The sequence below is a fragment of the Somniosus microcephalus genome, chromosome 24 (genome assembly GCF_052327205.1).
Source record: "Somniosus microcephalus isolate GS21.2 chromosome 24, FLI_Smic_1.0, whole genome shotgun sequence".
Lineage (NCBI taxonomy): Eukaryota > Metazoa > Chordata > Chondrichthyes > Squaliformes > Somniosidae > Somniosus > Somniosus microcephalus.
This window is the reverse complement of record NC_141010.1, coordinates 42,790,298-43,001,505: the sequence shown is the minus strand read 5'-3', so window position 1 is coordinate 43,001,505 and position 211,208 is coordinate 42,790,298. Positions and strand designations below refer to the sequence as shown.

Here is a 211,208-nt window from a genome sequence, read left to right as displayed (position 1 = left end):
GATATTCACCCGCTCCTGAGGTGCCCCGCTCCATGCCCACGGCCTCATTCCTGGCACCAGGTCATTAAAATATGGGGGAAGGTCTCGCTGGTCTGTGCGCAGGATTAATGCCCATCTGGCGACAGGATTCTGCTGTGGGAAAAAGAGGTGGGTAGTGCACTGCCAGTGGAAACTTTTGCAAATATTTAAAAATCTCCCACTTTTCTTGGTGCACGACCTCGCTCTGAGAATGTTTGCTCAGGCTGCTCGCCCTATTCATCAGCTGAAGCTCAGTGGTAGCACTCGCACTAGTGAGTCAAAATGTTGTGGGTTCAAGCTACCCCACTCCAAAGACTTGAGTACATAATCCAGGCTAACACTTCAGTTTAGGTCTGAGGGAAGTGCTGGCTTGTTGCAAGGGCCATTTTTCAGGCGACACATTCAACCGAGGCTTGTCTGTCAGCTCTGGTGGGTGTAAAAGATCTCATGGCATTATTTGAAGAAGGTCAAGGGAGCTCAGCCATGGTCCTGGGTTACATTTATCCCTAAACCAACACTAAAATTGCTGTTTCACTTTTCTCACTGCAGTTTGCGCTGACTCTATCACCGAAATAAGCAATCTACAGCTTCATCACCACAAGGATTGACTGTTGGTGAAAAGTAGCTCTGAAGCAGCATTATTGTTAATGAACACAGAGCAACTGTGGAGAAAGAGATTTTTAATTATTGAGCCTAAATGGTAACGAGCGGGCACCTGGATTTGAACCAGGGACCTCTTGATCTGCAGTCAAATGCTCTACCACTGAGCTATACCCCCAGAGCCCTATTGGCAGCTTTCTGCTTCACATCAAAATGTTGCATAGCGCAGGACACCATGAGGGATAGGAAGATGACGGGGTCATGTCAAACAAATATTAGATAAAGCTAACCATTGCTTTAAAGAGACTCCTCACCCTTCTTTCAAAATTGGCAAGAAATTTTATGCAGAGTTATTTTTCAGCTGTTCAAAATCATGGAAGTTTTTTATTGTGCAAATTAAGCTGTTTCTAGTGGCAGAAGGGCCAGTAACCGGAGGACACAGATTTACGGTGATTGACAAGGGAAAAAAAGGCAACATGTGGAGACATTTTTTTACACAGCAAGTTGTTGTCGTCTGGAATACACTGTTTGCAAGGGTGGTGGAAGCAGATTCAATGGTAACTTTCAAAAAGGAATTGGATAAATCCTTGAAGGGGAAACATCTACAGGGCTATGGGGTAAGGGAAGTGGAGTGGGATTAATTGAACAGCTCTGCCAAACACACGGTGCAGGCACAATGGAGCTAAAGGCCTCCTTCAGTATTATATCTTTCTATCGTAACTATGGACATGGTGTAGCGGACGGCGGGTATAACTATCGTTCTCTGTGATAACAGAGGAGTTCATGAGGAGATATTTATATATCAACCAGGAACTTCTATAATCTGCAGTCAAATGTTCTACCACTGAGCTATAGCCCTCTCACAAGCCAATGTCCCATGAACTTCGCAACCGAATGATCCAACCGAGAATGCCCTGAGATTTACACACAAGCCCCACCCTCTCTTAATTGGGGCACATTTGCAGCCCAGCCGGATATTCACCCGCTCCTGAGGTGCCCCGCTCCATGCCCACGGCCTCATTCCTGGCACCAGGTCATTAAAATATGGGGGAAGGTCTCGCTGGTCTGTGCGCAGGATTAATGCCCATCTGGGGACAGGATTCTGCTGTGGGAAAAAGAGGTGGGTAGTGCACTGCCAGTGGAAACTTTTGCAAATATTTAAAAATCTCCCACTTTTCTTGGTGCACGACCTCGCTCTGAGAATGTTTGCTCAGGCTGCTCGCCCTATTCATCAGCTGAAGCTCAGTGGTAGCACTCGCACTAGTGAGTCAAAATGTTGTGGGTTCAAGCTACCCCACTCCAAAGATTTGAGTACATAATCCAGGCTAACACTTCAGTTTAGGTCTGAGGGAAGTGCTGGCTTGTTGCAAGGGCCATTTTTCAGGCGACACATTCAACCGAGGCTTGTCTGTCAGCTCTGGTGGGTGTAAAAGATCTCATGGCATTATTTGAAGAAGGTCAAGGGAGCTCAGCCATGGTCCTGGGTTACATTTATCCCTAAACCAACACTAAAATTGCTGTTTCACTTTTCTCACTGCAGTTTGCGCTGACTCTTTCACCGAAATAAGCAATCTACAGCTTCATCACCACAAGGATTGACTGTTGGTGAAAAGTAGCTCTGAAGCAGCATTATTGTTAATGAACACAGAGCAACTGTGGAGAAAGAGATTTTTAATTATTGAGCCTAAATGGTAATGAGGGGGCACCTGGATTTGAACCAGGGACCTCTTGATCTGCAGTCAAATGCTCTACCACTGAGCTATACCCCCAGAGCCCTATTGGCGGCTTTCTGCTTCACATCAAAATGTTGCATAGCGCAGGACACCATGAGGGCTAGGAAGATGACGGGGTCATGTCAAACAAATATTAGATAAAGCTAACCATTGCTTTAAAGAGACTCCTCACCCTTCTTTCAAAATTGGCGAGAAATTTTATGCAGAGTTATTTTTCAGCTGTTCAAAATCATGGAAGTTTTTTATTGTGCAAATTAAGCTGTTTCTAGTGGCAGAAGGGCCAGTAACCGGAGGACACAGATTTACGGTGATTGACAAGGGAAAAAAAGGCAACATGTGGAGACATTTTTTTACACAGCAAGTTGTTGTGGTCTGGAATACACTGTTTGCAAGGGTGGTGGAAGCAGATTCAATGGTAACTTTCAAAAAGGAATTGGATAAATCCTTGAAGGGGAAACATCTACAGGGCTATGGGGTAAGGGAAGTGGAGTGGGATTAATTGAACAGCTCTGCCAAACACACGGTGCAGGCACAATGGAGCTAAAGGCCTCCTTCAGTATTATATCTTTCTATCGTAACTATGGACATGGTGTAGCGGACGGCGGGTATAACTATCGTTCTCTGTGATAACATAGGAGTTCATGAGGAGATATTTATATATCAACCAGGAACTTCTATAATCTGCAGTCAAATGTTCTACCACTGAGCTATAGCCCTCTCACAAGCCAATGTCCCATGAACTTCGCAACCGAATGATCCAACCGAGAATGCCCTGAGATTTACACACAAGCCCCACCCTCTCTTAATTGGGGCACATTTGCAGCCCAGCCGGATATTCACCCGCTCCTGAGGTGCCCCGCTCCATGCCCACGGCCTCATTCCTGGCACCAGGTCATTAAAATATGGGGGAAGGTCTCGCTGGTCTGTGCGCAGGATTAATGCCCATCTGGGGACAGGATTCTGCTGTGGGAAAAAGAGGTGGGTAGTGCACTGCCAGTGGAAACTTTTGCAAATATTTAAAAATCTCCCACTTTTCTTGGTGCACGGCCTCGCTCTGAGAATGTTTGCTCAGGCTGCTCGCCCTATTCATCAGCTGAAGCTCAGTGGTAGCACTCGCACTAGTGAGTCAAAATGTTGTGGGTTCAAGCTACCCCACTCCAAAGACTTGAGTACATAATCCAGGCTAACACTTCAGTTTAGGTCTGAGGGAAGTGCTGGCTTGTTGCAAGGGCCATTTTTCAGGCGACACATTCAACCGAGGCTTGTCTGTCAGCTCTGGTGGGTGTAAAAGATCTCATGGCATTATTTGAAGAAGGTCAAGGGAGCTCAGCCATGGTCCTGGGTTACATTTATCCCTAAACCAACACTAAAATTGCTGTTTCACTTTTCTCACTGCAGTTTGCGCTGACTCTATCACCGAAATAAGCAATCTACAGCTTCATCACCACAAGGATTGATTGTTGGTGAAAAGTAGCTCTGAAGCAGCATTATTGTTAATGAACACAGAGCAACTGTGGAGAAAGAGATTTTTAATTATTGAGCCTAAATGGTAACGAGGGGGCACCTGGATTTGAACTAGGGACCTCTTGATCTGCAGTCAAATGCTCTACCACTGAGCTATACCCCCAGAGCCCTATTGGCAGCTTTCTGCTTCACATCAAAATGTTGCATAGCGCAGGACACCATGAGGGCTAGGAAGATGACGGGGTCATGTCAAACAAATATTAGATAAAGCTAACCATTGCTTTAAAGAGACTCCTCACCCTTCTTTCAAAATTGGCAAGAAATTTTATGCAGAGTTATTTTTCAGCTGTTCAAAATCATGGAAGTTTTTTATTGTGCAAATTAAGCTGTTTCTAGTGGCAGAAGGGCCAGTAACCGGAGGACACAGATTTACGGTGATTGACAAGGGAAAAAAAGGCAACATGTGGAGACATTTTTTTACACAGCAAGTTGTTGTCGTCTGGAATACACTGTTTGCAAGGGTGGTGGAAGCAGATTCAATGGTAACTTTCAAAAAGGAATTGGATAAATCCTTGAAGGGGAAACATCTACAGGGCTATGGGGTAAGGGAAGTGGAGTGGGATTAATTGAACAGCTCTGCCAAACACACGGTGCAGGCACAATGGAGCTAAAGGCCTCCTTCAGTATTATATCTTTCTATCGTAACTATGGACATGGTGTAGCGGACGGCGGGTATAACTATCGTTCTCTGTGATAACAGAGGAGTTCATGAGGAGATATTTATATATCAACCAGGAACTTCTATAATCTGCAGTCAAATGTTCTACCACTGAGCTATAGCCCTCTCACAAGCCAATGTCCCATGAACTTCGCAACCGAATGATCCAACCGAGAATGCCCTGAGATTTACACACAAGCCCCACCCTCTCTTAATTGGGGCACATTTGCAGCCCAGCCGGATATTCACCCGCTCCTGAGGTGCCCCGCTCCATGCCCACGGCCTCATTCCTGGCACCAGGTCATTAAAATATGGGGGAAGGTCTCGCTGGTCTGTGCGCAGGATTAATGCCCATCTGGGGACAGGATTCTGCTGTGGGAAAAAGAGGTGGGTAGTGCACTGCCAGTGGAAACTTTTGCAAATATTTAAAAATCTCCCACTTTTCTTGGTGCACGACCTCGCTCTGAGAATGTTTGCTCAGGCTGCTCGCCCTATTCATCAGCTGAAGCTCAGTGGTAGCACTCGCACTAGTGAGTCAAAATGTTGTGGGTTCAAGCTACCCCACTCCAAAGATTTGAGTACATAATCCAGGCTAACACTTCAGTTTAGGTCTGAGGGAAGTGCTGGCTTGTTGCAAGGGCCATTTTTCAGGCGACACATTCAACCGAGGCTTGTCTGTCAGCTCTGGTGGGTGTAAAAGATCTCATGGCATTATTTGAAGAAGGTCAAGGGAGCTCAGCCATGGTCCTGGGTTACATTTATCCCTAAACCAACACTAAAATTGCTGTTTCACTTTTCTCACTGCAGTTTGCGCTGACTCTTTCACCGAAATAAGCAATCTACAGCTTCATCACCACAAGGATTGACTGTTGGTGAAAAGTAGCTCTGAAGCAGCATTATTGTTAATGAACACAGAGCAACTGTGGAGAAAGAGATTTTTAATTATTGAGCCTAAATGGTAATGAGGGGGCACCTGGATTTGAACCAGGGACCTCTTGATCTGCAGTCAAATGCTCTACCACTGAGCTATACCCCCAGAGCCCTATTGGCGGCTTTCTGCTTCACATCAAAATGTTGCATAGCGCAGGACACCATGAGGGCTAGGAAGATGACGGGGTCATGTCAAACAAATATTAGATAAAGCTAACCATTGCTTTAAAGAGACTCCTCACCCTTCTTTCAAAATTGGCGAGAAATTTTATGCAGAGTTATTTTTCAGCTGTTCAAAATCATGGAAGTTTTTTATTGTGCAAATTAAGCTGTTTCTAGTGGCAGAAGGGCCAGTAACCGGAGGACACAGATTTACGGTGATTGACAAGGGAAAAAAAGGCAACATGTGGAGACATTTTTTTACACAGCAAGTTGTTGTGGTCTGGAATACACTGTTTGCAAGGGTGGTGGAAGCAGATTCAATGGTAACTTTCAAAAAGGAATTGGATAAATCCTTGAAGGGGAAACATCTACAGGGCTATGGGGTAAGGGAAGTGGAGTGGGATTAATTGAACAGCTCTGCCAAACACACGGTGCAGGCACAATGGAGCTAAAGGCCTCCTTCAGTATTATATCTTTCTATCGTAACTATGGACATGGTGTAGCGGACGGCGGGTATAACTATCGTTCTCTGTGATAACATAGGAGTTCATGAGGAGATATTTATATATCAACCAGGAACTTCTATAATCTGCAGTCAAATGTTCTACCACTGAGCTATAGCCCTCTCACAAGCCAATGTCCCATGAACTTCGCAACCGAATGATCCAACCGAGAATGCCCTGAGATTTACACACAAGCCCCACCCTCTCTTAATTGGGGCACATTTGCAGCCCAGCCGGATATTCACCCGCTCCTGAGGTGCCCCGCTCCATGCCCACGGCCTCATTCCTGGCACCAGGTCATTAAAATATGGGGGAAGGTCTCGCTGGTCTGTGCGCAGGATTAATGCCCATCTGGGGACAGGATTCTGCTGTGGGAAAAAGAGGTGGGTAGTGCACTGCCAGTGGAAACTTTTGCAAATATTTAAAAATCTCCCACTTTTCTTGGTGCACGGCCTCGCTCTGAGAATGTTTGCTCAGGCTGCTCGCCCTATTCATCAGCTGAAGCTCAGTGGTAGCACTCGCACTAGTGAGTCAAAATGTTGTGGGTTCAAGCTACCCCACTCCAAAGACTTGAGTACATAATCCAGGCTAACACTTCAGTTTAGGTCTGAGGGAAGTGCTGGCTTGTTGCAAGGGCCATTTTTCAGGCGACACATTCAACCGAGGCTTGTCTGTCAGCTCTGGTGGGTGTAAAAGATCTCATGGCATTATTTGAAGAAGGTCAAGGGAGCTCAGCCATGGTCCTGGGTTACATTTATCCCTAAACCAACACTAAAATTGCTGTTTCACTTTTCTCACTGCAGTTTGCGCTGACTCTATCACCGAAATAAGCAATCTACAGCTTCATCACCACAAGGATTGATTGTTGGTGAAAAGTAGCTCTGAAGCAGCATTATTGTTAATGAACACAGAGCAACTGTGGAGAAAGAGATTTTTAATTATTGAGCCTAAATGGTAACGAGGGGGCACCTGGATTTGAACTAGGGACCTCTTGATCTGCAGTCAAATGCTCTACCACTGAGCTATACCCCCAGAGCCCTATTGGCAGCTTTCTGCTTCACATCAAAATGTTGCATAGCGCAGGACACCATGAGGGCTAGGAAGATGACGGGGTCATGTCAAACAAATATTAGATAAAGCTAACCATTGCTTTAAAGAGACTCCTCACCCTTCTTTCAAAATTGGCGAGAAATTTTATGCAGAGTTATTTTTCAGCTGTTCAAAATCATGGAAGTTTTTTATTGTGCAAATTAAGCTGTTTCTAGTGGCAGAAGGGCCAGTAACCGGAGGACACAGATTTACGGTGATTGACAAGGGAAAAAAAGGCAACATGTGGAGACATTTTTTTACACAGCAAGTTGTTGTGGTCTGGAATACACTGTTTGCAAGGGTGGTGGAAGCAGATTCAATGGTAACTTTCAAAAAGGAATTGGATAAATCCTTGAAGGGGAAACATCTACAGGGCTATGGGGTAAGGGAAGTGGAGTGGGATTAATTGAACAGCTCTGCCAAACACACGGTGCAGGCACAATGGAGCTAAAGGCCTCCTTCAGTATTATATCTTTCTATCGTAACTATGGACATGGTGTAGCGGACGGCGGGTATAACTATCGTTCTCTGTGATAACATAGGAGTTCATGAGGAGATATTTATATATCAACCAGGAACTTCTATAATCTGCAGTCAAATGTTCTACCACTGAGCTATAGCCCTCTCACAAGCCAATGTCCCATGAACTTCGCAACCGAATGATCCAACCGAGAATGCCCTGAGATTTACACACAAGCCCCACCCTCTCTTAATTGGGGCACATTTGCAGCCCAGCCGGATATTCACCCGCTCCTGAGGTGCCCCGCTCCATGCCCACGGCCTCATTCCTGGCACCAGGTCATTAAAATATGGGGGAAGGTCTCGCTGGTCTGTGCGCAGGATTAATGCCCATCTGGGGACAGGATTCTGCTGTGGGAAAAAGAGGTGGGTAGTGCACTGCCAGTGGAAACTTTTGCAAATATTTAAAAATCTCCCACTTTTCTTGGTGCACGGCCTCGCTCTGAGAATGTTTGCTCAGGCTGCTCGCCCTATTCATCAGCTGAAGCTCAGTGGTAGCACTCGCACTAGTGAGTCAAAATGTTGTGGGTTCAAGCTACCCCACTCCAAAGACTTGAGTACATAATCCAGGCTAACACTTCAGTTTAGGTCTGAGGGAAGTGCTGGCTTGTTGCAAGGGCCATTTTTCAGGCGACACATTCAACCGAGGCTTGTCTGTCAGCTCTGGTGGGTGTAAAAGATCTCATGGCATTATTTGAAGAAGGTCAAGGGAGCTCAGCCATGGTCCTGGGTTACATTTATCCCTAAACCAACACTAAAATTGCTGTTTCACTTTTCTCACTGCAGTTTGCGCTGACTCTATCACCGAAATAAGCAATCTACAGCTTCATCACCACAAGGATTGACTGTTGGTGAAAAGTAGCTCTGAAGCAGCATTATTGTTAATGAACACAGAGCAACTGCGGAGAAAGAGATTTTTAATTATTGAGCCTAAATGGTAACGAGGGGGCACTTGGATTTGAACCAGGGACCTCTTGAATTTGCAGTCAAATGCTCTACCACTGAGCTATACCCCCAGAGCCCTATTGGCAGCTTTCTGCTTCACATCAAAATGTTGCATAGCGCAGGACACCATGAGGGATAGGAAGATGACGGGGTCATGTCAAACAAATATTAGATAAAGCTAACCATTGCTTTAAAGAGACTCCTCACCCTTCTTTCAAAATTGGCAAGAAATTTTATGCAGAGTTATTTTTCAGCTGTTCAAAATCATGGAAGTTTTTTATTGTGCAAATTAAGCTGTTTCTAGTGGCAGAAGGGCCAGTAACCGGAGGACACAGATTTACGGTGATTGACAAGGGAAAAAAAGGCAACATGTGGAGACATTTTTTTACACAGCGAGTTGTTGTGGTCTGGAATACACTGTTTGCAAGGGTGGTGGAAGCAGATTCAATGGTAACTTTCAAAAAGGAATTGGATAAATCCTTGAAGGGGAAACATCTACAGGGCTATGGGGTAAGGGAAGTGGAGTGGGATTAATTGAACAGCTCTGCCAAACACACGGTGCAGGCACAATGGAGCTAAAGGCCTCCTTCAGTATTATATCTTTCTATCGTAACTATGGACATGGTGTAGCGGACGGCGGGTATAACTATCGTTCTCTGTGATAACAGAGGAGTTCATGAGGAGATATTTATATATCAACCAGGAACTTCTATAATCTGCAGTCAAATGTTCTACCACTGAGCTATAGCCCTCTCACAAGCCAATGTCCCATGAACTTCGCAACCGAATGATCCAACCGAGAATGCCCTGAGATTTACACACAAGCCCCACCCTCTCTTAATTGGGGCACATTTGCAGCCCAGCCGGATATTCACCCGCTCCTGAGGTGCCCCGCTCCATGCCCACGGCCTCATTCCTGGCACCAGGTCATTAAAATATGGGGGAAGGTCTCGCTGGTCTGTGCGCAGGATTAATGCCCATCTGGGGACAGGATTCTGCTGTGGGAAAAAGAGGTGGGTAGTGCACTGCCAGTGGAAACTTTTGCAAATATTTAAAAATCTCCCACTTTTCTTGGTGCACGGCCTCGCTCTGAGAATGTTTGCTCAGGCTGCTCGCCCTATTCATCAGCTGAAGCTCAGTGGTAGCACTCGCACTAGTGAGTCAAAATGTTGTGGGTTCAAGCTACCCCACTCCAAAGACTTGAGTACATAATCCAGGCTAACACTTCAGTTTAGGTCTGAGGGAAGTGCTGGCTTGTTGCAAGGGCCATTTTTCAGGCGACACATTCAACCGAGGCTTGTCTGTCAGCTCTGGTGGGTGTAAAAGATCTCATGGCATTATTTGAAGAAGGTCAAGGGAGCTCAGCCATGGTCCTGGGTTACATTTATCCCTAAACCAACACTAAAATTGCTGTTTCACTTTTCTCACTGCAGTTTGCGCTGACTCTATCACCGAAATAAGCAATCTACAGCTTCATCACCACAAGGATTGACTGTTGGTGAAAAGTAGCTCTGAAGCAGCATTATTGTTAATGAACACAGAGCAACTGTGGAGAAAGAGATTTTTAATTATTGAGCCTAAATGGTAACGAGGGGGCACCTGGATGTGAACCAGGGACCTCTTGAATCTGCAGTCAAATGCTCTACCACTGAGCTATACCCCCAGAGCCCTATTGGCAGCTTTCTGCTTCACATCAAAATGTTGCATAGCGCAGGACACCATGAGGGATAGGAAGATGACGGGGTCATGTCAAACAAATATTAGATAAAGCTAACCATTGCTTTAAAGAGACTCCTCACCCTTCTTTCAAAATTGGCAAGAAATTTTATGCAGAGTTATTTTTCAGCTGTTCAAAATCATGGAAGTTTTTTATTGTGCAAATTAAGCTGTTTCTAGTGGCAGAAGGGCCAGTAACCGGAGGACACAGATTTACGGTGATTGACAAGGGAAAAAAAGGCAACATGTGGAGACATTTTTTTACACAGCGAGTTGTTGTGGTCTGGAATACACTGTTTGCAAGGGTGGTGGAAGCAGATTCAATGGTAACTTTCAAAAAGGAATTGGATAAATCCTTGAAGGGGAAACATCTACAGGGCTATGGGGTAAGGGAAGTGGAGTGGGATTAATTGAACAGCTCTGCCAAACACACGGTGCAGGCACAATGGAGCTAAAGGCCTCCTTCAGTATTATATCTTTCTATCGTAACTATGGACATGGTGTAGCGGACGGCGGGTATAACTATCGTTCTCTGTGATAACAGAGGAGTTCATGAGGAGATATTTATATATCAACCAGGAACTTCTATAATCTGCAGTCAAATGTTCTACCACTGAGCTATAGCCCTCTCACAAGCCAATGTCCCATGAACTTCGCAACCGAATGATCCAACCGAGAATGCCCTGAGATTTACACACAAGCCCCACCCTCTCTTAATTGGGGCACATTTGCAGCCCAGCCGGATATTCACCCGCTCCTGAGGTGCCCCGCTCCATGCCCACGGCCTCATTCCTGGCACCAGGTCATTAAAATATGGGGGAAGGTCTCGCTGGTCTGTGCGCAGGATTAATGCCCATCTGGCGACAGGATTCTGCTGTGGGAAAAAGAGGTGGGTAGTGCACTGCCAGTGGAAACTTTTGCAAATATTTAAAAATCTCCCACTTTTCTTGGTGCACGACCTCGCTCTGAGAATGTTTGCTCAGGCTGCTCGCCCTATTCATCAGCTGAAGCTCAGTGGTAGCACTCGCACTAGTGAGTCAAAATGTTGTGGGTTCAAGCTACCCCACTCCAAAGACTTGAGTACATAATCCAGGCTAACACTTCAGTTTAGGTCTGAGGGAAGTGCTGGCTTGTTGCAAGGGCCATTTTTCAGGCGACACATTCAACCGAGGCTTGTCTGTCAGCTCTGGTGGGTGTAAAAGATCTCATGGCATTATTTGAAGAAGGTCAAGGGAGCTCAGCCATGGTCCTGGGTTACATTTATCCCTAAACCAACACTAAAATTGCTGTTTCACTTTTCTCACTGCAGTTTGTGCTGACTCTATCACCGAAATAAGCAATCTACAGCTTCATCACCACAAGGATTGACTGTTGGTGAAAAGTAGCTCTGAAGCAGCATTATTGTTAATGAACACAGAGCAACTGCTGAGAAAGAGATTTTTAATTATTGAGCCTAAATGGTAACGAGGGGGCACCTGGATTTGAACCAGGGACCTCTTGATCTGCAGTCAAATGCTCTACCACTGAGCTATACCCCCAGAGCCCTATTGGCAGCTTTCTGCTTCACATCAAAATGTTGCATAGCGCAGGACACCATGAGGGATAGGAAGATGACGGGGTCATGTCAAACAAATATTAGATAAAGCTAACCATTGCTTTAAAGAGACTCCTCACCCTTCTTTCAAAATTGGCGAGAAATTTTATGCAGAGTTATTTTTCAGCTGTTCAAAATCATGGAAGTTTTTTATTGTGCAAATTAAGCTGTTTCTAGTGGCAGAAGGGCCAGTAACCGGAGGACACAGATTTACGGTGATTGACAAGGGAAAAAAAGGCAACATTTGGAGACATTTTTTTACACAGCAAGTTGTTGTGGTCTGGAATACACTGTTTGCAAGGGTGGTGGAAGCAGATTCAATGGTAACTTTCAAAAAGGAATTGGATAAATCCTTGAAGGGGAAACATCTACAGGGCTATGGGGTAAGGGAAGTGGAGTGGGATTAATTGAACAGCTCTGCCAAACACACGGTGCAGGCACAATGGAGCTAAAGACCTCCTTCAGTATTATATCTTTCTATCGTAACTATGGACATGGTGTAGCGGACGGCGGGTATAACTATCGTTCTCTGTGATAACATAGGAGTTCATGAGGAGATATTTATATATCAACCAGGAACTTCTATAATCTGCAGTCAAATGTTCTACCACTGAGCTATAGCCCTCTCACAAGCCAATGTCCCATGAACTTCGCAACCGAATGATCCAACCGAGAATGCCCTGAGATTTACACACAAGCCCCACCCTCTCTTAATTGGGGCACATTTGCAGCCCAGCCGGATATTCACCCGCTCCTGAGGTGCCCCGCTCCATGCCCACGGCCTCATTCCTGGCACCAGGTCATTAAAATATGGGGGAAGGTCTCGCTGGTCTGTGCGCAGGATTAATGCCCATCTGGGGACAGGATTCTGCTGTGGGAAAAAGAGGTGGGTAGTGCACTGCCAGTGGAAACTTTTGCAAATATTTAAAAATCTCCCACTTTTCTTGGTGCACGGCCTCGCTCTGAGAATGTTTGCTCAGGCTGCTCGCCCTATTCATCAGCTGAAGCTCAGTGGTAGCACTCGCACTAGTGAGTCAAAATGTTGTGGGTTCAAGCTACCCCACTCCAAAGACTTGAGTACATAATCCAGGCTAACACTTCAGTTTAGGTCTGAGGGAAGTGCTGGCTTGTTGCAAGGGCCATTTTTCAGGCGACACATTCAACCGAGGCTTGTCTGTCAGCTCTGGTGGGTGTAAAACATCTCATGGCATTATTTGAAGAAGGTCAAGGGAGCTCAGCCATGGTCCTGGGTTACATTTATCCCTAAACCAACACTAAAATTGCTGTTTCACTTTTCTCACTGCAGTTTGCGCTGACTCTATCACCGAAATAAGCAATCTACAGCTTCATCACCACAAGGATTGACTGTTGGTGAAAAGTAGCTCTGAAGCAGCATTATTGTTAATGAACACAGAGCAACTGCGGAGAAAGAGATTTTTAATTATTGAGCCTAAATGGTAACGAGGGGGCACCTGGATTTGAACCAGGGACCTCTTGAATCTGCAGTCAAATGCTCTACCACTGAGCTATACCCCCAGAGCCCTATTGGCAGCTTTCTGCTTCACATCAAAATGTTGCATAGCGCAGGACACCATGAGGGATAGGAAGATGACGGGGTCATGTCAAACAAATATTAGATAAAGCTAACCATTGCTTTAAAGAGACTCCTCACCCTTCTTTCAAAATTGGCAAGAAATTTTATGCAGAGTTATTTTTCAGCTGTTCAAAATCATGGAAGTTTTTTATTGTGCAAATTAAGCTGTTTCTAGTGGCAGAAGGGCCAGTAACCGGAGGACACAGATTTACGGTGATTGACAAGGGAAAAAAAGGCAACATGTGGAGACATTTTTTTACACAGCAAGTTGTTGTGGTCTGGAATACACTGTTTGCAAGGGTGGTGGAAGCAGATTCAATGGTAACTTTCAAAAAGGAATTGGATAAATCCTAGAAGGGGAAACATCTACAGGGCTATGGGGTAAGGGAAGTGGAGTGGGATTAATTGAACAGCTCTGCCAAACACACGGTGCAGGCACAATGGAGCTAAAGGCCTCCTTCAGTATTATATCTTTCTATCGTAACTATGGACATGGTGTAGCGGACGGCGGGTATAACTATCGTTCTCTGTGATAACAGAGGAGTTCATGAGGAGATATTTATATATCAACCAGGAACTTCTATAATCTGCAGTCAAATGTTCTACCACTGAGCTATAGCCCTCTCACAAGCCAATGTCCCATGAACTTCGCAACCGAATGATCCAACCGAGAATGCCCTGAGATTTACACACAAGCCCCACCCTCTCTTAATTGGGGCACATTTGCAGCCCAGCCGGATATTCACCCGCTCCTGAGGTGCCCCGCTCCATGCCCACGGCCTCATTCCTGGCACCAGGTCATTAAAATATGGGGGAAGGTCTCGCTGGTCTGTGCGCAGGATTAATGCCCATCTGGCGACAGGATTCTGCTGTGGGAAAAAGAGGTGGGTAGTGCACTGCCAGTGGAAACTTTTGCAAATATTTAAAAATCTCCCACTTTTCTTGGTGCACGACCTCGCTCTGAGAATGTTTGCTCAGGCTGCTCGCCCTATTCATCAGCTGAAGCTCAGTGGTAGCACTCGCACTAGTGAGTCAAAATGTTGTGGGTTCAAGCTACCCCACTCCAAAGACTTGAGTACATAATCCAGGCTAACACTTCAGTTTAGGTCTGAGGGAAGTGCTGGCTTGTTGCAAGGGCCATTTTTCAGGCGACACATTCAACCGAGGCTTGTCTGTCAGCTCTGGTGGGTGTAAAAGATCTCATGGCATTATTTGAAGAAGGTCAAGGGAGCTCAGCCATGGTCCTGGGTTACATTTATCCCTAAACCAACACTAAAATTGCTGTTTCACTTTTCTCACTGCAGTTTGCGCTGACTCTATCACCGAAATAAGCAATCTACAGCTTCATCACCACAAGGATTGACTGTTGGTGAAAAGTAGCTCTGAAGCAGCATTATTGTTAATGAACACAGAGCAACTGTGGAGAAAGAGATTTTTAATTATTGAGCCTAAATGGTAACGAGCGGGCACCTGGATTTGAACCAGGGACCTCTTGATCTGCAGTCAAATGCTCTACCACTGAGCTATACCCCCAGAGCCCTATTGGCAGCTTTCTGCTTCACATCAAAATGTTGCATAGCGCAGGACACCATGAGGGATAGGAAGATGACGGGGTCATGTCAAACAAATATTAGATAAAGCTAACCATTGCTTTAAAGAGACTCCTCACCCTTCTTTCAAAATTGGCAAGAAATTTTATGCAGAGTTATTTTTCAGCTGTTCAAAATCATGGAAGTTTTTTATTGTGCAAATTAAGCTGTTTCTAGTGGCAGAAGGGCCAGTAACCGGAGGACACAGATTTACGGTGATTGACAAGGGAAAAAAAGGCAACATGTGGAGACATTTTTTTACACAGCAAGTTGTTGTGGTCTGGAATACACTGTTTGCAAGGGTGGTGGAAGCAGATTCAATGGTAACTTTCAAAAAGGAATTGGATAAATCCTTGAAGGGGAAACATCTACAGGGCTATGGGGTAAGGGAAGTGGAGTGGGATTAATTGAACAGCTCTGCCAAACACACGGTGCAGGCACAATGGAGCTAAAGGCCTCCTTCAGTATTATATCTTTCTATCGTAACTATGGACATGGTGTAGCGGACGGCGGGTATAACTATCGTTCTCTGTGATAACAGAGGAGTTCATGAGGAGATATTTATATATCAACCAGGAACTTCTATAATCTGCAGTCAAATGTTCTACCACTGAGCTATAGCCCTCTCACAAGCCAATGTCCCATGAACTTCGCAACCGAATGATCCAACCGAGAATGCCCTGAGATTTACACACAAGCCCCACCCTCTCTTAATTGGGGCACATTTGCAGCCCAGCCGGATATTCACCCGCTCCTGAGGTGCCCCGCTCCATGCCCACGGCCTCATTCCTGGCACCAGGTCATTAAAATATGGGGGAAGGTCTCGCTGGTCTGTGCGCAGGATTAATGCCCATCTGGGGACAGGATTCTGCTGTGGGAAAAAGAGGTGGGTAGTGCACTGCCAGTGGAAACTTTTGCAAATATTTAAAAATCTCCCACTTTTCTTGGTGCACGACCTCGCTCTGAGAATGTTTGCTCAGGCTGCTCGCCCTATTCATCAGCTGAAGCTCAGTGGTAGCACTCGCACTAGTGAGTCAAAATGTTGTGGGTTCAAGCTACCCCACTCCAAAGACTTGAGTACATAATCCAGGCTAACACTTCAGTTTAGGTCTGAGGGAAGTGCTGGCTTGTTGCAAGGGCCATTTTTCAGGCGACACATTCAACCGAGGCTTGTCTGTCAGCTCTGGTGGGTGTAAAACATCTCATGGCATTATTTGAAGAAGGTCAAGGGAGCTCAGCCATGGTCCTGGGTTACATTTATCCCTAAACCAACACTAAAATTGCTGTTTCACTTTTCTCACTGCAGTTTGCGCTGACTCTATCACCGAAATAAGCAATCTACAGCTTCATCACCACAAGGATTGACTGTTGGTGAAAAGTAGCTCTGAAGCAGCATTATTGTTAATGAACACAGAGCAACTGCGGAGAAAGAGATTTTTAATTATTGAGCCTAAATGGTAACGAGGGGGCACCTGGATTTGAACCAGGGACCTCTTGAATCTGCAGTCAAATGCTCTACCACTGAGCTATACCCCCAGAGCCCTATTGGCAGCTTTCTGCTTCACATCAAAATGTTGCATAGCGCAGGACACCATGAGGGATAGGAAGATGACGGGGTCATGTCAAACAAATATTAGATAAAGCTAACCATTGCTTTAAAGGGACTCCTCACCCTTCTTTCAAAATTGGCAAGAAATTTTATGCAGAGTTATTTTTCAGCTGTTCAAAATCATGGAAGTTTTTTATTGTGCAAATTAAGCTGTTTCTAGTGGCAGAAGGGCCAGTAACCGGAGGACACAGATTTACGGTGATTGACAAGGGAAAAAAAGGCAACATGTGGAGACATTTTTTTACACAGCAAGTTGTTGTGGTCTGGAATACACTGTTTGCAAGGGTGGTGGAAGCAGATTCAATGGTAACTTTCAAAAAGGAATTGGATAAATCCTAGAAGGGGAAACATCTACAGGGCTATGGGGTAAGGGAAGTGGAGTGGGATTAATTGAACAGCTCTGCCAAACACACGGTGCAGGCACAATGGAGCTAAAGGCCTCCTTCAGTATTATATCTTTCTATCGTAACTATGGACATGGTGTAGCGGACGGCGGGTATAACTATCGTTCTCTGTGATAACAGAGGAGTTCATGAGGAGATATTTATATATCAACCAGGAACTTCTATAATCTGCAGTCAAATGTTCTACCACTGAGCTATAGCCCTCTCACAAGCCAATGTCCCATGAACTTCGCAACCGAATGATCCAACCGAGAATGCCCTGAGATTTACACACAAGCCCCACCCTCTCTTAATTGGGGCACATTTGCAGCCCAGCCGGATATTCACCCGCTCCTGAGGTGCCCCGCTCCATGCCCACGGCCTCATTCCTGGCACCAGGTCATTAAAATATGGGGGAAGGTCTCGCTGGTCTGTGCGCAGGATTAATGCCCATCTGGCGACAGGATTCTGCTGTGGGAAAAAGAGGTGGGTAGTGCACTGCCAGTGGAAACTTTTGCAAATATTTAAAAATCTCCCACTTTTCTTGGTGCACGACCTCGCTCTGAGAATGTTTGCTCAGGCTGCTCGCCCTATTCATCAGCTGAAGCTCAGTGGTAGCACTCGCACTAGTGAGTCAAAATGTTGTGGGTTCAAGCTACCCCACTCCAAAGACTTGAGTACATAATCCAGGCTAACACTTCAGTTTAGGTCTGAGGGAAGTGCTGGCTTGTTGCAAGGGCCATTTTTCAGGCGACACATTCAACCGAGGCTTGTCTGTCAGCTCTGGTGGGTGTAAAAGATCTCATGGCATTATTTGAAGAAGGTCAAGGGAGCTCAGCCATGGTCCTGGGTTACATTTATCCCTAAACCAACACTAAAATTGCTGTTTCACTTTTCTCACTGCAGTTTGCGCTGACTCTATCACCGAAATAAGCAATCTACAGCTTCATCACCACAAGGATTGACTGTTGGTGAAAAGTAGCTCTGAAGCAGCATTATTGTTAATGAACACAGAGCAACTGTGGAGAAAGAGATTTTTAATTATTGAGCCTAAATGGTAACGAGCGGGCACCTGGATTTGAACCAGGGACCTCTTGATCTGCAGTCAAATGCTCTACCACTGAGCTATACCCCCAGAGCCCTATTGGCAGCTTTCTGCTTCACATCAAAATGTTGCATAGCGCAGGACACCATGAGGGATAGGAAGATGACGGGGTCATGTCAAACAAATATTAGATAAAGCTAACCATTGCTTTAAAGAGACTCCTCACCCTTCTTTCAAAATTGGCAAGAAATTTTATGCAGAGTTATTTTTCAGCTGTTCAAAATCATGGAAGTTTTTTATTGTGCAAATTAAGCTGTTTCTAGTGGCAGAAGGGCCAGTAACCGGAGGACACAGATTTACGGTGATTGACAAGGGAAAAAAAGGCAACATGTGGAGACATTTTTTTACACAGCAAGTTGTTGTCGTCTGGAATACACTGTTTGCAAGGGTGGTGGAAGCAGATTCAATGGTAACTTTCAAAAAGGAATTGGATAAATCCTTGAAGGGGAAACATCTACAGGGCTATGGGGTAAGGGAAGTGGAGTGGGATTAATTGAACAGCTCTGCCAAACACACGGTGCAGGCACAATGGAGCTAAAGGCCTCCTTCAGTATTATATCTTTCTATCGTAACTATGGACATGGTGTAGCGGACGGCGGGTATAACTATCGTTCTCTGTGATAACAGAGGAGTTCATGAGGAGATATTTATATATCAACCAGGAACTTCTATAATCTGCAGTCAAATGTTCTACCACTGAGCTATAGCCCTCTCACAAGCCAATGTCCCATGAACTTCGCAACCGAATGATCCAACCGAGAATGCCCTGAGATTTACACACAAGCCCCACCCTCTCTTAATTGGGGCACATTTGCAGCCCAGCCGGATATTCACCCGCTCCTGAGGTGCCCCGCTCCATGCCCACGGCCTCATTCCTGGCACCAGGTCATTAAAATATGGGGGAAGGTCTCGCTGGTCTGTGCGCAGGATTAATGCCCATCTGGGGACAGGATTCTGCTGTGGGAAAAAGAGGTGGGTAGTGCACTGCCAGTGGAAACTTTTGCAAATATTTAAAAATCTCCCACTTTTCTTGGTGCACGACCTCGCTCTGAGAATGTTTGCTCAGGCTGCTCGCCCTATTCATCAGCTGAAGCTCAGTGGTAGCACTCGCACTAGTGAGTCAAAATGTTGTGGGTTCAAGCTACCCCACTCCAAAGATTTGAGTACATAATCCAGGCTAACACTTCAGTTTAGGTCTGAGGGAAGTGCTGGCTTGTTGCAAGGGCCATTTTTCAGGCGACACATTCAACCGAGGCTTGTCTGTCAGCTCTGGTGGGTGTAAAAGATCTCATGGCATTATTTGAAGAAGGTCAAGGGAGCTCAGCCATGGTCCTGGGTTACATTTATCCCTAAACCAACACTAAAATTGCTGTTTCACTTTTCTCACTGCAGCTTGCGCTGACTCTATCACCGAAATAAGCAATCTACAGCTTCATCACCACAAGGATTGACTGTTGGTGAAAAGTAGCTCTGAAGCAGCATTATTGTTAATGAACACAGAGCAACTGTGGAGAAAGAGATTTTTAATTATTGAGCCTAAATGGCAACGAGGGGGCACCTGGATTTGAACCAGGGACTTCTTGATCTGCAGTCAAATGCTCTACCACTGAGCTATACCCCCAGAGCCCTATTGGCAGCTTTCTGCTTCACATCAAAATGTTGCATAGCGCAGGACACCATGAGGGATAGGAAGATGACGGGGTCATGTCAAACAAATATTAGATAAAGCTAACCATTGCTTTAAAGAGACTCCTCACCCTTCTTTCAAAATTGGCAAGAAATTTTATGCAGAGTTATTTTTCAGCTGTTCAAAATCATGGAAGTTTTTTATTGTGCAAATTAAGCTGTTTCTAGTGGCAGAAGGGCCAGTAACCGGAGGACACAGATTTACGGTGATTGACAAGGGAAAAAAAGGCAACATGTGGAGACATTTTTTTACACAGCAAGTTGTTGTGGTCTGGAATACACTGTTTGCAAGGGTGGTGGAAGCAGATTCAATGGTAACTTTCAAAAAGGAATTGGATAAATCCTTGAAGGGGAAACATCTACAGGGCTATGGGGTAAGGGAAGTGGAGTGGGATTAATTGAACAGCTCTGCCAAACACACGGTGCAGGCACAATGGAGCTAAAGGCCTCCTTCAGTATTATATCTTTCTATCGTAACTATGGACATGGTGTAGCGGACGGCGGGTATAACTATCGTTCTCTGTGATAACAGAGGAGTTCATGAGGAGATATTTATATATCAACCAGGAACTTCTATAATCTGCAGTCAAATGTTCTACCACTGAGCTATAGCCCTCTCACAAGCCAATGTCCCATGAACTTCGCAACCGAATGATCCAACCGAGAATGCCCTGAGATTTACACACAAGCCCCACCCTCTCTTAATTGGGGCACATTTGCAGCCCAGCCGGATATTCACCCGCTCCTGAGGTGCCCCGCTCCATGCCCACGGCCTCATTCCTGGCACCAGGTCATTAAAATATGGGGGAAGGTCTCGCTGGTCTGTGCGCAGGATTAATGCCCATCTGGGGACAGGATTCTGCTGTGGGAAAAAGAGGTGGGTAGTGCACTGCCAGTGGAAACTTTTGCAAATATTTAAAAATCTCCCACTTTTCTTGGTGCACGACCTCGCTCTGAGAATGTTTGCTCAGGCTGCTCGCCCTATTCATCAGCTGAAGCTCAGTGGTAGCACTCGCACTAGTGAGTCAAAATGTTGTGGGTTCAAGCTACCCCACTCCAAAGATTTGAGTACATAATCCAGGCTAACACTTCAGTTTAGGTCTGAGGGAAGTGCTGGCTTGTTGCAAGGGCCATTTTTCAGGCGACACATTCAACCGAGGCTTGTCTGTCAGCTCTGGTGGGTGTAAAAGATCTCATGGCATTATTTGAAGAAGGTCAAGGGAGCTCAGCCATGGTCCTGGGTTACATTTATCCCTAAACCAACACTAAAATTGCTGTTTCACTTTTCTCACTGCAGTTTGCGCTGACTCTATCACCGAAATAAGCAATCTACAGCTTCATCACCACAAGGATTGACTGTTGGTGAAAAGTAGCTCTGAAGCAGCATTATTGTTAATGAACACAGAGCAACTGTGGAGAAAGAGATTTTTAATTATTGAGCCTAAATGGCAACGAGGGGGCACCTGGATTTGAACCAGGGACCTCTTGATCTGCAGTCAAATGCTCTACTACTGAGCTATACCCCCAGAGCCCTATTGGCAGCTTTCTGCTTCACATCAAAATGTTGCATAGCGCAGGACACCATGAGGGATAGGAAGATGACGGGGTCATGTCAAACAAATATTAGATAAAGCTAACCATTGCTTTAAAGAGACTCCTCACCCTTCTTTCAAAATTGGCAAGAAATTTTATGCAGAGTTATTTTTCAGCTGTTCAAAATCATGGAAGTTTTTTATTGTGCAAATTAAGCTGTTTCTAGTGGCAGAAGGGCCAGTAACCGGAGGACACAGATTTACGGTGATTGACAAGGGAAAAAAAGGCAACATGTGGAGACATTTTTTTACACAGCAAGTTGTTGTGGTCTGGAATACACTGTTTGCAAGGGTGGTGGAAGCAGATTCAATGGTAACTTTCAAAAAGGAATTGGATAAATCCTTGAAGGGGAAACATCTACAGGGCTATGGGGTAAGGGAAGTGGAGTGGGATTAATTGAACAGCTCTGCCAAACACACGGTGCAGGCACAATGGAGCTAAAGGCCTCCTTCAGTATTATATCTTTCTATCGTAACTATGGACATGGTGTAGCGGACGGCGGGTATAACTATCGTTCTCTGTGATAACAGAGGAGTTCATGAGGAGATATTTATATATCAACCAGGAACTTCTATAATCTGCAGTCAAATGTTCTACCACTGAGCTATAGCCCTCTCACAAGCCAATGTCCCATGAACTTCGCAACCGAATGATCCAACCGAGAATGCCCTGAGATTTACACACAAGCCCCACCCTCTCTTAATTGGGGCACATTTGCAGCCCAGCCGGATATTCACCCGCTCCTGAGGTGCCCCGCTCCATGCCCACGGCCTCATTCCTGGCACCAGGTCATTAAAATATGGGGGAAGGTCTCGCTGGTCTGTGCGCAGGATTAATGCCCATCTGGGGACAGGATTCTGCTGTGGGAAAAAGAGGTGGGTAGTGCACTGCCAGTGGAAACTTTTGCAAATATTTAAAAATCTCCCACTTTTCTTGGTGCACGACCTCGCTCTGAGAATGTTTGCTCAGGCTGCTCGCCCTATTCATCAGCTGAAGCTCAGTGGTAGCACTCGCACTAGTGAGTCAAAATGTTGTGGGTTCAAGCTACCCCACTCCAAAGACTTGAGTACATAATCCAGGCTAACACTTCAGTTTAGGTCTGAGGGAAGTGCTGGCTTGTTGCAAGGGCCATTTTTCAGGCGACACATTCAACCGAGGCTTGTCTGTCAGCTCTGGTGGGTGTAAAAGATCTCATGGCATTATTTGAAGAAGGTCAAGGGAGCTCAGCCATGGTCCTGGGTTACATTTATCCCTAAACCAACACTAAAATTGCTGTTTCACTTTTCTCACTGCAGTTTGCGCTGACTCTATCACCGAAATAAGCAATCTACAGCTTCATCACCACAAGGATTGACTGTTGGTGAAAAGTAGCTCTGAAGCAGCATTATTGTTAATGAACACAGAGCAACTGTGGAGAAAGAGATTTTTAATTATTGAGCCTAAATGGTAACGAGGGGGCACCTGGATTTGAACCAGGGACCTCTTGATCTGCAGTCAAATGCTCTACCACTGAGCTATACCCCCAGAGCCCTATTGGCAGCTTTCTGCTTCACATCAAAATGTTGCATAGCGCAGGACACCATGAGGGATAGGAAGATGACGGGGTCATGTCAAACAAATATTAGATAAAGCTAACCATTGCTTTAAAGAGACTCCTCACCCTTCTTTCAAAATTGGCGAGAAATTTTATGCAGAGTTATTTTTCAGCTGTTCAAAATCATGGAAGTTTTTTATTGTGCAAATTAAGCTGTTTCTAGTGGCAGAAGGGCCAGTAACCGGAGGACACAGATTTACGGTGATTGACAAGGGAAAAAAAGGCAACATGTGGAGACATTTTTTTACACAGCAAGTTGTTGTGGTCTGGAATACACTGTTTGCAAGGGTGGTGGAAGCAGATTCAATGGTAACTTTCAAAAAGGAATTGGATAAATCCTTGAAGGGGAAACATCTACAGGGCTATGGGGTAAGGGAAGTGGAGTGGGATTAATTGAACAGCTCTGCCAAACACACGGTGCAGGCACAATGGAGCTAAAGGCCTCCTTCAGTATTATATCTTTCTATCGTAACTATGGACATGGTGTAGCGGACGGCGGGTATAACTATCGTTCTCTGTGATAACATAGGAGTTCATGAGGAGATATTTATATATCAACCAGGAACTTCTATAATCTGCAGTCAAATGTTCTACCACTGAGCTATAGCCCTCTCACAAGCCAATGTCCCATGAACTTCGCAACCGAATGATCCAACCGAGAATGCCCTGAGATTTACACACAAGCCCCACCCTCTCTTAATTGGGGCACATTTGCAGCCCAGCCGGATATTCACCCGCTCCTGAGGTGCCCCGCTCCATGCCCACGGCCTCATTCCTGGCACCAGGTCATTAAAATATGGGGGAAGGTCTCGCTGGTCTGTGCGCAGGATTAATGCCCATCTGGGGACAGGATTCTGCTGTGGGAAAAAGAGGTGGGTAGTGCACTGCCAGTGGAAACTTTTGCAAATATTTTAAAATCTCCCACTTTTCTTGGTGCACGGCCTCGCTCTGAGAATGTTTGCTCAGGCTGCTCGCCCTATTCATCAGCTGAAGCTCAGTGGTAGCACTCGCACTAGTGAGTCAAAATGTTGTGGGTTCAAGCTACCCCACTCCAAAGACTTGAGTACATAATCCAGGCTAACACTTCAGTTTAGGTCTGAGGGAAGTGCTGGCTTGTTGCAAGGGCCATTTTTCAGGCGACACATTCAACCGAGGCTTGTCTGTCAGCTCTGGTGGGTGTAAAAGATCTCATGGCATTATTTGAAGAAGGTCAAGGGAGCTCAGCCATGGTCCTGGGTTACATTTATCCCTAAACCAACACTAAAATTGCTGTTTCACTTTTCTCACTGCAGTTTGCGCTGACTCTATCACCGAAATAAGCAATCTACAGCTTCATCACCACAAGGATTGACTGTTGGTGAAAAGTAGCTCTGAAGCAGCATTATTGTTAATGAACACAGAGCAACTGCGGAGAAAGAGATTTTTAATTATTGAGCCTAAATGGTAACGAGCGGGCACCTGGATTTGAACCAGGGACCTCTTGAATCTGCAGTCAAATGCTCTACCACTGAGCTATACCCCCAGAGCCCTATTGGCAGCTTTCTGCTTCACATCAAAATGTTGCATAGCGCAGGACACCATGAGGGATAGGAAGATGACGGGGTCATGTCAAACAAATATTAGATAAAGCTAACGATTGCTTTAAAGAGACTCCTCACCCTTCTTTCAAAATTGGCAAGAAATTTTATGCAGAGTTATTTTTCAGCTGTTCAAAATCATGGAAGTTTTTTATTGTGCAAATTAAGCTGTTTCTAGTGGCAGAAGGGCCAGTAACCGGAGGACACAGATTTACGGTGATTGACAAGGGAAAAAAAGGCAACATGTGGAGACATTTTTTTACACAGCAAGTTGTTGTGGTCTGGAATACACTGTTTGCAAGGGTGGTGGAAGCAGATTCAATGGTAACTTTCAAAAAGGAATTGGATAAATCCTTGAAGGGGAAACATCTACAGGGCTATGGGGTAAGGGAAGTGGAGTGGGATTAATTGAACAGCTCTGCCAAACACACGGTGCAGGCACAATGGAGCTAAAGGCCTCCTTCAGTATTATATCTTTCTATCGTAACTATGGACATGGTGTAGCGGACGGCGGGTATAACTATCGTTCTCTGTGATAACAGAGGAGTTCATGAGGAGATATTTATATATCAACCAGGAACTTCTATAATCTGCAGTCAAATGTTCTACCACTGAGCTATAGCCCTCTCACAAGCCAATGTCCCATGAACTTCGCAACCGAATGATCCAACCGAGAATGCCCTGAGATTTACACACAAGCCCCACCCTCTCTTAATTGGGGCACATTTGCAGCCCAGCCGGATATTCACCCGCTCCTGACGTGCCCCGCTCCATGCCCACGGCCTCATTCCTGGCACCAGGTCATTAAAATATGGGGGAAGGTCTCGCTGGTCTGTGCGCAGGATTAATGCCCATCTGGGGACAGGATTCTGCTGTGGGAAAAAGAGGTGGGTAGTGCACTGCCAGTGGAAACTTTTGCAAATATTTAAAAATCTCCCACTTTTCTTGGTGCACGACCTCGCTCTGAGAATGTTTGCTCAGGCTGCTCGCCCTATTCATCAGCTGAAGCTCAGTGGTAGCACTCGCACTAGTGAGTCAAAATGTTGTGGGTTCAAGCTACCCCACTCCAAAGACTTGAGTACATAATCCAGGCTAACACTTCAGTTTAGGTCTGAGGGAAGTGCTGGCTTGTTGCAAGGGCCATTTTTCAGGCGACACATTCAACCGAGGCTTGTCTGTCAGCTCTGGTGGGTGTAAAAGATCTCATGGCATTATTTGAAGAAGGTCAAGGGAGCTCAGCCATGGTCCTGGGTTACATTTATCCCTAAACCAACACTAAAATTGCTGTTTCACTTTTCTCACTGCAGTTTGCGCTGACTCTATCACCGAAAAAAGCAATCTACAGCTTCATCACCACAAGGATTGACTGTTGGTGAAAAGTAGCTCTGAAGCAGCATTATTGTTAATGAACACAGAGCAACTGTGGAGAAAGAGATTTTTAATTATTGAGCCTAAATGGTAACGAGCGGGCACCTGGATTTGAACCAGGTACCTCTTGATCTGCAGTCAAATGCTCTACCACTGAGCTATACCCCCAGAGCCCTATTGGCAGCTTTCTGCTTCACATCAAAATGTTGCATAGCGCAGGACACCATGAGGGATAGGAAGATGACGGGGTCATGTCAAACAAATATTAGATAAAGCTAACCATTGCTTTAAAGAGACTCCTCACCCTTCTTTCAAAATTGGCAAGAAATTTTATGCAGAGTTATTTTTCAGCTGTTCAAAATCATGGAAGTTTTTTATTGTGCAAATTAAGCTGTTTCTAGTGGCAGAAGGGCCAGTAACCGGAGGACACAGATTTACGGTGATTGACAAGGGAAAAAAAGGCAACATGTGGAGACATTTTTTTACACAGCAAGTTGTTGTGGTCTGGAATACACTGTTTGCAAGGGTGGTGGAAGCAGATTCAATGGTAACTTTCAAAAAGGAATTGGATAAATCCTTGAAGGGGAAACATCTACAGGGCTATGGGAAGTGGAGTGGGATTAATTGAACAGCTCTGCCAAACACACGGTGCAGGCACAATGGAGCTAAAGGCCTCCTTCAGTATTATATCTTTCTATCGTAACTATGGACATGGTGTAGCGGACGGCGGGTATAACTATCGTTCTCTGTGATAACAGAGGAGTTCATGAGGAGATATTTATATATCAACCAGGAACTTCTATAATCTGCAGTCAAATGTTCTACCACTGAGCTATAGCCCTCTCACAAGCCAATGTCCCATGAACTTCGCAACCGAATGATCCAACCGAGAATGCCCTGAGATTTACACACAAGCCCCACCCTCTCTTAATTGGGGCACATTTGCAGCCCAGCCGGATATTCACCCGCTCCTGAGGTGCCCCGCTCCATGCCCACGGCCTCATTCCTGGCACCAGGTCATTAAAATATGGGGGAAGGTCTCGCTGGTCTGTGCGCAGGATTAATGCCCATCTGGCGACAGGATTCTGCTGTGGGAAAAAGAGGTGGGTAGTGCACTGCCAGTGGAAACTTTTGCAAATATTTAAAAATCTCCCACTTTTCTTGGTGCACGACCTCGCTCTGAGAATGTTTGCTCAGGCTGCTCGCCCTATTCATCAGCTGAAGCTCAGTGGTAGCACTCGCACTAGTGAGTCAAAATGTTGTGGGTTCAAGCTACCCCACTCCAAAGACTTGCGTACATAATCGAGGCTAACACTTCAGTTTAGGTCTGAGGGAAGTGCTGGCTTGTTGCAAGGGCCATTTTTCAGGCGACACATTCAACCGAGGCTTGTCTGTCAGCTCTGGTGGGTGTAAAAGATCTCATGGCATTATTTGAAGAAGGTCAAGGGAGCTCAGCCATGGTCCTGGGTTACATTTATCCCTAAACCAACACTAAAATTGCTGTTTCACTTTTCTCACTGCAGTTTGCGCTGACTCTATCACCGAAATAAGCAATCTACAGCTTCATCACCACAAGGATTGACTGTTGGTGAAAAGTAGCTCTGAAGCAGCATTATTGTTAATGAACACAGAGCAACTGCGGAGAAAGAGATTTTTAATTATTGAGCCTAAATGGTAACGAGGGGGCACCTGGATTTGAACCAGGGACCTCTTGAATCTGCAGTCAAATGCTCTACCACTGAGCTATACCCCCAGAGCCCTATTGGCAGCTTTCTGCTTCACATCAAAATGTTGCATAGCGCAGGACACCATGAGGGATAGGAAGATGACGGGGTCATGTCAAACAAATATTAGATAAAGCTAACCATTGCTTTAAAGAGACTCCTCACCCTTCTTTCAAAATTGGCAAGAAATTTTATGCAGTTATTTTTCAGCTGTTCAAAATCATGGAAGTTTTTTATTGTGCAAATTAAGCTGTTTCTAGTGGCAGAAGGGCCAGTAACCGGAGGACACAGATTTACGGTGATTGACAAGGGAAAAAAAGGCAACATGTGGAGACATTTTTTTACACAGCGAGTTGTTGTGGTCTGGAATACACTGTTTGCAAGGGTGGTGGAAGCAGATTCAATGGTAACTTTCAAAAAGGAATTGGATAAATCCTTGAAGGGGAAACATCTACAGGGCTATGGGGTAAGGGAAGTGGAGTGGGATTAATTGAACAGCTCTGCCAAACACACGGTGCAGGCACAATGGAGCTAAAGGCCTCCTTCAGTATTATATCTTTCTATCGTAACTATGGACATGGTGTAGCGGACGGCGGGTATAACTATCGTTCTCTGTGATAACAGAGGAGTTCATGAGGAGATATTTATATATCAACCAGGAACTTCTATAATCTGCAGTCAAATGTTCTACCACTGAGCTATAGCCCTCTCACAAGCCAATGTCCCATGAACTTCGCAACCGAATGATCCAACCGAGAATGCCCTGAGATTTACACACAAGCCCCACCCTCTCTTAATTGGGGCACATTTGCAGCCCAGCCGGATATTCACCCGCTCCTGAGGTGCCCCGCTCCATGCCCACGGCCTCATTCCTGGCACCAGGTCATTAAAATATGGGGGAAGGTCTCGCTGGTCTGTGCGCAGGATTAATGCCCATCTGGGGACAGGATTCTGCTGTGGGAAAAAGAGGTGGGTAGTGCACTGCCAGTGGAAACTTTTGCAAATATTTAAAAATCTCCCACTTTTCTTGGTGCACGGCCTCGCTCTGAGAATGTTTGCTCAGGCTGCTCGCCCTATTCATCAGCTGAAGCTCAGTGGTAGCACTCGCACTAGTGAGTCAAAATGTTGTGGGTTCAAGCTACCCCACTCCAAAGACTTGAGTACATAATCCAGGCTAACACTTCAGTTTAGGTCTGAGGGAAGTGCTGGCTTGTTGCAAGGGCCATTTTTCAGGCGACACATTCAACCGAGGCTTGTCTGTCAGCTCTGGTGGGTGTAAAAGATCTCATGGCATTATTTGAAGAAGGTCAAGGGAGCTCAGCCATGGTCCTGGGTTACATTTATCCCTAAACCAACACTAAAATTGCTGTTTCACTTTTCTCACTGCAGTTTGCGCTGACTCTATCACCGAAATAAGCAATCTACAGCTTCATCACCACAAGGATTGACTGTTGGTGAAAAGTAGCTCTGAAGCAGCATTATTGTTAATGAACACAGAGCAACTGTGGAGAAAGAGATTTTTAATTATTGAGCCTAAATGGTAACGAGGGGGCACCTGGATGTGAACCAGGGACCTCTTGAATTTGCAGTCAAATGCTCTACCACTGAGCTATACCCCCAGAGCCCTATTGGCAGCTTTCTGCTTCACATCAAAATGTTGCATAGCGCAGGACACCATGAGGGATAGGAAGATGACGGGGTCATGTCAAACAAATATTAGATAAAGCTAACCATTGCTTTAAAGAGACTCCTCACCCTTCTTTCAAAATTGGCAAGAAATTTTATGCAGAGTTATTTTTCAGCTGTTCAAAATCATGGAAGTTTTTTATTGTGCAAATTAAGCTGTTTCTAGTGGCAGAAGGGCCAGTAACCGGAGGACACAGATTTACGGTGATTGACAAGGGAAAAAAAGGCAACATGTGGAGACATTTTTTTACACAGCGAGTTGTTGTGGTCTGGAATACACTGTTTGCAAGGGTGGTGGAAGCAGATTCAATGGTAACTTTCAAAAAGGAATTGGATAAATCCTTGAAGGGGAAACATCTACAGGGCTATGGGGTAAGGGAAGTGGAGTGGGATTAATTGAACAGCTCTGCCAAACACACGGTGCAGGCACAATGGAGCTAAAGGCCTCCTTCAGTATTATATCTTTCTATCGTAACTATGGACATGGTGTAGCGGACGGCGGGTATAACTATCGTTCTCTGTGATAACAGAGGAGTTCATGAGGAGATATTTATATATCAACCAGGAACTTCTATAATCTGCAGTCAAATGTTCTACCACTGAGCTATAGCCCTCTCACAAGCCAATGTCCCATGAACTTCGCAACCGAATGATCCAACCGAGAATGCCCTGAGATTTACACACAAGCCCCACCCTCTCTTAATTGGGGCACATTTGCAGCCCAGCCGGATATTCACCCGCTCCTGAGGTGCCCCGCTCCATGCCCACGGCCTCATTCCTGGCACCAGGTCATTAAAATATGGGGGAAGGTCTCGCTGGTCTGTGCGCAGGATTAATGCCCATCTGGCGACAGGATTCTGCTGTGGGAAAAAGAGATGGGTAGTGCACTGCCAGTGGAAACTTTTGCAAATATTTAAAAATCTCCCACTTTTCTTGGTGCACGACCTCGCTCTGAGAATGTTTGCTCAGGCTGCTCGCCCTATTCATCAGCTGAAGCTCAGTGGTAGCACTCGCACTAGTGAGTCAAAATGTTGTGGGTTCAAGCTACCCCACTCCAAAGACTTGAGTACATAATCCAGGCTAACACTTCAGTTTAGGTCTGAGGGAAGTGCTGGCTTGTTGCAAGGGCCATTTTTCAGGCGACACATTCAACCGAGGCTTGTCTGTCAGCTCTGGTGGGTGTAAAAGATCTCATGGCATTATTTGAAGAAGGTCAAGGGAGCTCAGCCATGGTCCTGGGTTACATTTATCCCTAAACCAACACTAAAATTGCTGTTTCACTTTTCTCACTGCAGTTTGCGCTGACTCTATCACCGAAATAAGCAATCTACAGCTTCATCACCACAAGGATTGACTGTTGGTGAAAAGTAGCTCTGAAGCAGCATTATTGTTAATGAACACAGAGCAACTGCTGAGAAAGAGATTTTTAATTATTGAGCCTAAATGGTAACAAGGGGGCACCTGGATTTGAACCAGGGACCTCTTGATCTGCAGTCAAATGCTCTACCACTGAGCTATACCCCCAGAGCCCTATTGGCAGCTTTCTGCTTCACATCAAAATGTTGCATAGCGCAGGACACCATGAGGGATAGGAAGATGACGGGGTCATGTCAAACAAATATTAGATAAAGCTAACCATTGCTTTAAAGAGACTCCTCACCCTTCTTTCAAAATTGGCAAGAAATTTTATGCAGAGTTATTTTTCAGCTGTTCAAAATCATGGAAGTTTTTTATTGTGCAAATTAAGCTGTTTCTAGTGGCAGAAGGGCCAGTAACCGGAGGACACAGATTTACGGTGATTGACAAGGGGAAAAAAGGCAACATGTGGAGACATTTTTTTACACAGCAAGTTGTTGTGGTCTGGAATACACTGTTTGCAAGGGTGGTGGAAGCAGATTCAATGGTAACTTTCAAAAAGGAATTGGATAAATCCTTGAAGGGGAAACATCTACAGGGCTATGGGGTAAGGGAAGTGGAGTGGGATTAATTGAACAGCTCTGCCAAACACACGGTGCAGGCACAATGGAGCTAAAGGCCTCCTTCAGTATTATATCTTTCTATCGTAACTATGGACATGGTGTAGCGGACGGCGGGTATAACTATCGTTCTCTGTGATAACAGAGGAGTTCATGAGGAGATATTTATATATCAACCAGGAACTTCTATAATCTGCAGTCAAATGTTCTACCACTGAGCTATAGCCCTCTCACAAGCCAATGTCCCATGAACTTCGCAACCGAATGATCCAACCGAGAATGCCCTGAGATTTACACACAAGCCCCACCCTCTCTTAATTGGGGCACATTTGCAGCCCAGCCGGATATTCACCCGCTCCTGAGGTGCCCCGCTCCATGCCCACGGCCTCATTCCTGGCACCAGGTCATTAAAATATGGGGGAAGGTCTCGCTGGTCTGTGCGCAGGATTAATGCCCATCTGGGGACAGGATTCTGCTGTGGGAAAAAGAGGTGGGTAGTGCACTGCCAGTGGAAACTTTTGCAAATATTTAAAAATCTCCCACTTTTCTTGGTGCACGACCTCGCTCTGAGAATGTTTGCTCAGGCTGCTCGCCCTATTCATCAGCTGAAGCTCAGTGGTAGCACTCGCACTAGTGAGTCAAAATGTTGTGGGTTCAAGCTACCCCACTCCAAAGACTTGAGTACATAATCCAGGCTAACACTTCAGTTTAGGTCTGAGGGAAGTGCTGGCTTGTTGCAAGGGCCATTTTTCAGGCGACACATTCAACCGAGGCTTGTCTGTCAGCTCTGGCGGGTGTAAAAGATCTCATGGCATTATTTGAAGAAGGTCAAGGGAGCTCAGCCATGGTCCTGGGTTACATTTATCCCTAAACCAACACTAAAATTGCTGTTTCACTTTTCTCACTGCAGTTTGCGCTGACTCTATCACCGAAATAAGCAATCTACAGCTTCATCACCACAAGGATTGACTGTTGGTGAAAAGTAGCTCTGAAGCAGCATTATTGTTAATGAACACAGAGCAACTGCGGAGAAAGAGATTTTTAATTATTGAGCCTAAATGGTAACGAGGGGGCACCTGGATTTGAACCAGGGACCTCTTGAATCTGCAATCAAATGCTCTACCACTGAGCTATACCCCCAGAGCCCTATTGGCAGCTTTCTGCTTCACATCAAAATGTTGCATAGCGCAGGACACCATGAGGGATAGGAAGATGACGGGGTCATGTCAAACAAATATTAGATAAAGCTAACCATTGCTTTAAAGAGACTCCTCACCCTTCTTTCAAAATTGGCAAGAAATTTTATGCAGAGTTATTTTTCAGCTGTTCAAAATCATGGAAGTTTTTTATTGTGCAAATTAAGCTGTTTCTAGTGGCAGAAGGGCCAGTAACCGGAGGACACAGATTTACGGTGATTGACAAGGGAAAAAAAGGCAACATGTGGAGACATTTTTTTACACAGCAAGTTGTTGTGGTCTGGAATACACTGTTTGCAAGGGTGGTGGAAGCAGATTCAATGGTAACTTTCAAAAAGGAATTGGATAAATCCTAGAAGGGGAAACATCTACAGGGCTATGGGGTAAGGGAAGTGGAGTGGGATTAATTGAACAGCTCTGCCAAACACACGGTGCAGGCACAATGGAGCTAAAGGCCTCCTTCAGTATTATATCTTTCTATCGTAACTATGGACATGGTGTAGCGGACGGCGGGTATAACTATCGTTCTCTGTGATAACAGAGGAGTTCATGAGGAAATATTTATATATCAACCAGGAACTTCTATAATCTGCAGTCAAATGTTCTACCACTGAGCTATAGCCCTCTCACAAGCCAATGTCCCATGAACTTCGCAACCGAATGATCCAACCGAGAATGCCCTGAGATTTACACACAAGCCCCACCCTCTCTTAATTGGGGCACATTTGCAGCCCAGCCGGATATTCACCCGCTCCTGAGGTGCCCCGCTCCATGCCCACGGCCTCATTCCTGGCACCAGGTCATTAAAATATGGGGGAAGGTCTCGCTGGTCTGTGCGCAGGATTAATGCCCATCTGGCGACAGGATTCTGCTGTGGGAAAAAGAGGTGGGTAGTGCACTGCCAGTGGAAACTTTTGCAAATATTTAAAAATCTCCCACTTTTCTTGGTGCACGACCTCGCTCTGAGAATGTTTGCTCAGGCTGCTCGCCCTATTCATCAGCTGAAGCTCAGTGGTAGCACTCGCACTAGTGAGTCAAAATGTTGTGGGTTCAAGCTACCCCACTCCAAAGACTTGAGTACATAATCCAGGCTAACACTTCAGTTTAGGTCTGAGGGAAGTGCTGGCTTGTTGCAAGGGCCATTTTTCAGGCGACACATTCAACCGAGGCTTGTCTGTCAGCTCTGGTGGGTGTAAAAGATCTCATGGCATTATTTGAAGAAGGTCAAGGGAGCTCAGCCATGGTCCTGGGTTACATTTATCCCTAAACCAACACTAAAATTGCTGTTTCACTTTTCTCACTGCAGTTTGCGCTGACTCTATCACCGAAATAAGCAATCTACAGCTTCATCACCACAAGGATTGACTGTTGGTGAAAAGTAGCTCTGAAGCAGCATTATTGTTAATGAACACAGAGCAACTGTGGAGAAAGAGATTTTTAATTATTGAGCCTAAATGGTAACGAGCGGGCACCTGGATTTGAACCAGGGACCTCTTGATCTGCAGTCAAATGCTCTACCACTGAGCTATACCCCCAGAGCCCTATTGGCAGCTTTCTGCTTCACATCAAAATGTTGCATAGCGCAGGACACCATGAGGGATAGGAAGATGACGGGGTCATGTCAAACAAATATTAGATAAAGCTAACCATTGCTTTAAAGAGACTCCTCACCCTTCTTTCAAAATTGGCAAGAAATTTTATGCAGAGTTATTTTTCAGCTGTTCAAAATCATGGAAGTTTTTTATTGTGCAAATTAAGCTGTTTCTAGTGGCAGAAGGGCCAGTAACCGGAGGACACAGATTTACGGTGATTGACAAGGGAAAAAAAGGCAACATGTGGAGACATTTTTTTACACAGCAAGTTGTTGTGGTCTGGAATACACTGTTTGCAAGGGTGGTGGAAGCAGATTCAATGGTAACTTTCAAAAAGGAATTGGATAAATCCTTGAAGGGGAAACATCTACAGGGCTATGGGGTAAGGGAAGTGGAGTGGGATTAATTGAACAGCTCTGCCAAACACACGGTGCAGGCACAATGGAGCTAAAGGCCTCCTTCAGTATTATATCTTTCTATCGTAACTATGGACATGGTGTAGCGGACGGCGGGTATAACTATCGTTCTCTGTGATAACAGAGGAGTTCATGAGGAGATATTTATATATCAACCAGGAACTTCTATAATCTGCAGTCAAATGTTCTACCACTGAGCTATAGCCCTCTCACAAGCCAATGTCCCATGAACTTCGCAACCGAATGATCCAACCGAGAATGCCCTGAGATTTACACACAAGCCCCACCCTCTCTTAATTGGGGCACATTTGCAGCCCAGCCGGATATTCACCCGCTCCTGAGGTGCCCCGCTCCATGCCCACGGCCTCATTCCTGGCACCAGGTCATTAAAATATGGGGGAAGGTCTCGCTGGTCTGTGCGCAGGATTAATGCCCATCTGGGGACAGGATTCTGCTGTGGGAAAAAGAGGTGGGTAGTGCACTGCCAGTGGAAACTTTTGCAAATATTTAAAAATCTCCCACTTTTCTTGGTGCACGACCTCGCTCTGAGAATGTTTGCTCAGGCTGCTCGCCCTATTCATCAGCTGAAGCTCAGTGGTAGCACTCGCACTAGTGAGTCAAAATGTTGTGGGTTCAAGCTACCCCACTCCAAAGACTTGAGTACATAATCCAGGCTAACACTTCAGTTTAGGTCTGAGGGAAGTGCTGGCTTGTTGCAAGGGCCATTTTTCAGGCGACACATTCAACCGAGGCTTGTCTGTCAGCTCTGGTGGGTGTAAAACATCTCATGGCATTATTTGAAGAAGGTCAAGGGAGCTCAGCCATGGTCCTGGGTTACATTTATCCCTAAACCAACACTAAAATTGCTGTTTCACTTTTCTCACTGCAGTTTGCGCTGACTCTATCACCGAAATAAGCAATCTACAGCTTCATCACCACAAGGATTGACTGTTGGTGAAAAGTAGCTCTGAAGCAGCATTATTGTTAATGAACACAGAGCAACTGCGGAGAAAGAGATTTTTAATTATTGAGCCTAAATGGTAACGAGGGGGCACCTGGATTTGAACCAGGGACCTCTTGAATCTGCAGTCAAATGCTCTACCACTGAGCTATACCCCCAGAGCCCTATTGGCAGCTTTCTGCTTCACATCAAAATGTTGCATAGCGCAGGACACCATGAGGGATAGGAAGATGACGGGGTCATGTCAAACAAATATTAGATAAAGCTAACCATTGCTTTAAAGAGACTCCTCACCCTTCTTTCAAAATTGGCAAGAAATTTTATGCAGAGTTATTTTTCAGCTGTTCAAAATCATGGAAGTTTTTTATTGTGCAAATTAAGCTGTTTCTAGTGGCAGAAGGGCCAGTAACCGGAGGACACAGATTTACGGTGATTGACAAGGGAAAAAAAGGCAACATGTGGAGACATTTTTTTACACAGCGAGTTGTTGTGGTCTGGAATACACTGTTTGCAAGGGTGGTGGAAGCAGATTCAATGGTAACTTTCAAAAAGGAATTGGATAAATCCTTGAAGGGGAAACATCTACAGGGCTATGGGGTAAGGGAAGTGGAGTGGGATTAATTGAACAGCTCTGCCAAACACACGGTGCAGGCACAATGGAGCTAAAGGCCTCCTTCAGTATTATATCTTTCTATCGTAACTATGGACATGGTGTAGCGGACGGCGGGTATAACTATCGTTCTCTGTGATAACAGAGGAGTTCATGAGGAGATATTTATATATCAACCAGGAACTTCTATAATCTGCAGTCAAATGTTCTACCACTGAGCTATAGCCCTCTCACAAGCCAATGTCCCATGAACTTCGCAACCGAATGATCCAACCGAGAATGCCCTGAGATTTACACACAAGCCCCACCCTCTCTTAATTGGGGCACATTTGCAGCCCAGCCGGATATTCACCCGCTCCTGAGGTGCCCCGCTCCATGCCCACGGCCTCATTCCTGGCACCAGGTCATTAAAATATGGGGGAAGGTCTCGCTGGTCTGTGCGCAGGATTAATGCCCATCTGGGGACAGGATTCTGCTGTGGGAAAAAGAGGTGGGTAGTGCACTGCCAGTGGAAACTTTTGCAAATATTTAAAAATCTCCCACTTTTCTTGGTGCACGACCTCGCTCTGAGAATGTTTGCTCAGGCTGCTCGCCCTATTCATCAGCTGAAGCTCAGTGGTAGCACTCGCACTAGTGAGTCAAAATGTTGTGGGTTCAAGCTACCCCACTCCAAAGACTTGAGTACATAATCCAGGCTAACACTTCAGTTTAGGTCTGAGGGAAGTGCTGGCTTGTTGCAAGGGCCATTTTTCAGGCGACACATTCAACCGAGGCTTGTCTGTCAGCTCTGGTGGGTGTAAAAGATCTCATGGCATTATTTGAAGAAGGTCAAGGGAGCTCAGCCATGGTCCTGGGTTACATTTATCCCTAAACCAACACTAAAATTGCTGTTTCACTTTTCTCACTGCAGTTTGCGCTGACTCTATCACCGAAATAAGCAATCTACAGCTTCATCACCACAAGGATTGACTGTTGGTGAAAAGTAGCTCTGAAGCAGCATTATTGTTAATGAACACAGAGCAACTGTGGAGAAAGAGATTTTTAATTATTGAGCCTAAATGGTAACGAGGGGGCACCTGGATTTGAACCAGGGACCTCTTGATCTGCAGTCAAATGCTCTACCACTGAGCTATACCCCCAGAGCCCTATTGGCAGCTTTCTGCTTCACATCAAAATGTTGCATAGCGCAGGACACCATGAGGGATAGGAAGATGACGGGGTCATGTCAAACAAATATTAGATAAAGCTAACCATTGCTTTAAAGAGACTCCTCACCCTTCTTTCAAAATTGGCGAGAAATTTTATGCAGAGTTATTTTTCAGCTGTTCAAAATCATGGAAGTTTTTTATTGTGCAAATTAAGCTGTTTCTAGTGGCAGAAGGGCCAGTAACCGGAGGACACAGATTTACGGTGATTGACAAGGGAAAAAAAGGCAACATGTGGAGACATTTTTTTACACAGCAAGTTGTTGTGGTCTGGAATACACTGTTTGCAAGGGTGGTGGAAGCAGATTCAATGGTAACTTTCAAAAAGGAATTGGATAAATCCTTGAAGGGGAAACATCTACAGGGCTATGGGGTAAGGGAAGTGGAGTGGGATTAATTGAACAGCTCTGCCAAACACACGGTGCAGGCACAATGGAGCTAAAGGCCTCCTTCAGTATTATATCTTTCTATCGTAACTATGGACATGGTGTAGCGGACGGCGGGTATAACTATCGTTCTCTGTGATAACATAGGAGTTCATGAGGAGATATTTATATATCAACCAGGAACTTCTATAATCTGCAGTCAAATGTTCTACCACTGAGCTATAGCCCTCTCACAAGCCAATGTCCCATGAACTTCGCAACCGAATGATCCAACCGAGAATGCCCTGAGATTTACACACAAGCCCCACCCTCTCTTAATTGGGGCACATTTGCAGCCCAGCCGGATATTCACCCGCTCCTGAGGTGCCCCGCTCCATGCCCACGGCCTCATTCCTGGCACCAGGTCATTAAAATATGGGGGAAGGTCTCGCTGGTCTGTGCGCAGGATTAATGCCCATCTGGGGACAGGATTCTGCTGTGGGAAAAAGAGGTGGGTAGTGCACTGCCAGTGGAAACTTTTGCAAATATTTTAAAATCTCCCACTTTTCTTGGTGCACGGCCTCGCTCTGAGAATGTTTGCTCAGGCTGCTCGCCCTATTCATCAGCTGAAGCTCAGTGGTAGCACTCGCACTAGTGAGTCAAAATGTTGTGGGTTCAAGCTACCCCACTCCAAAGACTTGAGTACATAATCCAGGCTAACACTTCAGTTTAGGTCTGAGGGAAGTGCTGGCTTGTTGCAAGGGCCATTTTTCAGGCGACACATTCAACCGAGGCTTGTCTGTCAGCTCTGGTGGGTGTAAAAGATCTCATGGCATTATTTGAAGAAGGTCAAGGGAGCTCAGCCATGGTCCTGGGTTACATTTATCCCTAAACCAACACTAAAATTGCTGTTTCACTTTTCTCACTGCAGTTTGCGCTGACTCTATCACCGAAATAAGCAATCTACAGCTTCATCACCACAAGGATTGACTGTTGGTGAAAAGTAGCTCTGAAGCAGCATTATTGTTAATGAACACAGAGCAACTGCGGAGAAAGAGATTTTTAATTATTGAGCCTAAATGGTAACGAGGGGGCACCTGGATTTGAACCAGGGACCTCTTGAATCTGCAGTCAAATGCTCTACCACTGAGCTATACCCCCAGAGCCCTATTGGCAGCTTTCTGCTTCACATCAAAATGTTGCATAGCGCAGGACACCATGAGGGATAGGAAGATGACGGGGTCATGTCAAACAAATATTAGATAAAGCTAACCATTGCTTTAAAGAGACTCCTCACCCTTCTTTCAAAATTGGCAAGAAATTTTATGCAGAGTTATTTTTCAGCTGTTCAAAATCATGGAAGTTTTTTATTGTGCAAATTAAGCTGTTTCTAGTGGCAGAAGGGCCAGTAACCGGAGGACACAGATTTACGGTGATTGACAAGGGAAAAAAAGGCAACATGTGGAGACATTTTTTTACACAGCAAGTTGTTGTGGTCTGGAATACACTGTTTGCAAGGGTGGTGGAAGCAGATTCAATGGTAACTTTCAAAAAGGAATTGGATAAATCCTTGAAGGGGAAACATCTACAGGGCTATGGGGTAAGGGAAGTGGAGTGGGATTAATTGAACAGCTCTGCCAAACACACGGTGCAGGCACAATGGAGCTAAAGGCCTCCTTCAGTATTATATCTTTCTATCGTAACTATGGACATGGTGTAGCGGACGGCGGGTATAACTATCGTTCTCTGTGATAACAGAGGAGTTCATGAGGAGATATTTATATATCAACCAGGAACTTCTATAATCTGCAGTCAAATGTTCTACCACTGAGCTATAGCCCTCTCACAAGCCAATGTCCCATGAACTTCGCAACCGAATGATCCAACCGAGAATGCCCTGAGATTTACACACAAGCCCCACCCTCTCTTAATTGGGGCACATTTGCAGCCCAGCCGGATATTCACCCGCTCCTGACGTGCCCCGCTCCATGCCCACGGCCTCATTCCTGGCACCAGGTCATTAAAATATGGGGGAAGGTCTCGCTGGTCTGTGCGCAGGATTAATGCCCATCTGGGGACAGGATTCTGCTGTGGGAAAAAGAGGTGGGTAGTGCACTGCCAGTGGAAACTTTTGCAAATATTTAAAAATCTCCCACTTTTCTTGGTGCACGACCTCGCTCTGAGAATGTTTGCTCAGGCTGCTCGCCCTATTCATCAGCTGAAGCTCAGTGGTAGCACTCGCACTAGTGAGTCAAAATGTTGTGGGTTCAAGCTACCCCACTCCAAAGACTTGAGTACATAATCCAGGCTAACACTTCAGTTTAGGTCTGAGGGAAGTGCTGGCTTGTTGCAAGGGCCATTTTTCAGGCGACACATTCAACCGAGGCTTGTCTGTCAGCTCTGGTGGGTGTAAAAGATCTCATGGCATTATTTGAAGAAGGTCAAGGGAGCTCAGCCATGGTCCTGGGTTACATTTATCCCTAAACCAACACTAAAATTGCTGTTTCACTTTTCTCACTGCAGTTTGCGCTGACTCTATCACCGAAAAAAGCAATCTACAGCTTCATCACCACAAGGATTGACTGTTGGTGAAAAGTAGCTCTGAAGCAGCATTATTGTTAATGAACACAGAGCAACTGTGGAGAAAGAGATTTTTAATTATTGAGCCTAAATGGTAACGAGCGGGCACCTGGATTTGAACCAGGTACCTCTTGATCTGCAGTCAAATGCTCTACCACTGAGCTATACCCCCAGAGCCCTATTGGCAGCTTTCTGCTTCACATCAAAATGTTGCATAGCGCAGGACACCATGAGGGATAGGAAGATGACGGGGTCATGTCAAACAAATATTAGATAAAGCTAACCATTGCTTTAAAGAGACTCCTCACCCTTCTTTCAAAATTGGCAAGAAATTTTATGCAGAGTTATTTTTCAGCTGTTCAAAATCATGGAAGTTTTTTATTGTGCAAATTAAGCTGTTTCTAGTGGCAGAAGGGCCAGTAACCGGAGGACACAGATTTACGGTGATTGACAAGGGAAAAAAAGGCAACATGTGGAGACATTTTTTTACACAGCAAGTTGTTGTGGTCTGGAATACACTGTTTGCAAGGGTGGTGGAAGCAGATTCAATGGTAACTTTCAAAAAGGAATTGGATAAATCCTTGAAGGGGAAACATCTACAGGGCTATGGGAAGTGGAGTGGGATTAATTGAACAGCTCTGCCAAACACACGGTGCAGGCACAATGGAGCTAAAGGCCTCCTTCAGTATTATATCTTTCTATCGTAACTATGGACATGGTGTAGCGGACGGCGGGTATAACTATCGTTCTCTGTGATAACAGAGGAGTTCATGAGGAGATATTTATATATCAACCAGGAACTTCTATAATCTGCAGTCAAATGTTCTACCACTGAGCTATAGCCCTCTCACAAGCCAATGTCCCATGAACTTCGCAACCGAATGATCCAACCGAGAATGCCCTGAGATTTACACACAAGCCCCACCCTCTCTTAATTGGGGCACATTTGCAGCCCAGCCGGATATTCACCCGCTCCTGAGGTGCCCCGCTCCATGCCCACGGCCTCATTCCTGGCACCAGGTCATTAAAATATGGGGGAAGGTCTCGCTGGTCTGTGCGCAGGATTAATGCCCATCTGGCGACAGGATTCTGCTGTGGGAAAAAGAGGTGGGTAGTGCACTGCCAGTGGAAACTTTTGCAAATATTTAAAAATCTCCCACTTTTCTTGGTGCACGACCTCGCTCTGAGAATGTTTGCTCAGGCTGCTCGCCCTATTCATCAGCTGAAGCTCAGTGGTAGCACTCGCACTAGTGAGTCAAAATGTTGTGGGTTCAAGCTACCCCACTCCAAAGACTTGCGTACATAATCGAGGCTAACACTTCAGTTTAGGTCTGAGGGAAGTGCTGGCTTGTTGCAAGGGCCATTTTTCAGGCGACACATTCAACCGAGGCTTGTCTGTCAGCTCTGGTGGGTGTAAAAGATCTCATGGCATTATTTGAAGAAGGTCAAGGGAGCTCAGCCATGGTCCTGGGTTACATTTATCCCTAAACCAACACTAAAATTGCTGTTTCACTTTTCTCACTGCAGTTTGCGCTGACTCTATCACCGAAATAAGCAATCTACAGCTTCATCACCACAAGGATTGACTGTTGGTGAAAAGTAGCTCTGAAGCAGCATTATTGTTAATGAACACAGAGCAACTGCGGAGAAAGAGATTTTTAATTATTGAGCCTAAATGGTAACGAGGGGGCACCTGGATTTGAACCAGGGACCTCTTGAATCTGCAGTCAAATGCTCTACCACTGAGCTATACCCCCAGAGCCCTATCGGCAGCTTTCTGCTTCACATCAAAATGTTGCATAGCGCAGGACACCATGAGGGATAGGAAGATGACGGGGTCATGTCAAACAAATATTAGATAAAGCTAACCATTGCTTTAAAGAGACTCCTCACCCTTCTTTCAAAATTGGCAAGAAATTTTATGCAGAGTTATTTTTCAGCTGTTCAAAATCATGGAAGTTTTTTATTGTGCAAATTAAGCTGTTTCTAGTGGCAGAAGGGCCAGTAACCGGAGGACACAGATTTACGGTGATTGACAAGGGAAAAAAAGGCAACATGTGGAGACATTTTTTTACACAGCGAGTTGTTGTGGTCTGGAATACACTGTTTGCAAGGGTGGTGGAAGCAGATTCAATGGTAACTTTCAAAAAGGAATTGGATAAATCCTTGAAGGGGAAACATCTACAGGGCTATGGGGTAAGGGAAGTGGAGTGGGATTAATTGAACAGCTCTGCCAAACACACGGTGCAGGCACAATGGAGCTAAAGGCCTCCTTCAGTATTATATCTTTCTATCGTAACTATGGACATGGTGTAGCGGACGGCGGGTATAACTATCGTTCTCTGTGATAACAGAGGAGTTCATGAGGAGATATTTATATATCAACCAGGAACTTCTATAATCTGCAGTCAAATGTTCTACCACTGAGCTATAGCCCTCTCACAAGCCAATGTCCCATGAACTTCGCAACCGAATGATCCAACCGAGAATGCCCTGAGATTTACACACAAGCCCCACCCTCTCTTAATTGGGGCACATTTGCAGCCCAGCCGGATATTCACCCGCTCCTGACGTGCCCCGCTCCATGCCCACGGCCTCATTCCTGGCACCAGGTCATTAAAATATGGGGGAAGGTCTCGCTGGTCTGTGCGCAGGATTAATGCCCATCTGGGGACAGGATTCTGCTGTGGGAAAAAGAGGTGGGTAGTGCACTGCCAGTGGAAACTTTTGCAAATATTTAAAAATCTCCCACTTTTCTTGGTGCACGACCTCGCTCTGAGAATGTTTGCTCAGGCTGCTCGCCCTATTCATCAGCTGAAGCTCAGTGGTAGCACTCGCACTAGTGAGTCAAAATGTTGTGGGTTCAAGCTACCCCACTCCAAAGACTTGAGTACATAATCCAGGCTAACACTTCAGTTTAGGTCTGAGGGAAGTGCTGGCTTGTTGCAAGGGCCATTTTTCAGGCGACACATTCAACCGAGGCTTGTCTGTCAGCTCTGGTGGGTGTAAAAGATCTCATGGCATTATTTGAAGAAGGTCAAGGGAGCTCAGCCATGGTCCTGGGTTACATTTATCCCTAAACCAACACTAAAATTGCTGTTTCACTTTTCTCACTGCAGTTTGCGCTGACTCTATCACCGAAAAAAGCAATCTACAGCTTCATCACCACAAGGATTGACTGTTGGTGAAAAGTAGCTCTGAAGCAGCATTATTGTTAATGAACACAGAGCAACTGTGGAGAAAGAGATTTTTAATTATTGAGCCTAAATGGTAACGAGCGGGCACCTGGATTTGAACCAGGTACCTCTTGATCTGCAGTCAAATGCTCTACCACTGAGCTATACCCCCAGAGCCCTATTGGCAGCTTTCTGCTTCACATCAAAATGTTGCATAGCGCAGGACACCATGAGGGATAGGAAGATGACGGGGTCATGTCAAACAAATATTAGATAAAGCTAACCATTGCTTTAAAGAGACTCCTCACCCTTCTTTCAAAATTGGCAAGAAATTTTATGCAGAGTTATTTTTCAGCTGTTCAAAATCATGGAAGTTTTTTATTGTGCAAATTAAGCTGTTTCTAGTGGCAGAAGGGCCAGTAACCGGAGGACACAGATTTACGGTGATTGACAAGGGAAAAAAAGGCAACATGTGGAGACATTTTTTTACACAGCAAGTTGTTGTGGTCTGGAATACACTGTTTGCAAGGGTGGTGGAAGCAGATTCAATGGTAACTTTCAAAAAGGAATTGGATAAATCCTTGAAGGGGAAACATCTACAGGGCTATGGGAAGTGGAGTGGGATTAATTGAACAGCTCTGCCAAACACACGGTGCAGGCACAATGGAGCTAAAGGCCTCCTTCAGTATTATATCTTTCTATCGTAACTATGGACATGGTGTAGCGGACGGCGGGTATAACTATCGTTCTCTGTGATAACAGAGGAGTTCATGAGGAGATATTTATATATCAACCAGGAACTTCTATAATCTGCAGTCAAATGTTCTACCACTGAGCTATAGCCCTCTCACAAGCCAATGTCCCATGAACTTCGCAACCGAATGATCCAACCGAGAATGCCCTGAGATTTACACACAAGCCCCACCCTCTCTTAATTGGGGCACATTTGCAGCCCAGCCGGATATTCACCCGCTCCTGAGGTGCCCCGCTCCATGCCCACGGCCTCATTCCTGGCACCAGGTCATTAAAATATGGGGGAAGGTCTCGCTGGTCTGTGCGCAGGATTAATGCCCATCTGGCGACAGGATTCTGCTGTGGGAAAAAGAGGTGGGTAGTGCACTGCCAGTGGAAACTTTTGCAAATATTTAAAAATCTCCCACTTTTCTTGGTGCACGACCTCGCTCTGAGAATGTTTGCTCAGGCTGCTCGCCCTATTCATCAGCTGAAGCTCAGTGGTAGCACTCGCACTAGTGAGTCAAAATGTTGTGGGTTCAAGCTACCCCACTCCAAAGACTTGCGTACATAATCGAGGCTAACACTTCAGTTTAGGTCTGAGGGAAGTGCTGGCTTGTTGCAAGGGCCATTTTTCAGGCGACACATTCAACCGAGGCTTGTCTGTCAGCTCTGGTGGGTGTAAAAGATCTCATGGCATTATTTGAAGAAGGTCAAGGGAGCTCAGCCATGGTCCTGGGTTACATTTATCCCTAAACCAACACTAAAATTGCTGTTTCACTTTTCTCACTGCAGTTTGCGCTGACTCTATCACCGAAATAAGCAATCTACAGCTTCATCACCACAAGGATTGACTGTTGGTGAAAAGTAGCTCTGAAGCAGCATTATTGTTAATGAACACAGAGCAACTGCGGAGAAAGAGATTTTTAATTATTGAGCCTAAATGGTAACGAGGGGGCACCTGGATTTGAACCAGGGACCTCTTGAATCTGCAGTCAAATGCTCTACCACTGAGCTATACCCCCAGAGCCCTATCGGCAGCTTTCTGCTTCACATCAAAATGTTGCATAGCGCAGGACACCATGAGGGATAGGAAGATGACGGGGTCATGTCAAACAAATATTAGATAAAGCTAACCATTGCTTTAAAGAGACTCCTCACCCTTCTTTCAAAATTGGCAAGAAATTTTATGCAGAGTTATTTTTCAGCTGTTCAAAATCATGGAAGTTTTTTATTGTGCAAATTAAGCTGTTTCTAGTGGCAGAAGGGCCAGTAACCGGAGGACACAGATTTACGGTGATTGACAAGGGAAAAAAAGGCAACATGTGGAGACATTTTTTTACACAGCGAGTTGTTGTGGTCTGGAATACACTGTTTGCAAGGGTGGTGGAAGCAGATTCAATGGTAACTTTCAAAAAGGAATTGGATAAATCCTTGAAGGGGAAACATCTACAGGGCTATGGGGTAAGGGAAGTGGAGTGGGATTAATTGAACAGCTCTGCCAAACACACGGTGCAGGCACAATGGAGCTAAAGGCCTCCTTCAGTATTATATCTTTCTATCGTAACTATGGACATGGTGTAGCGGACGGCGGGTATAACTATCGTTCTCTGTGATAACAGAGGAGTTCATGAGGAGATATTTATATATCAACCAGGAACTTCTATAATCTGCAGTCAAATGTTCTACCACTGAGCTATAGCCCTCTCACAAGCCAATGTCCCATGAACTTCGCAACCGAATGATCCAACCGAGAATGCCCTGAGATTTACACACAAGCCCCACCCTCTCTTAATTGGGGCACATTTGCAGCCCAGCCGGATATTCACCCGCTCCTGAGGTGCCCCGCTCCATGCCCACGGCCTCATTCCTGGCACCAGGTCATTAAAATATGGGGGAAGGTCTCGCTGGTCTGTGCGCAGGATTAATGCCCATCTGGGGACAGGATTCTGCTGTGGGAAAAAGAGGTGGGTAGTGCACTGCCAGTGGAAACTTTTGCAAATATTTAAAAATCTCCCACTTTTCTTGGTGCACGGCCTCGCTCTGAGAATGTTTGCTCAGGCTGCTCGCCCTATTCATCAGCTGAAGCTCAGTGGTAGCACTCGCACTAGTGAGTCAAAATGTTGTGGGTTCAAGCTACCCCACTCCAAAGACTTGAGTACATAATCCAGGCTAACACTTCAGTTTAGGTCTGAGGGAAGTGCTGGCTTGTTGCAAGGGCCATTTTTCAGGCGACACATTCAACCGAGGCTTGTCTGTCAGCTCTGGTGGGTGTAAAAGATCTCATGGCATTATTTGAAGAAGGTCAAGGGAGCTCAGCCATGGTCCTGGGTTACATTTATCCCTAAACCAACACTAAAATTGCTGTTTCACTTTTCTCACTGCAGTTTGCGCTGACTCTATCACCGAAATAAGCAATCTACAGCTTCATCACCACAAGGATTGACTGTTGGTGAAAAGTAGCTCTGAAGCAGCATTATTGTTAATGAACACAGAGCAACTGTGGAGAAAGAGATTTTTAATTATTGAGCCTAAATGGTAACGAGGGGGCACCTGGATGTGAACCAGGGACCTCTTGAATCTGCAGTCAAATGCTCTACCACTGAGCTATACCCCCAGAGCCCTATTGGCAGCTTTCTGCTTCACATCAAAATGTTGCATAGCGCAGGACACCATGAGGGATAGGAAGATGACGGGGTCATGTCAAACAAATATTAGATAAAGCTAACCATTGCTTTAAAGAGACTCCTCACCCTTCTTTCAAAATTGGCAAGAAATTTTATGCAGAGTTATTTTTCAGCTGTTCAAAATCATGGAAGTTTTTTATTGTGCAAATTAAGCTGTTTCTAGTGGCAGAAGGGCCAGTAACCGGAGGACACAGATTTACGGTGATTGACAAAGGAAAAAAAGGCAACATTTGGAGACATTTTTTTACACAGCGAGTTGTTGTGGTCTGGAATACACTGTTTGCAAGGGTGGTGGAAGCAGATTCAATGGTAACTTTCAAAAAGGAATTGGATAAATCCTTGAAGGGGAAACATCTACAGGGCTATGGGGTAAGGGAAGTGGAGTGGGATTAATTGAACAGCTCTGCCAAACACACGGTGCAGGCACAATGGAGCTAAAGGCCTCCTTCAGTATTATATCTTTCTATCGTAACTATGGACATGGTGTAGCGGACGGCGGGTATAACTATCGTTCTCTGTGATAACAGAGGAGTTCATGAGGAGATATTTATATATCAACCAGGAACTTCTATAATCTGCAGTCAAATGTTCTACCACTGAGCTATAGCCCTCTCACAAGCCAATGTCCCATGAACTTCGCAACCGAATGATCCAACCGAGAATGCCCTGAGATTTACACACAAGCCCCACCCTCTCTTAATTGGGGCACATTTGCAGCCCAGCCGGATATTCACCCGCTCCTGAGGTGCCCCGCTCCATGCCCACGGCCTCATTCCTGGCACCAGGTCATTAAAATATGGGGGAAGGTCTCGCTGGTCTGTGCGCAGGATTAATGCCCATCTGGCGACAGGATTCTGCTGTGGGAAAAAGAGGTGGGTAGTGCACTGCCAGTGGAAACTTTTGCAAATATTTAAAAATCTCCCACTTTTCTTGGTGCACGACCTCGCTCTGAGAATGTTTGCTCAGGCTGCTCGCCCTATTCATCAGCTGAAGCTCAGTGGTAGCACTCGCACTAGTGAGTCAAAATGTTGTGGGTTCAAGCTACCCCACTCCAAAGACTTGAGTACATAATCCAGGCTAACACTTCAGTTTAGGTCTGAGGGAAGTGCTGGCTTGTTGCAAGGGCCATTTTTCAGGCGACACATTCAACCGAGGCTTGTCTGTCAGCTCTGGTGGGTGTAAAAGATCTCATGGCATTATTTGAAGAAGGTCAAGGGAGCTCAGCCATGGTCCTGGGTTACATTTATCCCTAAACCAACACTAAAATTGCTGTTTCACTTTTCTCACTGCAGTTTGCGCTGACTCTATCACCGAAATAAGCAATCTACAGCTTCATCACCACAAGGATTGACTGTTGGTGAAAAGTAGCTCTGAAGCAGCATTATTGTTAATGAACACAGAGCAACTGTGGAGAAAGAGATTTTTAATTATTGAGCCTAAATGGTAACGAGCGGGCACCTGGATTTGAACCAGGGACCTCTTGATCTGCAGTCAAATGCTCTACCACTGAGCTATACCCCCAGAGCCCTATTGGCAGCTTTCTGCTTCACATCAAAATGTTGCATAGCGCAGGACACCATGAGGGATAGGAAGATGACGGGGTCATGTCAAACAAATATTAGATAAAGCTAACCATTGCTTTAAAGAGACTCCTCACCCTTCTTTCAAAATTGGCAAGAAATTTTATGCAGAGTTATTTTTCAGCTGTTCAAAATCATGGAAGTTTTTTATTGTGCAAATTAAGCTGTTTCTAGTGGCAGAAGGGCCAGTAACCGGAGGACACAGATTTACGGTGATTGACAAGGGAAAAAAAGGCAACATGTGGAGACATTTTTTTACACAGCAAGTTGTTGTGGTCTGGAATACACTGTTTGCAAGGGTGGTGGAAGCAGATTCAATGGTAACTTTCAAAAAGGAATTGGATAAATCCTAGAAGGGGAAACATCTACAGGGCTATGGGGTAAGGGAAGTGGAGTGGGATTAATTGAACAGCTCTGCCAAACACACGGTGCAGGCACAATGGAGCTAAAGGCCTCCTTCAGTATTATATCTTTCTATCGTAACTATGGACATGGTGTAGCGGACGGCGGGTATAACTATCGTTCTCTGTGATAACAGAGGAGTTCATGAGGAGATATTTATATATCAACCAGGAACTTCTATAATCTGCAGTCAAATGTTCTACCACTGAGCTATAGCCCTCTCACAAGCCAATGTCCCATGAACTTCGCAACCGAATGATCCAACCGAGAATGCCCTGAGATTTACACACAAGCCCCACCCTCTCTTAATTGGGGCACATTTGCAGCCCAGCCGGATATTCACCCGCTCCTGAGGTGCCCCGCTCCATGCCCACGGCCTCATTCCTGGCACCAGGTCATTAAAATATGGGGGAAGGTCTCGCTGGTCTGTGCGCAGGATTAATGCCCATCTGGCGACAGGATTCTGCTGTGGGAAAAAGAGGTGGGTAGTGCACTGCCAGTGGAAACTTTTGCAAATATTTAAAAATCTCCCACTTTTCTTGGTGCACGACCTCGCTCTGAGAATGTTTGCTCAGGCTGCTCGCCCTATTCATCAGCTGAAGCTCAGTGGTAGCACTCGCACTAGTGAGTCAAAATGTTGTGGGTTCAAGCTACCCCACTCCAAAGACTTGAGTACATAATCCAGGCTAACACTTCAGTTTAGGTCTGAGGGAAGTGCTGGCTTGTTGCAAGGGCCATTTTTCAGGCGACACATTCAACCGAGGCTTGTCTGTCAGCTCTGGTGGGTGTAAAAGATCTCATGGCATTATTTGAAGAAGGTCAAGGGAGCTCAGCCATGGTCCTGGGTTACATTTATCCCTAAACCAACACTAAAATTGCTGTTTCACTTTTCTCACTGCAGTTTGCGCTGACTCTATCACCGAAATAAGCAATCTACAGCTTCATCACCACAAGGATTGACTGTTGGTGAAAAGTAGCTCTGAAGCAGCATTATTGTTAATGAACACAGAGCAACTGTGGAGAAAGAGATTTTTAATTATTGAGCCTAAATGGTAACGAGCGGGCACCTGGATTTGAACCAGGGACCTCTTGATCTGCAGTCAAATGCTCTACCACTGAGCTATACCCCCAGAGCCCTATTGGCAGCTTTCTGCTTCACATCAAAATGTTGCATAGCGCAGGACACCATGAGGGATAGGAAGATGACGGGGTCATGTCAAACAAATATTAGATAAAGCTAACCATTGCTTTAAAGAGACTCCTCACCCTTCTTTCAAAATTGGCAAGAAATTTTATGCAGAGTTATTTTTCAGCTGTTCAAAATCATGGAAGTTTTTTATTGTGCAAATTAAGCTGTTTCTAGTGGCAGAAGGGCCAGTAACCGGAGGACACAGATTTACGGTGATTGACAAGGGAAAAAAAGGCAACATGTGGAGACATTTTTTTACACAGCAAGTTGTTGTGGTCTGGAATACACTGTTTGCAAGGGTGGTGGAAGCAGATTCAATGGTAACTTTCAAAAAGGAATTGGATAAATCCTTGAAGGGGAAACATCTACAGGGCTATGGGGTAAGGGAAGTGGAGTGGGATTAATTGAACAGCTCTGCCAAACACACGGTGCAGGCACAATGGAGCTAAAGGCCTCCTTCAGTATTATATCTTTCTATCGTAACTATGGACATGGTGTAGCGGACGGCGGGTATAACTATCGTTCTCTGTGATAACAGAGGAGTTCATGAGGAGATATTTATATATCAACCAGGAACTTCTATAATCTGCAGTCAAATGTTCTACCACTGAGCTATAGCCCTCTCACAAGCCAATGTCCCATGAACTTCGCAACCGAATGATCCAACCGAGAATGCCCTGAGATTTACACACAAGCCCCACCCTCTCTTAATTGGGGCACATTTGCAGCCCAGCCGGATATTCACCCGCTCCTGAGGTGCCCCGCTCCATGCCCACGGCCTCATTCCTGGCACCAGGTCATTAAAATATGGGGGAAGGTCTCGCTGGTCTGTGCGCAGGATTAATGCCCATCTGGGGACAGGATTCTGCTGTGGGAAAAAGAGGTGGGTAGTGCACTGCCAGTGGAAACTTTTGCAAATATTTAAAAATCTCCCACTTTTCTTGGTGCACGACCTCGCTCTGAGAATGTTTGCTCAGGCTGCTCGCCCTATTCATCAGCTGAAGCTCAGTGGTAGCACTCGCACTAGTGAGTCAAAATGTTGTGGGTTCAAGCTACCCCACTCCAAAGACTTGAGTACATAATCCAGGCTAACACTTCAGTTTAGGTCTGAGGGAAGTGCTGGCTTGTTGCAAGGGCCATTTTTCAGGCGACACATTCAACCGAGGCTTGTCTGTCAGCTCTGGTGGGTGTAAAACATCTCATGGCATTATTTGAAGAAGGTCAAGGGAGCTCAGCCATGGTCCTGGGTTACATTTATCCCTAAACCAACACTAAAATTGCTGTTTCACTTTTCTCACTGCAGTTTGCGCTGACTCTATCACCGAAATAAGCAATCTACAGCTTCATCACCACAAGGATTGACTGTTGGTGAAAAGTAGCTCTGAAGCAGCATTATTGTTAATGAACACAGAGCAACTGCGGAGAAAGAGATTTTTAATTATTGAGCCTAAATGGTAACGAGGGGGCACCTGGATTTGAACCAGGGACCTCTTGAATCTGCAGTCAAATGCTCTACCACTGAGCTATACCCCCAGAGCCCTATTGGCAGCTTTCTGCTTCACATCAAAATGTTGCATAGCGCAGGACACCATGAGGGATAGGAAGATGACGGGGTCATGTCAAACAAATATTAGATAAAGCTAACCATTGCTTTAAAGAGACTCCTCACCCTTCTTTCAAAATTGGCAAGAAATTTTATGCAGAGTTATTTTTCAGCTGTTCAAAATCATGGAAGTTTTTTATTGTGCAAATTAAGCTGTTTCTAGTGGCAGAAGGGCCAGTAACCGGAGGACACAGATTTACGGTGATTGACAAGGGAAAAAAAGGCAACATGTGGAGACATTTTTTTACACAGCAAGTTGTTGTGGTCTGGAATACACTGTTTGCAAGGGTGGTGGAAGCAGATTCAATGGTAACTTTCAAAAAGGAATTGGATAAATCCTAGAAGGGGAAACATCTACAGGGCTATGGGGTAAGGGAAGTGGAGTGGGATTAATTGAACAGCTCTGCCAAACACACGGTGCAGGCACAATGGAGCTAAAGGCCTCCTTCAGTATTATATCTTTCTATCGTAACTATGGACATGGTGTAGCGGACGGCGGGTATAACTATCGTTCTCTGTGATAACAGAGGAGTTCATGAGGAGATATTTATATATCAACCAGGAACTTCTATAATCTGCAGTCAAATGTTCTACCACTGAGCTATAGCCCTCTCACAAGCCAATGTCCCATGAACTTCGCAACCGAATGATCCAACCGAGAATGCCCTGAGATTTACACACAAGCCCCACCCTCTCTTAATTGGGGCACATTTGCAGCCCAGCCGGATATTCACCCGCTCCTGAGGTGCCCCGCTCCATGCCCACGGCCTCATTCCTGGCACCAGGTCATTAAAATATGGGGGAAGGTCTCGCTGGTCTGTGCGCAGGATTAATGCCCATCTGGGGACAGGATTCTGCTGTGGGAAAAAGAGGTGGGTAGTGCACTGCCAGTGGAAACTTTTGCAAATATTTAAAAATCTCCCACTTTTCTTGGTGCACGACCTCGCTCTGAGAATGTTTGCTCAGGCTGCTCGCCCTATTCATCAGCTGAAGCTCAGTGGTAGCACTCGCACTAGTGAGTCAAAATGTTGTGGGTTCAAGCTACCCCACTCCAAAGACTTGAGTACATAATCCAGGCTAACACTTCAGTTTAGGTCTGAGGGAAGTGCTGGCTTGTTGCAAGGGCCATTTTTCAGGCGACACATTCAACCGAGGCTTGTCTGTCAGCTCTGGTGGGTGTAAAAGATCTCATGGCATTATTTGAAGAAGGTCAAGGGAGCTCAGCCATGGTCCTGGGTTACATTTATCCCTAAACCAACACTAAAATTGCTGTTTCACTTTTCTCACTGCAGTTTGCGCTGACTCTATCACCGAAATAAGCAATCTACAGCTTCATCACCACAAGGATTGACTGCTGGTGAAAAGTAGCTCTGAAGCAGCATTATTGTTAATGAACACAGAGCAACTGTGGAGAAAGAGATTTTTAATTATTGAGCCTAAATGGTAACGAGCGGGCACCTGGATTTGAACCAGGGACCTCTTGATCTGCAGTCAAATGCTCTACCACTGAGCTATACCCCCAGAGCCCTATTGGCAGCTTTCTGCTTCACATCAAAATGTTGCATAGCGCAGGACACCATGAGGGATAGGAAGATGACGGGGTCATGTCAAACAAATATTAGATAAAGCTAACCATTGCTTTAAAGAGACTCCTCACCCTTCTTTCAAAATTGGCAAGAAATTTTATGCAGAGTTATTTTTCAGCTGTTCAAAATCATGGAAGTTTTTTATTGTGCAAATTAAGCTGTTTCTAGTGGCAGAAGGGCCAGTAACCGGAGGACACAGATTTACGGTGATTGACAAGGGAAAAAAAGGCAACATGTGGAGACATTTTTTTACACAGCAAGTTGTTGTCGTCTGGAATACACTGTTTGCAAGGGTGGTGGAAGCAGATTCAATGGTAACTTTCAAAAAGGAATTGGATAAATCCTTGAAGGGGAAACATCTACAGGGCTATGGGGTAAGGGAAGTGGAGTGGGATTAATTGAACAGCTCTGCCAAACACACGGTGCAGGCACAATGGAGCTAAAGGCCTCCTTCAGTATTATATCTTTCTATCGTAACTATGGACATGGTGTAGCGGACGGCGGGTATAACTATCGTTCTCTGTGATAACAGAGGAGTTCATGAGGAGATATTTATATATCAACCAGGAACTTCTATAATCTGCAGTCAAATGTTCTACCACTGAGCTATAGCCCTCTCACAAGCCAATGTCCCATGAACTTCGCAACCGAATGATCCAACCGAGAATGCCCTGAGATTTACACACAAGCCCCACCCTCTCTTAATTGGGGCACATTTGCAGCCCAGCCGGATATTCACCCGCTCCTGAGGTGCCCCGCTCCATGCCCACGGCCTCATTCCTGGCACCAGGTCATTAAAATATGGGGGAAGGTCTCGCTGGTCTGTGCGCAGGATTAATGCCCATCTGGGGACAGGATTCTGCTGTGGGAAAAAGAGGTGGGTAGTGCACTGCCAGTGGAAACTTTTGCAAATATTTAAAAATCTCCCACTTTTCTTGGTGCACGACCTCGCTCTGAGAATGTTTGCTCAGGCTGCTCGCCCTATTCATCAGCTGAAGCTCAGTGGTAGCACTCGCACTAGTGAGTCAAAATGTTGTGGGTTCAAGCTACCCCACTCCAAAGATTTGAGTACATAATCCAGGCTAACACTTCAGTTTAGGTCTGAGGGAAGTGCTGGCTTGTTGCAAGGGCCATTTTTCAGGCGACACATTCAACCGAGGCTTGTCTGTCAGCTCTGGTGGGTGTAAAAGATCTCATGGCATTATTTGAAGAAGGTCAAGGGAGCTCAGCCATGGTCCTGGGTTACATTTATCCCTAAACCAACACTAAAATTGCTGTTTCACTTTTCTCACTGCAGTTTGCGCTGACTCTATCACCGAAATAAGCAATCTACAGCTTCATCACCACAAGGATTGACTGTTGGTGAAAAGTAGCTCTGAAGCAGCATTATTGTTAATGAACACAGAGCAACTGTGGAGAAAGAGATTTTTAATTATTGAGCCTAAATGGCAACGAGGGGGCACCTGGATTTGAACCAGGGACCTCTTGATCTGCAGTCAAATGCTCTACCACTGAGCTATACCCCCAGAGCCCTATTGGCAGCTTTCTGCTTCACATCAAAATGTTGCATAGCGCAGGACACCATGAGGGATAGGAAGATGACGGGGTCATGTCAAACAAATATTAGATAAAGCTAACCATTGCTTTAAAGAGACTCCTCACCCTTCTTTCAAAATTGGCAAGAAATTTTATGCAGAGTTATTTTTCAGCTGTTCAAAATCATGGAAGTTTTTTATTGTGCAAATTAAGCTGTTTCTAGTGGCAGAAGGGCCAGTAACCGGAGGACACAGATTTACGGTGATTGACAAGGGAAAAAAAGGCAACATGTGGAGACATTTTTTTACACAGCAAGTTGTTGTGGTCTGGAATACACTGTTTGCAAGGGTGGTGGAAGCAGATTCAATGGTAACTTTCAAAAAGGAATTGGATAAATCCTTGAAGGGGAAACATCTACAGGGCTATGGGGTAAGGGAAGTGGAGTGGGATTAATTGAACAGCTCTGCCAAACACACGGTGCAGGCACAATGGAGCTAAAGGCCTCCTTCAGTATTATATCTTTCTATCGTAACTATGGACATGGTGTAGCGGACGGCGGGTATAACTATCGTTCTCTGTGATAACAGAGGAGTTCATGAGGAGATATTTATATATCAACCAGGAACTTCTATAATCTGCAGTCAAATGTTCTACCACTGAGCTATAGCCCTCTCACAAGCCAATGTCCCATGAACTTCGCAACCAAATGATCCAACCGAGAATGCCCTGAGATTTACACACAAGCCCCACCCTCTCTTAATTGGGGCACATTTGCAGCCCAGCCGGATATTCACCCGCTCCTGAGGTGCCCCGCTCCATGCCCACGGCCTCATTCCTGGCACCAGGTCATTAAAATATGGGGGAAGGTCTCGCTGGTCTGTGCGCAGGATTAATGCCCAACTGGGGACAGGATTCTGCTGTGGGAAAAAGAGGTGGGTAGTGCACTGCCAGTGGAAACGTTTGCAAATATTTAAAAATCTCCCACTTTTCTTGGTGCACGACCTCGCTCTGAGAATGTTTGCTCAGGCTGCTCGCCCTATTCATCAGCTGAAGCTCAGTGGTAGCACTCGCACTAGTGAGTCAAAATGTTGTGGGTTCAAGCTACCCCACTCCAAAGATTTGAGTACATAATCCAGGCTAACACTTCAGTTTAGGTCTGAGGGAAGTGCTGGCTTGTTGCAAGGGCCATTTTTCAGGCGACACATTCAACCGAGGCTTGTCTGTCAGCTCTGGTGGGTGTAAAAGATCTCATGGCATTATTTGAAGAAGGTCAAGGGAGCTCAGCCATGGTCCTGGGTTACATTTATCCCTAAACCAACACTAAAATTGCTGTTTCACTTTTCTCACTGCAGTTTGCGCTGACTCTATCACTGAAATAAGCAATCTACAGCTTCATCACCACAAGGATTGACTGTTGGTGAAAAGTAGCTCTGAAGCAGCATTATTGTTAATGAACACAGAGCAACTGTGGAGAAAGAGATTTTTAATTATTGAGCCTAAATGGCAACGAGGGGGCACCTGGATTTGAACCAGGGACCTCTTGATCTGCAGTCAAATGCTCTACCACTGAGCTATACCCCCAGAGCCCTATTGGCAGCTTTCTGCTTCACATCAAAATGTTGCATAGCGCAGGACACCATGAGGGATAGGAAGATGACGGGGTCATGTCAAACAAATATTAGATAAAGCTAACCATTGCTTTAAAGAGACTCCTCACCCTTCTTTCAAAATTGGCAAGAAATTTTATGCAGAGTTATTTTTCAGCTGTTCAAAATCATGGAAGTTTTTTATTGTGCAAATTAAGCTGTTTCTAGTGGCAGAAGGGCCAGTAACCGGAGGACACAGATTTACGGTGATTGACAAGGGAAAAAAAGGCAACATGTGGAGACATTTTTTTACACAGCAAGTTGTTGTGGTCTGGAATACACTGTTTGCAAGGGTGGTGGAAGCAGATTCAATGGTAACTTTCAAAAAGGAATTGGATAAATCCTTGAAGGGGAAACATCTACAGGGCTATGGGGTAAGGGAAGTGGAGTGGGATTAATTGAACAGCTCTGCCAAACACACGGTGCAGGCACAATGGAGCTAAAGGCCTCCTTCAGTATTATATCTTTCTATCGTAACTATGGACATGGTGTAGCGGACGGCGGGTATAACTATCGTTCTCTGTGATAACAGAGGAGTTCATGAGGAGATATTTATATATCAACCAGGAACTTCTATAATCTGCAGTCAAATGTTCTACCACTGAGCTATAGCCCTCTCACAAGCCAATGTCCCATGAACTTCGCAACCGAATGATCCAACCGAGAATGCCCTGAGATTTACACACAAGCCCCACCCTCTCTTAATTGGGGCACATTTGCAGCCCAGCCGGATATTCACCCGCTCCTGAGGTGCCCCGCTCCATGCCCACGGCCTCATTCCTGGCACCAGGTCATTAAAATATGGGGGAAGGTCTCGCTGGTCTGTGCGCAGGATTAATGCCCATCTGGGGACAGGATTCTGCTGTGGGAAAAAGAGGTGGGTAGTGCACTGCCAGTGGAAACTTTTGCAAATATTTAAAAATCTCCCACTTTTCTTGGTGCACGACCTCGCTCTGAGAATGTTTGCTCAGGCTGCTCGCCCTATTCATCAGCTGAAGCTCAGTGGTAGCACTCGCACTAGTGAGTCAAAATGTTGTGGGTTCAAGCTACCCCACTCCAAAGATTTGAGTACATAATCCAGGCTAACACTTCAGTTTAGGTCTGAGGGAAGTGCTGGCTTGTTGCAAGGGCCATTTTTCAGGCGACACATTCAACCGAGGCTTGTCTGTCAGCTCTGGTGGGTGTAAAAGATCTCATGGCATTATTTGAAGAAGGTCAAGGGAGCTCAGCCATGGTCCTGGGTTACATTTATCCCTAAACCAACACTAAAATTGCTGTTTCACTTTTCTCACTGCAGTTTGCGCTGACTCTATCACCGAAATAAGCAATCTACAGCTTCATCACCACAAGGATTGACTGTTGATGAAAAGTAGCTCTGAAGCAGCATTATTGTTAATGAACACAGAGCAACTGTGGAGAAAGAGATTTTTAATTATTGAGCCTAAATGGCAACGAGGGGGCACCTGGATTTGAACCAGGGACCTCTTGATCTGCAGTCAAATGCTCTACCACTGAGCTATACCCCCAGAGCCCTATTGGCAGCTTTCTGCTTCACATCAAAATGTTGCATAGCGCAGGACACCATGAGGGATAGGAAGATGACGGGGTCATGTCAAACAAATATTAGATAAAGCTAACCATTGCTTTAAAGAGACTCCTCACCCTTCTTTCAAAATTGGCAAGAAATTTTATGCAGAGTTATTTTTCAGCTGTTCAAAATCATGGAAGTTTTTTATTGTGCAAATTAAGCTGTTTCTAGTGGCAGAAGGGCCAGTAACCGGAGGACACAGATTTACGGTGATTGACAAGGGAAAAAAAGGCAACATGTGGAGACATTTTTTTACACAGCAAGTTGTTGTGGTCTGGAATACACTGTTTGCAAGGGTGGTGGAAGCAGATTCAATGGTAACTTTCAAAAAGGAATTGGATAAATCCTTGAAGGGGAAACATCTACAGGGCTATGGGGTAAGGGAAGTGGAGTGGGATTAATTGAACAGCTCTGCCAAACACACGGTGCAGGCACAATGGAGCTAAAGGCCTCCTTCAGTATTATATCTTTCTATCGTAACTATGGACATGGTGTAGCGGACGGCGGGTATAACTATCGTTCTCTGTGATAACAGAGGAGTTCATGAGGAGATATTTATATATCAACCAGGAACTTCTATAATCTGCAGTCAAATGTTCTACCACTGAGCTATAGCCCTCTCACAAGCCAATGTCCCATGAACTTCGCAACCGAATGATCCAACCGAGAATGCCCTGAGATTTACACACAAGCCCCACCCTCTCTTAATTGGGGCACATTTGCAGCCCAGCCGGATATTCACCCGCTCCTGAGGTGCCCCGCTCCATGCCCACGGCCTCATTCCTGGCACCAGGTCATTAAAATATGGGGGAAGGTCTCGCTGGTCTGTGCGCAGGATTAATGCCCATCTGGGGACAGGATTCTGCTGTGGGAAAAAGAGGTGGGTAGTGCACTGCCAGTGGAAACTTTTGCAAATATTTAAAAATCTCCCACTTTTCTTGGTGCACGACCTCGCTCTGAGAATGTTTGCTCAGGCTGCTCGCCCTATTCATCAGCTGAAGCTCAGTGGTAGCACTCGCACTAGTGAGTCAAAATGTTGTGGGTTCAAGCTACCCCACTCCAAAGACTTGAGTACATAATCCAGGCTAACACTTCAGTTTAGGTCTGAGGGAAGTGCTGGCTTGTTGCAAGGGCCATTTTTCAGGCGACACATTCAACCGAGGCTTGTCTGTCAGCTCTGGTGGGTGTAAAACATCTCATGGCATTATTTGAAGAAGGTCAAGGGAGCTCAGCCATGGTCCTGGGTTACATTTATCCCTAAACCAACACTAAAATTGCTGTTTCACTTTTCTCACTGCAGTTTGCGCTGACTCTATCACCGAAATAAGCAATCTACAGCTTCATCACCACAAGGATTGACTGTTGGTGAAAAGTAGCTCTGAAGCAGCATTATTGTTAATGAACACAGAGCAACTGCGGAGAAAGAGATTTTTAATTATTGAGCCTAAATGGTAACGAGGGGGCACCTGGATTTGAACCAGGGACCTCTTGAATCTGCAGTCAAATGCTCTACCACTGAGCTATACCCCCAGAGCCCTATTGGCAGCTTTCTGCTTCACATCAAAATGTTGCATAGCGCAGGACACCATGAGGGATAGGAAGATGACGGGGTCATGTCAAACAAATATTAGATAAAGCTAACCATTGCTTTAAAGAGACTCCTCACCCTTCTTTCAAAATTGGCAAGAAATTTTATGCAGAGTTATTTTTCAGCTGTTCAAAATCATGGAAGTTTTTTATTGTGCAAATTAAGCTGTTTCTAGTGGCAGAAGGGCCAGTAACCGGAGGACACAGATTTACGGTGATTGACAAGGGAAAAAAAGGCAACATGTGGAGACATTTTTTTACACAGCAAGTTGTTGTGGTCTGGAATACACTGTTTGCAAGGGTGGTGGAAGCAGATTCAATGGTAACTTTCAAAAAGGAATTGGATAAATCCTAGAAGGGGAAACATCTACAGGGCTATGGGGTAAGGGAAGTGGAGTGGGATTAATTGAACAGCTCTGCCAAACACACGGTGCAGGCACAATGGAGCTAAAGGCCTCCTTCAGTATTATATCTTTCTATCGTAACTATGGACATGGTGTAGCGGACGGCGGGTATAACTATCGTTCTCTGTGATAACAGAGGAGTTCATGAGGAGATATTTATATATCAACCAGGAACTTCTATAATCTGCAGTCAAATGTTCTACCACTGAGCTATAGCCCTCTCACAAGCCAATGTCCCATGAACTTCGCAACCGAATGATCCAACCGAGAATGCCCTGAGATTTACACACAAGCCCCACCCTCTCTTAATTGGGGCACATTTGCAGCCCAGCCGGATATTCACCCGCTCCTGAGGTGCCCCGCTCCATGCCCACGGCCTCATTCCTGGCACCAGGTCATTAAAATATGGGGGAAGGTCTCGCTGGTCTGTGCGCAGGATTAATGCCCATCTGGGGACAGGATTCTGCTGTGGGAAAAAGAGGTGGGTAGTGCACTGCCAGTGGAAACTTTTGCAAATATTTAAAAATCTCCCACTTTTCTTGGTGCACGACCTCGCTCTGAGAATGTTTGCTCAGGCTGCTCGCCCTATTCATCAGCTGAAGCTCAGTGGTAGCACTCGCACTAGTGAGTCAAAATGTTGTGGGTTCAAGCTACCCCACTCCAAAGACTTGAGTACATAATCCAGGCTAACACTTCAGTTTAGGTCTGAGGGAAGTGCTGGCTTGTTGCAAGGGCCATTTTTCAGGCGACACATTCAACCGAGGCTTGTCTGTCAGCTCTGGTGGGTGTAAAAGATCTCATGGCATTATTTGAAGAAGGTCAAGGGAGCTCAGCCATGGTCCTGGGTTACATTTATCCCTAAACCAACACTAAAATTGCTGTTTCACTTTTCTCACTGCAGTTTGCGCTGACTCTATCACCGAAATAAGCAATCTACAGCTTCATCACCACAAGGATTGACTGCTGGTGAAAAGTAGCTCTGAAGCAGCATTATTGTTAATGAACACAGAGCAACTGTGGAGAAAGAGATTTTTAATTATTGAGCCTAAATGGTAACGAGCGGGCACCTGGATTTGAACCAGGGACCTCTTGATCTGCAGTCAAATGCTCTACCACTGAGCTATACCCCCAGAGCCCTATTGGCAGCTTTCTGCTTCACATCAAAATGTTGCATAGCGCAGGACACCATGAGGGATAGGAAGATGACGGGGTCATGTCAAACAAATATTAGATAAAGCTAACCATTGCTTTAAAGAGACTCCTCACCCTTCTTTCAAAATTGGCAAGAAATTTTATGCAGAGTTATTTTTCAGCTGTTCAAAATCATGGAAGTTTTTTATTGTGCAAATTAAGCTGTTTCTAGTGGCAGAAGGGCCAGTAACCGGAGGACACAGATTTACGGTGATTGACAAGGGAAAAAAAGGCAACATGTGGAGACATTTTTTTACACAGCAAGTTGTTGTCGTCTGGAATACACTGTTTGCAAGGGTGGTGGAAGCAGATTCAATGGTAACTTTCAAAAAGGAATTGGATAAATCCTTGAAGGGGAAACATCTACAGGGCTATGGGGTAAGGGAAGTGGAGTGGGATTAATTGAACAGCTCTGCCAAACACACGGTGCAGGCACAATGGAGCTAAAGGCCTCCTTCAGTATTATATCTTTCTATCGTAACTATGGACATGGTGTAGCGGACGGCGGGTATAACTATCGTTCTCTGTGATAACAGAGGAGTTCATGAGGAGATATTTATATATCAACCAGGAACTTCTATAATCTGCAGTCAAATGTTCTACCACTGAGCTATAGCCCTCTCACAAGCCAATGTCCCATGAACTTCGCAACCGAATGATCCAACCGAGAATGCCCTGAGATTTACACACAAGCCCCACCCTCTCTTAATTGGGGCACATTTGCAGCCCAGCCGGATATTCACCCGCTCCTGAGGTGCCCCGCTCCATGCCCACGGCCTCATTCCTGGCACCAGGTCATTAAAATATGGGGGAAGGTCTCGCTGGTCTGTGCGCAGGATTAATGCCCATCTGGGGACAGGATTCTGCTGTGGGAAAAAGAGGTGGGTAGTGCACTGCCAGTGGAAACTTTTGCAAATATTTAAAAATCTCCCACTTTTCTTGGTGCACGACCTCGCTCTGAGAATGTTTGCTCAGGCTGCTCGCCCTATTCATCAGCTGAAGCTCAGTGGTAGCACTCGCACTAGTGAGTCAAAATGTTGTGGGTTCAAGCTACCCCACTCCAAAGATTTGAGTACATAATCCAGGCTAACACTTCAGTTTAGGTCTGAGGGAAGTGCTGGCTTGTTGCAAGGGCCATTTTTCAGGCGACACATTCAACCGAGGCTTGTCTGTCAGCTCTGGTGGGTGTAAAAGATCTCATGGCATTATTTGAAGAAGGTCAAGGGAGCTCAGCCATGGTCCTGGGTTACATTTATCCCTAAACCAACACTAAAATTGCTGTTTCACTTTTCTCACTGCAGTTTGCGCTGACTCTATCACCGAAATAAGCAATCTACAGCTTCATCACCACAAGGATTGACTGTTGGTGAAAAGTAGCTCTGAAGCAGCATTATTGTTAATGAACACAGAGCAACTGTGGAGAAAGAGATTTTTAATTATTGAGCCTAAATGGCAACGAGGGGGCACCTGGATTTGAACCAGGGACCTCTTGATCTGCAGTCAAATGCTCTACCACTGAGCTATACCCCCAGAGCCCTATTGGCAGCTTTCTGCTTCACATCAAAATGTTGCATAGCGCAGGACACCATGAGGGATAGGAAGATGACGGGGTCATGTCAAACAAATATTAGATAAAGCTAACCATTGCTTTAAAGAGACTCCTCACCCTTCTTTCAAAATTGGCAAGAAATTTTATGCAGAGTTATTTTTCAGCTGTTCAAAATCATGGAAGTTTTTTATTGTGCAAATTAAGCTGTTTCTAGTGGCAGAAGGGCCAGTAACCGGAGGACACAGATTTACGGTGATTGACAAGGGAAAAAAAGGCAACATGTGGAGACATTTTTTTACACAGCAAGTTGTTGTGGTCTGGAATACACTGTTTGCAAGGGTGGTGGAAGCAGATTCAATGGTAACTTTCAAAAAGGAATTGGATAAATCCTTGAAGGGGAAACATCTACAGGGCTATGGGGTAAGGGAAGTGGAGTGGGATTAATTGAACAGCTCTGCCAAACACACGGTGCAGGCACAATGGAGCTAAAGGCCTCCTTCAGTATTATATCTTTCTATCGTAACTATGGACATGGTGTAGCGGACGGCGGGTATAACTATCGTTCTCTGTGATAACAGAGGAGTTCATGAGGAGATATTTATATATCAACCAGGAACTTCTATAATCTGCAGTCAAATGTTCTACCACTGAGCTATAGCCCTCTCACAAGCCAATGTCCCATGAACTTCGCAACCAAATGATCCAACCGAGAATGCCCTGAGATTTACACACAAGCCCCACCCTCTCTTAATTGGGGCACATTTGCAGCCCAGCCGGATATTCACCCGCTCCTGAGGTGCCCCGCTCCATGCCCACGGCCTCATTCCTGGCACCAGGTCATTAAAATATGGGGGAAGGTCTCGCTGGTCTGTGCGCAGGATTAATGCCCAACTGGGGACAGGATTCTGCTGTGGGAAAAAGAGGTGGGTAGTGCACTGCCAGTGGAAACTTTTGCAAATATTTAAAAATCTCCCACTTTTCTTGGTGCACGACCTCGCTCTGAGAATGTTTGCTCAGGCTGCTCGCCCTATTCATCAGCTGAAGCTCAGTGGTAGCACTCGCACTAGTGAGTCAAAATGTTGTGGGTTCAAGCTACCCCACTCCAAAGATTTGAGTACATAATCCAGGCTAACACTTCAGTTTAGGTCTGAGGGAAGTGCTGGCTTGTTGCAAGGGCCATTTTTCAGGCGACACATTCAACCGAGGCTTGTCTGTCAGCTCTGGTGGGTGTAAAAGATCTCATGGCATTATTTGAAGAAGGTCAAGGGAGCTCAGCCATGGTCCTGGGTTACATTTATCCCTAAACCAACACTAAAATTGCTGTTTCACTTTTCTCACTGCAGTTTGCGCTGACTCTATCACTGAAATAAGCAATCTACAGCTTCATCACCACAAGGATTGACTGTTGGTGAAAAGTAGCTCTGAAGCAGCATTATTGTTAATGAACACAGAGCAACTGTGGAGAAAGAGATTTTTAATTATTGAGCCTAAATGGCAACGAGGGGGCACCTGGATTTGAACCAGGGACCTCTTGATCTGCAGTCAAATGCTCTACCACTGAGCTATACCCCCAGAGCCCTATTGGCAGCTTTCTGCTTCACATCAAAATGTTGCATAGCGCAGGACACCATGAGGGATAGGAAGATGACGGGGTCATGTCAAACAAATATTAGATAAAGCTAACCATTGCTTTAAAGAGACTCCTCACCCTTCTTTCAAAATTGGCAAGAAATTTTATGCAGAGTTATTTTTCAGCTGTTCAAAATCATGGAAGTTTTTTATTGTGCAAATTAAGCTGTTTCTAGTGGCAGAAGGGCCAGTAACCGGAGGACACAGATTTACGGTGATTGACAAGGGAAAAAAAGGCAACATGTGGAGACATTTTTTTACACAGCAAGTTGTTGTGGTCTGGAATACACTGTTTGCAAGGGTGGTGGAAGCAGATTCAATGGTAACTTTCAAAAAGGAATTGGATAAATCCTTGAAGGGGAAACATCTACAGGGCTATGGGGTAAGGGAAGTGGAGTGGGATTAATTGAACAGCTCTGCCAAACACACGGTGCAGGCACAATGGAGCTAAAGGCCTCCTTCAGTATTATATCTTTCTATCGTAACTATGGACATGGTGTAGCGGACGGCGGGTATAACTATCGTTCTCTGTGATAACAGAGGAGTTCATGAGGAGATATTTATATATCAACCAGGAACTTCTATAATCTGCAGTCAAATGTTCTACCACTGAGCTATAGCCCTCTCACAAGCCAATGTCCCATGAACTTCGCAACCGAATGATCCAACCGAGAATGCCCTGAGATTTACACACAAGCCCCACCCTCTCTTAATTGGGGCACATTTGCAGCCCAGCCGGATATTCACCCGCTCCTGAGGTGCCCCGCTCCATGCCCACGGCCTCATTCCTGGCACCAGGTCATTAAAATATGGGGGAAGGTCTCGCTGGTCTGTGCGCAGGATTAATGCCCATCTGGGGACAGGATTCTGCTGTGGGAAAAAGAGGTGGGTAGTGCACTGCCAGTGGAAACTTTTGCAAATATTTAAAAATCTCCCACTTTTCTTGGTGCACGACCTCGCTCTGAGAATGTTTGCTCAGGCTGCTCGCCCTATTCATCAGCTGAAGCTCAGTGGTAGCACTCGCACTAGTGAGTCAAAATGTTGTGGGTTCAAGCTACCCCACTCCAAAGATTTGAGTACATAATCCAGGCTAACACTTCAGTTTAGGTCTGAGGGAAGTGCTGGCTTGTTGCAAGGGCCATTTTTCAGGCGACACATTCAACCGAGGCTTGTCTGTCAGCTCTGGTGGGTGTAAAAGATCTCATGGCATTATTTGAAGAAGGTCAAGGGAGCTCAGCCATGGTCCTGGGTTACATTTATCCCTAAACCAACACTAAAATTGCTGTTTCACTTTTCTCACTGCAGTTTGCGCTGACTCTATCACCGAAATAAGCAATCTACAGCTTCATCACCACAAGGATTGACTGTTGATGAAAAGTAGCTCTGAAGCAGCATTATTGTTAATGAACACAGAGCAACTGTGGAGAAAGAGATTTTTAATTATTGAGCCTAAATGGCAACGAGGGGGCACCTGGATTTGAACCAGGGACCTCTTGATCTGCAGTCAAATGCTCTACCACTGAGCTATACCCCCAGAGCCCTATTGGCAGCTTTCTGCTTCACATCAAAATGTTGCATAGCGCAGGACACCATGAGGGATAGGAAGATGACGGGGTCATGTCAAACAAATATTAGATAAAGCTAACCATTGCTTTAAAGAGACTCCTCACCCTTCTTTCAAAATTGGCAAGAAATTTTATGCAGAGTTATTTTTCAGCTGTTCAAAATCATGGAAGTTTTTTATTGTGCAAATTAAGCTGTTTCTAGTGGCAGAAGGGCCAGTAACCGGAGGACACAGATTTACGGTGATTGACAAGGGAAAAAAAGGCAACATGTGGAGACATTTTTTTACACAGCAAGTTGTTGTGGTCTGGAATACACTGTTTGCAAGGGTGGTGGAAGCAGATTCAATGGTAACTTTCAAAAAGGAATTGGATAAATCCTTGAAGGGGAAACATCTACAGGGCTATGGGGTAAGGGAAGTGGAGTGGGATTAATTGAACAGCTCTGCCAAACACACGGTGCAGGCACAATGGAGCTAAAGGCCTCCTTCAGTATTATATCTTTCTATCGTAACTATGGACATGGTGTAGCGGACGGCGGGTATAACTATCGTTCTCTGTGATAACAGAGGAGTTCATGAGGAGATATTTATATATCAACCAGGAACTTCTATAATCTGCAGTCAAATGTTCTACCACTGAGCTATAGCCCTCTCACAAGCCAATGTCCCATGAACTTCGCAACCAAATGATCCAACCGAGAATGCCCTGAGATTTACACACAAGCCCCACCCTCTCTTAATTGGGGCACATTTGCAGCCCAGCTGGATATTCACCCGCTCCTGAGGTGCCCCGCTCCATGCCCACGGCCTCATTCCTGGCACCAGGTCATTAAAATATGGGGGAAGGTCTCGCTGGTCTGTGCGCAGGATTAATGCCCAACTGGGGACAGGATTCTGCTGTGGGAAAAAGAGGTGGGTAGTGCACTGCCAGTGGAAACTTTTGCAAATATTTAAAAATCTCCCACTTTTCTTGGTGCACGACCTCGCTCTGAGAATGTTTGCTCAGGCTGCTCGCCCTATTCATCAGCTGAAGCTCAGTGGTAGCACTCGCACTAGTGAGTCAAAATGTTGTGGGTTCAAGCTACCCCACTCCAAAGACTTGCGTACATAATCGAGGCTAACACTTCAGTTTAGGTCTGAGGGAAGTGCTGGCTTGTTGCAAGGGCCATTTTTCAGGCGACACATTCAACCGAGGCTTGTCTGTCAGCTCTGGTGGGTGTAAAAGATCTCATGGCATTATTTGAAGAAGGTCAAGGGAGCTCAGCCATGGTCCTGGGTTACATTTATCCCTAAACCAACACTAAAATTGCTGTTTCACTTTTCTCACTGCAGTTTGCGCTGACTCTATCACCGAAATAAGCAATCTACAGCTTCATCACCACAAGGATTGACTGTTGGTGAAAAGTGGCTCTGAAGCAGCATTATTGTTAATGAACACAGAGCAACTGTGAAGAAAGAGATTTTTAATTATTGAGCCTAAATGGTAATGAGTGGGCACCTGGATTTGAACTAAGGACCTCTTGATCTGCAGTCAAATGCTCTACCACTGAGCTATACCCCCAGAGCCCTATTGGCATCTTTCTGCTTCACATCAAAATGTTGCATAGCGCAGGACACCATGAGGGACAGGAAGATGACGGGGTCATGTCAAACAAATATTAGATAAAGCTAACCATTGCTTTAAAGAGACTCCTCACCCTTCTTTCAAAATTGGCAAGAAATTTTATGCAGAGTTATTTTTCAGCTGTTCAAAATCATGCAAGTTTTTTATTGTGCAAATTAAGCTGTTTCTAGTGGCAGAAGGGCCAGTAACCAGAGGACACAGATTTACGGTGATTGACAAGGGAAAAAAAGGCAACATGTGGAGACATTTTTTTACACAGCGAGTTGTTGTGGTCTGGAATGTACTGTTTGCAAGGGTGGTGGAAGCAGATTCAATGGTAACTTTCAAAAAGGAATTGGATAAATCCTTGAAGGGGAAACATCTACAGGGCTATGGGGTAAGGGAAGTGGAGTGGGATTAATTGAACAGCTCTGCCAAACACACGGTGCAGGCACAATGGAGCTAAAGGCCTCCTTCAGTATTATATCTTTCTATCGTAACTATGGACATGGTGTAGCGGACGGTGGGTATAACTATCGTTCTCTGTGATAAAATAGGAGTTCATGAGGAGATATTTATATATCAACCAGGAACTTCTATAATCTGCAGTCAAATGTTCTACCACTGAGCTATAGCCCTCTCACAAGCCAATGTCCCATGAACTTCGCAACCGAATGATCCAACCGAGAATGCCCTGAGATTTACACACAAGCCCCACCCCCTTTTAATTGGGGCACATTTGCAGCCCAGCCGGATATTCACCCGCTCCTGAGGTGCCCCACTCCATGCCCACGGCCTCATTCCTGGCACCAGGTCATTAACATATGGGGGAAGGTCTCGCTGGTCTGTGCGCAGGATTAATGCCCATCTGGGGACAGGATTCTGCTGTGGGAAAAAGAGGTGGGTAGTGCACTGCCAGTGGAAACTTTTGCAAATATTTAAAATTCTCCCACTTTTCTTGGTGCACGACCTCGCTCTGAGAATGTTTGCTCAGGCTGCTCGCCCTATTCATCAGCTGAAGCTCAGTGGTAGCACTCGCACTAGTGAGTCAAAATGTTGTGGGTTCAAGCTACCCCACTCCAAAGACTTGAGTACATAATCCAGGCTAACACTTCAGTTTAGGTCTGAGGGAAGTGCTGGCTTGTTGCAAGGGCCATTTTTCAGGCGACACATTCAACCGAGGCTTGTCTGTCAGCTCTGGTGGGTGTAAAAGATCTCATGGCATTATTTGAAGAAGGTCAAGGGAGCTCAGCCATGGTCCTGGGTTACATTTATCCCTAAACCAACACTAAAATTGCTGTTTCACTTTTCTCACTGCAGTTTGTGCTGACTCTATCACCGAAAGAAGCAATCTACAGCTTCATCACCACAAGGATTGACTGTTGGTGAAAAGTGGCTCTGAAGCAGCATTATTGCTAATGAACACAGAGCAACTGTGGAGAAAGAGATTTTTAATTATTGAGCCTAAATGGTAACGAGGGGGCACCTGGATTTGAACCAGGGACCTCTTGATCTGCAGTCAAATGCTCTACCACTGAGCTATACCCCCAGAGCCCTATTGGCAGCTTTCTGCTTCACATCAAAATGTTGCATAGCGCAGGACACCATGAGGGATAGGAAGATGACGGGGTCATGTCAAACAAATATTAGATAAAGGTAACCATTGCTTTAAAGAGACTCCTCACCCTTCTTTCAAAATTGGCAAGAAATTTTATGCAGAGTTATTTTTCAGCTGTTCAAAATCATGGAAGTTTTTTATTGTGCAAATTAAGCTGTTTCTAGTGGCAGAAGGGCCAGTAACCAGAGGACACAGATTTGCGGTGATTGACAAGGGAAAAAAAGGCAACATGTGGAGACATTTTTTTACACAGCGAGTTGTTGTGGTCTGGAATACACTGTTTGCAAGGGTGGTGGAAGCAGATTCAATGGTAACTTTCAAAAAGGAATTGGATAAATCCTTGAAGGGGAAACATCTACAGGGCTATGGGGTAAGGGAAGTGGAGTGGGATTAATTGAACAGCTCTGCCAAACACACGGTGCAGGCACAATGGAGCTAAAGGCCTCCTTCAGTATTATATCTTTCTATCGTAACTATGGACATGGTGTAGCGGACGGCGGGTATAACTATCGTTCTCTGTGATAACATAGGAGTTCATGAGGAGATATTTATATATCAACCAGGAACTTCTATAATCTGCAGTCAAATGTTCTACCACTGAGCTATAGCCCTCTCACAAGCCAATGTCCCATGAACTTCGCAACCGAATGATCCAACCGAGAATGCCCTGAGATTTACACACAAGCCCCACCCTCTCTTAATTGGGGCACATTTGCAGCCCAGCCGGGTATTCACCCGCTCCTGAGATGCCCCGCTCCATGCCCACGGCCTCATTCCTGGCACCAGGTCATTAACATATGGGGGAAGGTCTCGCTGGTCTGTGCGCAGGATTAATGCCCATCTGGGGACAGGATTCTGCTGTGGGAAAAAGAGGTGGGTAGTGCACTGCCAGTGGAAACTTTTGCAAATATTTAAAAATCTCCCACTTTTCTTGGTGCACGACCTCGCTCTGAGAATGTTTGCTCAGGCTGCTCGCCCTATTCATCAGCTGAAGCTCAGTGGTAGCACTCGCACTAGTGAGTCAAAATGTTGTGGGTTCAAGCTACCCCACTCCAAAGACTTGCGTACATAATCGAGGCTAACACTTCAGTTTAGGTCTGAGGGAAGTGCTGGCTTGTTGCAAGGGCCATTTTTCAGGCGACACATTCAACCGAGGCTTGTCTGTCAGCTCTGGTGGGTGTAAAAGATCTCATGGCATTATTTGAAGAAGGTCAAGGGAGCTCAGCCATGGTCCTGGGTTACATTTATCCCTAAACCAACACTAAAATTGCTGTTTCACTTTTCTCACTGCAGTTTGCGCTGACTCTATCACCGAAATAAGCAATCGACAGCTTCATCACCACAAGGATTGACTGTTGGTGAAAAGTGGCTCTGAAGCAGCATTATTGTTAATGAACACAGAGCAACTGTGAAGAAAGAGATTTTTAATTATTGAGCCTAAATGGTAATGAGTGGGCACCTGGATTTGAACTAAGGACCTCTTGATCTGCAGTCAAATGCTCTACCACTGAGCTATACCCCCAGAGCCCTATTGGCATCTTTCTGCTTCACATCAAAATGTTGCATAGCGCAGGACACCATGAGGGACAGGAAGATGACGGGGTCATGTCAAACAAATATTAGATAAAGCTAACCATTGCTTTAAAGAGACTCCTCACCCTTCTTTCAAAATTGGCAAGAAATTTTATGCAGAGTTATTTTTCAGCTGTTCAAAATCATGCAAGTTTTTTATTGTGCAAATTAAGCTGTTTCTAGTGGCAGAAGGGCCAGTAACCAGAGGACACAGATTTACGGTGATTGACAAGGGAAAAAAAGGCAACATGTGGAGACATTTTTTTACACAGCGAGTTGTTGTGGTCTGGAATGTACTGTTTGCAAGGGTGGTGGAAGCAGATTCAATGGTAACTTTCAAAAAGGAATTGGATAAATCCTTGAAGGGGAAACATCTACAGGGCTATGGGGTAAGGGAAGTGGAGTGGGATTAATTGAACAGCTCTGCCAAACACACGGTGCAGGCACAATGGAGCTAAAGGCCTCCTTCAGTATTATATCTTTCTATCGTAACTATGGACATGGTGTAGCGGACGGTGGGTATAACTATCGTTCTCTGTGATAAAATAGGAGTTCATGAGGAGATATTTATATATCAACCAGGAACTTCTATAATCTGCAGTCAAATGTTCTACCACTGAGCTATAGCCCTCTCACAAGCCAATGTCCCATGAACTTCGCAACCGAATGATCCAACCGAGAATGCCCTGAGATTTACACACAAGCCCCACCCCCTTTTAATTGGGGCACATTTGCAGCCCAGCCGGATATTCACCCGCTCCTGAGGTGCCCCACTCCATGCCCACGGCCTCATTCCTGGCACCAGGTCATTAACATATGGGGGAAGGTCTCGCTGGTCTGTGCGCAGGATTAATGCCCATCTGGGGACAGGATTCTGCTGTGGGAAAAAGAGGTGGGTAGTGCACTGCCAGTGGAAACTTTTGCAAATATTTAAAAATCTCCCACTTTTCTTGGTGCACGACCTCGCTCTGAGAATGTTTGCTCAGGCTGCTCGCCCTATTCATCAGCTGAAGCTCAGTGGTAGCACTCGCACTAGTGAGTCAAAATGTTGTGGGTTCAAGCTACCCCACTCCAAAGACTTGAGTACATAATCCAGGCTAACACTTCAGTTTAGGTCTGAGGGAAGTGCTGGCTTGTTGCAAGGGCCATTTTTCAGGCGACACATTCAACCGAGGCTTGTCTGTCAGCTCTGGTGGGTGTAAAAGATCTCATGGCATTATTTGAAGAAGGTCAAGGGAGCTCAGCCATGGTCCTGGGTTACATTTATCCCTAAACCAACACTAAAATTGCTGTTTCACTTTTCTCACTGCAGTTTGTGCTGACTCTATCACCGAAATAAGCAATCTACAGCTTCATCACCACAAGGATTGACTGTTGGTGAAAAGTGGCTCTGAAGCAGCATTATTGCTAATGAACACAGAGCAACTGTGGAGAAAGAGATTTTTAATTATTGAGCCTAAATGGTAACGAGGGGGCACCTGGATTTGAACCAGGGACCTCTTGATCTGCAGTCAAATGCTCTACCACTGAGCTATACCCCCAGAGCCCTATTGGCAGCTTTCTGCTTCACATCAAAATGTTGCATAGCGCAGGACACCATGAGGGATAGGAAGATGACGGGGTCATGTCAAACAAATATTAGATAAAGGTAACCATTGCTTTAAAGAGACTCCTCACCCTTCTTTCAAAATTGGCAAGAAATTTTATGCAGAGTTATTTTTCAGCTGTTCAAAATCATGCAAGTTTTTTATTGTGCAAATTAAGCTGTTTCTAGTGGCAGAAGGGCCAGTAACCAGAGGACACAGATTTACGGTGATTGACAAGGGAAAAAAAGGCAACATGTGGAGACATTTTTTTACACAGCGAGTTGTTGTGGTCTGGAATACACTGTTTGCAAGGGTGGTGGAAGCAGATTCAATGGTAACTTTCAAAAAGGAATTGGATAAATCCTTGAAGGGGAAACATCTACAGGGCTATGGGGTAAGGGAAGTGGAGTGGGATTAATTGAACAGCTCTGCCAAACACACGGTGCAGGCACAATGGAGCTAAAGGCCTCCTTCAGTATTATATCTTTCTATCGTAACTATGGACATGGTGTAGCGGACGGCGGGTATAACTATCGTTCTCTGTGATAACATAGGAGTTCATGAGGAGATATTTATATATCAACCAGGAACTTCTATAATCTGCAGTCAAATGTTCTACCACTGAGCTATAGCCCTCTCACAAGCCAATGTCCCATGAACTTCGCAACCGAATGATCCAACCGAGAATGCCCTGAGATTTACACACAAGCCCCACCCCCTCTTAATTGGGGCACATTTGCAGCCCAGCCGGATATTCACCCGCTCCTGAGGTGCCCCACTCCATGCCCACGGCCTCATTCCTGGCACCAGGTCATTAACATATGGGGGAAGGTCTCGCTGGTCTGTGCGCAGGATTAATGCCCATCCGGGGACAGGATTCTGCTGTGGGAAAAAGAGGTGGGTAGAGCACTGCCAGTGGAAACTTTTGCAAATATTTAAAAATCTCCCACTTTTCTTGGTGCACGACCTCGCTCTGAGAATGTTTGCTCAGGCTGCTCGCCCTATTCATCAGCTGAAGCTCAGTGGTAGCACTCGCACTAGTGAGTCAAAATGTTGTGGGTTCAAGCTACCCCACTCCAAAGACTTGAGTACATAATCCAGGCTAACACTTCAGTTTAGGTCTGAGGGAAGTGCTGGCTTGTTGCAAGGGCCATTTTTCAGGCGACACATTCAACCGAGGCTTGTCTGTCAGCTCTGGTGGGTGTAAAAGATCTCATGGCATTATTTGAAGAAGGTCAAGGGAGCTCAGCCATGGTCCTGGGTTACATTTATCCCTAAACCAACACTAAAATTGCTGTTTCACTTTTCTCACTGCAGTTTGCGCTGACTCTATCACCGAAATAAACAATCTACAGCTTCATCACCACAAGGATTGACAGTTGGTGAAAAGTGGCTCTGAAGCAGCATTATTGCTAATGAACACAGAGCAACTGTGGAGAAAGAGATTTTTAATTATTGAGCCTAAATGGTAACGAGGGGGCACCTGGATTTGAACCAGGAACCTCTTGATCTGCAGTCAAATGCTCTAACCACTGAGCTATACCCCCAGAGCCCTATTGGCAGCTTTCTGCTTCACATCAAAATGTTGCATAGCGCAGGACACCATGAGGGATAGGAAGATGACGGGGTCATGTCAAACAAATATTAGATAAAGCTAACCATTGCTTTAAAGAGACTCCTCACCCTTCTTTCAAAGTTGGGAAGAAATTTTATGCAGAATTATTTTTCAGCTGTTCAAAATCATGGAAGTTTTTTATTGTGCAAATTAAGCTGTTTCTAGTGGCAGAAGGGCCAGTAACCAGAGGACACAGATTTACGGTGATTGACAAGGGAAAAAAAGGCAACATGTGGAGACATTTTTTTACACAGCAAGTTGTTGTGGTCTGGAATACACTGTTTGCAAGGGTGGTGGAAGCAGATTCAATGGTAACTTTCAAAAAGGAATTGGATAAATCCTTGAAGGGGAAACATCTACAGGGCTATGGGGTAAGGGAAGTGGAGTGGGATTAATTGAACAGCTCTGCCAAACACACGGTGCAGGCACAATGGAGCTAAAGGCCTCCTTCAGTATTATATCTTTCTATCGTATCTATGGACATGGTGTAGCGGACGGCGGGTATAACTATCGTTCTCTGTGATAACATAGGAGTTCATGAGGAGATATTTATATATCAACCAGGAACTTCTATAATCTGCAGTCAAATGTTCTACCACTGAGCTATAGCCCTCTCACAAGCCAATGTCCCATGAACTTCGCAACCGAATGATCCAACCGAGAATGCCCTGAGATTTACACACAAGCCCCACCCTCTCTTAATTGGGGCACATTTGCAGCCCAGCCGGATATTCACCCGCTCCTGAGGTGCCCCGCTCCATGCCCACGGCCTCATTCCTGGCACCAGGTCATTAAAATATGGGGGAAGGTCTCGCTGGTCTGTGCGCAGGATTAATGCCCATCTGGGGACAGGATTCTGCTGTGGGAAAAAGAGGTGGGTAGTGCACTGCCAGTGGAAACTTTTGCAAATATTTAAAAATCTCCCACTTTTCTTGGTGCACGACCTCGCTCTGAGAATGTTTGCTCAGGCTGCTCGCCCTATTCATCAGCTGAAGCTCAGTGGTAGCACTCGCACTAGTGAGTCAAAATGTTGTGGGTTCAAGCTACCCCACTCCAAAGACTTGAGTACATAATCCAGGCTAACACTTCAGTTTAGGTGTGAGGGAAGTGCTGGCTTGTTGCAAGGGCCATTTTTCAGGCGACACATTCAACCGAGGCTTGTCTGTCAGCTCTGGTGGGTGTAAAAGATCTCATGGCATTATTTGAAGAAGGTCAAGGGAGCTCAGCCATGGTCCTGGGTTACATTTATCCCTAAACCAACACTAAAATTGCTGTTTCACTTTTCTCACTGCAGTTTGCGCTGACTCTATCACCGAAATAAGCAATCTACAGCTTCATCACCACAAGGATTGACTGTTGGTGAAAAGTGGCTCTGAAGCAGCATTATTGTTAATGAACACAGAGCAACTGTGGAGAAAGAGATTTTTAATTCTTGAGCCTAAATGGTAATGAGGGGGCACTTGGATTTGAACCAGGGACCTTTTGATCTGCAGTCAAATGCTCTACCACTGAGCTATACCCCAAGAGCCCTATTGGCAGCTTTCTGCTTCACATCAAAATGTTGCATAGCGCAGGACACCATGAGGGATAGGAAGATGACGGGGTCATGTCAAACAAATATTAGATAAAGCTAACCATTGCTTTAAAGAGACTCCTCACCCTTCTTTCAAAATTGGCAAGAAATTTTATGCAGAGTTATTTTTCAGCTGTTCAAAATCATGGAAGTTTTTTATTGTGCAAATTAAGCTGTTTCTCGTGGCAGAAGGGCCAGTAACCAGAGGACACAGATTTACGGTGATTGACAAGGGAAAAAAAGGCAACATGTGGAGACATTTTTTTACACAGCGAGTTGTTGTGTTCTGGAATACACTGTTTGCAAGGGTGGTGGAAGCAGATTCAATGGTAACTTTCAAAAAGGAATTGGATAAATCCTTGAAGGGGAAACATCTACAGGGCTATGGGGTAAGGGAAGTGGAGTGGGATTAATTGAACAGCTCTGCCAAACACACGGTGCAGGCACAATGGAGCTAAAGGCCTCCTTCAGTATTATATCTTTCTATCGTAACTATGGACATGGTGTAGCGGACGGCGGGTATAACTATCGTTCTCTGTGATAACATAGGAGTTCATGAGGAGATATTTATATATCAACCAGGAACTTCTATAATCTGCAGTCAAATGTTCTACCACTGAGCTATAGCCCTCTCACAAGCCAATGTCCCATGAACTTCGCAACCGAATGATCCAACCGAGAATGCCCTGAGATTTACACACAAGCCCCACCCCCTTTTAATTGGGGCACATTTGCAGCCCAGCCGGATATTCACCCGCTCCTGAGGTGCCCCACTCCATGCCCACGGCCTCATTCCTGGCACCAGGTCATTAACATATGGGGGAAGGTCTCGCTGGTTTGAGCGCAGGATTAATGCCCATCTGGGGACAGGATTCTGCTGTGGGAAAAAGAGGTGGGTAGTGCACTGCCAGTGGAAACTTTTGCAAATATTTAAAAATCTCCCACTTTTCTTGGTGCACGACCTCGCTCTGAGAATGTTTGCTCAGGCTGCTCGCCCTATTCATCAGCTGAAGCTCAGTGGTAGCACTCGCACTAGTGAGTCAAAATGTTGTGGGTTCAAGCTACCCCACTCCAAAGACTTGAGTACATAATCCAGGCTAACACTTCAGTTTAGGTCTGAGGGAAGTGCTGGCTTGTTGCAAGGGCCATTTTTCAGGCGACACATTCAACCGAGGCTTGTCTGTCAGCTCTGGTGGGTGTAAAAGATCTCATGGCATTATTTGAAGAAGGTCAAGGGAGCTCAGCCATGGTCCTGGGTTACATTTATCCCTAAACCAACACTAAAATTGCTGTTTCACTTTTCTCACTGCAGTTTGTGCTGACTCTATCACCGAAATAAGCAATCTACAGCTTCATCACCACAAGGATTGACTGTTGGTGAAAAGTGGCTCTGAAGCAGCATTATTGCTAATGAACACAGAGCAACTGTGGAGAAAGAGATTTTTAATTATTGAGCCTAAATGGTAATGAGGGGGCACCTGGATTTGAACCAGGGACCTCTTGATCTGCAGTCAAATGCTCTACCACTGAGCTATACCCCCAGAGCCCTATTGGCAGCTTTCTGCTTCACATCAAAATGTTGCATAGCGCAGGACACCATGAGGGATAGGAAGATGACGGGGTCATGTCAAACAAATATTAGATAAAGGTAACCATTGCTTTAAAGAGACTCCTCACCCTTCTTTCAAAATTGGCAAGAAATTTTATGCAGAGTTATTTTTCAGCTGTTCAAAATCATGGAAGTTTTTTATTGTGCAAATTAAGCTGTTTCTAGTGGCAGAAGGGCCAGTAACCAGAGGACACAGATTTACGGTGATTGACAAGGGAAAAAAAGGCAACATGTGGAGACATTTTTTTACACAGCGAGTTGTTGTGGTCTGGAATACACTGTTTGCAAGGGTGGTGGAAGCAGATTCAATGGTAACTTTCAAAAAGGAATTGGATAAATCCTTGAAGGGGAAACATCTACAGGGCTATGGGGTAAGGGAAGTGGAGTGGGATTAATTGAACAGCTCTGCCAAACACACGGTGCAGGCACAATGGAGCTAAAGGCCTCCTTCAGTATTATATCTTTCTATCGTAACTATGGACATGGTGTAGCGGACGGCGGGTATAACTATCGTTCTCTGTGATAACATAGGAGTTCATGAGGAGATATTTATATATCAACCAGGAACTTCTATAATCTGCAGTCAAATGTTCTACCACTGAGCTATAGCCCTCTCACAAGCCAATGTCCCATGAACTTCGCAACCGAATGATCCAACCGAGAATGCCCTGAGATTTACACACAAGCCCCACCCTCTCTTAATTGGGGCACATTTGCAGCCCAGCCGGATATTCACCCGCTCCTGAGGTGCCCCGCTCCATGCCCACGGCCTCATTCCTGGCACCAGGTCATTAAAATATGGGGGAAGGTCTCGCTGGTCTGTGCGCAGGATTAATGCCCATCTGGGGACAGGATTCTGCTGTGGGAAAAAGAGGTGGGTAGTGCACTGCCAGTGGAAACTTTTGCAAATATTTAAAAATCTCCCACTTTTCTTGGTGCACGACCTCGCTCTGAGAATGTTTGCTCAGGCTGCTCGCCCTATTCATCAGCTGAAGCTCAGTGGTAGCACTCGCACTAGTGAGTCAAAATGTTGTGGGTTCAAGCTTGCCCACTCCAAAGACTTGAGTACATAATCCAGGCTAACACTTCAGTTTAGGTCTGAGGGAAGTGCTGGCTTGTTGCAAGGGCCATTTTTCAGGCGACACATTCAACCGAGGCTTGTCTGTCAGCTCTGGTGGGTGTAAAAGATCTCATGGCATTATTTGAAGAAGGTCAAGGGAGCTCAGCCATGGTCCTGGGTTACATTTATCCCTAAACCAACACTAAAATTGCTGTTTCACTTTTCTCACTGCAGTTTGCGCTGACTCTATCACCGAAATAAACAATCTACAGCTTCATCACCACAAGGATTGACAGTTGGTGAAAAGTGGCTCTGAAGCAGCATTATTGCTAATGAACACAGAGCAACTGTGGAGGAAGAGATTTTTAATTATTGAGCCTAAATGGTAACGAGGGGGCACCTGGATTTGAACCAGTAACCTCTTGATCTGCAGTCAAATGCTCTAACCACTGAGCTATACCCCCAGAGCCCTATTGGCAGCTTTCTGCTTCACATCAAAATGTTGCATAGCGCAGGACACCATGAGGGATAGGAAGATGACGGGGTCATGTCAAACAAATATTAGATAAAGCTAACCATTGCTTTAAAGAGACTCCTCACCCTTCTTTCAAAGTTGGCAAGAAATTTTATGCAGAATTATTTTTCAGCTGTTCAAAATCATGGAAGTTTTTTATTGTGCAAATTAAGCTGTTTCTAGTGGCAGAAGGGCCAGTAACCAGAGGACACAGATTTACGGTGATTGACAAGGGAAAAAAAGGCAACATGTGGAGACATTTTTTTACACAGCAAGTTGTTGTGGTCTGGAATACACTGTTTGCAAGGGTGGTGGAAGCAGATTCAATGGTAACTTTCAAAAAGGAATTGGATAAATCCTTGAAGGGGAAACATCTACAGGGCTATGGGGTAAGGGAAGTGGAGTGGGATTAATTGAACAGCTCTGCCAAACACACGGTGCAGGCACAATGGAGCTAAAGGCCTCCTTCAGTATTATATCTTTCTATCGTAACTATGGACATGGTGTAGCGGACGGCGGGTATAACTATCGTTCTCTGTGATAACATAGGAGTTCATGAGGAGATATTTATATATCAACCAGGAACTTCTATAATCTGCAGTCAAATGTTCTACCACTGAGCTATAGCCCTCTCACAAGCCAATGTCCCATGAACTTCGCAACCGAATGATCCAACCGAGAATGCCCTGAGATTTACACACAAGCCCCACCCTCTCTTAATTGGGGCACATTTGCAGCCCAGCCGGATATTCACCCGCTCCATGCCCACGGCCTCATTCCTGGCACCAGGTCATTAACATATGGGGGAAGGTCTCGCTGGTCTGTGCGCAGGATTAATGCCCATCTGGGGACAGGATCCTGCTGTGGGAAAAAGAGGTGGGTAGTGCACTGCCAGTGGAAACTTTTGCAAATATTTAAAAATCTCCCACTTTTCTTGGTGCACGACCTCGCTCTGAGAATGTTTGCTCAGGCTGCTCGCCCTATTCATCAGCTGAAGCTCAGTGGTAGCACTCGCACTAGTGAGTCAAAATGTTGTGGGTTCAAACTACCCCACTCCAAAGACTTGAGTACATAATCCAGGCTAACACTTCAGTTTAGGTCTGAGGGAAGTGCTGGCTTGTTGCAAGGGCCATTTTTCAGGCGACACATTCAACCGAGGCTTGTCTGTCAGCTCTGGTGGGTGTAAAAGATCTCATGGCATTATTTGAAGAAGGTCAAGGGAGCTCAGCCATGGTCCTGGGTTACATTAATCCCGAAACCAACACTAAAATTGCTGTTTCACTTTTCTCACTGCAGTTTGCGCTGACTCTATCACCGAAATGAGCAATCTACAGCTTCATCACCACAAGGATTGACTGTTGGTGAAAAGTGGCTCTGAAGCAGCATTATTGTTAATGAACACAGAGCAACTGTGGAGAAAGAGATTTTTAATTATTGAGCCTAAATGGTAACAAGGGGGCACCTGGATTTGAACCAGGGACCTCTTGATCTGCAGTCAAATGCTCTACCACTGAGCTATACCCCCAGAGCCCTATTGGCAGTTTTCTGCTTCACATCAAAATGTTGCATAGCGCAGGACACCATGAGGGATAGGAAGATGACGGGGTCATGTCAAACAAATATTAGATAAAGCTAACCATTGCTTTAAAGAGACTCCTCACCCTTCTTTCAAAATTGGCAAGAAATGTTATGCAGAGTTATTTTTCAGCTGTTCAAAATCATGGAAGTTTTTTATTGTGCAAATTAAGCTGTTTCTAGTGGCAGAAGGGCCAGTAACCAGAGGACACAGATTTACGGTGATTGACAAGGGAAAAAAAGGCAACATGTGGAGACATTTTTTTACACAGCGAGTTGTTGTGGTCTGGAATACACTGTTTGCAAGGGTGGTGGAAGCAGATTCAATGGTAACTTTCAAAAAGGAATTGGATAAATCCTTGAAGGGGAAACATCTACAGGGCTATGGGGTAAGGGAAGTGGAGTGGGATTAATTGAACAGCTCTGCCAAACACACGGTGCAGGCACAATGGAGCTAAAGGCCTCCTTCAGTATTATATCTTTCTATCGTAACTATGGACATGGTGTAGCGGACGGCGGGTATAACTATCGTTCTCTGTGATAACATAGGAGTTCATGAGGAGATATTTATATATCAACCAGGAACTTCTATAATCTGCAGTCAAATGTTCTACCACTGAGCTATAGCCCTCTCACAAGCCAATGTCCCATGAACTTCGCAACCGAATGATCCAACCGAGAATGCCCTGAGATTTACACACAAGCCCCACCCCCTCTTAATTGGGGCACATTTGCAGCCCAGCCGGATATTCACCCGCTCCTGAGGTGCCCCACTCCATGCCCACGGCCTCATTCCTGGCACCAGGTCATTAACATATGGGGGAAGGTCTCGCTGGTCTGTGCGCAGGATTAATGCCCATCTGGGGACAGGATCCTGCTGTGGGAAAAAGAGGTGGGTAGTGCACTGCCAGTGGAAACTTTTGCAAATATTTAAAAATCTCCCACTTTTCTTGGTGCACGACCTCGCTCTGAGAATGTTTGCTCAGGCTGCTCGCCCTATTCATCAGCTGAAGCTCAGTGGTAGCACTCGTGAGTCAAAATGTTGTGGGTTCAAGCTACCCCACTCCAAAGACTTGAGTACATAATCCAGGCTAACACTTCAGTTTAGGTGTGAGGGAAGTGCTGGCTTGTTGCAAGGGCCATTTTTCAGGCGACACATTCAACCGAGGCTTGTCTGTCAGCTCTGGTGGGTGTAAAAGATCTCATGGCATTATTTGAAGAAGGTCAAGGGAGCTCAGCCATGGTCCTGGGTTGCATTAATCCCTAAACCAACACTAAAATTGCTGTTTCACTTTTCTCACTGTAGTTTGCGCTGACTCTATCACCGAAATGAGCAATCCACAGCTTCATCACCACAAGGATTGACTGTTGGTGAAAAGTGGCTCTGAAGCAGCATTATTGTTAATGAACACAGAGCAACTGTGGAGAAAGAGATTTTTAATTATTGAGCCTAAATGGTAACGAGGGGGCACCTGGATTTGAACCAGGGACCTCTTAATCTGCAGGCAAATGCTCTACCACTGAGCTATACCCCCAGAGCCCTATTGGCAACTTTCTGCTTCACATCAAAATGTTGCATAGCGCAGGACACCATGAGGGATAGGAAGATGACGGGGTCATGTCAAACAAATATTAGATAAAGCTAACCATTGCTTTGAAGAGACTCCTCACCCTTCTTTCAAAATTGGCAAGAAATTTTATGCAGAGTTATTTTTCAGCTGTTCAAAATCATGGAAGTTTTTTATTGTGCAAATTAAGCTGTTTCTAGTGGCAGAAGGGCCAGTAACCAGAGGACACAGATTTACGGTGATTGACAAGGGAAAAAAAGGCAACATGTGGAGACATTTTTTTACACAGCGAGTTGTGGTGGTCTGGAATACACTGTTTGCAAGGGTGGTGGAAGCAGATTCAATGGTAACTTTCAAAAAGGAATTGGATAAATCCTTGAAGGGGAAACATCTACAGGGCTATGGGGTAAGGGAAGTGGAGTGGGATTAATTGAACAGCTCTGCCAAACACACGGTGCAGGCACAATGGAGCTAAAGGCCTCCTTCAGTATTATATCTTTCTATCGTAACTATGGACATGGTGTAGCGGACGGCGGGTATAACTATCGTTCTCTGTGATAACATAGGAGTTCATGAGGAGATATTTATATATCAACCAGGAACTTCTATAATCTGCAGTCAAATGTTCTACCACTGAGCTATAGCCCTCTCACAAGCCAATGTCCCATGAACTTCGCAACCGAATGATCCAACCGAGAATGCCCTGAGATTTACACACAAGCCCCACCCTCTCTTAATTGGGGCACATTTGCAGCCCAGCCGGATATTCACCCACTCCATGCCCACGGCCTCATTCCTGGCACCAGGTCATTAACATATGGGGGAAGGTCTCGCTGGTCTGTGCGCAGGATTAATGCCCATCTGGGGACAGGATCCTGCTGTGGGAAAAAGAGGTGGGTAGTGCACTGCCAGTGGAAACTTTTGCAAATATTTAAAATTCTCCCACTTTTCTTGGTGCACGACCTCGCTCTGAGAATGTTTGCTCAGGCTGCTCGCCCTATTCATCAGCTGAAGCTCAGTGGTAGCACTCGCACTAGTGAGTCAAAATGTTGTGGGTTCAAGCTACCCCACTCCAAAGACTTGAGTACATAATCCAGGCTAACACTTCAGTTTAGGTCTGAGGGAAGTGCTGGCTTGTTGCAAGGGCCATTTTTCAGGCGACACATTCAACCGAGGCTTGTCTGTCAGCTCTGGTGGGTGTAAAAGATCTCATGGCATTATTTGAAGAAGGTCAAGGGAGCTCAGCCATGGTCCTGGGTCACATTTATCCCTAAACCAACACTAAAATTGCTGTTTCACTTTTCTCACTGCAGTTTGCGCTGACTCTATCACCGAAATAAGCAATCTACAGCTTCATCACCACAAGGATTGACTGTTGGTGAAAAGTGGCTCTGAAGCAGCATTATTGTTAATGAACACAGAGCAACTGTGGAGAAAGAGATTTTTAATTATTGAGCCTAAATGGTAACGAGGGGGCACCTGGATTTGAACCAGGGACCTCTTGATTTGCAGTCAAATGCTCTACCACTGAGCTATACCCCCAGAGCCCTATTGGCAGCTTTCTGCTTCACATCAAAATGTTGCATAGCGCAGGACACCATGAGGGATAGGAAGATGACGGGGTCATGTCAAACAAATATTAGATAAAGCTAACCATTGCTTTAAAGAGACTCCTCACCCTTCTTTCAAAATTGGCAAGAAATTTTATGCAGAGTTATTTTTCAGCTGTTCAAAATCATAGAAGTTTTTTATTGTGCAAATTAAGCTGTTTCTAGTGGCAGAAGGGCCAGTAACCAGAGGACACAGATTTACGGTGATTGACAAGGGAAAAAAAGGCAACATGTGGAGACATTTTTTTACACAGCGAGTTGTTGTGGTCTGGAATACACTGTTTGCAAGGGTGGTGGAAGCAGATTCAATGGTAACTTTCAAAAAGGAATTGGATAAATCCTTGAAGGGGAAACATCTACAGGGCTATGGGGTAAGGGAAGTGGAGTGGGATTAATTGAACAGCTCTGCCAAACACACGGTGCAGGCACAATGGAGCTAAAGGCCTCCTTCAGTATTATATCTTTCTATCGTAACTATGGACATGGTGTAGCGGACGGCGGGTATAACTATCGTTCTCTGTGATAACATAGGAGTTCATGAGGAGATATTTATATATCAACCAGGAACTTCTATAATCTGCAGTCAAATGTTCTACCACTGAGCTATAGCCCTCTCACAAGCCAATGTCCCATGAACTTCGCAACCGAATGATCCAACCGAGAATGCCCTGAGATTTACACACAAGCCCCACCCCCTCTTAATTGGGGCACATTTGCAGCCCAGCCGGATATTCACCCGCTCCTGAGGTGCCCCACTCCATGCCCACGGCCTCATTCCTGGCACCAGGTCATTAACATATGGGGGAAGGTCTCGCTGGTCTGTGCGCAGGATTAATGCCCATCTGGGGACAGGATCCTGCTGTGGGAAAAAGAGGTGGGTAGTGCACTGCCAGTGGAAACTTTTGCAAATATTTAAAAATCTCCCACTTTTCTTGGTGCACGACCTCGCTCTGAGAATGTTTGCTCAGGCTGCTCGCCCTATTCATCAGCTGAAGCTCAGTGGTAGCACTCGTGAGTCAAAATGTTGTGGGTTCAAGCTACCCCACTCCAAAGACTTGAGTACATAATCCAGGCTAACACTTCAGTTTAGGTGTGAGGGAAGTGCTGGCTTGTTGCAAGGGCCATTTTTCAGGCGACACATTCAACCGAGGCTTGTCTGTCAGCTCTGGTGGGTGTAAAAGATCTCATGGCATTATTTGAAGAAGGTCAAGGGAGCTCAGCCATGGTCCTGGGTTACATTTATCCCTAAACCAACACTAAAATTGCTGTTTCACTTTTCTCACTGCAGTTTGCGCTGACTCTATCACCGAAATAAGCAATCTACAGCTTCATCACCACAAGGATTGACTGTTGGTGAAAAGTGGCTCTGAAGCAGCATTATTGTTAATGAACACAGAGCAACTGTGGAGAAAGAGATTTTTAATTATTGAGCCTAAATGGTAACGAGGGGGCACCTGGATTTGAACCAGGGACCTCTTGATTTGCAGTCAAATGCTCTACCACTGAACTATACCCCCAGAGCCCTATTGGCAGCTTTCTGCTTCACATCAAAATGTTGCATAGCGCAGGACACCATGAGGGATAGGAAGATGACGGGGTCATGTCAAACAAATATTAGATAAAGCTAACCATTGCTTTAAAGAGACTCCTCACCCTTCTTTCAAAATTGGCAAGAAATTTTATGCAGAGTTATTTTTCAGCTGTTCAAAATCATGGAAGTTTTTTATTGTGCAAATTAAGCTGTTTCTAGTGGCAGAAGGGCCAGTAACCAGAGGACACAGATTTACGGTGATTGACAAGGGAAAAAATGGCAACATGTGGAGACATTTTTTTACACAGCGAGTTGTTGTGGTCTGGAATACACTGTTTGCAAGGGTGGTGGAAGCAGATTCAATGGTAACTTTCAAAAAGGAATTGGATAAATCCTTGAAGGGGAAACATCTACAGGGCTATGGGGTAAGGGAAGTGGAGTGGGATTAATTGAACAGCTCTGCCAAACACACGGTGCAGGCACAATGGAGCTAAAGGCCTCCTTCAGTATTATATCTTTCTATCGTAACTATGGACATGGTGTAGCGGACGGCGGGTATAACTATCGTTCTCTGTGATAACATAGGAGTTCATGAGGAGATATTTATATATCAACCAGGAACTTCTATAATCTGCAGTCAAATGTTCTACCACTGAGCTATAGCCCTCTCACAAGCCAATGTCCCATGAACTTCGCAACCGAATGATCCAACCGAGAATGCCCTGAGATTTACACACAAGCCCCACCCCCTCTTAATTGGGGCACATTTGCAGCCCAGCCGGATATTCACCCGCTCCTGAGGTGCCCCACTCCATGCCCACGGCCTCATTCCTGGCACCAGGTCATTAACATATGGGGGAAGGTCTCGCTGGTCTGTGCGCAGGATTAATGCCCATCTGGGGACAGGATCCTGCTGTGGGAAAAAGAGGTGGGTAGTGCACTGCCAGTGGAAACTTTTGCAAATATTTAAAAATCTCCCACTTTTCTTGGTGCACGACCTCGCTCTGAGAATGTTTGCTCAGGCTGCTCGCCCTATTCATCAGCTGAAGCTCAGTGGTAGCACTCGTGAGTCAAAATGTTGTGGGTTCAAGCTACCCCACTCCAAAGACTTGAGTACATAATCCAGGCTAACACTTCAGTTTAGGTGTGAGGGAAGTGCTGGCTTGTTGCAAGGGCCATTTTTCAGGCGACACATTCAACCGAGGCTTGTCTGTCAGCTCTGGTGGGTGTAAAAGATCTCATGGCATTATTTGAAGAAGGTCAAGGGAGCTCAGCCATGGTCCTGGGTTGCATTAATCCCTAAACCAACACTAAAATTGCTGTTTCACTTTTCTCACTGCAGTTTGCGCTGACTCTATCACCGAAATGAGCAATCCACAGCTTCATCACCACAAGGATTGACTGTTGGTGAAAAGTGGCTCTGAAGCAGCATTATTGTTAATGAACACAGAGCAACTGTGGAGAAAGAGATTTTTAATTATTGAGCCTAAATGGTAACGAGGGGGCACCTGGATTTGAACCAGGGACCTCTTAATCTGCAGGCAAATGCTCTACCACTGAGCTATACCCCCAGAGCCCTATTGGCAACTTTCTGCTTCACATCAAAATGTTGCATAGCGCAGGACACCATGAGGGATAGGAAGATGACGGGGTCATGTCAAACAAATATTAGATAAAGCTAACCATTGCTTTGAAGAGACTCCTCACCCTTCTTTCAAAATTGGCAAGAAATTTTATGCAGAGTTATTTTTCAGCTGTTCAAAATCATGGAAGTTTTTTATTGTGCAAATTAAGCTGTTTCTAGTGGCAGAAGGGCCAGTAACCAGAGGACACAGATTTACGGTGATTGACAAGGGAAAAAAAGGCAACATGTGGAGACATTTTTTTACACAGCGAGTTGTTGTGGTCTGGAATACACTGTTTGCAAGGGTGGTGGAAGCAGATTCAATGGTAACTTTCAAAAAGGAATTGGATAAATCCTTGAAGGGGAAACATCTACAGGGCTATGGGGTAAGGGAAGTGGAGTGGGATTAATTGAACAGCTCTGCCAAACACACGGTGCAGGCACAATGGAGCTAAAGGCCTCCTTCAGTATTATATCTTTCTATCGTAACTATGGACATGGTGTAGCGGACGGCGGGTATAACTATCGTTCTCTGTGATAACATAGGAGTTCATGAGGAGATATTTATATATCAACCAGGAACTTCTATAATCTGCAGTCAAATGTTCTACCACTGAGCTATAGCCCTCTCACAAGCCAATGTCCCATGAACTTCGCAACCGAATGATCCAACCGAGAATGCCCTGAGATTTACACACAAGCCCCACCCTCTCTTAATTGGGGCACATTTGCAGCCCAGCCGGATATTCACCCGCTCCTGAGGTGCCCCGCTCCATGCCCACGGCCTCATTCCTGGCACCAGGTCATTAACATATGGGGGAAGGTCTCGCTGGTCTGTGCGCAGGATTAATGCCCATCCGGGGACAGGATTCTGCTGTGGGAAAAAGAGGTGGGCAGTGCACTGCCAGTGGAAACTTTTGCAAATATTTAAAAATCTCCCACTTTTCTTGGTGCACGACCTCGCTCTGAGAATGTTTGCTCAGGCTGCTCGCCCTATTCATCAGCTGAAGCTCAGTGGTAGCACTCGCACTAGTGAGTCAAAATGTTGTGGGTTCAAGCTACCCCACTCCAAAGACTTGAGTACATAATCCAGGCTAACACTTCAGTTTAGGTCTGAGGGAAGTGCTGGCTTGTTGCAAGGGCCATTTTTCAGGCGACACATTCAACCGAGGCTTGTCTGTCAGCTCTGGTGGGTGTAAAAGATCTCATGGCATTATTTGAAGAAGGTCAAGGGAGCTCAGCCATGGTCCTGGGTTACATTTATCCCTAAACCAAAACTAAAATTGCTGTTTCACTTTTCTCACTGCAGTTTGCGCTGACTCTATCACCGAAATAAGCAATCCACAGCTTCATCACCACAAGGTTGACTGTTGGTGAAAAGTGGCTCTGAAGCAGCATTATTGTTAATGAACACAGAGCAACTGTGGAGAAAGAGATTTTTAATTATTCAGCCTAAATGGTAATGAGGGGGCACCTGGATTTAAACCAGGAACCTCTTGATCTGCAGTCAAATGCTCTACCACTGAGCTATACCCCCAGAGCCCTATTGGCAGCTTTCTGCTTCACATCAAAATGTTGCATAGCGCAGGACACCATGAGGGATAGGAAGATGACGGGGTCATGTCAAACAAATATTAGATAAAGCTAACCATTGCTTTAAAGAGACTCCTCACCCTTCTTTCAAAATTGGCAAGAAATTTTATGCAGAGTTATTTTTCAGCTGTTCAAAATCATGGAAGTTTTTTATTGTGCAAATTAAGCTGTTTCTAGTGGCAGAAGGGCCAGTAACCAGAGGACACAGATTTACGGTGATTGACAAGGGAAAAAAAGGCAACATGTGGAGACATTTTTTTACACAGCGAGTTGTTGTGGTCTGGAATACACTGTTTGCAAGGGTGGTGGAAGCAGATTCAATGGTAACTTTCAAAAAGGAATTGGATAAATCCTTGAAGGGGAAACATCTACAGGGCTATGGGGTAAGGGAAGTGGAGTGGGATTAATTGAACAGCTCTGCCAAACACACGGTGCAGGCACAATGGAGCTAAAGGCCTCCTTCAGTATTATATCTTTCTATCGTAACTATGGACATGGTGTTGCGGACGGCGGGTATAACTATCGTTCTCTGTGATAACATAGGAGTTCATGAGGAGATATTTATATATCAACCAGGAACTTCTATAATCTGCAGTCAAATGTTCTACCACTGAGCTATAGCCCTCTCACAAGCCAATGTCCCATGAACTTCGCAACCGAATGATCCAACCGAGAATGCCCTGAGATTTACACACAAGCCCCACCCTCTCTTAATTGGGGCACATTTGCAGCCCAGCCGGATATTCACCCGCTCCTGAGGTGCCCCGCTCCATGCCCACGGCCTCATTCCTGGCACCAGGTCATTAACATATGGGGGAAGGTCTCGCTGGTCTGTGCGCAGGATTAATGCCCATCCGGGGACAGGATTCTGCTGTGGGAAAAAGAGGTGGGTAGTGCACTGCCAGTGGAAACTTTTGCAAATATTTAAAAATCTCCCACTTTTCTTGGTGCACGACCTCGCTCTGAGAATGTTTGCTCAGGCTGCTCGCCCTATTCATCAGCTGAAGCTCAGTGGTAGCACTCGCACTAGTGAGTCAAAATGTTGTGGGTTCAAGCTACCCCACTCCAAAGACTTGAGTACATAATCCAGGCTAACACTTCAGTTTAGGTCTGAGGGAAGTGCTGGCTTGTTGCAAGGGCCATTTTTCAGGCGACACATTCAACCGAGGCTTGTCTGTCAGCTCTGGTGGGTGTAAAAGATCTCATGGCATTATTTGAAGAAGGTCAAGGGAGCTCAGCCATGGTCCTGGGTTACATTTATCCCTAAACCAAAACTAAAATTGCTGTTTCACTTTTCTCACTGCAGTTTGCGCTGACTCTATCACCGAAATAAGCAATCCACAGCTTCATCACCACAAGGATTGACTGTTGGTGAAAAGTGGCTCTGAAGCAGCATTATTGTTAATGAACACAGAGCAACTGTGGAGAAAGAGATTTTTAATTATTCAGCCTAAATGGTAATGAGGGGGCACCTGGATTTGAACCAGAAACCTCTTGATCTGCAGTCAAATGCTCTACCACTGAGCTATACCCCCAGAGCCCTATTGGCAGCGTTCTGCTTCACATCAAAATGTTGCATAGCGCAGGACACCATGAGGGATAGGAAGATGACGGGGTCATGTCAAACAAATATTAGATAAAGCTAACCATTGCTTTAAAGAGACTCCTCACCCTTCTTTCAAAATTGGCAAGAAATTTTATGCAGAGTTATTTTTCAGCTGTTCAAAATCATGGAAGTTTTTTATTGTGCAAATTAAGCTGTTTCTAGTGGCAGAAGGGCCAGTAACCAGAGGACACAGATTTACGGTGATTGACAAGGGAAAAAAAGGCAACATGTGGAGACATTTTTTTACACAGCGAGTTGTTGTGGTCTGGAATACACTGTTTGCAAGGGTGGTGGAAGCAGATTCAATGGTAACTTTCAAAAAGGAATTGGATAAATCCTTGAAGGGGAAACATCTACAGGGCTATGGGGTAAGGGAAGTGGAGTGGGATTAATTGAACAGCTCTGCCAAACACACGGTGCAGGCACAATGGAGCTAAAGGCCTCCTTCAGTATTATATCTTTCTATCGTAACTATGGACATGGTGTTGCGGACGGCGGGTATAACTATCATTCTCTGTGATAACATAGGAGTTCATGAGGAGATATTTATATATCAACCAGGAACTTCTATAATCTGCAGTCAAATGTTCTACCACTGAGCTATAGCCCTCTCACAAGCCAATGTCCCATGAACTTCGCAACCGAATGATCCAACCGAGAATGCCCTGAGATTTACACACAAGCCCCACCCCCTCTTAATTGGGGCACATTTGCAGCCCAGCCGGATATTCACCCGCTCCTGAGGTGCCCCACTCCATGCCCACGGCCTCATTCCTGGCACCAGGTCATTAACATATGGGGGAAGGTCTCGCTGGTCTGTGCGCAGGATTAATGCCCATCTGGGGACAGGATTCTGCTGTGGGAAAAAGAGGTGGGTAGTGCACTGCCAGTGGAAACTTTTGCAAATATTTAAAAATCTCCCACTTTTCTTGGTGCACGACCTCGCTCTGAGAATGTTTGCTCAGGCTGCTCGCCCTATTCATCAGCTGAAGCTCAGTGGTAGCACTCGCACTAGTGAGTCAAAATGTTGTGGGTTCAAGCTACCCCACTCCAAAGACTTGAGTACATAATCCAGGCTAACACTTCAGTTTAGGTCTGAGGGAAGTGCTGGCTTGTTGCAAGGGCCATTTTTCAGGCGACACATTCAACCGAGGCTTGTCTGTCAGCTCTGGTGGGTGTAAAAGATCTCATGGCATTATTTGAAGAAGGTCAAGGGAGCTCAGCCATGGTCCTGGGTTACATTTATCCCTAAACCAACACTAAAATTGCTGTTTCACTTTTCTCACTGCAGTTTGCGCTGATTCTATCACCAAAATAAGCAATCTACAGCTTCATCACCACAAGGATTGACTGTTGGTGAAAAGTGGCTCTGAAGCAGCATTATTGTTAATGAACACAAAGCAACTGTGGAGAAAGAGATTTTTAATTATTGAGCCTAAATGGTAACGAGGGGGCACCTGGATTTGAACCAGGGACCGCTTGATCTGCAGTCAAATGCTCTACCACTGAGCTATACCCCCAGAGCCCTATTGGGAGCTTTCTGCTTCACATCAAAATGTTGCATAGCGCAGGACACCATGAGGGATAGGAAGATGACGGGGTCATGTCAAACAAATATTAGATAAAGCTAACCATTGCTTTAAAGAGACTCCTCACCCTTCTTTCAAAATTGGCAAGAAATTTTATGCAGAGTTATTTTTCAGCTGTTCAAAATCATGGAAGTTTTTTATTGTGCAAATTAAGCTGTTTCTCGTGGCAGAAGGGCCAGTAACCAGAGGACACAGATTTACGGTGATTGACAAGGGAAAAAAAGGCAACATGTGGAGACATTTTTTTACACAGCGAGTTGTTGTGGTCTGGAATACACTGTTTGCAAGGGTGGTGGAAGCAGATTCAATGGTAACTTTCAAAAAGGAATTGGATTAATCCTTGAAGGGGAAACATCTACAGGGCTATGGGGTAAGGGAAGTGGAGTGGGATTAATTGAACAGCTCTGCCAAACACACGGTGCAGGCACAATGGAGCTAAAGGCCTCCTTCAGTATTATATCTTTCTATCGTAACTATGGACATGGTGTAGCGGACGGCGCGTATAACTATCGTTCTCTGTGATAACATAGGAGTTCATGAGGAGATATTTATATATCAACCAGGAACTTCTATAATCTGCAGTCAAATGTTCTACCACTGAGCTATAGCCCTCTCACAAGCCAATGTCCCATGAACTTCGCAACCGACTGATCCAACCGAGAATGCCCTGAGATTTACACACAAGCCCCACCCCCTCTTAATTGGGGCACATTTGCAGCCCAGCCGGATATTCACCTGCTCCTGAGGTGATCCACTCCATGCCCACGGCCTCATTCCTGGCACCAGGTCATTAACATATGGGGGAAGGTCTCGCTGGTTTGTGCGCAGGATTAATGCCCATCTGGGGACAGGATTCTGCTGTGGGAAAAAGAGGTGGGTAGTGCACTGCCAGTGGAAACTTTTGCAAATATTTAAAAATCTCCCACTTTTCTTGGTGCACGACCTCGCTCTGAGAATGTTTGCTCAGGCTGCTCGCCCTATTCATCAGCTGAAGCTCAGTGGTAGCACTCGCACTAGTGAGTCAAAATGTTGTGGGTTCAAGCTACCCCACTCCAAAGACTTGAGTACATAATCCAGGCTAACACTTCAGTTTAGCTCTGAGGGAAGTGCTGGCTTGTTGCAAGGGCCATTTTTCAGGCGACACATTCAACCGAGGCTTGTCTGTCAGCTCTGGTGGGTGTAAAAGATCTCATGGCATTATTTGAAGAAGGTCAAGGGAGCTCAGCCATGGTCCTGGGTTACATTTATCCCTAAACCAACACTAAAATTGCTGTTTCACTTTTCTCACTGCAGCTTGCGCTGACTCTATCACCGAAATAAGCAATCTACAGCTTCATCACCACAAGGATTGACTGTTGGTGAAAAGTGGCTCTGAAGTAGCATTATTGTTAATGAACACAGAGCAACTGTGGAGAAAGAGATTTTTAATTATTGAGCCTAAATGGTAACGAGGGGGCACTTGGATTTAGAACTAGGAATCTCTTGATCTGCAGTCAAATGCTCTACCACTGAGCTATACCCCCAGAGTCCTATTGACAGCTTTCTGCTTCACATCAAAATGTTGCATAGCGCAGGACACCATGAGGGATAGGAAGATGACGGGGTCATGTCAAACAAATATTAGATAAAGCTAACCATTGCTTTAAAGAGACTCCTCACCCTTCTTTCAAAATTGGCAAGAAATTTTATGCAGAGTTATTTTTCAGCTGTTCAAAATCATGGAAGTTTTTTATTGTGCAAATTAAGCTGTTTCTAGTGGCAGAAGGGCCAGTAACCAGAGGACACAGATTTACGGTGATTGACAAGGGAAAAAAAGGCAACATGTGGAGACATTTTTTTACACAGCGAGTTGTTGTGGTCTGGAATACACTGTTTGCAAGGGTGGTGGAAGCAGATTCAATGGTAACTTTCAAAAAGGAATTGGATAAATCCTTGAAGGGGAAACATCTACAGGGCTATGGGGTAAGGGAAGTGGAGTGGGATTAATTGAACAGCTCTGCCAAACACACGGTGCAGGCACAATGGAGCTAAAGGCCTCCTTCAGTATTATATCTTTCTATCGTAACTATGGACATGGTGTAGCGGACGGCGGGTATAACTATCGTTCTCTGTGATAACATAGGAGTTCATGAGGAGATATTTATATATCAACCAGGAACTTCTATAATCTGCAGTCAAATGTTCTACCACTGAGCTATAGCCCTCTCACAAGCCAATGTCCCATGAACTTCGCAACCGAATGATCCAACCGAGAATGCCCTGAGATTTACACACAAGCCCCACCCTCTCTTAATTGGGGCACATTTGCAGCCCAGCCGGATATTCACCCGCTCCTGAGGTGCCCCGCTCCATGCCCACGGCCTCATTCCTGGCACCAGGTCATTAACATATGGGGGAAGGTCTCGCTGGTCTGTGTGCAGGATTAATGCCCATCCGGGGACAGGATTCTGCTGTGGGAAAAAGAGGTGGGTAGTGCACTGCCAGTGGAAACTTTTGCAAATATTTAAAAATCTCCCACTTTTCTTGGTGCACGACCTCGCTCTGAGAATGTTTGCTCAGGCTGCTCGCCCTATTCATCAGCTGAAGCTCAGTGGTAGCACTCGCACTAGTGAGTCAAAATGTTGTGGGTTCAAGCTACCCCACTCCAAAGACTTGAGTACATAATCCAGGCTAACACTTCAGTTTAGGTCTGAGGGAAGTGCTGGCTTGTTGCAAGGGCCATTTTTCAGGCGACACATTCAACCGAGGCTTGTCTGTCAGCTCTGGTGGGTGTAAAAGATCTCATGGCATTATTTGAAGAAGGTCAAGGGAGCTCAGCCATGGTCCTGGGTTACATTTATCCCTGTACCAACACTAAAATTGCTGTTTCACTTTTCTCACTGCAGTTTGCGCTGACTCTATCACCGAAATAAGCAATCTACAGCTTCATCACCACAAGGATTGACTGTTGGTGAAAAGTGGCTCTGAAACAGCATTATTGTTAATGAACACAGAGCAATGGTGGAGAATTAGATTTTTAATTATTGAGCCTAAATGGTAACGAGGGGGCACCTGGATTTGAACCAGGGACCTCTTGATCTGCAGTCAAATGCTCTACCACTGAGCTATACCCCCAGAGCCCTATTGGCAGCTTTCTGCTTCACATCAAAATGTTGCATAGCGCAGGACACCATGAGGGATAGGAAGATGACGGGGTCATGTCAAACAAATATTAGATAAAGCTAACCATTGCTTTAAAGAGACTCCTCACCCTTCTTTCAAAATTGGCAAGAAATTTTATGCAGAGTTATTTTTCAGCTGTTCAAAATCATGGAAGTTTTTTATTGTGCAAATTAAGCTGTTTCTAGTGGCAGAATGGCCAGTAACCAGAGGACACAGATTTACAGTGATTGACAAGGGAAAAAAAGGCAACATGTGGAGACATTTTTTTACACAGCGAGTTGTTGTGGTCTGGAATACACTGTTTGCAAGGGTGGTGGAAGCAGATTCAATGGTAACTTTCAAAAAGGAATTGGATAAATCCTTGAAGGGGAAACATCTACAGGGCTATGGGGTAAGGGAAGTGGAGTGGGATTAATTGAACAGCTCTGCCAAACACACGGTGCAGGCACAATGGAGCTAAAGGCCTCCTTCAGTATTTTATCTTTCTATCGTAACTATGGACATGGTGTAGCGGACGGCGGGTATAACTATCGTTCTCTGTGATAACATAGGAGTTCATGAGGAGATATTTATATATCAACCAGGAACTTCTATAATCTGCAGTCAAATGTTCTACCACTGAGCTATAGCCCTCTCACAAGCCAATGTCCCATGAACTTCGCAACCGAATGATCCAACCGAGAATGCCCTGAGATTTACACACAAGCCCCACCCTCTCTTAATTGGGGCACATTTGCAGCCCAGCCGGATATTCACCCGCTCCTGAGGTGCCCCGCTCCATGCCCACGGCCTCATTCCTGGCACCAGGTCATTAACATATGGGGGAAGGTCTCGCTGGTCTGTGCGCAGGATTAATGCCCATCCGGGGACAGGATTCTGCTGTGGGAAAAAGAGGTGGGTAGTGCACTGCCAGTGGAAACTTTTGCAAATATTTAAAAATCTCCCACTTTTCTTGGTGCACGACCTCGCTCTGAGAATGTTTGCTCAGGCTGCTCGCCCTATTCATCAGCTGAAGCTCAGTGGTAGCACTCGCACTAGTGAGTCAAAATGTTGTGGGTTCAAGCTACCCCACTCCAAAGACTTGAGTACATAATCCAGGCTAACACTTCAGTTTAGCTCTGAGGGAAGTGCTGGCTTGTTGCAAGGGCCATTTTTCAGGCGACACATTCAACCGAGGCTTGTCTGTCAGCTCTGGTGGGTGTAAAAGATCTCATGGCATTATTTGAAGAAGGTCAAGGGAGCTCAGCCATGGTCCTGGGTTACATTTATCCCTAAACCAACACTAAAATTGCTGTTTCACTTTTCTCACTGCAGTTTGCGCTGACTCTATCACCGAAATAAGCAATCTACAGCTTCATCACCACAAGGATTGACTGTTGGTGAAAAGTGGCTCTGAAGCAGCATTATTGTTAATGAACACAGAACAACTGTGGAGAAAGAGATTTTTAATTATTGAGCCTAAATGGTAACAAGGGGGCACTTTGATTTGAACCAGGGACCTCTTGATCTGCAGTCAAATGCTCTATCACTGAGCTATACCCCCAGAGTCCTATTGGCAGCTTTCTGCTTCACATCAAAATGTTGCATAGCGCAGGACACCATGAGGGATAGGAAGATGACGGGGTCATGTCAAACAAATATTAGATAAAGCTAACCATTGCTTTAAAGAGACTCCTCACCCTTCTTTCAAAATTGGCAAGAAATTTTATGCAGAGTTATTTTTCAGCTGTTCAAAATCATGGAAGTTTTTTATTGTGCAAATTAAGCTGTTTCTAGTGGCAGAAGGGCCAGTAACCAGAGGACACAGATTTACGGTGATTGACAAGGGAAAAAAAGGCAACATGTGGAGACATTTTTTTACACAGCGAGTTGTTGTGGTCTGGAATACACTGTTTGCAAGGGTGGTGGAAGCAGATTCAATGGTAACTTTCAAAAAGGAATTGGATAAATCCTTGAAGGGGAAACATCTACAGGGCTATGGGGTAAGGGAAGTGGAGTGGGATTAATTGAACAGCTCTGCCAAACACACGGTGCAGGCACAATGGAGCTAAAGGCCTCCTTCAGTATTATATCTTTCTATCGTAACTATGGACATGGTGTAGCGGACGGCGGGTATAACTATCGTTCTCTGTGATAACATAGGAGTTCATGAGGAGATATTTATATATCAACCAGGAACTTCTATAATCTGCAGTCAAATGTTCTACCACTGAGCTATAGCCCTCTCACAAGCCAATGTCCCATGAACTTCGCAACCGAATGATCCAACCGAGAATGCCCTGAGATTTACACACAAGCCCCACCCTCTCTTAATTGGGGCACATTTGCAGCCCAGCCGGATATTCACCCGCTCCTGAGGTGCCCCGCTCCATGCCCACGGCCTCATTCCTGGCACCAGGTCATTAACATATGGGGGAAGGTCTCGCTGGTCTGTGCGCAGGATTAATGCCCATCCGGGGACAGGATTCTGCTGTGGGAAAAAGAGGTGGGTAGTGCACTGCCAGTGGAAACTTTTGCAAATATTTAAAAATCTCCCACTTTTCTTGGTGCACGACCTCGCTCTGAGAATGTTTGCTCAGGCTGCTCGCCCTATTCATCAGCTGAAGCTCAGTGGTAGCACTCGCACTAGTGAGTCAAAATGTTGTGGGTTCAAGCTACCCCACTCCAAAGACTTGAGTACATAATCCAGGCTAACACTTCAGTTTAGGTGTGAGGGAAGTGCTGGCTTGTTGCAAGGGCCATTTTTCAGGCGACACATTCAACCGAGGCTTGTCTGTCAGCTCTGGTGGGTGTAAAAGATCTCATGGCATTATTTGAAGAAGGTCAAGGGAGCTCAGCCATGGTCCTGGGTTACATTTATCCCTAAACCAACACTAAAATTGCTGTTTCACTTTTCTCACTGCAGTTTGCGCTGACTCTATCACCGAAATAAGCAATCTACAGCTTCATCACCACAAGGATTGACTGTTGGTGAAAAGTGGCTCTGAAGCAGCATTATTGTTAATGAACACAGAGCAACTGTGGAGAAAGAGATTTTTAATTATTAAGCCTAAATGGTAATGAGGGGACATCTGGATTTGAACCAGGGACCTCTATGATCTACAGTCAAATGCTTTACCACTGAGCTATACCCCCATAGCCCTATTGGCAGCTTTCTGCTTCACATCAAAATGTTGCATAGCGCAGGACACCATGAGGGATAGGAAGATGACGGGGTCATGTCAAACAAATATTAGATAAAGCTAACCATTGCTTTAAAGAGACTCCTCACCCTTCTTTCAAAATTGGCAAGAAATTTTATGCAGAGTTATTTTTCAGCTGTTCAAAATCATGGAAGTTTTTTATTGTGCAAATTAAGCTGTTTCTAGTGGCAGAAGGGCCAGTAACCAGAGGACACAGATTTACGGTGATTGACAAGGGAAAAAAAGGCAACATGTGGAGACATTTTTTTACACAGCGAGTTGTTGTGGTCTGGAATACACTGTTTGCAAGGGTGGTGGAAGCAGATTCAATGGTAACTTTCAAAAAGGAATTGGATAAATCCTTGAAGGGGAAACATCTACAGGGCTATGGGGTAAGGGAAGTGGAGTGGGATTAATTGAACAGCTCTGCCAAACACACGGTGCAGGCACAATGGAGCTAAAGGCCTCCTTCAGTATTATATCTTTCTATCGTAACTATGGACATGGTGTAGCGGACGGCGGGTATAACTATCGTTCTCTGTGATAACATAGGAGTTCATGAGGAGATATTTATATATCAACCAGGAACTTCTATAATCTGCAGTCAAATGTTCTACCACTGAGCTATAGCCCTCTCACAAGCCAATGTCCCATGAACTTCGCAACCGAATGATCCAACCGAGAATGCCCTGAGATTTACACACAAGCCCCACCCTCTCTTAATTGGGGCACATTTGCAGCCCAGCCGGATATTCACCCGCTCCTGAGGTGCCCCGCTCCATGCCCACGGCCTCATTCCTGGCACCAGGTCATTAACATATGGGGGAAGGTCTCGCTGGTCTGTGCGCAGGATTAATGCCCATCCGGGGACAGGATTCTGCTGTGGGAAAAAGAGGTGGGTAGTGCACTGCCAGTGGAAACTTTTGCAAATATTTAAAAATCTCCCACTTTTCTTGGTGCACGACCTCGCTCTGAGAATGTTTGCTCAGGCTGCTCGCCCTATTCATCAGCTGAAGCTCAGTGGTAGCACTCGCACTAGTGAGTCAAAATGTTGTGGGTTCAAGCTACCCCACTCCAAAGACTTGAGTACATAATCCAGGCTAACACTTCAGTTTAGGTGTGAGGGAAGTGCTGGCTTGTTGCAAGGGCCATTTTTCAGGCGACACATTCAACCGAGGCTTGTCTGTCAGCTCTGGTGGGTGTAAAAGATCTCATGGCATTATTTGAAGAAGGTCAAGGGAGCTCAGCCATGGTCCTGGGTTACATTTATCCCTAAACCAACACTAAAATTGCTGTTTCACTTTTCTCACTGCAGTTTGCGCTGACTCTATCACCGAAATAAGCAATCTACAGCTTCATCACCACAAGGATTGACTGTTGGTGAAAAGTGGCTCTGAAGCAGCATTATTGTTAATGAACACAGAGCAACTGTGGAGAAAGAGATTTTTAATTATTAAGCCTAAATGGTAATGACGGGGCACCCAGGGACCTCTTGATCTGCAGTCAAATGCTCTACCACTGAGCTATACCCCCAGAACTCTATTGGTGACTTTCTGCTTCACAACAAAATGTTGCATAGCGCAGGACACCATGAGGGATAGGAAGATGATGGGTTCATGTCAAACAAATATTAGATAAAGCTAACCATTGCTTTAAAGAGACTCCTCACCCTTCTTTCAAAATTGGCAAGAAATTTTATGCAGAGTTATTTTTCAGCTGTTCAAAATCATGGAAGTTTTTTATCGTGTAAATTAAGCTGTTTCTAGTGGCAGAAGGGCCAGTAACCAGAGGACACAGATTTAAGGTGATTGACAAGGGGAAAAAAGGCTACATGTGGAGACATTTTTTTACACAGTGAGTTGTTGTGATCTGGAATACACTGTTTGCAAGGGTGGTGGAAGCAGATTCAATGGTAACTTTCAAAAAGGAATTGGATAATTCCTTGAAGGGGAAACATCTACAGGGCTATGGGGTAAGGGAAGTGGAGTGGGATTAATTGAACAGCTCTGCCAAACACACGGTGCAGGCACAATGGAGCTAAAGGCCTCCTTACAGTATTATATCATTCTATCGTAACTATGGACATGGTGTAGCGGACGGCGGGTATAACTATCGTTCTCTGTGATAACATAGGAGTTCATGAGGAGATATTTATATATCAACCAGGAACTTCTATAATCTGCAGTCAAATGTTCTACCACTGAGCTATAGCCCTCTCACAAGCCAATGTCCCATGAACTTCACAACCGAATGATCCAACCGAGAATGCCCTGAGATTTACACACAAGCCCCACCCTCTCTTAATTGGGGCACATTTGCAGCCCAGCCGGATATTCACTGAGATGCCCCACACCATGCGCACGGCCTCATTCCTGGCACCAGGTCATTAACATATGGGGGAAGGTCTCGCTGGTCTGTGCGCAGGATTGATGCCCATCTGGGGACAGGATTCTGCTGTGGGAAAAAGAGGTGGGTCGTGCACTGCCAGTGGAAACTTTTGCAAATATTTAAAAATCTCCCACTTTTCTTGGTGCACGACCTCGCTCTGAGAATGTTTGCTCAGGCTGCTCGCCCTATTCATCAGCTGAAGCTCAGTGGTAGTACTCGCACTAGTGAGTCAAAATGTTGTGGGTTCAAGCTCCCCCACTCTGTAGGGGGTTTCTCTTGCTCGTTCTGGTCTCCTACCAGGCTTCGTGCAATAATTACCCTTGAGTGGTTCGACCCACTCTCCCCTACGGTTCTGGACCTTGGACTTAGGTGCAGGGAACTGTAGTGCAGAGAAAGACTCAATAGACCAGGTTGAATAGCACGAAATGGGTGCTTTTATTATTAAACAGTTTGCAGCATTATAAAATACATGTCATAAGCACAAATTAAAGCAACTACAAGCATGCACATATCTATAAACTTAATTCCATGGAAATGGGAAACACACGGCACATCAAAAAAGGGGAAACACATTACGATTACCCTTTACCCCCTCCCCTAGACCAAGACTAAGTTTCGACCTGAGGAACTCGGAATCATGCTCACCACTTTCAGATTCGCAAAAGAGGGGGTTCGCAGCCTTTTGGTACAGCTTTCCGTCGTCACGTGGATTTGGAAACTTCTGGCGCAGCTTGTTTTTCTCTCTCTCTCAGGCGATGAGGCAGTGGACACAGTCTTGATGAGCGCTAGTCATGGTTGAATCCGTTAACAAGCTGTTGAAGAACTGGATACACATGGGAGAATCGGCCACCGATGTGATGTTGAATAACTGGATGCACATGGGAGAGTCCAGTAAGGAAAACTGCGAATGGGATGTTGAGTCACGGAAGTGCTAGGCCCGGAGTGTCCTTTTATTTCTCGCTCCCGCCTGGCTTGGCGGTTTTCCAGAGGGTGTCTTCGCCTTCGGCCTGGGTCGTCGATGATCTCCCGACAAAAGTACCCGGGCCACCCTCCTTCGTCTTCCCGTCATAGTCGAGCCTTGCCTGGCCGAGCTGGCTTCCCAGCCAAAGTCTTCTCGTCGTCGCCGAAGTTACGAATTGTACCGAAGAAGTGAATCGTCCTACGAATGAAGCGTAGCCGTCGAGGTGAAGCGTTGCCCCCAGTGTGTCTTTACGAGAATTGCCAATCGCCAATCGCGCAATCGCGCAATCGCGCTGATGGACTTTTCAAATCCATAGTTATACCCTTTTGGGACAGTCTTATCTCCCACCAGATCATAGTCCAGTCTTTGTAATATTTTTGGCGGGCAGAAATCTCTGCAGGGGCGCTTTGTCTTGTAACGGGAGCCGGTGATAGCTTAACTGGCCTTCCTGGCCGATAATGTCTTTTACTTTGTCACCGTAACTCGGTTCGCATATTGATCGGTCTGGAGATTGCCCTTGATGGCTGTTAAACGGTCTTTCCTTTGTACAGTAAATGGGTTTAAGTGTCCATTCAATTGTCCGCCCATATCTTGATGGGCCCCATCCTGTTACCTGAAACTGTCTTGTACTTAGAATCCAATTAATATGTATGCCCAGTTCCCTGAGTTTCGGTTTCCCGATACTGGCTTTCGCGGGCTCACTGTTCTCAATCCACAAGCCTGTCTGGCTTGCAGTAACAGAAATCAAATGGTCCCAGAAACTGATCATGAGGTCCGGCGGCCATTTTGTATGCCCCTTTTTATCAAAGGGTTTTCTGCACAAGCTTCCCTTGGTCAATAAAGCTGTATTATTAATCCTGTTTTCTTGCGTGATTAGTTAATGAAAATTTTCGAATCTTACAACTCCAAAGACTTGAGTACATAATCCAGGCTAACACTTCAGTTTAGGTCTGAGGGAAGTGCTGGCTTGTTGCAAGGGCCATTTTTCAGGCGACACATTCAACCGAGGCTTGTCTGTCATCTCTGGTGGGTGTAAAAGATCTCAAGCCATTATTTGAAGAAGGTCAAGGGAGCTCAGCCATGGTCCTGGGTTACATTTATCCCTAAACCAACATTAAAATTGCTGTTTCATTTTTCTCACTGCAGTTTGCGCTGACTCTATCACCGAAATAAGCAATCTACAGCTTCATCACCACAAGGATTGACTGTTGGTGAAAAGTGGCTGTGAAGCAGCATTATTGTTAATGAACACAGAGCAACTGTGGAGAAAGAGATTTTTAATTATTGAGCCTAAATGGTAATGAGGGGGGCACCTGGATTTGAACCAGGAACCTCTTGACCTACAGTCAAATGCTCTACCACTGAGCTACACCCCAGAGCCCTATTGATCGCTTTCTGCTTCACAACAAAATGTTGCATAGTGCAGGACACCATGAGTGATAGGAAGATGACGTGTCGGGGGTTTCTCTTGCTTGCTCTGGTCTCCTGCCAGGCTTCTTGCAATAATTACCCGTGAGTGGTTCGACCCACTTGCCCCTACGGTTCTCGACCTTGGACTTAGATGCAGGGAGCTGTAGTGCAGAAAAACTCAGTAGACCAGGTCGAATAGCACGAAATGGATGCCTTTATTGAACAGTTTGCAGCATTATAAAATACATGTCATATGCACAGATTAAAGCAACTACAAGCATGCACACATCTATAAACTTAACTCTATGGAAATGGGGAACACACGGCACATCGAAAAAGGGGTAACACATTACAACTACCCTTAACCGCCTCCCCTAGACCTAACTAAGTTTCGATTTGAGGGACTCGGGATCATGCTCACCACTTTAAGAATTACGAAAAGGGGTTTGCAGCCTTTCGACACAGCTTTCCGTTGTCACGTGGGTTTGGAAAGTTCTGGCGCAGCTTGTTTTCCTCTTGGTTCTCCTGCGGTGAGGCAGCCGATACAGCCTTGGTGAGCGCTCGCCACGGATGAATCCGTTACCGACGTGACTTTAAGAACTGGATGCACATGGATGAATCCATTACCAATGTGATGTTGAGACACTGGAGTGCTGGGCCCTGAGTGTCTTCTTCTCCGGCCTGGGTCGTCGATCTCCCGATGGTCTTCCTCGGGACGGGACACTGGTCCCAAAAAGCTTTCTTTATACAGTCATAATGTCCTTCTGATTTGAAGGAAGAGCTGGAGTACAGGGTGTCTTCTCCTTCGGCCTGGGTCGTCGATGATCTCCCGACAAAAGTACCCGGGCCACCCCCGTTGTCTTCCCGTCGTGGCCGGGCCTTGCCTGCCCGAACACCGAACACGTTCCGAACCGAAATGCTGCTCGGTTCCGATGGAGTCTGTCCCGAAGCGTACCGATGGAGAACTCGAAGAAGTACCGTAGAAGTTCCGAAGCTACTCCCAAGCGTTGAGCGTACTTCTGAAGCGTACAATAAGTGAAGCCTGAAGTGAAGCGTACTGATGGACTTTTTCAATCCACAGTTATACCTTTTTGGAACATTCTTATCTCCCGCCAAATCATAGTCCTGTCTTTGTAATAATTTTGGCGGGCAGAACTCTCTGCAGGGGTGTTTTGTCTTCATAACGGGAGTCGGTGATAGCTTAACTGGCCTTCCTGGGCCGATAATGTCTTTGCTTTGTCACCGTAACTCGGTTTGTATATTGATCGGCCTGGAGATGGCCCTTGATGGCTGTTAAACGGCTTCTCTTTGTACAGTAAATGGGTTAAAGTGTTCATTCAATTGTCCGCCCATTTCTTGATGGGTCTCATCCTGCTACCCAAATCTGTCCTGTACTTATAATCTAATCAATATGTATACTCAGTTCCATGAGCTTCGGTTTCCCGAAACTGGTTTTAGCGGGCTTTAATGTCCTTAATCCACAAGCCTGTCTGGCTTGCAGTAACAGAAATTCAAATGGTCCCAGAAGCTGGTCACGAGGTCTGGCGGCCATTTTGTGTGCCCTTTTATCAAAGGTTTCTCTGTACAAGCTTCTTTTTGGTCAATAAAGCTGTCTTATTAACCCTGACTTCTTGCGTGATTACTTATGAAAATTTCGCGAATCTTACAGTCCCTCCTGTGATACTGATAGCTTGCTTAAAGTATCAATAACCCTTGGTGAGCAAATTTTCCCTGATTCCTCACATCCAAACATTCCTAGTAATTAACTACCTATAACCCCCACGACGCATGCAGTTCCCATTTCAGAAAATTACATTGTGTACAGTTGGACAACCATAGGCAGTACTACCTTAAACTATAATACATTCATCTTTCAGATGTGAAAGGGGCCGATACCCTTTACGCCACCTGCATACACTTTTTGTTAATCAAAATTATAAAACCAATCAACGGTTATAACACAACAGTATTCATACACTTAAAATATATAGTGACCAAAGCCAGGAGTGGAGGGATGCTTTATCCTTTAATGCATAGTAGCCTAAGCGGGGGTCTCTTCACCCACTCGTACATAGCGTTCTCTCCATTCTCCTGTGTTCGCGTGCCTCTGGAGGCGTTTGCCTCTCTTGCAATGCACGAACAGTAGATATATTACAATCAAAACCTGACACACTACTAAGATGTGGGATGCTATTCTAATCCAGGGCGGGATCTCTATATTAGTGAACAGGTCCCACCATGGCGGGGTGACTATGTCTAATATGTCTTTCCCTATCTCCAATGTCTTCTGCTCTAGCGTGTAAAAATGCTTCTGTGAGACTATTACGGCTTTTAAAATCTTGGTGAGGTGTTCGGGGAGAGGGGGAATGACATAACCAAAATGCGCGACGAATCGCTGCAAATCCGTGAAATTCTCTTTTACAGTGAGGTGAACAGTGGAAGGTACAGGAATGGGGACAATTCGCTGTTGTGCCACTTGAACTTCAGCCCTGGGTTTGAAACAGAAACTGCTGTCACTGACCGGACACCACCCGTGCTGTCCCTGTTGGTAGTGAGGCGCTGCAGTGGTAACACAGTATGTCCCACCTCCAATATATGCCACCTGCGGGGGCACATGGTCTTTTGCCATTGCCTCCATGGTGCAATTTACCGGCTTCGCGCTAGCGGCTCTGAACCCGCGCTGTGGTTTTAAAAAGGCATTCAAGTGCTGGCGTCACAGGATGATGTGTGCTCCCCGGCTTCGACACCCCGAGAGGTCGGTGCCTGTCATCGTACGCTCCCATCTGATGACGTAAGGCGGGACCACTGCGTAACGAATGTGCGCACCCCCCTGAATGACTCCAATGTTCTCCACCCTGTATACCGGGGCGGGTTTTGCTGTGGGACCCAACACCGGCATCCTCACCACTATTCCCATGATAGTGTGATTCGAGCGTCCACAGTCCACTGGGACTGGGTATGCCTCTGCAGCTAGTCTGAGCTGGCACGGGCTTAATGCGTTCTCAAAAGGGTGGAGCGCTTGCAAGTGCTTGTTGCTGATCCAGGACGGGACCAAACCTTGTTTTAAATCCTCCAGATTACTGCGGCCCTCGCCCAGTAACCACGCCCCATATAGCACACAAGCCTCGTTCTGTGCTGCCTGATCGGATGCATTCCGATCCTCCCTAATGAGTGCATTTACCGTTCTAGCGTGTTTCTCCAGCTCAGCGATTATCTCTTTTAAGTGTAGTGTCATGGCCTGGTCCTCATGTAGCTCAGAGCCCACTACCTTATTTTCGTTTGTCAGTATGTCCTTTAACTGGGCCTTTAGACCATTAACCTGTGTCTGCAGCTCCATGTTGTCTAGAGCATTGACGACAGATGTCCCGGTACTAAAAGCAGTGAAAATGTCATTTACAGTACCCCTTCTTTGCCTCCCTGCCCGATCCAAAACTTCCTGTGGTGTGGTGTACAATTTGGCTTTGTCGATGTCGGCAAAGTCAAATTCATAAAATTGTCTGAACATCCTGGTTAACAGGACCTGGTACAATTGCTCCGTTTCCTTGGGACACCACTCCGGCAATTGTACCTCAGTGAGGTTTAAAATCACTGAGGCCACCACGTAGTGTACCCCTTGGTACAGCACCTGACTGGTGGGTACCAATACTAAACCGTTCCCGGGTCCCTTTGTGGTGGTGGGGCACCCTTCCTTCTGGGCTAGTGCTACCGGAATCGTGGGCAGGGGCTTGCGTGGGTGGGTGATGAGTTCAGTGGTGTTTACCGGAATCGGGGAGAATGGGGCTCCGCACGCCCGGGTGCTGACGTCCCACCTCATCCCTTTCCCTTCATCCTGCCACTGCCTCTGGAAAAAGATGGATATGCCCTTGGGGCAAACGCGCTTCGAACCCCACATGCAGACATATATCCCTTCATCTGGTTCCCACCATTTGTCCCAACACACACGTAATTGTCCGTGAGTCCCTGTAATTGTCCGATGGGTATTGTTACCCAGTCGCTCCCACTCGATTGTAGAGTTCTTCATATTCTTTCCCAGCTTTCGGAGCCACCACCATCTACTTAACGGTACATTCCCATTACACACCAAACAGATCCTCTTTCCCACGGTAACGCTGACTCTGGGTGCAATGATCCTCACCCGAGGGCACAGTAACGAAGTCTCTTGGTAGGCAAACCCGGATTTGCTGGAGTATTCTGTAGAATTCGACCCCAGCCATCCTGGCCATCTCCCTTGGTGGAAGTAGGTGGCGGTTTCCTCAACCTCTCGCTTCCCCGTCCCATCCGTCGCAATGGGGGCTGTGTCCCCGGAGCATCCGAACACGATGACGTCCTTGGTGCGGCCTCGGTAGGCCAACCCGCACCCGATTGCCGCGAGCACCACAAGAATCCTCTCCATTGTATCCCTGGTTTCTGTAACCGATAAGATGATGTAGCCAGGCTCCCAATAGGCGCTGGCCTAATTAAACGGATGCTCGGGTCCCCTGACCCTGCTTCCAAACAAACACACATACTGGGCAGACTTCGAAAACTACCTTTTAAAACATCCCCATCATCTTAAACTTTACATGCCTTAAACTAACATTAAAATTACTTAACTTAACTTATCATTACCTAAGCTTATGTACAGCGCCGCCCTCCTTCGGGCGGCCTACCTAATTCCTGTGAGGGCTGCAGCGTTCCGCCCCCTGTGGCGGGGCTGCACTGACCTTCGGCTTTGATGCCCCGCAGCCTGTCGCTGCTACTGAACGGGAATGGTGTCTTTCCTGGGCTTTCTGAAGTCGCCGTCTACTGGGAGTGGGTGACTCGGGCCAAGACTTTACAGGCTGAGGCGTTCGGGTCGACCTACGAGGGAGCGCCTTGGGCGAGGCTCCCAGGGCTAACGGACCAGGGATCGGGACCTTCACTGTCGCAGCCTGTGGTCCCACCACAGCTGCCGGCTCCGGCTCCCCTCCCTCAGGCTCCGCCCCCCCGGGGCCGGGATCTGTGGCATCCGACTCCACTCCACCTGTCCCCACAGGTGGTGAGTCTCCGCCTCCAATCCCTACCTCCCCTAAGCTCGAGTCGGGGTCGGGACCTTCGGCCTCCGACTCCTCCTCCTCCTCCGTGATCGGGTCCGGGGCAGGGTCGAGCCGTTCGGGCTCTTCCTCGTCCGAATCCCAGATCAACGGGGAGACCTCCCACTCCATTGGGATGACTCCTCCCCTCACGCAGGCTACAGTTCCATCCTGTGTGGTCTGTGACCCTGTCTCAGGCTGAGGATTTCTGTCCTCAGACCTGGCCCCGGTTGTTGGCCCGTGTGCACCCGGCTTAAACAGTTTACACTGGTTAATGTGAAACCATTTCGTACGTCGGGGCACTTTCACTGCGTAGACCATGGGGCTGGCCTTGTCTACAATGCTGTAGGGCCCCATGTACAGTGGTTCTAGACTCCCTACTCGGGCATAGTTCCTAACCATGACCTGGTCTCCGACTTCCCACTCTTGCTTCTTACGGGGTTCCAGCAACAGTCGATTTCCCTGATGCTGTCTCCCCATGTTCCCAGCCACTTGCTCATAAACCTGTTTCAGGCGCTCCAAAAGGGTTTGGACGAACTTGTCCCGATTCACCTCTTAGAGCTGGCCCTCAGTGAGCACCGGGGCTAGTACATGGGTGGGTGTTCGCATGATCCTCCCAGTCATTAACTCGTGCGGGGAGTACCCCATACTTTTGGAATGGCTGGCCTGGATCCCCATGAGGACTAGAGGCAGGATCTCTGCCCATTTCTTGGGCGAGCCCATTGCCTCTTTCCTCAGCTTTTCCTTGAGGGTCCGGTTCATGCGTTCAACAATCCCGGATGACTGGGGATTGTGCGCTACGTGCCACTTCCCTTCAATGCCCTAGAGCATGAAGGTGTTCTGCATCACTTGGCCGGTGAAATGACTCCCACGGTCGGACTCCACAAATCGGGGGAGCCCCCACCGTGCGAACACTTCCCGGATCAAGATCTTGGCAGTACCCAGCGCCGTAGCTGTTCTACACGGGAAGGCTTCTACCCACTTGGTAAACACATCCACCAGGACAAGGCAGTACTTATAGCCTCCCTGGGCGGTGGGCAGGGGCCCTATGTAGTCGACCTGGATCGACTGCCATGGTCCCTCTACCCTCCTGATGTGCCCCATGGGCACCTTCCTTTTCTGGGGGTCTGGGTTGTTTGCAGCGCACACAAGACAGCTTGCACAGAACTCGCGGACATCGTCTCGAAGTCCCGGCCACCATCCCGCCTGCTCTACCCGTTGCCAGGTAACCTCAGGCCCGGGGTGTCCTGCCCCTGGACCCTCATGGGCCAGTTGAAGGAATTCCCTCCGGTGCTGCTGTGGCACAACCCACTGTTCCTCTCGGAACAACATGCCTTCCTTGACGGAGAGGGCTGCCGTACTGTACGGACCCTCTACCGGCTTGCCCTCAGCAATAGCATTGAGGACTGTTTTCAGGGCGGGATCCCGGGTTTGGACGGTCTTTAGGTCTAGGGGCGGTGTCACCCCTGTGTTCCCTGGAGTCCCCTCCCTGCCTCGGATCGCTGCCACGGGTCCGGGTCCATAGGGGTCCCAGAAAATGCCGTTGCGGGCACCCTCCCTGGCTAGCGCATCCGCCTGCTGGTTGCCCTGACTGCGGGGTTCTGTGGTGGAATGAGCCTTCACCTTGTGGATGAACACCTCCCCTTCCTCCCCCACTGCTGCCAGGATCTTTTCCAGCAAGGGCTTAACTGTTAAAGGTCGCCCGTCCGCGGAGGTGTATCCGCGGCGAGACCAAATGGCCAGGTATTCCGTACACGAATTGCATGTGAACATGCTGTCCGAGCAGATTGTGTATGGGGTTGGGAAGATCTCGGGGTGGGTAACCACGTACGCCACCGCGGACAGTTCAGCCTGCTGTGCGCTCATAGTGCTGGGGAGCCTAATCGCCAGGGCAATGTTTGCCGCGGGGTCATAAACTCCACACCCTGTGAGTCGTTCGCCAGCAGATACCGTGCTGGAACCGTCTACGTAGATCTCGCGGCCTGTGGGGTGTATCCCGGCCCGTAAACCTATGTTGACCTCCCATACCCCTTCGACGGAACACCGATGGGCTGTTCTGGGATATACCAGGTTGGCCACAAGCTTCGGCTCGCAAAGACCTTTAACTTTGAGATCCATCTGAGAAAGGAGGAGGGTCCAGCGTGCAATCCGAGCGCTGCTTACAGTCCCATCTTTAATCCTTCCATCCAGAAGCATCTTTGTGGGTGTGTGGTGGGTGAGGAGAGTGATGGGAGAGGTTCCCGTGAAGATCGCTGATCTGTTCACAGCCCAATGCGTGGCCAGGAGATGCCGTTCACAATTGGAAAAACTCCTCTCCACATCCGTAAGCACCCTCGAAGAGTAGACCACCGGCCTCAGCTTGCCGTGTCGCTCCTGGAGCAGCACGGCGCTCAGGCTGTCTCCACTGGCGGCTACTTCCAGGAAAAACTCCTCCCCCCCATCTATGGCCCCTAGGGCTGGCGCGGTCTGCAGGTCCCTCTTCAACTTCTCGAATGCTGCCTGACAACCCTCGTCCCAAGACCACTCGACTCCCTTGTGTAAGAGTCGGAGTAGCGGGGCTGCTGTGGCTGCATAGTCCTCGATGAAGTCTCTGCAGTACCCGGTCAGTCCCAAAAAGGACCTCACACCCGTTACTGTGTTAGGAATCGGCAAATCTTGCACCGATTCCCGCCTAGCCTTATCTATGGCTCTTTCCCCAGCGCGGATGGCCAGACCCAAGAATTTCACCTCCTGCTGGCCGATCCGTGCCTTCTTTGGGTTTACTTTAAAACCCTTCCTTTCCAGTAGCTCCAATAATTTGGCTAATAGTGGGCCGTGCTCCTCCCTTGAATCCGTGAACAGGAGCAAGTCGTCCACATACTGCACTATCTGATTGGGCTGGCTAAATTCCTTTAAACTTCCTGCCATGCACTGATGGAAAATGCTGGGGCTGTTGTGGAAACCCTGTGGCAAGCAGTTCCAAGTGTACTGTTGCCCTTTAAAAGTAAAGGCAAACTTGTACTGATCCTCCCGCCGCAACGGAATGGACCAAAAACTGTTCGAGATATCCAGCACCGTGAACGTGGTCGCGGATGCTGGAAAAATCCCTATTAGGTCGGCAACTGCTGCTACCGTGGGCGCGCAGGCTGGGATGTTACTGTTGAGGACTCTGTAGTCCACCGTGGCCCTCCATGAATTGTCCGGCTTCTTTACTGGCCATAATGGGGAGTTCACGTGAGTGGCTATCGGCCTCAACACGCCCTGCTGTACCAATGAAGATATTGCTGTCTCCATGTCGGGTTCTGCTTCCTTGGGGAAGTTATACTGCTTTTGGGGTCGGATCATGGGGTCCCCGTCTATGCTGACCTCAAACCCGGTGACCTTCCCACAGTCGTGCTTGTGGGTGGCAAACGCGGTCAGATTGTCCGACACACACGCTTGCAAGTCCGTTGGGACGTCCGCGACCATCAGCTTGAGGTCGTAACCTCCTGACGGCTTCATGGTGCACAGGGCCCCTTTTTCTCCCTTCCCTGGGATCACGACTACCTTGCCTAACCCATTCTCGGCTCCCCAGAGACAGTGATTTCTAAGGTCCACGAGGATCCCGTGTTCCACCAAGAAATCAGACCCGAGGATGCCTTCCCCCCCCCCCTCGCTCCACTTCAGCAGGATACACGTCCATGTGGTTTGGAGTGCTCCCAAATGAATGGAGAGCGGGATGAAGAACGCACCAGCCTGTTCTTTGCCTGTGAAACCCGCTACTGAGAATGGAGCCTGGGTAGACAGAGGTGAGGCAAAAGGTTTAGTTGTGTGGATCACGGTACATGATGCCCCCGTATCCAACAGGTAACTACCCTTTTCCTTCTCTACCTCCATCTCCACAAGGGGTCTTCTCCACGCGTCATAACGGAGCGGACACAGGTAGACGGGCTGCGCTGGCTTTAGTCATTGGGGCGCTGCGGTTTGGGCTGGGGGAGCAACAGGGCCGTTGGCGACTGCCACCTTCCCCTGCGAGGTCATTAGAGACCGCATTTCCTCTAAAACTGACTCGATCGCATCGGGATGGATTGACACATCGGCTCCTTTCTCCCGGATGGGCGTTTGGGCTGGGGCTGAGGGAGCTTTTCCCTTTGAATCCTTCCAAGGATTTTTACAGTCCCGGCGCCAGTGACCTTCCTTCCCACACCCGTAACAACTACTTTTGGCTTGGGGAGGGCAATTCCCCTCCTGATGCCATTCCTTTTTAACAGGAGCTGCAGGCCTCGCCTCATGCACCTTTCCCTTCGGGGGAGGCACTTCTTTACTCCTGCTGTTCCTGTAACCTATCGTGAGCTGATCAAGTACTAACTCTTCCGTGGAGCGGGGGTTATTGGGGTCAAAGAAATCAGACCCGAGGATGCCTTTCCCCCCCCCCCCCCTCGCTCCACTTCAGCAGGATACACGTCCATGTGGTTTGGAGTGCTCCCAAATGAATGGAGAGCGGGATGAAGAACGCTGTTTTGGCCTGCTCCCTCACCTGGGGCAAGCAATTGGTGACCAGGCACCGGAGCCAATGAGCCCTTTGGCCATCGTCCAGCCTGTTCCGGGCCGGCCCGCCCGGGCAGCTGCGTCGATACACTGACCACAACCTTCCGGCAAAAACCCGTGGGGGCTCTCCCTCTAGCTGTACCGTCCTACCCAATCGGAGGAACGGATTTCCGTCATCTTCCCCCATAACCTGCAGGACCTCGTCCCGTAAATCCTCATACACCCCGTGTCCTCTCTTGCTCTCGTCAGAGAGACACTGGAGCATTGAGCTGTCCAGGGAGAACAGCAGCATTTTGCACTGCTCTCTCCCGTCGCAGTCATTAACTGCTGCGGTCTGCTCCACGTCCCTAAAATGGACGAAGGGATCTCCTGACTCGGAGAGTTTTGGGATGTGGCTTATCATTGCCCTTAGCTGTTGTGCGCTGTGGGGCATTATGATCTGATTGACGAGGGGTCCGTCCTCGCCATCGTCGTTGCCCGGACCGAGCCTCCGGTGTCGAACGGGACACAGCGGTACCGGCTTCAACTCTACTACCTGGGGTTGCTCTACCTCCGGAATCTCTTCGACTAACTTCACTGTTTCCTTCCCCTCATCCCAAGACTCACTATAGCTGGGAGGTGCCGATGGCATGGTGGTTGGTACCACAACTGCCTCTTGCGGAATCGGTCTTTTGGATTCCTTGGCTTACAGTAGCTGGCTCGCTGGTGGGTTTATGAGACACACCAAGCCGTTTGCCTTCACTAGGGCCGTTCTCAGGTCCTCTAGTTCCCTTTGGCAAGCGCTATGGTCGGCGTTCTCAGACCTATCCTCGATGGCCATCTTGTAAGCTGCCCTAGCTCCCAGAATACTTTCCTCCTGTGCCTCTACCTGCTGAGCTAGGTGGAAACACCTGTCCCTTATTCTACCTTCACTGGCCTTGGCCTCAATGACCTGACACTCCAAGTAATCTATCTTGGTCTCATGGCGATGGGTTACGGATTGGCGTTCCCGATTCAGCGCGTTGAGCGACTCAATCAGTTTCTTTCCTCCCGCAACCTTTTCCTCTACTTCTGCTAGTAACCCTTTGATCTGGGCCGTCTGTGCTACAACGACTTGGTCCAAAAGCTGGACTTGCTTCTTGTAGCACATTAGCCAGACTGCTTTTTCTACAGATCTTTTGTGCTCTTTGCTTTCTGTCCACTTGATGGCTGCGTCTAGCGGGCGCCTATCTCTTAATAGGTCAGATATCCACTGTTTTGTAAGATTTACCTTCCCAAAAACATAATCCGCTATTCTCTCATCCATCACATTTTGTTTATTCAGACCTTGATCTAAAACACTACATTCCTGCTGCCAAGGTCCTGCCGCAGTCGCCATCTCTGTAGGGGGTTTCTCTTGCTTGCTCTGGTCCCCTGCCAGGCTTCTTGCAATAATTACCCGTGAGTGGTTCGACCCACTTGCCCCTGCGGTTCTCGACCTTGGACTTAGATGCAGGGAGCTGTAGTGCAGAAAAACTCAGTAGACCAGGTCGAATAGCACGAAATGGATGCCTTTATTGAACAGTTTGCAGCATTATAAAATACATGTCATATGCACAGATTAAAGCAACTACAAGCATGCACACATCTATAAACTTAACTCTATGGAAATGGGGAACACACGGCACATCGAAAAAGCGGTAACACATTACAACTACCCTTAACCCCCTCCCTTAGACCTAACTAAGTTTCGATTTGAGGAACTCGGGATCATGCTCACCACTTTAAGAATTACGAAAAGGGGTTTGCAGCCTTTCGACACAGCTTTCCGTCGTCACGTGGGTTTGGAAAGTTCTGGCGCAGCTTGTTTTCCTCTTGGTTCTCCTGCGATGAGGCAGCCGATACAGCCTTGGTGAGCGCTCGCCATGGATGAATCCGTTACTGACGTGACTTTAAGAACTGGATGCACATGGATGAATCCATTACCAATGTGATGTTGAGACACTGGAGTGCTGGGCCCTGAGTGTCTTCTTCTCCGGCCTGGGTCGTCGATCTCCCGATGGTCATCCTCGGGGCGGGACGCTGGTCCCAAAAAGCTTTCTTTATACAGTCATAATGTCCTTCTGATTTGAAGGAAGAGCTGGAGTACAGGGTGTCTTCTTCTTCGGCCTGGGTCGTCGATGATCTCCCGACAAAAGTACCCGGGCCACCCCCGTCGTCTTCCCATCATGGCCGGGCCTTGCCTGCCCGAACACCGAACACGTTCCGAACCGAAATGCTGCTCGGTTCCGATGGAGTCTGTCCCGAAGCGTACCGATGGAGAACTCGAAGAAGTACCGTAGAAGTTCCGAAGCTACTCCCAAGCGTTGAGCGTACTTCTGAAGCGTACAAGAAGTGAAGCCTGAAGTGAAGCGTACTGATGGACTTTTTCAATCCACAGTTATACCTTTTTGGAACATTCTTATCTCCCGCCAAATCATAGTCCTGTCTTCGTAATAATTTTGGCGGGCAGAACTCTCTGCAGGGGTGTTTTGTCTTCATAATGGGAGTCGGTGATAGCTTAACTGGCCTTCCTGGGCCGATAATGTCTTTGCTTTGTCACCGTAACTCGGTTTGTATATTGCTCGGCCTGGAGATGGCCCTTGATGGCTGTTAAACGGCTTCTCTTTGTACAGTAAATGGGTTAAAGTGTTCATTCAATTGTCCGCCCATTTCTTGATGGGCCTCATCCTGCTACCCAAATCTGTGCTGTACTTATAATCTAATCAATATGTATACACAGTTCCATGAGTTTCGGTTTCCCGAAACTGGTTTTAGCGGGCTTTAATGTCCTTAATCCACAAGCCTGTCTGGCTTGCAGTAACAGAAATTCAAATGGTCCCAGAAGCTGGTCACGAGGTCTGGCGGCCATTTTGTGTGCCCTTTTATCAAAGGTTTCTCTGTACAAGCTTCTTTTTGGTCAATAAAGCTGTCTTATTAACCCTGACTTCTTGCGTGATTACTTACGAAAATTTCGCGAATCTTACAAACGGGGTCATGTCAAACAAATATTACATAAAGCTAACCATTGCTTTAAAGAGACTCCTCACCCTTCTTTCAAAATTGGCAAGAAATTTTATGCAGTTACTTTTCAGCTGTTCAAAATCATGGAAGTTTTTTATCGTGTAAATTAAGCTGTTTCTAGTGGCAGAAGGGCCAGTAACCAGAGGACACAGATTTAAGGTGATTGACAAGGGAATAAAAGGCAACATGTGGAGACATTTTTTTACACAGCGAGTTGTTGTGATCTGGAATACACTGTTTGCAAGGGTGGTGGAAGCAGATTCAATGGTAACTTTCAAAAAGGAATTGGATAAACCCTTGAAGGGGAAACATCTACAGGGCTATGGGGTACGGGAAGTGGAGTGGGATTAATTGAACAGCTCTGCCAAACACACGGTGCAGGCACAATAGAGCTAAAGGCCTCCTTCAGTATTATATCATTCTATCGTAACTATGGACATGGTGTAGCGGACGGCGGGTATAACTATCGTTCTCTGCGATAACATAGGAGTTCATGAGGAGATATTTATATATCAACCAGGAACTTCTATAATCTGCAGTCAAATGTTCTACCACTGAGCTATAGCCCTCTGACAAGCCAATGTCCCATGAACTTCACAACCGAATGATCCAACCAAGAATGCCCTGAGATTTACACACAAGCCCCACCCTCTCTTAATTGGGGCACATTTGCAGCCCAGCCGGATATTCACTGAGATGCCCCACTCCATGCCCACGGCCTCATTCCTGGCACCAGGTCATTAACATATGGGGGAAGGTCTCGCTGGTCTGTGCGCAGGATTAATGCCCATCTGGGGACAGGACTCTGCTGTGGGAAAAAGAGGTGGGTAGTCCACTGCCAGTGGAAACTTTTGCAAATATTTAAAAATCTCCCACTTTTCTTGGTGCACGACCTCGCTCTGAGAATGTTTGGTCAGGCTGCTCGCCCTATTCATCAGCTGAAGCTCAGTGGTAGCACTCGCACTAGTGAGTCAAAATGTTGTGGGTTCGAGCTACCCCACTCCAAAGACTTGAGTACATAATCCAGGCTAACACTTCAGTTTAGGTCTGAGGGAAGTGCTGGCTTGTTGCAAGGGCCATTTTTCAGACGAGGCATTCAACCGAGGCTTGTCTGTCATCTCTGGTGTGTGTAAAAGATCTCATGGCATTATTTGAAGAAGGTCAAGGGAGCTCAGCCATGGTCCTGGGTTACATTTATCCCTAAACCAACACTAAAATTGCTGTTTCATTTTTCTCACTGCAGTTGGCGCTGACTCTAATCACTGAAATAAGCAATCTGCACCTTCATCACCACAAGGATTGACTGTTGGTGAAAAATGGCTCTGCAGCAGCATTATTGTTAATGAACACAGAGCTACTGTGGAGAAAGGGATTTTTAATTTTTGAGCCTAAATGTTAATGAGGGGGCACCTGGATTTGAACCAGGAACTGCTTGATCTGCAGTTAAATGCTCTACCACTGAGCTACACCCCCAGAGCCCTATTGGTAGATTTCTGCTTCAGAACAAAATGTTGCATAGCGCAGGACACCATGAGGGATAGGAAGATAACGGGGTCATGTCAAACAAATATTAGATAAAGCTAACCATTGCTTTAAAGAGACTCCTCACCCTTCTTTCAAAATTGGCAAGAAATTTTATGCAGAGTTATTTTTCAGCTGTTCAAAATCATGGAAGTTTTTTATTGTGCAAATTAAGCTGTTTCTAGTGGCAGAAGGGCCAGTAACCGGAGGACACAGATTTACGGTGATTGACAAGGGAAAAAAAGGCAACATGTGGAGACATTATTTTACACAGCGAGTTGTTGTGGTCTGGAATACACTGTTTGCAAGGGTGGTAACTTTCAAAAAGGAATTGGATAAATCCTTGAAGGGGAAACATCTACAGGGCTATGGGGTAAGGGAAGTGGAGTGGGATTAATTGAACAGCTCTGCCAAACACACGGTGCAGGCACAATGGAGCTAAAGGCCTCCTTCAGTATTATATCTTTCTATCGTAACTATGGACATGGTGTAGCGGACGGCGGGTATAACTATCGTTCTCTGTGATAACATAGGAGTTCATGAGGAAATATTTATATATCAACCAGGAACTTCTATAATCTGCAGTCAAATGTTCTACCACTGAGCTATAGCCCTCAGACAGATCCACAAGATTCACCAGAAGCAGTGAAGTCCAAGTCCAGATACCATCAGGAGTTCGAAGACCGTGCAGAAGAGGAGACGGCTCAAGGAGTTCGGAGGACTTCCAAGTTTGTGCAGGAGAGCGGGTCCAGGAGCCGGTCCCTTAAGGAAGATTGGAGATCCTGGACGTAACAAGAGTACCAAGGTCCAGGAGTGTTTTAAAATTCTGGTGAGCATAAAGGCCCAACTCTACCTAACTGACATAGTTGAGGTATATTTTAGCAACGGGAGGGTTTGTAACATTAAGGGTTTTGTAATTCAGGAGTGTGATTTATCCCTCGATGTGTCCGTGCGCTTTTCCCACCCCCGCTTTAGTATACCGCTGATTAAGAATTGTTGTATGATTTAAGATATTCCAAGTTATTCCTTGTGTGTTAAATTTTAGTTCCCATTGGGAGACGTGCTTGTTGAGATACCGCGGCAAACGTGGGAGTCGAGACCAGAGCTAGTAAAACACAACTGCTTTATTCAACCTCATGGCAAAGAGAAACTGGAAAAGCCCGCGCATCCACTTAAATACTCCCCAGACAGGAAGTGCTCCCGGCAGCCTGTCCCTGCGGGAAACAAGTTGCTGGAGGAAAGGGCCCCTGGCTGGGGGCGTCTGCTTAAACTGTCCGTGCCGCCGTGAGCGGATTATGTCCAGTGGTGGCGTGTCGCCACAGAGCTCCCCCCAGAATCCGCTTAGGAGGAGTGGACGAGTTGTGACGGTGGTCTGATGGTTCTGCCGCAGCGGTTCTGAGTGGTCGCCGGTCTAGTTGGTGGGGCCGGGCGGTTCGCCGCCGGCTGTGCTGGCTTGCTGGCGGGACGGCCTCTAGTTGGAGGCCGGGCCACGGGGACCTGTTCCCCTGGTTCTGTGTGTGCTGGTTTGAGCCGGTCGATGGAGACTGTGTCGACCCTGTCGCCGAGTCGCAGCTTGAAGACCTTGTCCCCGGTTTGTAGTACCTCGTACGGTCCGTTGTACGGGGGTCGCAGGGGCCCGCGGTGCGCGTCGTGTCGCACGAAGACGAAGCGCGCCTGTTGTAAATTTGGCAGGACGTGTGGTGCGAGCTCACTGTGTCAGTTGACCGGAAGTGGGGCGAACTGCTGAGCGGAAGAGAAAGAGTTGAGCCGCTGCTGTTCGGCCGACCAAGGCGTGGTAGCCTCCAGAAGGAATTCGCCTGGGATGCGCAGCGGTTGTCCGTAGACTAACTCCGCTGCCGAGGACTGGAGGTCTTCCTTGACCGCGGTGCGTAGGCCTAGTAGCACCCACAGTAGGCGGTCAGTCCAGGTACTGTCCTGCAGGCCGGCGCGGAGTGAGGCCTTGAGTGACCTGTGGAAGCGTTCACACAGCCCATTGGCCTGCGGGTGGTACGCCGTGGTTCGGTGGAGCGTCACCCCGAGGTTGCGTGCTGTGGCCGTCCAGAGTTCGGAGGTGAACTGGGCGCCTCTGTCGGAGGTTATGTCGGCTGGTACGCCGATCCTTGCGACCCAGGTGTTAACGAATGCCCTGGCAATGTCGGCTGTAGTGGTGGAGGGCAGTGGCACTGCCTCAGGCCAGCGTGTGTAGCGGTCGATCATCGTGAGGAGATAAGCTTGGCCTTGCGATGGCGGCAGAGGACCGACGATGTCGACATGTGCGTGGTCGAAGCGGCGGCTGGGTACCTCGAAGTCTCCCGGGGTGCTTTTGTGTGTAGCTGTACCTTAGCCCGTTGGCAGGCGAGGCAGGAGGTGGCCCAAGTCCAAACATCTTTGCTGAGGCTGCGCCAGACGAAACGCTGGGAGAGGAGTTTGACGGATGCGCGGGCACCCGGATGGGAGAGCGCGTGTAGCGCGTCGAAGATGCGGCAGCGCCAGGTTGCAGGGACGACCGGCCTGGTTTGGCCGAGTGAGACATCGCAAGTGACTGCCGTGGCTTCGGGCCCGTGCGCGACCTTGGCAAGGCGTAGCCCTGGCAGGCTGGTAGCCGCCGAGAGGAGGTCTGGGTCCGTGAGCTGGGCCGCTGCTAGTTGTGCGTAGTCGACCGCGAGGTGATTCGCGCAGATGGCGGGCCGGGAAAGGCAGTCGGCGACAACGTTGTCTCTACCGGAGACGTGCTGGATGTCCGTAGTAAACTCGGACACGGCCGCGAGCTGGCGTTGCTGCCTAGCGGACCAGGGTTCGGTGTGCTTGGCCATCGCGTATGTGAGCGGCTTGTGGTTCACGTACGCGGTGAAGGGGCGGCCATCCAGGAGGAACCTGAAATGGCGGACCGACAGGTGGAGCACGAGAAGCTCGTGGTCGAAAGTGGAGTATTTGACCTCCGGGGGGCGCAGTTGGCGGCTGTAGAAGGCAAGTGGCTGCCACGCGCCATTGACCCACTGCTCGAACACGGCTCCGACCGCGTGGTCGGAGGCATCGGTGGTGAGCGCAACCCGGGCATCGGCCCTCGGGTGCGTGAGCAGGGTGGTGTCGGCGAGCGCATTTTTGGTGGCGTCGACGGCGGCTGACGTGTCAGTGGTCCAGGCTACGTCCATCTTGCCGGATTTACCTCGGAGGGAGTCGTATAGGGGCTTCATGAGGGCTGCAGCTCTGGGGATGAACCTGTTGTAGAAGTTCACCATCCCGAGGAACTCCTGGAGGCCCTTGATGGTTTTGGGGCGGGGGAATTGCTGGACAGCCTGCACCTTGTTGGGCAGGGGGACGGCCCCAGCAGGGGTGATGTGGTGACCGAGAAAATCGATCTCGGTTAAGCCGAATTGGCACTTCGCCGGGCTGAGGATGAGCCCGTGTTGGGCTAGGCGCCCGAACAGGATGCGAAGGTGCTCGAGGTGTTCCTATTTGGAGGAGCTGGCCACGAGAATGTTGTCTAGATAGACGAATAGGAAGTTCAGGTCCCAGAGGACTGAGTCCATAAGGCGCTGGAAAGCCTGGGCTGCATTCTTGAGGCCGAAGGGCATCCTCAGGAACTCGAACAGGCCGAATGGGGTGATGACGGCCATTTTGGGGATGTCTGCGGGGTGTACGGGGACTTGGTGGTAACCGCGCACCAGGTCGACCTTGGAAAAGATGGTTCATCCGGCCAGTCGGGCCGAGAAGTCCTGGATGTGTGGCATCGGGTATCGGTCGGGGGTGGTGGCGTCGTTGAGGCGGCGGTAGTCCCCGCAAGGGCGCCAGCCTCCGCCGGGCTTGGGGGCGATGTGGAGGGGCGAGGCCCAAGGGCTGCTGGAGCGGCAGATGATGTCGAGTTGTTCCATGGTGGTGAACTCGGCCCACGCGATTTCCAGCTTGGCCGGGTTGAGTCTGTGGGCGTGGGCAGAAACTGGGGGGCCGGTGGTGGGGATATAGTGCTCCACACCATGTTTGGCGGCTTTGGCCGAAAAGGTCGTGTTAGTGAGGGCGGGAAACTCGGCTAGGAGTGCCGAGTAGTCGTCCGTGGCTCTGGCGAGGCAGTAGTTCGTCAGGCCGGCCGAACGGGCCGGCGTGAATGCGCCGGGGATGGGGGCCATAGTGTTGATGTCGACGAGGTGGTGCCTCGGAATGTCGACAAGGAGGCCGTGGGCGCGTAGGAAGTCGGCGCCGAAGAGTGGGCAGAGGACCTTGGCTGTGAGGAACTCCCAGCGGTAGCGGTGGCCTGCGAGGTCGAGCGTGACCATGCGGGTGCCATTTGTGCGGATGTCAGAGCCATTGGCTGCGGCCAGTGTGATACCCCGTGTGCCGCGTTGGATTTCGAGGGCGGAGGCGGGGGTGATGCTGTGCTGGGCCCCTGTGTCGCACAGAAATCGGCGGTTGGTTCTGTCGTCGGTGATGTACAGTAGAGGCCCCTTTTGCCCCGCGGCCATCGCGGGGGCCGGTGCGGGGGGGGGGTTTGAAAGTGCACGGTCGCGTGCAGCGTTGGGTCCTAGTGCCAAAACGGGTGTGGTAGTAGCAGTGACCCGGAGTGGTAGGGCGGTCGGGCCTAGTGGGCCGGGAAGACAGCGTGGTCGTTGCCGTGAGGTCGGGCGCGACGTCGCAAGCGGACTGCGCAGAGAGCAGCTGGTCGGCCTTTTCGGCTATGTCATTCAGGTCCGTGGAGCCAGACTCCACAATGAGCGGGCAGATGCTGGCAGGGAGCTGCCGAATGAAAAGCATGCGAAAGAGGGCGCCGGTGTTTTTGTCGTCCAAGAGGGACAGCATGTGGGAAAGCAGATCCGAGGGTGAAGCGTCACCAAGGCCGGGGAGGTCAAGGAGTTGGCAGTTGCGCTGGTAAGAGGACGTTTGAAATTTTTTAAGGAGCGCAGCCTTCAGATGTTCGTACTTGCCTTCCACTGGTGGATCCTGCAGCGCTGCCCAAACCTTGGGGACTGTGGCGTAGGTGAGAGAGGAGACAAGGTAGTCGTACTTTGTGGCGTCGACTGTAATGTGTTTCAGCCGGAACCTGGACTCAGCTTGAACAAACCAGGCTTCGGCCAGGTTCTCCCAAAAGTCCGGTAGTTTAACCGTGACTGCGTTTGTATCCGCCATGCTAGCTTAGGATTCGTCCTGAGCGTCGGGGTCGCCAGTGTTGAGATACCGCGGCAAACGTGGGAGTCGAGACCAGAGCTAGTAAAACACAACTGCTTTATTCAACCTCATGGCAAAGAGAAACTGGAAAAGCCCACGCATCCACTTAAATACTCCCCAGACAGGAAGTGCTCCCGGCAGCCTGTCCCTGCGGGAAACAAGTTGCTGGAGGAAAGGGCCCCCGGCTGGGGGCGTCTGCTTAAACTGTCCGTGCCGCCGTGAGCGGATTATGTCCAGTGGTGGCGTGTCGCCACATGCTAATGATTTTTGTCTAAATTGATTCTTGCATTCTCTGTGTTTATTCTCCTTGAAAATAAAGATATTTCTGATTTAAAACTCACCTTGTCTCACCTGATCCATTTGTCTTCCGAGTCACAAGTTGGGCCACACATCAAGGTTGTCTGGCAATAAGCCCAGTGTCTAGAACCGGTGAGGGGGGAGCGCTTCGGAACCGCTCACGAGCAGTGCAAAATCAAAACCGATCTAGCACACCATAAGCTCGTTAAAGCGACCCCTTACAGAATGGCGATCCAGATGGGACACTGGCTACAGAAACCTTGTGTGGTGGACAAAGACTCGGGTGAGATGGATGTTATGGAAGATAGGTTCGCCTCCTACGTGTGTGGTAAAGTAAATGTAGCGAAAAAATGGGTGTATGACCTGTTAGGAGCCGAGCGTCCCCTAAAGGCAGCCGCCCAGTCGACGGCTAGTAAAGAGCACCGCAAGGGCATTGAGAAAGCGGTGTAGCTTATGTGCTATAAAAAGCAGGTTCTGGTACTGGACCACGCGGTGGCCAGTAAAGAAACCAAGATTAAGCATTTGTCCCAAGAGCTGCAGGAAAAGGTTGCAGCGGAAGGGAAAGTGTTAGTTGCTCTGGAGGCCATAAGCCAAGAGAGGGCAGCGATGGTCCGGGACCATCGGGGGAAGGTAGAAAGGTTGGAGGGCAAGATAGCTGAGCTGGAGGGGTGCGCTAGGTTCAGGGTAGAACACGTAGAGTATCAGGCAAGAGAATCCAGGGAGAAAGAGAGGAGATTAAAAACGGAGATTTGCCGCCTTACAGGGGAACTGAAGGCACGGGAGGAAAAGGTAGGCGAAGTAAAAGCAGCCTATAAGCTGGCCTGCGCTCGAGGGTTTGAGGAGGCAGACCACGGCCCCTGTGGGCAGGAAATAGAAAGCCTGAATCTGGCATTGGCCAGGGCAAAGGGGATGATATGCCTCATTAGCCCCAAGGTCGGCCAGGCTGAGTTCAACGGTAACCCAAGCAGGGAAGTCCCGCAGGCAGCCCCCAGAACAAAACGGGTTAGGGAACCAGAGTTTTCACAGCCACCACCCCTAGCCCCTAGTTTTCCAGAGGTCTGGGATCAGGAGGGGGTGGAGGATGAAGAACCCAAGGTAGACCAGGGTAGCCGAGAGAGAATCAGGGACCGGGACCGGTGTACCCCGTGACACAACGGAGGTGCGGACCACCCGGTGACGACGGGGAACCTGGGGACATCCAGAACCAATTCCTGGTGCCACACGGTACGCAACAATTGTGTTCCATGGTGAGCTACATCCCCAAGCTCACCATGAAGGGGGACCCTTCTCTGCACTTTAGGGAGATAGAGCAGGCGGCCTGTGTGAATGACTGCGACGAGGCAGAAAAGGCCAAAATGATGCTGTTCTCCCTGGGTAGCGATCTCCTCCAGACGCTACCCGATGAGTGTAAGAGGGGTCAGGAGAATTATGGCAAGCTCAAGGAAGAGATCCTGGAGGCCATGGGGATGAACGAGGGGAGTCCGTTCTCCCGGGTAGAGAAAACAGTCCAGCTCCCCGGGGAATTCCCGCAGGCGTTCGCTGACAGGCTGTGGCCAGTCTATCAGGATGCGTGCCCGGGAATGCCGGCGCGAGCGCGCCTGAACGGGGAACAGTTAGTTCACTGGCTAAGGTGCCTTATGAACAACTCCCTGCCCTGCGTTCGAATGCAGGCAATGGCCTGGTTCGACCCCCGAAACCCTCTGATCACGGAGGCGACGGTAATCCGCCAACTCACTGTCACCTTTAGAAATGGGAGGGATAGTGAGACACCCCAGCAAAAAGGGGAGGTTTGTGAGGTCAGGCCTGGTGACCAGCCCCGTAAAGAGTGGCGCCAGGGAGGGAGCCGTCCCAACCAAAGCAGGCAAATGTGCTACGGTTGCGGGAAGGAGGGGCATTGGCGCAGGGACTGTAAGAATCCCTGGAAGGACACAAGGGAAAAGGTTCCCACAGCCCCAGTCCAAAAGGCAGAGACAGAAATTGCTCCTGCTGGGATCGAGTCATTTTTAGAGGCCATGCGGTCTCTTCTGACTGGCCAGGGAAGTACAGCTGCTGTAGTTCCCTCCCCCACCTCTGCCCCCCCACAATGACTAGAGCCAGCGCAGCCTGTCGACCTGTGTCCCCCAGAAAGACATGCACAGGAAAAGACCTCCAGTAAAATGGAGGAATACCTGCGGTGCCAGGTTGCGGAGGCTAAGTTAGTTGAGCAGGCTTTAAGGGAGGAGAATGCTAGGTTAACAGCGAGGGCTGGCAGTTTAGAGGATCAGCTAAAGGTTTTTAAAATGGTTCATGAAGATTTTCAGCCACCAGCAGCGGGTGGTGAGGGGATACCTGCCCCCAGTACAGGAGTGGGGAGGGAAGAGGAGATAAAACTAGATTACTGGTTAGCTGCCAGGTATATTAAACAGTGCAAGCTGTTTAAGCCGGAGGCAGGGAAACAGGCAGCAGGGGCTGAAAAGGCCAGTAAAGAGTTAAACGCTGTAGGGGAGCTGCAGCCACAGGTCACACAGGCTGGACGTGCAGCCTGCATGAGGGGAGGAGTGGTCTCATCTAAACGGGAGACTCCCCCATTGTTCTGGGACCCAGGAGGGGAGGAGCCGGAGGTCTTAGGTCCTGTCCCTGGTTACCCAGAAGGGGAGGAGCCGGAGGTCCCAGGTCCTGTCCCCGATCACCCAGAAAGGGAGGAGCCGGAGGTCCTAGGTCCTGTCCCTGGTCACAAGGAGGCCGAGTCGGAGGACGAAGGTCCCGCCCCCGACTGCGGTGAAGGGGAGGAGCCGGAGGTCTTAGGTCTTGCCCCTGAGTGCAGCATTAGAGAGGTGGCGTCTGGGGGCAGGGACTCTCAACCTGGAGTCCCAGGTAGCAAAGAGGTGCCTGCCGCTGACCCAGAGCCTAGGGAGGTGGAGCCTGCGAGAGGAAGCCCACAGCCGGCAGTCGTGGGGAAGCCACGAACTGCAGCCAGGGCCAAAACTCCAGCCAAGGGTCCGACCCGTGAGGAAACCTCATATGTGGTGACCGTCAGACGGTCAGAGAGAAAACCGCAACCGAAGAAGGTCTGGTCGCCAGTTTTCACAAAAGGAAACCCCCGTAAGAAAGCTGCGGGAAGTTTAAACAGTCCACAGCCAGCAGCCACAGGCTGCCAGGGACTAGCAGCTGAGACTGATGTGGGAACGCTGCAGGGGGAGGCCTGCGACAGTCCCCGCAGATTATAAGCTGGCCGTCCGGAGACGGGCGGCAGATGTATATAGATATATATAGTTTTGGAGAATAAGGTTTAGTTATTGTTATTTTAGAATGAATGTATAAGGTATTCCATTGGATTGTTTTGTACATTGGATGGTTTTGTATTATTGAAATAAAATTATGTTACGACTCTAGGCGAGTCTGTACATTGTTTGAATGTTTTCTCCGATAGGAGATGTTTACTCAACTTCATTGTCGGAATGAGGAAAGTGCGTGGGCGAGGTACACTCCATAGTAAGGTAAACTACGGGGAAGGCCAGTTGGGGAGGGAACGGATTTGTGCTCACCCAAAGACACATGATACAAAGACAATTTGAGATGTTCAGTGTATCACAGGGGGGACTGTAGGATTCGCAAAATCCAGAAAATACAGTCTAGATTGTAAAACCCCTGAAATGGCCACATTTTATGAACACAAGATGGAGTTGGCAGATCACATGACTCATTTCAGAAGGACATACCACTGCAGTATCTTAAAGAAACCTGAGTCGCCACCGATTAGAAGATTCCAGAACTGACTGCAATTGATATGGTAAAAATGGTTACAGTAGTAACGAAGTCAAAACAAAAGTATTTACACCTCAAGGTGTGTTAATTGCTAGCAAAATGCAAACCCATCTCTGAAATCACAGAGCACAGACAAAAACCTATTATCTGTACCAAACTCAGAGGGACACAGGACAGATCCCATTAGTTTCATTTACAAGACATTAAAATAAAGTACCCGCTTTTGTCAAAGCAGCCTGCCCATTACTTTAACAAAAGAAAACCCCTGATTTGGCGCCGAGATAAGGGCAAGGAAACAGTATAACTGTTGAGGGAAAATCGACAGCAAGACAGTCATTCAGTGAGATTCAGACAGATCCATCACAGATTCACACAGACACGAGGTCAAGGACAGAGCGAGGAGGATCCACAAGATTGTTCAGGAGAGGAGATTCAGCCAGACTCAGACAGATCCATCACAGATTCACACAGACACAAGGTCAAGGACAGTTTTAAAAACCCTGGTGAGGTTCGAGGAGCACGGAGGGCCTACAAGTTCGAGCAGGAGAGCAGATTCAGGAGCCGGTCCCATAAGCAAGATTGGTGATCCCAGACGATACAGGAGCACCAAGGTCAAGGGCAGTTTTAAAAACCCTGGTGAGCATAGAGGCCCAACTCCACCTAGCTGATCTAGTTGAGGTATACTGTAGCGACGGGAGGGTTTTTAATATTTAGGGCTTTGTAATTCGGGAGTGTTATTCATCCTTCGTTGTGCCATGCGCTTTCTCCACCCCCGTTTTATTATATTGCTGATCTAGAATTGATGTATTATGATAGTCAAAGTAACTCTTGTGTGTTAAATTTTAGTTCCCATTGAGAGGCGTGTTCATGATTTTTGTCTGCATTGTTTCTTCATTCTCTATGTTTTATTCTCCTTAAAATTAAAGATACCTTTGATTTAAAACTTACCTTGTCTCACCTGATCCATTTGTCTTCTGAGTCACAATTTGGGCCACACATCAAGGTTGTCTGGCAATAAGCCCAGTGTCTAGAACCGGTGAGGGGGGAGCGCTTCGGAACCGCTCACGAGCAGTGCAAAATCAAAAACTGATCTCGCACACCACAAGCTTGTTAAAACGACCCCTTACAAAGGTGATTGACAAGGGAAAAAAAGGCAACATGTGGAGACATTTTTTTACACAGCGAGTTGTTGTGATCTGGAATACACTGTTTGCAAGGGTGGTGGAAGCAGATTCAGTGGTAGCTTTCAAAAAGGAATTGGATAAATCCTTGAAGGGGAAACATCTACAGGACTATGGGGTAAGGGAAGTGGAGTGGGATTAATTGAACAGCTCTGCCAAACACACGGTGCAGGCACAATGGAGCTAAAGGCCTCCTTCAGTATTATATCATTCTATCGTAACTATGGACATGGTGTAGCGGACGGCGGGTATACCTATCGTTCTCTGTGATAACATAGGAGTTCATGAGGAGATATTTATATATCAACCAGGAACTTCTATAATCTGCAGTCAAATGTTCTACCACTGAGCTATAGCCCTCTCACAAGCCAATGTCCCATGAACTTCACAACCGAATGATCCAACCGAGAATGCCCTGAGATTTACACACAAGCCCCACCCTCTCTTAATTGGGGCACATTTGCAGCCCAGCCGGATATTCACCTGCTCCTGAGATGCCCCACTCCATGCCCACGGCCTCATTCCTTGCACCAGGTCATTAACATATGGGGGAAGGTCTTGCTGGTCTGTGCACAGGATTAATGCCCATCTGGGGACAGGATTCTGCTGTGGGAAAAAGAGGTGGGTAGTGCACTGCCAGTGGAAACTTTAGCAAATATTTAAAAATCCCCCACTTTTCTATCCTTGCGGGGAGGTTTGCTAGCACTGTTCAGGGGGGTTTAAACTAAAATGGCAGGGGGTTGGGAACCTGAGCAGGGAGACAGAGGAAAGGGAAACAGGGATAAAAGCAAAAGATAGGAAGGAGAAAAACAAAAGTGGCAGTCAGAGAAATCAACGGTTTAAATCAAACGTGGCCACAGAAAATAATAACTCTAATAGGTCTAAGAGCGTTAAAAAAACAAGCCTGAAGGCTTTGTGTCTTAATGCGAGGAGCATTTGTAATAAGGTGGATGAATTGGCTGCGCAAATAGAGGTAAACGAATATGATTTTTTTGGGATTACGGAAACGTGGCTCAAGGATGGCCAAGACTGGAAACTCAACATCCAGGGGTATTCGATATTCAGGAAAGATAGGCAAGAAGGAAAGGGAGGTGGGGTAGCATTACTGGTTAAAGAAGGGATTAATACAATTGTAATGAAGGATATTAGCTCTTATGATGTGGAATCTGTATGGGTAGAATTGAGAAATACTAAGGGGAAAAAAACATTAGTGGGAATGGTATATAGGCCTCCCTACAGTAAGGCGGAGGTTGGGGATGGCATTAAAAGGGAAATTAAAGAAGCGTGCAATAAGGGCACAGCAGTCATCATGGGTGACTTTAATCTACATATAGATTGGGCCAACCAAATCAGTAACAATACTGTGGAGGAGGAATTCCTGGAGTGTTTACGGGATGGTTTCCTGGACCAATATGTCGAGGAACCAACCAGAGATCAGGCCATCTTAGACTGGGTATTATGTAACGACAAAGGATTAATTAGCAATCTTGTTGTACGAGGCCCCTTGGGTCTGAGCGATCATAATATGATCGAATTCTTCATTAAGATGGAGAATGAAGTAGTTGACTCAGAGACTAGGGTCCTCAATTTAAATAAAGGAAACTACGATGGTCTGAGGAGCGAGTTGGGTAGGATTGATTGGGGAATGGCACTCAAAGGGTTGACGGTGGATAGGCAATGGCAAACATTCAAAGACCGAATGGATGAGCTACAGAATTTGTTCATCCCAGTTTGGCATAAAAATAAAACAAAAAAGGTGACTCAACCGTGGCTAACAAGGGAAATTAGGGATAGCATAAGATCCAAGGAGACGACATATAAATTGGCCAGAAAAAGCAATAATCCTGAGGATTGGGAGCAGTTTAGGATTCAACAAAGGAGGACAAAGGGATTAATTAAGAAAGGGAAAATAGAATATGAGAGTAAGCTAGCAGGGAACATAAAAACTGACTGTAAAAGCTTTTATAGATATGTGAAGAGAAAAAGATTGGTGAAGTCAAGCGTAGGTCCCTTACAGTCAGAATCAGGGGAATTTATAATGGGAAACAAAGAAATGGCAGACCAACTAAATTCATACTTTGGTTCTGTCTTCACAAAGGAGGACACAAATAACCTCCCAGAGATGCCGGGGAATATAGGGCCTGATGAAAGGGTGGAATTGAAAGAAATCAGTATTTGTAGGGAAATGGTGTTAGGAAAATTGATGGGACTAAAGGCCGATAAATCCCCAGGGCCTGATAATCTACATCCCAGGGTACTTAAGGAAGTGGCCCTGGAAATAGTAGATGCATTGCTGGTCATCTTCCAGAACTCGATAGACTCTGGAACAGTACCCATAGATTGGAGGGTAGCTAATGTTACCCCACTATTCAAAAAAGGTGGTCGAGAAAAAGCGGGGAATTATACACCGGTAAGCCTGACATCGGTAGTGGGGAAAATGCTAGAATCTATTATAAAAGATGTAATAGCAGAGCACTTGGAAAGCAGTGACAGGATCGGACAAAGTCAACATGGATTTACAAAAGGTAAATCATGCTTGACTAATCTACTGGAATTTTTTGAGGATGTAACTGGTAAAATAGATAAGGGAGAACCAGTGGATGTGGTGTATTTGGACTTTCAGAAGGCTTTCGATAAGGTCCCACATAAGAGATAAGCGTGCAAAATTAAGGCACATGGGATTGGGGGCAAGGTATTGACTTGGATAGAGAACTGGTTGGCGGACAGAAAGCAAAGTGTTGGAATAAACGGGTCGTTTTCCGAGTGGCAGGTAGTGACTAGTGGGGTACCGCAAGGATCGGTCCTAGGACCCCAGCTGTTCACAATGTATATTAATGATCTGGACGAGGGAATTGGATGTAATATCTCCAAATTTGCAGACGACACGAAGCTGGGTGGGGGGGTAAGCTGTGAGGAGGATGTCGTGAAACTCCAGTACGATTTGGACAGATTGGGTGATTGGGCAGAAACATGGCAAATGCACTATAATGTGGATAAATGTGAGGTTATCCACTTTGGTGGCAAAAACAGGAAGGCAGATTATTATTTGAATGGCAATAGATTGGGAGAAGGGGAAGTGCAAAGAGACCTGGGTGTTCTTGTGCACCAGTCGCTGAAGGTAAGTATGCAGGTGCAGCAGGCGGTTAAGAAGGCAAATGGTATGTTGGCCTTCGTAGCAAGAGGGTTCGAGTACAGGAACAAGGATGTCTTGCTACAGTTGTACAGGGCCTTGGTGAGACCGCACCTTGAGTACTGTGTGCAGTTTTGGTCGCCTTACCTGAGGAAGGACGTTCTTGCCATGGAAGGAGTGCAGCGAAGATTCACCAGGCTGATACCTGGGATGGCAGGAATGACGTATGAGGAGAGATTGTGTCGATTGGGCTTATACTCACTGGAGTTTAGAAGAGTGAGAGGGGATCTCATCGAAACTTATAAAATTCTGTCAGGCCTGGACAGACTAGGTGCAGGAAGGATGTTTATGATGGCCGGGGAGTCCAGAACCAGGGTCATAGTCTAAGAATAAGGGGTAAGATATTTAGGACTGAAATGAGGAGGAATTTCTTCACCCAGAGAGTGGTGAACCTGTGGAATTCTTTGCCACAGAGGGCGGTGGAGGCCAGTTCATTAAATATATTCAAAAAAGAGTTGGATATATTTCTTAAGGCTAAAGGGATCAAGGGATATGGGGAGAAGGCAGGGACAGGGTACTGAATTTGGATGATCAGCCATGATCTCATTGAATGGCGGAGCAGGCTCGAGGGGCCGAATGGCCTACTCCTGCTCCTATCTTCTATGTTTCTATGTTTCTTGGTGCACGACCTCGCTCTGAGAATGTTTGCTCAGGCTGCTCGCCCTATTCATCAGCTGAAGCTCAGTGGTAGCACTCGCACTGTAATGATATCAGCAAATAGTGATGTTATTTGCCTGTTTGATTATGATGCCTTACCAGCATGTTTGCATGTATTGATTACTTATGCCTGACCAGCAGAGGTCATGTGACAGAGACAAGCAGTTTAGTTTGGTTTCAGTTTCGTTCTAGATGCATCACTAGCATGATGTCTCCTGTAAATGCTGTACAAAGAGTTGAACAGACTTTAGATTAAAAGACATTCTCTTTCATAAATGTCTCGTCATTGAATCCACAAAGAAATCAATACATGGTGTCAGAAGTGGGATTGAAAGAAATGAAGAGAAAAAATCTGAAGTTAAATCAGCTCTCCACAAATTAGCAAGCCAAAAGAGAACATCGTTACTTACCATTAGAGAATAGCTAACGAAGTGAAAAATGGAAGGTTTACTCCCACCGGCGAAGCTTCAGTTGACAGGTAATGTGGCTGAAAATTGGAGAAAGTTCAAACAACGTATGGGGTTGTATTTATCAGCAATCGGAGCTGACGAGAAAAGTAATAAAAGGAAATCGTCACTGTTCTTACATGTCGTGGGTGATGAAGCGCTGGAGGTGTATAATAACTTCATATTCGCTGCTGATGGAGACAAAATTAAACTAGATAAAATAACGGAACAGTTTGAGGCCTACTGCATACCTAAACGTAACGTGACGTTTGAGAGGCACAGATTTTTCACATGTGTACAGAAAACAGGAGAGACTATTGATCAGTATGTGACTGAACTGAGAAACCGAAGCAAATCGTGTGAATTTGGGGGACTGACAGACTCGCTGATAAAAGACAGACTGGTGTCTGGTATTCCAGATAATGGTCTAAGGGAAAGACTGCTAAGAGAGCAAGATCTAGACCTGGGAAAAGCCATAGCACTGTGTAGGGCTACAGAGACTGTGAAGTTGCAGGCAAAGGAGCTGTTCAGTGACAATAGCTGCAACGTGGATGCAGTGAGAATGAACGGACACAAACCGGTTAACAAAAAGAGCGCCAATGTGAAAAAAGAGGCGTGGCCAGCGAACAAAAATGAAAGAGACAATCGAAAGTCATGTAGTCGATGCGGTACACAGCATACACCAAAAAAGTGTCCAGCATATGGTAAAACATGCAATAGTTGTGTAGGGGGTTTCTCTTGCTTGCTCTGGTCTCCTGCCAGGCTTCTTGCAATAATTACCCGTGAGTGGTTCGACCCACTCGCCCCTACGGTTCTCGACCTTGGACTTAGGTGCAGGGAACTGTAGTGCAGAAAAACTCAATAGACCAGGTCGAATAGCACGAAATGGTTGCCTTTATTGAACAGTTTGCAACATTATGAAATACATGTCATATGCATAGATTAAAGAAACTACAAGCATGCACACATCTATAAACTTAACTCTATGGAAATGGGGAACACACGGCACATCGTAAAAGGGGTAACACATTACAACTACCCTTAACCCCCTCCCCTAGACCTAAACTAAGTTTCGACTTGAGGAACTCGGGATCATGCTCACCACTTTAAGAATTGCGAAAAGGGGTTTGCAGCCATTTGACACAGCTTTCCGTCGTCACGTGGGTTTGGAAAGTTCTGGCGCAGCTTGTTTTCCTCTTGGTTCTCCTGCGATGAGGCAGTGGATACAGCCTTGGTGAGCGCTCACCACGGATGAATCCGCTACCGACGTGACTTTAAGAACTGGATGCACATGGGTGAATCCATTACCGATGTGATGTTGGGACGCTGGAGTGCCGGGCCCTGACTGTCCTCTTATACAGTCATAATGATTGTCCTTCTGAGGGTGTCTTCTTCTTCGGCCTGGGTCGTCGATGATCTCCCGACAAAAGTACCCGGGCCACCCTCGTCGTCTTCTCGTCGTTGCCGGGCCTTGCCTGCCCGAACACCGAACACGGTCCGAACCGAAATGCTGCGTGGTTCCGATGGAGTCTGTCCCGAAGCGTACCGATAGAGAACTCACTAAAAGTACCGTAGAAGTTCTGAAGCTACTCCAAAGCGTTGAGCGTTTAAGAAGGGAAGCTGAAGTGAAGCGTGGTGAGTCGTGAAGTGAAGCGTCAAGTCAAGCGTACCGATGGACTTTTTCAAATCCACAGTTATACCTTTTTGGAACATTCTTATCTCCCGCCAAATCATAGTCCTGTCTTTGTAATAATTTTGGCGGGCAGAACTCTCTGCAGGGGTGTTTTGTCTTCATAACGGGAGTCGGTGATAGCTGAACTGGCCTTCCTGGGCCGATAATGTCTTTGCTTTGTCACCGTAACTCGGCTTGTATATTGATCGGTCTGGAGATGGCCCTGATGGCTGTTAAACGGCTTTTCCTTTGTACAGTAAATGGGTTAAAGTGTTCATTCAATTGTCCGCCCATTTCTTGATGGGCCTCATCCTGCTACCCAAATCTGTCCTGTACTTATAATCTAATCAATATGTATACTCAGTTCCATGAGTTTCGGTTTCCCGAAACTGGTTTTCGCGGGCTTTAAAGTCCTCAATCCACAAGCCTGTCTGGCTTGCAGTAACAGAAATTCAAACGGTCCTAGAAGCTGGTCACGCGGTCTGGCAGCCATTTTGTGTGCCCTTTTATCAAAGGTTTCTCTGTACAAGCTTCTTTTGGTCAATAAAGCTGTCTTATTAACCCTGACTTCTTGCGTGATTATTTATGAAAATTTCGCGAATCTTACAGTCCCTCCTGTGATACTGATAGCTTGCTTAAAGTATCAATAACCCTTGGTGAGCAAATTTTCCCTGATTCCTCACATCCAAACATTCCTGGTGATTAACTACCTATAACCCCCACGACACATGCAGTTCCCATTTCAGAAATTACATTGTGTACAGTTGGACAACCATAGGCAGTACTACCTTAAACTATAATACATTCATCTTTCAGATGTGAAAGGGGCCGATACCCTTTACACCACCTGCATACACATTTTGTTAATCAAAAATTAGAAAACCAATCAACGGTTACATCACCACAGTATTCATACACTTAAATCATATAGTAACCAAAACCAAGAGAGGAGGGACGCTTTACCCTTTAATACATAGCAGCCTAAGCGGGGGTCTCTTCACCCACTCATACATAGCATTCTCTCCATTCTCCTGTGTTCTCGTGCCTCTGGAGGCGTTTGCCTCTTTTGCAATGCACGAGCAGTAAATATATAACAATTAAAACCTGACACACTACTAGGATGTGGGATGCTATTCTAATCCAGGGCGGGATCTCTATATTAGTGAACAGGTCCCACCATGGTGGAGTGACTATGTCCAATATGTCTTCCCCTATCTCCAATGTCTTCTGCTCTAGTGTGTAAAAATGCTTCTGTGAAACTATTATGGCTTTTAAAATCTTGGTGAGGTGTTCGGGGAGAGGGGGAATGACATAACCAAAATGCGCAACGAATCGCTGCAAATCCGTGAAATTCTCTTTTACAGTGAGGTGAACAGTGGAAGGTACAGGAATGGGGACAATTCACTGTTGTGCCACTTGAACTTCAGCCCTGGGTTTGAAACAGAAACTGCTGTCACTGACCGGACACCACCCGTGCTGTCCGTGTTGGTAGTGAGGCGCTGCAGTGGTGACACAGTATGTCCCACCTCCGATATATGCCACCTGCGGGGGCACATGGTCTTTTGCCATTGCCTCCATGGTGCAATTTACCAGCTTCGCGCTAGCGGCTCTGAACCCACACTGTGGTTTTGAAAAGGCATTCAAGTGCTGGGGACACAGGATGATGTGTGCTCCCCGGCTCCGACACCCCGAGAGGTCGGTGCCTGTCATCGTACACTCCCATCTGATGACATAAGGCGGGACCACTGCGTACCGAATGTGCGCACCCCCCTGAATGACTCCAATGTTCTCCACCCTGTATACCGGGGCGGGTTTTGCTGTGGGACCCAACACCGGCATCCTCACCACTATTCCCATGATAGTGTGATTCGAGCGTCCGCAGTCCACTGGGACTGGGTATGCCTCTGCAGCTAGTCTGAGCTGACACGGACTTAATGCGTTCTCAAAAGGGTGGAGCGCTTGCAAGTGCTTATTGCTGATCCAGGACGGGACCAAACCTTGTTTTAAATCCTCCAGATTACTGCGGCCCTCGCCCAGTAACCACGCCCCGTATAGCACACAAGCCTCGTTCTGTGCTGCCTGATCGGACGCATTCCGATCCTCCCTAATGAGTGCATTTACCGTTCTAGCGTGTTTCTCCAGCTCAGCGATTATCTCTTTTAAGTGTAGTGTCATGGCCTGGTCCTCATGTAGCTCAGAGCCCACTACCTTATTTTCGTTTGTCAGTATGTTCTTTAACTGGGCCTTTAGACCATTAACCTGTGTCTGCAGCTCCATGTTGTCTAGAGCGTTGACAACAGATGTCCCGGTACTAAAAGCAGTGAAAATGTCATTTACAGTACCCCTTCTTTGCCTTCCTACCCGATCCAAAACTTCCTGTGGTGTGGTGTACAATTTGGCTTTGTCGATGTCGGCAAAGTCAAATTCATAAAATTGTCTGAACATCCTGGTTAACAGAACCTGGTACAATTGCTCCGTTTCCTTGGGACACCACTCTGGCAATCGTACCTCAGTGAGGTTTAAAATCACTGAGGCCACCGCGTAGTGTACCCCTTGGTACAGCATCTGACCGGTGGGTACCAATACTAAACCGTTCCCGGGTCCCTTTGTGGTGGTGGGGCACCCTTCCTTCTGGGCTAGTGCTACCGGAATCATGGGCAGGGGCTTGCGTGGACGGGTGATGAGTTCAGTGGCGTTTACCGGAATCGGGGAGAATGGGGCTCCGCACGCCCGGGTGCTGACGTCCCACTTCATCCCTTTCCCTTCATCTTGCCACTGCCTCTGGAAAAAGATGGATATGCCTTTGGGGCAAGCGCGCTTCGAACCCCACATGCAGACATATATCCCTTCATCTGGTTCCCACCATTTGTCCCAACACACACGTAATTGTCCGTGAGTCCCTGTAATTGTCCGATGGGTATTGTTACCCAGTCGCTCCCACTCGATTGTAGAGTTCTTCATATTCTTTCCCAACTTTCGGAGCCACCACCATCTACTTAGCGGTACGTTCCCATTACATACCAAACAGATCCTCTTTCCCACGGTAACGCTGACTCTGGGTGCAATGATCCTCACTCGAGGGCACATTAACGAAGTCTCTTGGTAGGCAAACCCGGATTTGCTGGAGTATTCAGTAGAATTCGACCCCAGCCATCCTGGCCATCTCCCTTGGTGGAAGTAGGTGGCGGTTTCCTCAACCTCTCGCTTCCCCGTCCCATCCGTCGCGATGGGGGCTGTGTCCCCGGAGCACCCGAACACGATGACGTCCTTGGTGCGGCCTCGGTAGGCCAACCCGCACCCGATCGCCGCGAGCACCACGAGAATCCTCTCCATTGTATCCCTGGTTTCTGTAACCGATAAGATGATGTAGCCAGGCTCCCAATAGGTGCTGGCCTAATTAAACGGACGCCCGGGTCCCCTGACCCTGCTTCCAAACACACACACATACTGGGCAGACTTTGAGAACTACCTTTTAAAACATCCCCATCATCTTAAACTTTACATGCCTTAAACTAACATTAAAAATTACTTAACTTAACTTATCATTACCTAAACCTATGTACAGCACCGCCCTCCTTCGGGCGGCCTACCTAATTCCTGTGAGGGCTGCAGCGTGCCGCTCCCTGTGGCGGGGCTGCACTGACCTTCGGCTTTGATCCCCCGCAGCCTGTCGCTGCTGAACGGGAATCGTGTCTTTCCTGGGCTTTCTGAAGTCGGCGTCTACTGGGAGTGGGTGACTCGGGCCAAGACTTTACAGGCTGAGGCGTTCGGGTTGACCTACGAGGGAGCGCCTTGGGTGAGGCTCCCAGGGCTAACGGACTGGGGATCGGGACCTTCACCGTCGCAGCCTGTGCTCCCACCACAGCTGCCGGTTCCGGCTCCCCTCCCTCAGGCTCCGCCCCCCCGGGGCCGGGATCTGTGGCATCCGACTCCCCTCCACCTGTCCCCACAGGTGGTGAGTCTCCGCCTCCAATCCCTACCTCCCCTAAGCTCGAGTCGGGGTCGGGACCTTCGGCCTCTGACTCCTCCTCCTCCTCCTCCTCCGTGATCGGGTCCGGGGTGGGGTCGAGCCGTTTGGGCTCTTCCTCGTCCAAATCCCAGATCAACGGGGAGACCTCCCACTCCAATGGGATGACTTCTCCCCTCACGCAAGCTACGGTTCCAGCCTGTGTGGTCTGTGACCCTGTCTCAGGCTGAGGATTTTTGTCCTCAGACCTGGCCCCGGTTGTTGGCCCTTGTGCACCCGGCTTAAACAGTTTACACTGGTTAATGTGAAACCATTTAGTACGTCGGGGCACCTTCACTGTACGAGTGGCGCAGACCGGCGGATTTTGCACCGATTCCGGCTCATACTCCTGGTCTACGGTTCTCTCGCCAGCGCATAGGGTTAGACCCAAGAATTTTACTTCTCGCTGGCCAACCCGTGCCTTCGTAGGGGTTTCCTTAACACTCTCTATCTCCTTCACACTCGTACCCTCTCCCGAGAGACAATGATTTCTCAGGTCCACGTGGATCCCGTGGGCTACCAAGAAATCAGACCCCAGGACTCCCGTTCCACCTCCCACCTCCCACTTCATCAGGATGCACTTCCACGTGGTGCGGAGTGGTCCTAAACGAATGGAGAGGGGAAGGGAATGTGCGCCAGCCTGTTCTTCGCCCGTGAAGCCCGACAGAAGGAATGGGACCCCAGTGGACAGAGGCGAGGCGGTGGGGTTATCTGCGTGGATTATGGTGCATGATGCCCCCGTATCCAACAAATAGGTCCATTTCACCTCCTCCACCTCCATCTCCACGAGGGGTCATCTCCATACATCATATCGTAGCGCACACAGGTGGACGGGCTGCGCTGACTCTAGTCATTTGGGTACAGCGATCGGAGTTTCGGGAGCGACAAGGCCGGTGGTGACAGCTATTTTCCCCTGCGAGGTCATCAGAGACCGCATTGTCTGTATGATTGACTCAATCGCAGCGGGATCCACAACTGCACCAGCTCCTGGTGCTGGGGCAGGAGCTACGGCTTGGGTTTGGGCTGGTGCTGGGGCAGCGGTCTGGGCTTGGGCTTGGGCTGCGGGAAACCTCCCTTTATTATCCTTCCACGGATTTTTACAGTCCCGGCGCCAATGTCCATCCTTCCCACACCCGTAACAACTACTTTTGGCTTGGGGAGGGCGATTCCCCTCCTGATGCCATTCCTTTTTAACAGGAGCTGCAGGCCCCGCTTCATGCACCTTTCCCTTCAGGGGAGGCACTTCCTTACTCCTGCTGTTCCTGTAACCTATCGTGAGCTGATCTAGTACTAACTCTTCCATGGAGCGGGGGTTATTGGGGTCAAACCATGTTTTGGCCTGCTCCCTCACCTGGGGCAAGCAATTGGTGACCAGGCACCGGAGCCAATGAGCCCTTTGGCCATCGTCCAGCCCGTTCCGGGCCGGCCCGCCCGGGCAGCTGCGTCGATACACTGACCACAACCTTCCGGCGAAAACCCGTGGGGGCTCTCCCTCTAGCTGTACCGTCCTACCCAATCGGAGGAACGGATTTCCGTCATCTTCCCCCATAACCTGCAGGACCTCATCCCGTAAGTCCTCATACACCCCGTGTCCTCTCTTGCTCTCGTCAGAGAGACACTGGAGCATTGAGCTGTCCAGGGAGAACAGCAGCATTTTACACTGTTCTCTCCCGTCGCAGTCATTGACTGCTGCGGTCTGCTCCACGTCCCTAAAATGGACGAAGGGATCTCCTGACTCGGAGAGTTTTGGGATGTGGCTTATCATTGCCCTTAGATGTTGTGCGCTGTGGGGCATTACGATCTGATTCACGAGGGGTCCGTCCTCGCCATTGTCTTCGTTCGGACCGAGCCTCCGGTGTCGAACGGGACACAGCGGTACCGGCTTCGACTCTACTACCTGGGGTTGACTAACTTCACCGTTTCCTTCCCCTCATCCCAAGGCTCACTATAGCTGGGAGGTGCCAACGGCATGGTGGTTGGTACCACAACTGCCTCTTGCGGAATCGGTCTTTTGGATTCCTTGGCTAACAGTAGCTGGCTCGCTGGTGGGTTTATGAGACACACCAAGCCGTTTGCCTTCACTAGGGCCATTCTCAGGTCCTCTAGTTCCCTTTGGCAAGCGCTATGGTCGGCGTTCTCAGACCTATCCTCGATAGCCATCTTGTATGCTGCCCTAGCTCCCAGAATACTTTCCTCCTGTGCCTCTACCTGCTGAGCTAGGCGGAAACACCTGTCCCTTATTCTACCTTCACTGGCCTTGGTCTCAATGACCTGACACTCCAAGTAATCTATCTTGGTCTCATGGCAATGGGTTACGGATTGGCGTTCCTGATTCAGCGCGTTGAGCGACTCAATCAGTTTCTTTCCTCCCGCAACCTTTTCCTCTACTTCTGCTAGTAACCCTTTTATCTGGGCCGTCTGTGCTACAACGACTTGGTCCAAAAGCTGGACTTGCTTCTTGTAGCACATCAGCCAGACTGCCTTTTCTACAGATCTTTTGTGCTCTTTGCTTTCTGTCCACTTGATGGCTGCGTCTAGCGGGCGCCTATCTCTTAATAGGTCAGATATCCACTGTTTTGTAAGATTTACCTTCCCAAAAACATAATCCGCTATTCTCTCATCCATCACATTTTGTTTATTCAGACCTTGATCTAAAACACTACATTCCTGCTGCCAAGGTCCTGCCGCGGTCGCCATCTCTGTAGGGGGTTTCTCTTGCTTGCTCTGGTCTCCTGCCAGGCTTCTTGCAATAATTACCCATGAGTGGTTCGGCCCACTCGCCCCTACGGTTCTCGACCTTGGACTTAGGTGCAGGAAGCTGTAGTGCAGAAAAACTCAATAGACCAGGTCGAATAGCACGAATTGGTTGCCTTTATTGAACAGTTTGCAACGTTATGAAATACATGTCATATGCATAGATTAAAGAAACTACAAGCATGCACACATCTATAAACTTAACTCTATGGAAATGGGGAACACACGGCACATCGTAAAAGGGGTAACACATTACAACTACCCTTAACCCCCTCCCCTAGACCTAAACTAAGTTTCGACTTGAGGAACTCGGGATCATGCTCACCACTTTAAGAATTGCGAAAAGGGGTTTGCAGCCATTTGACACAGCTTTCCGTCGTCACGTGGGTTTGGAAAGTTCTGGCGCAGCTTGTTTTCCTCTTGCTTCTCCTACGATGAGGCAGTCGATACAGCCTTGGTGAGCGCTCACCACGGATGAATCCGCTACCGACGTGACTTTAAGAACTGGATGCACATGGGTGAATCCATTACCGATGTGATGTTGGGACGCTGGAGTGCCGGGCCCTGACTGTCCTCTTATACAGTCATAATGATTGTCCTTCTGAGGGTGTCTTCTTCTTCGGCCTGGGTCGTCGATGATCTCCCGACAAAAGTACCCAGGCCACCCTCGTCGTCTTCTCGTCGTTGCCGGGCCTTGCCTGCCCGAACACCGAACACGGTCCGAACCGAAATGCTGCTTGGTTCCGATGGAGTCTGTCCCGAAGCGTACCGATAGAGAACTCACTAAAAGTACCGTAGAAGTTCCGAAGCTACTCCGAAGCGTTGAGCGTTTAAGAAGGGAAGCTGAAGTGAAGCGTGGTGAGTCGTGAAGTGAAGCGTCAAGTCAAGCATACCGATGGACTTTTTCAAATCCACAGTTATACCTTTTTGGAACATTCTTATCTCCCGCCAAATCATAGTCCTGTCTTTGTAATAATTTTGGCGGGCAGAACTCTCTGCAGGGGTGTTTTGTCTTCATAACGGGAGTCGGTGATAGCTGAACTGGCCTTCCTGGGCCGATAATGTCTTTGCTTTGTCACCGTAACTCGGCTTGTATATTGATCGGTCTGGAGATGGCCCTGATGGCTGTTAAACGGTTTTTCCTTTGTACAGTAAATGGGTTAAAGTGCTCATTCAATTGTCCGCCCATTTCTTGATGGGCCTCATCCTGCTACCCAAATCTGTCCTGTACTTATAATCTAATCAATATGTATACTCAGTTCCATGAGTTTCGGTTTCCCGAAACTGGTTTTCGCGGGCTTTAAAATCCTCAATCCACAAGCCTGTCTGGCTTGCAGTAACAGAAATTCAAACAGTCCTAGAAGCTGGTCACGAGGTCTGGTGGCCATTTTGTGTGCCCTTTTATCAAAGGTTTCTCTGTACAAGCTTCTTTTGGTCAATAAAGCTGTCTTATTAACCCTGACTTCTTGCGTGATTATTTATGAAAATTTCGCGAATCTTACAGTTGCAACAAAAACAACCATTATGCCCGTTGCTGTAAGAACCAACCGCAACAAAGCAAGGTCCATACAGTAGGTGAAAGCGAGATAGAGGAGTTCAATGTAGATGTTGTGTCTGAAAACAAAAAAGAAGAAAGAGACTGGATGTTGACACTAAAAGTGAATGACATACACATTCCATTTAAATTGGATACTGGAGCACAAGTTAATGTGATATCAGAGACTGATTTTAAGAAAATTAGACCCAGACCAAAGATACATGGAATCAAAGTGCAAGTGACAGGATACTCAGGTACTGAAATACCAGTGAAAGGAAGATGCATTGTCAAAGTAACACACAAGGACAGAGAGCACACGCTAGCATTAATTGTGGTGCCAAAGGATGTGCAAGCCATACTAGGTTTAAAAGCCTGTGAGAGACTGAACCTGGTAAAGAGAGTCCTCGTTGTGGAAAGCAAAGGAGAGACAGTCTATGATGAACTCATGAAAGAGTACAAAGACCTATTTAAGGGTCTAGGCTGCATTCCAGGAGAACACACGATTAGAGTAGATAAAAGTATGACACCGGTCATACATCCATGCAGAAAAGTTCCGTTTGCTCTTCAAAAGCAACTGAAGGCAGAGTTGGACAGGATGGAAAGCCTGAACGTGATTCGGAAGATAGATGAACCAACTGAGTGGGTGAGTTCCCTCGTCGTAGTGGACAAAAAGAATGGAAAGCTCAGAATTTGCCTGGATCCAAGAGATCTAAACAGAGCAATAAAGAGAGAGCACTTCAAGCTTCCTACATGTGAGGAAATCATGGCACAGTTTGCAAATGCAAAGTATTTCAGCAAGTTAGATGCATCATCAGGATTTTGGCAGATGAAATTGGACGAAGCAAGTTCAAGACTGTGCACGTTCAACAGTCCATTTGGCAGATACAGATTCCTAAGGTTACCATTTGGCATTGCCTCAGCTCCTGAAGTGTATCACAAAACTATCCATATGATCTATGAGCACCTGAAGGGAGTTGATACATCAATGGATGACATCATCGTATGGGGAACCACGAGAACTGAGCATGACGAGAGACTGAAAAAAGTGCTGGAAGCAACAAGGAAAACAAACCTGAAGCTGAATAGAGAGAAATGCCAGCTCGGGGTGACAGAACTGACATTCGTGGGAGATATCCTCAGCAGTGAGGGCATCAGACCAGATCCCAGAAAGGTGTCCGCCATTGAGAATATGCCAAAGCCACAATGCAAAAAGGACGTGCAGAGGTTTAATGGAATGATCAACTACATGGGTAAATTCATATCCAACCTCTCAGAAAAGATGGCCCCACTGAGAAGACTAACTGAAAAGAATATAGAATGGGAATGGAATCATGAGCATGAGAAGTCATGGAGCGATCTAAAGAAACTGATCACAGAGGAACCAGTTCTGAGGTTTTATGACCCAGCGAGACCCATCAAGATATCATCAGATGCATCACTAGCATGATGTCTCCTGTAAATGCTGTATAAAGAGTTGAACAGACTTTAGATTAAAAGACATTCTCTTTCATAAATGTCTCGTCATTGAACCCACAAAGAAATCAATACACGCACTAGTGAGTCAAAATGTTGTGGGTTCAAGCTACCCCACTCAAAAGACTTGAGTACATAATCCTGGCTAACACTTCAGTTTAGGTCTGAGGGAAGTGCTGGCTTGTTGCAAGGGCCATTTTTCAGACGACACATTCAACCGAGGCTTGTCTGTCATCTCTGGTGGGTGTAAAATACCTCATGGCATTATTTGAAGAAGGTCAAGGGAGCTCAGCCATGGTGCTGGGTTACATTTATCCCTAAACCAACACTAAAATTGCTGTTTCATTTTTCTCACTGCACTTTGTGCTGACTCTTTCACTGAAATAAGCAATCTACAGCTTCATCATCACAAGAATTGACTGTTGGTGAAAAGTGGCTCTGAAGCAACATTATTATTAATGAACACAAAGCAAGTGTGGAGAAAGAGACTTTTAATTATTGAGCTGAAATGGTAATGAGGGGGCACCTGGATTTGAACCAGGGACCTCTTGATCTGCAGTGAAATGCTCTACCACTGAGCTATACCCCCAGAGCCTTATTGGTGGTTTTCTGCTTCACAACAAAATGTTGCATAGCGCAGGACACCATGCGGGATAGGAAGATGACGGGGTCATGTCAAACAAATATTAGATAAAGCTAACCATTGCTTTAAAGAGACTCCTCACCCTTCTTTCAAAATTGGCAAGAAATTTTATGCAGAGTTATTTTTCAGCTGTTCAAAATCATGGACGTTTTTTATCGTGTAAATTAAGCTGTTTCTAGTGGCAGAAGGGCCAGTAACCAGAGGACACAGATTTAAGGTGATTGACAAGGGAAAAAAAGGCACCATGTGGAGACATTTTTTTACACAGCGAGTTCTTGTGATCTGGAATACACTGTTTGCAAGGGTGGTGGAAGCAGATTCAATGGTAACTTTCAAAAAGGAATTGGATAAATCCTTGAAGGGGAAACATCTACAGGGCTATGGGGTAAGGGAAGTGGAGTGGGATTAATTGAACAGCTCTGCCAAACACACGGTGCAGGCACAATGGAGCTAAAGGCCTCCTTCAGTATTAGAACATAAGAACATAAGAAATAGGAGCAGGAGTAGGCCAATTGGCCCCTCGAGCCTGCTCCGCCATTCAATAAGATCATGGCTGATCTGATCCTAACCGCCAATCCACTATCACAGAACCATCTCCTGAATCTAACAGAATTAGACACACGAAATAGGAGCAGGATCAGGCTACACGGCTCCTGGGCCCGCTCCGCTACCCACAGGGCCATGACCGATCCGAACCTAGACTTATGTCCAAATTCCTGCCCGCTCCCCGTAACCCTTAATTCCCTTTACTTCTAGGAAACTGTCTATTTCTGTTTTAAATTTATGTAATGATGTAGCTTCTACAGCTTTCTGGGGCAGCATGTTCCATGGACCTACCACCCTCTGAGTGAAGTAGTTCCTCCTCATCTCAGTTTTGAAAGAGCAGCCCCTTATTCTAAGACTATGCCCCCTTGTTCTAGTTTCACCCATCATCGGGAACATCTTCCCCGCATCCACCCGATCCAACCCCTTCACAATCTTATATGTTTCAATAAGATCGCCTCTCATTCTTCTGAACTCCAATGAGTAGAATCCCAATCTACTCAACCTCTCCTCATATGTCCATCCCCTCATCCCCGGGATTAACCGAGTGAACCTTCTTTATACTGACTCGAGAGCAAGTATGTCCTTTCTTAAGTATGGACACCAAAACTGTACGCAGTATTCCAGGTGCGGTCTCACCAATACCTTGTACAACTGAAGCAATACCTCCCTATTTTTATATTCTATCCCCCTAGCAATGAAAGTCAACATTCCATTGGCCTTCTAAATCACTTGCTGCACCTGCATACTAACCTTTTGAGTTTCGTGCACCAGGACCCCCAGATCCCTTTGTACTTCAGTACTTTCCAGTTTCTTGCCATTAAGATAATAACTTGCTCTACGATTTTTCCTGCCAAAGTGCATAACCTCACACTTTCCAGTATTGTATTCCATCTGCCAAATCTCTGCCCACTTACTTAGCCTGTCTATGTCCCCTTGCAGGTTTTTTATGTCCTCCTCACTCACTACTTTCCCTCCCATCTTAGTATCATCTGCAAACTTTGATATGTTACACTCGGTCCCCTCCTCCAAATCGTTCATATAGATTGTAAAGAGTTGGGGACCCAGCACTGACCCCTGCGGAACACCACTAGTTACTGATTGCCAGTCTGAGAATGAACCATTTATCCCAACTCTCTGCCTTCTGTTAGATAGCCAATCCTCTATCCATGCCAGAATATTACCCCCAATCCCGTGATTTTTTATCTTAAGCAATAATCTTTTGTGTGGCACCTTGTCAAATGCCTTTTGGAAGTCTAAATACACTACGTCCACTGGTTCCCCTTTATCCACCCTATATGTTACTTCCTCAAAGAACTCCAGCAAATTTGTCAAACATGACTTCCCCTTCATAAAACCATGCTGACTTTGTCCTATTAAATTATGATTATCCAAATGTCCTGTTACTGTCTCCTTAATAATGGACTCCAAAATTTTACCTACCACAGATGTTAGGCTAACCGGTCTATAGTTTCCAGCCTTCTGTCTACTGCCCTTTTTAAATAAGAGTGTTACATTAGCAGTTTTCCAGTCTGCCGGGACCTTTGCCGAGTCCAGGGAGTTTTGGAAAATTATTACCAATGCATCCACAATCCCTACCGCCACTTCCCTCAAGACCCTAGGATGTAAGCCATCAGGTCCAGGTGATTTATCCGCCTTGAGTCCCATTATTTTACCGAGTACCACTTCCTTAGTGATTTTGATCATGTTTAGCTCCTCCCCCCTTTAGCCCCCTGTTTGTCCAGTGTTGGGATATTCTTAGTGTCTTCTACTGTAAAGACTGATATAAAATATTCATTCAGTGTTTTTGCCATCTCCATATTTCCCACCATTAATTTCCCAGTCTGATCCTCTAAGGGGCCAACATTTACCTTAGCCACCCTTTTTCTTTTTATATAACTATAAAAACTCTTACTATCTGTTTTTATATTTTTTGCTAATTTACTTTCATAATCTATCTTCCCTTTCTTAATCAATCTTTTTGTTATTTTTTGTTGTCTTTTAAAGTTTTCCCAATCCTCTATCCTCCCACTAGATTTGGCTACCTTATATGCCCTTGTTTTTAGTCGAATACTATCCTTAATTTCTTACTTAGCCACGGATGGCTGTCTTTTCTTTTACACCCTTTTCTTCTCAGTGGAATATATATTTTTTGGAAGTTGTAAAATAACTCCTTAAATGTACACCACTGATCATGTATCGTCTTACCCTTTAATCTACTTTCCCAATCCACTCTACTCAATTCCGCTCTCATACCTTCATAGTCTCCTTTATTCAAGCTTAGCACGCTTGTTTGAGATCCAACCTTCTCACCCTCTAATTGAATATGGAATTCAACCATGTTATGGTCACTCATTCCAAGGGGGTCCTTTACTAGGACATTTTTAATTAATCCTGTCTCGTTGCACAGGGCCAGATCCAAGGTTGCTTGCCCCCTGGTCGGTTCAGTTACATACTGCTGAAGAAACCCATCCCTAATACACTCAATGAACTCATCCTCAAGGCAGCCCTACCCAATTTGATTTGTCCAATTAATATGATAGTTAAAATCCCCCATAATTATAGATGTTCCCTTATTACAAGCCTCAACTATTTCCTGATTGATACTCCGTCCAACAGAGTTGCCATTGTTCGGAGGCCTATAGACTACGCCCACTAGTGTTTTTTTCCCCTTATTATTCCTTACCTCCACCCAAACTGTTTCATTATCCTGATCTTTTGACCCAATATCATTTCTCTGTATTACAGTGATTCCTTCCTTTATTAGCATAGCCACCCCACCTCCCCTTCCTTCCTGCCTGTCCTTCCTGATCATTAAATAACTTGGTATGTTTAATTCCCAGGCATTGTCACCCTGCAGCCATGTTTCTGTAATGGCCACAAGATCATCCCCATATGTAGTTATTTGTGCCATTAACTCGTCTATTTTGTTACGAATGCTACGTGCATTAAGGATAGTATTCGACTAAAAACAAGGGCATATAAGGTAGCCAAATCTAGTGGGAGGATAGAGGATTGGGAAAACTTTAAAAGACAGCAAAATATAACAAAAAGATTGATTAAGAAAGGGAAGATAGATTATGAAAGTAAATTAGCAAAAAATATAAAAACAGATAGTAAGAGTTTTTATAGTTATATAAAAAGAAAAAGGGTGGCTAAAGTAAATGTTGGTCCCTTAGAGGATGAGACCAGGAAATTAATGGTGGGAAATATGGAGATGGCAAAAACACTGAATGAATATTTTATATCAGTCTTTACAGTAGAAGACACTAAGAATATCCCAACATTGGACAAACAGGGGGCTAAAGGGGGGGAGGAGCTAAACATGATCAAAATCACTAAGGAAGTGGTACTCGGTAAAATAATGGGACTCAAGGCGGATAAATCACCTGGACCTGATGGCTTACATCCTAGGGTCTTGAGGGAAGTGGCGGTAGGGATTGTGGATGCATTGGTAATAATTTTCCAAAACTCCCTGGACTCGGCAAAGGTCCCGGCAGACTGGAAAACTGCTAATGTAACACTCTTATTTAAAAAGGGCAGTAGACAGAAGGCTGGAAACTATAGACCGGTTAGCCTAACATCTGTGGTAGGTAAAATTTTGGAGTCCATTATTAAGGAGACAGTAACAGGACATTTGGATAATCATAATTTAATAGGACAAAGTCAGCATGGTTTTATGAAGGGGAAGTCATGTTTGACAAATTTGCTGGAGTTCTTTGAGGAAGTAACATATAGGGTGGATAAAGGGGAACCAGTGGACGTAGTGTATTTAGACTTCCAAAAGGCATTTGACAAGGTGCCACACAAAAGATTATTGCTTAAGATAAAAAATCACGGGATTGGGGGTAATATTCTGGCATGGATAGAGGATTGGCTATCTAACAGAAGGCAGAGAGTTGGGATAAATGGTTCATTCTCAGACTGGCAATCAGTAACTAGTGGTGTTCCGCAGGGGTCAGTGCTGGGTCCCCAACTCTTTACAATCTATATTAACGATTTGGAGGAGGGGACCGAGTGTAACATATCAAAGTTTGCAGATGATACTAAGATGGGGGGGAAAGTAGTGAGTGAGGAGGACATAAAAAACCTTCAAGGGGACATAAACAGGCTAAGTAAGTGGGCAGAGATTTGGCAGATGGAATACAATACTGGAAAGTGTGAGGTTATGCACTTTGGCAGGAAAAATCGTAGAGCAAGTTATTATCTTAATGGCAAGAAACTGGAAAGTACTGAAGTACAAAGGGATCTGGGGGTCCTGGTGCACGAAACTCAAAAGGTTAGTATGCAGGTGCAGCAAGTGATTAAGAAGGCCAATGGAATGTTGGCTTTCATTGCTAGGGGGATAGAATATAAAAATAGGGAGGTATTGCTTCAGTTGTACAAGGTATTGGTGAGACCGCACCTGGAATACTGCATACAGTTTTGGTGTCCATACTTAAGAAAGGACATACTTGCTCTCGAGTCAGTACAAAGAAGGTTCACTCGGTTAATCCCGGGGATGAGGGGATGGACATATGAGGAGAGGTTGAGTAGATTGGGACTCTACTCATTGGAGTTCAGAAGAATGAGAGGCGATCTTATTGAAACATATAAGATTGTGAAGGGGTTGGATCGGGTGGATGCAGGGGAGATGTTCCCGATGATGGGTGAAACTAGAACTAGGGGGCATAGTCTTAGAATAAGGGGCTGCTCTTTCAAAACTGAGATGAGGATGAACTACTTCACTCAGAGGGTGGTAGGTCCATGGAATATGCTGCCCCAAAAAACTGTAGAAGCTACATCATTACATAAATTAAAAACAGAAATAGACAGTTTCCTAGAAGTAAAGGGAATTAAGGGTTACGGGGAGCAGGCAGGAATGTGGACATGAGTCTAGGTTCGGATTGGTCATGGCCCTGTGGGTAGCGGAGCGGGCCCAGGGGCCGTGTAGCCTGATCCTGCTCCTATTTCGTGTGTCTAATTCTGTTAGATGCAGGAGATGGTTCTGTGATAGTGGATTGGCGGTTAGGATCAGATCAGCCATGATCTTATTGAATGGCGGAGCAGGCTCGAGGGGCCGATTGGCCTACTCCTGCTCCTATTTCTTATGTTCTTATGTTCTTAAAAGAGAGCGAGAGGCCTCTGGCGAGAGAAACCTCGGCGATCTCAGAGAGAAAACCCCTTACACGTTCACCACTGCTCTCTGTTTCCTGTTACTTCGCTAGTTTCATATCCATGCTGCCACTGTCCCTTTTATTCCATGGGCTTCAAGTTTGCTGGCAAGCCTATTATGTGGCACTTTATGAAACGCATTTTGGAAGTCCATGTACACCATGTCAACTGCATTGCCCTCATCTACCCTTTCTATTAACTCATCAAAAAATCAATCAATTTGGTTAAACACTATTTGCTTTTAACAAATCCATGCTGGTGTTCCTTAATTAGTCCATACTTGTCCAAGTGACTGTTAATTTTGTCCTGGATTATCGTTTCTAAAAGCTTCCCCATTACCGAGGATAAACTGACTGGCTTGCAGTTGCTGTGTTTATCCTTACACCCTTTATTGAACAAGGGTGTAACATTTGAAATTCTCCAGTCCTCTGGCACCACCCCCGTCTCTAAGGAGGATTGGAAGATTATGGCCAGTACGCCCACAATTTCCACCTTTACTTCCCTCAGTCTCCTAGGATGCATCCCATCCGGTTCTGGTGACTTATCAACTTTAAGTATAGACAGCCTTTCCAGCACCTCCTCCTTATCAATTTTTATCCCAACCAGTATCTCAGCTACCTCCTCTTTCACTATGACTTTGGCAGCATCTTCTTCCTTGGTAGAGATAGATGCAAAGTACTCATTTAGTATCTCAGCCATGCCCTCTTCCTCCATGCATAGGTCTCCATTTTGGTCCCTAATCAGCCCCACCCCTCCTCCTACTACCCGTTTACTATTTATATGCCTATAGGAGACTTTTGGATTCCCTTTTATGTTAGCTGCCAATCTATTCTCATACTGTCATTGCCCCTCTTATTTCATTTTTCACTTCCCCTCTGAACTTTCCACATTCAGCCTGGATAATTTCTCTTGAAAAAAGAAGGCTGAGGGGTGACCTAAGAGAGGTCTTTAAAATTATGAAAGGTTTTGATACAGTGGATACAGAGAGAATGTTTCCACTTGTTGGGAAGAGCAAAACTAGAGGCCATCAATATAAGATAGTCACCAAGAAATCCAATAGGGAATTCAAAACAAACTTCTTTACCCAAAGAGTGGTGGGAATGTGAAAATCGCTACCACAGGGAGTGGTTGAAGTGAATAGTATAGATGCATTTAAGGGGAGGCTGGACAAACGTATGAGGGAGAAGGGACTAGAGGGTTATGCTGATGGATTTAGATGAGGAAAGACGGGAGGAGGCTCGAGAGGAGCATAAACACCAGCATGGACTGGTTGGGCCGCATGGCCTGTTTCTATGTCGTTTATCCTATGTAATCCTATGTAGTTCTCAGTTGTATTCTCAACCTGACATCTGTCATACGCCCCCTTTTTCTGCTTCATCTTACTCTCTACCTCTTTAGTCATCCAGGGAGCTCTGGCTATGGTTGCCATACCTTTCCCCCTAGTGGGAATGTACATTGACTCTATCCGAACCATCTCCTCTTTAAAGGCAGCCCATTGTTCCATTACAGTTTTGTCTCCCAATCTTTGTTGCCAATTTACCCGGGCCAGATCCATTCTCAACCCACTGAAATTGGCTTTCATCCAATTAAGTATTTTTACTCTAGATTGCTCCCAGCCTTTCTCTTGTCATTTTGTTTTTAAGACTGAGGATACATTTTCTACAAACTCTGTAGGAGAATCTCAGCCTTCTCTCCATCTCACGTTCTCCTCTTCAAAAGTGGCTATGGGGAGTAATTATACTGATTATAATATTTACAGATCAGGCATTGAGGGAAAGTGAAATCACAAATCCATAATGCCGACCCAGATTTGAACTGAGGCTCGCTCAGATTCGCCGTCAAATAGCTCGACCACTGAGCTATACCTCCAGATACCTATTTCTGCTGTATGTGCTTTAGAATAAAACCAGGACATTCAGGACACCATTAGGGATGAATAGAGTAAAAAAGCTGGGATTAACTTCAGCAATTATTATACAATTCTAAACTGTTTTAAAAAGACTGAGACCTTTCAATAATGCCATGAAATTGTTGCTACAGAATTATAAATATATTGCATTCCAATGACGTGAAAGTTTGTGAGGGAGCACACCCAGATTGGATTTGGGGCCCTCTTGATTTTCAGTCAAATGCTCCAGCATTGAGCTATGCCCTCAGACAGTGAGCATGACCTTGTGCACTGTCCACTGAGTTATACTGCCTAATTCAAGTAACCTTCTGCTTCAATAAACCCTAAACAAAGATCACTTTGAGCCATGAATGAGACAGCTATCCCAATGATTTTTGTTCATATTGTGAAATCTAAGTGGGGCCCGAAACCCATCGGGCAGGACATCACCAACCTGGGAAACAGGAGCAGAGAAGATGAGGTCAATCCACAAATGCTTTGCTTGACGTCCTGTTTAAAAAGGCTGATATCTTTGAAGAGTGTCTCTAATATGCTTGTGGAGAATTATTACTGGTTACAATATCACAGCTGGTGTAGAAGGATACAGAATGCAGAGTCCTTATTCATCAAACCTGCAGCTTGCTGAGGGGTTTTCCAGATTTAAACTGGAGACCTTTCACCCTATAGTCCAATACTCTTCCTTGGAGCTGTAATTCCAACGACAGTACACTGGGGGCAGCATTCACCCACTTTCAAACAGCCACTGTTTTAATCTGATCCAAAGGATCTTCCCATATTCTCTGATCACTGATTCTAATTCCCACTGGCCTCACTGAGACAGCTCAATACACCTTCTCCAATGGCACAAACCGGGGACTGAATCTGTCTGACACTGGCAGCTCACTGGGGCCGGGTTCAGTCGCAATATTCTAAGATCCATCACAGGATTTATTATTCAAATGATCTCCACAGCAAGTGTTGAAACCGATATCGCCCCGTGGTGACGCGACTTTGAGGCAAAGAGAAAAACTGCATCTTCCACTTTGTTGTTAAGAGACCAGCCAGGTTTAACCCGGAGACTCGATTTACAGATAAATGCTGCCCTCCTGAGCTATACCCCTACCACATAAATATATAAAGTGTTCTAGACCCAAAGGAGGGAGCACATAACATGAGTCGGTATGAAGAAGATTCCCACAGAGAATATACCCACTGAACTTTCAGTTCTTCATTCACTAAAGCCATCACTAAGACTGCCTACTTCCACCTTTGTAACCTCATCCGACTCCGTCCCTGCCTCAGCTCATCCGCTGCTGAAACCCTCATCCCTGCCTTTGTTACCTCGAGACTTGACTATTCAACGCTCTCCTGCACAGCCACTCATCTTCCACCCTCCATAGACTTGAGCTCATCCAAAACTCAGCTGCCCGAGTCCTAACTCGCACCAACTCCTGTTCACCCATCGCCCCTGTGCTCGCTGACTTACATTGACTCCCGGTTGAGAAACGCCTCGATCTTAATATTCTCATCCTTGTTTTCAAATCCCCCTCCATGGCCTCACCTCTCCCTATCTATGTAACCTCATCCAGCTCCACAACCCCCTGAGATCTCGGCGCTTCTCCAATTCTGGCCTCATGCGTATCCCAGCTATTCATCGCTCCACCATTGTCAGCTGTGCCTTCAGCTGCCCGGGCCTCAAGCCCTGGAATTCCCTCCCTAAACCTCTCCCCCTCTCCACCTCTTTCCTCCTTTAAGACGATCCTCAAAATCTACCTCTTTGACCAAGCTTTTGGTCACCTGCCCTAATATCACCTTACGTAGCTCGGTGTCAAAATTTGTTTGATATCGCTCCTGTGAAGCACCGTGGGACAGTTTGCTGTGTTCAAAGCGCTATATAAATGCAAGTTGTTGTTGTTGTATAAAAAAGACCATTAAACAAACTGTAGCTGGATTCAAACCCATTCTTCCCTTGTTAAATGCACGGTCACTGACCTCTAACTAACACTGAAGCCAGTCTTTCTCTTGTCATTTTGCTTTTAAGACTGAGGATACATTTTCTACAAACTCTGTAGTAGAATCTCAGCCTTCTCTCCATCTCACGTTCTCCTCTGTTCACTCGGCGCTTTGAGTGTGTCTCCACCTTGTGGGGAGCGGTGAGATAGCATGTCGCAGGAGCAAGAAATGAAAGTTGTAACATGGAAACAAAAGCAAAATAGTGCGGATGCTGGAAATCTGAAATAACAACAGAAAATGCTGGAGGTCAGCAGGTCAGGCAGCATCTGTAGAGAGAGAAACACAGTTAACATTTCAGGTCAATGACCATTGTCAGAATTAGACCCTTTTCCTCTGCAGAATTCTCGCTCCACCTGGACCCCTCCCTCTGGCATCTTACCCTCTCATAATCTCTTCATTCCGATCTGCCGGCATGACATTGGCCGTCTCAAATTCTCTGCTGCCCTCACTCAATCTAGTCTACCTCCCTCAGAACTTGCAGTGCTCCGATGTCTCAGGTCCAACCCCCACCCCCCAAGTTCTGACAAAAGGTCATCGACCTGAACCGCTAACCTTCTCCACAGATACCGCCTGACCTGCTGAGTGTTTCCAGCATTTCCTGTTTTTATTTCAAAAGTTATACCAGAGATTGCACAAATATCTTCATTGATTTCTCCTCATTTAACCAGTGTAAACAATCACAATCCACACCGGCAGCGCTACGACATTCTTCAGTATTGGACACCACACCCCAGGAAGGATATATTGGCCTTGGGCGGGGGGCAGCGCAGACTCACCAGAGCGATACCGGGGATAAAAGGGTTAAATTATGAGGACGAGTTGCATAAACCTGGCTTGTATTCCCTTGAGATACAGAGAAACTAGTAACACTGGTGGGGGGGTCATGAACGAGGGGACGTAGTCTTAAAATTAGAGCTAGACCATTTAGTAATGAAATCAGGAAACACTTCTTCACACAAAGGGTAATAGAAATCTGGAACTCTCTCCCCCAAAAGGCTGTGGATACTATGTCAGTTGAATCTGTCAGGATTGAGATTGATAGATTTTTGTTAGATAAAGATATCAAGGGATACGGAGCAAAGGCAGGTAAATGGAGTGAGGAACAGATCAGCCATGATCGAACTGAATGGCGGAACAGGCTCGAGGGGCTGAATGGCCTGCTCCTGCTCCTATGTTCCTGTAACAAATAAGAAATATTTTCTGTTCACCTAATATGGTCGTTTCCTCAGTAAACAGACTAAGAAGCATTTCACCTGTTTGTTTCCAACAGCAAATCCAGGCCCCATTTACAACTTGTGTTTAATCCATTCCCACCTCTTAACAATCAACAATCCAAAGTTAAACAAGCACCTGAGCCCACGAACCTGAGGATTACACAGTTTTATGGGAATTAACCTTGGCTTCCCTCTTAGCCGCTGCTTCCAAAGAATGTATTTGGCAAAACACAGACTGCTGCTCTGGGCAAATATCCTGCAGTGACGGCAACAATGGAGGCCGAACCGAAACCGCTGTCAAGGTGATTTCTGTGACAGTGTGAAATATTATTTATCATTCTCCTGTTATATTTATTACTAGCTGGGGAGCCCCGCTTTGCGAGGGCAATTTTGGGGCGCTTGGTCTCCCTGCCCCTGTGTGTCCCCCCTCTCCCTGTCATGTCCTCTCCCTGTCCTATCCCTCCCTCCCCTCCCCTCTCTCCCTCCCCTCCCCTCCTCTCCCTCCCTCCCCTCCCCTGTCTCCCTCCCTCCCTCCCCTCCCCCACCCCCACACCTACCCTCCCCCACCCCCTCCCCTCCCCTCGCCCACCCCCACCCCTCCCCTCCCCTGCTCCTCCACTCCCCTCTGTCCCTCTCTCCGGCCCCTCCCCCTGCCTAGCGCCTGAGGTCCGGTGCCGTTGCGATAGCGGCCGTGCGGGGCCTAGCGCTTAAGGCGCGGTCGGGTTCTGAGGCCGGGACGGACCGGAGCTGAGGTCCCCCGCGTATCGCGCGGCTGATGGACGGCCGCTGCGGGCGGGCGGCGCATGCGCGGTCAGTGCGGGCGGCGCATGCGCGGTCAGTGCGGGCGGCGCATGCGCGGTCAGTGCGGACGGCGCGAGGCGGCCCGCGGGGAGCAGGCAAGGGCGGCTAGCGAGCGGGAAACTTCGGGCAGCCCGCCCGCGCTCCGTCCGCGACACCGTGAAACCTGAGAGGGGGAAGTAGAGAGAGACAGAGAGGGAAGAGGAGAAGGAGAGAGAGGGAAGAGGAGAGAGGGAAGAGGAGAAGGAGAGAGAGGGAAGAGGAGAAGGAGAGAGAGAGAGGGAAGAAAGAGAGAGAGAGAGAGAAATTTTTTGACCTTCAGGCCCCGAGTCCCCCCTGCGCGAGGGTGAGGAGGAGGGGGGGGGGTTGCTAAACACAATATAAAACTCAAATAAATTGTTAATTAATTCCCTAACACATAATTCAAATATTTACCTTACTTCCCTAACACACTGAAAGTGTGGGGAAAAAAATCGTGAAAAATCAAGATGGCGGCCACTCGCCTCGGTTCAGAAGGATAAGGCCCGCCCACACACGCACCGATTGGTCGACCGGTCAGGTCACCGAAGCGTAGGATTGGTCAATCGTCGAGTCACTCGACACTCAACTGTAGGAAGGAACCCGCCGTCCGATTGGTCGACCTCGACGTCACACGGTCGCTAATGAGATGCTAATGAGCGGAAGGCTGAACGTTTTTCGGATACCGCGGGCGAGATTTTTGTGCGGCCGAAACGTAAAAATGCCTATGACCGGTCCGGAATTGCAAGCTTTCTTTTGAGGCGACGCGCGCGTCGGTACGCTCTGTAACTTTCAAACGTATAGAGAACGGACAGACAGACAGACAGAGATCGGGACAGAAGAGCCGCTTTATATATATAGATTAATTCTCGAGAAGTGGGCCTCACTGGCAAGGCCGGCATTTTTAGCCCATCCCCAGCGACCATTGAGAAGGTCGTGGTGGGTCTTCTTCTTGAACCGCTGCAGTCCGTGTGGTGAAGATACTCCCTCGGTGCTGTTGGATAGGGAGCTCCAGGATTTTGACCCAGCGACAATAAGGGAACGACTATATATTTCCAAGTTAAGATGATGTGTAACTTGGAGGGGAGCCTGGAGCTAATAGTGGTCCCATGCACCTGCTGCCCTTGTCCTTCTAGGTGGTGAAGGTTGCTTGTTTGCCAGGTGCTGCCAGAGAGGTTTTGGTGAATCTTGTTCCATGTTTACTTTGTATACTCAAGATAAACATCACTGAGTGGAAATCTGGCTTGGAGCCAGTAACCTCTTGATCTCTGCCTCCGCCACAGAAAACCAAATCCATACCTTCAACACCTCAATGATTGCTTGTTGTTCAAAAGTGGCTATGGGGAGTAATTATACTGATTATAATATTTACAGATCAGGCATTGAGGGAAAGTGAAATCACAAATCCATAATGCCGACCCAGATTTGAACTGAGGCTCGCTCAGATTCGCCGTCAAATAGCTCGACCACTGAGCTATACCTCCAGATACCTATTTCTGCTGTATGTGCTTTAGAATAAAACCAGGACATTCAGGACACCATTAGGGATGAATAGAGTAAAAAAGCTGGGATTATCTTCAGCAATTATTATACAATTCTAAACTGTTTTAAAAAGACTGAGACCTTTCAATAATGCCATGAAATTGTTGCTACAGAATTATAAATATATTGCATTCCAATGACGTGAAAGTTTGTGAGGGAGCACACCCAGATTGGATTTGGGGCCCTCTTGATTTTCAGTCAAATGCTCCAGCATTGAGCTATGCCCTCAGACAGTGAGCATGACCTTGTGCACTGTCCACTGAGTTATACTGCCTAATTCAAGTAACCTTCTGCTTCAATAAACCCTAAACAAAGATCACTTTGAGCCATGAAAGAGACAGCTATCCCAATGATTTTTGTTCATATTGTGAAATCTAAGTGGGGCCCGAAACCCATCGGGCAGGACATCACCAACCTGGGAAACAGGAGCAGAGAAGATGAGGTCAATCCACAAATGCTTTGCTTGACGTCCTGTTTAAAAAGGCTGATATCTTTGAAGAGTGTCTCTAATATGCTTGTGGAGAATTATTACTGGTTACAATATCACAGCTGGTGTAGAAGGATACAGAATGCAGAGTCCTTATTCATCAAACGTGCAGCTTGCTGAGGGGTTTTCCAGATTTAAACTGGAGACCTTTCACCCTATAGTCCAATACTCTTCCTTGGAGCTGTAATTCCAACGACAGTACACTGGGGGCAGCATTCACCCACTTTCAAACAGCCACTGTTTTAATCTGATCCGAAGGATCTTCCCATATTCTCTGATCACTGATTCTAATTCCCACTGGCCTCACTGAGACAGCTCAATACACCTTCTCCAATGGCACAAACCGGGGACTGAATCTGTCTGACACTGGCAGCTCACTGGGGCCGGGTTCAGTCGCAATATTCTAAGATCCATCACAGGATTTATTATTCAAATGATCTCCACAGCAAGTGTTGAAACCGATATCGCCCCGTGGTGACGCGACTTTGAGGCAAAGAGAAAAACTGCATCTTCCACTTTGTTGTTAAGAGACCAGCCAGGTTTAACCCGGAGACTCGATTTACAGATAAATGCTGCCCTCCTGAGCTATACCCCTACCACATAAATATATAAAGTGTTCTAGACCCAAAGGAGGGAGCACATAACATGAGTCGGTATGAAGAAGATTCCCACATAGAATATACCCACTGAACTTTCAGTTCTTCATTCACTAAAGCCATCACTAAGACTGCCTACTTCCACCTTTGTAACCTCATCCGACTCCGTCCCTGCCTCAGCTCCTCCGCTGCTGAAACCCTCATCCCTGCCTTTGTTACCTCGAGACTTGACTATTCAACGCTCTCCTGCACAGCCACTCATCTTCCACCCTCCATAAATTGAGCTCGTCCAAAACTCAGCTGCCCGAGTCCTAACTCGCACCAACTCCCGTTCACCCATCGCCCCTGTGCTCGCTGACTTACATTGACTCCCGGTTGAGAAACGCCTCGATCTTAATATTCTCATCCTTGTTTTCAAATCCCCCTCCATGGCCTCACCTCTCCCTATCTATGTAACCTCATCCAGCTCCACAACCCCCTGAGATCTCGGCGCTTCTCCAATTCTGGCCTCATGCGTATCCCAGCTATTCATCGCTCCACCATTGTCAGCTGTGCCTTCAGCTGCCCGGGCCTCAAGCCCTGGAATTCCCTGCCTAAACCTCTCCCCCTCTCCACCTCTTTCCTCCTTTAAGACGATCCTCAAAATCTACCTCTTTGACCAAGCTTTTGGTCACCTGCCCTAATATCACCTTACGTAGCTCGGTGTCAAAATTTGTTTGATATCGCTCCTGTGAAGCACCGTGGGACAGTTTGCTGTGTTCAAAGCGCTATATAAATGCAAGTTGTTGTTGTTGTATAAAAAGGACCATTAAACAAACTGTAGCTGGATTCAAACCCATTCTTCCCTTGTTAAATGCACGGTCACTGACCTCTAACTAACACTGAAGCCAGTCTTTCTCTTGTCATTTTGCTTTTAACACTGAGGATACATTTTCTACAAACTCTGTAGTAGAATCTCAGCCTCCTCTCCATCTCACGTTCTCCTCTGTTCACTCGGCGCTTTGAGTGTGTCTCCACCTTGTGGGGAGCGGTGAGATAGTATGTCGCAGGAGCAAGAAATGAAAGTTGTAACATGGAAACAAAAGCAAAATACTGCGGATGCTGGAAATCTGAAATAACAACAGCAAATGTTGGAGGTCAGCAGTGTTGTGTATGTACCTTTAAGGGAGAACTGCTTTTATACTGCAGTACCGGCAGTGACCACACCTGTATACAAAGCCATAGCAGGCTTCTGTACTTTCAGTTTCAGCATACCCTCTGTTCAGTAAATACCTGTTATTACCGTTCTCCTGCAGTCCGTGTGTTATTGATGCGCGGACACTATAAGCAGGTCAGGCAGCATCTGTGGAGAGAGAAACACAGTTAACGTTTCAGGTCAATGACCATTGTCAGAATTGGACCCTTTTCCTGTGTAGAATTCTCGCTCCACCTGGACCCCTCCCTCTGGCATCTTACCCTTTCGTAATCTTTTCATTCCGATCTGCCGGCGTGACATCGGCTGTCTCAACTTCTCTGCTGCCCTCACTCAATCTAGTCTACTTCCCTCAGAACTTGCAGTGCTCCGATGTCTCAGGTCCAACCCCCACCCCCCAAGTTCTGACAAAAGGTCATCGACCTGAACCGCTAACCTTCTCCACAGATACCGCCTGACCTGCTGAGTGTTTCCAGCATTTCCTGTTTTTATTTCAAAAGTTATACCAGAGATTGCACAAATATCTTCATTGATTTCTCCTCATTTAACCAGTGTAAACAATCACAATCCACACCGGCAGCGCTACGACATTCTTCAGTATTGGACACCACACCCCAGGAAGGATATATTGGCCTTGGGCGGGGGGCAGCGCAGACTCACCAGAGCGATATCGGGGATAAAAGGGTTAAATTACGAGGACGAGTTGCATAAACTTGGCTTGTATTCCCTTGAGATACAGAGAAACTAGTAACACTGGTGGGGGGGTCAAGAACGAGGGGACGTAGTCTTAAAATTAGAGCTAGACCATTTAGTAATGAAATCAGGAAACACTTCTTCACACAAAGGGTAATAGAAATCTGGAACTCTCTCCCCCAAAAGGCTGTGGATACTATGTCAATTGAATCTGTCAAGATTGAGATTGATAGATTTTTGTTAGATAAAGATATCAAGGGATACGGAGCAAAGGCAGGTAAATGGAGTAAGGAACAGATCAGCCATGATCGAACTGAATGGCGGAACAGGCTCGAGGGGCTGAATGGCCTGCTCCTGCTCCTATGTTCCTGTAACAAATAAGAAATATTTTCTGTTCACCTAATATGGTCGTTTCCTCAGTAAACAGACTAAGAAGCATTTCACCTGTTTGTTTCCAACAGCAAATCCAGGCCCCATTTACAACTTGTGTTTAATCCATTCCCACCTCTTAACAATCAACAATCCAAAGTTAAACAAGCACCTGAGCCCACGAACCTGAGGATTACACAGTTTTATGGGAATTAACCTTTGCTTCCCTCTTAGCCGCTGCTTCCAAAGAATGTATTTGGCCAAAACACAGACTGCTGCTCTGGGCAAATATCCTGCAGTGACAGGGCAACAGTGGAGGCCGAACCGAAACCGCTGTCAAGGTGATTTCTGTATCAGTGTAAAATATCATTTATCATTCACCTGTTATTTTTATTATTCATTCTCGAGAAGTGGGCCTCACTGGCAAGGCCCGCATTTTTAGCCCATCCCCATCTACCTCTGAGAAGGTCGTGGTGGGCTGCCTTTTTGAATCGCAGCAGTCCGTGTGGTGAAGATACTCCCTCGGTGCTGTTAGGTAGGGAGCTCCAGGATTTTGACCCAGCGGCGATAAGGGAACGACAATATATTTCCAAGTTAAGATGATGTGTAACTTGGAGGGGAGCCTGGAGCTAATGGTGGTCCCATGTACCTGCTGCCCTTGTCCTTCTAGGTGGCGAAGTTTGCTTGTTTGGCAGGTGCTGCCAGAGAGGTTTTGGTGAATCTTGTTTCATGTTTACTTTGTACACTCAAGATAAACATCACTGAGTGGTCATCTGGCTTGGAGCCAGTAACCTCTTGATCTCTGCCTCCACCACAGAAACCCAAATCCATACCTTCAACACCTCAATGATTGCTTGTTGTTCAAAAGTGGCTATGGGGAGTTATTATACTGATTATAATATTTACAGATCGGGCATTGAGGGAAAGTGAAATCACAAATCCAAAATGCAGACCCAGATTTGAACTGAGGCTCACTCAGATCTTCAGTCAAATAGCTCGACCACTGAGCTATACCCCCAGATACGTATTTCTGTTGTATGTGCTTTAGATTAAAACCAGGACATTCAGGACACCATCAGGGATAAATAGAGTAAAAAAGCTGGGATTATTTTCAGCAATTATTATACAATTCTAAACTGTTTTAAAAAGACTGAGACCTTTCAATAATGCCATGAAATTGTTGCTACAGAATTATAAATATATTGCATACAGGCTGCAGAGTGAGGTGTGGGTACCTTTCATTTACTTCCAATGACGTGAAAGTTTGTGAGGGAGCACACCCAGATTGGATTTGGGGCCCTCTTGATTTTCAGTCAAATGCTCCAGCATTGAGCTATGCCCTCAGACAGTGAGCATGACCTTGTGCACTGTCCACTGAGTTATACTGCCTAATTCAAGTAACCTTCTGCTTCAATAAACCCTAAACAAAGATCACTTTGAGCCATGAAAGAGACAGCTATCCCAATGATTTTTGTTCATATTGTGAAATCTAAGTGGGGCCCGAAACCCATCGGGCAGGACATCACCAACCTGGGAAACAGGAGCAGAGAAGATGAGGTCAATCCACAAATGCTTTGCTTGACGTCCTGTTTAAAAAGGCTGATATCTTTGAAGAGTGTCTCTAATATGCTTGTGGAGAATTATTACTGGTTACAATATCACAGCTGGTGTAGAAGGATACAGAATGCAGAGTCCTTATTCATCAAACCTGCAGCTTGCTGAGGGGTTTTCCAGATTTAAACTGGAGACCTTTCACCCTATAGTCCAATACTCTTCCTTGGAGCTGTAATTCCAACGACAGTACACTGGGGGCAGCATTCACCCACTTTCAAACAGCCACTGTTTTAATCTGATCCGAAGGATCTTCCCATATTCTCTGATCACTGATTCTAATTCCCACTGGCCTCACTGAGACAGCTCAATACACCTTCTCCAATGGCACAAACCGGGGACTGAATCTGTCTCACACTGGCAGCTCACTGGGGCCGGGTTCAGTCGCAATATTCTAAGATCCATCACAGGATTTATTATTCAAATGATCTCCACAGCAAGTGTTGAAACCGATATCGCCCCGTGGTGACGCGACTTTGAGGCAAAGAGAAAAACTGCATCTTCCACTTTGTTGTTAAGAGACCAGCCAGGTTTAACCCGGGGACTCGATTTACAGATAAATGCTGCCCTCCTGAGCTATACCCCTACCACATAAATATATAAAGTGTTCTAGACCCAAAGGAGGGAGCACATAACATGAGTCGGTATGAAGAAGATTCCCACAGAGAATATACCCACTGAACTTTCAGTTCTTCATTCACTAAAGCCATCACTAAGACTGCCTACTTCCACCTTTGTAACCTCATCCGACTCCGTCCCTGCCTCAGCTCCTCCGCTGCTGAAACCCTCATCCCTGCCTTTGTTACCTCGAGACTTGACTATTCAACGCTCTCCTGCACAGCCTCTCATCTTCCACCCTCCATAAATTGAGCTCGTCCAAAACTCAGCTGCCCGAGTCCTAACTCGCACCAACTCCTGTTCACCCATCGCCCCTGTGCTCGCTGACTTACATTGACTCCCGGTTGAGAAACGCCTCGATCTTAATATTCTCATCCTTGTTTTCAAATCCCCCTCCATGGCCTCACCTCTCCCTATCTATGTAACCTCATCCAGCTCCACAACCCCCTGAGATCTCGGCGCTTCTCCAATTCTGGCCTCATGCGTATCCCAGCTATTCATCGCTCCACCATTGTCAGCTGTGCCTTCAGCTGCCCGGGCCTCAAGCCCTGGAATTCCCTCCCTAAACCTCTCCCCCTCGCCACCTCTTTCCTCCTTTAAGACGATCCTTAAAATCTACCTCTTTGACCAAGCTTTTGGTCACCTGCCCTAATATCACCTTACGTAGCTCGGTGTCAAAATTTGTTTGATATCGCTCCTGTGAAGCACCGTGGGACAGTTTGCTGTGTTCAAAGCGCTATATAAATGCAAGTTGTTGTTGTTGTATAAAAAAGACCATTAAACAAACTGTAGCTGGATTCAAACCCATTCTTCTCTTGTTAAATGCACGGTCACTGACCTCTAACTAACACTGAAGCCAGTCTTTCTCTTGTCATTTTGTTTTTAAGACTGAGGATACATTTTCTACAAACTCTGTAGTAGAATCTCAGCCTTCTCTCCATCTCACATTCTCCTCTGTTCACTCGGCGCTTTGAGTGTGTCTCCACCTTGTGGGGAGCGGTGAGATAGCATGTCGCAGGAGCAAGAAATGAAAGTTGTAACATGGAAACAAAAGCAAAATACTGCAGATGCTGGAAATCTGAAATAACAACAGAAAATGCTGGAGGTCAGCAGGTCAGGCAGCATCTGTAGAGAGAGAAACACAGTTAACATTTCAGGTCAATGACCATTGTCAGAATTGGACCCTTTTCCTGTGTAGAATTCTCGCTCCACCGGGACCCCTCCCTCTGGCATCTTACCCTCTCATAATCTCTTCATTCCGATCTGCCGGCATGACATTGGCCGTCTCAAATTCTCTGCTGCCCTCACTCAATCTAGTCTACCTCCCTCAGAACTTGCAGTGCTCCGATGTCTCAGGTCCAACCCCCACCCCCCAAGTTCTGACAAAAGGTCATCGACCTGAACCGCTAACCTTCTCCACAGATACCGCCTGACCTGCTGAGTGTTTCCAGCATTTTCTGTTTTTATTTCAAAAGTTATACCAGAGATTGCACAAATATCTAAATTGATTTCTCCTCATTTAACCAGTGTAAACAATCACAATCCACACCGGCAGCGCTACGACATTCTTCAGTATTGGACACCACACCCCAGGAAGGATATATTGGCCTTGGACGGGGTGCAGCGCAGACTCACCAGAGCGATACCGGGGATAAAAGGGTTAAATTATGAGGACGAGTTGCATAAACTTGGCTTGTATTCCCTTGAGATACAGAGAAACTAGTAACACTGGTGGGGGGGTCAAGAACGAGGGGACGTAGTCTTAAAATTAGAGCTAGACCATTTAGTAATGAAATCAGGAAACACTTCTTCACACAAAGGGTCATAGAAATCTGGAACTCTCTCCCCCAAAAGGCTGTGGATACTATGTCAATTGAATCTGTCAAGATTGAGATTGATAGATTTTTGTTAGATAAAGATATCAAGGGATACGGAGCAAAGGCAGGTAAATGGAGTGAGGAACAGATCAGCCATGATCGAACTGAATGGCGGAACAGGCTCGAGGGGCTGAATGGCCTGCTCCTGCTCCTATGTTCCTGTAACAAATAAGAAATATTTTCTGTTCACCTAATATGGTCGTTTCCTCAGTAAACAGACTAAGAAGCATTTCACCTGTTTGTTTCCAACAGCAAATCCAGGCCCCATTTACAACTTGTGTTTAATCCATTCCCACCTCTTAACAATCAACAATCCAAAGTTAAACAAGCACCTGAGCCCACGAACCTGAGGATTACACAGTTTTATGGGAATTAACCTTTGCTTCCCTCTTAGCCGCTGCTTCCAAAGAATGTATTTGGCCAAAACACAGACTGCTGCTCTGGGCAAATATCCTGCAGTGACAGGGCAACAGTGGAGGCCGAACCGAAACCGCTGTCAAGGTGATTTCTGTATCAGTGTAAAATATCATTTATCATTCACCTGTTATTTTTATTATTCATTCTCGAGAAGTGGGCCTCACTGGCAAGGCCCGCATTTTTAGCCCATCCCCATCTACCTCTGAGAAGGTCGTGGTGGGCTGCCTTTTTGAATCGCAGCAGTCCGTGTGGTGAAGATACTCCCTCGGTGCTGTTAGGTAGGGAGCTCCAGGATTTTGACCCAGCGGCGATAAGGGAACGACAATATATTTCCAAGTTAAGATGATGTGTAACTTGGAGGGGAGCCTGGAGCTAATGGTGGTCCCATGTACCTGCTGCCCTTGTCCTTCTAGGTGGCGAAGTTTGCTTGTTTGGCAGGTGCTGCCAGAGAGGTTTTGGTGAATCTTGTTTCATGTTTACTTTGTACACTCAAGATAAACATCACTGAGTGGTCATCTGGCTTGGAGCCAGTAACCTCTTGATCTCTGCCTCCACCACAGAAACCCAAATCCATACCTTCAACACCTCAATGATTGCTTGTTGTTCAAAAGTGGCTATGGGGAGTTATTATACTGATTATAATATTTACAGATCGGGCATTGAGGGAAAGTGAAATCACAAATCCAAAATGCTGACCCAGATTTGAACTGAGGCTCACTCAGATCTTCAGTCAAATAGCTCGACCACTGAGCTATACCCCCAGATACGTATTTCTGTTGTATGTGCTTTAGATTAAAACCAGGACATTCAGGACACCATCAGGGATAAATAGAGTAAAAAAGCTGGGATTATTTTCAGCAATTATTATACAATTCTAAACTGTTTTAAAAAGACTGAGACCTTTCAATAATGCCATGAAATTGTTGCTACAGAATTATAAATATATTGCATACAGGCTGCAGAGTGAGGTGTGGGTACCTTTCATTTACTTCCAATGACGTGAAAGTTTGTGAGGGAGCACACCCAGATTGGAATTGGGGCCCTCTTGATTTTCAGTCAAATGCTCCAGCACTGAGCTATGCCCTCAGACAGTGAGCATGACCTTGAGCACTGTCCACTGAGTTATACTGCCAAATTCAAGTAACCTTCTGCTTCAATAAACCCTAAACAAAGATCATTTTGAGCCATGAAAGAGACAGCTATCCCAATGATTTTTGTTCATATTGTGAAATCTAAGTGGGGCCCGAAACCCATCGGGCAGGACATCACCAACCTGGGAAACAGGAGCAGAGAAGATGAGGTCAATCCACAAATGTTTTGCTTGACGTCCTGTTTTAAAAGGCTGATATCTTTGAAGAGTGTCTCTAATATGCTTGTGGAGAATCATTACTGATTACAATATCACAGCTGGTGTAGAAGGATACAGAATGCAGAGTCCTTATTCATCAAACCTGCAGCTTGTTGAGGGGTTTTCCAGATTTAAACTGGAGACCTTATAATCTGTCGTCCAATGCTTTTCCTTGGAGCTGTAATTCCAACTACGGTACACTGGGGGCAGCATTCACCCACTTTCAAACACCCACTGTTTTAATCTGATCCGAAGGATCTTCCCATATTCTCTGATCACTGATTCTAATTCCCACTGGCCTCACTGAGACAGCTCAATACACCTTCTCCAATGGCACAAACCGGTGACTGAATCAGTCTCACACTGGCAGCTCACTGGGGCCGGGTTCAGTCGCAATATTCTAAGTTCAGTCACAGGATTTATTATTCAAATGATCTCCACAGCAAGTGTTGAAACCGATATCGCCCCGTGGTGACGCGACTTTGAGGCAAAGAGAAAAACTGCATCTTCCACTTTGTTGTTAAGAGACCAGCCAGGTTTAACCCGGGGACTCGATTTACAGATAAATGCTGCCCTCCTGAGCTATACCCCTACCACATAAATATATAAAGTGTTCTAGACCCAAAGGAGGGAGCACATAACATGAGTCGGTATGAAGAAGATTCCCACAGAGAATATACCCACTGAACTTTCAGTTTTTCATTCACTAAAGCCATCACTAAGACTGCCTACTTCCACCTTTGTAACCTCATCCGACTCCGTCCCTGCCTCAGCTCATCCGCTGCTGAAACCCTCATCCCTGCCTTTGTTACCTCCAGACTTGACTATTCAACGCTCTCCTGCACAGCCTCTCATCTTCCACCCTCCATAGACTTGAGCTCATCCAAAACTCAGCTGCCCATGTCCTAACTCGCACCAACTCCCGTTCACCCATCGCCCCTGTGCTCGCTGACCTACATAGGCTCCCGGTTGAGAAACACCTCGATCTTAAAATTCTCATCCTTGTGTTCAAATCCCTCCATGGCTTCACCCCCTCCCTATCTCTGTAACCTCCTCCAGCTCCACAACCCCCTGAGATATCTGCGCTTCTCCAATTCTGGCCTCATGCGCATCCCAGCTATTCATCGCTCCACCATTGTCAGCTGTGCCTTCAGCTGCCTGGGCCTCAAGCCCTGGAATTCCCTGCCTAAACCTCACCCCCTCTCCACCTCTCTTTCCTCCTTTAAGGCGATCCTTAAAATCTACCTCTTTGACCAAGCTTTTGGTCACCTGCCCTAATATCACCTTACGCAGCTCGGTGTCAAAATTTGTTTGATATCGCTCCTGTGAAGCACCGTGGGACATTTTGCTGTGTTAAAGGCGCTATATAAATGCAAGTTGTTGTTGTATAAAAAAGTCCATTAAACAAACTGTAGCTGGATTCAAACCAATTGTTCCCTTGTTAAATGCACAGTCACTGACCTCTAACTAACACTGAAGCCAGTCTTTCTCTTGTCATTTTGTTTTTAAGACTGAGGATACATTTTCTACAAGCTCTGTAGTAGAATCTCAGCCTTCTCTCCATCACACCTTCTCCTCTGTTCACTCGGCGCTTTGAGTGTGTCTCCACCTTGTGGGGAGCGGTGAGATAGTATGTCGCAGGAGCAAGAGATGAAAGCTGTAACAAGGAAACAAAAGCAAAATACTGCGGATGCTGGAAATCTAAAATAACAACAGCAAATGTTGGAGGTCAGCAGTGTTGTGTACGTACCTTTAAGGGAGAACTGCTTTTATACTGCAGTACCGGCAGTGACCACACCTGTATATAAAGCCGTAGCAGGCTTCTGTACTTTCAGTTTCAGCATACCCTCTGTTCAGTAAATACCTGTTATTACCGTTCTCCTGCAGTCCGTGTGTTATTGATGCACGGACACTATAGTGGCGACGAGCAGGTTCAAACTCACCTGCAGTACTGCATCACCTCACGGGGATCCATCCCTGAAAAGAAGCTTCTTGGAGGTCGAAGCCAGAGCAATGGGCGTCGACCGTGGGCAACCGCCCAGTGATCCATCGGAGTTCAGAGAATCACAGGGGAAGCTGTGGAGAGCTGGGCTTGGTTCTCCAGTCAAGGTGTCCCAGCAAATCGGGCTGGTAGCAGGTAATGCGCTGACCTTTCCCGGACTGCGGCGGGCTAGAACTCGATCGAGCGGCTCTGCAAAGGGGCTGAGCAGCGTCGTCGGGAAGAAAAAGAGAGAGAGAGGGTGGAGCGCACAGGGCGCGGCCGGTGCTCAAGAGTCGGGCAGCGTTAAGAAAAAAAAAGGGGAAGGAAAAGAGAGACGCGCAGTGGACAGCGTCGAAGAAAAATTAATTAACAAAAGAGAGACGCGCAGGAAGCCGCGGGGCACCGCCATTACGAGTTAGAATGCTAAGAGCAGCATTGGCAGCAGGGGGAAGAAGGAAAAGCGCGGGAGGCGCCATTTTAATCCATTGGGGAAGAAGGAAAAGTGCGGGAGGCGCCATTTTAATCCATTGGGGAAGAAGGAAAAGTGTGGGAGGCGCCATTTTAATCCATTGGGGAAGAAGGAAAAGCGCGGGAGGCGCCATTTTAAACCACCCAAGATGCCGAAGAGTGGCAGCATCATTGCTTTCGACAACGAAATAGAAGACTGGACCACGTATGTGGAAAGAATTGAAGTGTACTGCAAGGCAAATGAGGTGGCCGATGGAAAGAAGGCGTCGGTATTATTGAATTTGATGGGCGCGAGAACGTATGGCCTATTGCGGAATTTAATTACCCCAGCTAAACCAATGGAGAAAAGTTTTGATGAGATTGTCAATATCTTACAGGAACATCTAAACCCTACACCGCTGCTGATAGCAGAAAGATTCAAGTTCCATAAACGAAACCAGCACAAAGACGAGAGTAATGCTGACTATCTTACGGAACTACGCAAGTTATCGAAACACTGCTGGTTCGGAGCAGGACTGGCATATACCTTAAGGGATAAGTTTGTCTGCGGGCTCCAGAGTGAAGGAACCCAGAAACGACTACTTTCAGAAAAGGACCTTATGCTAGAAAAGGCTTTAAGCATTGCAGTATCCTACGAAGCAGCAGCACGGGGAGCTGTGGAAATACAACAGAAACCGCAAGAGTACAGCACTAATGAAATGGCATATGGAGCAGAAACGTGCTATCGCTGCGGCAGAACAACCCATGACCAGAAGGATTGCTGGTTTAAGGACAAAGTATGCAGGCAATGTGGAAAAGTGGGACACATAGCACGAGTCTGCAGGTCAGGAAAGAAAACCAACACCAAAAGAACTACTAAGGAAAAGTACAAGAAAGTACAAAAGATGACGGACAGTAGTTCGGAAGATCAGAAGAGTGATAATGACTCCGGGAGCAGGAGACTAAGTTGTTTAAAGTTACACAACGTGATTGCAAAGGAGGATCACCGAACCATTTGGGTCACCCTCATGATAGCAGGGTCCCAAGTAAAGATGGAATTGGACACAGGATCAGCCCTAACAGTCATGAATCGACGAGACTATGAGCGGCTATTCTCACACATTCCCTTGAAGGATACTTCCATTGTCTTGAAGACATATACGGGCAAAAAGTCTACCCCAGAGGAAAAATAAGGGTGCCCGTTAAATACAATGGCAAGGAAACACAGGAACTGTATCTATATATACTACAAGATGGAGGACCACCATTATTGGGACGTGAATGGATCCGAAAAATACAATTGGATTGGCATTCCATTCAGGCGCTAACTGTGGCTGACAAAAAGGATAACGGCATCACACCTGGACGACAGTCAAAAATTCTAACTGACACGAAAGAGGTGTTCCAGCAAGGACTGGGGACTCTAAAAGGCATAACAGCAACGATAAAAATTGAAGATAACGCAAACCCAAAATTTTTTAAGGCCAGACCGGTACCGTATGCGATCCGCCCAGCCGTCGAAGCAGAGCTGGAGAGTCTGGAGCGTTCGGGTGTGCTGTCCAAGGTGGACTGGAGCGAGTGGGCCACACCCATCGTTCCTGTAATGAAGAAATCATTGAGCAGCAGGCCTGGGGAACTGAAGAAGGTTCGCATCTGTGGGGACTTTAAGGTAACTGTGAACCCAGTCCTTCACACAGTACAATATCCACTTCCACGGATAGAAGATATTTTCGCCTCACTATCTGGAGGGAAACGCTTTACGAAGATTGATCTGGCCCAAGCGTATCTACAAATGGAGGTAGAAGAAGCATCTAGGAAATACCTCACGATAAACACTCACAAAGGTCTTTACCAGTACAACCGACTGGTATTCGGAGTAGCATCAGCTCCGGCTATTTGGCAGAGGGCGATGGAACAAGTCCTGCAAGGGGACCCAGTGTTATTTGGACAACATCCTGGTTACGGGCGGAAATGACAGTGAACACCTTGCCAACCTGGAGCAGGTGCTCACTAGATTACAAGAATATGGGCTACGAGCCAACCGCCCCAAATGCGAGTTTTTCAGGAAACAAATCTCATATTGTGGCCACGTGATTGATGAAGAGGGGTTACATAAGTCCCCAGACAAGATTGAGGCAGTAGTCAAGGCTCCAGCACCGGAAAATGTGTCACAACTGAGGTCGTTCCTCAGGCTGGTGAACTACTACCATAAGTTCTTGCCAAACTTGTCTACAATTCTGCACCCGCTGAATGCCCTGCTGCAAACTGGAGTAGCATGGAAATGGAGTGATGAGTGTAAGCGTGCCTTTCAGAAATGTAAATGCCTAATCACCTCAACAGAAGTATTGGCCCACTACAATCCATCACTACCGATTAGGTTGGCATGTGATGCGTCTCCCTACGGCATTGGAGCGGTGCTGTCGCACAAATTCCTTGACGGTTCAGAGAGGCCAATAGCCTTTGCGTCACGCTCGTTAACTTCAGCCGAGCGTAACTATGCCCAGATTGACAGGGAGGCCCTCAGCCTGGTGTGGGGAGTGAAGAAGTTCAATCACTATCTGCATGGGCAGAAATTCACCTTACTGACTGATCACCAGCCTCTTGTCTCCATCTTTAACCCGAAGAAGGGCATTCCAGTGATGACGGCGCAACGGCTGCAAAGATGGTCCCTTTTTCTAGGGGCACATCAATACGACATAGAGTACAAGGGCACGAAACAGCACGGAAACGCTGATGGACTGTCGCGCCTGCCACTGCCTACGGTGGAGGAAGCACCTGCAGTGGACCCTGTTGAGATATTCCATTCAACCATAGTCGAATGTCTACCTGTTACAAACTCAAGTATAGAAAAGGAAACCAGAAATGACCCGACACTCTCTCGGGTCTATGATTTAACGGTGAAGGGATGGCCAGCACATGGTGGCTCACTGTTGCCAGCATTCTCGCCAAGGAGAGAACAGCTGTCAGTGTGCCGGGGGACCTTGATGTGTGGATCCCGAGTGGTAATTCCACCCAAGTTGAGAGAAAGAGTGCTCAATGAGCTTCATGAGGGTCATCTGGGAGCCTAGCCAGGGCGTTTGTGTGGTGGCCAGGAATCGATAAAGAAATCGAAGAAATGACCAAGAGATGCACAGGACACCAGAAGGTCAGAAACGCTCCACCACAGGCCCCGCTACACCCACGGGAGTGGCCCTCATCTCCATGGCAACGGGTACACATTGATTTTGCTGGTCCATTTATGGACTCAATGTTTTTAATCGCCGTGGATGCACATTCGAAATGGCCAGAGGTCATCAAAATGTCCTCCACCACCACGGAGAAAACTATTGCAGTCCTACGGACCATCTTCGCTAGGAATGGCTTGCCAGAACAGATTTGCTCCGACAATGGACCACAGTTTGTGTCCGAGGATTTCCGGAGGTTTTTAAGGAATAATGGGGTAAAGCATTACACATCCGCCCCATATCATCCAGCCACAAATGGATTGGCTGAGAGGTTTGTTCAAACCTTTAAAAAAGCAATAAAGGCGATGTATAACGACAACATACCACTGCAACACAAGGTGGATAATTTCTTGTTTGCTTACCGAAATGCGACACATGCAGTCACCAACCAAACTCCAGCCATGATGTTCTTTAACCGCGGGTTAAGATGTCGCCTGGACTTGCTCAAACCAAACATAAGACGAGATGTTGAGAATAAGCAATTCCAGCACATCAATGAAAAGCCAACCAGCAGCTTCAAAATAGGGCAACCAGTCTTGGCCCGCGATTACCGAACCGAAAAATGGCAGCCAGGAACGATATGCACACGGCAGGGACCACTAATGTACACAGTGGACGTTGGCGAGAGCATCGTGAGACGCCATGCTGACCAGATTCTAGAGTCACAGGAACAAGTCAAACCCATACCACGAGCAGGCGCACCTGGTGATGAACCCGAAGTACAGATTGCGTCTACCTCAGAATCAGTGGTATTGGAAGCTGATGAACCAACCAATGACAATGAGCCAGAATCGACTCCGCCGCAAGAACAGGATACTCGAGAAAGGCGCTATCCAGACAGGATCAGGAAGCCTCCTCAAAGACTGAATTTATAAATGATTACTTTCAGCTGATGTATATAGTACAAAGAAAATTGTAATTGTAATTAGTTATTATTTAATTGTTAAATGAATGTTATGTACTGTTTATCTAAAAGGGGAGGAATTGTTGTGTATGTACCTTTAAGGGAGAACTGCTTTTATACTGCAGTACCGGCAGTGACCACACCTGTATATAAAGCCGTAGCAGGCTTCTGTACTTTCAGTTTCAGCATACCCTCTGTTCAGTAAATACCTGTTATTACCGTTCTCCTGCAGTCCGTGTGTTATTGATGCGCGGACACTATAAGCAGGTCAGGCAGCGTCTGTGGAGAGAGAAACACAGTTAACGTTTCAGGTCAATGACCATTGTCAGAATTGGACCCTTTTCCTGTGCAGCATTCTCGCTCCACCTGGACCCCTCCCTCTGGCATCTTACCCTTTCGTAATCTTTTCATTCCGATCTGCCGGCGTGACAACGGCTGTCTCAACTTCTCTGCTGCCCTCACTCAATCTAGTCTACCTCCCTCAGAACTTGCAGTGCTCCGATGTCTCAGGTCCAACCCCCACCCCCCAAGTTCTGACAAAAGGTCATCGACCTGAACCGCTAACCTTCTCCACAGATACCGCCTGACCTGCTGAGTGTTTCCAGCATTTCCTGTTTTTATTTCAAAAGTTATACCAGAGATTGCACAAATATCTTCATTGATTTCTCCTCATTTAACCAGTGTAAACAATCACAATCCACACCGGCAGCGCTGCGACATTCTTCAGTATTGGACACCACACCCCAGGAAAGATATATTGGCCTTGGGCGGGGGGCAGCGCAGACTCACCAGAGCGATACCGGGGATGAAAGGGTTAAATTACGAGGACGGGTTGCATAAACTTGGCTTGTATTCCCTTGAGATACAGAGAAACTAGTAACACTGGTGGGGGGGTCAAGAACGAGGGGACGTAGTCTTAAAATTAGAGCTAGACCATTTAGTAATGAAATCAGGAAACACTTCTTCACACAAAGGGTAATAGAAATCTGGAACTCTCTCCCCCAAAAGGCTGTGGATACTATGTCAATTGAATCTGTCAAGATTGAGATTGATAGATTTTTGTTAGATAAAGATATCAAGGGATACGGAGCAAAGGCAGGTAAATGGAGTGAGGAACAGATCAGCCATGATCGAACTGAATGGCGGAACAGGCTTGAGGGGCTGAATGGCCTGCTCCTGCTCCTATGTTCCTGTAACAAATAAGAAATATTTTCTGTTCACCTAATATGGTCGTTTCCTCAGTAAACAGACTAAGAAGCATTTCACCTGTTTGTTTCCAACAGCAAATCCAGGCCCCATTTACAACTTGTGTTTAATCCATTCCCACCTCTTAACAATCAACAATCCAAAGTTAAACAAGCACCTGAGCCCACGAACCTGAGGATTACACAGTTTTATGGGAATTAACCTTGGCTTCCCTCTCGGCAGCTGCTTCCAAAGAATGTATTTGGCCAAAACACAGACTGCTGCTCTGGGCAAATATCCTGCAGTGACAGGGCAACAGTGGAGGCCGAACCGAAACCGCTGTCAAGGTGATTTCTGTGACATTCTCCTGTTATTTTTATTATTCATTCTCGAGAAGTGGGCCTCACTGGCAAGGCCGACATTTTTAGCCCATCCCCAGCTACCTCTGAGAAGGTCGTGGTGTGCCTTCTTGAACCGCTGCAGTCCGTGTGGTGAAGATACTCCCTCGGTGCTGTTACGGGGGGAGCTCCAGGGTTTTGACCCAGTAATGATGACGGAAGTGCAACCATGAGCACTGTCAACTCTATACTGCCTAATTCAAATAACTTTCTGCTTCAATAAACCCAAAAGAAAGATCATTTTGAGCCATGAATGAGACAGCTATCCCAATGATTGTTGTTAATATAGTGAGATTCAAGTGAGGCCCAAATGCCATTGGGAAGGACATCACCAACCTGGGAAACAGGAGCAGAGAAGATGAGGTCAATCCACAAATGCTTTGCTTGATGCTAAACTCCTTTTTTTAATAGGCTGATATCTTTGAAGAGTGTTTCTAATATGCTTGTGGGGAATTATTATTGATTACAACATCACACATTGGGTGTAGAATGATAGAGAATGCAGAGTCCTTATTTATCAAACCTGAAGCTTGCTGAGGGGTTTTCCAGATTTTAACTGGAGACCTTTTAACCTAAAGTCCAATGCTCTTTCTTGGAGTTGTAAGGGGTTACAGCGGGAAAGTGGATTTGATGTCGAAGATCAGCCATGGTCTTATTGAATGGCGGAGCAGGCTTGAAGGGCCGAATGGCCTACTCCTGCTCCTCATTCTTATGTTCTTATGTTAACTCCAATAACAGTACACTGGGGAAAGCAATCATCTATTTTCAAGCTTATTTGAGGAACATAAAATGGCATTGAGGGGGTATCCAGCTTTAAATTGCGGACTTCTTAATTTGCAGTCTACCACTCAGCTGAACCCCCGGCCCATACCTATACATTATGTGTTTCCGAATAAAACCAGGACATTCATGACAAGCAGAAATTCAGGACACCATCGGGGATAAAAAAAACGTTTTTCAAAAAGGTTGGATCAATTCAAGCAATTATTAGACAATGCTAAACTGCTTTAAAAAATCCCTGATCTTTCAAAAATGGCATGGAATTGTTTACATGGAATTATTATTACTGGTTATACTAATGACAGACTTTGTTCAGGGGGAGTTTTAATCATTTGTGAGAACATAAAGGTCAGTGAGCAGACACCCAGATTTGAACCAGAAATCTTTTGCTCTGCAGTCAAATAACTCTGTCCACTGAGCTATACCCCCATCCATGAGGCAGAAGGCAGATTTTAAGCCACCAAACTGGTAGCATTTTACCAACTGATGTTGGTTTGTTGTTTCTGACTTGACATTTCTGTCTATGACATTATCTGATATCAGAAGCTCAGCTTTTAAAAGCTCGTCACCATCCAACTCCTCCATTTGAGTTTACATCATTTATTACGTCCTGCACTTGCTGCCTCAGTGGGTCGCACTCTCATCTCTGAGGTCAGCAGGTTATGGGTTCATAATCCTACTCCAGAAACCTGAACATAAAAATTTAGGTTGACATTCCGAGGGAGTGCTGTACTGTTGGAGGTGCCGTCTTTCAGATGAGATATTAAACCAAGGGCCTGTCTGTGCGTTTAGGTGGGCGTAAGAGATCCCATGGCAATATGTCAAAGGAGAGTGGGGTCCTTTTAGGTGGTGGAGGTTGCGGGTTTAGGAGGTGCTGCCGAAGAGGTCTTTGGCGACTTGCTGCAGCTCATTTCTGAATCTTGTTCCATGTTTACTTTTATGCTCAACATATACATCACTGAGTGGAAACCAGACTTGGAACCATAAGAACATATGAACATAAGAAATAGGAGCAGGAGTTGGCCATTTGGCCCTTCAAGCCTGCTCCGCCATTCAATAAGATCATGGCTGATTTTCTACCTTATCTCCACTTTCCTGTAATATCCCCATATCCCTTGATTCCCGTAATATTCAAAAATCTATCAATCTCTGTCTTGAATATACTCAACAACTGAGCCTCCACAGCTCCCTGGGGTAGAGAATTCCAAAGATTCACCACCCTCTGAGTGAAGAAATTTTTCCTCATCTCAGTCCTAAATGGCCGACCCCTTATTCTGAGACTGTGACCCCTGGTTCTCGACTCCCCAGCCAGGGGAACCATCCTCCCTGCATCTACCCTGTCAAGCCCTGTAAGAATGTTGTATGTTTCAATTAGATCACCTCTCATTCTTCTAAACTCTGGAGAATATAGGCCTAGTCTACTCAATCTCTCCTCATAAGGCAATCCCCCCATCCCAGGAATCAGTCTGGTGAACCTTCATTGCACTCCCTCTATGGCAAGTATATCCTTCCTTAGGTAAGGAGACCAAAACTGTCAGGACGAGGCTGGTTCTGGACCCAAGTGCAGAGACGAGGCTTGAGGCAGGTATAAAGTTCAAACAAAATACTTTACTTAATAAACACAAAGATACAATTACACTTTAGAAGCTCTGACAAGCAACCACTTGGCACAAAGGTTTGTCAAGACTGAGCACAGAGAAGGGGGAAAACAGAACTAATATACTACAAATCACAGGTGAAACTCATAAGCCCAATAACAGTCAATTAGGGATTTAACACAGGGGTAACCACTCATGAAGGTGCCACCTAGGGGTTACTAGGAGAACTAACCGGCACCCTCACAAAAACTGTACACAATAATCCGGGTGTGGTCTCACCAGGGCCCTATATAATTGCAGTAAGATGTTGTTATTCTTATAGTCAAATCCTCTTGTAATAAAGGCCAACATACCATTTGCTTTCCTAATTGCTTGCTGTACATGCATGTTAACTTTCAGTGATTCATGTACAAGGACACCTAGGCTCCTCTGAACACCAATATTTCCCAATCTCTCACCATTTAAAAATACTTTGCTTTTCTATTTTTCCTACCAAAGTGGATAACTTCACATTTCTCCATATTATATTCCATTTGCCATGTTCTTGCCCATTCACTTAGCCTGTCTATATCCCCTTGAAGCCTCTTTGCATCCTCCTCACAACTTACATTCCCACCTAGCTTTGTAACATCAACAAACTTGGATATATTGCATTTGGTCCCCTCATCCAAATCATTGATATGGATTGTGAATAGCTGAGGCCTAAGCACTGATGGTTGCGGTACCCCACTAGTTACAGCCTGCCAACCCGAAAATGACCCGTTTATTCCTACTCTGTTTTCTGTCCGTTAACCAATCCTCAATCCATGCTAGTATATTACCCCCAATCCCATGAGCCCTAATTTTGTTTAATAACCGCTTGAAAATCGAAATACACCACATCCACTGGTTCCCCCTTATCTTTTCTGCTAGTTACAACCTCAAAAATCTCTAACAGATTCGTCAAACACGATTTCCCTTTCATAAATTCGCGTTAACTCTGCCCAATCCTGTTATTATTTTCTAAGTGCCCCGTTACCACATCCTTAATAATAGATTCTAGCATTTTCCCTACTACTACACAATATATATTAATGATCTAGATGAGGGAACTAGATGTAATATCTCCAAGTTTGCAGATGACACAAAGCTGGGTGGGCATGTGTGCTGTGAGGAGGATGCAGAGAAACTCCAGTACGATTTGGACAGGTTGGGCGATTGGGCAGATGCATGGCAGATGCAATATAATGTGGATAAATGCGAGGTTATCCACTTTGGTGGCAAAAACAGGAAGGCAGATTATTATCTGAATGGCAATAGATTGGGAAAAGGGGAAGTGCAACGAGACCTGGCTGTCCTTGTGCACCAGTCGCTGAAGGTAAGCATGCAGGTGCAGCAGGCGGTTAAGAAGGCAAATGGTATGCTGACCTTCATAACGAGAGGATTCGAGTACAGAAGCAAGGATGTCTTGCTGCAGTTGTACAGGGCCTTGGTGAGAGCACACCTTGAGTATTGTGTGCAGTTTTGGTCGCCTTATCTGAGGAAGGATGCTCTTGCCATGGAGGGAGTGCAGCGAAGATTTAAACCGGAAGTAGAATCCGGGTTTAAAAAGGGGCGGGCCAAGTGCGGCAGCGCAAGTGCGGTGGCGTTGAGTGCAAGGAGAGTTTGGTAAGTGAGAGAAAAGTTATTTAAGTTTATTTAGTGAGTTTAAGTGAAGGGTAAATTTAATTTTCTGAAGTAAGTTTAATTTATTAAAGTAAATTAAACTGTTGGGGAGTTTAAACCGGAAGTAGAATCTGGGTTTAAAAAGGGGCAGTCCGAGTGCGGCAGCGCGACTGCGGTGGCGTTGAGTGCAAGGAGAGTTTAGTAAGTGAGAGAGCTCGGGCAAGTGGGAGGTGAGGGGGTGTTTCTGTCCTGTTTTGTTTCCCACTGTCAGGCTTAGTCAACACTGTGGAAGCGGAACAGCAAGACAATTGAACCTAACAGGCCCCACAGACAGCATTCAAAAGGGAGGTAGGTGATCAGCTGGTTGGTAGGTCCTCTTCCTTCTCTGTTATACCTTTATAAGTTGCTAAGTCCGATTAAATAGTGGTGTGATATTCATCATCTATATCGGGGCAGAGGGTCTTCATAACTAATAATAAGAAATTTAATTAATTACATAGAAATGGGTGAACAGGTGATGTGTTACTGTTGCGAAATGTGGGAGCCGGTGGATCCCATTGAGGCTCACGGTGATTACATTTGCGATAAGTGTTTGCTGCTAGAGGAACTCAGGCTCCATGTTAATGAGCTTGAGACCGAGCTTCAGACACTGCGGCACATCGGGGAGGGGGAGAAGTACCTGGACTCTATGCTTCAGAAGGTAGTCACACCTATGAAATTAATTAATTCAGATGTAGTCCGTGGTCAAGGACAGGACGGTGTGACTATGAGTGAGGCAGGTACGGGGATCCAGGAGGTAGTGTTGGAGGAGCCGCAGCCCTTGCTCTTGTCAAGCAGGTTCGAGGTTCTTACTCCCTGTGAGGGCGGGAGCGGGGACTGCAGGGGGGATGAGCAACCTGGCCACAGCACCGTGGAACGGGGGGCCATTCAAGAGGGGGGGAGTAAAAAGAAATGTTGTAGTGGTAGGGGATAGTATCATTAGGGGGATAGATAGAGTTCTCTGCAGTCGAGAGCGGGAGTCCCTAAGGCTGTGTTGCCTGCCCGGTGCCAGGGTTAAGGACATCTCTTCTGGGCTGGAAAGAAACTTGGAGTGGGAGGGGGAGGATCCAGTTGTTGTGGTCCATGTTGGTGCAAACAACGTAGATAGGACAAGGAAGAAGGTTCTGTTAAAGGAGTATGAGCAGCTAGGGGTCAAATTAAAAAACAGAACCTCAAGGGTAATAATCTCTGGATTATTACCTGAGCCATGAGCGAATTTTGCTAGGATAAATAAAATTAAAGAGTTAAATGCGTGGCTCAAAGACTGGTGTGGGAGAAATGGGTTTTGCTTCTTGGGACACTGGCACCAGTACTGGGACAGGAGGGAGCTGTTCCATTGGGACGGACTTCACTTGGCCAGTGCTGGGACTAGAATCCTGGCAAATCATATAACTAGGGCTGTAGAGAGGGCTTTAAACTAATTAGTGGGGGGGAGGTTCCTAGAGAGCAAATAATAAAAATGACAATGGAGAAGGTCATAGGCCTAGGTAGCAGTAGGGGAATTAAAAACCAGAGCATGTCAGGAAGGGACAGAAGGTATGGAGTAAAAGGTAAAGTAGTAAAAGGGGAAAAAGCAGGAACTAAGTGTCACAAAACATATTTGAAAGTTCTTTATCTGAATGCACGTAGCATTCGTAACAAAATGGATGAGTTAACGGCAAAAATAACTACATATGGGTGTGATCTTGTGGCCATTACAGAAACATGGCTGCAGGGTGACCATGACTGGGAATTAAACATGCCAGGGTATTTAACAATCAGGAAGGACAGGCAGGAAGGAAGGGGAGGTGGGGTGGCTATGTTACTAAAGGAAGGAATCACTGTAATACAGAGAAATGATATTGGGTCAAAGGATCAGGATAGTGAAACAGTTTGGGTGGAGATAAGGAATAATAAGGGGAAAAAAACACTAGTGGGCATAGTCTATAGGCCTCCTAACAGTTGCAACTCTGTTGGACGGAGTATTAATCAGGAAATAGTTGGGGTTTGTAATAAGGGAACAGCTATAATTATGGGGGATTTTAACTATCATATTAACTGGACAAATCAAATTGGGCAGGGCAGCCTTGAGGAAGAGTTCATTGAGTGTATTAGGGATGGGTTTCTTGAGCAGTATGTAACTGAACCGACCAGGGGGCAAGCAACCTTAGATCTGGTCCTGTGTAATGAGTCAGGATTAATTAAAAATGTCCTAGTAAAGGATCCCCTTGGAATGAGTGACCATAACATGGTTGAAGTCCATATTCAATTAGAGGGTGAGAAGGTTGGATCTCAAACAAACGTACTGAGCTTGAATAAAGGAGACTATGAAGGTATGAGAGCGGAATTGATTAGAGTGGACTGGGAAAATAGATTAAAGGGTAAGACGGTACATGAGCAGTGGTGTACATTTAAGGAGTTATTTTACAACTTTCAAAAAATATATATTCCACTGAGGAAAAAAGGGTGTAAAAGAAATGACATCCATCCGTGGCTAAATAAAGTAATTAAGGATAGTATCCGACTAAAAACAAGGGCATATAAGGTAGCCAAATCTAGTGGGAGGATAGAAGATTGGGAAGTCTTCAAAAGACAGCAAAAAATAACTAAAAGATTGATTAAGAAAGGGAAGATAGATTATGAAAGTAAATTAGCAAAAAATATAAAAACAGATAGCAAGAGTTTCTATAGTTATATAAAAAGAAAAAGGGTGGCTAAAGTAAATGTTGGTCCCTTAGAAGATGAGACCGGGAAATTAATGGTGGGAAACATGGAGATGGCAAAAACGCTGAACAAATATTTTGTTTCAGTCTTTACAGTAGAGGACACTAAGAATATCCCAACACTGGACAAACAGGGGGCTCTAGGGGGGGAGGAGCTAAATACGATTAAAATCACTAAGGAATTGGTACTCGGTAAAATAATGGGACTCAAGGCGGATAAATCCCCTGGACCTGATGGCTTACATCCTAGGGTCTTGAGGGAAGTGGTGGTAGGGATTGTGGATGTATTGGTAATAATTTTCCAAAACTCCCTGGACTCAGCAAAGGTCCCGGCAGATTGGAAAACTGCTAATGTAACACCCTTATTTAAAAAGGGTAGTAGGCAGAAGGCTGGAAACTATAGACCAGTTAGCCTAACATCTGTGGTTGGTAAAATTTTGGAGTCCATTATTAAGGAGACAGTAACGGGACATTTGGATAAACATAATTTAATAGGACAAAGTCAGCATGGTTTTATGAAGGGGAAGTCATGTTTAACAAATTTGCTTGAGTTCTTTGAGGACGTAACATACAGGGTGGATAAAGGGGAACCAGTGGACGTGGTGTATTTAGACTTCCAAAAGGCAATTGACAAGGTGCCACACAAAAGATTATTGCTCAAGATAAAAAATCACAGGATTGGGGGTAATATTCTGGCATGGGTGGAGGATTGGTTATCTAACAGAAAGCAGAGAGTTGGGATAAATATTTCATTCTCAGACTGGTAATCAGTAACTAGTGGTGTTCCGCAGGGGTCAGTGCTGGATCCCCAACTCTTTACAATCTATATTAACGATTTGGAGGAGGGGACCGAGTGTAACATATCAAAGTTTGCAGGTGATACAAAGATGGGAGGGAAAGTAGTGAGTGAGGAGGACATAAAAAACCTGCAAAGGGACATAGACAGGCTAAGTAAGTGGGCAGAGATTTGGCAGATGGAATACAATACTGGAAAGTGTGAGGTTATGCACTTTGGCAGGAAAAATCATAGAGCAAGTTATTATCTTAATGGCAAGAAACTGGAAAGTACTGCAGTACAAAGGGATCTGGGGGTCCTGGTGCACGAAACTCAAAAAGTTAGTATGCAGGTGCAGCAGGTGATCAAGAAGGCCAATGGAATGTTGGCTTTTATTGCTAGGGGGATAGTGTAGTGTATGTACCTTTAAGAGGAACTATGTTTTTGAAGTCCCTGTATACTGTAGTACCAGTAGTGACCACTCGGGCATATAAGCCTGTGTAGCGTCTTGTGTTGTTAGTTCACCTCCAGACTTTGTTCAGTAAACACTTGTTAAATCAACTCCTGCATTCTGTGTCTCCATTAACACACGGATCTAACAGTGGCGACGAGTTAGAGAAGAACTTATCTGCAATTCGGCAGCACCTCAAGGGGATCGATTCCTCAGACGAAGGTCGAAGCCAGAAGCAAGAAAAAAAAAATAACTCGAAGAAACTCGAAAACGAGGGCCAGGCTTGGTCTCCAGTCTGTGGTTTCCCCAGCTAAACGGGCTGGTGGCAGGTAGTGCACTGATCCTTCCTGGGCTGCGGCGGGCTACAGCTCGATCGGGTGGCTCTGCAACGGGGCCGGGCAGCGAGTCGGGAAGCAGAAGCAAAGAGAGAGAGAGGGTGGAGCACTCAGGGCGCGGCCGGCGTTCGGACCAAGCAGAGGGAGAGTAAAGTCCCAGAGGGTCCGCTCCACGACGGGAACGGTTCTTCAATTACGGAGAGAATATTGAGGCGATATATAAATAAATATAGAAATACCGCGAAAAGCTGCAGGTCGCAACGGGAACAGCGGAGAACAGCGTTGGCAGCAGCGGCAGCGGCGGGAAAGAGCGGGAGGCGCCATCTTAACTCGGTGGGGAAGAAAGAAAAGCGCGGAAGCGCCATTTTAGATTTTCAAGATGCCGAAGACTGGCAATATTACTGCTTTCGATAGTGATATAGAAGATTGGACCACATATGTGGAAAGAGTGGAGGTGTATTGCAAGGCGAATGAGGTATCGGATGATAAAAAGGCATTGGTACTTCTAAATCTGATGGGCGCAAGGACATACGGGCTGTTACGAAACTTGATCACTCCAGCCAAACCGATGGACAAGAATTTTAAGGAGATTGTTGATACCTTACAAGGGCACTTAAACCCAACACTGCTGCTGATAGCGGAACGATTCAAATTCTTCAGGAGGAATCAGCACAAGAATGGAAGTAATGCTGATTACCTCGCCGAATTACAAAAGCTGTCAAAGCACTGCCAATTCGGGGCAGGACTGGCAGATTCTCTACGAGACAAATTCGTCTGCAGTCTCCTAAGCGAAGGAACACAGAAAAGACTACTTTCTGAGAAAGATTTGACACTGGACAAGGCTTTCAGTGTGGCTGTATCATACGAAGCAGCAGCCAGAGGAGCTGCAGAGATACAGCAAAAGCCACAGGACTTCGGCACCCATGAAATGACACGGGGTTTCGAGAGATGTTATCGCTCCGGCAGATCCACCCATGACTAGAAGGACTGCTGGTTCAAGGACAAAGCATGCAGGCAATGCGGAAAGATGGGACACATTGCACGTGTATGCAGATCTGGAAAGAAATCCGCTGACAGTAAAAAGGTCAATAAGGAAAAGTACAGAAAGGTACAAATGATGACGGACAGTAGCTCTGAAGACCAGAAGAGCGATAGCGACTCTGGAAACAAGAGACTAAGCTGTCTCAAATTACATAATGTAATTGCCAAAGAAGATTACCAGACCATTTGGGTTACCCTCACGATAGCGGGGTCCCCAGTCAAAATGGAGCTAGATACAGGATCAGCTCTGACCGTCATGAGTCGATGGGATTACGAGCGGCTATTTCCGCATATACCTTTGAAAGACACATCCATTGTCTTGAAGACATATACGGGGCAGAAAGTATACCCCAGAGGGAAAATAAGGGTGCCTGCTCTATACGACAGCAAGGAAATACAGAAGTTGTATTTATACGTTCTGCAAGATGGTGGTCCACCGTTGTTGGGACGTGAATGGATCAGAAAGATAAGTTTAGACTGGCACTCCATTCAGGCACTGACGGTGACCAGTAAGAAAAAAAACGATGATGACGTCATACCTGGACGATTAAAAGAAATCTTGGCTAACGCCAAAGAAGTGTTTCAACAGGAACTAGGAACCCTGAAAGGCGCCACCGCCTCAATAAAAGTGGAAGATGCGGCAATTCCCAAGTTTTTTACGGCAAGGCCGGTGCCATACGCAATTCGTCCAGCCGTCGAGGCAGAGCTGGAGAATTTGGAAAAAGCAGGCGTGTCATCTAAGGTAGGTTGCAGCGAGTGGGCAACACCCATCGTCCCAGTCATGAAGAAAACGTTGAATAATGATAAATATGAAGAACAGAGAAAAGTTCGCATCTGTGGGGACTTCAAGGTGACTGTAAATCCGGTTCTTCACACGGTACAGTATCCTCTTCCGAGGATAGAAGATATTTTTGCCTCACTATCCGGAGGGAAATGTTTCACCAAAATTGACTTAGCACAGGCATATCTACAGATGGAGGTTGAGGAAGCCTCTAAAAAGTATCTCACGATAAACACACACAAAGGCCTGTACCAGTACAATCGACTGGTTTTCGGAGTGGCATCAGCTCCGGCTATCTGGCAAAGAGCTATGAAGCAAATCCTGCAAGGGATTCCGGGGACTCAATGCTACCTAGACGACATCCTTGTAACAGGAGAAAATGACAACGAGCACCTTGCCAACTTGGAGCAGGTGCTCATGAGGCTGAGAGAACGGGGCCTACGAGCAAATCGCCCCAAGTGCGAATTTTTCCGGAAACAAATATCATATTGTGGCCATATCATTAACGAAGAAGGGTTGCATAAGTCACCTGAAAAAATTGAAGCGGTCGTAAAGGCCCCAGCGCCTGAAAATGCCTCACAATTAAGGTCGTTCCTGGGATAAGTAAATTACTATCATAAATTTTTACCAAACTTGTCGACGGTTCTGCACCCGCTTAACGCACTGCTACAAACGGGAGTAGTTTGGAAATGGAGCGAAGACTGTAAACGTGCCTTCCATAAATGCAAAGGCTTGATCATGTCCAGGGAAGTGTTGGCTCACTACAACCCATCACTGCCAATCAGACTGACGTGCGATGCATCCCCTTACGGCGTGGGAGCAGTATTATCGCATAGATTCCCTGATGGCTCGGAGCGGCCGATAGCTTTTGCGTCACGCTCATTAAACTCAGCTGAGCGTAACTATGCCCAGATCGACAGGGAGGCACTCAGCCTGGTGTGGGGGGTGAAGAAATTCAACCATTACCTACACGGACAAACATTTACCTTGTTGACTGACCATCAACCCCTCATCTCCATATTCAACCCTAAAAAGGGCGTTCCCATTATGACAGCGCAAAGGCTACAGAGGTGGTCCCTTTTCCTAGGAGCACACCAATATGACATAGAGTACAAAGGAACAAAACAGCATGGGAATGCTGACCGGTTATCGCGCCTACCGTTGCCAACGGCGGAAGAGGCGCCTACAGTGGACCCAGTGGAGATATTCCACTCGACCATAGTGGAATGTCTACCGGTGACAAATTCTACATTTGAAAAGGAAACGCGAAATGACCCGACTCTCTCACGACTCTACGATTTAATGGTGAAGGGATGGCCAGCACATGGCGAACCACTGTTGCCAGCATTCTCGCAAAGAAGAGAACAGCTGTCAGTGTGCCAAGGAACCTTGATGTGTGGATCCAGAGTGGTGATTCCACCCAAACTCAAGGATAGAGTGCTAAAGGAGCTTCACGAGGGGCATCTGGGTGGAGTGAAAATGAAGAACTTAGCCAGAGCATTTGTGTGGTGGCCAGGTATCGATGGAGACATCGAAGAAATGACCAAGAGCTGTCTAGGATGCCAGAAGGTCCAAAACGCCCCACCACAAGCCCCTCTACATCCATGGGAGTGGCCCTCATCTCCATGGCAAAGGGTACATATCGACTTTGCTGGTCCATTTATGGACTCAATGTTCTTAATCGCGGTGGATGCACACTCCAAGTGGCCGGAGGTAATAAAGATGTCCTCCACCACCACGGAAAAAACCATCACAGTATTAAGGACCATATTCGCCAGGAATGGGCTGCCTGAACAGATCTGTTCTGATAATGGACCGCAATTTGTATCCGAAGAATTCAGGAAGTTCTTAAAAAACAATGGGGTTAAGCACTACACGTCCGCCCCGTACCATCCCGCCACCAATGGATTGGCTGAAAGGTTTGTCCAGACCTTCAAGAAGGCCATAAAGGCCATGGGTAATGAAGACATAAATCTACAACATAAGGTAGATAACTTCTTGTTTGCGTACAGGAATGCAACACATGTGGTTACAAACCAAACCCCCGCTGTTGTATCCGTGTGTTAATGGAGACACGGAATGCAGGAGTTGGTTTACAGGTGTTTACTGAACAAAGTCTGGAGGTGAACTAAAAGATACAAGACACTATACAGGCTTATATAGCCCGAGTGGCCACTACCGGCATTACAGTACACAGGGGCTCTTAAAGGCACATACACCACAATTCCTCCCCTTTTAGACAACCAGTACATATAATTTTAAGTAATCATTAATTAACATGTTTACAAGAAAAATAATCTACACATTTGCTGCAGTTAATCAATTATAAGTCAGTCTCTCTGGAGGCTTCCTGACTCGGTCCGGATAATGCCTCGGTGGTGTAGTAGTTTTCGGTGGTGTAGTAGGTTCTTTTGGCAAGGTCGATTCGGCTTCAATGCCAGTGTCGGGTTCATCTGGTTCCAGTATCACCGGATCGGAGGTAGATACTATGGGTATCTCTGCTTCATCATTAGGCGTATAGAGTTGTGGTGTAGGTTGTCCCTTTTCGGATGACTCTATGATCTGGTCAGCATGGCGCCTTATTATGCTTTCTCCAATGTCCACGGTATACATCAGCGGTCCTAGTCGTGTGCAAATAGTTCCAGGCTGCCATTTCTCAGTACGGTAGTCCCGGGCCAAAACTTGTTGACCTATCTGGAAGGTTCTAGTTGGCCTTTCATTCATGCCTTGAAATTGCCGGTTCTCTACGTCCCTTCTGATGTTTGGCTTGATCAAATCCAGCCGGCATCTTAGTCTTCTATTGAAAAACATCATGGCGGGAGTTTGGTTTGTAACCACATGTGTTGCATTCCTGTATGCAAACAAGAAGTTATCTACCTTATGCTGTAGATTTATGTCTTCATTACCCATGGCCTATATGGCCTTCTTGAAGGTCTGGACAAACCTTTCAGCCAATCCATTGGTGGCGGGATGGTATGGGGTGGACGTGTAGTGCTTAACCCCATTGTTTTTTAAGAACGTCCTGAATTCTTCGGACACAAATTGCGGTCCATTATCAGAACAGATCTGTTCAGGCAGCCCATTCCTGGCAAATATGGTCCTTAATACTGTGATGGTTTTTTCCGTGGTGGTGGAGGACATCTTTATTACCTCCGGCCACTTGGAGTGTGCATCAACCGCGATTAAGAATATTGAGTCCATAAATGGACCAGCAAAGTTGATGTGTACCCTTTGCCATGGAGATGAGGGCCACTCCCATGGATGTAGAGGGGCTTGTGGTGGGGCGTTTTGGACCTTCTGGCATCCTAGACAGCCCTTGGTCATTTCTTCGATGTCTCCATCGATACCTGGCCACCACACAAACGCTCTGGCTAGGTTCTTCATTTTCACTCCACCCAGATGCCCCTCGTGAAGCTCTTTTAGCACTTTATCCTGGAGTTTGGGTGGAATCACCACTCTGGATCCACACATCAAGGTTCCTCGGCATGCTGACAGCTGTTCTCTTCTTTGCGAGAATGCTGGCAACAGTGGTTCGCCATGTGCTGGCCATCCCTTCACCGTTAAATCGTAGTCTCATGAGAGAGTTGGGTCATTTCTCGTTTCCTTTTCAATGGTAGAATTTGTTACTGGTAGACATTCCACTATGGTTGAGTGGAACATCTCCACTTGGTCCACTGTAGGTGCCTCTTCTACCGTTGGCAACGGTAGACGCGATAAACCGTCAGCATTTCCATGCTGTTTTGATCCTTTGTATTCTATGTCATATTGGTGTGCCCCTAGGAAAAGGGACCACCTCTGTAGCCTTTGCGCTGTCATAATGGGAACGCCCTTTTTAGGGTTGAATATGGAGACGAGGGGTTGATGGTCAGTCAACAAGGTAAATTTTTGTCCGTGTAGGTAATGGTTGAATTTTTTGACTCCCCATACCAGGCTGAGTGCTTCCCTGTCGATCTGGGCATAGTTACGCTCAGCTGAGTTCAATGAGCGTGACGCAAAAGCTATCGGCAGCTGCGAGCCATCAGGGAATCTATGCGATAATACTGCTCCTACACCGTAAGGGGATGCATCGCATGCCAGTCTGATTGGCAGTGATGGGTTGTAATGAGCCAAAACTTCCTTGGACGTGATCAAGCCTTTGCATTTATGGAAGGCACGTTTACAGTCTTCGCTCCATTTCCAAATTACTCCCGTTTGTAGCAGTTCGTTAAGAGGGTGCAGAACAGCTGACAAGTTCGGTAAAAATTTATGATAGTAATTTATCAATCCCAGGAACGACCTTAATTGTGAGACATTTTCAGGTGCTGGGGCTTTTATGACCACTTCAATTTTTTCAGGTGACTTATGCAACCCTTCTTCGTTAATTATGTGGCTACAATATGATATTTGTTTCTGGAAAAATTCGCACTTGGGGCGATTTGCTCGTCGGCCCCGTTCTCTCAGCCTAGTGAGCACCTGCTCCAAATTGGCAAGGTGCTCATTGTCGTTTTCTCCCGTTACAAGGATGTCGTCTAGGTAGCATTGAGTCCCCGGAATCCCTTGCAGGACTTGCTCCATAGCTCTTTGCCAGATAGCTGGAGCTGATGCTACTCCAAAAACCAGTCGATTGTACTGGTACAGGCCTTTGTGTGTGTTTATTGTGAGATACTTTTTAGAGGCCTCCTCAACCTCCATCTGTAGATATGCCTGTGCCAAGTCAATTTTGGTGAAACGTTTCCCTCCGGATAGTGAGGCGAAAATATCTTCTATCCTCGGAAGAGGATACTGTACCATGTGAAGGACCGGGTTTACAGTCACCTTGAAGTCCCCACAGATGCGAATTTTTCTCTGTTCTTCAGATTTATCATTATTCAACGTTTTCTTCATGACCGGGACGATGGGTGTTGCCCACTCGCTCCAATCTATCTTGGATAACACGCCTGCCTTTTCCAAATTCTCCAGCTCTGCCTCGACTGCTGGGCGAATTGCGTATGGCACCGGCCTTGCCTTAAAAAATTTGGGAATTGCCGCATCTTCCACTTTTATTGAGGCGGTGACACCTTTCAAGGTTCCTAGTTCCTGCTGAAACACTTCTTTGGCGTTGGCCAAGATGTCTTTTAATCGTTCAGGTATGACGTCATCATCATTTTTTTTCTTACTGGTCACCGTCAGTGCCTGAATGGAGTGCCAGTCTAAACGTATCTTCCTGATCCATTCACGTCCCAACAGCGGTGGACCACCATCTTGCAGAATGTATAAATACAACTTCTGTATTTCCTTGCCGTTGTATACAACAGGCACCCTTATTTTCCCTCTGGGGTATACTTTCTGCCCCGTATATGTTTTCAAGATAATGGATGTGTCTTTCAAAGGTATATGCGGAAATAGCCGCTCGTAATCCTGTCGACTTATGACGGTCAGAGCTGATCCTGTATCTAGCGCCATTTTAACTGGGGACCCCGCTATCGTGAGGGTAACCCAAATGGTCTGGTAATCTTCTTTGGCAATTACATTATGTAATTTGAGACAGCTTAGTCTCTTGTTTCCGGAGTCGCTATCGCTCTTCTGGTCTTCGGAGCTACTGTCCGTCATCATTTGTACCTTTCTGTACTTTTCCTGATTGATTTTTTTTCTGTCAGTGGATTTTTTGTCTCCAGATTGGCATACACATGCAATGTGTCCCAGCTTTCCGCATTGCCTGCATGCTTTGTCCTTGAACCAGCAGTCCCTCTGGTCATGGGTGGATCTGCCGCAGCGATAACATCTCTCGAAACCCTGTGTCATTACATGGGTGCCGAAGTCCTGTGGCTTTTGCTGTATCTCTGCAGCTCCTCTTGCTGCTGCTTCGTATGATACAGCCACACTGAAAGCCTTGTCCAGTGTTAAATCTTTCTCAGAAAGTAGCCTTTTCTGTGTTCCTTCACTTAGGAGACCACAGACGAATTTGTCTCGAAGAGAATCTGCCAGTCCTGCCCCGAATTGGCAGTGCTTTGACAGCTTCCTTAATTCGGTGAGGTAATCAGCGTTACTTTCATTCTTGTGCTGATTCCTCCTGAAGAATTTGAATCATTCCGCAATCAGCAGCGGTGTTGGGTTTAAGTGCTCCTGTAGGGTATCAACAATCTCCTTAAAATTCTTGTCCATCGGTTTGGCTGGAGTGATTAAGTTTCGTAACAGCCCGTATGTCCTTGCGCCCATTAGATTTAGAAGTACCGATGCCTTTTTATCATCCTCTATTTCATTCGCTGTGCGATATACCTCCACTCTTTCCACATATGTGGTCCAATCCTCTACATCACTATCGAAAGCAGTAATATTGCCAGTCTTAGGCATCCTGAAAAAAAAATGGCGCCTCCCGCGCTTTCCTTTCTTCCCTGCCGAGAAAAAATGGCGCCTCCCGTGCTTTCCCGCCGCTGCCGCTGCTGACAACGCTGTTCTCCACGGTTTTTATTTATACAGATATTTTTTTTAATAGTTGGAGACTCGTTCCCGCCGGACTCTCTGGGACTTTTCCCTCCCTCTGCTTGGTCCGAACGCCGACCTGCTTTGCAGCGCTGGCCGTCTCCCGAGTGCTCCACCCTCCGCCTCTGTTTGCCTCCGCCTTTGCTGCTCGGCCCCGCTGCAGAGCCAGCCGGTCGAGCCCCAGCCCGCCACCCAGGAAGGATTATTGCAGTATCTGCCACCAGCCTGGCTAGCTGGTGAAACCACAGTTTTTTCTTTTTTTTTCTTCGACCTTCGTCTGAGGAATCGATCTCCTTGAGGTGCTGCCGAATTGCAGGTAAGTCCGTTTCCAATTCGTCGCCACTGTTGTATCCGTGTGTTAATGGAGACACGGAATGCAGGAGTTGGTTTACAGGTGTTTACTGAACAAAGTCTGGAGGTGAACTAAAAGATACAAGACACTATACAGGCTTATATAGCCCGAGTGGCCACTACCGGCATTACAGTACACAGGGGCTCTTAAAGGCACATACACCACACCCGCCATGATGTTTTTCAATGGAAGACTAAGATGCCGGCTGGATTTGGTCAAGCCAAACGTCAGAAGGAAGCCTCCAGAGAGACTGAATTTGTAATTGATTAACTTCAGCAAATGTGTATATTATTGTTCTTGTAAAAATGTTATTTAATGATTACTTAAAATGTTATGTACTATTTATCTAAAAGGGGAGGAATTGTAGTGCATGTACCTTTAAGAGGAACTATGTTTTTGAAGCCCCTGTATACTGTAGTACCAGTAGTGACCACTCGGGCATATAAGCCTGTGTAGCGTCTTGTGTTGTTAGTTCACCTCCAGACTTTGTTCAGTAAACACTTGTTAATTCAACTCCTGCATTCCATGTCTCCATTAACACACGGATCTAACAGATAGAATATAAAAACAGGGAGGTATTGCTGCAGTTATACAATGTATTGGTGAGACCACACCTGGAATACTGCATACAGTTTTGGTGTCCATACTTAAGAAAAGACATACTTGCTCTCGAGGCAGTACAAAGAAGGTTCACTCGGTTAATCCCGGGGATGAGGGGGTGGACATATGAGGAGAGGTTGAGTAGATTGGGACTCTACTCATTGGAGTTCAGAAGAATAAGAGGTGATCTTATTGAAACATATAAGATTGTGAAGGGGCTTGATCGGGTGGATGCGGTGAGGATGTTCCCAATGATGGGTGAAACTAGAACTAGGGGGCATAATCTTAGAATAAGGGGCTGCTCTTTCAAAACTGAGATGAGGAGAAACTTCTTCACTCAGAGGGTAGTAGGCCTGTGGAATTTGCTGCCCCAGAAAGCTGTGGAAGCTACATCATTAAATAAATTTAAAACAGAAATAGACAGTTTCCTAGAAGTAAAGGGAATTAGGGGTTACAGGGAGCAAGCAGGAAATTGGACATGAGTCTAGGTTCGGATCGGTCATGGCCCTGTGGGTGGCGGAGCGGGCCCAGGTGCCGTGTAGCCTGGTCCTGCTCCTACTTCTTGTGTTCTAATTCTGTGTTAGATTTCAGGAGATGGTTCTATTCACAGGGATTAGTTGAGACCTCGGAAACAGGCTGCCAGCTAGGAGTCCTTCAAGAGTAAATTGGGCCTGTTCCTGGCTGGGGTGGAGATCACCTTTTACAGAAGGTAAGTACTGCAGGAAATACAGGGACAGAGTGATCACCTGGACGAGTTTCGATCGCCTAGATGGGTCGGAGAGGAATTTCCCAGATTTTTTCTCCCAAATTGGCCATTGGGTTTTTTATCTGGTTTTTCGCCTCGCCCGGGAGATCACATGGGTTCGGGTGGGATGGAGAGTGGAAGTAGATTTGAGGTTAAGATCAGATCAGCCATGATCTTGTTGAATGGCGGAGCAGGCTCGAGGGGCTGATTGGCCTACTCCTGCTCCTATTTCTTATGTTCTTATGTTCTAAGATTCACCAGACTGATACCTGGGATGGCAGGAATGACGTATGAGGAGAGATTGGGTCGATTGGGCTTATACTCACTGGAGTTTAGAAGAATGAGAGGGGATCTCATTGAAACTTATAAAATTCTAACAGGACTAGACAGACTAGATGCAGGAAGGCTGTTCCCGATGGCGGGGGAGTCCAGAGCCAGGGGTCACAGTCTAAGGATAAGGGGTAAGCCATTTAGGACTGAGATGAGGAGGAATTTCTTCACCCAGAGAGTGGTGAACCTGTGGGATTCTCTACCACAGATGACAGTTGAGGCCATATCATTAAATATATTCAAGAAGGAGTTAGATATATTTCTTAAGGCTAAAGGGATCTGGGGAGAAAGCAGGGACAGGGTACTGAATTTGGATGATCAGCCATGATTGCATTGAATGGCGGAGCAGGCTCGAGGGGCCGAATGGCCTACTCCTGCTCCTATCTTCTATGTTTCTATGTTACTGATGTCAGGTTAACTGGTCTGCAGTTCTCCGTTTGTGGGGTGTTTGATTGGAGTGCTTGTTCCAACATCATCGGTGATATTTGAAACAAGTACAGAAAATGCTGGAAACACGCAGTAGGCTGTGGAGAGCCTGTGGAGAAAACAGATGGACAAAGTGTTCACACCCAACATTAACTCGTCCGCTGTCTCCACAAATACTGCTTTAGCTGACGAGTATTTCCAGCATTCTCCTTTCTTGTTTCAGGTTTCCAGCACCTGAAGTGTTTCGCTTTTTTGCCCCTCAAGTAATATTGAGCTACACGACTTCTGCTGGCTTTTCCATACTGGAGTACCGAACTCAAAGCTCCATCTGCGGTCAGGAGGGGGTATAGCTCAGTGGTAGGGCATTTGACTGCTAGATCAGAAAGGTCGCTGGTTCAAACGCAGGTGCTCCCTTGCTAGCTTTTTGCAACAATTGTTCAACTGAACCACCCCGGTAACCAACCAAAGTTAGAAGTATTCAGGTAGCATTGTGTGGTGGCAGCAGCTGTGCTGAGCAATGTTATAGATGCTACATTGTCGAGCTGTGAGCTGGCATGGATGTTGGAATGTGGGAGGATCTCTCAGTACTGTAAATAAACAGTAGAACATTGGATCATGAGTGAACATTCCATCTGGCTGCAATGTCATGGTGTTGTGCTTTTGAAAGCCTTCCCCCAGTTTCTGGCTTACTGCGTAGAAATCCGTTTCACGTTTTCAGTCACGACTGGCTGTCAAAGGAAGCATAGGTCAGTGGTGAAATCTTTAACTAGAGGATCACAGATGTCTCCAGTTCAAATCTGGGTGCTCCCTGTGTGTGTCACTGCCATTTCCCAACTGATTGAAGTCTTCATAGTAAAAACAATAAATACGCAGTGAAGACTTCCTGAAAAGGAAAACCAGTATATGGTTAAAAGTATTTCTCTACGTCTGTAGTGTATGTACCTTTAAGGGGAGAACTACTTTTTACAGCTCCTGTATACTGTAGTACCGGCAGTGACCACACCTGTATATAACCCTGAGTAGGGATCTGTACAGTAGTTTTAGAGTAACCCTCATCCAGTAAACACCTGTTGATTGTTCTCTGCAGTAGTCTTGTCTAATTATTGAAGGACACACAACATCAAGATACACGGATCTAACAACGTCTACCCTATCAAACCGCTTCGTAATTTTAAAGACCTCTATTAGGCCACCCCTCAGCTTTCACTTTTACAGAAAAATAGTCTTTACAATGCATTGAAATATGCTAATCCAGATCTTATGTCATTGTCCTAAAATTGTGGAATAAGTTACGCAGAGGCTAACATAGAAACATAGAAAAATAGGAGCAGGAGTAGGCCATTCGGCCCTTCGAGCCTGCTCCGCCATCCAATGAGATCATGGCTGATCCTCTATCTCAATACCATATTCCCGCTCTCTCCCCATACCCCTTGATGCCTTTTGTGTCTAGAAGTACAGTCTTCAGAACTATAAAGAAGTACAGTCTTCTCCATAAGTACACACTGTAAGAAAATATTCTCTTTCCGATGGCTCAGCTCTGTGTACTGGCACAGAGTGAACGAATCCAGTCTTTCCTACAAACCACGGATAAGTTGCATAAATGGTCTTACATGTTGGGGACCGTTCTAATTCAGTCGACATAAGCGAATCGCATTTTCTTTTGACTTACGAGAAACTGTAGCTTACCTGTTCCAGTCATGTTGGCAGTGACAAGAATTAAACACGGCCTTTATGTTGCCTCCCCCTAGAACATGGTTGTCCCCTGATGCAGTAAGTTTTATCCAAGTGAGTTTATAGAACAAGGCTGCCTCATCTACATTATAAATTGGTCCGAATTGTCGTCCCGTGTCACACATAAAGATAAGAGCCTCGCAACATAAGTGGCAATAAAAGATGGCCTTTAATACTGTAAGGGACTTCATTTGTTAGATTAAGCATGCCAGAGTTTAAATCGACATCAACATATTTGGTATTAATGCAGTGTTGTCCAATATGTTAGCCACTAGCCACATATGGCTAATTGGGAATCCAGATATGGCTGATAGTGTTTCTGATTAGTAAATAAAAAGCGAGTAAGAGACATGCTCGTTGGGCAGTTGACCTCAATACTCATATTCACACAGTGTATGCATGTGAACTTTAACACAGACTGCACTATGTTGCATGACTTCATATATTAAGATCTGTTCAGTTTCCTGAAAAGGCTTTGAGCTTTAAGTAAATTGCGTAGGTTTTATTTTCAACACACCCTTTTAGACAAAGCTGTTTTTTTAAATAGACTGTAATCTCAAGTGCGTTTGTTGGTAAAATGCCAAGAGGAAAAGCAGAGTATACCAGTGTTTTTTGGATATTCTGAGTGCTTTATTTCCTTGGATACTGGATGATGGTAGATGTTTGTTAAGTAAATACAGTATACACATGTGAAGGACCTTTACCTGTATTGTGTGAGCGTATGTAATGTGTTTTCATAGAATCATAGAATCTTACAGCGCAGAAGGAGGCCATTCAGCCCATCGTACCTGTGCCGGCTCTTTGAAAGAGCAGTCCAATTGGTCCCAGTCCCCCGCTCTTTCCTCCATAGCCCTGCAAATATTTCCTTTTCTACTAAAATGAGTCCATGTGGCTAAAATAGGCAGCCATTTCTAATGGACAACACAGTATTTTCATGTGCAGAGAAGGGACTGAGATTTCACTTTATTGTCCATATAAGTGGACTGTCGACATAAAAAACTCTGAGCCAAGTAGATAGGACTGCATGTGATCGCAGAGAGATTGTGGGAGAGTACTCAACTTCTCCATCTCCATCTCTGGGGATAGGTTATTGACCAACATTCACTACAAGCCCACAGACTCCCACAGCTACCTAGACTACACTTCCTCCCACCCTGCCTCCTGTAAGGACTCTATTCCATTCTCCCAGTTTCTCCGTCTCCGCCACATCTGCTCCGACGATGCCACCTTCCACACCAGTGCTTTCAACGTGTCTTCCTTTTACCTCAACCGAGGATTCCCCTCTACCGTGGTTGACACGGCCCTCGACCGTGTCCGCTCTATCTCCCGCACTTCTGCCCTCACCCCTGCCCCTCCCTCCCGGAACCACGATAGGGTTCCCCTTGTCCTCACCTTTCACCCCACCAGCCTCCACATTCAACGGATCATCCTCCACCATTTCCGCCACCTCCAAAATGATCCCACCACCAAACGCATCTTCCCCTCCCCTCCCCTTTCAGCATTCCGTAGGGACCGCTCCCTCCGAGACACCCTAGTCCACTCCTCTATCACCCACAGCACCCCTTCCCCTTCGCCTGGCACCTTCCCGTGCAAGCGCAGGAGATGTAACACCTGCCCTTATACCTCCCCCCTTCCCACTGTCCAGGGCCCCAAACACCCCTTCCAGGTGAAACAGCGATTTACTTGTACTTCTTGCAATCTAGTATACCGTATTTGCTGCTCACGATGCAGTCTCCTCTACATTGGGGAGACCAAACGCAGATTGGGTGGCCGCTTTGCGGAACACCTCCGTTCAGTCTGTAAGAGTGACCCCGAGCTTCCGGTCGCCTGTCATTTTAATTCACCGCCCCATTCCCACTCGGACCTCACCGTCCTTGGCCTCTTGTATTGTTCCACGGAAGCTCACCATAAACTCGAGGAACAGCACCTCATCTTCCGATTAGGCACTTTACAGCCTTCCGGACTCAATATCGAGTTCAACAATTTCAGATCATAACCTCGGCTCCTATTACATTTTTACTTATATTTTTTATCCACACCTTTGTTTTGGCCTCCCCCCACCCCCCCACCCCTTTCATTTTATTTCTCTCTCCCACATGGCAGCTGTCTCCCATTCTGCCAGCGCATTTCACACCTAATCTAGAGCCGTCTTTTGTCTCCACTAGTCCTATCACCATCTCGTCTCGTTTTGAATACCTCTTAATGTCTCTTCTTCTCTTTTGTTCTCTCCCAGCCTGGCCTCTTAATCTATTTCATTTCCTGTGCCTCTTTAATCTTGATAAAGGGTTTTCACCTGAAACGTTGACTCTATTTTCTCTCCACGGATGTTGCCTGGCCTGCTGAGTTTTTCCAGCATTTTCTGTTGTTATTATTGTGGGAGAGTATATTTGGCCTGTTGGTATGGCTGTGCGTTTAGAGGGAGCGACGTGTGATCGTGGGTTGAGACCATTTGTCTGGTCTTGGTCCTTTGGATTCAGTTAAACTAAGGGGAGGAACCGAAGTAGTGCAGCCCACATTAATTGGTGGTCTCGCTGGTTGCAGTTGCTGCCCTTTTCTGGCTTCAGGCAGGGATTTGTTTTGATTTTATTTCCCATTCCTCTGTTGGTCTGCTGGTGTCCTTTCATTTTTGTCACCTGGATCACTGAATGTCATTTTATGTTTAATGTTAAGCACTATGCCTTTGGGGGAGGGAAGGATACAGCTCAGTGGCAGAGCATTAAACAACAACTTGCATTTATATAGTGCCTTTAACTTAGTCCCAAAGTATTTCACAAGAGCGTTATTTGACACCGTGCCACATAAAGAGATATTAGGGCAGGTAGCCAAAAGCTTGGTCAAAGAGGTAGGTTTTAAAGAGCGACTTAAAGGAGGAGAGAGAGGTAGAGAGGCGGAGAGATGTAGGGAGGGAATTCCAGAGCTAAGGGCCCAGGCAGCGGAAGGCACGGCCGCCAATGGTGGAGCGATGAAAATCAGGAATGTGCAAGAGGCCAGAATTGGAGGAACGCAGAGATCTTGGCGGATTGTAGGTAATGTTCCCTTTAAGGTGCGCGGCCACGCAGCTCACTGGACCTCCCGCGCAGCTGGCTCGCTGGCTTTTCAATGGAAAAAACCACGCATGCGCGTTATTTTGAATGGGCCACACAGCCCCTTAAAGTGGCCACGCACTCAAAAAAAATTAACAGGAACATTGGTTGTAGGGCTGGAGGAGGTTACAGAGATAGGGAGGGAACTGAACACAGGGATGAGAATTGTTAAATTTTTTAATCAAGGCGTTGCCAGACTTGGAGTTAATGCAGGTCAGTGAGCACAGGGGTCATGGATGAATGGGATTTGGATGAACTCAAGTTTATAGAGGGCACAAGTCAAGAGGTAACAAGAGTCTGGAGGTAGCAAGGGTATGGATGAGGGTTTCAGCAGCAGATGAGCTAAGGCAGGGACACAGACGGGCAATATTACGGAGTGGAAGTGGTCTTGGTGATGGAGAAGGTATAGAGTCGGAAGCGCAGCTCAGGGTCAAATAGGATGTCATGGTTGTGAAGAATTCAGTTCAGCCTTAGACAGTGGCCAGGGAGAAGGATAAAGTCAGTGGCTAGGGAACAGAGTTTGTGGCAGTAATGGGCTTCTGGATTAAGACAAAGTATCCTCCTTAATGATTTGCAACAAGAAGTATCTCATATTGTCTCACTTTCCTGACGTGAACATTAGCACATGGTGAGTGGTGGGAGGTGGAGGCGGTGGTGGGGGGAGGGTGGAGGAGCTGGGGGGTTAAATATTCACTGTAAAATTTATTTAAGTAACATTGAATTGATCATTTTTTCAACCTAAACTTGCCCCCAAATAGTACCATTGTGAGACGTAACGGTTGATGAGGGTAGTGCGGTTGATGTTGTGTATATGAACTTTCAAAAGGCGTTTGACAAAGTATCACATAATAGACTTGTTAGCAAAATTAAAACCGATGGGATTAAAGAGACAGTGGTAAATAATGACAGACTTCAGGAGGACATAGAAAAACTGGTGAAATACTCAGACCCATGGCAGATGAAGTTTAATGCAGAGAAGTGCAGTGATACATTTTGGTAGGGTGAATGAAGTGGGGCAATCTAAACTAACTGATAAAAGTTTAAAGGGGGTGCAGAAACAGAGAGGCATGGGGGTGTGTGTACACTAATCCTTGAAGGTGGCAGGGCAAGTTGAGAAGGCCATTAAAAAAGCATACGGGATCCTTGACATTATTAATAGAGGCATAGGGCGCGATCTTGCCAGCCCTGGGGAGGCGGGTATGGAGGCGGGACTGCTGGGAAAATGGCTGAATCTGGGGGGTCCTGTCTTCTTGGAGGCGGAATAGGTGGTTAACAGGCAGATAAGAGGATTATCCCCATTTTACCCACACAAGTGCGGGCTTCCCGAAGGCTGCGAACCCCCCCAGGGTCACCGAGATGAGCAAAAATTTTTGACAGATGAAACATCATACGCTGATGTTCTCTGTTAACCGGCTGGGCGGGCTTAACAAGGTCAATCAAGGGAAAATAGCGTGGGTTGGCCAGAAGTCAACGGAGGCGGGACTAAAACCCAACAAGTGGGAGTCCCGCCTCCAAAAGCTCCCCATTGGCAAAATCCAGCCCATTGAATACAAAAGCAAGGAAGTTATGCTAAACATTTATACAACACTGGTTTAGCCTCAGCTGGAGTATTGTGCTCAATTCTGGGAACTGCACTTTAGGAAGGATGCCAAGGCCTTCGAGAGGGTGCGGAAGAGATTTACTGGAAAGGTACCAGGGATGAGGGACTTCAGTTCTGTGGAGAGACTGAAGAAGCTGAGGTTGTTCTCCTTAGAGCTAAGAAGGTTAAGCGGAGATTTGAAAGAGGTGTTTGAAATCACGAATGGTTTTGATGGATTAAATATGGAGAAACTGGTTCCACTGGCAGTAGGCTCAGTAACCAGAGGACACAGATTTCAGGTGATTAGCAAAAGACCCAAAGGCGACATGAGGAAACATTTTCTTACGTAGTGAGTTGTGATCTGGAATGCACTGCCTGAAAGGGTGGTGGAAACAGAATCTATAGTAAGTTTCAAAAGGGAATTGGATAAATACTTGAAGGGAAAAGATTAACAGGGCTATGGAGAAAGAGCAGTGGTGTGGGAATAATTGGATAGTTCTTTCAATGAGCCAGCATAGGCATGGCCTCCTTCTGTGCTGTTTCCTTCATTGATTCTATGATTCTGGAAGGCTGTATCCAATGGGGTTCTGCAGGGCTCAGTATTAGGTCCATTGCTTTTTGTGGTATATATCAATGATTTAGACTTCAATGTAGGGGGCATGATCAAAAAGATGATACAAAAATTGGCTGTGTGGTTGATAGTGAGGAAGAAAGCTATAGACTGCAGGAAGATATCAATGGACTGGTCAGGTGGGCAGAAAAGTCCAAATGGAATTCAATCCAGAGAAGTGTGAGGTAATGCATTTGGGGAGGGCTAACAAGGCAAGGGAATACACAATAAATGGTGGGACACTGAGAAGTGCAGAAGATCAGAGGGTCCTTGGAGTGCATGCCCACAGATCCCTGAAGGTAGCAGGACAGGTAGATAAGGTGGTTAAGAAGGCACACGGGATACTTTCCTTTATTAGCCGAGGCATAGAATATAAGAGCAGGGAGGTTATGCTTGAACTGTATAAAAAACTAGTTAGGCCACAGCTAGAGTACTGATTACAGTTCTGGTCACCACATTACAGGAAAGATGTGATTGCACTAGAGGGGGTGCAGAGGATATTTATGAGGATGTTGCCTGGACTGGGGAATTTTAGCTATGAGGAAAGATCGGATAGGCTGGGGTTGTTTTCTTTGGAACAGAGGAGGCTGAGGGGAGACTTAATTGAAATGTATAAAATTATGAGGGGCCTAGATAGAGTGGATAGGAAGGATCTATTTCCCCTAGCAGAGGGGTCAATAACCAGGGGGCATAGATTTAAAGTAATTGGTCGGAGGTTTAGAGGGGATTTGAGGAGAAATTCTTTCACCCAGAGGGTGGTGGGGATCTGGAACTCACTGCCTGAAAGGGTGGTCGAGGCAGAAACCCTCATCGCATTTAAAAAGTACTTGGATATGCACTTGAAGTGCCGTAACCTACAAGGCTATGGACCAAGAGCTGGAAAGGACACTGGATTAGGCTGGGTAGCTCTTTGTGGTCCGGCACAGACATGGTGGGCCGAATGGCCTTCTTCTGTGCCGTAAATTTCTGCGATTCTATGATTCTATCAGATGTTCTCCTCCTTAAGGGGTGCTATATGGATAGTGCTACTGCTAAAAATTATTATTTTAGCCTATCACACTATAATCTCTTATAGTTGAAGATAGAAGATGCAGGTAAAGGGGATATAGCTCAGTGGTAGCGCATTTAACTGCAGATCAAGAAGTCCCCAGTTCCCTTTGAGATTTTGTCTATTGAAGCAATATCTGTTAATCCATTTATACAAAGGGTCTGTTAAAACCAACAATTCTTTCAGACAGTTATGATGTCCTTTATGTTAATCTAATTCAAAATATTGCAACAAGCTTCCCCTGCCGTTCCATTAGGAGCTCAAAACTTAATAAGGTAAAGCTCTGATAGGAAGCACGGCTTTGCTAAGCCCCTTTGAGCTTGTAATAACAAGAGATGTCTGGGGGCCTGTGGATTTATTCTGTTTTAATCTACAGATTGGAATCTTCAAATCCTGCTCTGATCGCATTTCCGTCAAGCTGAAGGTGATAAGTGACAAGCTACACTGTGACTGAAGAAGCAAAGTATTCTATGCAAATCGATATTGTGAAATATGATGCAATGAGCCCCTGTATAAAGTTACCCCGATACCACCTAACCTCTGTCATGTAAAGATTTTGGATTCGTATAGCATCCATCTAATTTGGCCACCACCCCCTTTTATTTCATCTCTCTGTGTATTTGTGCACTTCTCTCTCCTGCCTGTGTCTTTCTTTCCTATCCTATCTCACTTTTTCTTGATCTTGGACTTGTTCTCTTTTCTCTTCCTCCGCCCTGACTGACCCTGCAAAGTCCTCCTCACTAACCACCAACATCTGGGGACTTGTGCCAAATTTGGGAGAGCTGTCCCACAGACTAGTCAAGCAACAGCCTGACATAGTCATACTCACAGAATCATATCTTTCAGCCATTGTCCCAGATTCCTCCATCACCATCCCAGGTTATGTCCTGTCCCACCAGCAGGACAGACCCACCAGAGGTGGCAGCACTGGTATACAGTCGGGAGGGAGTGGCCCTGGGAGTCCTCAACATTGACTCTGGATCCCATGAAGTCTCATGACTTCAGGTCAAGCATGGGCAAGGAAACTTCCTGCTGATTACCACCTACCGCCCTGTTTCAGCTGATGAATCAGTACTCCTCCATGTTGAACAGCAGTTGGAAGAAGCACTGAGGGTAGCAAGGGCACAGAATGTACTCTGGGGTACTTCAATGTCCATCACCAAGAGTGGCTCGGTAGCAACATGACTGACGAAGCTGGCCGAGTCCTGAAGGACGAAGCGGCCAGACTGGGCCTGCGGCAGGTGGTGAGAGAACCAACACGAAAGAAAAACATACTTGACCTCATCCTCACCAATCTACCTGTCGCAGATGCATCTGTCCATGACAGCATTGGTCGCAGTGACAATCGCACGGTCCTTGAGGACACCCTCCATCGTGTTGTGTGGCACTTCCACTGTACTAAATGGGATAGATTCAGAACAGATCTAGCAGCTCAAAACTGGGCATCCACTGTGGGCCATCCGCAACAGCAAAATTGTATTCCACCACAATCTGTAACCTCATGGCCCGGCATATCCCTCACTCTACCATTACCATCAAACCAGGCGACCAACCCTGGTTCAATGAGGAGTGTAGAAGAGCATGCCAGGAGCAACACCAGGCATACCTAAAAATAAGGTGCCAACTTGGGAAAGCTGCATAACAGGACTACATGCATGCTAAACAGCAGAAGCAGCATGCTATAGACACAGCTAAGCGATTCCACAATCAACAGATCAGATCAAAGCTCTGCAGTCCTGCTACATCCAGTCGTGAATGGTGGTGGACAATTAAACAACTAACGGGAGGAGGGGGCTGTAAAGTCTGTGGGTTATATGGTGAATTAATACACAGACTACAAGAGTAACTTTAACAGGACTTTACTATTCGAAGGTCAGGGCGAATCTGCCCAATAAATCCTTACACAGCACTTATATACCGGTGTGGTCACTCCCGGTATTACAGTATACAGCAGCCAAGATAAAGTAGTGCAACACCTAAAATAGTTCTCTTAAAGGTGGACGGTTACATACAATAGTTCTCTTAAAGGTAGAACGGTTACATACACTACAATCCTCCCTTTTTAGCTTACAACATACTTATTCCCCATTAAACATAACATATATCCAACTTCATGTAAAAACAGTTCACAGATGTAGTCTCTGTGGAAACAGTTCACAGATTCAGTCTCTGCGGGAAACAGTTCACAGATTCAGTCTCTGCGGAAAACAGTTCACAGATTCAGTCTCGGTGTAGTCGGTTCACGTTGCTGGAGTGACTCATCCAATAGTCCTTCACTGGACTTAACAGCTTGAACTTCCGTCACTTCTGAACCAGCATTGTTGACTTCTAAAAGCTTGAGTACCTTGGGAAGTTTTTCTACTTCCAAACTGATTTGGCTCCGTACGGAGAGACCACGCGCGTGACCTGGTTCAGATAATGGTTCAGATGGTCATCATCTTCTGCTTCGTCTTTTCCTTTTCTGCTTCTTGGAGACTCTCTGGGCTCCACTGTCAGCTGCCAGCTGCATGCACCGTTCCTCCTTCTCGTCCTCCTTTTTCCGTAGTAGCGCCACCATCTCCCGATGTTCCTTAGACTTTAGGTGATTCTTCATGGTTTCTGCACTTTGGGAGTTTTCATCACAAGCTGGGCAGAGCAGGGCATCGTAATATTCGGTGTCGTCCAACAGGTCATGGTAATATTCGGTGTCGTCCTGAGCTAGGCCAGCGAGAGGGTCTTCTATTTCCTCCATACCCAGCTGGACGTTAGCCAGCTTTTGTTCCAAATCCAGACATCTTTCCTGAAGAGACTTCTTCATGCGTTCAGTTTCATCCAGCTTTTTCTGGGCTTCCTGCAAGCCTTTTACTAATGACCTCATTCGTGATTTCAATATTTCAACTTCATTGGGAGATTGATTGATTGTATTATTCAATCCCTCTACTGGAGCAGCTGTTTCAGCATTCTGTTGTTCAACATTGACGTGAATCAGCGTACTTTTGGCATCCAAGGTTTGCTCTGCTGCCATCTTCTCAGTCTGTGTTGCAACCTCAGCTATTCCAATAACTTTTGGGAGCTCCAAACCCCTCTCCTTTGAAGATTTAGACTCATGTCCAAATTGTTCCCATTTCAGAGTCTTGTCCCTCAGCATATGAAGGAGTTGGCTGACCGTTGACTCTTCTGACCTCATCCGTTTCCCAGTAGCTGCAGGGCTGTTTATAACCTTGCCCTGGGGCTCCTTTGCTGTTTCTACTTCGCCATCATCCGCAGCCTCCACCATTCGAATTTCCACAAATGAATCGTCCGGTGATGCTGCACCCAACTTCAGTAGGAGCTCGGAATTCATGGCGACCAACTCAGCCTTTTCTGCTTGCAATCTGCTAACAAGCGCCTTCAGTTGCTGAACATCTTGCTCTACCAGATTAGAGCACGCACCTTCAGAGACCGGATCAGCTTTGATTCGTTTGGCCTCCTTGCGCAGACGGTTTGTGTGCTCCTGCTCCCTTTTCTCCCTCAGCTGTTTCTGTTGTCTTTCCAGATTCTCCCACTCTGTGTCAAAGAACGTTTTCATTGCTTTTATCTCTTGCTCGAGACGGCAACTCAATTGTTCTAATTGCTGTTGTAATTTGAAATGGAGTTGAGTTCGAGCCCGGTGTTCCTCAGACTTGTGCATGTCTGTAAACTGGACAGACTCAGAATTCTCTGCCAAACTATGTTGTTGTTGTTCAGTGGAATTCTGTTCTGAAACTTTGTTCTCCTTTGAAGCATTAGTATTTATGCACTCCTTCGTTTTTCCAACCTTAGTCAGCAAGTCCATTTTAGACTTGTCTTTCGCACCTGGGCTGGTCTTGTCGTCATCCGTTTCAGAGTCTGAGCTGATTGTCTTCACCGAGTTCTCACTCGTTATTGCTTTTAGGTAGTGCCATTCCATGTTTATTTCCCTGATCCACTCCCGTCCCAGAAGTGGTGGACCTCCCTCAGGTAGTACATATAAGTCCATTCCTTGGTGTTCTTTGCCCCTGTCTCTCACCTTGACTTGTATCTTTCCCATGGGGTATACTTTATGCCCCGTGTATGTCTGCAATACGATCTTGGTATCTCTCAAGGGTATATGTGAGAATAGCCGGTTGTAATCCCTTCGATTTATGACTGATAGGGCTGATCCTGTGTCCAATTCCATTTTCACTTGGACTCCGGCTACTTTTAGTGTGACCCAGATAGTTTGTAGGTCAGCTTCCTTACTCACATTGTGAATTCTCAGACTACCCAGTTCCTGGCCGTTCGGGTCTGAATCCGAATTCTGTTCATCTGAACTCTTCTCAGCCACCTTGTGTACCTTGCTGTACTTTTCCTGCGGTGACTTTTTTCTGTTGTTGGTCTTCTTTCCTGACCGGCATACTTTAGCTATGTGACCAAGCTTGCCACATTTTCTACATTCCTGGTTTTTAAACCAGCATTGGTTCTGGTCGTGTGTTGTCTTCCCACAACGATAACATTTTGTTGTACCCGAAGTCATTTGATCCACGCTGAGTACCACTGCCTTCAGCTGCATTTCCGCAGTGCCTCTCGCGGCTGCTTCGTGTGATGCTGCAATAAGGACAGCCTTGTCAAGTGTAAGATCGTTCTCTTCGAGCAGTCGCTTTTGTGTTCCTTCCTTCGACAACCCGCACACGAACTTGTCTCTCAATGCCTCTGTCAGATTTTCCCCAAACTGGCAGTATTTCGCTAGTCTACGCAGTTCGACCAAGTATTCCGCGTTGCTTTCCTCTTTCCGTTGCGTTCTCGCATAAAATTTGAATCGTTCCGCCAACATCAGCGGTGTGGGGTTCAAATGATCCTTCAGGACAGCAACAATATCAGCGAAAGTCTGATCCGTCGGTTTAGCTGGTGATAGAAGATGCTTCAATAGCCCGTATGTCTTCGCCCCCATTGCGTTTAATAAGGTGAGAGCTTTATCATCATCTGCTATTTTATTGGCCTCACAATATATCTCGATGCGTTCTACGTACGTGGCCCAATCTTCCACCTCGGAATCGAAGTTGTTGATGTTACCATGCTTAGGCATCTTCACTATCTTTTTGAGAAACCACAACGAATTTGTTCGTTACTTTTTTTTTTCCAAAAATGCGGCTGAGTTCTCCGCGGTTTTATTTATTTTTATATCTTCCCGCGCCTTACAATCCCGGTCGCAGCGCCTCGTGGCCTCGGTAGCTGCCCGGCCTTTTTCGCCGGTCGCGGTCTAGCTGTCTCACGACGCTGTTGCGTCTCCCAGCCCGCTTGTAGCCCGGTCTCTCACACCGGCTGCGTTCCCGCTTGTAGCCCGGTCTCTCACACCGGCTGCGTTCCCGCTTGTACCGCGGCTTCCGTGCCCTACGCTGCCCCAGTCTCAGCGCCTCTGGGCCCGACTTCTGTCCGGCTCCTTTCCCCCGACCGTGGTCGAGTTCACCGCCCTTATCCTCCGTTTCTTTTTATTTTCCCCCTACTCACAGTCAACGTGGCCGACTTGCTTCTCTTGGCTGATCGGCTCACTCACCGCCGTGGCAGAAGGGACAATAACGGCCTGTTGCTGATGGAAGGCTTTGTGTCTGAATCCTTCCTTCTTCCTTGCTCTGCAGACTCGAGTCTTCTCTCAGCAGAACGACGAGGGCGGGTGCCTCTTCTCGACGCTCGTTAACTGCTTCGGGTGTGTCGCTGCCGCAGGGTAAGATCGAACCCGTCGCCACTGTAAAGTCTGTGGGTTATATGGTGAATTAATACACAGACTACAAGAGTAACTTTAACAGGACTTTACTATTCGAAGGTCAGGGCGAATCTGCCCAATAAATCCTTACACAGCACTTATATACCGGTGTGGTCACTCCCGGTATTACAGTATACAGCAGCCAAGATAAAGTAGTGCAACACCTAAAATAGTTCTCTTAAAGGTGGACGGTTACATACAATAGTTCTCTTGAAGGTAGAACGGTTACATACACTACAGGGGCTCCATGAATATCCCCATCCTCAATGATGATGGAGCCTAGCACGCGAGTGCAAAAGACAAGGCTGAAGCGTTTGCAACCATCCTCAGCCAGAAGTGCCGAGTGGATGATCCATCTCGGCCTCCTCCTGAGGTCCCCACCATCACAGAAGCCAGTCTTCAGCCAATTCGATTCACTCCATGATCAAGAAACGGCTGAGCGCACTGGATACAGCAAAGGCTATGGGCCCTGACAATATCCCAGCTGTCGTGCTCCAACACGAGCCACACCTCTAGCCAAGCTGTTCCAGTACAGCTGCAACATTGGCATCTACCCAACAATGTGGAAAACTGCCCAGGTATGACCTGTCCACAAAAGGCAGAACAAATCCAATCTGGCCAATTACCGCCCCATCAGTCTACTCTCAATCATCAGCAAAGTGATGGAAGGTGTCGTCGACAGTGCTATCAAGCCAACAAACTTCTCGTTGATGCTCAGTTTGGGTTCCGCCAGGATCACTTGGCTCAAGACCTCATTACAGCCTTGGTCCAAACATGGACAAAAGAGCTGAATTCCAGAGGTGAGGTGAGAGTGACTGTCCTTGACATCAAGGCAGCATTTGATCGAGCGTGGCATCAAGGAGCCCTAGTAAAATTGGAATCAGGGGAAAACTCTCCATTGGCTGGAGTTATATTTATCACAAAGGAAGGTGGTTGTGATGGTTGGAGGTCAATCACCTCAGCCCCAGGACATCGCTGCAGGAGTTCCTCAGGTCAGGATCCTAGGCCCAACCATCTTAAGCTGCTTCATCAATGACCTTCCCTCCATCAAAGATCAGAAGAGGGGATGTTCACTGATGATTGCACAGTGTTCAGTGTCATTCGCAACTCCTCAGATAATGAAGCAGTCCATGCCCACAAGCAGCAAGACCTGGTCGACATTTAGGCTTGGGCTGATAAGTGGCAGGTAACATTCGCGTCACACAAGTGCCAGGCAATGACTATCTCCAATAAGCGAGGGTCTAACCACCTCCCCTTGACATTCAATGGCATTACCATCGCTGAATCTCCCATCAACATCCTGGGGGTCATCATTGACCAGAAACTTAACTGGACCAGCCACATAAATACTGCAGCAACAAGAGCAGGTCAGAGCCTGGGCATTCTATGGTGAGTGTCTCACCTCCTGACTCCCCAAAGCCTTTCCACCATCTACAAGGCACATGTCAGGATGGAGTGTGACGGAATACTCTCCACTTGCCTGGATGAGTGCAGCTCCAACAATACTCAAGAAGATCGACACTATCCAGGACAAAGGAGTCCGCTTGATTGGCACCTCATCCACCACCTTAAACATTCACTCCCTCCACCACCGGCGCACCGTGGCTGCAGTGTGTACCATCTACAAGATGTACTGCAGCAACTTGCCAAGGCTTCTTCGGCAGCACCTCCCAAACCCGCGACTTCTACCACCTAGAAGGACAAGGGCAACAGGCGCATGGGAACACCACCACCTCCAAGTTCCCCTCCAAGTCACACACCATTCTGACTTGGAAATATATCGCCGTTCCTTCATTGTTGCTGGGTTAAAATCCTGGATCTCCCTCCCTCACAGCACTGTGGGAGTACCTTCACCACGCGGACTGCAGTGGTTCAAGAAGGTGGCTCGCCACCACCTTCTCAAGTGCAATTAGGGATGGGCAATAAATACAGGCCTTGCCAGTGACGCCCACATCCCAAGAACGAAAAAAATAAATCCCTCTTTTTGTCCCCATCTCTCCACCCTCTCGGCCTTTCACTCGCATAAGCCTGTATTCTCCCAATCTTTTCTACTGCGCTTCTTTCTCTCTAGCTGCCTCACATTCTGCACCTCTCTTCCTCTTCTTCTTGCTTCACTTGTATTTATATCCCTCCATGGTCTTGCCCTTCCCTATCTCTGTACCCACCTCAAGCCCAACAACTCCTGTCCCTCTTTTGTGCATCAATCCCCCCCTCCCTTCACCCCAACCTTAATGGCCGTGCCTTCAACCACCTAGACCCCAGATCCTGGAATACACTTTCTAAACCCTTCTGCCTCTCCACTTCACTTTCCTCTTTTAAGAGCCTCTTTAAAAACCACTTCTTTGGCCAAGCTTTAGGCCACCCTTCCTAATACCTCCTTCTTTGGCTTGGCATCCATTTTTTCTCTTATGCCTCTGCGAAGCATCTTGTGCCATTTTTTAATGTTAAAAGCGCTTTATAACTGCGAGTTGACTCTTCTCTCTGCCTCGCTTCTTTTCTCTGGTTCTGTCCCTTTCTATTACCTTTTTTGCCAACTTCTCCCATTCTCCATATTGTATTCCGGCACTCATTCCTGGGTAGTATACTGGTATCCCCCTTGACGCTGGGGTCACGATGCCTAAATGTTACTGCAAGCCTCTGTCTCTCAAAACAAACAGCCAGACTTTTTGAAGCATTTGTTCAGCTGTTTCCTTGACTAAATATTTGCAACTGCATTTACAGGAAACTTTCTTTTATCCGGCACGGACGGGACCGACATGGTGCCGGTTCATCGAAAATTCCGGATAACCGAACGCTATAGTAAAAGATACGGAGCTGAGAGCTCCGTATAAAGCAACAAACCCTTCAGAACAATGGGCACAGGTTCCAAGCATCTCTGTAGCTTAGCAACAGCTGCAGCCACACCCTTCCACAGCAACAAATGGAGTTAAAAAAGTAATAAAAGTTACCTGAACCTACTCCTGAATTTTGCCGGTTAACCGACATTTCCGGTTATTTAGGGGCCGGTTAATCGAAAGTTTCCTGTAGTTCCACTCTTCCTTTACTTCTTTATAGATTTTGGGGGAAAAAAACGAGATTCCTAACCTCTTGAGAGGGCTGGGCGAGGGTTTGAACTTTGGCGCAATCACTGTACTGGTGCTCTTTTGGAAGCCTGCAGATTCATAAAAGCTAACCTTCGTACTGTTTGAGCAATCCCTGAAGACAGAAGGGTCCTCAAGATGCCTGTTGCAATTCCACCTCGTGCAGTACGGCCTGATATTTAAGAGTGAGCGGCGAAATCAGAGTGAACATGCGAGACCAAGGCTAAGTTCAGGAAACAGCGACAAGCCGGAAAAACTGGAGATTGAAATAGAGTAACACATAGAAGAAAAAAGACAGACAGACTTTCAAGGACAAAAGCAAGAAGTGAGATATCAAGGGTAATAATAATACCTTCATTTATACACTGCCCCATCATGTTAAAAACAGCTTAATAGGCTTCACAATCAATTAGGTTTGAAGTACTTTCATAGAGTGCACGGCTCACTTTATTTGAGTAAAGTGGGTAGAGGGGCACATGATAGCAATCAGGAATGAGACCTCTGGCTGACTTTGGTCCTCGCTAACCTAAGAGGGCAGAGGCTAGTTGTAGCTTGCAATCTGACCGGGATCAGCAAACTCAGCACCAGCCAGGATCGAACTTGGGAGTTCTGACGAAAGGTCATCGACCTGAAACATTAGATCTGTTTTTCTCTCGAGGCCCCGCCTGCTCTCTCAGGTGGTTGTAAATGATCCCGCGGCACTATTTCAAAGAAGAGCAGGGGAGTTCTCCCCGCTGTCCTGGCCAATATTTATCCCTCAACCAACATCACTAAAAACAGATTATCTGGTCATCATCACATTGCTGTTGTACATAGATACATAGAAGATAGGAGCAGGAGTAGGCCATTCGGCCCCTCGAGCCTGCTCCGCCATTCAACGAGATTATGGCTGATCATCCAAATTCAGTACCCTGTCCCTGCTTTCTCCCCATATCCCTTGATCCCTTTAGCCTTAAGAAATATATCTAACTCCTTCTTGAATATATTTAATGAATTGGCTTCCACTGCCCTCTGTGGTAGAGAATTCCACAGATTCACCGCACTCTGGGTGAAGAAATTCCTCCTCATCTCTGTCCTAAATGGCTTACCCCTTATCCTTAGACTGTGACCCCTGGTTCTGGACTCCCCGACCATTGGGAACATCCTTCCTGCATCTAGTCTGTCTAGTCCTGTTAGAATTTTATAAGTTTCAATGAGATCCCCTCTCATTCTTCTAAACTCCAGCGAGTATAAGCCCAATCGACCCAATCTCTCCTCATACGTCATTCCTGCCATCCCAGGCATCAGCCTGGTGAATCTTCGCTGCACTCCCTCCATGGCAAGAACATCCTTCCTCAGATAAGGCGACCAAAA

The 211,208-nt window shown here is 46.6% G+C and overlaps 62 non-coding genes across 62 annotated transcripts; all 62 read right to left on the bottom strand.

Moving 5' to 3' along the window:
- Positions 1–724: 724 nt before the first annotated feature.
- trnac-gca (transfer RNA cysteine (anticodon GCA)) lies at positions 725–796 on the bottom strand. Its single transcript has one exon. It is a non-coding gene; the product is annotated as a tRNA-Cys (tRNA).
- Positions 797–2,315: 1,519 nt separating this feature from the next.
- trnac-gca (transfer RNA cysteine (anticodon GCA)) lies at positions 2,316–2,387 on the bottom strand. The gene has a single exon. It is a non-coding gene; the product is annotated as a tRNA-Cys (tRNA).
- Positions 2,388–3,906: 1,519 nt separating this feature from the next.
- On the bottom strand, positions 3,907–3,978 carry trnac-gca (transfer RNA cysteine (anticodon GCA)). Its single transcript has one exon. It is a non-coding gene; the product is annotated as a tRNA-Cys (tRNA).
- A 1,519-nt stretch (positions 3,979–5,497) lies between these two features.
- Positions 5,498–5,569, bottom strand: trnac-gca (transfer RNA cysteine (anticodon GCA)). The gene has a single exon. It is a non-coding gene; the product is annotated as a tRNA-Cys (tRNA).
- A 1,519-nt stretch (positions 5,570–7,088) lies between these two features.
- trnac-gca (transfer RNA cysteine (anticodon GCA)) lies at positions 7,089–7,160 on the bottom strand. Its single transcript has one exon. It is a non-coding gene; the product is annotated as a tRNA-Cys (tRNA).
- A 1,519-nt stretch (positions 7,161–8,679) lies between these two features.
- Positions 8,680–8,752, bottom strand: trnac-gca (transfer RNA cysteine (anticodon GCA)). Its single transcript has one exon. It is a non-coding gene; the product is annotated as a tRNA-Cys (tRNA).
- A 1,519-nt stretch (positions 8,753–10,271) lies between these two features.
- trnac-gca (transfer RNA cysteine (anticodon GCA)) lies at positions 10,272–10,344 on the bottom strand. Its single transcript has one exon. It is a non-coding gene; the product is annotated as a tRNA-Cys (tRNA).
- A 1,519-nt stretch (positions 10,345–11,863) lies between these two features.
- trnac-gca (transfer RNA cysteine (anticodon GCA)) lies at positions 11,864–11,935 on the bottom strand. The gene has a single exon. It is a non-coding gene; the product is annotated as a tRNA-Cys (tRNA).
- A 1,519-nt stretch (positions 11,936–13,454) lies between these two features.
- Positions 13,455–13,527, bottom strand: trnac-gca (transfer RNA cysteine (anticodon GCA)). Its single transcript has one exon. It is a non-coding gene; the product is annotated as a tRNA-Cys (tRNA).
- Positions 13,528–15,046: 1,519 nt separating this feature from the next.
- On the bottom strand, positions 15,047–15,118 carry trnac-gca (transfer RNA cysteine (anticodon GCA)). Its single transcript has one exon. It is a non-coding gene; the product is annotated as a tRNA-Cys (tRNA).
- Positions 15,119–16,637: 1,519 nt separating this feature from the next.
- trnac-gca (transfer RNA cysteine (anticodon GCA)) lies at positions 16,638–16,710 on the bottom strand. The gene has a single exon. It is a non-coding gene; the product is annotated as a tRNA-Cys (tRNA).
- Positions 16,711–18,229: 1,519 nt separating this feature from the next.
- trnac-gca (transfer RNA cysteine (anticodon GCA)) lies at positions 18,230–18,301 on the bottom strand. The gene has a single exon. It is a non-coding gene; the product is annotated as a tRNA-Cys (tRNA).
- Positions 18,302–19,820: 1,519 nt separating this feature from the next.
- On the bottom strand, positions 19,821–19,892 carry trnac-gca (transfer RNA cysteine (anticodon GCA)). Its single transcript has one exon. It is a non-coding gene; the product is annotated as a tRNA-Cys (tRNA).
- Positions 19,893–21,411: 1,519 nt separating this feature from the next.
- trnac-gca (transfer RNA cysteine (anticodon GCA)) lies at positions 21,412–21,483 on the bottom strand. The gene has a single exon. It is a non-coding gene; the product is annotated as a tRNA-Cys (tRNA).
- Positions 21,484–23,002: 1,519 nt separating this feature from the next.
- Positions 23,003–23,074, bottom strand: trnac-gca (transfer RNA cysteine (anticodon GCA)). Its single transcript has one exon. It is a non-coding gene; the product is annotated as a tRNA-Cys (tRNA).
- A 1,519-nt stretch (positions 23,075–24,593) lies between these two features.
- On the bottom strand, positions 24,594–24,666 carry trnac-gca (transfer RNA cysteine (anticodon GCA)). Its single transcript has one exon. It is a non-coding gene; the product is annotated as a tRNA-Cys (tRNA).
- Positions 24,667–26,185: 1,519 nt separating this feature from the next.
- trnac-gca (transfer RNA cysteine (anticodon GCA)) lies at positions 26,186–26,257 on the bottom strand. The gene has a single exon. It is a non-coding gene; the product is annotated as a tRNA-Cys (tRNA).
- A 1,512-nt stretch (positions 26,258–27,769) lies between these two features.
- Positions 27,770–27,842, bottom strand: trnac-gca (transfer RNA cysteine (anticodon GCA)). The gene has a single exon. It is a non-coding gene; the product is annotated as a tRNA-Cys (tRNA).
- Positions 27,843–29,359: 1,517 nt separating this feature from the next.
- trnac-gca (transfer RNA cysteine (anticodon GCA)) lies at positions 29,360–29,432 on the bottom strand. The gene has a single exon. It is a non-coding gene; the product is annotated as a tRNA-Cys (tRNA).
- A 1,519-nt stretch (positions 29,433–30,951) lies between these two features.
- On the bottom strand, positions 30,952–31,023 carry trnac-gca (transfer RNA cysteine (anticodon GCA)). Its single transcript has one exon. It is a non-coding gene; the product is annotated as a tRNA-Cys (tRNA).
- Positions 31,024–32,542: 1,519 nt separating this feature from the next.
- Positions 32,543–32,615, bottom strand: trnac-gca (transfer RNA cysteine (anticodon GCA)). The gene has a single exon. It is a non-coding gene; the product is annotated as a tRNA-Cys (tRNA).
- A 1,519-nt stretch (positions 32,616–34,134) lies between these two features.
- On the bottom strand, positions 34,135–34,206 carry trnac-gca (transfer RNA cysteine (anticodon GCA)). The gene has a single exon. It is a non-coding gene; the product is annotated as a tRNA-Cys (tRNA).
- A 1,519-nt stretch (positions 34,207–35,725) lies between these two features.
- trnac-gca (transfer RNA cysteine (anticodon GCA)) lies at positions 35,726–35,798 on the bottom strand. Its single transcript has one exon. It is a non-coding gene; the product is annotated as a tRNA-Cys (tRNA).
- Positions 35,799–37,317: 1,519 nt separating this feature from the next.
- Positions 37,318–37,389, bottom strand: trnac-gca (transfer RNA cysteine (anticodon GCA)). The gene has a single exon. It is a non-coding gene; the product is annotated as a tRNA-Cys (tRNA).
- A 1,519-nt stretch (positions 37,390–38,908) lies between these two features.
- On the bottom strand, positions 38,909–38,981 carry trnac-gca (transfer RNA cysteine (anticodon GCA)). Its single transcript has one exon. It is a non-coding gene; the product is annotated as a tRNA-Cys (tRNA).
- Positions 38,982–40,500: 1,519 nt separating this feature from the next.
- Positions 40,501–40,572, bottom strand: trnac-gca (transfer RNA cysteine (anticodon GCA)). The gene has a single exon. It is a non-coding gene; the product is annotated as a tRNA-Cys (tRNA).
- Positions 40,573–42,084: 1,512 nt separating this feature from the next.
- On the bottom strand, positions 42,085–42,157 carry trnac-gca (transfer RNA cysteine (anticodon GCA)). Its single transcript has one exon. It is a non-coding gene; the product is annotated as a tRNA-Cys (tRNA).
- Positions 42,158–43,676: 1,519 nt separating this feature from the next.
- Positions 43,677–43,748, bottom strand: trnac-gca (transfer RNA cysteine (anticodon GCA)). The gene has a single exon. It is a non-coding gene; the product is annotated as a tRNA-Cys (tRNA).
- A 1,512-nt stretch (positions 43,749–45,260) lies between these two features.
- Positions 45,261–45,333, bottom strand: trnac-gca (transfer RNA cysteine (anticodon GCA)). Its single transcript has one exon. It is a non-coding gene; the product is annotated as a tRNA-Cys (tRNA).
- Positions 45,334–46,852: 1,519 nt separating this feature from the next.
- On the bottom strand, positions 46,853–46,925 carry trnac-gca (transfer RNA cysteine (anticodon GCA)). The gene has a single exon. It is a non-coding gene; the product is annotated as a tRNA-Cys (tRNA).
- A 1,519-nt stretch (positions 46,926–48,444) lies between these two features.
- trnac-gca (transfer RNA cysteine (anticodon GCA)) lies at positions 48,445–48,516 on the bottom strand. The gene has a single exon. It is a non-coding gene; the product is annotated as a tRNA-Cys (tRNA).
- Positions 48,517–50,035: 1,519 nt separating this feature from the next.
- Positions 50,036–50,107, bottom strand: trnac-gca (transfer RNA cysteine (anticodon GCA)). The gene has a single exon. It is a non-coding gene; the product is annotated as a tRNA-Cys (tRNA).
- A 1,519-nt stretch (positions 50,108–51,626) lies between these two features.
- On the bottom strand, positions 51,627–51,699 carry trnac-gca (transfer RNA cysteine (anticodon GCA)). Its single transcript has one exon. It is a non-coding gene; the product is annotated as a tRNA-Cys (tRNA).
- Positions 51,700–53,218: 1,519 nt separating this feature from the next.
- On the bottom strand, positions 53,219–53,290 carry trnac-gca (transfer RNA cysteine (anticodon GCA)). The gene has a single exon. It is a non-coding gene; the product is annotated as a tRNA-Cys (tRNA).
- Positions 53,291–54,809: 1,519 nt separating this feature from the next.
- Positions 54,810–54,881, bottom strand: trnac-gca (transfer RNA cysteine (anticodon GCA)). The gene has a single exon. It is a non-coding gene; the product is annotated as a tRNA-Cys (tRNA).
- A 1,519-nt stretch (positions 54,882–56,400) lies between these two features.
- Positions 56,401–56,472, bottom strand: trnac-gca (transfer RNA cysteine (anticodon GCA)). Its single transcript has one exon. It is a non-coding gene; the product is annotated as a tRNA-Cys (tRNA).
- Positions 56,473–57,991: 1,519 nt separating this feature from the next.
- Positions 57,992–58,063, bottom strand: trnac-gca (transfer RNA cysteine (anticodon GCA)). The gene has a single exon. It is a non-coding gene; the product is annotated as a tRNA-Cys (tRNA).
- Positions 58,064–59,582: 1,519 nt separating this feature from the next.
- Positions 59,583–59,655, bottom strand: trnac-gca (transfer RNA cysteine (anticodon GCA)). Its single transcript has one exon. It is a non-coding gene; the product is annotated as a tRNA-Cys (tRNA).
- Positions 59,656–61,174: 1,519 nt separating this feature from the next.
- trnac-gca (transfer RNA cysteine (anticodon GCA)) lies at positions 61,175–61,246 on the bottom strand. The gene has a single exon. It is a non-coding gene; the product is annotated as a tRNA-Cys (tRNA).
- A 1,519-nt stretch (positions 61,247–62,765) lies between these two features.
- trnac-gca (transfer RNA cysteine (anticodon GCA)) lies at positions 62,766–62,837 on the bottom strand. Its single transcript has one exon. It is a non-coding gene; the product is annotated as a tRNA-Cys (tRNA).
- A 1,519-nt stretch (positions 62,838–64,356) lies between these two features.
- On the bottom strand, positions 64,357–64,428 carry trnac-gca (transfer RNA cysteine (anticodon GCA)). The gene has a single exon. It is a non-coding gene; the product is annotated as a tRNA-Cys (tRNA).
- A 1,519-nt stretch (positions 64,429–65,947) lies between these two features.
- trnac-gca (transfer RNA cysteine (anticodon GCA)) lies at positions 65,948–66,019 on the bottom strand. Its single transcript has one exon. It is a non-coding gene; the product is annotated as a tRNA-Cys (tRNA).
- Positions 66,020–67,538: 1,519 nt separating this feature from the next.
- Positions 67,539–67,610, bottom strand: trnac-gca (transfer RNA cysteine (anticodon GCA)). Its single transcript has one exon. It is a non-coding gene; the product is annotated as a tRNA-Cys (tRNA).
- A 1,519-nt stretch (positions 67,611–69,129) lies between these two features.
- Positions 69,130–69,201, bottom strand: trnac-gca (transfer RNA cysteine (anticodon GCA)). Its single transcript has one exon. It is a non-coding gene; the product is annotated as a tRNA-Cys (tRNA).
- A 1,519-nt stretch (positions 69,202–70,720) lies between these two features.
- Positions 70,721–70,792, bottom strand: trnac-gca (transfer RNA cysteine (anticodon GCA)). Its single transcript has one exon. It is a non-coding gene; the product is annotated as a tRNA-Cys (tRNA).
- Positions 70,793–72,311: 1,519 nt separating this feature from the next.
- Positions 72,312–72,383, bottom strand: trnac-gca (transfer RNA cysteine (anticodon GCA)). The gene has a single exon. It is a non-coding gene; the product is annotated as a tRNA-Cys (tRNA).
- Positions 72,384–73,902: 1,519 nt separating this feature from the next.
- On the bottom strand, positions 73,903–73,975 carry trnac-gca (transfer RNA cysteine (anticodon GCA)). Its single transcript has one exon. It is a non-coding gene; the product is annotated as a tRNA-Cys (tRNA).
- A 1,519-nt stretch (positions 73,976–75,494) lies between these two features.
- Positions 75,495–75,566, bottom strand: trnac-gca (transfer RNA cysteine (anticodon GCA)). The gene has a single exon. It is a non-coding gene; the product is annotated as a tRNA-Cys (tRNA).
- Positions 75,567–77,085: 1,519 nt separating this feature from the next.
- On the bottom strand, positions 77,086–77,157 carry trnac-gca (transfer RNA cysteine (anticodon GCA)). Its single transcript has one exon. It is a non-coding gene; the product is annotated as a tRNA-Cys (tRNA).
- Positions 77,158–78,676: 1,519 nt separating this feature from the next.
- Positions 78,677–78,749, bottom strand: trnac-gca (transfer RNA cysteine (anticodon GCA)). The gene has a single exon. It is a non-coding gene; the product is annotated as a tRNA-Cys (tRNA).
- Positions 78,750–80,252: 1,503 nt separating this feature from the next.
- trnac-gca (transfer RNA cysteine (anticodon GCA)) lies at positions 80,253–80,324 on the bottom strand. The gene has a single exon. It is a non-coding gene; the product is annotated as a tRNA-Cys (tRNA).
- A 1,513-nt stretch (positions 80,325–81,837) lies between these two features.
- Positions 81,838–81,909, bottom strand: trnac-gca (transfer RNA cysteine (anticodon GCA)). The gene has a single exon. It is a non-coding gene; the product is annotated as a tRNA-Cys (tRNA).
- A 1,503-nt stretch (positions 81,910–83,412) lies between these two features.
- On the bottom strand, positions 83,413–83,484 carry trnac-gca (transfer RNA cysteine (anticodon GCA)). Its single transcript has one exon. It is a non-coding gene; the product is annotated as a tRNA-Cys (tRNA).
- A 1,513-nt stretch (positions 83,485–84,997) lies between these two features.
- On the bottom strand, positions 84,998–85,069 carry trnac-gca (transfer RNA cysteine (anticodon GCA)). Its single transcript has one exon. It is a non-coding gene; the product is annotated as a tRNA-Cys (tRNA).
- A 1,513-nt stretch (positions 85,070–86,582) lies between these two features.
- trnac-gca (transfer RNA cysteine (anticodon GCA)) lies at positions 86,583–86,654 on the bottom strand. The gene has a single exon. It is a non-coding gene; the product is annotated as a tRNA-Cys (tRNA).
- Positions 86,655–88,172: 1,518 nt separating this feature from the next.
- On the bottom strand, positions 88,173–88,244 carry trnac-gca (transfer RNA cysteine (anticodon GCA)). The gene has a single exon. It is a non-coding gene; the product is annotated as a tRNA-Cys (tRNA).
- A 1,519-nt stretch (positions 88,245–89,763) lies between these two features.
- Positions 89,764–89,835, bottom strand: trnac-gca (transfer RNA cysteine (anticodon GCA)). The gene has a single exon. It is a non-coding gene; the product is annotated as a tRNA-Cys (tRNA).
- Positions 89,836–91,354: 1,519 nt separating this feature from the next.
- On the bottom strand, positions 91,355–91,426 carry trnac-gca (transfer RNA cysteine (anticodon GCA)). The gene has a single exon. It is a non-coding gene; the product is annotated as a tRNA-Cys (tRNA).
- Positions 91,427–94,537: 3,111 nt separating this feature from the next.
- Positions 94,538–94,609, bottom strand: trnac-gca (transfer RNA cysteine (anticodon GCA)). Its single transcript has one exon. It is a non-coding gene; the product is annotated as a tRNA-Cys (tRNA).
- Positions 94,610–96,128: 1,519 nt separating this feature from the next.
- On the bottom strand, positions 96,129–96,200 carry trnac-gca (transfer RNA cysteine (anticodon GCA)). The gene has a single exon. It is a non-coding gene; the product is annotated as a tRNA-Cys (tRNA).
- A 20,377-nt stretch (positions 96,201–116,577) lies between these two features.
- On the bottom strand, positions 116,578–116,649 carry trnac-gca (transfer RNA cysteine (anticodon GCA)). The gene has a single exon. It is a non-coding gene; the product is annotated as a tRNA-Cys (tRNA).
- A 26,679-nt stretch (positions 116,650–143,328) lies between these two features.
- trnac-gca (transfer RNA cysteine (anticodon GCA)) lies at positions 143,329–143,400 on the bottom strand. The gene has a single exon. It is a non-coding gene; the product is annotated as a tRNA-Cys (tRNA).
- Positions 143,401–211,208: the final 67,808 nt, after the last annotated feature.